General features: G+C 40.1%; 5 protein-coding genes, 1 long non-coding RNA gene, 3 other non-coding genes and 2 pseudogenes across 22 annotated transcripts; 6 read left to right on the forward strand and 5 right to left on the reverse strand.

Annotated features, from left to right (window-relative positions):
* Positions 1-9,367: 9,367 nt before the first annotated feature.
* LOC113911634 (60S ribosomal protein L37a-like) lies at positions 9,368-9,709 on the reverse strand. The gene has a single exon (XM_027574416.2). The coding sequence runs from the start codon at positions 9,695-9,697 to the stop codon at positions 9,419-9,421; it is 279 nt and encodes a 92-aa protein (XP_027430217.1). The 5' UTR covers positions 9,698-9,709; the 3' UTR covers positions 9,368-9,418.
* A 7,070-nt stretch (positions 9,710-16,779) lies between these two features.
* UBN2 (ubinuclein 2) lies at positions 16,780-104,356 on the forward strand. Of its 6 annotated transcripts, XR_003516392.1 has the most exons (18): positions 16,780-17,582; positions 22,376-22,468; positions 40,831-40,932; positions 44,853-44,990; positions 45,804-45,907; positions 48,565-49,054; positions 54,319-54,389; positions 59,991-60,120; positions 62,785-62,903; positions 63,628-63,741; positions 64,317-64,460; positions 65,189-65,239; positions 67,618-67,660; positions 71,433-72,980; positions 79,112-79,343; positions 79,779-79,868; positions 82,459-82,635; positions 101,874-104,356. XR_003516392.1 is itself a non-coding variant. In XM_027573378.1 (17 exons), the coding sequence occupies exons 1-17, from the start codon at positions 17,100-17,102 to the stop codon at positions 82,506-82,508; spliced, it is 4,002 nt and encodes a 1,333-aa protein (XP_027429179.1). In that variant the 5' UTR covers positions 16,780-17,099; the 3' UTR covers positions 82,509-92,739. The 6 variants fall into 6 exon arrangements, 5 of the variants coding, with proteins under 5 accessions (XP_027429179.1, XP_027429181.1, XP_027429180.1 ...); XM_027573378.1 differs by lacking the exon at positions 101,874-104,356 and having other exon boundaries at positions 82,459-92,739; XM_027573380.1 differs by lacking the exon at positions 101,874-104,356 and having other exon boundaries at positions 79,247-79,343; positions 82,459-92,739.
* LOC113911169 lies at positions 25,348-25,975 on the reverse strand (annotated as a pseudogene).
* Positions 32,918-32,969, forward strand: LOC113912085. Its single transcript, XR_003516706.1, has one exon. It is a non-coding gene; the product is annotated as a U7 small nuclear RNA (small nuclear RNA).
* Positions 46,246-46,771, reverse strand: LOC113911784 (annotated as a pseudogene).
* Positions 100,897-100,969, forward strand: TRNAE-CUC. Its single transcript has one exon. It is a non-coding gene; the product is annotated as a tRNA-Glu (tRNA).
* A 4,500-nt stretch (positions 104,357-108,856) lies between the features above and the next one.
* Positions 108,857-108,929, forward strand: TRNAR-CCU. The gene has a single exon. It is a non-coding gene; the product is annotated as a tRNA-Arg (tRNA).
* A 16-nt stretch (positions 108,930-108,945) lies between these two features.
* FMC1 (formation of mitochondrial complex V assembly factor 1 homolog) lies at positions 108,946-114,149 on the forward strand. Its single transcript, XM_027574612.1, has 2 exons — positions 108,946-109,672; positions 113,857-114,149. Exons 1-2 carry the CDS (start codon positions 109,535-109,537, stop codon positions 114,058-114,060), a joined length of 342 nt encoding a protein of 113 aa, XP_027430413.1. The 5' UTR covers positions 108,946-109,534; the 3' UTR covers positions 114,061-114,149.
* Positions 114,150-114,286: 137 nt separating this feature from the next.
* On the reverse strand, positions 114,287-129,078 carry LOC113911743. Of its 3 annotated transcripts, XR_003516581.2 has the most exons (4): positions 127,090-129,078; positions 123,358-123,510; positions 117,570-118,847; positions 114,287-115,336 (listed from the first exon to the last, which is right to left on the reverse strand). It is a non-coding gene; the product is annotated as an uncharacterized LOC113911743 (long non-coding RNA). The 3 variants fall into 3 exon arrangements; XR_003516583.2 differs by lacking the exons at positions 123,358-123,510; positions 127,090-129,078 and adding an exon at positions 122,536-122,662; XR_003516582.2 differs by lacking the exons at positions 123,358-123,510; positions 127,090-129,078 and adding an exon at positions 120,278-120,338.
* LOC113911740 (putative RNA-binding protein Luc7-like 2) lies at positions 122,792-181,193 on the forward strand. 6 transcript variants are annotated; one of them, XM_027574609.2, is made up of 12 exons: positions 122,953-123,283; positions 126,219-126,302; positions 136,257-136,327; positions 137,930-138,024; positions 156,541-156,639; positions 159,689-159,799; positions 164,002-164,145; positions 168,459-168,635; positions 170,183-170,274; positions 172,594-172,623; positions 176,431-176,622; positions 180,078-181,193. In XM_027574609.2, the coding sequence occupies exons 2-12, from the start codon at positions 126,265-126,267 to the stop codon at positions 180,253-180,255; spliced, it is 1,227 nt and encodes a 408-aa protein (XP_027430410.1). In that variant the 5' UTR covers positions 122,953-123,283; positions 126,219-126,264; the 3' UTR covers positions 180,256-181,193. The 6 variants fall into 6 exon arrangements, with proteins under 6 accessions (XP_027430406.1, XP_027430410.1, XP_027430409.1 ...); XM_027574605.2 differs by lacking the exons at positions 126,219-126,302; positions 136,257-136,327 and having other exon boundaries at positions 122,792-123,283; XM_027574608.2 differs by lacking the exons at positions 122,953-123,283; positions 136,257-136,327 and having other exon boundaries at positions 126,284-126,302.
* On the reverse strand, positions 180,654-215,251 carry KLRG2 (killer cell lectin like receptor G2). 2 transcript variants are annotated; one of them, XM_027574603.1, is made up of 6 exons: positions 214,408-215,251; positions 208,991-209,092; positions 208,207-208,352; positions 201,474-201,577; positions 200,297-200,965; positions 181,161-181,280 (listed from the first exon to the last, which is right to left on the reverse strand). In XM_027574603.1, exons 1-5 carry the CDS (start codon positions 215,162-215,164, stop codon positions 200,845-200,847), a joined length of 1,230 nt encoding a protein of 409 aa, XP_027430404.1. In that variant the 5' UTR covers positions 215,165-215,251; the 3' UTR covers positions 181,161-181,280; positions 200,297-200,844. The 2 variants fall into 2 exon arrangements, with proteins under 2 accessions (XP_027430405.1, XP_027430404.1); XM_027574604.2 differs by lacking the exons at positions 200,297-200,965; positions 201,474-201,577 and having other exon boundaries at positions 180,654-181,280.
* Between the last annotated feature and the right edge of the window lie 4,826 nt (positions 215,252-220,077).

The following is a 220,077-nucleotide window of genomic DNA, read 5'->3' on the forward strand; positions in this document are numbered from 1 at the left end:
GGTTGTGGGATCGAGCCCCACATCAGGCTCCATGCTCAGTGCGGAGTCTGTCCCTCTTCCTCTGCTGTTCACGCTTGCTTTCTCTCTCTAAAATAAATAAATGAATCTTTAAAAAAAAAATAAAAGAAGGCAATGGGAATGTTTGTATCCCTTGTAAATCGACACCTCCTGCCTTCTTAGGGAGCAGCAATCAGAATGGATCCTGAAACTCCGCAACTAGCAAGATGCCCCAGCTTCCAGCATGTGTGCGGCATATGCGACATACATCCAAGCACATGGAAGCCGAAGGACTGCTTTCCTCCTTTAAGGCTTCGTACACTTAAATAGTGGAGAGCAAGTGGGCATTACCAGATCATAATACTTATATCTACTTTCTAATGGCAAAAATGAATTTATGATTTACTACTTCCTCTACCTAGGATTCTCTTAATTTGACTTTAGATAAATGGTCGTCTCTGCTTCTTCATCCTATAAAATACTTCTGAGGTTTGTAGGTATGTGATGATAGTGTTCAAACAGTATTCTGCCTATTTAGAGATGCTGTCAGAGAAGCAACCCTAGAGACCTGGTGTGATGTGCCTGAAACCTTAGCTCCGGGCTATAGGACTAAGTGAAGAACCTAAGTCTCCACACATTCACTAGATGAATACAACCAGCTGATAGGTGTGTATTGAGTGTGTAGTATACAGTCTAATTTATAATTTTTGTTGCAACGAAACCCTTCCTTGAAATAAAATCTAGATGCCATATACAACTAGAGAGGGACCACCTTGGTGGTTGGGGCAAAGGGGAGGAAAGAAGCAGATGCAGCAGGGCCCCCACTCAGGCTGCCCCTCTCAGGGCGACACACTTTACAGACCATATATGAAGTGAGTACACTGCTGTGTGAACCTAAACTGTGCCTAAACTATGGATACATCTTATCTAATTTTATTCATCATAGTTTTTGTATATCCATTCATGTATTCATGTGTTTATTTGGTCACTTACTTATATCCCACTGTGTTCCAGAAAAGATTTGCGTTACCAAAATACATGTTACAAAATATAAATAGAAGGCATTTAAGAATAAAAGAAGCCAAGAGTAAAGTTCATACACAAAAGTACATACCAGAATTACTAAAGATGGGCCAGAAGTTCACCTTTAGGCTTCCTACCAACTAAAGCAAAGGGTGAGATATAACCAGATAAAAAATTCACAGTCCACCTATATGTGAATGAACTCCCTAATGGCAAGAAAAAACTGGAGTCTCAGTGATCTCTGATTGTTCATGGGGTTCTAATTAGGTTTTCTGCACTATAATGAGACATAACTACATGCTTCACAAAAATCTCAAGGGAGTCTGATTGCTTCCCTAAACATGTACAGGTCATTCCTACTATGTACAATTAAATAATTACACTTGCCCTTCTATTTTTAATTTCCTCTAGAAACATATAATAATACTCTCCTTTGCCAGTTTTTTGACTGAGGAGTAGTTATTAATATGGTGGAGCTGAGACATGTTATTCAAGTTTTTAAAATTACAAGTGGGGGCACCTGGCTGGCTCAGTTGGTAGAACATGCAACTCTTGATGTCAGGGTCGTGAGGTCAAGCCCCACGTTGGGTGCAGAGCCTACTCAAAATTAAAAAAAAAAAAAGAACTTAAATTACAAGTGTATGTTGGGATGAAAACGTGGGTAACAGTGACCTAAAGAATAAATTGCAAGGTACTGTAGAAACAGTGAAATGATGGGATAGTGTAGTTTATACATATACTGAGGAGAGTCAATAAGAAATTTAGGGAAATTTGTTTTCTCTCTTGTCATGTAAGTAGCTACATAATATTCTCAATTTTGCCTCTTGGCCTACAAAACCTAAAATATTTACCATCCGGGCCTTTACAGAAAAGGTTTGTTGAGCCCTGCTCTAGAATATTGCCTTATCAGCCTCAAGTGAAACTTTCTGCAGTGGGACATTTAAAAAGACAAATTGTTGGGACATGACTGAGCTTCCACACTGTATGAGTCCACTGACATATCTAAAGCTGTCAAGTTCACAGAAGCAAAAAGTAGAACGGTGCTCACCAGGGACTGAAGAAGGGAAAAGCAGTGGTTTAAGTGGTATAGTTTGAGTCCTCCAAAATGCACAAGTTCTAGAGATCTGTTTCACAACAATGTGAAGATACTTCACGCTACTAAAAAAAATGATTAAGATGCTAAGTTTTATGGGGTTTTTTGATCACAATAAAAAAGTAAAGGTATATAAAAAGCTATGCCATACAAATACTAGTCAGAAGAAAGCTGGAGCGGCTGTCTGAAGAAGCAGACAAAGAAGACTTCAGAGCAAAGAGCCCAGGAAACCACCTGAATCGTTCACCTTGTTTTTCAAATATTGATGTTGCTCCTAATATCCACGGTTCTTTGAACAACTGTTCTTGCCAAAGGCTAATTTATTTTCTTTGGATACTTTTATCAGCTGCTGCAAGCCAACAGAATTTAATTAACCATTAGTAAACCAAGGCTTTCCTTGCTTGTTTAACAAAGGAGCTACTCAGAAAAGTACTTTGGTCGAAGCCTCGTTCTCATTTATTCTTGTGAAGCAATTCTGCTGTGATGAAATATCGTTTTACATTTTCTAATTTTTTTTTTTGACCTGTGTTTTCCTGTGAGTTGGGATTGTTGTAATGACTGCTTTGTCTGGTCGCGTGGCCTTTATTGCATTCTGTCCCCACTACCACAGTGTCATTACGTAGTAAGCATAATGGGTTGCCACCTAATTTGACACAAAATAATTCACACTCCACTCTGCCTTTAAGGCTCTAATGCCACAGGATGAGGACCCATTACTGGAATTTCTCTAATTATTAAGTGTGTGGATCCTAATTATACATTAAAAGAAGGGAAAATGACCACTAGATGGGTCTGTGGACCAGTGGACCCACAGTAAGATGGCCTTTGGCCAGGACTGTATTTATTACCTGGGGCCCACACTCCGAACAGTGGTGTCATGGTACATTCTAGGACCCTGTGTCTCATAGTCCTCAAAAGATCTGGGTATTCCTTAGTGTCCTGTCATCTGAGTAAATGGCCATAGGTCTTTTTTGGGAAAGGACGTTTTGGGAAAGGATTGGGGAAATCATGAAATATATATATATATATATATATATATATATATATATATATATACACTCATACAGTTCTATGGGTTTTGGCAAATGTATACAGTCACGTAACAAGCACCAGACAGATGATTTGGTTTTGTACAATAAAGTTATTTTTAATAAAAAATCCCAGGTTTTTTTTATTTTTTATTGTTAATCACCATACATTACATCATTAATTTTTGATGAAAAAGATCCCAGGTTTAAGTTTATGCTCACTCTCTATGGTCACAACCACTATTCAGAAACTGGGATTTGACCTGGGCAGAGGAGCCAAGAAGGAAAATTAAAGGAACGTTGACGACAAAGAGAACTAAAGCTTCTGGGGTGGGGAGGGGAGGTGGACACAAATTGCAAACAATCAAAAATCCAATCGATAAAAAAAAATATGATCGACAAATGGCATTGGACTTCTTAGCAGCAACTCTGGAAGCTATAAAACAATGCTGCCGTGCTTAAGAATTCAGAGGAAAAATTATTTCCAACTAGAAATTGTCATTCAAATATGTAGTAGAACAAATATCTTTTCAAACATGTATATCTAACATAAAATTATCTCCTGAATTATGTGTTAGACCAAGAACATGGGAAAAAAGACTAAGGAAACCCAAAGACATAGCATATAACAAGGGAGGACATATAAGAAGAGCGGGTGAAGGGAATCCCCAAGATAACACGAGGACATACTTCAAGACACTGTGCAACAGTCCAGAGATCAACCAATACAAACCCGAGCAGGTCAGAGGCTCCAAGAGAGACTCATTCAAGGTTAAATAGAATACCTCATTTATTAACAGACTGAGAAGAGAGTTTGGAGATAAGCTCCATAGAAAACAAAGCAAATGAGACAATCATTAAAATGTTCGGGGAAGGAAAAGTAATCATAACGTACTTCGTGGCTCAGCTGTAAAAAGCGTGTATAAGTCATAAAACTATAGGCACTGAACACCGATTCAACCAAAAATTGATCCAACAATGTTAGGAGGAGGGGGGATAGAAAGTGACCATGTATGGGGGTGTGAGTGAGAAAAAGCTGTCTTCACATTTCATTGCACAAAGATAAATGAAAAAAAAAAGTCTACAATTTAGTTCTAACAAGCAGGGGACACCGAGCAAACCAAAGAATTGCAGAGACGAGCCATATTTGCAGGAAGCACTTTGCCCTGTAGCAGAGAAGACATTGTTGTGAGCAGCGCCACAGCTGCTCATCAAGGAAAAGAATAAATACAAGCCTCTGAGTCATAAGCTCAATATCTGCCAGATGGACACATGGCCCTGGGGGCCCCAGATATGCATATTCACCAAAACAGCGGATCTGAGAAAATGCATCTTCCTCAAAGATGAGTAACTCAAACAGATGAATGGACAACGTAGCTAAGGGTCTATAGCAAATTAACACAAGAGAAAACAAAGGAAGGAAGTCAAATGGTAAACAAAAAATATCACCAGAAAATTGGTGATATGTATGTGAAAGCTGTAACTAAATACTTTGACAGGAAGGTCGAAAATAGTGGTAATTCACTGACATTTCATCTTTAAGGCATCATTAATGGTAATAAATAATATATAAGCATACTTTACAACTCCAATTTAAACATAAAGTATAAAAAAGAGAAAATACTGGGGTACCTGGCTGGCTCAGCGGTCAGAGCATGCGACTCTTGATCTCAGGGTTGTGAGTTCGAGCTCCGTGTTGGGTGTGGTGATTACTTAAAAATAAAATCTTAAAAAAAAAAGGAGGGAGGGACGCCTGGGTGGCTCAGTTGGTTAAGCGACTGCCTTTGGCTCAGGTCATGATCCTGGAGTCCTGGGATCGAGTCCCACATCGGGCTCCCTGCTCAGCGGGGAGTCTGCTTCTCCCTCTGACCCTCTTCCCTCTCGTGCTCTCTATCTCGCATTCTCTCTCTCTCTCAAATAAAAAAATCTTAAAAAAAATAATTAAAAAAATAATAAGTACCACATAAAAAAAAGGAGGGAGAAAATAATAAATTTCATCATTGGTCATAGTGTGGAATTAGAGACAATGTCAAAAAGAAATTGAGGATTAAACATATTATAAAATGATCTTATTAGAACAAAAATACAAACCTTCCAAATTATCAGAAGTAACATACACTAAACAAAGCAAGCAGATCATTTTAAGGGGGACTTTGAAAGAGGTTTAAAGGAGAGAGCATGCCATAAAATAACGCGTCAGATCTGTGCTCAAACACACCTCTCACGTCGAAAATGCTAATGGGTTCAACTCACCTATTACAAGAAAAAGATTGGCAGATTAGATCACAAAGCAAAACCTAACTCTGCTGTTTACACATAAATGTTGATAATAAAAAGATGGGCGATAGAGTAATTGGGCAAATGCAAATAAAAGAGAGCAGGTGTCACAACCAGACAGGGTTGAATCCAGGTCAAAATCATTAAGCAAGTCAAAGAAACACACAAACACATTTTGAATGATAAAAGGTCCATTTCTCAATGAAGACATAACAGTTATGAATATGCAACGAAAGAAATAGCATCAAAAAAACAAAAATGAGGGGCGCCTAGGTGGCTTAAGTAGGTTAAGCCTCTGATTCTTGGTTTCAGCTCAGGTCATGATCTCAGGGTCCTCATTTGAGCCCCACATCTGGCTCCCCGCTCAGCAGGGAGTCGGCTTGTCTCCCTACCCCTCTGCCCTTCCTCCTGCTCTCTCTCTCTCTCTCTCTCTCTTCAATCAATCAATCTTTAAACAAACAAACAAAAATGGAAAAGAGCTACAGGGCAGTAGTAGTAAAAGATTCCAGTTCACAGCAGTTGAAATGAAAAAATGTAAGTAAAAGCATATAGGTAACTTAAGTGTCACAACTAATAAGGAATATTGTTAATATAGCTTATGCCTTGAAAACAGAATGACTTCCTTTTCAGGGAACCCTAGAACTTTCAGTAAAGCTGACTGTAAATTAGGCCACAAAGCAAATAACATCAGTCAGTCTTGTAAGTGCTTACAATGGTCCAGTCACCTGTCAAAACACGTCACATATATTAACTCAATCCCAACAACTTTAAAGGGTGTGTATATTATCATCTGCATTTTACAAACTAAGGTACAGAATGCTGAAGTTGCTTGCACCAAAGTCACAGAGTTAGTTAGTAACCAGGCATCTCAAAAATAGAACCAATGCGGAGGTTTTAAATCACAATGTCATAAGTAGAAGTTACCCACAAAACTAAGAACCCTGCCACCTAAACATCAAGAAGGAAAAGAAAAAACAATTTAACCAACTGAAAGAAAAAAAAAAACAAATAGCAAATAAAAACCTGGACAAAAACCCTCTCTTCATTTTGGGGTAAAGGAGAATATCCAAACTGTTTTCAAACTGGATTGGAGCTAAAGCTCAGAGGACAGGTGAAGTTCTTGAATCCTTATTATTAATAAACAGAAAAAAAAATTAAAAGGAGTGACTTAAGCACCTTATCAAGAAGTAGGGGCACCTGGGTGGCTCAGTCGGTTAAGCATCAGACTCTTGCTTCTCACCAGTCTCAGGATGGTGAGACTGAGCCCTGTGTTGGGGTCCGCACTCGGTGTGGAGTCGGCTTGTCTCTCTCCCTCTCCATGTGCCCTTCCCCCCACTGGCACGCGTGCTCTCTCTCAAATAAATAAATAAAATATTTTTTAAAAAGAAGCTTCTTTTTAAACATAAGGACTCCCCAAGAAAAACTAGTAAACGCTGAAATTAATTTAAAACTAGAAAAATGGTTACAACTAATAAGTGAAGGAGTTGGTTGGTTGAAAAAAAAAAGATTTACCTTTATCTAATGAATCAAGGTGAGGGGTGGGGGTGGGGAAACACACACATACAAAACACTACGGCTCTTGGATAAATTCACGGAAGTGTAAGCACGAGGTTAAAGAGAGTGTATACTAGTATTCTGACAGATGTTGGGGAATTGCCATCTGCCGAGGTTATTCAGACTCTGGTCTCCGCTAGCAACTAGTCAGAGTGATTGTTTCCCCGTTCCCCAGAAGCGCAGTTTGGTATTATCAATTTTGTTTCATGTGTGTCATCCTGATAGGTGAAAAATAGTATCTCTGCTCAGGTTGTTAATGTTTTTTTCTTTTGGATTCAGTCTTTGCTAGAAGTGGAATCAGTGTTTTGCTTGAGTCATTGGAAGAAGCTGGAAGCTTTTCTCCTATTATATATATTGCACCACTTTAAGTAATAGTAAACCTATTGTTCAATATACGCATGGTAGAATTTCCCTATGAAACTGGCTGGTCCTAGGCTGTTTGTTTTTTGAAGTGAGGGTTAGTTCTTTGGCAACATTCTCGATTTCTTCTATGGCAATTGAGGTGTCTGGATTTTTGTCATTTCTGGAATCACTTTTGTTATACGTGATGTATTTTTTCTCTAGGAAGCCATCACCTTGATTCATAGTGATTTCACCACAAAGCATCATCCACAATTTTGTTCCACCACCTCAGACAGTGGACATCAAGTGGACCCCTGACAGGCTCCTTACCCTTTCTTGGAGCATTGCTCTGTCTCCCATCCCCATCCCCATCTACCGCATCACAAATTCCTGGTAGCCATACCTTTTTCACAGTTGTTTGATCTGGGGGTGAGCACCTGACCCAAACTGGACCAGTCAGAGAATCTTCTCTTCAATTTTGGAATTGAGTGTAAAATTTTCCTGTCTTAGTCTGGGCCGGTCTCTCCAACAAAGAAGATGTAAGAACAACAATAAAACAACAACAAAAACTGGGGGAAGTCTAACAAGGCCATATTTTTAATCATGCAACTTGGGGAGCCAAGAAAGCTAGTCACAGAGAGAGGGAGGCAGAATGAACAGATCTGAGAGAGAAGCAGAAATGAGGCAGAGAATATTGCCAGGAGTCCACACAGCTTTTCTGGTCCCTGGAACTAGCATTCTGGTTACAGCTTCTTGGGTCCTGATTGCATTCCTTCCCGTGGGTTCTGGGAGATATTCCCGCATCTGCTTTACAAACTTCTCTGTGTATTCAACTCACCTATGCTGATTTCTTTTATGATACTTGAAAATGAAAGTTTTCTTATTATGCAGTTCTGATCCCCACTGCCCTGCTTTTAAGCTTGTTGGGACAAGGCAGCTCACTCCATCCTCCCAGGTCATTATAGTCCATTTTGAAGGCTATGGTCATGCCTCCCCTTGTTCTATTTATCTACATCCTCATCAACCTTTAGAAGTAAGTCCCTGTTCCCGCCATAAAATTTTCCTAATTATTCCAAACCTTTTTGATTTCTCCTCTCTGGATGTCCATGTACCATTTGTGCATTTGGGGAAGAACTGAAAAACATTTGCCCAGCCATGCCAAGTAATACCCAAAGCTTTTTCCAATGCAAGCATCTGACTTTCCACACAGAATCTTATAGACCTCCTGCTTCTGCAGTGTGAAATTCCCATAGCCTTGCTCTACGGTCATGACCTCATGAATGTGTTCAACACTAAATCTATTAGTTTAGTATTTCATTATTTAAAGCATAATTTGCAACAAAACCAATTCTGCCCAAGGGAACCTTTCAACATAAATTCCATGAAATTTCCCTTAAAATTGGAAAACAGAAAATTATTACACTTTATAAGCACAAAAGCTGCGTAAAGTCCATCAATACAGTCACTGTATAAACAAATTGTAGTATATTCATAACTGAAATACTAAACAAGAAAGAAGAGTAAACTACTGATAATATGCAATAACATGGATAAATTTCAAAACCATTATGTTGAATGAAAGAAGCCAGATAAAATATATATGAGTACATACTGCACCATTCTGCATAATGTTCAAAAACAGACAAAGGTAATCTATGGTGGATAGAAATCAGAATGGGAGTTACTTTTGGAGGATACTGAATGGCAAGGGACATGAAGTACCTTTCTGGGGTGAAGGAGATCTTAATGTATCTTCAGTGAGTACTAGGGCAAAGGGCTATATACAAAAAGTTCATCAAGTTGTATGCATTTTCCTGTATGTTAAGAATCTCTTAATTAAAAAGAAAGATGCAAATATTTAGTTACCAGAGGTGGCTTCAAATCAACACAAGCACAGCTAGACTGTCTCCAGCTGCTATAAACCTCTTCTGTTTCTAAAACTGGCCATACAGTGTCTCCTCGGATCGCTTTTTAGTTTTGTGAATATACATCCAGAGATATTTTATGTATGTATAAATAATACGTTATTTCTCCTTTTTTTAAATTTTGTTACATAAATTAACCCATTTATTATAGGCTAGTAATGTTTCAAATGGTGAAGCTTCTACTGGTCTTTCAACACCTTCAGTCTTCTGATAGCGGACTTTACTGTGACAGCAGAAGTGGTGTTGTAGGTCCAAGCGCCACCAGCGACGGTTTTCATGCAGGAGCCACAATGCCAGATCCTCACAGCTCGTCTTTTCATCTTTGTTTTGCCACAGAAGGAGCAAGTGTACTTGGCGTGCTGGCTTATTTCAATCTTCTTCACCATTTTCCTGAGGGAGGCACCATAACGGGTCCCGTATTTACCCACAATTCCGACCTTCTTGGTGCGTTTAGCCATGTCGCCGCAAACTAGGTCTCTATTTCTCCCTTTTTAACACAATGTTCTTCCTCTTTTTACACAAACGGTGGTATACTAAAGATTGTTCTGCATATTGCTTTTTTCATTTAAGAGTAGATCTTAGTAATGAGATTTTTAAAAGAATTCCATCGTATGGCTTAACTCATCATAAGTGAAATGTATGCCAAAATCAAATAAATATATCAGCTTGGCAAACAAAGATCAAAAAGTTTGATAACATAATATATTGCTAAGGGTACTGGGAAATAGGAACCCTCATATGGGGAGTACCTGCGTGGCTCAGTTGCTTAAACGGCTGCCGCTCAGATCATGATCCTGGAGTCCCAGGATCAAGCCCCATGTCGGGCTTCCTGCTCAGTGGGGATTCTGCTGCTTTCTCTGCTCCTTCTCCCTCCCCCTCCCTCATCCACTTATGCTTGTGCTTTCTCTCTCTCAAATAAATAAATAAAATGTTAAAAAAAAAAAAAGAAGCCCTCATACATTGCTAGTGGAATATATACTGATACTTCTTTTGGAGGGCAATTTATCAAATCCAAAATGCACATATTCTTTGATTCAGCAGTTGAGTCAGGTTGAGCACATTACATTTGCTGAAGAGTTATTTCAATTTCCTTTCCTGTGAGCTAACTGTTCATGTTCATATCTTTCTCCACTTTTTCTATTAAGTTATTATTGTTGGTTCCCCTTGATCTGTATGAGTTCTTTATAGATTAGGAAAATTCACCCTTTGTGAAATATGTTGCAAAATTGTTTCCATTTTGTCATTAGTTTTTGACTAGTGCTATTTTTCTGTCCTACAGCGATTTATTTTAAATAGTTGAAATTATCAGTCGTACTTGGAAAGGCTTTCCCTGGTGTGAGATTATTTTTTTCAATCTCAGCTGATTTCTTCAGAAGTGTTTAGGATTTCATTTTTTTTACATTTAAAGCTTTGATTCGCTAGAAATGTATCCTTTCGTAAGGTGTGAGATGCAATTTTATTCTTGTGCAGATGGCTACCCAGTTGTCTTAAACTCTTTATTGCATAACCCGTTCTTTCCTCACTGATTTGAAATTATTGTATATTCAACAAGAGAGAGACAGGAAATGGAAAATGAACAAGTGGAAAAGTGGAAAATGATTATAGAAGAGGAAACTTTAAAAACTAACAGGTATATGAAGCAATGCTCAACTCCCTTAGCCATGAGAGGAATGCAAATTAGAATAATAATGACTGGCAAAAATTAAACTGGATTTGGTGGTGGTGGAGCAGAGGGCTGAAGGGATATAGGAACCCTCATGCACTCATGCAACCATTCTAGAGAGCAGTCTCTTAATGTGTATGTGTGTCCTAGGACTCAGTGGTTCTCACTTGAGCATATGTCCCCAAAACATTTTCACACAGATCCAAAAGGGCATATGAGTGTGTTCATAGTTGCACTGTGGTGGTGGTGAGGAAGCAGGAGGTAATTTCAGTGCTCATCACTAAGAGAATAGGCAAAATGTGCTACTGTAGATTACTCAAAAGTTGTAAACTGGTGGGGTGCCTGGGTGGCTCAGTTGGTTGAGTGGCCGACTCTTGACTTTGGCTCAGGTCATGATCTCAGGGTCAGGAGATGGAGCCCCGCGAGTTGGGCTCTGTGCTCAATAGGGAGTCTGCTTGAAATTCTCCCTCTCTCCCTCTGCCCTCCTCTCCCGCTCACTCTCTCTCTCAAATAAATAAATCTCTTTTAAAAAGTTATAAACTGGTATATTATTACACACAGCAACATGAGTGGATCTTAAAAATACGGTGTCTAGTGAAAAAGAAACAGAATGATATTTATAATAAATTTACTTTTTTAAAAAGATTTTTATTATTTGAGACACACACAGAGAGAGAGAGAACAGGGGGAGGGGCAGAGGGAGAAGCAGGCTCCCCGCTGAGCCAGGAACACAGACATGGGGCTCGATCCCAGGACCCTGGGATCATGACCTGAGCCAAAGGCAGACGCTTAACCATCTAAGCCACCCAGGCACCCCAAATTTACTATTAAAAATATATACATATAAAGCCACATATTTACAAAGTCACATAGAAACAAAAACTTAAATTTTATAATTTCTGTCACTGGAGATAATGATGATAAGGTGAAATTTCAGAGAGGGGCGGGAGAGAGAGAGATTGAGATGGGTCATCAATGATGATCATGTGCCACAAACCACGTATGATTAGTTCAACCTTCTTTGCCTGAATTGAAAACCAAACCAAATGCAAGGTTACCAACAATCTCCGTTTTGCCAAGTGCAGGAATCAGCTCCCTGTCCTCATCTTACTAGACTTTGTCAATAGATAATTGACAAGCCACTTTCTTGAAATGCTTTTCTTTTAAGATCATGTTACTCTTCTACTTAAAATTTTCCAATGGCTCTGGTTTCAATTATTATAAAATCCCAACTCCTTACACCATTACGTGTAAACTGACTCCTGTCTCCCTCTCAGATTTGCCTCTTCTATCTCTCCCCACCTTGTCACTCTGACCTTTCTTCTAACTCACCAAGTTTGCTCCCTTCACAGACTTGGCCCTTGCTTTTCTTTCTCTTTTATATTCTTCCTTTGGATCGTCCCAAAACATTCTGGTCTTGACACAAATGTGTCTTCCTCTGACAGGTCTAACATAAGAAGGATTAACATAACTTGAACTGTGGTCTGTTCTACCTTTTTATGTTGATTGTCACTGCTATTGCCAATTAGGCTTTCTCCTATTGTTCAACTCCAAAAGGCAACCATCTTACCATATTCATGGAATCTGGAGACAACCCTGCTGCTCTGCCTCTAAGATGTAACACTAAAGAAGAAGCACTAAACAGTGGGTTTGGTTTGTCCCTTTTCTCTATACGTCTCCACAGGTGCAAGATTACCACACACTGGATTGAACATTAATCTTCAATACAAGGTTTGAGAGCTGGTAAAATTATCAAATTGCTGTGCTGAAGATGTTGTAGACAGTAATTTTTCATGAAAAGGGTATGAGTAACTTGATCTCACAGGATATTTTATATTTGTTGTATATTTTATACAACAAAAACAAAATGCAGGATCTTATGGCATTAGTTAGATAATGTGAATATCTTAGATATCTTAGATAATCTAAGATCTTAGACAAAGATATTCTTTGTTTTCAAGAGGAATTGAATTTGACCTCTTTGTATCCTCCTCAAAGGCCCTTACTACTGAACAAGGAAATGCATAGGTAGACGTGCTCTACCCCTAAAAAATCCCAAAAGCAACAAAATTAATTTTTCCTCATCTATTCAGTCTCTAACTGCTAAGGTGGCTACCCATTTCAAACTGGTGATTGCAACCAGTTAGAAGACTATGAAATCAATTTTATTTTATTTTTTAAAAAATATTTTATTTATTTGACAAAGAGAGATACAGCGAGAGAGGGAACACAAGCAGGGGGAATGGGAGAGGGAGAAGCAGGCTTCCTGACGAGCAGGGAGTCCGATGTGGGGCTCGATCCCAGGACCCTTGGATCATGATCTGAGCCGAAGGCAGATGCTTAACCGACTGAGCCACCCAGGCGCCCCTATGAAATCAATTTTAGATGTCAAAGCAGCATTTTAAAAAAATGAAATAGACTACAACAGAACTTAATTGGATTCAAAGTATTAGGGCACCTCACTAATCCTAGTTCAAGGCTAGAGTCTAGGAGGGACAGCTGATATATGACAGATATCTTACTGGAATGCCTGGGTTAATTTGTTGGACAGATAACATTGTACAGTCTAATTTTATTTATCACAACTACCTGTGATTTATGAAATGATGTACAGGGGAATTTTATTTGCTGATAGAAAATCCAGACTTTTCAATTGAATTCCAATGAGGAACTTGAAGTATGTTTTTGGGGAAAGGTGTATCATCACAGATAGTGTATGTGTGCACTACACATGTATGTGTGTGTGTGTACTATTTATTAATCAAATCAGTGTAAATTGTTCTCAAAGAAGTTGCTTTATTAGAAGAAAAAGAAATAATAAAGTTAAAAATACAGGAGCTGTGTTCAGTTGCAGCTGCTAGATTTGGAAGTGCAGTGAAAATACTGGGGAAAAAAATGTTCCTCTAATAATCAGAAAACAGACTTTACATTTCATTCAAAGAAGAAAAAGATAATGCATTTCTGGCAAAGGAAGGATTAATATCTTCAAAATTAAAGGACATTTGAAAATATAGCATATAAATCCTTAAAATATGTTCTTAAGGAAAAAGGCATAAAGTTATTGGCACAATTTCTCAGTTGCTTCACAAACATTAATGAGAAAGACAATCTTTGTGTTAGTTGTGGCAGAAGAGAAATGGTTCATACTAGGTCCTAAGAAACTGCTTCCTCCAATATGTTGGTGCATATGTTTTTGGTGGCAAAGAGGCTGATAAATTCAAAGCTATGCTTCCTGGCAATAACACAATATCAACTCAGTTACCACAGAACATTGAGAAGAATCAATGATTACCATGCAGTTATAGTCCAACTTGATGAGAGTACTAATACTGCGAGTTGTGTAATACTTTTATGCCAGATATGTGTAGCAAAACAGTTTTTAGAGGAGTTGTTGTCTGTATGGAGAAAAATATATTCACAATTAGAAAACAGCATTTAAGTCAATAAAAAACCTTTTTAGGCAACCCCATCTTGGGTCCCCTTCTTCAGGAGCTTTATTGTATCACTCAATAAACCTTACTAAACTCTCAATAAACCTTGCTTTGCTAAAAAAAAAACACCTTTTTATAGTTTATAATGGATAAAATGTTATCCATTATATTAATGGATAATAATATAATGTATTTAAAAACTTTATACAATTTAAAATAGAATTGCAAGTGATGGGACAACAAATATGATCGGGAAACTATAGCGATACAAAAAAATTATTGAAAACTACTAAAAACAGAAGATAATTTAAAATAGTAAATGAAAAAAATTATGAGTCATTTGATTTTCAAAACCTTAAATGATTGAATTAAAGTTGATGTTCTATGAAGAGAATAAATTATTGTGGCTTAGTACCACATTTACACAGAAAAAAATGATTGCAATACGTGAAATTTATCACTATGTTAGACTAAGATTAAAGAAATTATTGCTAAGAAGAAAGTGGACTCATGTTACTATTCACAATGCCTATGTATGTGAAGTAGGATTTCCAATTGGATCCATTTTAAAAATAAAGTTAAAGATCAGGCTCAATAGTAGACCAGATGTATATGCAGCATTGTCCTCATGCATTCTGGACTGGAATAAACCTATGAATAGGCAAAGACTTCCATCGTATTAAATAAAACCTTTACTAATTTGCTTCTGTACTATTTATATTAAGATTGGTTTCTACATTGTATTATAAAATACATTTACATTGTATTAATTTTGTTGTTCTTCCTTTATTTTACACAATATATTTTGTGAAACTTGTATTTCAGACACGTATATGTGTGTATACTGGGTTTCAGTGTAGAATCTATTTCCCCGCTGTGAGTTGTGGTTCAAAAGTCGGAAAAACAATGCCTTAGAAGTTACAAGATAACTTTGGAAGAGTAACACACCTGCAGAATGATCTGACCCACAGACCACCAGTTTGCTGTCTGAGCTAAACTGTGGATGATATTGACTATGCATTCCATATGAAGTATAGAATTTACTTTGTAGGTAAGTTGCAGCTAGGACAAATAATGGTGTAATAAAAATGTGTTTTAGGGGCACCTGGGTGGCTCAGTCAGTTAAGTGTCCAACTCTTGATTTCCACTCAGGTCATGATCTCAGGGCTGTGGGATCAACCCCCCCCACCCCCCCCACCCCCACCCCAGTGCAGAGTCTGCTTCAGATTCTCTCTCTCTCTCTCCCAAATAAAATCTTAAAACAAAAACGTGTTTGAGAAGCATTAATATAGTCCCATTGCAAGACTGACAGGAAGAGACTGGGGACAGAAAGGTCACTTAGTGCTACTAAAATAATCTAGAAATGAGACCACTAGTGCAGAATCAGAATGGGAGCAACTGCAAAGGTAGTGGAGATAAAACAGAGCGCCAAGGAAAAATGATAGCAATTTAGAGCTGGGAGGGACCTTTGGAGTCATCCATGCCATCACTATCTTCATACAATTAGTAAAAGTAACAGTTAAAAAATTGAGAATTTGTCTATGACCTCCTACTGACTCATCAATAGGTGTTAACATTGTTTATCCGGTTAATGAAATTAGCAGAAGGCATGAATTCTCTTCAGGATTCAGAGAGCGGGCCCTCAAATTTGCGTTCCATTTAATGGATTAAAATGGGCAATAAACTCTCATCCTTTTAAATCTGAATTCCAATTAATCACAGGTGTGCCTACAAGGCATTCCCAATCAAGGCTCCACTCCACCCCGAAATGGGTCAGATTCCACTTTCAGAGAGTATGTTCCCTAAAATACCACCAAATCCTCTTGAGAAGTCTTCTGTTAATTTCAAAAGTTTATGGACGAGCCCAGAACTGTTCATTTACTCGTTCAATCACCCAACTGCAAAACGGTACTGAGCATTTTAGGACCGTGACACACACGTTCCCCACCGCGGCCGGGCGAGAAAAACAGGAGTCGGTCTAGGAAAGGGAGGCCTGTGGGAGTCAGTGTTGCGCTCTTGCGGAGAGAAGCCGCAGGGCGAGTCCGGCTGGAGTTAGCCATTTCCTTTCTTCCCTCGATACTTCGGGCTGCGGGGCGCTGGGCGGGCAGGCACTGCGGCTGGTCCTCGCGTCCCTCAACCCTTTCTCCGTATCCGCCTCGAATAACCTGCTTGACAACCCCAGTTCTCTAGACCCGAGCGCGGGACGTTATGTGCCCGACGGGCCCCAGCGCCATGATTAGGTCAGTCCCAGGCACATCCAGACGCTTGCACCTAGCTGAGCCCCACATGCGTCGCCGGTTTCCGGGTGCAAATGGGAAGCTCGGGAAACCCCAGACCCCTCCCTTTTGGGAAGGGCGCAGACGGCGTCTTCGTTTCCAAGGAAACCGGCCCTGCCACAGCGTCACTTCCGCTGACCTGTCTGGACTCCAGACTGTTGGGAGGAAAAGAGGAAAACTGAGCCACAGCCACGACGGTGGACGCGAGCGTCTCCTGTCTGCGCATGCGCCCGCTCAGCGGCCTGCTTCTATTTATGTGGGGGATCCAACATGGCGGCTGCGGCGACCCTGGCGATGGCGGTGGAGCTCATCAGAACATAGTGGCGGGGAAGGGGGCACGGTCCGCACTCACGGTGGCGTCGGCAGAGACGACTGAGGGTGGTGGAGGGAATAAAAGCGACGGAAAGCAAAAGGAAGAGCGGGCAGGCAAACAACTCGGCGTAGAACCGAGCGCCGGCTCGAGCGAAGGCAGAGGGCCAGAACAGTGGGGATGGCGGAGCCACGCAGAGTAGCGTTTATTAGCCTGTCACCGGTGAGGCGGCGCGAGGCCGACTACCCGGGGGCCGAACGCGAGCCCGAATACCCTCGCGACCCCCCCCGGCTGGAGCCGCAGCCGTACCGCGAACCGGCCCGGGTGGAGCAGCCGGCCCCGCGGGAGGCTGCCCCCCGGTCGGACGCGCAGCCTCCGCCGCGGGAGAAACCGCTCCCCCAGCGCGAGGTCAGCCGCGCCGAGCCGCCCATGTCGCTGCAGCGGGAGCCCCCGCGGCCCGAGCCGCCGCCGCCGCCGCCGCCGCCGCTGCTCTCTCAGCTGCACTTGCAGCCGCCCCCGCCGCGAGAGTCGGCTTCCCGGGCCGAGCCGCAGCAGAGGCCGCCGAGGGAGACAGTGCGCCTGGAGCTGGTGCTCAAGGATCCCACCGACGAGAGCTGCGTGGAGTTCAGTTACCCGGAGCTGCTGCTGTGCGGAGAACAACGGGTACAGAGGATTCTCCCTCACCCCCCAGCCCCTGGGAGCTTCAGGACGCGTCCGCCTCTCCCAGTGGTTCGCACCTTCCGACGCCGGCTTTGCGCGTCTCAGGTCGCCTGGGAGGGTGGGCTGGAGGGGGCAGGGGCCGAGCGGGGGGGACGAGTGGTTGGTGCTGCTTTTCTCCTGCTCCCTAGGGTTGGCCAAGGCTCCCCCCCGCCTTCACCGACCCCCCCCCCCCCCGCCTCGTGCTCCCGCTCCAAATGCCGCTCGGAACCGGTTTTCCTCTGCACCTTTCGAGACCTCAGAATTTACTCCTTTCTGCTCCCCACGCAAAATTTGGGGGCTCTGCAAGTTACGTGGTTGGGTTTTCCTTGTGGAGCTCCAGCAGTCGTTCCAGTAGAAAGGAAGAGAAAACCTTGGGGGACACGCCCCCCATCCGAAGCAGCGAGATAGTGTAACCCCTCCATATCATCTTCCTCTTCATCACTATTTGTTAAGCTTGGCGCCGAGATGTGCTTGCGAGCGTGGGGGTATTTCTCTTAATTGAAGGGTATTTGAAAGTAATCTAAAATTTTTCAGACTAAGGATTCCACTCTAGGAATGAAGAAGCGGATTAGTTACTTGGTTACTTATTTTTCTCTCTCACCTTGGTATTGGTACACGTACTTAGCTTTGTTTTCTCTAGAGTTTGTTTTTACTGTAATTGAATGGGAAGGTGTCTCCTGTTTTATTTGGCGCCTACCGTCGTACTCTCTTATTTTGAGTGTATATCAAAATACATATCGTTTGGAGAACGATGAAAAACAGCTTTGAATTTTTAGGAACTGTTGAAAATATATAGGTATGCCTTTGATGGAACTGGTGAACAACAGTAATAGGAGAGGTTTGTTGGTAATTGTAATTTTTATTGTAGGTTTTGGTGATCTTTAGAAGTAAACCAGAAAGGGAAATGATAGAGTAACAGTAATAAGAGAACAGTTTCTTCTGTTGTTTAGAGATTATGCGCTTACGTTTTGCTTTAGCACAGGTCTAATGGACTCCAGAAGTCATTTGTTTTGTTTTCATTCTCAACTATCTTTATAGTTAAAACAATGATACTTTGGTTTAAAAATATTAAACAATGTCACTGGATTTTGTTTCTTTTAAGGCCAATTAATCTTTTGATCGTTATTTACAAATGCTGTTGTGTGGTCAAATCACTACTAAGTGTTTGCAAGCAAAATGAATTGTTAAGGGTAGAGATCATTTTGGCCATTTCCACAAACATTTTGTCCTTCAGACCTACTTTAGTGCCCCTACTATTTATAAATGCGATGTTATTTTTTTTCCAAAAGCATTTGAAAATAGTAGATTGGAGCATTTTTCAAATTGTATTTGATCTAATCTAAGTGAGTTTGCAGTTTTATTCCCTAACCTACTTTATAAATTACGGATGAAAAGCATCATATTTGGGTAAATACATTACGGTAGCTAACATTTATTGAATTCTTCCTGTGTGCATGCCAGACACAGTTCTAAGTAAGGTGTATGGCTTACGGAATTTAGTTCAGCAGAGCTCCTTGAGGTAGGAACCATTATCCCCACTTTACAATTGAGAAGGCTAATGCACAAAGTGCTTGTACGTAATTTTATTAGTACTTCTTTCTATACCAGTACCGATTCTTAGTAAAACAAAATTTCTTAAAATTGTATAGTTTAAATTTAGAGGATCCTGCCAAAATGAACTCAAATGAGAGTTATAGTAGAAATACAGAGATTTCTGTTATGATCCTCTTGATGCTATGATATTCATGCCATGATAAATTAATAATAGATACATACCTTTTAATTATGACAAAAAAGTTAATTTTTACACCCTTCCTTGCTAATCTGATATCAGAACTACTAGTTTCCTGTAATAGGACAAAGATAATTCAGTTTAATTTTTCTATTTATACTATCAACTTAGAGGTATATTGGTCAAATTTTCTTGTATATTCAACCATATATCGTTTGTTGTATTCTGAATTAAAAAAATCCATTGTTTATACAATGTACCTTTGCGACCAAGTTTTGCCAGATTTACCAATGATTACTCCCAATGAACGTATTTATTACATAAGGAATTATAGAAAACGTTTCTGTAAATGAAGTTGTGATATTTCCATGAAAGGAAATCCTAGTAGTAGAAACCAAAAAAAGCAAAATGAGACCAATAGAATTGATCTGCAGAGTGGCGATTCCCAAATTTGGTTTTTCTTCCTCTCAAGGAGAATCTAGTTATTTTTAAGGATGTTACACTATTTTCAAAATAGTCTAAATTTTGAGTTGTTGTAATTGAGCAATTTATCATGTAACAGTTTGAGTAGAAAGGGGAGGGAAAGAGATGGTATAAAATGAAAAGAAAAAAGATTATGAATTTTGAAATAGCCATCTATTACTGAATAAGATTTTAGTTGATAGGTACAGTTATAAATCTGTCACATGTGAATACCACCTATATTGGGGTGCATTTAAATCATCCCCCTTCATAAATATGAAATGAACAGTGAAACCCTGATTAACTGAGTGCAATCAGAATTTTTTGTACACTCTTTTTTTAATGAGGAAAAGCACAGTTAAATGAGCATATGGTGGCAAAATATGAAAAACAAAACCCCTTCTTGTCAGGTTTTAAGGACACAGGGTAGCTAAACCTTTAACTTTGTTATCTCTGTAGACTACTAAACCCTGAGTGAGATGGTTCAGGATGATGACTGAGGAACTGCAGTCGTCTCTATCCTTAAAGATTAATTTGTTCACCATTTCTGACTAAAGAAAAATAGCACAGTGTAGAAATAAGTTCTGGCAGTAATTGATATGCAAGTAATTTTGTTTAACTCATAGTAAACCAGAGAGTCAGTTAACCAGAACATCCACTTGTGAATGTGGTTAGTTGAACATTTACTATAAAAAGAAGAATAAGTGATTATAGTGTCAATGTAATTATACTGTTAGAGAATTCTGTGCTATTCCGTTGCTTGTCATACTGCATATTTTCAATAACTTGTGAAAGATCTCCTGAAGATGGTGTTAATGAGTTAACATCAAAGGACAAAATTATTATAATGTTATTGCCTATGGGTAGTTGGTAATTTTGATATTTACTGATTTGCAGATTATCCTTTCATGTGAAAAACATGAAGCTCATTTAGAGCCTTGGTTGTGGGTAGGGGTTTATTTCTTAACTATGAGAGAAAAATGAGTCACTTTTCTTAACTCTATTTTTATAGACTGTCAAGAGTAACAGATTTATGCTTGAGTCCTCTATAAAATCTATACAGAATGTTATATAATGGCATTTAAAGTGATTCTTATTAAAAAAATATATGTCCATGTGTTTATATTTCACATATAAAATGAGGCAGGCCAGTAATAAGACCTTGTATTTAGACTTCACAGTGACATGAAGCAACAATTGATAATGTCAAGGCATGGTGGTTGCTCACTGTCCTTTAGTCTTAAGTTAAGGCTATCCCCTGAACATGCCTAGTATTTATTTCATTATCGGTCTCTTCCTGCTGGTTTATTTATTCCTTTTGGGTCATATATATTTATTCCACTGATAACTCTGGGATAAAGGATTCTGTAAATACATTACTTATTCCAATAGATAATTTAAAACATTGATTCTGAAATTAATTTTTTAAGCTTTGAGAGTATCCCTTTATTGTAATGCCTTAGGTCTGTGAATTGTTTGTATTCTTTAAATATTTTTCTGTCATATTTTTAGACTAATCGTATCTCAGCCTTCATATCCAGGATGAAGTGTGTCATTTCCCAAGTGTGCAGATCTTTGTCCCTTCTGCATTTTTTTCTTCAGGTTCAGCCAAATCTGTATCCAGTCTTTCAGTTGTAATATACTTTATTTTTAATTACTTGAAGATGCTATTTCAGTAAAAACATCTAACCTTCCTTTTTTAAAAGATTAACTTTTTGTCAGTTGTCCATAATTAGATACAAGTAGCATTTTTATTCATACGCAGCTCCTTGTTTTCCCTTTTTTTATTGAAAACCTCTATTTTTATGAAAGGTGTCTGCTAAAGTAGTAAACTTGAATAAAGGATGTGATTTATCTTTTTGTTTGCTTTGGTAAATAGATGGTAAATGTGGGATCCTAGCTGTGTGTGTGGTTTTTTAAAACCATGTGTTATGATAAACTTTCATTCTCCCCTGCTAGAAGGAAGCCACGGTAATGTAATCTATTTGCAGCTTTCACTTTTCTAGCTTTAAGAGTAGTATGTACTCCCTGAATGAATATTCATGGACAAGAAGGAGGTTGTAGATTGAGGTTTTGATGCTGGGCCTCAGCAGAAGGCTGTAGCGGCTACAGATACCCTTGTGATAGCTCAGGGCGGATGATTCAGGGTCGATGCCGATTAATAACCCGTCAATCCTTTGAGAAGCATTTCCTGACCAAAGCAGTTATTTTGGGGGGAAAGATCTCAAATTAGAGTTATAAGTGGGATTTTCATTTTTATCTAATTTTCTTGGGGAATTTTTGGCCTTTTTATTTTGGATGGGGTGACCATAGATCATTTTGTAGGAGGAGACGATTTGTTGAGTTCTTAACCAACAAAAAACTTGAGAATGTGTAAGAATCCATTAAAACGGCAAGTATTTTTGCTACAAACCAACATTTCTTTCTAGTTATTTTTAATGCTTCTAACTTATTTGTTAATATTTGGAAAATTTGACTGTAATTATTAAATTTAAGGATACATTAAACTCCAGTTGAAGTAATATTAGTACTTCTGTTTCTTTTCCTCTTTACTTTGAATCAGAAGAAGCCCATTCACACAGAAGACCCATTTAATGATGAGCATCAAGAGAGGCAAGAAGTGGAAATGTTGGCTAAGAAGTTTGAAATGAAATATGTAAGTATAATATACTCTTCATTTAGGTAATTTTACCTTACTGCGTTTTTTTTTTTTTTTTTTCCTCCTGGGGACTGGTTGGGAGGGCTTGTAACATCCATTGCCCACCTTATTTTGTTCTCATGAATTGAATCCAAATAAATGGTTAGACAAAGATTCTGACAGGTTTGTGATGGTCATAATAGTAGCCATCATTTATTGTACTCCTTCTAGAGTCCAGGCAACTTGCTTAACATATATTATCTCCCATCCTTCTAGTAAAACTACATAGTAAGTAATATTGACCACATTTTACAAATGAAGAAACTGAGGCTCTGAGCTCAAGGTCACACAGTGGCAAGAACCAGGCTGCATAGCCAGTCTGTCTAGCTCTAATCCTTTGCCTTTTCCACTGCCATTGAGAAGGCTACGTTAATTCCTCTGGTGTACTAGTTCTCAAGCCTTCCTGCCTCTTTTGAGTTTAAGAGAATGAATGTGTGTATTTCTAGCATACACATTTCTGGGATCAGAAGCAATCAGCAGCAGCATGGAATTTCTTTGAAAGTATCTTGTTTACTTTAAACATTCATGTACGTTTTGCATCCTGTGCCATATGTAGATATTTGTTTTAATGTAAAAGTGAATTCTAATTACCTTATTGTGAAGTTGCTTAACACTTTTCTCACATTTTCTAGGATAACTGAGTTTGTAGGAAAGCTCCCTCCCTCCCCATCTTTATCCTATGGCTTTACTCCATGACACTTCGCTGAAACATAACTCATGAAAAGCAAGACCCCTTCTGGTTCCTCTCTGAGCATTAAAAAGTATCTCACAGAGATAGGAGGCCAGCTTACATAGCCCTGTCATTCCTGTTATCCTGCAGATGCAACTGGGATCTTGGTTGACAGTGGTTGGCTCCTTGTGCTAATGAATCTGTTTGGGGTGGGGGAAATGTATGAGAATACTTTGGAATGTAGGTCAGGTTGTAGGCCATACTTTGCCACCTGCAGATTGTCCTTTGGTGAAGTTATTTAACCTTTTTGGGCCCCAATTTTCTTTTTCTGAAGATTTTTCGAGCCTCCTCCTGGCTTTATATTCTGTGACTATATAATACTTTTAGGGATGGTCTGGTCGGTGTTTTGATGGAAAAAGTAGCAGAAGTTGTTACTTAAACTGTAGTGTTTAATTACAATATAATGTTCTCAAATTATAAATCATAACATACTATGGCTTTTTATATATATATATATATATTTTTTTTATTTTTAAGTAATCTCTACACCCAGCGTGGGGTTTAAACACATGACCCCAAGACCAAGAGTCACATGCCTTACTGACTGAGCCAGCCAGGCACCCCTATGGCTTTTTTATACAAGCTAATACGTTGGTGAAATTTAATGTTTTAACCAGGCAATATGTTTACATGGTTCAGAACTCAAAAATTATAGAGTGAAAAATCTTTCATTCTGTTGTTTACCCAGATAATCTCACTTCCTAGAGGCATGTAATGCTTTTGGGGGTCCTTCTAGAGATGTTTATGTATATCTCTGTATACACATGTATTAACTGCCCCCCCCACATCTCTTTTACACATTGCAGAAGATGCAGTTCTGCTCTTCTTTTCAGTTACTCTAGCTTGGGAGATTTTTTCATATCAGTACAAAGAGAGCTTTCTTCTTTCTCTCCTCTCTCTCTCTTTTTAGGGCTGCATGGTATTCCATTGTGTGGACATACCACAGTTTATTTAACCAGTCCCCAGATGATCTAAGTTGTTTCCAAAAATTTGCTTTTGTAAATAGTGCTACAGTAAATTACTTAGTAGCATGGCATTTCACACATTTGTGAGTTTATCTGTTGGACAGATTCCTAGAAGTGGAATTTTTAGGTCAAAAGATTTATGTGTTTATTTAGTTTATTTAGTTTGGGTATATATTACCAAATTACCAGTTCCTTAGTTACCAGTTTCCATTCCCGCCAGCACTACATTAGAGTGCTTATTTTTCCCTAGGTTTTAAAACTAAGGATTAGAATTGTCCTTTGCAAATGGAAAAATTCCTAGCATATGAATCTATAAGTAATGTGATTCAGTATGTGATGTACTGCCTCAGAGTTAGCATTAAATCATCTTGGAGAGCCCTTGGATCATACTTGGCATGGAAAAACCAATGTTCTGAAGAAGTTGGTTGATCTGTAAACTTGAGTTCCACCAGATAACTGGGATATCTCCAGGCACTGTCATTGTGCAGGGATAAAATGTTGCTCTTGTTATAATTCAAATTAATGGGCTGTAATTCTCTAGATTTTTCTTTTGGCTACTCTTTTATTTCCATTCTAAGTAGAGATTTAAAATGTCCTACCTCTTGAAGCCTTTATTTGCCATGAGTATTATAGGTATTAAATAGGTATATTATAACAAATTATTTGGACCCTTGTAAGAAAAATATCCAGCTAAAAGTGACCTGGAAGAAGACGCTTCATCCAGCTCTAGGCTCTGGGCTGTCAGAAAAGATGACTCCTAAACAACTAAGGTTTTTTTTGGTGTTCAGTGGTAGCAAATTCAGATGTCTATATATGTCTATTTAGACTTATGCGTATATTATATGTTTGTATTTTTTTGAGGTTTTTTTTTAAGATTTTATTTATTTATTTGAGAGTGAGCAAGGGAGAGAGAGAGAGAGCACAAGCTGGGGGAGGTAGAAGCAGACTCCCTGCTGAGCAGGGAGCCCAACGTGGGGCTCCATCCTTAGAACCCTGAGATCATGACCGGAGCCAAAGGCAGATGCTTATTTGACTGAGCCAACCCGGTACCCCAGAACAAATAAAAGTTTTAAGAAAGATGTTTTTCTGACTAACTTTAGTTTCAGAAATTGCATTAAACATTTATTTCCACAGCCCATCTTTTACAAAGATAGTAAGAAATTTCTGAAGTCCACCTTTGAATTCTTTTGGGATTCACTCTGACTAAGCAACATTTTTAGTTGAGAGAAGTGTTTCTTTGTTTTGCTCACATTCTTTGAGGAGCAAGTGGGTGCTGACTGTCCAGATGTAGGTGTCCTGAATATCAAGGCTGGGCTCTTGCCTTTGGAACCACACTTCTCATTCAAGTCTGCAGAACTCGGAGTCTTTCTCTCTGGCGTCTTCAGGCTGAGCTTGCTCGTAGGAGTGGAAGGACTGCTCCTCAGTGCTGAGAGAAAGCTTCTACTTTTACCATGATGTTTAACTGTTCTGTTGCATGTTTTACAAGTAGTCAACAATACACTTTTGGAGTCTTTGTATTTTTTCACAATTTTTGCTTCTTTAAAACTGAGTGTATAATTTCTTGCCTCTCGGGTAAGAAGTTTTTGTATTTTGGGTGTCAGTTTGGACTTGGGTTTGAGGCACACTCGAGAGTTATCCAAAACCAGCAACTGGAAACAGTATGGACATGTTCCTTCAAAAGTTATGTTATCATAGGAGATAGCGGGCCTGGCCCAGGCAGCTACCGTGTAGTTGCCGCGCCGCAGCCTCAAGGTAGTGCTTCTGCCTCATCGTTACTGCCACCTCCACGCCGCTAAGACAAGCAACAAGAGCTATGTTTATTTGTATTTTAAGTAAATAAAGTTTTAAATATTGTATGTAAAATCTTGCAAAATGTTAACACACCAAGGTTACATTTCCCTTAAAAAAATTTTTTTGGCAGTGATAAAAAGAGGACTTAATTCTTAGAGGCTTATAAAACATAAAACTAGCCACCTTTTCCTCTTAACTTTTGTTTCCTTCATATTATAATTTAGATATTCTTGTCATTATTTCTGAAAATCACTTAAGGTTACATCTAGCTCTTTGTTTCTTGGAACAAGAGGTGCAGTTTTTTGTTAAGTTTTGTATATAAAAAAAGTGAGCATTAACATTGGACATACAAAGGGTCTTGATAGTCATTCTCTCCTGGAGCTTTCAAAATAATTGGGAGGACGAGACATACATACAACACACAAATATAGTACCAAACAATGTCTATGGAATTGAAAGACTCTGGGGATTTGAAAGTGAGTAGAAGGGCCAGTTCCATTCTTGAAATTGGAAGGAATTTTGGAGACTTTGGTGCAGAGTCATTGAATGGATTCTTCCAGTCTCTTGTGGAACCACATTTCTCTGTAATCCCTGGAATAGCTTTTCTAGCCTTTGTGGGATATCCAGTGGATAAGAGGCAGCAACAATGTATTGTAGTGGAAGGAGCACAGGATTATGAGTTAACACAGCTGGATTCTGATCCTGTTTTTGCCATATTAACTAGCTGGGTGACCTTAGGACAGGCTCTTGGCTTTTTTATGCTTTGCTATCTGTGAGGGGAAAACAAGATCTGCTTAGCCAACTTTGTATTTATAGCACAGGGGTTTTGTCAACGTCAGATGAAAAAATAGATTTTTAATGTTGGAAATATTTAAAGTGCTATCTAAGGGGCACCTGGGTGGCTCAGTTGTTAAGCATCTGCCTTCGGCTCAGGTCATGATCCCAGGGTCCTGGAATCGAGCCCCGCATCTGGCTCCCTGCTCAGCGGGAAGCCTGTTTCTCCCTCTCCCGCCCGCCTACTTGTGTTCCCTCTCTCGTTGTCTGTCTGTCTGTCTCTCTCCCCCCGTCAAATAAATAAATAAAATCTTGTAAAAAAATAAATAAAGTGCTATCTAAATAAGAAACCCTGTTTATTTAAACATATCACTTTTGGGTGCCTGGGTGGCTCAGTTGGTTAACCGACTGCCTTGGGCTCAGGTCATGATCCTGGAGTCCCGGGATTGAGTCCTGCATCAGGCTCCCTGCTCGGCAGGGAGTCTGCTTCTCCCTCTGACCCTCTCCTCTCTCATGCTCTCTCTCTATCTCATTCTCTCTCTCAAATAAATAAAATCTTTAAAATAAATAAACATATCACTCTTGTAGAGAACTGTTCTTATTCTGTACATGTCATAAATTCTTTGTAACATAAACATGTATGGGATTTTTTAATCTCTTATTAACTGACTACCCCACGGGATTTTGATCTTTTAGTTTAGTTCAGGCATTCTGTTCCAAATGGCCTTTATCTTTAGTCTTTCAGTCATTCTTTACAGGTTCTTCTTCATTATTAGGGTCTTCTTAAAGACCACAATAAATTATTTGGAGTCCTTTAAGAAACTCATTGGGCCAAAACTGAACGAGGAGAAGACACTTTGTCCAGTGCTCTCACAAAAGATCACTCTTAAACAATCATTGAAGATCTTTATTGACTATGCTTTACCGTCTAATAGATCCTTTAGTGTTCTGTAGTTCAGGAGTAGCAAAGTCAGATGTCCCCCACATGCCCACTGAACCACCAGTGAAGCAGGCCAGGTGGACAGTAAAGTGGGGGATTATCTGAACTAGGGGACAGCTGCTACTCAGTGCCAGCCCTTGTCACTTTGCAGGGACCTGGGCTTAGGGTTGCCAGATCTTTACATTTCTCAAAAGAAGGCTGAAGTCTGGATTTTCCTCTTTCTTTTACTTTTAAACATTGGCCTAAAACACCGGCTGGACAAAACAGAACATCTCTGGGCCACATCCAGCTCTCAAGCCTTAGCTGGAGACATTGGTGTACTTGCTTCACTATTTTTTTTCTAATGTATTTAACTCATCAGTCCATCTACGCTTACATTCTGCCCCTTCTCTTCTGTGAGCAGAGTGGTTGGTACAAGTGGGAGGGCATGCCATTTCCATCGTGGAGGAGAATGCATTTGCGGGAAGTTTCAGAGAACTGAGCAAGTTAAACTGCATTGGGGGTTTCCAGATATGGGGACAAATAAGATGCACTGAGGGGTGGCTGGGTCTGTAAGTGACGTTAGTAGCTAATTGAGTGGTGTGGTGGGAGGCCTGGAGGCAAGTTTCTGGGCTTCCTGTGGTGGTGAGTATGCATAGCCATTGCTTGTGCTGGAGAGGAGTCGTGTGTGTGACGTGGAACAGGCTGCCGCTTGTGGGAGAAGGAAGGAGAGCCGTGGAGCTTAGGACGTGCCTTTTTTTTTTTTTTGCAGCAGTTGCTTGGGGAAGAAGGATGGAGGCAGTCTTGGTAGTTGAAATGCAGTAATAGAAATTACAGGGAGTATAAAATTATTAAAAATAGCACCCTGTATCGAACAGTTTTTTCCCCTCCATCCGGTCCTGTTTTTATTGCCTGTGTCTTGTCTCCTCTTATGTCATTCTTTAGGTAATGTGACAGTGCATGTTCAGCATCAGTTGCTACGTATTTTCTTGGGAAAAGAGCAATACAACTCTTTGGTACTTAATTTTACCTAAAGTATACTGAATTAGTTAATGTACATAAATCTTGTTACAGAGCTAAGTCCAACTTTGGACACTTCTCTATAGGCTCCAAGTTTTTCTTGTTGGTCACTATAGGAAGGAAGCAGGATACAGTTTAGAGAGTTGTGTTCTTTTCCTCATTGGCAATTTTAAGGCTCTAAATGTTTAGGCTAAATATCCTACTTTCCTGAATATCCTGAATTTCCAGCTCAGTTTTTAGATGGTTTCTAGATTGTGTATCCTTTTTCTGAGGCTGGATGTACCATAGATCAGCAAATACTGTTCGTACTTGTTCCCTAAGCCTTCTAGGGCATAGAGTAACCTAGAAGATTTGGTTGGAAGATTTCCTATAGTGATTTTTCTCACTCTGTTACCCCAGCCATCTTGAAAGATCATGTTATTCTGGAACTGGATATAAATTTAGTAATCTAAATGAAAGTGCTTAGCACAGTATCTAGTGCCTAGCAGTGGCTCAGCTAAGACTGTTTGAATCTGAATGACCTATGGAATAGGAAGACATGTATTCTGCCAAGCATTTATTAGCATTTCTGAAATCATATTATGACTTTAAAATTCACTTACTTTACCATATGGACTTTGAATACCACATTTAATGCTTAATTTTAAACTCTCAGAGCCCTAATAGCTTCATATTTATTTTAAAAGGGAGGATAAAGGTAGATTTGATGGTATAAGAGTAATTCTGAGCAGTCTTCTAAATAAAGCAGTTAAAAAAAGCAGTTGTTCAAATGGAGTTAATACTGTTTTCAATCAAAAACAAAGTATATTTATAAAAAGTCTTGATTTTCTTGTTATAAGGCTTTTAAAATGGATTTTGTGCTGATATTTTCTAAAGAATGGCAAAGCTTTTAATTTAATTTCCAGTATACTTAACATACAGTGTTATATTAGTTTCAGGTGTATAATACAGCAATTCAACAATTCTGTACTTTACTCAGTGCTCATTATGATAAGTGTACTTTTAATCCCCTTCACCCATTTCAGCCACCCCCCCCCCCCCATTCTGGTAATCATTAGTTTGTTCCTTTATGGTTAAGAGTCTGTTGGTGTGCCTCTTTTTTCCTTTGTTCATTTCTTTTGTTTCTTAAATTCCACATATGAGTGAAATCATATAGCATTTATTATCTTTCTCTAATTGACTTATTTCACTTAGCATTATATCCTCTGGATCCATCCATGTTGTCCCAAATGGCAGGATTTCATTCTTTTTTTTTTATGGCTGAGTAATTTCCATTGTGTGTATATGTGTGTATATATATATATATATATACACCATATCTTCCTTATTCATTCATCTGCTGATGGACACTTGGGTTTCTTCCATAATTTGGTTACTGTAAATAATGCTGCAATAAGAAAATGGCAATATTTGGAATAACTGTAATTTCCAGTGAGTGACTTCTTCACAGTAAATACTGCTCAGTTGAGTGGAAAGGAAATATGCTTTTACACTTGAAATATTATGGCTTGTTTAAGAAGCGTCCTCAGATATGAGACTGACACAATGGATGTGAGAAAACATTTATGCACTCTTTCTAGGGGGTTTAAGAATTCTCTAGTTACTCATATTAGATGATCATCTACACTTGCTGAGGGGTTAGTGCTTCCTTGGGAACTTCCTTGGCTGGTTTTCCTCTATATGTTTTGGCCTTGTGTTGGGTCTGGTCCATATAGATCAACATGGTAGGACTTTGAGTAAAACAGTTTGGATAAATACTTGTTAACACCAGCACAAAATAAATTCCACTTATGAAGCACAAGTACCAGTGTATTTAGCTTTATAGATCAACAACATTACTATATATAGTATGATACTACATATACAGCAAAAACATTATAACCTTTTAAAACAAACTGAGGTTGGGGGGTTTATAAATACAGGGCAAGGAAGAATTCTTAAGTAATAGTTTTTTTGTTTTGTTTTGTTTTGTTTGCAGTTACCAGTTGTAATCACTTGCCATGACATGCCCTTTCAGTTACTTGGCCTCTTTTAGTTAAAATTCTCTTCAACTTCCTTAAATCCATTAGGAACAATTGAGAATCAGCAGTTTTAGGGTATTTGGAAGGAAGGCCCTATATCCTAAGTGGTGATTAAAGAAATCTGTTTATGCTGTAGCTGTGCTGTTAAGTCAGCTCTTGGTTGTCTTTCCACTGACTTAAATTTCTTCTCTTTTCTATCGCTAGGTTAAGAAAATCAACATAAGTGGAGAAGGATAAGGTTGTGACTGGGCTGGGACAAATAGGGAAGCTTGGTGACCAGGAGATATTTTCTTCTCAGTTATAAGACTGGAGTCTTAGCATTCAGTGTCAGGCTTCCTCTGTCTTCCATAGGTGATCAATGAACGTTGCTTATTAGTTAGGTTTCTTGTTACCTGGAGGCCACTGGGGGAGGGGGTCCTGTACTAAGAACATCTCTCTCTTTTTTTTAAAGATTTTATTTATTTATTTGACAGAGAGAACAAGTAGGCAGAGAGACAGGCAGAGGGAGAGGGAGAAGCAGGCTCCCCGCCGAGCAGGGAGCCCGATGCGGGGCTTGGTCCCAGGACCCCGGAACCATGACTTGAGCCAAAGGCAGCCGCTTAACCGACTGAAGCCACCCAGGCGCCCCTCTCCCTCCTCTTTCTTTTCTTTTCTTTCTAAGGTTTATTTGTTTATTTTAGAGAGAGAGAAAGAGCAGTGGGTGGGGAGAGGGAGAGAATGTTCAAGCAGATTCCTGCTGAGCATGTAGGGACTTGATCTCAAGGCCGAAGAAATCACCACCTGAGCCAAAATCAAGAGTTGGATGCTCAACCGACTGAGGCACCCAGGTGCCCCTTGTTTGTTTTCCAGGTTAGTGTTATAGTGTAATCAGACAGCGTTGGCTTGAAACACTGATTATCAGGTTAAACAGGTACTAATGATTCAGTAAGTCATTTTCATCTGAGTCATAGTAAACCAGTGCCCTAGGGGAATAGATTTAAAGTGGGTTCTTCATTTTAGGTGTAGCAGAACTCAAGGTTTTCTTCTTTAATTTGGGAAATAAACTTTGTGTTTTTATCAGAGGCATTTATTGTGTGAACTGTGAAACATCAACAACTGCAAAGGTCCAGGGAATTTATCAAATAAGACTTTGATTCTACTGCAGGGAGTCTCCATGCTAAGGCTGCTGGAAAAGAGACCAGTTCAAAACAGGCCTAATGGGGAGGACACTGTGATATAATCCTTTGCCAATTTATCTTGAATTCCTTTAGGTGAAATTTTAATATTTGTGAATAGTCTTTTTGGCAGTTCTCCAATGTTTAATATTTGTGAATAGTCTTTTTGGCAGTTCTCCAGTGTTTGGCAGTTTATACCATTTGCATATCACTGGACTTGAGCATAATTGGAAAACTAGAGAACTAGAGGGTGGAGAATAGAAAAGCGGAGGTGAGGCAGAAAGGGCAAGCCAAGGGAGAAGTGTTTCTAGGAAGTGTAGGAGATGAGGAAAAGTAAATTGAGGCCAGAAAACTATACTCTGGTGGCCTCTGTGATGAAGGAAGGAACTGTGACGTGCCTGACCATAAATGCTTTGGCAGAAAGCCATTGGTAGGTAGAGGAAAGACTATTTAACCCCGGCTGTTGGGGAGGAATTTAAGAAAGAGCTCCTCAGGCGTGAGTGTGTCAAATACAGCTTGTCCACAGCTCTTTCCCCACAGTGGGACTAGGAAGCAGAACCGTATACGGAGTGAAAACCCAGTGGTATTGAACATTTGGTGGTCCAAACCTAAGAAAATAAAATTCTGAATAGGTAATACATGTACTTAACAAAAATTCAAAAGATACAAAGGGAATATGAGGTAAAGTAAATCTCCCTCCTATTCCTGACTCCCACCTAACCAGTTCCCTCCTCAGAGATCATCACTGTTGGAGTTTCTTTTCCTAAAGATGTATTTATGTAAGCATTTCATATTTCAAAGGTTTTGTTCCCTGTAAAAGAATATATAAATACAGATAGAAGAAAATAAAAATCACCTAATCATCTATACTCCCACTGCCAGGCATAACCACTGTTAATAGTTGGATGTGTATCCTTTCAGGGCTTTTAAAAATGATCGTGTGCTTACAAAAGTGCTCTCTTGCACTTAAAAAAATTATTTTTAATCATCCAAGTAACACGTGGATACATTCCTATTATTAAAAACAAATTCAAAGTGTTACAGCTCTTTTCAATTTGTCCAGCAGGTTTCCAGTTCCTACCAAAAGAAAAAAAAATTCAAATGATACATATTAAGCCAAAATCTTCCTTCACCACTGCCTCCAATTATATTCCTTCCCTATTGGTAATAACCATGGTGATCTGCTTGTTAAAATTCTTTGAGCATTTTATATACATCTATAGGCATATATTGCTATGTTGTGTTTCTCATAAATGAGATCCTACTGTTTGTATGAGAATTAAAAAAGCAAGGGGCGCCTGGGTGGCTCAGATGGTTAAGCGTGTGCCTTCGGCTCAGGTCATGATCCCAGGGTCCTGGGATCGAGCCCCGCATCGGGCTCCTTGCTCGGCGGGAAGCCTGCTTCTCCCTCTCCTTCTACTGCTCCCCCTGCTTGTGCTCTCTCGCTCTCTCTGTCAGATAAATAAATAAAATCTTTAAAAAATAAATAAAAACAGCATGTTCAGTTAAAAAAAAAGCAAGATCTTGTTATTTTAATGTCATCTCCACAATTACCCATTAAGTTGGACACTGTCACATGCTTAGTGAATATTACCTTTCTATGAATAGCCTGAACGGTACATAGCATTTGGTAAACTGCTTTTGTTGCCTTCTATATTATTAAATATTCCTCTGCCACATTACTTTAAAATGGCTGTTAACTTGAATGCATGTGTCATAGTATATGTAATTTATACCTTCATTATTGTTATGCTATAATTGATAGGATGCTTGGGGAAGATCTTAGACTTGTAACATCCTTTTTTGAGAAGGATTATTATTAAGATTAATACTTTTACTGTTAAGTAAAGCTTTAGCCATTTTGTTTACTATAATTGATTCACATTTACTTAATTAGCCATTTTATTGCATATATTATGGATTCATAACAGCTGTACTTCCCTGTGGTAACTGCTGACCACCTTGACTTGACTTAAATGTTCCTAAATCTCTCTAGTTATGCCTTAATTTATTTGTACTTCTGTGCCCATTCCGATAGAACCTATTTGCATTTTAGTTTTCCCTAGGTAAGTCTACAGGCAGCTAGCTGTGCCTAGACAAACAATATGTTAGGAGAGCTGAAGAAGATCATTTTGATTTTAAGTAGAAAGCATCAAGGAGAAAAAAATTTGAAACTTACTAGCTGGGAAGGGTGGGAGAATTCAGGGAGGAGTAAGATTATTCCCAGTAAGGGGAAGGTGGAGGAAAGAGAAGCTTACAAGTGTGTTTAGGAGGAGAGTGGACAGATAGATTGAATGGATCCAAGTGTTCCAGTTGGAAAATTGTAAGAAAAAATTGGAAAGGTAGTTTAAATCAACATGTTGAAGGCATTTAATTAATGCCATATTAAAGGTTTTGGATTTGTTTTATAATAGTTGAGTTGCTTCTGAAGCATTTTGAGCAGGGGAATGATATATGAAATGGTATTTTAGAAATACTAGATGATATTATGCAGGATAAGTTAGGATAAATTAAGGCATTCATTACATTTAAGTGAAAAACGATGGCCGACATTATAGCAATGGCAGGTGGAATGGAAAGGAAATTGTAGGTGTGAATATTCACATGAACAAAGGTTTGTGGAGAGAGAGTTGAAGTAAAATCATCACAAGGGGTTCTAAAAATCAGCACTATTGAAAGATAATTTAAGAACATACAATTAATTCATTTTAATTGTGCAATTTTATGGATTTTGACAAATTACACAGTTATATAACCACTACCACAAACATGATTTAGAACAATTTCATCTTCCCAGAAAGTTCCCTTTTACCTCTCTACAAATAATCCTCTCCCTTTAGCCCTGGTCCCTGGCAATCTCAGATCTACTTCTTGTCAGTATAGGTTTTTTGTTTTTGTTTTGCCATTTCTAGAGTTTTCTATAAATGGGAATCTTAAAGTCTTTTGTGTCTGGCCCCCTAGCATGAATTCAGCCATGTGTTGCATGTTATCAACAGTTCCTTCCCTTGTATTGCTGCGTAGTAATCCTTTTATATGGGTGTATCACAGTTTATCCATTCACTAGATGATGGGCATTGGGTTGTTTCTGATTTTTGGCTGCTATGAATATAGGTGCTCTGAACATTATGTGAACATATGTTGTCATTTTTCTTTACTAAATAACAATAGTGGGATTGTTAGGTCATGTGGAAAGTGTAGGTTTAATTTTATAAGAAACTGCCAAACTGTTTTTCAGGATGGCTGTATCATTTTCCACCAGCCATGTAGGAGACCTTACTAGCTCCACATTGTTGTGAACATTTGGTATCAGCAGCAATTTTAGCTAACAATGGAGTTTTAAGGCAGAAAAATAGAATGAATGAAGTGGGAATGTCAAGTGGGAGAAGCTAATTTGGAGGTGACTGACAGTGGAGACACTGTTTGAGTTTTTGGTGTTGAGTTTAAGATGTCTCCAAGTGGGAAAATAACCCCAGAGATTCTATAACTTCTCCTATGGAACTTAAAAGAAAAAAAAAAAAAAAAAGATTTGTTTATTTAGAGAGAGAACAAGTGCGAGTGGGGGTGAGGGGCAGAGGGAAAGAGAATCTCAAGCAGACTCCCCGCCAAGTGCAGAGGCCCCATTTGGTGCTCACTTCTACCACCCTGACGACATGACCTGAGCCAAAATCAAGAGTCCGACACTCAACTGACTGAGCCACCCAAGCACCCTTCTTTTATAGAACTTTTAATAGAATGGCACTTTGAAGTCAGGGAATCATGAGCTCAAGATTGGCTCAGTTACTTTCCCTGTGATCTTAGGTTATTTGCCCTTTCCAAGCTTTAGCTTTTCCCATTTGTCAAATATGAAATATAAGTAGTTATACTTAGAATACGTGCTAATGCGGGGTGCCTGGGTGGCTCAGTTGGTTAAAAGCATATTACTTTCTATATAGCATAAGTTCTTAACAGATATTCTTGAATCTAAGTAGTAGTTCAAAATCAGCTTATATAGAATCAGGTCAAATAAGGTAGAGGGTTTTAGAAATTATTTTAGTATATTTCCATTATGACATTAATGCTTCATAGAAAGTTTGGAAAATAAAGAAGAAGCAAAAGAAGAACATGCAAGAGTATGGCAGAGTTCTTGGCAGATTCTTTCAGATTGCTTTCCAAAAGAGATTCCTGCTATACTGTTGCCAGCGGTGCTTGAGTGGTCCTGTTTCTTTTCCATTTTGCCAGAATTTAAAAAGTTTATAATTTGATAGGTGATATAAGTATCTTCAATTCCATTTATTTGATCTATTAATTACTCTCCACTGAGTTATAATGTTGCCTGTCTTGTGTTAAGTTCTTACATACTAGGTTAAGTTTCTGAACATTGTTGTCCATTTATGTTTATTCTTATATTCCTGCTATAACGATTTTAACTCCCATACTTTTTTTTATTTTTAATTTAATTTTTAAATTTTAATTCCAGTATAGTTAACATCTGGTGTTATATTAGTTTCAGGTGTACAAAATAATGATTCAGCAATCCTATATATTACTCAGTGGTCATCAAGATAAGTGTACTCTGAATTCCCTTCACCTGTTTCACCCATTCCCCCCTACCTCTCCTCTGGTAACTATCAGTTTGCTCTCTATAGTTAAAAGTCTGTTTTTTGGTTTGTCTCTCTTTTTTTCCCCTTTTCTTCATTTCTGTTGTTTCTTAAATTCACATATGCGTGAAATCATGCGGTATTTGTCTTTCTCTGACTGACTTAGCTCACTTAACGTTTTACTGTTTAGATCCATCCATGTTCTTGCAAATGGCAAGATTTCATCCTTTTTCTGGGTAATATTCCTCTGTGTGTTGGTGTGTATATACACTACATCTTCTTTATCCGTTCATCTACTGATGGACCCTTGGACTGCTTCCATAATTTGGCTGTTGTAAATAATGCTGCAGTAAACATAGGGGTGCATATATCTTTTTGAATTACTGTCTTCATGTTCTCCAGGTAAATACCCAGTAGTGGAATTACTGCATCATATGGTAATTTTATTTTTAATATTTTGAGGAACCTCCATACTGTTTTCCAGAGTGGCTGCACTAGTTTGCATTCCCACCAACAGTGCACAAGGGTTCCTTTTTCTCTGCACCCTTGCCAACGCTTGTTTCTTGTGTTTTTTATTTTAGCCATTCTGACAGGTGTGAAGTGATGTCTTATTGTGATTTTGATTTGCATCTCCCTGAAGATGAGTGATGTTGAGCATCTTTTCACGTGTCTGTTGGCCATCTGTAGGTCTTTGTTGGAGAAATGTCTGTGCATGTCTTCTGCCCTTTTTTCAATTAGATTATTTGGGGTTTTTTTGGTGTCGAGTTGTGTAAGTTCTTTATACATTTTGGATACTAACCCCTTACTGGATATGTCATTTGCAAATATCTTCTCCCATTCAATAGGTTGTCTTTTTGTTTTATTGATTGTTTCCTTGGCTGTGCAGAAGCTTTTCATTTTGATGTAGTCCCAGTAGTTTATTTTTGTTTTTGTTTTTCTTGCCTCAGGAGACAGATCTAGACAAATGCTGCAGTGGCTGATGTCAGATTATTGCCTGTGCTCTCTTCTAGTATGTTTATGGTTTCAGGTCTCAACATTAAGGTCTTTAATCCATTTTGAGTGTTTGTATATGGTATAAGAAAGTGATCCAGTTTCATTCTTTTGCATGTTGCTGTCCAGTTTTCCCAGCACCATTTGTTGAAGAGACTGTTTCCCACTGTATATTCTTGCCTCCTTTGTTGAAGATTAATTGACCATATAATCATGGGTTTTTTTCTGAGCTTTCTATCCTGTTCCATTGATCTATGTGTCTGTTTTTGTGCCAGTACCATACTGTTTTGATTACTACAGCTTTGTAATATAACTTGAAATGGGGATTGTGACACCACCAGCTTTGTTTTTCTTTTTCAAATTTGCTTTGGCTATTTGGAGTCTTTTGTGGTTCCATACAAATTTTAGGATTGTTCTAGTTCTGTGAAAAATGCTGTTGGTGTTTCGATAAGGTTTACATTAAATCTGTAGATTGTTCTGGGTAGTATAGACATTTTGACAGTATTTGTTCTTCCAGTCCGTGAGCATGGCATATATTTCCATTTGTATCATCTTCAATTTCTTTCAGTAGTATTTTATAGTTTTCAGAGTACAGGTCTTTCACCTCCTTGGTTAAGTTTATTCCTTGGTATTTTATTATTTTTGGTGCAATTGTAAATGAGATTGTTTTCTTAATTTCTCTTTCTGCTACTTCATTTTTATTTTATTTTATTTTATTTTTAAGATTTTATTTATTTGACAGAGAGAGACGCAGTGAGAGAGGGAACACAAGTGGGGGGAATGGGAGAGGGAGAAGCAGGCTTCCCGCCGAGTGGCAAGCCCGATGTGGGGCTCGATCCCAGGACACTGGGATCGTGACCTGAGCCAAAGGCAGACACTCAACAACTGAGCCACCCAGGTGCCCCTCTGCTACTTCATTTTTAGTGTATGGAAATGCAGTGAGTTGGGGCGCCTGGGTGGCTCAGTCAGTTAAGTGTCCAACTCTTGGTTTCGTCTCAGGTTATGATCTCATGGGTCATGAGATCAGGTCCTGTGTTAGACTCTGTGCTCAGTGGGGAGTCTGCTTGAAGATTCTCTCCCTCTGACCTTCCCCCCAAATGTGCCCTCTTTATCTCTCTCTCTCTCTCAAATAAATAAATAAATTGTAAAAAAAATGCAATAGATTTCTGTAAATTGATTTTATTTCCTGAGACCTTACTGAATTCATTTATCAGTTCTAGTAGTTTTTCGGTAGAGTCTTCAGGGTTTTCTATATATCGTATCATATCATCTACAAATAGTGAAAGTTTTACTTCTTTCTTCCGGCTTTGGATGCCTTTTATTCCTTTTTCTTGTCTGATTGCTGTGGCTAGGACTTCCAGTACTATGTTGAATAAAAGTGGTGAGAGTGGATTTCCTTGTCTTGTTCCTGATTATAGGGGAAAAGCTCCCCGTTTTTCCTCATTGAGGGTGATGTTAGCTGTGGGTTTATCATATATGGGCTTTTTTTTTTTTAATGTTGCTAACTCCTATAACTTTAAATATATTTAATATGTGACAGGGCTAGTATTCTTCATTTGTTTTTATATTTTTTCATGAACTAAGATATTTTTATATTAGTTTTCATATATCTTTGGGTTTTTATATTCTTTTTAGAGCTCTGGGTGTTTTTTTTTTTTATGTTATGTTAATCACCATACATTACATCATTATCTCTCTGGTTTTTGGGTGAAACAGTCCCTCATGTACTTAATTGCTTGTATGTGACTTTTCTTAACAGAATAACTCATATCCTAGAAATACCTCTTTCTGTCCCCTAACTTCTGATTTTGGGTTTTGTTGGGGTTTTTTTTGTTTTGTTTTGTTTTTTGACTTCTGATTCTAATTGTAGTTCTATAACCTAGCTGTAAGTGTTCCAGTTTGCAGACCTGGCAAATGGAAAAAATTAGAACAATGTATTATGTGTGTTGCATGTAAGCACACACATGCTGTGTATATATGTGTGTATATGTATATATGTTACGTAGATGTCTGTATGTTTAAGGTTGCCAACTAGTATTTCTTGAAAAGGATTGTTGTTTTGAGATTATGTCTTTAATGGCCTTACTTAGCAAAATAAAAAAAGGGTTGTCACCTTGTGTTGGTCTTCAAAATTGTTTTTGAAATTTACCTAACTTGTAAAAGCTAAAAATATGGGAACCACTGCTTTATCTCACACCATAATGACTTTCTTGGTGGTAATGGTGTAGTGTTGTTTTGTCCCCCCAAAAGCATACAATGAAGTCATAGCTTATGGGGGTTGGGTTTTTTTTAACATCTGTGTGTAATACAAATATAACATTTAGTCAGAATTACTTTACAAATTATTTAGAAAGGGTTGGCACCATGTTGGTGACATCTCTCAGCAGGTCCAGCTCTAACCATTTTTTCCATCAAACAGTGGAAGAGATCATTTCTTTGCATGGAAATAAGATAGAACAGTTTGTTTTTATTTAAGGGCCATGTTGCACAAAACTTACCCATCTTTCACCATTAGAATCACTTTACATTGAGAGATACGCACTGAGAATTGAAACTGAGTAAGAGATTCACATCTTGCATCCTGTGCTTTCTGCTGGACTTGCTCTGGTTCACTGGTGGCATGTTGGTAGGCAAATCCTTACCACTTACTGTTTTCTTTCCTCTTTCTGAGCATTTTCTTCCTCATGGCCCACTCCTGTGCTAAAAACAATCAGGGGTCAGGAGGTGTTAGGAAGATGCTTAGAAAGTATAGTTAAATTCGAGTGAATATATTTGAGTATCTAAAATGAGTCTTAGAGACTGAACTAAACACTTGTTTTAGTAGTGCCACAATAGTATTAGTAGCTGTCCTGCTCACTTAAACTACTTATGACAAGCTTATATATGACTTTTAGCATACATGTAACATTTATACCAAAGATAGAATGAGTTCTTTATAACTATAATAAAGACTTTAAGTATGACATGGATAGGGGCGCCTGGGTGGCTCAGTCGGTTAAGCGTCTGCCTTCGGCTCAGGTCATGATCCCAGGGTCCTGGGATCGAGCCCCACATCGGGTTCCCTGCTCAGTGGGGAGCCTGCTTCTCCCTCTCCCTCTCCTCCTCCCCCCTGCTCATGCTCTCTTTCTCTCTCTCAAATAAATAAATAAAATCTTTTAAAAAAATAAAGTTACTTTGTCCCCTCCTTTTCATACCCTACTCTTTGAGAGCAAGTCCCTAAATACAATTTAATATTCAAAGTTTGGGGGGACTTAAATTCAACCTCTTGAAGGTTGGGCTTATCTAAAGAAATTACTTGGAATTCTTTTGACAGGTATTTTTTAAGTTTATGGAAACAGCATGAGTACTGATATCAGTCTAACATATCTGTTTTTTGCAGGGTGGGAAACCCCGTAAACACCGGAAGGATCGGCTACAAGATTTAATTGATATAGGCTTTGGCTATGATGAGACAGATCCATTTATTGATAACTCAGAGGCTGTGAGTAATGTATCTTTAATATAGCAGCAATTCTTTGGGATAGAAGTCAAGGATAAGGTTACTAAAATAGTTCAGTATTTGTTTTTACTAACAGTAAATGTACATCTAAATTGTTTTGTTGATGTACATCTAAATTGTTTCCACTTTTATGTGCTTACAGACAGTTGAGCATCTGTGTACATTTATCTTTGTGTACTTGAGTAAATATGTAAGATAATTAGTGCAAATATATGTATAGGATAAATTTCTAGCAGTGGGATTTACTGATCAAGGGTATTTACATCTTGAATTTTTATTGATATTTCCAAACTTGGGCAGGTGTATTTTCAAATGACCTCTAGATAAGAACCATATGAACTTGAAGATTGGAGCTACTGGGTGGAAGTTAATCTGACAGACATCTTTAAAATGTACTTTATTTTTTTGTTGCTGCCAACCCTTACTACACCGGTGGTGATTGAATGCCATCCTTCACTGCCTGTTTCGATCACGCCCTGAGGCTTTTCCCCTGGAGTCCTCTTTCTCTTATAAAATGAAGAGGAATTTAGGAAAGCATTTAAGGACTGTAGCAGTCCACTGATCACATAGCAAGTGAAAGAGGGCATATCATGTTTGGGAGTAGGTAAGGTATATGTTCTTACATTCTTCTCAGTGCACTAGAATAATCTAAATCCTGGACTTAGGGTATCCTCTGCATTGTACATGGATTACTTAGAATATACAGAAAGTGACACCAAGGTAAGCATTGTAGTATTACCCACAAATTAGAACTTCCAGCAGGGGCATAGTGGATACCCTATGATACTCCTAAGTTATTTTAGTGTCTTGACATAAACTGGTTTACCATACCAGCTAGCCTGGTCTATAGGAGTAAAATACTGACAATGCCCTTTGGAGTAGAGAAGTCTTCTTGTTACCAGAAAGGTTGACAAACCTTTTTGTAGGTTAAGAGATGGAATGTTTTTAAGAGTCTTGACCTTGATATGAAACACAAGTCAAAATTCCTAGATTCTAGACTTGACTCGGTTTCTAAAGATTTCTAAGGAAATCTTGTAGCATTACCCAGTTTTCTCTGCTACAGTCAAAATATTTGAATAAAGTGTTTTCAGACTGACTTTTACAACCTGTAATTGGGTTATATATCAATTTAGAGAGTGTGGCCAGCATTTTTAATGAAAATGAAGTAGAATAGAATAGGAGCTACCATAACAAATCATAGTAGATTATGTGAGTTTTTTAATGAGTATATGTGTGTGTGCATGCACTGGGTTTTGATGTGTAATGTATTTTCCACTTGGGTGGTGGTGAAGAAAATTTGAAAGCTACTGCTTTAATAAGGACAAATTTTGTAGGTATAAGTTGTATAAAAATTTTAGCATTAGTTGCTGACATTTAGAGGACAAAGTAGGTTCCTGCTTTGTAAGAGGAAATTGAATTAGAATACATCTTGTTTATTGGCTTGCCAAATAATTTTATATCATTATCTTTAATAGATTATTGGGTTCTTTTTATGTGATAATTCAGACATGAGACAATTATAATCCAACCAAATGATTTTCTGTTCTTTTCATTGATTGTATTACCAGTAAGCTTTCACTGTTTGTAATTATTTGATAGAGAGTGAAAATAATCTGGTTCTATTTAATTGTCAGAATCATGTACTACTTATTACTATAAATACCTGAAAAATAAATGCTTTTGAAGATTATTTTTAGTCTCACTGATATTGCCAAATTTTGTAAAGACTAAAAGAAAATGTTTTTCTTTATTATTAATAAATTATAATACCAGGCATGAATAACACTTTTATTTAGGTTGTTTCTTTTAAATTTCACTAGAACTTTCTGAAGTAAGTAATGTTGTCATTGTTACACAACCCCAAAGTATTGATGTTAAATGATTTCCTCTGGGTCACAATTGCCAGTGTTTGAAAGGATCTAAATCCAGGTCTTCTGATTTTCAAGTTCAGTGCTCCATTGCCTCTTAACGCATTGTACTTAAAAGGCTAAATTAAATATGCATAAAGAGCTTGTTCTCCTGAGGAGTGTTCTGATAGGGAAAGCTTAGTAAAATACTGCAGCATACAGATGTTGAATACACCCATGTTGTCCTGTAATGTAGTGATGAACTTGTTTCCTGTCGGAGAAACTGCTTGGTGTAGAGGATAGTTTGAAATATAGCCAGAGCCTCTACCATAAGCTTAAAAAATTATTCTGGCAAGGTTCTTAACCTCTAAATTTGGTTTTCACTTATAAAATGGGAATAATACTTGTCCTTTTTGCCTCAAAGGTAGCAGGAGGACCAAGTGAAATAATTTATATGAAGCACTGTAAATTATAAAGCAGTGTAAGCAAAAAGTACAGATGTGTTTGTCACAATTACACATTTCCAAAAATAATTACTACAAAGTCATTTCACTTTTAGTTCTCTACTCTTCACATTCACATCACTCCTTTGCTTACAGATAGTACTGGACCCTTTCTGAAGGTTTTACCCATAGGTCTTTATAATAGCCCATCAAGTGAAGCAACAAGAAAGCAATTCATTCCTTTTCTCCCCCCCCCCCACTTCATTACTTTTTGATTCAATATGATTAAACTGGAAATTCTTTTTCTATTCATTTAATTGAAAAGGATATGGGTTAAAAGCAAAATTTTTGTACTTAGCCTTAATATTCTTACAGTAACTAGTACATTCTCTGTATTCCTTGTCCATGGCAAAGGATTCTCCTTAAAAATCTAACTTTCTTAAAAATATAAAATATGAAGAACCTGTAAGTAGAGTTCTGGGGACCTCAGGTAGCACATATCTAGCTCTGTTAGATAAGTAGTTCCTTTTTTCTCAACCACTATGGACTCCATCATTTGGTGAAGATTGACCTTCATTTAAAGTTTGCTTTTTGTCCATTTTCATCAGGTGAGAAGTGATAAACTATAAAATTCAAGCTTGGAGGACATCATCTTAAGTGATATTTTAGGTCAGACCTTCAGTCTAGTTTAGATAATTTGCATCTCTTGCTCCAGGCAAAGTACCTGGCTCATTACAGTGTACGCTTACTGAACTGGGCAGTTATTTTTCTGCTTCCTTTTTAAACACACATGGTATTTTTGTTTTAAAAATTTTCACCTTGGGTGCCTGGGTGGCTCAGTCGTTAAGCGTCTGCCTTTGGTTCAGGTCATGGTCCCAGGATCCTGGGATCGAGCCCCGCACTGGGGCTCCCTGCTCCGCGGGAAGCCTGCTTCTCCCATTCCCACTCCCCCTGCTTGTGTTCCTGCTCTTGCTATCTCTCTCTGTCAAATAGATAAATAAAATATTAAAAAGAAATTTTTTTTTTCACCTAGAAGCTTAGAGCTAAGAGAGAAGAAATAACTTTGTTATTCTTTATAATCTCCTTATGAGTAAAATTATATACTGATATGATAGGAAATGAAATTTATTCTTTGCCTGGACATTTAGTCATCTGTTTTAACTTGTTTCAATTTCTCATCAGAATCATTTGTTCTTGGGGTGCCTGGCTGGCTCAGCTGGTAGAGCATGTGACTCTTAATCTCTAGGTTGTGAGTTTGAGCCCCATGTTAGGTGTAGAGATCACTTAAAAAATATATAAATAAAGATTTATTTAAAAAAAAGAATCCTTTATCATTAAGAATAGTAGTAGTGATCTTTAAATTTTTCTCAGCAGATGATAGAATTTGCGTTGTTATTCCAGAATTTCTGTTCTTTATAAATACTGAGTAATCTGGGCTCATTTTTATCCCAGATATTAACTTTTTCTAAATTTATTCCACAAACATCCTCATTGCATTCAGTTTTGTAGTTAGGATTTAAGGAAGATGCTGACATAGTGATTGAATTTCTTTGATATGTTTATAGAATTAATAATAGGCTATGTCTGAAACCTTTTTTTTTTTAAAATATAGTATGATGAGTTAGTTCCTGCTTCTCTAACAACAAAATATGGAGGCTTTTACATCAACACTGGCACTCTGCAGTTTCGCCAAGCTTCAGATACTGAAGAAGAAGATACTACAGACAACCAAAAGCACAAGCCACCCAAAGTAAGTTTATCCAGCATTGCAGTAGTAATGAGTGTTCAGTTAATAGGGTGTACTTTTTAAATTAACGTGTGAATGTAAGGAAAAGGAAAATGCTAACATTGTTTAATGAATCTGTAGTTATTTACATGCTTTAAGGTAAAATTATGTAGATAAGGGGAAATTGATACTTACATCATAGTAGAATTATATTTTCTTTTAAAACTCTCTCCATATGTGGTTTAATAATCTACTGTTTAGGGGTTAAGGGTAAGTTTCTAGGATAAGTTAAGACTTGGTATAGAAACAGGGGCGCCTGGGTGGCTCAGTTGTTAAGCATCTGCCTTCGGCTCAGGTGCCAGGATCAAGCCCCCCGCCATCAGGCTCCCTGCTCCGCGGGAAGCCTGTTTCTTCCTCTCCCACTCCCCCTGCTTGTGTTCCCTCTCCCGCTGTCTCTCTCTCTTTCAAAACAAATAAATAAAATCTTAAAAAAAAAAAGACTTGGTATAGAAATGATTAAAAGCCATTACCTTTCCTAAGATGTAATTTATGAAGCTAATTCTATGGAATGTATATATTGTTTTAGGAAACACACAGAGTGTCCTTAGTTAAATGTTTCTTGAAGTGTGATCCAAGGACTTACTTGTAGCAGAATCACCAAAATGTTTGTTAAAAACCAGGCAGTGTTCGTAAACCCCAAGAATCTGCATTTATAACAAGCACTCCTAATGTACACTGAGCTTTGAGAGAAAACACTGCCCTGGATGGTAGATTGATAACATCAAAGAGTAACCCATTGATACTCAGATAAATGATACATTCTTCTATCATTTGCAGATTCCCAAAATAAAAGAAGATGATATTGAAATGAAGAAACGGAAGCGGAAAGAGGAAGGGGAAAAGGAGAAGAAGCCAAGGAAGAAAGTACCCAAACAATTGGGGTACGTAAAATTAAACATTATAAGGTCATAGCATGACTAGCTGCCCTTTTAGAAAGATATATTTAGCATTAATTCGTTCAGCTTAGCTGGGTCTAATTTAATACTCTATTTATAAATGTGACTGTTAACTTATATTTTAATAATATTAATATGTGTTAAGTGTTAGTAAATAGAAAGCTTTGTCATCTTAGATTTTTTTTTTTTGCACATATATACTTTATTAAATCTTACTAGTATTCTATTCTGTAAGGGAAAAACACACAGACGAGAAGGCTACATTGAAGAAATCTTATTTTTATAAGAGAGTTAAGCCTTTAAGATTATTCCAGGTATTATCTTCAGTCATGCTTCTTATCTTTATTCTTGAGCTCCAGGTAATATTCAGCCCCTGCAGCTACCACAAATGCAGTAAATCCCCATTTGAATCCTTTTAACAATGCACAAACAAAGGAAACATTGTTTGCAAAGGCACCCGTGTATCTCCAAGCTCCATTGCGCCCCATGGATCCCTAACCCTTGTGCAGTCAGCTTCTCCTAGACAGTTTCTAATGGTGTCCCTTCTATCTTCCATTGTTTATAATCTGGAAGTTTGACGACGCCTGGGTGGCTCAGTCGTTAGGCATCTGCCCTCAGCTCAGGTCATGATCCCAGCGTCCTGGGATCAAGTCCCGCATCAGGCTCCCTGCTCAGCGGGAAGCCTGCTTCTCCCTCTCCCTCTCCCCTGCTTGTGTTGTCTCTCTCTGTCAAATGAATAAATAAAATCTTAAAAATGTGTGTGTGTGTGTGTGTGTGTGTGTGTGTGTATGTAAAATCTGGAAGTTCCAGTTTACTATGGCCATTTTCATGCCCATATCTCTGGGCCATGTCTGACAGCAATCTGACCTCTCACGACACTCAGTATTCAATGTCATCTTAGATTTTAATTAATTAATATTGTATTTATTGATTGATAAGTAGAAGACTTTATCATTTTAGAGACTCATGGTGTTTTAGATCAGATTTACATATTAGTTCATTAAGTATTTTGCTCATTACAACTTTTTGCCAACAAGAACCAGTTTGAAAAGATGGTATAAACCTTGAACAAATGTTTTCAACTTTTTGTGCTAGAACTAAGCTTACTAGATGCCTGGGGATTGAGGATTGGCAGTAGTCTTTGTATGAACAATTTATAGTTGTTTTACTATTTAAAAAGTCAGTTATTTAGCTCTGCTTCACACTTGTAACTTGTACAGTGTAACTTCACACTTGTAACTTTAGGTAATGATATTGTCTCTAAAAATCAAGTAGAATTTCTCAAAAGAGCTATAAGAATAAAATGTTTGTACCATGCATTCATAAAATTACCAGTTCTTGCTTCTCCATGACTTTTTTTGGAGAACTAAGGGGCAGAAACTTTGAGAGGCTTGATTTTCTTCCCCTCCTTACCAGGGGAGGTGCATGTGAATTTTTTGGGTTATCAGTATTCAAAAGGATATAGGGAGGTATTTATCATCCTGTAAGCATGAGATTTTAGTGACCCCGGAGTCATTAAGTAATTAAGGAAAAACATATATTACTAATGCATATATTATTTACAAGTAAACTTCTTTGGGAACAAAGTCTATAATGCCTTTTATTGAATTTGTCATTTTCTCAAATTCATAGCTTATTCATGCAGCAAATATTTATTAAGTACTTGTATACCAGGTATTCTTGTGGTTTGGAGTATATAACAGTAAATGAAACATGGGCTTCCCTTGAAGGTACAAATCATCTTTTTTGATTCTGTAGTGCGCATAGAAGAATATAAGCCATAGAATGTAGAAAAGATGTCTAGAGAAAGTGATAAACTGAAACTGAAACCATCTTTTCCCCATGGTTTCTGTAGGGAGAACATTGTCATAGAAAATTACCCATATATGATTGCTTCACATGGCTGTTCCCAGAATGGAAAGTGAAAATGATCAGAAAGTAGCAGCAGATAGAATAGGGTCTAGAAAGATTTTGCATTTCTTTGGCAGTTTGTAGCACAAACCACCTGATGTTGGAGTGCCTGGTTGGCTCAGTCGTTAAGCCTCTGCCTTTGGCTCAGGTCATGATCTCAAGGTCCTGGGATCGAGCCCCACATCGGGCTCCTCGCTTAGCGGGGAACCTGCTTCCTTCTCTCCCTCTCCCCGCCACTTCCCCTGCTTGTGCTCCCTGTCAAATGAATAAAATCTTTCAACAAACAAACCCCACCTGGAGTACCAGTTTAAAGTTGTACTTGTGTGAGCTCTGGTTGTAAGCAACTCTGTTTTCAGCGAAAGTGTATTTCTTTACTCGGTTAATTTCTTAGGTGACCAATTTATAGAAGTGCCTAAGAATGTGAACATTCCAAAAGGAGTACTAAGTTTAACTTCATATATTCTCATAAACCTGAGCTACATTCAGTTTTGTTTCTTTCTGTTAACTTTAGTCCATTCATTTTCTTCACTCTGATGGCCATTTACCTATCGACCTTTCCTCAGTGACAGTCCAGATGATGAGGAAGATGCTGTGATAAAAGGATAATTTAATAAGAAATTTGCTCTCCCACCTATCAGATGATTGTTTTGATGATCTGTGTCTGCTTATTTACATGAGGCTTTAAACATTAAAATCATACATAGCCTAACAGATGACTTTTTTCTTCACAGAGTTGTGGCTCTAAATTCCCACAAGTCTGAAAAAAAGAAGAAACGTTACAAAGATTCTCTTTCTCTAGCTGCCATGATACGAAAATTTCAGAAAGAGAAGGATGCATTGAAGAAGGAGCCTAACCCCAAAGTCCCAGTGAACTTAATGACCTCCTCTCTGAATAAGCCCCCCTCCACTGCTGTAGTGTTGGGAAATGATGTCTCCGACTTAAATCTGAACAGTGCTGATCCAGACCTCCCCATTTTTGTTGGCACAAATGAACATGAACTGTTTCAGGAAGCTGAAAATGCCCTAGAGATGCTAGATGATTTCGACTTTGACAGATTACTGGATGCTGCTTCTGATGGTAGCCCCCTCTCTGAGTCAGGGGGAGAGAATGGAAACACCACCCAGCCAACCTATGCCTCTCAGGTTATGCCCAAGGTAGTGCCTACACTCCCAGAGGGTCTACCTGTCCTTCTTGAAAAACGCATTGAAGACCTCCGTGTAGTAAGTGTAATAATCCCCTTGTTTCTTATTTGCTACATAAACTTAACACTAAATGCTTTTTGCAAGACAAAAATAATAACCCACAATTCCAGCACCCATATAAAGAACTTACAATTTTCTATATTTCCTTTTAGGCATTGGCTGTACGTATAGGCCTTTGATTTTAAGTAGAAATGTGTATAACTATAGTTATAGCATCATATGGGTGATTGTTTTATTATTTCATCTTATACATTTTTTAAAGATTTATTTATTTTAGAAAGAGGGAGAGGATGCTTGCACAAGCGGGCATGAGGGGGGAGGGGCAGAGGAAGAGGGAGAGAATCCTCAAGCAGGTTCCCCACTGAATGCAGAGCCTGAAGTGGGTCTTGATCCCAGTACCTTGGGATCATGATCTGAGCTGAAATCAAGAGTTGGACACTTAAACGACTGAGCCACCCAGGTGCCCCTCATCTTACAAATAATTTTCAGCATAGGTTTCATAAATACAATTTTTATTGTAAAAAAAAGTCGTGTAAAGACAAAAGAGGGAAGATAGGAGCAAATAGTAACATTACAAAAGTATACCTGAACTTGGTCTAAACTATATTGACATCTAGTTCTTTTATAATTGATTTTTCAGCTAATCCTTTCCAGCTAATCAGCACATTTAGTAAGCATGCATTGTGTTCCTATTAGGACAAACTTGAGAGCTAAGCTTTAGCATGTCACATTAGATACCTCTCTAGATTGACTTGGCTTCATAATCTTTGTTTAACTAGCTGCAAATCCAGATAAATGTCATCACACTTATCCATTTAATCTCAGGGAGATAGTATTTTGACTTAAAATAACATGCCAGTGGGCGCCTGGGTGGCTCAATTGGTTGAGCATCTGCCTTTGGCTCAGGTCATGATCTCAGGGTCCTGGGATCCAGCCCTGGGTCAGGCTCCCTGCTCAGCAGGGAGTCTGCTTTTCTCTTTCCCTCTGCCCCTCCCCCCTCGCCAAACCTAGCTTAAAATGACCTTTTTGATTATTTTGATTATTTTTTTTTAAAAATTTATTTGAGAGAGAGAGAGAGAGCATGGGGGGGGAGGGTCAGAGGGAGAAGCAGACTCCCTGCTGAGCAGGGAGTCCCATGTGGGACTCGATCCTGGGACTCCAGGATCATGACTTGAGCTGAAGGCAGTCTCTTAACCAACTGAGCCACCCAGGTGCCCGATTACTTTAATGTGTTTATTTGAACCCATGCCATATCTTAGTCCTCATTTTTTTCCTCACTACAAAAGTGAAATGCACAATACAAAATGTATTATCATACGTAGGGAAAGATCCCCCATAGTCTGACATTCCCCGCTCCCAGCAGAGATAGCCACTATTAAATTATTTATTTTTCTAGATCTTAATCCATGCATTTGCAAATGGTATAGTACTATAAAAAATAATTACTGGGGTGGTAATGTATGGACTATTCAGCTTGCTTCTTTCTCCTGGGATTATAGTAAACCAACTTAAGTCACATTTTAAAATTTACTAATCATCTTTACATTTATTTCTCATAACTTTTCCTAAAATTTGAATATCTGATTACAGGAATATTAGATTTATTTAATTTTTCTGGTAACTGGCCCACAGATTTGGCTTAGCAATTCTGTTTTTTATGCTTTAGCATTTCTTCTGAAGTGACTTAATTTTAGTTCCCCTGTATTTTTACTTATTTTAATGTACTTCATTAGTCCAGAACTTAGCAAAGTCTGTTAAAATATCTCATTGCCAATATTTCTTAGGTTATAAATTGTGTTTACCATCGTTTTTGCTTTATTTCCATGATGTGTTGTTTGACCCATAGAAGTCTTGATGGCTAGATCTTTGTGATGATTATCATTTGAAGGTGACTTTTTGTGCTATTACTGCCTTTTACCTTGAATTTAGTTTTGTCTGACTTACTGTCTCCTTTCTCTTTATTTTTACATATAGCTTTTCTCATCATTTACCTTCAACTTCTTTGATTTTCTTTATTTTAGCTTTTTTTTTTTTTTAATTTATTTGACAGAGAGAGACACAGCGAGAGAGGGAACACAAGGGGGGGAGTGGGAGAGGGAGAAGCAGGCTTCCCGCGGAGCAGGGAGCCCGATGCGGGGCTCGATCCCAGGACCGTGGGATCATGACCTGAGCTGAAGGCAGACGCTTAACAACTGAGCCACCCAGGCGTCCCTTTATCTCTTTTTCTTATAGACAGCGTGTAGTTTCTTTATTGACCTCATCTGAGTCTTTTCTCTTTTAACAAATGATTTTATCTTTTTACAGTTGTTATAATTATAGTTGATCTTTGTCATTTTCTTTTTTATCCTGTTCTCTTACTGAATTGTTTTCATTCTTTTGCTATTTTCTGTGCTTATTTTTTGAAAAGTATACAATCTGTAGTCTCGGTAATAAGTAGGTTTTTTATTTAATCTTCTCAGCTACTCTGTGTAGGAAATATAGGTATTATTTCCTTTTTATGGTTAAGAAACTTGAGGTAGGTTAAATAGCTTGGTCAGGTCCGTGCAACTAGTAAGTGGTGGAGCCAGAATTTAGCCACAAGGATTCACCTAAGTCCAAAGTATGTATGTGCTTTTTGCTATCCCATGTTGCCTCTCCCTAAAACCTTTAGTTTCCTGTAGGTTTTAAAACGTGTTAGTGCTGTGACCCACATTTTGCAAAATATATATATATTTTTTAAGATTTATTTATTTGAGAGAGAAAGAGAGAGAGAGAGCACATGAGAGGGGGGAGGCAGAGGGAGAAGCAAACTCCCTGCTGAGTGGGGAGCCTGATTCGGAACTTGATCCTGGGACTCCAGGATCATGACCTGAGCCGAAGGCAGTCACTTAACCAACTGAGCCACCCAGGCGCCCCGACTTGCAAGGTACTATTAATAATAACAGCTCTTGGGGTGCATGGGTGGCTCAGATGGTTAAGCCTTTGCCTTCAGCTCAGTTCACAATCTCCAGGTCCTGGGATCACGCCCCATGTCGGACTCCCAGCTCAACAGGGAGCCTGCTTCTCCCTCTCCCTCTTCCCCTGCTTGTGCTCTCTCTGTCTCTCTCTCTCTCTCAAATGAATAAATAAAATCTTAAAAAAAATAAAAATAATAGCTCTTGTTTATTTAGCAGAAACCTGTACTCTGTATTTAGTACAGTGCTGCTATGTCTCACATAGCATTTACCATTCAGGAGACAGCACCCTGATTGGGTTTAAAGTACTTTACCTACTGTGTAGTCTAATCTTCCAACAATCAAGTGAGGTAGGTAGTATTCTTCCATTTAATAGATGAGGAAACTAAGGTTCAACAGGTTAAGTGATTTGCCCAAGGCCCCATAATTTTTGAATGGCTGAGCCATGATTCAAAGTCAGCATTTAAAGGCATTACCGTGGAGCTCCATAGTAGGCACTCTGTCTGCTGTGTTATATGCCATTCAGTTTCACTTAATAACAAAATTGGTTAGTAATGAGTGTGTTCCATCTTGTAAAAGCTTTGTCATATCTTATATACCAAAAACTATTCTCTCTCTCTCTCTCTGTAATAGCCCTGCCAAGTTTAATACAGGCACTCCCTAACTCCTTAGTAGGAAATCATCAGTGAGAAGTTTGATTTCACTTACTGGTATCTATGACTTCGCTATATGTTTTCTTTTGAAATATGAGATGGTATTTTTTCTTTAGGTAAGAAGTCATCCTTGGCTTAAATGCTTATGTCTGTGTGATAAGGAATTGCTTCTTGTGGCTCTTTTCTTACTTTGTAATATTCTTCCACTGTTCAACTTCTTGACTTTTTTTGATTCATTTCTTGAAGTTTAGTTTTCCTTATGCCTTTCGTGTATTTCCACCCCCTGCACATACCCAGTTTTCATTCTTTCTAAGAAGTACTGAGGCCCATCTTAGCAATTTTCTTCTATTTATTGCATGTACAGTTGTCAAATAACTTGGTGGATTGACAGAGTCAGCATATGGCTTGCTCAGATTATTAGATCAGGCTTCTTGATGTTTTATATCTCATGGACCTCAACTACATTGTTTGTGATTTTCGCAGTAAATTTTGCTTATGGTAGGGTGTGCTGGTATACTTGGTTTCTGGTCATCTGGTCGAGGTGACAAACATGAAATTAAGCTCATTGCATGAATTTTTGCTTATCCCTTGTTAATAACCTCGCCTACGTTTTTTTGTTGTTAGTAATTAGGGGGAACCTAGGCTGGCTGCAGTAAGCAGGTATCTTTGTACAGGGTGGCAGTGTTGCGCAGTTGAAGTCAGAAAGCTTGTGGTAGGGCGCTGGGTGGCTCAGTTGGTTAAGCGACTGCCTTCGGCTCAGGTCACGATCCTGGAGTCCCAGGATCGAGTCCCGCATCCGGCTCCCTGCTCAGCGGGGAGTCTGCTTCTCCCTCTGACCTTTTTCCCTCTCATGCTCTCTCTCTACCATTCTCTCTCTCTCTCAATAAATAAATAAAAATCTTTAAAAAAAAAAAAAAGAAAGCTTGTGGTCTGAGTCCTGGATCCACCACTTATTAGTAGTGTGATTTGGGAGCATGTCATGTAACCTCTGACCGATTTAAACTTCCTTGTTTGTATAGTGGGGGCTGTCATACCAATGTCATTGGCTGTTATGAGGATTAAACATGGTAATGAGTATAACATATAGAATATCAGACAGATATTTTGTAGACACTGTCGATAGAAAGTGAAATATCTGCTTATCTTGGAGATCACAGCAATAATTAATAAACCCATGGGTAGTCAAAGTCCACAAGGTACACAAAGCACTAAAAAGTCTGGTACGTATAATTTTGTTAATTTAGCAGGATTAAGAAAAATTAAATAGAGTTAATAGGAAACAATGGTATATATGCTAAATTTGTTTCAACACTCTGTAATTGCCTACTAGTGCCAGGTACTGAGCTGGGTATGGAGGATACAAAGTGATGTAAATCACAGTAGCCCCACCCTCAAGAAGCTTATTCTTTAGTAAATAGATATGGAAACAATGTGTTTATTGGAAGCGATATTGACAGGATGCCTGGGTGGCTTAGTCATTAAGCGTCTGCCTTTGGCTCAGGTCATGATCCCAGGGTGTTGGGATCAGCCCCATGGCTGAGCTCTCTGCTCAGCAGGGAGCCTGCTTCTCCCTTTCCGTCTGCCTGCCTCTCCCCCTGCTTGTGTGTGCGTGCTCTCTCCATCAAATAAATAAATAAATAAAATCTTTTAAAAAAGAAAGAAAGAAAGCCATATTGACAATCTTATGTTTCTCTAGGCTGCCAAACTTTTTGATGAAGAAGGAAGGAAAAAATTCTTTACACAGGATATGAATAATATTCTTCTGGAGTAAGTAATTTTCTTCTTTAATTAAAAAACCTAAAAAGTTATTTAAACTTTAAGAATTCATTTAAACATATAGTTGGTTACAACTGTACAGGTTGATATTATTTTAGATTTAAATGTATTTTTTGTCATTTTATATGAAAATGTGTTTCTGGAACAGCTCTGAGTATTCATATTAAATTTGGTATAATTTTCCTTCTATTTTCATTCAGACTTGGAAAAAATAATTCCATTGGTATATAGCAAGGTTAATTATAATTCATACAAACATTTATAGCCAAATGGAAAGTATGGTTTAATGAAGAAATTCTGGTTGTGAGGTAGGAGAGAGGCAGTGTGGAGAAGACAAAAGGAAAAATAGGAAGGGGAAGCTGAAGGCTGAGATATACTGTACAGATTATATTTAAATTAGTGACAGTTTTTACTGTTAGCTGGAGTATGATACTAAGGAAGCTGCAGGTTCTAAGACTGTGGTCCCATAAGCTGTCCTTGTAAACCTATTGGCTTATAAATTTTGACCATTGGTTTTAGAAGTGGAGTGTATAATTGGCTGCAAGCAGAACTGGGTTAAAAAAGCAATCCTGGAGAAAGAAGCAGATTTTTCTCTTCTCATATGAAAATAATGTGTGCCTGCTTTTAGTGGTTCAGTAGTATTATATACAAAGAAACAAGCAGTGTTTCCTTGAGAGCTTGTTTGGGGGTTCTAACAGGGAGCGCAGCTACTCGTATACCCTTGACCGAAGAACGGTCCTCCTCTATTGGGGAAGGTAGTCCTCTTCGACCGAGCATGCAGCTTCGGGAGGGACGCACATGGAGCGGTGAGGGAGGAAGGGGACACCCGACTAGCCGGCCAGATCAGCCAAATCAACCCTGGTGATCAATGGGGTGACATATGTCTCAGCCAGATCGCCCTCACATCCACAAGCAGTGTTTCCAACACTGTGTGTGAGTCCTGTCTTTTAAATACATATTGGAGGTAGTTTCTCATAAGATACAAAGGATGATGGACTGGTTTGCTTTGATAACTATTTTCTTTTTTTGTTTTTCCCCCTCCCCCTTGATAACTGTTTTAATTAAGCGCAATCTCTCTCTGGAGTACTTAAAAAATCTTTTTTGTCCCCCATGGACCCATGAAACACATAACCTAGTGTGCTACTGGTGTGGTGACAGAGGAATTTCTTGTTCCTGTTCTTCTTTATTTTAGCCAGGGATTTTCAGATTGATTCTGTCTGCCTAGAAGCGAGGCAAATGCTTCCTGCCTGCACCAGCTCCTTTTACACCCCAGATTCAATAAACAGTGTAACCATTACTCATCAGAGCTGTCCCAGATTCCCTAATCAGGAATCTGACTGGCTGCTTTCTCTTTCTACTCGAGAGCCCTGAGTTTACTGGATCAGGTCCTTTTCCTATGACTGACACAGTCCTTTTTTATTTTACTCTTCTGTAAGAGGAACGGACTTTTTCTCCCCTGAGAGAAAGAAAGGACCTTCCTTGGGACATAACATCTCAGATAAGCAGGATATCAGCATTCCATTAATAGGCTTCTCTCTTTCCTTCTTTCTTTTTTTTTTTTTAAGTACTCTCTACACCCAGCATGGGGGTGGAACTCATGACCCTGAAATCAAGAGTCACGTGCTCTACTGACTGAGCGGGCCAGTTGTCCCTCCCCACCTTTAAAAAATGTTATTTATTTATTTATTTATTTATTTATTTATTTATTTAAAGTAGGCTCCATGCCCAATGTGAGGATTGGACTCATGGCTCCTTCAACTGAGCCAGCCAGGTACCCCTCCCACCCCCCCCAACAGACTTCCCTTAAGCCTCCCTGTGTCTATCTTAAATCCTCTAGTTCTGATGGAGCCCATTTTTTTTTTTTTATTTCACAAAGTGTGCCTCCAGTTCTATAAAACCGTACTGTTCAGAGTTTAATGTTTTCCATTTTAATCACTTACTTATGCCCCTGGCCTCTGTTTCTACTTTCCCTAAACAAACATCCCTTGTTTCTCTGGACTGAGTCGATCTTCTAAGGGCACATGGTATGTAATTATTTTGGATAGTAAATTCCGATGAAATTATCCAGGTGTATTGGCTCTGCCTCACCACTGCTTCCTTACGCTGGGCAGAAAGAGGGGTGAGTTTGTTGGAATAGGAAACCTTTCTCTTTTTGCTTAATTGATTTTGACTTGGATCAGCAGATATACAACTTGCCAGCTTGATCTCTTCCCCTATTTCCTCCTTTACCCCCAAGCATACATTGCTAACAAAATCTTGATGTGATCCCAAGCCAGCCTGAGTTGTGTTCAACAGTTGCTCTAAAGTTGTTTAGGGACAGGAGGGATTTACATCCCTCTTGTGTGTTATCAATCAGCACATCAACAGGCTTTTGAATTCTTGCTATAAAGTAAGAACTATTTTGGATTTTGTGTTTGGGTTACTGCTCCCTAAGTCTTTCTTCAGTTACTGGCTTTCAGTGGTTCTGTTATGTGGACAGTATTGGTAAGATATTTGGAATACTTGAGGAAGAATTCAGGAAATTAAGTAGATTCCAGAATTCACTTGGAGTTAGTCAGCTTTTCTTTTACTAGTGTTTTCAAAATGATTGAATGAGATATATATTCTGGGTTTTTATTAAGATTTTATATATTTATTTGTGAGACAGGGCATGAGTGGGGGGGAGGGGCAAAGGGAGAGGGAGAAGCAGACTCCCCACTGAGCAGGGAGCCCGACTTGGGGCTCTAGCCCAGGATCCCGAGATCATGACTTGTGCTGAAGGCAGACAATCAACTGAGCCACCCAGAGGCCCCTATATTCTGTTTTTTTTTTTTTTTTTTAAGATTTTATTTATTTATTTGACAGAGAGAGAGACAGCAAGAGAGGGAACACAAGCAGGGGGAGTGGGAGAGGGAGAAGCAGGTTTCCCATGGAGCGGGGAGCCCGATGCGGGGCTTGATCCCTGGGCTGAAGGCAGATGCTTCATGACTGAGCCACCCAGGCACCCCTCCCCCCAATATTCTGTGTTTTAGGAAGAGGGAGAAGGGTGCCTGGGTAGCTCAGTTGGTAGAGCATGTGACTCCTGATCTCGGGGTCATGAGTTCAAGCCCCACATTGGGTGTAGAGCTTAACTTTAAAAAAATAAATATAAAAAGAGGGAGTTGATGGGATAGGAAAATAAGTCATATATCAACTATGGGGAAATGACTTTCTAAAATTCTGTGTGAAAATACAGGTAAGACTAAGTATTCCTGAGCCAGAAGAATCCTGTTTATAAAGTTGACCATTGCTTCAGCTAGGGATTCCTATGTTGCATTTCTTGGAGGCTTCCTCAGAGGCAAATGAGAGCCCTTGTAAAGATAGGGATATAGGGGCACCTGGGTGGCTCAGTAGTTGGGCAGTCTGCCTTCAGCTCAGGTCGTGATCCCGCATCGGGCTCCCTGGTTGGTGGGAAGCCTGCTTCTCCCTCTCCCACTCCCCCTGCTTGTGTTCCTGCTCTCGCTATCTCTCTCTGTCAAATAAATAAATAAAAATCTTAAAAAAAATATATAGGGATATAATAGTGGGTTTCAAGCTTATTTATTCACAAAATCCAGTGTTTGTCCTCTAATGCATTATCAGCAGATGGTCCCACTATATTTTTATCCATTTAGAACCTGTAGTGATCGCATGTTCATAATTTATTATCAAAGGTTTGAGACCCATCCATCATAACTTTCATGCATGGATATCTGTTTTGCAGATAGACTTCACTTAAAGAAGCAAAAAAACCTGGTGGATAGAAGGAGGCAGGCTCAGGGAAAGTTTGTTTGCTTTAGGGGAAACTTTATTTCTCTGAAATGTGAAATAACTGAAATTCAAACTTTTCATTACCATGTGTTTTAGGTACTTCTTTAGATCTTAGAAGATTGGAGTTCTTAGTGAGAAAAAAAATGTGTGAGGGATGGGTGCTTAAATTATACTGTTCTCAGGTAGGAATTTGTTTATGTTTTGATAGACCGATACAATCCGTAACCTTTAGGGTTAAAATGTTTCTCTGATTTTTACCTAGTATTGGCTTAGGAGCAGGGAGTCAGCTCTTTGTGCTTTTGAGTTTCCCCGCTCTTTGGAAACCACTGATTTTTATACGTATGTCACTGAGTCACTCTGTTCTTACTTCTCTTACGACTTGGAGTTTCTGTTTTGTTTTTTTTTTTTAAGATTTTATTTATTTATTTGAGAGAGAGAATGAGAGATAGAGAGCACGAGAGGGAAGAGGGTCAGAGGGAGAAGCAGACTCCCTGCTGAGCAGGGAGCCCGATGTGGGACTTGATCCCGGGACTCCAGGATCATGACCTGAGCCGAAGGCAGTCGCTTAACCAGCTGAGCCACCCAGGCGCCCTTGGAGTTTCTGTTTTATTTTCAGCCTCAACTAATCTTTAATAATGGGGTAAGCCTAGAAAGCCCCCTGCCCAGAAAGCCACTGTCCTGATTACTCTTCCCCTTAATCTTTAATTAAGATCCACACATAATGTTATTTAACCAAATGTTTATACAAAGAACTCATGACAGTAGTAATTGTTTCCCATATGATCCTCTGCATTTGACCTTCTGGTTCTTAGGGATTCTAAGGATTTTTCCATTTGTATATGTGTTTGACTTCTCTAATACCAAGAATTTTTATTGCCAGTGCTAAGAGCATAGTTTTCCATATTTCGTTGTTTCTGAAATTACAGTGTATCTTGTAAGTGATGGACATATTTGATATGGGAGGGCTTCTTTTCTTCCCCAAAAGCTGTTAATTGAATCTTTGGATTCATCTTCTATTTGTGAAAATTATTCATTAAATCTATCTGCCCCTTCTTCTGTAATAGAATGTGATGATTTGGACATAGTTTGTTGCCAAGAGCCCCAGTTTGGTCTTGGCCTTCAAATTAACATCTGTTCCTATCTTTCTACAATAGCACTTGCCAGATACAGTGTCTTCCATCTTGGAAGAAACCTCAATTATTTATTAGTAGACTTGTCTGGCTGAGAATATGGCGGCTGTTAAAACTCTTTTCCTTTTTTTTTTTTTAATAACTATTAAGTTAAATACCCATTTAACAACTTATTTTTGGTCTAAAAAAACTAATTTACAAACGGAAACAGGAACTGAAGAATTGGAATAAATTGAACAGACTATTAAATATCTAGTTTGTGCAATGCAGGCACAATAAGGGAGACAAAGATGGATGAAAAACAGTCTGTATCTGTAGCCAGAAGGGCTTCACCTCTTCCAAATCTGCAATTTTTTCAAACACCTCTAAGGAAAAAATATTCTAAATTCATCGAAACTGTGTAACTCTCTAGCTTAGCAATTGCAGTGGGGGAGAGAGGATATGAATATCTCTTTGAGGAAATGAGCTTTTAGTAGAGTTCCTGTGTTTTACCCAAAAATGTAGACTTTGCCCCTGTTCTTCAAAAAATTATTCACCAGTTTATTTATGGTTATCTATATTTTCTCCTTGAAAAATACTGTCTAGGAAATCATGCAAAGATAAAACGAAAGAAGAGTCACTGCCTTTGCCTCCTTGCTTGTATTGGTACCTGAAAGAAATTCTGTACTATTTATTTGTTGTTGTTCTTGTTCAGCATTGAGTTACAGCTACAGGAACTAGGCCCTGGCATTCGTAGTGGTGTCTACTCCCATCTTGAAGCTTTTGTGCCATGTAATAAAGAAACACTGGTAAAACGTCTAAAGAAGTTACATCTCAACGTCCAGGTAAGACAAGGAATAATCCTATTTGTATCTGAGGTTTTATGGCCTATAAAGAAACTGGTTTCTGTTTGGGGCTTTTGCATATTAGTTGCTTTATAGTATTATTGTATGTATTGAATAACTATAGGAGTTATCAAAGGCACATTGGATTGCTTGAAAAAACTTACTTTTCAACAATTGATAAATCTAGATGAGAATGTTTTCTAAGGCATAGATTCTTGGACTGGTAAATTAACTTCAGTTCCACAGCTGACACAACTTTGCCGTCAACAAATATCTGACAGATTTATAACTCAGTTTTTTTTGTTACTGAAATGGATCTATGCAGATATGTTCACACCCACATTATACAAACCAGTGGAAAGAATCACAGGGTTTACATGTAAACTTAGAGATTTTTTGGTGTAATCATCCATGTTTTGCTAGATTCTTCTCCCCTACCACCCCATAAGTAATTGTCCAAGTTTGAATGCTTCCTGTGGTCAGAAATATATTTCATTATAATAGCAGAAAATTCTTCCATGCACTGAGACAAATTCAGGTGCTTTCCATCAGGTGCTTTCCACCCATTGGTCCTAATTCTCCCTTTGAGTCCATTCATAAATCTAATCATTTGTCACCTTCACAGCTTTCATGTTTTTGAAAGCTTGTATTATGTCCCCTTCTTCACTTCATGTAAAATGGTTTTTAGTACCTTCACTGTCCTGATTACTCTTCCCCTTTTGATTTATTTGATTATCTATTTTTAAAATATTTATAACTTGCAAGTAATGGAAAAGAACTTAGTTTAAGACAAAAAACATTTTTTTCTGTCAATAAAGGTATTTCATGGAATTAAGGGAACTAATAATTTGGATTAACTCCTGTTTCTCTCTACCCATCTCCCTGTGTCTCATTTTTATCCTTTTATGTGCATCCGAAAATGAGATTACTGTATTCTCAAGGTTTTATATCACAGAAAAGCCACACACACAGACTGACTCAGTCCTCTCATCCCAACCAAAATTTTTCTGGCCAGAGGTTGGGAGTCACATAGCACAGCATGGCTGTCCAAGGCCCCCCATGGCTCTAATAGGGGAATGAATGTGGTGCCGTGGACCGCTAGTGATGTGATCTGAGAGACATAGAATTATTTATTGTAAGTATTATACAACTGTTAATAAAATAGTTCTGACTCTTGGTCTTGGCTCATTTCATGATCTCTCAGGGTTATGAGATTGAGCCCTTTGTGAGGCTCTGAGCTCGGCATGGAATCTGCTGAGGATTCTCTCTCTCCCTTTCCCTCTGCCCCTCCCCAACTCACTGCATGCATGGATGCACCTGCTCTCTCTCTCTCTCTAAAAAAAAAAAATTATTTTGAATTGGGAATTTTTTGTCAGTTTAAAGCAGAGAAATAAATGACATTACTTGAGGTCACAGATTTTGGGTCTGTGCCTGGCTCCTTCAGACATTGACAGTTGGAACTTATTGCCATACATTCACATGACAGAAATGGGTACCAGTAAAAAAGGATCTAGAGGCAGGAGAGCAACTTTTTATACATGATAAGATATTTTCTAAGGAACATTTCAGATTGGATGTTTGGAGTTATTTAATATCCCTTTTGGCTGTAGAAGAAGACATTTGTCTTAGCCCTTGCTTTTCTTTATCTGGTTTTATCATGTGTACTTTTAATCCCTAAATATTATATTGTTTGATTTTGCGTATTTTTGAGCTTCATATAAATGGAATCATACTGTCTCCATACTTTTCTTCTGCAGCTTGCTGTTTTACACTGAACATTACGTACCTCAGATTTATCTATGTCTTTACATGTGGTGAACTCCGTTTTTAGAGTACATTTGCTGTACAGTGTGTATGGAGTTCCATGCTATAAATATATTCCAATTCATTCATTTTACTGTTAATGGATATTTGGGTTGTTCCCAGAAAGATAGTCTTAGCTACGTAATTACAAAGCGATCACCTAGGAACCATGATACTGGATGTTCACATTTCTTTTAATGGAATTTTTATAGCAGACACTGTCATATGTGCAATAATATTTATTAATTGGTATGTATGAAAATAGCAAGAGTCTTCCAGTTTCCTCTTTCTCTTTGGCCTTAACCTCGCGTTTTTGCTTGCAGCGTAAGTCACAATTAGTAACAATAAATGACAGAACAGGATGTCAACATCCTGTTGGTAGTCACCCAGACCAAATCCTATGTTCCAGTGTTGCAAAGCAATATCTCCTCTTATGGTACTGGTTCCCCACCATAATGGGTATCAACCAGCCGTAGTCTGCACAATGTTTTTATTTAATCTTAAAGTGTCCATATAATTTATTGGCCAGGACATTTTTAAGAATGTAAAGGAATAGATTGTGTGTCAACTAAACTCAAAAAAAATTTTTAAGAAAAAAATGTAAGGAACTCTATTAATTATGCTGGGGTAACAAGCAAAATCTGGGATTCTCATTGATTGCCTGCGAAGTATGGTCATCCTAATTTTATATCCAGTATGCATTACGAAAAGTCAGTGTGGTAGAAGTAGTTGTCCGCATTTAAATATGTTTTCATTAAAAAAATATGTTTACATTTCAAATCCATAATCAGTGTCTTTTGTGGATCTGCTTTAATTTTTGTAAATGTGTTTTAAAAAACTTCTAGTATATTTTTTCCTCAGGATGATCGTTTAAGAGAACCTCTGCAAAAACTGAAACTGGCTGTTAGCAACGTGATGCCTGAACAGCTATTTAAATACCAGGAGGACTGCCAAGCTCGTAGTCAAGCTAAGTGTGCCAAGTATGTACCTCTTCTCTTTGGACCGGCTTTTGCATTTGAGAAATATTTTTAGCTCTTAAGGATTGGTCTTGTGTAGATGTTCTCACCAAGTAGAAATCCACCTATACCACTGAAATGGTATAATTGAGTATTTTCTAAATGACACAACACTCCCTATTCAGTTGCTTTGGTGTCAGAAGCAAAAGGTCTCTTGATTCAGTGTGTGGGTGTGATCCTAGCAAGAGCTGTGGTACTGGTCAGACATTTCACATGTCAGCCATTTTGACCGACTGAAGTTGGACACAAATATTTTCTGAACCGAAAGGTAAGTATTCATGGCCTTATGTTACAGTTTGAAGATCTTATTTACCAAACCACTTTATAATGCATTTCAAAGTATTATGTATAAAAATAGATTCCCCATTTACTTTCCCTTTTGAGTTAACATTCAGTTAAGCATTTTAACAGGTGTCTCTGGAGCATATCATAGGCACTGCTGGGTTAAAACTCTGCTCCATGGGGCGCCTGGGTGGCTCAGTCGGTTGAGTGCCTTTGGCTCGGGTCGTGATCCCAGGGTCCTGGGATCGAGTCCTACATCGGGCTCTTTGCTCGGCGGGAAGCCTGCTTCTCCCTCTGCTGCCTCTCCCCCTGCTTGTGCTCTCTGTCTCGCTCTCTGACAAATAAGTAAATGAAACCTTTAAAAAATAAATAGAACTCTGCTTCATAAAATCTTTTTCATTTTTAGGTTACAAACAGATGAAGAACGAGAAAAAAATGGATCCGAGGAAGATGATGAGGAGAAACCAGGGAAACGTGTCATAGGACCAAGAAAGAAATTCCATTGGAATGACACCATCAGGTAAAATTGAACCAAAGCCTTCACTTTTAACCAAATAGATAATGCAGAACTAAGGTTTCTAATAAAAAGAATATATAGTAAATGGAAGAGTAGATTGGAAGCAACCAAAGATTAGTGTGTAGGAAAAATTCAAAGGAAGATTGATTTGATCCTGATATTCTTAGAGTGCTCTCACTTTTATTTTCATATACTACTTTTTATAAGCTAATCTTCTAATAAGTCATACTGGTTTCAGAAGGTGAAGTACTCCATATACTTTTGTAATCAGTCATCTTTTTTACCAGTATTTCTGTACCCCAAGTAGAGGGTTTGGCTGCAGGACTATCCCTTTCAATCTTTGGTGCCTAGATGAAAGGTATCAAAGGAAATTGTTCCATACTGGGGATTTGGCTGTAGTGCAGTGAGTGATGTATGTTGGAAAGTATTTATCTTCGTGTCATCTTCTGAATTCTTGAGATAATATTCTTTATTATTGCTGTCAGATTTATGTGCTTTTAAAAAAATCTGTTTCAAGCTTAATTTTCCACAATTTGCAGTCAGATTTATATATAAATATATATTTTTAATCTGTTTAGAACTTTGTTATGTAACCTTGTTGAGATCAAATTGGGATGCTATGAGTTAGAGCCAAATAAAAGCCAGTCCGCTGAGGATTATCTTAAATCCTTTATGGAGACAGAGGTGAAACCATTGTGGCCTAAGGGCTGGATGCAGGCAAGGTAAGAAATATGACATCCTAGATTTTACTTTACTTTCTTATTATTGCTCTTATTAAAGATACATGTATATATACACATACACACATGTGACATTCATTTTGCTAAGAACCTAGTCATCTCAGATGATCTCTGCCTTGAAAACTTCAAGCACTTAAAAGACAAAACAGTTAGTCACATGGACATGGAGATACAGAGATACACGTAAAGGGTGATTTTTTTTGCCAACCACTTTTTCTTTTTTGCACCTGAATTTGCTAATAGAGAAATGGGAGGAGGAGAAGATGGTTATGAACTTTGTTGGGGGGGAACTTCACCTGGGTATTATGAAGATAAGGAACTGAATACAAAATGGAGAGTGTAGAAAAAGAGATCCCAACCTTAGGTTCTGTTGAAAATAATAGTCAATGTAGAGTGGTATCTCAAAAATTAAGAGTAGCCCAATTTAAAGTTTAAAGAGTTAAGAATGTTAAAATTAATAGACTTGACTATCTCTGTCATCTTAAAGCGTTCCATCTTAAATCAAAAAAAATCTGTTGATCTGTTAAAAGATTTAAATAAATGTTCTATAAAACTCCCCATATTAGATTATTGAATTTACTCTGTGCCATTATAACTTTCATTTGATCAATGAACAAGTAATAGACTGTTGAAAACCATGTAACTAAAACGAGAAAGTGGCTATCATTATCTGTTACACAAAAATGATCATGTCTTTTTAACTTTTGCAGAATGCTTTTTAAGGAAAGCCGGAGTGTACATAATCATCTTACTTCTGCTCCGTGAGTAAAACAGACTCCAGATTTCTTCATTTTTGCTCACCTTATGTGCTTTAGTAAACAAGCGCTATTTATTAAATGCTAGTTGAGATAGTACTTAAACATACATTTAAACAATCTCCCATTTTACTACTGCTTTTTTAAAAAAAATCATTTTTAGGGGCATCTGGGTGGCTCAGTCGGTTAAGCATCTACCTTCAGCTCAGGTCATGATCTCGGGGTCCTGGGATCGAGCCCCGAGTCGGGCTCCCTGCTCAAGGGGGAACCTGCTTCTCTCTCTACCTCTGCCTCTCCCCCAGCCTGTGCCCTCTCTCTTACTCTCTCTCTCAAATAAATAAAATAAAATCTTTAAAAAAATCATTTTTACTGTTTCTATAGACCTAAGAACACATTTATCTATTAAACAGTTCTCAGGCTAGTCTCCAAAAACCTGAATGTGCTGGCCTGAGATTTGGTAGTTAGGAGCCATGTAAACAGGAAAGCTGTGATTGTTTCCTTTGTTCCTGGGCCTTCCTCCCTCTAGTTCTTTGGTGTCCTTTTTCTTTCCCTCTTAATGACCATTAAGTAGCTAACCTATAGTGTTGTGCATTCCAAGATGGTTTCGGATACATACCTACCCTGCCTTGCCTTGCAAAGTGTTTTATTGCACAAAATTAACTTATTCTTCATTTCTTTCCCTTCTTTTTAAAACTGGATATTTCCTTAGTGATGTGATTACTAAAGAAAGGTCTTTTAACCTGATAGGAAGTAGTAAAAAGCTGAGGGTTTTGTGGTTATATTTTTGGGTGAATACTGGTTGACTTCAAGAATTTTATTTTTACCCACAACTCAGGGCTATTTCTCTGTAGCTTAGAAGTGTAGTAATAGTTAATAAAATATTAAATTAGCAAGTTACTGAGAATTTATGGATCACTAATTCAATATTCTAAGAGGTCTGGTTAACAATGGGTAACCTTACAAAATTCTGTCTCTTTATACAATTATAATGGAAATTTTTACAACTGTTAGGAAGGACACTTTGTTAGCATACTGTTAGAGTTGTATTGAGTTTCAGGTTGTGGTTTTCAGTTTTTGCTATTGTTTGTTGCTGGCGGTTTAGTTATCCTGGGGCAGGGGATACATAGGTATTGTTATCAATAATATTTCTCGCCTTTAATTTCCCCATAGTTATAAAATCACGTGTTACAATTCAGGTATAAGTAATTCCTTCAAACCTAAAGCAGATGTTTACAGAGATCCTCTTCCCCAGTTTTTTTTTTTAGTAGCTTTATCACTATGACTAACTTGTGTTTTGTGTCAGAAAGTGGAAATCTGTGGGATACGTGGGCCCGGACACCTTTTGCCCCAATGGTCTTATCAAAAAAAACTCTAAAAATTACTGTTGCCTTAATGAAGTCGTAGATTGACAATTTTAATCAAGATATTTGTTAATTTAATGGATGACATTTCAACTTAGTGAAGTAGGAATACTCAGTGTGAGGTATTTTAGCTTGTTAATCCTTTAATTATTCAACAGACATGGAGTACTTTCTCTTATTATGGAACCCGTAAGATTTTCTTTAAACTTTTTCACACTGGTTCCCAAAGGTTTCAAGGTTCCATCGTATTTTTCTTGCCTTTTTTTCCCCGTCATTTTGACATTTTTTATTTGAATTTTTATATTAAAATAATTTTCTCTAAAAAACAGATTTGTTTTTAAAATGATATCTCATTTACAACATCTTGACAGTGGTTCTCCTCAAATTACGGTTTAATTTGAGCTGAAAGTTTCTTCAGGCTCTGTTTTCCTATAAATAATTATAAATTCTTACCAGTTCTTTGAAGTGAGTCTCCTCAGGCAGCTTTGTTACCCTATCTTGAGGTTTTTGTTTTTTTTTTTTTAATTTTGAGTATTTACATTTAATTTTTAAAAAACCTTTATTTACCATTGATATTTTACTAATGGTTTGGCCTTTTTTCCAGTTGATTGAAATTGGAGGAAATGTTACTGTATATTCACATATAAACTGAGCACTTATATATAGTTCCTTCCTTCATAGAGTTTTCCAGATAGCATAAGAAGTTACTTACCGGGCGCCTGGGTGGCTCAGATGGTTAAGCGTCTGCCTTTGGCTCAGGTCATGATCCCAGGGTCCTGGGATCGAGTCCCGCATCAGCCTCCCTGCTCCTTGGGAGCCTGCTTCTCCCTCTCCCTCTCTCTCTCTCTCTCTCTCTCTCTCTCTCTCTCTCTCTCTCTCTGTCTCTCATGAATAAATAAATAAAATCTTTAAAAAAAAAAATAAAAAAGTTACTTACCCATGTAATGACAGTATTATGTTGTAATTTCCTAATGGTGACCCAACAGCTACTGAAATGGCATCCTTTTTTATCTTTTGTCTTAGGGCAAAGAAAAAGGTGATTCCTGCACCTAAGCTCAAAGTGAAGGTAAGTATTGAACCAAATCTTTAATTAGTCATAATTGGGGAATGCTGAAATACATTCTTAAGATGCAAAGGATATATGTATTTGGCATAGGTGGATAGGTACTGTACTTTTAAGAAGGGTGTTTTTAAATTTTGTAAAAATCCTAGAACCATTGTATTTCAGAGAATTAAATTGTAAGATTTAACCTAATAAAAGAAGCATTCTGTAAACTATAACAAATATCCTTTAAAAGCATAGTTGAGACTGCAAATAGATAATAGAAATCCCCAAGGCCTAAAACAAAGAAGAAACTGCCAGAGTGTTAATTTGCCTTAACCAAAGGCAACTTTGGTTGCCTTTAGACGCATTTGCTGATTTTCATCCAACACTTTATGGTTTATTTTTAAATTTCTTCTCAGACCACAGCAGATAGGGGTATCTTCGCCTTATATAGGTTAGGAATTAGACTGAAACTCTGTGTAAACATGGGACTTTCAAAGGGTAACATGTTTAGTAAAAGAAAGGACTAGAAAACAAACCCACTCACCGGCAGAAAGATTAAGAAACTTGGGTGTCTTGGCCTGAGTTCTAGATTAGGGGAAGGAAATCCTTCCTGAGAATTTTTCCTGGTTTAGGAGTTTAATTTACACTGCCTACAAGACCTGGGAAGTCCTCAAGCTTTGAAAATAACTTAAAGGGATATTAGGTTAGTTATTAACCCAAGGCAAATGGCAAATCAAATTCTCTCTGGGAAAATGCAGTTTCATCCTAGGCCCCAAAGGCTTACCACATATATACCATGTCAAACATGAGCTTAAAATGTGAAAACACAGAATACATAAGGAAGTAAGTTACTATGAGTGAGAGTCAGCAGAAACATCCAACAGAATTAGATCCCTGAGAAGGGCAAGTGATGGATTTATTGGGTTTAGAACATAAAGGAATTTAACTTGTTTAATATGTAAAGAAGGAGAAGAAGGGATAAAAAAAATACCAAAATAGACAAAGCAGAGTTGAAAAAGAATCACGTATAACCTATAGAAGTGAAAATTGTGATCATTTGAAAGTAAAATTGTAAAGAAAGCCCACACCCTTTAGGTTTTAGACTTTCCCCATAGTCTTCATCTCTTTGAATAAATGAGTGTCTTGGCTTATGAGGTTATGGCCAGAAGGTCAATATTTGTTACTTTGTGGCCTTCTTAACTTTTAGTATTAGAGGCTCTTTGAATACGGAGTAAATAGTCGTCTTTTTCTTACCTACCTCATTTGTCTTCTAATCCAAATAATATTGAACCAGTATTTCATCACATCTGTTGAGTTCATGCTTTGCTTTGACACTGTATTTTTAAACTCCTAATACTCCCCATATGTTGGTTAAATTTTGATACATCTATTCAAACATGATTATCAGAATTCTAATAATGACAAGGATGGTATAGGGGAATTGCATATTTTGTTTGTGTCTTTGTGATTAAATTACTGTTTCCTTTTCCCCAAATGGAAAAACTATATTGCTGATTTGTGTTTTTCCTACCCTACCACCCCTCAAATACCTATTTTAGTTAAAAAGGTAATCTAAGGAAGTACAGTAGAAAATGCAAATACAAAAAAGTAAGAAGGAGAAAAGGATAAGTATCCAGGAAAAAAAAAACTTCCTTTCTAGTACACACCCACCATTCCTTCTGGAGCTCTGTCCTTGCCACCCCTCCTTCGATCCATCCAAATAGCTATTCATTTATTCAGATTGAATTAACATTTTATAAATGAGATAACCTGCTTTTTAGACTCAAATATATACCTTGGACAATTTATCTCTGCTAGTATAAATTTATATAGTACCCTGGAGGGTGGATTTAACATTATTCTAGAAGAAAAAATTAATTCAGGGGCACCTGGCTGGCTCAGTCAGAAGAGCATATGATTCTTGATCTCAGGATTGTGAGTTCAAGCTGCACATTGGGCCTAGAACTTAAATAAATAGATAGTAAATAAAATTGAAACCAGTTTATTCTTTAAAAAAAAATGAAAAGTTCCTTTAAAAAAGTTTTATATTGGTAATGCTACCATTATGATTCCAATATATTCCCCACCCTCAGTTTGTATACTTTTTTAATAAAAAAGGTATTTTCACTAATCATAATTGAATGGATGGCCTGTCAAGCAGACGTGTCTCATATGTATTACCCATTCATCTTAACAGACAATTTTGACCTTAGTGCAGTTACACTACAGAATTCTGAGAGGCAGTGGAGTTTTCAATCAGTCTTTTAGACTAGCAGCTTAGAAAAATTGCTGAGGAAGTTAGAGTTTAACAGCCTTCCCACCAGCTTCTTTACTGTAATACCTTAGAAGGGGATGGTAAAGACATTTCCTCTCCATTCTTTCCCCACTATGGTTAAGGTAAGTGCTGTGATTGTATAAATTAATGTGTAATTTAAGACTTTGGGTTTAGGTTTATTTGGGTTTGTTTTTAAGAAACTAATCAAAGAAACTTTGAAGTGCTTTTTATTAATAGTTTTATTTCTTCTTAATCTTAAAAATGACATGGGACGCCTGAGTGGCTCAGTCAGTTGGGCGTCTGCCTTCGGCTCGGGTCATGATCCCAGGGTCCTGGGATTGAGTCCTGCATCGGGCTCCCTGCTCAGGGGGGAGCCTGCTTCTCCCTCTCCCTCTGCCTGCTGCTCCCCCTGCTTGTGCTCTCTCTCTCTCTCAGAAATAAATAAAATCTTAAAATCTTAAAAATGACATGAATCAAATACTTTATATTTCCCTTTTAAGGGAAACAGCTTTTTTTTTTTTTTTTAGATTTTATTTATTTGAGAGAGAGAGACAGAGCATGAGGGGAGGAGGGGCGAGAGAGGGAGAGCTCCGCTTTGAGCTCAGAGACTCACACAGGCCTGATCTCAGGACCCTGAGATCATGACCTGAGCCGAAACCAAGAGTAGGAAGCCCAACCAACTAATACATTTGTCCCAGGTACCCCGAAACAGTTACTTTTTAATTCTTTTGCTCTTGGAATATTTTAAATTGTGCTCTAATTCTCTTTTCTCTTCCTTGAATTTTAAGAAACTTAATTTTTTGGGGAAAAAAAGAACAATTCTCTTAGGTATTCAGAATTTTAATTCCCATAACCTTGTTTTCTTAGTGTATAGTGCCTTGCTCATAGTAAACATTTAGTAAATATATGTTGAATAAATTACAAATGACCATAATGAATAGAAGACTTAATTTAAGTATGCTTGGATTGAATCCCAGTTTATGTACCACTTCTCCACGTACTGGCTATGAGTGGCTATAGGACAGGGCATACAGTGGCAGAAACACAAGGGAGCAGAAAGTGAGGGTCAGTATCCTAGCAAAGCATACTAGAGAAGAAGGGTAGAGTCTTAGAGTAAAAGCAGAATTTCTCCTAGGTACAAGGAGAATAAAAAGAGAATAGTCCCTGAACAGATGGATTTGGAATAGTATCTGAAGATCTGATGCAGGAGGGGTGGCGTGAGGGAGGGTTTCGCCAATAATACAACTAGTATACGAATATTCCTTTGGCTTGGTTTCAAGTTTTCTTAGAAGAGCTTACTAAGGTATGGCAGCTGTGTGCACTGTATCAGATGCTTTGGCTTCTGAACAGTTCAGTCAAGAGCTCTATCCTGAGAACTGTTTTGGTTTTTTTCAGTCTAAAGATTTCCAATAGAATTTTAATCATTGTGAGAAGTTCTTAGTCCTTTAAAAACTAATACTTAGTAATTGTTTATTAATCATTTAATTTGTTCCAATATAATGCTGTTTATGCTAGGAGTGTAGTCCAAAAAAGGACCAGAAAACTCCTGCATCGTTGGTGGCTTCAGTTGGTGGTCCCTCAACGAGCTCTAGCACATCTGCCGTGGCCTCTACCAGCTCTAGCTCTACACCAGCCCAGGAGACGATCTGCCTTGATGACTCACTAGATGAAGACCTGTCTTTCCATCCACCTGCACTGGATCTTGTTTCTGAAGCTTTAGCTGTTATCAACAACGGGAACAAAGGCCCTCCAGCTGGCTCAAGGATAAGCATGCCAACTGCAAAACCTCGTCCAGGACTGAGAGAAGAAAAATTAGCAAGTATCATGAGTAAGTTGCCGCTGGCTGCTCCTAAAAAACTAGATTCTCCTCAGACTGCACATTCATCAAGTCTTATTGCTGGTCACACAGGGCCAGTACCAAAGAAACCCCAGGATTTAGCTCATACTGGCATCTCTTCAGGCCTTATTGCTGGTTCTTCAATTCAGAACCCTAAAGTTTCCTTGGAACCTTTGCCAGCCAGGCTGCTTCAACAAGGACTACAGAGGTCGAGTCAGATTCACGCTTCTTCCTCTTCACAGACCCATGTGTCCTCTTCCCAAGCCCAAGTTGCTGCCTCCTCTCATGCTCTGGGAACACCAGAGGCCCAGGATGCTTCTTCATTAACACAAGTAACAAAGGTGCACCAGCATTCAGCTGTCCAACAAAACTATGTGTCTCCATTACAAGCAACCATTAGTAAATCACAGACCAACCCAGTGGTGAAGTTAAGTAATAATCCCCAACTTGCCTGTTCATCCCCGCTTATTAAGACTTCGGATAAGCCACTTATGTACCGCCTTCCCTTATCTACTCCCTCACCTGGAAATGGTTCTCAAGGGTCCCACCCCCTGGTTTCTAGGACAGTACCCAGCACCACTACCTCCAGTAACTATTTAGCGAAGGCTATGGTGTCACAGATGTCCACGCAGGGTTTCAAATCTCCCTTCTCAATGGCTGCATCCCCCAAACTTGCCGCATCTCCAAAACCTGCCACATCTCCTAAACCCTTGCCCTCACCTAAGCCTTCCGCCTCACCCAAGCCCTCTCTGTCAGCTAAGCCTTCAGTATCAACGAAACTTATTTCTAAATCCAACCCCACTCCCAAGCCTCCTGTACCCCCAAGCTCTTCCAGTCCAAATGCACTAGTAGCCCAGAGTAGCCACTCCAGCAGTAACAACCCAGTCCATAAACAACCCAGTGGGATAAACCTCAGCAGACAGTCGCCCACCTTGAATTTGCTGCCCTCTAATCGCACTTCAGGCCTTCCATCCACAAAAAATCTTCAGGCCCCTTCAAAGCTCACAAATTCCTCATCCGCTGGAACTGTTGGGAAGAATAGCTTGAGTGGGATTGCAGTGAATGTACCTGCCAGCAGAGGTAGCAACCTAAACTCAAGTGGAGCGAATAGGACTAGTCTCTCTGGGGGAACAGGAAGTGGAACACAGGGTGCTACTAAACCGTCGTCTACTCCACATAGACCATCCTCTGCCTCAGGGTCTTCAGTGGTAACAGCCAGTGTGCAGGTATGTATGTTACATACGTTCATGGGATAAAGTACAAGATTGTGCAGTCTTTCCTGTGAGTCCGTTTAATAACCGTGTACATAGGTTGTTCGTAATAGCTTATTACAGCTTATGGCCAAGGAATGTTCCTGATGTTCACATCACAGTAATGGGGATACTTGGTGGATGAGGTTTTTGTTGGGATGTGGATTTTTTTTTTCCAGGTAAAGTAGCACATACGACTTTTGCAATTTTTGAAAAACACATAATGCATATTTAAAGTATGTTGTCAAAATTCAGAACAAAGCAGTAACTTAAGAGTTTAAGTTTACCTTCACGTATCTCCTTTCTCCCTCTCTCTAGTCCTTTTTCTCCTGTCAACTTTTTTATTTAATCAAATTTATACATTCATGGTATTTTTTTTTTTTTGTCCTTTAGCCATTTGTCTTTTCAAATAAAATTTTTATTTGGCATGAATTTTGCAGCTACTCATATATAATTCTCTGTGTCAAATTACTGTCGATAATCCTTTTATACCACCGTTTTCCCCATTCGTGAGTTTTTAATTCAAATTTATCTCACAGTGGGAGTGCTTCACTTGGAGTCTTTTCAGGAAGACTAACACAAAACCTAATTTACCTTTGCTCCAGCATACCTGATCATTTCTGTGCTGTCACACTTAGGTATGTAGACTTCTTGGTCACTAACTGTCTCCTCCCAATGTTATAAATACTGTTCCACTGACCTTTGCTTAGTATTGAGGATTACAGGGAAGTTGAGGCCATTCCAATATTTTGTTCCCTTGTATGTGTTTTCTCTGCCTAAATGCTAGTAAGACTTTCTCTTTTTCCTTGAAATTCAAGTATCCTCAAATTACGGCTAGGTTTTATCTGTAAGTTTATACCTGGCGGCTTTTTTAGCTCAAGAATATTTTGTTCTATGATGTGTTTCATTATCATTTCTGATCCATTTGGCCTAGGTTTGTTGAGAACTCTTTATCACTCATATTTCATCTCTCTCCTTTCCACGTCATCTTCTCTGTCATTGTTTTCATCTTTCTGCCACTCCTTGTATTCTGAGACTTGCCAAATTTGTCCTTCATGTGACCAGTTTGATTTCTTTAAGATTCTTCTTCCCTGTCCCCCATCCCAAAAAGTAATATGTATTCACTGTAGGCAAATTCATAAAAAAGAAAAGTCCCCCATTATCCCACCGCTGTTTATATTTTCCTGGTACTTTTTTGGATTCTTGTCAAGAAAATGGGTTTCATAAAATATGCTGTTTCATAACAAGCTTTTTAAAAATATGTAACATTTTATGATGTGTTAGTTCTTAGGTTCCCAAGTCTTTTTTGAAAACATGACTTTTGTTGATTTGTGGAATTCCGTTGTCTCAGAAAGTGTTCTTTTTACTGCCTCCTGTTGATGTGGAATAGGAGCATCTAATGAAAGAATTTTTAGCTTGGTGTTTATAGATGTTTTCTGCTCTTCAGTACAAGCTAAGCACTGGTATTCATAAACACATGAAACCCAGATTATCACTCTGCCATTACTGTAGGCTTAGTAATGAATTCATTTATTCCAGAGTTCTAAAATAAAACAAAATTCAATTAACTGATACTTTACTAGTTGAAACCTAGGATGTTTTATCTGTTTAGTTTTACTTTTATCAGAAATAAAATGAAAAAAAAAATCCCCACTGATTAGGGATTGATTTAAGTTACAACTAAGGTCTGGGAGTTAGTTCGCATTCCTCTTTGTTATACCTTTATTAAAATGTTGACTGTGTTTGACATTAATCTTCAGTTTGAGTAAAGGAGAGAATCATAACAGAAATGCCAGTTTCCTGCCACATGGGTCCCCCTTCCTAGTATCAGTTACTTTTAATTCTCATAGCCTTTTCTGTGTTTTTAAATATTAAGAATGAATGGAAGACAATTTATTCATTTTACTATTATCTCTTAACTTCTTATTATGATAAAGCTTTTAGCTGCATTTATACCTTTGTCATTCTCCTGAAAGAGTAAAATTACAACTTTTGGCTAAATCCATGACTACATAAAATATTGTTTCTGTTGAGCTAAATTGTAAACTATGGTTTCATTTGCTTTAAGTTTTTGGGTTTTTTCCTGAAGAAAAGTTGCCTTTTTTCCCCCTTCACCTTGAATTTAAGATTAAATCTTTCTCTAGCCTTTGTCATCTCCAGAGTCACTCAGTTCTGTCCCCACCCTGCTGCCTCTCCCCCTTCTGCCAGTCCTTCTTGTACTTGATCATCTGTCCCGGGAGAACCTAGATACTTAGCATACCAATTCGATTTGTCAGCAGGGAACCTATATGGCAAAATTTGTGTTTCCAAAAAGTTAACTACTTCTCGTTTTCATCCTTTCTAATATGACTTTATGATTTGAAGGCCTTATTGTTCCTGCCTTCAGATCTGATCCTTTTTGTTCTGTCTTATTGGTTTGACTGAAGAAAAGGTCAGTAATTGAATAAGGTTGATCATAACTTCGGGAGAACCTATGGTGTGGGTTTTTTGTTTTTGTTTTTTTTTAACGTAGTCTCTCACTGAAACCTCGTGGCCTCTAAATCCTGTCTCTCTAGCACTCTTAACACTAAAAGGAGATTCCCTGTCTGTGCCTGCAAAACATTCAGCTCCTGTCTGAAAGACATCTTCAGCTATCTGTTCATTTGCAGAGTGAAAAGGACAGGTCCCGAGTTTAACAGAAGTTAAAATCTTTCCGGGTTCAGATTATTACCTCTACCTACTTTCTATTTAATAACTTCCTGCTCAAGGCTTTCCTCTTCTTTCTTACCCTTCAACTTACTGATGTTCTATGAATCCATTTCTTTGCCACTTTATAATTCCCAAAATAATTCACTCATTAAGCAGATGTTTCCGAGGTATTTAATATGTGCCAGGCACTCTTCTAGATGCTGGGGAGATAGGGTAAACTCCATACTCAAGATCTCTCTGGTCGTGGAGCATATATTCCAGGTAGAAAGATAAAACACAAATTTTTAAACATGTTAAGTGCTATGAAAGAACAATAATATGACAAAGTGTGATTGCTGCTAACATAGATAAGGGAGTTGGGGACAGCCTCTTTCAGGAGATAACATTTGAGCTGAGAATGGAATAAGCAGGCTAGTCATTTGGAGATAGGAGGGAACAAACAATCCACGCTAGAGAGATGGTAGGTGTGAAGACACTGAGATAGGAGCCTGACGTGTAGGTATGCATGGCTGGACTACAGAGAGATGGATAGGTGACGAGGTCTGAGATCAACCAGAACCATGTGATGCAGGACCTTGCAGGTCACGATAAGAACTTGGGGTTTTAATCTGTGCAGTGGGAAGCCTTGGAGGGTCTTCATTGATTTATATTTCGAAATATCCCTCTGGTGTTGTAGAGAATGGGGGGCAGATGCACTCAGCAAAATAAAATGTGGTTTAAAAAAATTCTCAGATAGATAGATAGAATGCCCACCACAGGAAGAGCATGGTTTTCCTTCATATTTTCCCCTGGGAATGAAATATGGAGGTCGTGGAAGTATTTTTGATTATGGAGCATTATCCTGAACTGTTTGCCTGTTTTAGGTTGACCGCTCTCCTGTATGCTTTCGAATGATATCAACAGTAGGATACCTGACTTTTGAAAGGTCTCCATCTTATAGGGAGAGAGAAATTTATAAATGCCATGTAATATTTAGGTAGTCTGATGTGTCATTTCAGTTTTATAAACAAAAGTGGATATGGAAGTTTTTTGAAAGTACAGAATATTACACAGTATGGCATGGTATCATTTTTTATCCCTCAGTTAATTTGGGAAGTTGCCCTAATTTACGTTTTCCAACTATTTTAATACTTGAGTTAGCCTTCTCCAGAAAAACTTGAGTCCTCCTTATTAGCAGTATTTAATGTTCCTCTCTAGGGGGCACATGGTCTTGGAGTGTGTGCCTCATATTATCCTGGGAGGATTACAAGAGAACTATTTTAAAAAAAATTTTTTAATTCTTAAATTGATGCAGGATACCTTCTATCCAAATTGCTTCAAAGTGTCCTTATTTCTAGCTTAATAATTCTTTCCAGTGTATCCATTTTGTATATCATGGTTGGCCAGTAAGGGAAAGACTAGAAGATAAGAAAAGTAGCCAAGTCCAAGCATAAAGTGATGAAGATTTGTACTTAAGTGCTGGAGGAAGTAGTGGTTAAAAAAAAAAAAAATGGGTATGTTGACAGTGAGTTCATCTTGTCCATTTTTTTATGATGACTAAAAACTAAGGTTTCAAGCCCTGGTGTTGGGAAAGAATGAGACTACTAATGATAGCATTTGAGATATAGGATGGGGTCACATGATTATAGGAACTGATGAGTTCATTTGTTGATGAGTGTTCCATTCCTCCCTGAGCTTTTAGATTTACAGGATTGAAACTGAGATAGGATATAAAATTGAGAGCTAACAAAGGAGATAAGGGAAGGGAAGGCTATTGGAGAAAGATTGGAAAAACCAGATTCAAAGCCTTCTGGAGAGTATTCTTCATTTTTTGTTTAGCAGTGGCATGGACTGTTAGGTGTAAGAAATGTATCCACTGTGACGTGTATGTATGGGAAGATCACTTAAGTTTTTCTCATATATTAACTAAGAAATAAAATGATCAGCCCTTTATTAATACTGTTTACTGGAAAAGGAGTGAGCACACAAAATAAACCTAATAAGAGTTAACATTGATCACTGACTTAAAAATATTTGAAGAATTCAGTTTTCTTGACTAAATTTAGAACTGTAAAATTTTTGGTCAGAGAAACTTAGAATTGTTAAGACTACAAAAGAAAATTCATAGTTGTACAAACTATCATAGATAATATCTGATACTGAGACAATTGTATTATAATGTTTGTTGTTAAGTACAGGTAGAAAAGAAAGTCAAAATGGGAAAAGATTATTGCTGAATAGAAAATTGTTCAAAGAGTTAAAGTAGCTTAATGAAGTGTATTTCAGTAATTTTAGGGAAAGTTAATTAATGTTAGCATATTTCTTTCTGATTTAAGTGTACTTTTTTTTTTTTTTTTTATTTGACAGAGAGCTAGCGAGAGCAGGAACACAAACAGGGGCAGTAGAAGAGGGAGAAGCAGGCTTCCCGCTGAGCAGGGAGCCTGATGCGGGGCTCGATCCCAGGAACCTGGGATCATGACCTGAGCTGAAGGCAGACGCTTAACGACTGAACCACCCAGGAGCCCCTAAATGTACTTTTCATACACATGGCATCGAAGCCCAGATAGAGGAGTATTAAAACACCTTTTACTGCAAGGAGTCTTTAAGTTCTGAAAAGTAGTGAATATGGAAACCAGCTTCCAGGGGTTAAGGAGAAACTAGATAATGTGGGGAATGGAGGGTATCATTTAGTAAATTTGGTTAACAAAAGGAATACAAAAGTTTGGTTGTTTCTAGGGGTTGAGGAGCAACCAGGAATAACTGTGGTTGTCTAAAAAAAAAAAGATGAGGTCTCTGTATATGACAAGATAGAGGAAACTTGGAAAAAGATGTAATACTAGGTATTTGTACCAGAAAGTTTGGCATAGGGAGATTCATGGCATAGGTCAGTTTTGGAGAAGAGGCAGGTAAAGCTAATAAAGGAAGAGGAAGAACATCCAGATGGCCTCATTTCTTTGCGGCGTTCTGATGAAAGCGGAGGGTTTGTGTTATGGGCTCTGAGAGAGTCCTCGTCTGGAGCAGTAACCACATGGATTGTATCAGGAAAAATGGTAAAACAAACAATGAAATTACCAAGCATTTTCAAAGACCAAATTGAAATTTTATGGAATTAATGACCAGTAGCTCAGATGGAGGGGCTAGGAGCAAAAGTAGAAAAGTGGAAGTCTGAGGTGAGGAATGAATGAATGAGTGGTAATACAGGTGTTAAAATAAGGAGTTTGAACTGGCAGTGAAGAGCTGAGTAGAGAATTAATTCCAAAACCAATATGGGTAGGTCTCAGAAATATATTTTTCACCTCAGTCTTCATTTTTTGTCTCATAACGTTTCTGTTAGAGTAGATATAGGACACAGTCTTGCGCCCATAAGGATATTAAATAAAATAAATCAATTCAGGTTAAAGATTTGATTTCTTATGTATTTTGACCCCTGGTTTCTGCAGTCCACAGCAGGAGCATCATTATTGGCTAATGCCTCACCTCTGACTCTCATGACATCACCTTTGTCTGTAACAAATCAAAATGTGACTCCTTTTGGGATGCTGGGTGGCCTTGTTCCAGTGACCATGCCCTTCCAGTTTCCCTTGGAGCTGCTTGGCTTTGGAACGGACACAGCTGGAGTGACAACCACCTCGGGATCTACCTCAGCCGCTTTCCACCACAGCCTAACTCAGAGTAAGTGGGGCTCCTTTAGTCATTTGGCTACCTAGTTTGACAGAAGAGTAAACCTCATGAATTTATACTCACTGAGGGTAGTCCATTTGGAGTTAGTGAAGATTACAGAATTTTTTTTTTAAGAAATGCAGTTTATTTCATTTAAATATAGTCAAATTACCAGAATTGGATTTTATTTACAATCCTTTAAGGAACCATCTATACCACATTTCTATCTTAATGAAAGTAATGAGAGGAAGTCCTGTTTGCTGGGTTATTTGCATACACATATGTTTATACATATAAATCTTTCAATGTATGTGCTCTAGTTTAAGAAGGACTCTGAAGACAGGGGCTGTACTTATATTAGATAAATTAAACTATTTTCATTTTTGATCTAAGAGAACTCAAATCTTAGGTTGAGGAAGATGACTGACAAGTCTGTTTTTCTCTCAGATTTACTAAAGGGTTTACAGCCAGGAGCTCAGCATGCAGCAACACTTTCCCATTCACCTCTGCCTACACACTTACAGCAAACATTCAATGGTAAGAAAGCCACCTATTTTTTCCTCTTTTAATATTTATATAGACTTATAGATTGGATTATAAACCTTTTCTGAAAACTGGGATGACAAAGGTTGGAAAAAAACAGATTTTCATATGACTGAATCCTCATTAGCAACAAACCTTTTTTTTTTAAGATTTTTATTTATTTATTTGACAGAGAGACACAGCGAAAGAGGGAACACAAGCAGGGGGAGTGGGAGAGGGAGAAGCAGGGGGAGTTTGAGAGGGAGAAGCAGGCTCCCCACTGAGCAGGGAGCCTGATGCGGGGCTTGATCCCAGGACACTGGGATCATGACCTGCGCGGAAGGCAGATGCTTAACGACAGCCACCCAGGCACCCCAGCAATAAACTCCTTATAAAAGAAAAAGGAACTAGGTATGAGACCTTTTGTTACATGTGAAAAAAAAACTTTTTGAAGACATGTGTTTGTTGTATTGCAGTGAGGACAAAGAAGAGGATTCATAAAACAGTGTACAAAAGTCATGTCCAGTGATTGTAATAATTCATATATATTGAAGGTTTACTAAGTGCTAGGTAGTCTTGTGACTACTTACATGTATTAGCTAATTTAATCCTTGTAACAGGCCTATGAGTGAGCTAATGACGATCCCCATTTTTATAGACCAGGAAACTGAATTCGAGGGAGGCAACTTGCCCAAGATGATAATCCTAGGAAGTGAGCTGAAATTAAAATCTAGGAAGTCTGACTTGATAGGCTGTATTCTTAACCATTAAACTTTTCTGCCTTTTAGCAGTGATTCAATCTATACGATCCAAACTGTATGCATTAGGTACTTGCAGGCCAGCTAGATCACCCTGAAATCTAAAATTAGATAGTGGACACTGGACATCACATATTGGCCTCCAGGTTCTTGCTTTCACCAGCAGTTGGCCTTGGTAGACTGTTGATACTATTCTTGAAGACCATTTTCAGGATCTTTTGAACAGGAATAACTGTTCAGCTGCCCTCTTAACTTTGGAAGTTGACTGGGACCTCACTATTCTTCTCGGCCACTGCATTTAAAATGATCTTTGAACAAGTTTACAATTGACCACATGCAGAAATGGGAGCTATATGGCAATCTCAAGGCAGCAGGTTATAATTAATCCTGCAAGAGACCTAAGTGGTAAGCTGCCCCAGACTCAGCCCTCGAAAGAATGACTATAACTTTTACATAGTCATTTTATATATAACATAAACTTCTTCTAAAAAGGCCTAAATAGTAAATATTTTCAGCTTTGCAGGTCATATAATTTCTATCCACAACTACTTGACTCTGCTCCTCTAGTGCGAAAACAGCCATAGACAAATACATTAACGTAAGTGTGGCTGGGTTCCAATAAAACGAGAAAGCAGTGGTGGGCCACATCTGGCCCTGGGGCCAAACTTTGGTCTAAAGAATCTCACAGTCCAGTTAATATGAGTATTTTATTTTGCTTATTTACCAACGCCTCTTTGAGCACAGTCCTACCTTGCCATTTTATGAATTTAATTATACCTTAGGTCAAATCATTGTCTCTACAAACACAAGTACATGATATCGCATTATAAATGGAAAAGCCAATGCCTTAGATGTTGAATAGTGTTCTGTTTATACAGCTTTTGAAACAATTATCCTGTCTCATTGATCTATCATTTCTTCAATAGAGGCAGTTTTTTGTTTTATGTCATACAGGAGTAATTTAGCTATCACATGAATGAACCTAGCAATGTGAATTTCATGGTCTCCTCCAGCCTTAGGATTGATCTTGTAGTACAGTAATTTGTTCCTTTTCACCTGTGTGTTTCTACCATTCATGCCTTCCCCTTTTTCTCTCAGGCCTAGGAGAGGGAGGCTTCATTTTCCTTGCTAAGGCAGTAACCTGTTAAACTTTCTCTACATTTTGTTAGTTCTCAAGCTCACTGAGTCCTACTCTTGCCCAGTATAAATAGAGTAACCAACATTTTCCCAACAAAAGTTAAAAAGCCGTATGTAAACCTAGAAACCATTGTTCCCAGGAGCAGACTTCCCTTATCACTTACAACTTTTGCCAGGTTAGGATCAAAACGAAGACTCAGCTGGATTTTTCACTTACCAGTGTGTTGCATTCATTTATGTAAATAATTGAGAATTGATTATCAAATGCCATGTCATGGCAAGAAATTTAATTTCACTCGCAAGAAAATGGAATTGACCCTGTTGTCTAAAGAAGTGAAAAATGTGGTAGGTTCCTTAAACATGGGGATTATGTCTTTTATGTTCCTTTATAATCCTCACAGCATTTGATACAGTTGGCTCTGAGATAGATAATAAATACTTGCTGAAAAAGTATTTCGACTGAAAACCAGTTGAACCACAGTCACTTGAGATAAGAGGATTGTTTTTGTTGAGTTAATTTATCTCCTTTATGTTTCCGAACCTCAGTGCTATACCATGTAAGATATTAAAGGTTATCTCTTTAGCAATGTCATTCACATGGAAATTAAAAGTTAATTGTTCTCTTTGGGTTTTTTGTTTTGTTTCGTTTAGTTTTTATCTATTTTTTTAAAACATGCCAACCCATGCCAATTAAACACCTCTTTTCTCAGATGGAGGCCAAAGTAAAGGGGACACTAAATTACCACGGAAATCTCAGTGACTTCCCAGCGAGCAGTGGAGATGAGACACTCAGCCAGCGGATGGAATCTACCTGATGGGAAAGTCCTCATGTGGTCCTAGGGCTGCCGTTCTGTCGATGTTTACATTCTCTCGTCCCAAGCACTGTGGTGAGGAGGAAAAAAGAAAAGAGAACGTTACTTGAGTAAAGCCAGGTTCAGGAGGAAGAAATGCTTTCATGCAAAGTTAGTGACCTTTGGTCTCCTCTAAAGAAAGACAAAGTTACCACATTAACTGACTTGAAAGAGACTCAGTTGTCAAACCCACAGAAGTACAAATTTGATTTTTCCCCGGGGGAGGAAGAAGGAATCTGAGGATTTGGGTATACTCCATCCATCCTGGGGGTTGGATCTGAACACTTGTAGACATACTTGCATAATAAAAGGCAATATATCTGGAATTAGGCCAGTTTGTCAGGAGTAACAATCATGTCTATTTGAATGGACTATGCAGCAAATTTGCTGCACCAATTAATCACCCTGTGTCTGATACAGACAGTAGCTGAGTAAATATTGTACCCTCACAAATCCTGAACAAACTTGAATCTTCTCCAGTGTGTAGCAACTGCCCATGTAAATCAGTGAACTAAAGATGCTTCAGGAAAGTTATTTTAGCACAGTGATATATAAAATCATTGACATTTTTAAAAGTCAAGAAATTGAGCCTGTTGCTCTTAACAGACGAAACTTAGATGTCCCCTTTTTGTAAAAGGGTCAATTTCATCTTCCATTCAGAAGCAGGTACTTAACTCTTCTTCAGGTGATTTGTGCATCTGGTATTGACTGGTTAATTCTTATTTCCATTCTTGATGTTAAAATGTGGCTTTGTTCACATTTTTCTCTTCAGAAATGGGGATCTTTGACGTAGGACTGCGACTTTGGTGCTCTTAGCCCTTGCAGGCCTACCACTCTGAACTGTAAATTTCCCCAGCTTCCCCTCAGTTCACAACTTCTTCTGGTCTTTTAGCTAGTGGTACTTCAGGTGATTCTTAATTATTGATATAGATAGGTCTAAGTGTGTACTGCACATGCCTCTTCATTGGTCATTCAAATGGCATATATTTTTGGAATTTTTAAGATAGTATTTTAAAGGGAGGAATTACATTAGGATCATTATGTGTACAAGGGATTATTTTTTATAACAATCACAATGTATTTTTACTCCCTGTATCCAGTGTAGTGAAATGGATTTGGAGCATTTGGGATCTTAAAGCTTTATTAATATTTACTGAGAATATTGATATGTGAGTAAATCTGCAGATAATAATAAGACTGCTTAGTTATTATAGCTTCCTTATGCAAATACATATTCAACAAAGGATGTTAAGGGAGAAACTTATGGTTCCTTTTGGAAACATTTAATTTTTTTATTTATTTTTTTGCCTCATCATTGGTCTTGTCTCTATCAATCTCTCTCACTCTCTCTTTTTTCTCTCTGTTTAGACTTCCGAATGTTTTCAAACCATACCCAAGATTGGTGTAAGCTTGATCCATTTATAACAGACTAACCTAAAAAACAGCATCAGATTGGTAGTAGCAAGATTTTCATGTTTTCATTACAAGTCACCCTATACCTTTAAATTTATTCAAAGAAGTGTATTAACGTGGCCCCTTTTTTCTTTTTTATAAGCAAAAGTCCCAGATAGCCTATAGGACTGAATGAGTTACTACAGATCTGTTGAGATCTGTATTACCTGTATTTTGACTTCAAAGTCACATTGGCTTGCTTCATAGCAAAAAGTTAATAAGTAACTGAAAACTTTAGTTCCAAGAACTTGTTACAGTAAGGGCAAAGGATTATTTCAGAGGAATCATTGATATAATTACTTGCCTCTAAGAATTTAGTTTACCAGTAGAACAAATAAGAATGTTGTGTCAACCCCAGTAGATACTTTGCAAGGATATTGGGATGTTGCCCAGAGGTTTGACTTGAATTGAGTATGTTTGATTAAGGGTTGTTTGGTTTATTTAATTTAGGGAAGCTTACCCAATTCTTGAGTTAATACAATGTAGTATACCTGTTGTTTTTATTTAAGTTGGAAAAGAAAAAAGTCTTTGCTAATACTGTATAGGAGTTTGCCTTTGGGAAGCTAGCCCTGCTTTCACTTCCCACACCGCGAGAGTCAGAGTGCATATTAATCTCTCTTTGTGCTGATAGTTGTGCATGAATTCATCTGTGTGTATACATAAATTTATTTCTATAAAAAATTCATTACCAGTTTAAGTCAGGGAATAATTTCAGTTTCTTAAATCCATCAGTTTGAATCATGCCAGGGGCAGATCCCTGATGATTCTTTTGTCTCCATTAGAGAAGAACAGGATTATCAATTCTTCCCCAGAGTATTATTTTATAACTAACCAGTAAAAATATCTGGAGGCCCTTGGCTCTGAGAAGTCCATATATATGGAGATGATATTCTATTCTCTTCAGTCTTGATCCATGAGGACTGCTGCCAGATCCCGCCCTCAGCCCCATACCACATTTTCACTAACTTATGTCCGTTTCAGTCAAGACTACCCTTTTGTGTTGTACAGATGAAACAAGCATCCTTCTATTTCTTAGTAGATAAGTATGATCAGAGAGCTCCTACATGTAAATACAGAACTATTTCTTTTCTAGATCATAACATTGAGAATGGTGGCCATACTTTATGGGCACCTGTCTTTACAGTTTTTCTTACTAAATACAAACATATAAATTGGTTATTTTTTAGCACAGAGACTTGTGACTCATACTGTATTTTTGCACTTAAAAGTCAAATTATGTTATTTTTTAAAATGGTGAGTAATCGGAAAGGATATAGAGCAATGTGTATTTCTGAAGAGCATTAGCAACATCCCAATGCAAAAATAATCAGCACACTTAATTCTGTCCCACTCAGCGGGATTCTTGATTCAGGAAAGTGAAGCTGTTTGTTTTCAACAGTCTTGTATTTTAAATTGCCTTCGCTGATGTATAAGCTGTTACTGTACATACAAGTTAATCCTCAGTATTCACAAGCAATAATGGTCAGCAGAGTTGTCTTCCGAGATAGCAGTGCTGAGCCTCAGTTGGAGACTGTTTGGGAGCAAAGTGTCAAGCTCATTCCGAGCCTCCAAAATCAATGCAAGCAATAATTCCACTGTAACTCAATTATAACTCTTTCTCATATGCTTCTGAGATCAGAGGGTAAAATAAATCATGGTTTTAAAAACAGCCTAAAGAAAAACGTTTCAGAAAAAGAAGTGAAGTTAATATGAAGTCACAAAATCCTGATATTCTGAGGAAATCAGAGGATTGTGTTCATACATTATTTTATGCCTACCACCCCTTTGATGGATGTTGTTAGCCCAAATTACATTTTTTTTTTATATCACAGAAGTTGAGTAGGGTTTATTGCATCACCAAGGTAGGGGGAAGAACCGGGCACATACATGTTTGGATACTGTGGGTTTGACACCTGTTTGAAAACAACTTACTGGAAAAGATTTTTAACCCAGGATTTTTTTTTTTTTCTTCCCAAAGCAGATCTAAATTGTTTACTACCCAGGGTTGGAAAGGGCAGGCCCCTCTAGTCTTTCCTCTCCGGTTGCCCTTACCACACCCCTTCCCGCCTCTACTTGGTTCACGACAGTTTCTGAGATGGAAACTCTACTGTTATTCAAACTGCCATTGGTTGTGAGAACTCTCTGTCCCTTGGGACTGTCTCCTAGAACTCCAGTTGTCTATCATGTTTGCTGCTACACTTGTACAATGAACTTTGCCTGTATTGGTTGATTATAATCTGATTTACAGTTCTTTATCTCTAGGAGGTTTTGTCATATAACTTGACCCATATATAGAGTTAGGATACTTTATTTTAGGAGTGTACCATAAAAGCACACTGGTCCCTGAGTTCTTTTTATTATCATGTAGGTTTTGAATTTGTGTTGGCTTACTTTTTGTTCGTTGATGTTTTGTTTCTCTTTGTTTTAAATTAGAAATAGCAGAGTGAGAAAAATCTATAATCAGGCCAAACTTGAGAACTTTCCCTTGTGCTTCAGCACTGTAGTTTCTGCTGACCAGATGTTCTCAAAAGGGGCACTTTCACTTTCTATTGTGCATGTATGATTGTTTTGTTTTTTGCTTTTGTAATAATGAAGCAGAAATGCAGTAGTGGGTTAATGACCGATTACAAACATGCAATTTTATTTTATAAAATTGAAGGGGAAAAGTTTAACTCTCTGTAAATCATTTCTTAGCTCTGGTAAAATGCTTCTATTACTCCTCTAAAACATGCTCAATTCAGGCCTTTGTCTTTGTTAAGTGCCTTTTTTTTCTTTCTTTTTCCCCCTCTTGAAAGTGTTCTCAGATATCCTAAAGTACAGGCTAATAAGTCAGGGGATTCAGGAGGAAGAATCTCAGACTTGCCAACGTCATGTCATGCTGTAATATTCTTCCTTTTCTTTATATGTATAAGGATATATGTGTAAGATACATACATATATATGTGTGTATATATATACACACACACATATATATATATTTATAACTAGTAGCTACTGTACCATTGCATCCTTTCCAAACACACCCCTTTCGATGTTTGCAAAACTTCTGGCTTGTTTATTCCATTGCTTTTAATCAATTCAAATGGGTAGATTGGGAAATTGTCTTTACACAAGATGCTATCTTCCCCCTTTGAATATCTGTTTGTAGACGTTAAGAAAAATACATAAATATAATAAGTCATTTATTTCAATTAAAGTAAATTTAGTGGACTCATTGACTCTTCCTGGATGTAACCCACTGCTCTCTGCCCTTCCAACTTGGCATGAGTAACATTGGAGAAAGCATTGGAATAACAAGAGTCTTTTGAGGGTCGAGTTGATAAGGTGCACTTGGCAGGCAAGACTAAAGACGTGGGGGAGCTAGAGTTAGAAGCTCCATATCGTATCTGAATAAGTTTTGAAGAAAGTTAGCAACTTTGTCCACATTAAGCGTGCATTGTATTTTCTTCTGGAAAATGATTTTCGAAGAATTCATACAGCTGCATATCTGTGAAAAGGTTAATAAACTTAGACTTCAGATACTCATGTAAACACTCATATAACCTATAGCATTCTTGAGAGAGCTTTAGTTTTCTTTTCATTTGCCAGATAATTACATTTGGCTTAATCTGATTTTACGGCTATTTAGATTTCTCCCTTGAGCAGAATAGCGTAATCTTCAGTATCTAAGATTCATCTGTTTCTTGTTGAAAACAGATATGACACATAAAGGGAGACTAAGTTGAACCAATCCTCAGAGCCCAGTACAAATATATCTAATAAGTGCCCCCTTTAAAGACATTTTAATTGGGAAGAGGAGACTGGTGGCTAACAGAAAGCGGCGGCTCCTGGTAGTGTTACTGAAGCACTTATCAGGCTGCCTCAGCTCAGACGTTGTTACTCTTGAATTACTATATTTAACAGGGGGAATATCATTTAACCTTCGTGCCTCAGATTACCCATTAGAAAATTGGGTATAATAATACTCACCTACCTCCCAGGGATATCAGAGACTTTACTATTTCAAAAATACTTTTGAGTTTTTCTAAAATATCCTATATAATTAAAAAAGTATTACCATCTTTCCACAGAGGCTAAAAAATGTTTCCCTATGATGGGTATAAAAAGTACCATATGATTTTTAAGTTTAAAGAATAATCACTGGAATTCTACTTTAGATGCAGATTATTTAAACATATTTGTGGTGGGATTAAAATGGTTAGTTTCAGGTTAACAAGGGTTGGGGGGGAGTAACACTAAGTTTCTTAATTATAAGTAGGTTTTTTTTTTAAGCCTTTTATGATGTTAATACACGTGTGCTTTTTGCCAAGGTTGTGGAGCTACAGCTAGGTAAAGTTTGGATGATTGGTTATTGGAGTTGATAAATGCAAGTTTTATCTGCCTCACTTTTCCATCTTCTCAATCTAATTTCCTTATACCACTATCTGGTGATGGATAGCTAAGCTGTTAACCTTTCAGGCATGAATGGGCATCTCCTCATTCTTGTACATCAGAGATTGTGTACTAATCCTGTCACTACAGGTCTATCCGGCTTTGTGCCTACGGGGCAAGCACTACACACAGTCAACTGGGCAGATGTTAGCCAGTCTACCTTTGTGTAACTTAGGCTTCTTCCACCTGTGAAAGAGTCGGAGCCGTCCACTGCTCAGGTTGTAGGACAATGGGAGAGGGAAGGCAGGATTCACTTCTTAGCTGGGACGTGGGGTGGGAAGGGGAGGGATAGAAGGAAACAGGTTTTGCCCATCTCTGAGGAAGGAATGAAGATCATTTTATCCCACCTCTCATCCTGGCATGTTAAGTAGCGAGACTTAGAATTTTCCTTTATCATTTCAAACAATAGCAACAGGAAAAAAATGGATGCTGCGTTTGTAGTTAGGGCTAAATGCTAAGCAACAATTGTTAGAGAGTGTGCGTAGATTTAAATTATAGCACATATTCAGGGTCAGGAAAGAGAATGTAGAGAGTGAGGAACAAGTTACCCAGCTCAAGTGAGTCAAGAGTAAGCACCAGGCCCAAGCAGACAAAGCATCCGGGTTAATTCCCACAATTCGCCAAGGCCCGTTTAATCTCTAGTAATAGGATGTTTTTGTCTTAAAAATCACTTTTTGGTTTTTTATTGCTTTCTTCAAGATAAAGCCTTAGTTAGTAACCTCTAAATATCAACTATGCAGATAAACATACTCTTTATTTTCCATACTTTCCCTCTTTTTCCATTCTTCAAATACAGCTGTTAAATGACTTCTACCCAAAGAAATAAGGCATAAGGGTTTTGTTGAATGTGTGTTTGTTCCTCTAAGGAAAATTAACAGAAGCATAAAACAGAGATATTTTGTGTGTTCATCTATCCTAAAATGTGAACTTTATATTCAAAAAAACTTAGTTTTACTGGTGCAGAACTGTAGTGAGAATCATGGAATGTCTTTGGGTTGTTAAGATGAAATCATCCCAGTGTTCAATTCTGAGAAAGTTCTAGAATGTAGAGAGTGAGGAACAAATTACAAATTCTAGATTCTGTGGCACAGCGTTCAGGTATGTAGAGCTGAACAGTTGGTCAGACTCTGATTAAAAATAGCTTTGAATATTTAATGCTGAATTCCTTCTTTCTTCCTTCTTCTTACCTCTAGTTTGAGCTCTTAAATTAACCCTTTCATTAGCCAGTTGCTACACTAGAATATCCACTGCATATTGTTAAGAGTCCGGAGAGAAAAGGTTAGACTTTCACCTCCTTTTCTCGCTCACTCTGGCTATCTTTCCTGGGTCTTCACTGCATTGCGAAGTGAAGACTGCAGGCATGGTCCGGGACAGTGTTCCTGTCCTAGCATAGACTCACGCAGGGACCCGGAGGGTCATCATCAGACTGCCTTTGAACAACTTTGAAATGAAAAATTACATTTTTCTCAGATACCCCCAAAGTATCATTTGCTTGAAAGTAGCTATTTGTGATCTTTATTTAATTTCTTCATACTGTAATTCTTTAACTTCTCAATCTTTCTTACATATTGCCATTTATAGTGGGTTAGCAGTTATCCAAACTGTTTCCCAAACAGGTCAAGGATACTTTCAGAAATCTCAGTAGTATAATTAAAGGGGTCTGTGTGTCCAGGATTTGAAATCAAGTTCACTGGTGACTGGAATTGTTTTTTCTCTTCTCCCCTGTATTAAAAACTAGATTTCTCTACTATTATACAGTGTGGTTGCTACAATTCATGGCTTCCTCTTAATACTTTTCAAGGTTATTCAAAAGAGATGCAGACCTTTGTTAAGGGCTCTTATTTCTCATAATAACTCTGCCTTGCTTATTTTCATACACTTCCCCTGGAGTCAGCCTGCTTTGCAGAGGTTTGTGTCACACAGGCCATATAAATTCTTAGAACCAGTTTTATGTTCCTCAGAAAACTCTGTACGTTATTTGCTCCCATTTTGCTAATGATAATATAATTCTATTTTATCTTAAATCTAGTTTTAAAATATTTTATAATAGAGCACTAATGGAAACATAAATGAAATACAAAAAAGATAACTGGTACTCAAGATAACTTGGAAAATACTTCTGTTCTTGAAGTTAACAGCTCCATCTACCCTCTAAGCACATTTAAGGGTCAGCAGTAACCGAGACCAGCCAGTCGGCATGTTTTTCTGTGTGACAGCCTGCCTTTAATTTGTCAGACCTTACCTATCTTGTATTTTCTGTCCTTGCGGCCATAACCTTTCCTCATTTGTTTGCTGTTTTGTGCTGTTTGCAAGGTTAGTGTGCCCTGGACCAGCACATAAGAGTTTTTCTTTCCCATGCCTGCAAAACTACCAAGGATTACCCTGATTTTGGCTGGGGACACTAAAAGACAAAGAAGTTATTCTCAGCTGATAAAAGTATTGCTGTTTTATATAGTTAGTTAGAAAGTTGGCCGTCTTTAGCTGACTTTTTAAATCCTGGCTATGCCTACATAATTAATTACATATACCATCTGAGACCTTCTGATAAGCCAGAGGCCTTTCCACCGGTAGAGGTAGGTTTCCAACCTACAAATCATTTCCTCTGATCTATGGCCAGCCACAGAAAAGATTCAAGCTTTGTATTGTCCTTTTGTTGGCTGTCATTGAAAAATTATATTATAGAAAGTATCAAAAATATCAAATTGTCCTTAAGAAGAGTATGTAATCTGGGGCTTGCCCTTGTGTTTTGCCTCACTAAACATGATTGTCAAGCTTAAAAGAAAAGGAAAAGAAATCTCCGGCTGGTGAGAATTTTGTGCCCCAAATATGTTAATCAAAGTCTACCAAGGTAACTAAGTGATAGGTGTTTTCTCTCTTTTATTACAAGCAAGGAAGTTTATTTGCAGTTGTAAAATTATTGTGGGACTGCAGACCAATTATTTGCTATAACTGATTGGGAATAAGGATTCTAATTTTTAGTCTGGGTAAGCACATATTTCCATCGCTTGTGGTATGAATTCTGATAAGGGAAAGACTTTTGTTTGGTAACAGAAGGAAAAACAGGACTTATTGATACAGTGAACGTTCACTCTCTAGAGGAACTTCCCTCCAGGTACACATCTTCCTCTGACTTTAGCCGCCTCCACACTTGACAGAGCTGCCAACATGTTCCACAACCGATCTTGAAGGAAGGGGCCTACAGAATTGCAGCTCCTCTGGGTGAAGGGCACTGATTACTCTCTTGCATTTGTTTATAGGGAGGTGCGTTTGTGCTAACTTGAAGGGATATGCTGTATTTAAGTGTGTGACTTAATATTTTGGGTTTTTTTTTTCCTCCTTTAAAACTGGACCTGAACACAGCTTTGAGTTGATATTTGTAATAATCTCAGGACCTGAAAGATTGTAGCATTTAGTGTGTCTTAAAAATTATGTACTGTACCAGCCATGGATTTTTGTAAATATACCTGTCTCCCTTTTTTGTATTATTTTAGTAAAAAAAAAATAATAAATTTAAATAAAAGGGGGTGGTGATGACATGTGGATGGGTGTGGGTATGTATGTGTGTGTGTTTGTATAAGGCTCTTTTGAGACGAACTGGTGCTTGTTTAATTTCCGGCTCTACTTAGAGCAGGAATATGGACAAACTGCTGCTACTGAACCCTGCACTGAGCCTAGGTGTTTCCATTTTGTCTCTCCCCGTGGTTGATTGAATATGCGCTGCCAGGAAAGGACTAAGAAGTTCGATTCTTCTTCCCACTGCTCTCTTGCCTTTGCATTCTCTGTTCCGCACACCCTGTGGACTTTAATGGGAACGCTTTCCAAACTCTGGGTGGTTTGCTGGTCTCTAGTTTTTAGAGAGTTCTTGTCACTATTTTCTAAGAAGAAAGAAGGACAGGTAAAATTTTTTTAACCAAAAAATAACCACACATTTCATAAAACCCTGATGAATTTTGGATATGTGAGAGGGCTTAAACATTCCTAAATATGGATCTGTGAAGTTAGTAAATTAGCCCCCATGGATATACTCCTTCAGTGCAGGGAATTTTTTTTCTTTTTTCTTTTCTTTTTTTTTTTTTTTTCTTTGCAACAGCCTTGCTCATATTCCAGGTATAGCTAGCAAACCCCTGTTTTAAAGCAGGAGCCTTATTTGATTCAGTGTAGATGTCTCCTGTCTATCCTTCTGTGACAGGACCTTTTACATGAGTGTTTTTTTCTTTTTGTATGTGTTATGTGTTGTATTAAATAAAGAGGAATGTACATACTATTCTCGTGTCTGTTGTATTATTTGGCTAACTTGGGTTTTAATACCTCATTCTTTCAGTAGCGGTTGAGTATCTGTTGTCTGTGTTGTACGTGCTGGGTGCTATCGGAAACAGAAGTAAAGGGCAGGGTCCCCACCTTCAGCGTATTAACAAACACTCTGCAATCTCATAACAAGTTAAAAGATAACAGTTCAAAATTTATCACAAAGGTGTGGTCCATTGCTGCCTGACAAGTTCAGAGCAGGGAAGAAATTGGACTGGAGAGATCTGGGAAGACTTTGAACTGGATGGCCTTAGAGCCAGGTCTCAGGATAGTGGGATTTGGCTAGGAAGAAGGAAAAGGGAATGTCCTGAGCACAGTCAGGAGGAAGCAGGAAAGAGACTAGGCTGGTGTGAGGTGTATACTGGGATTAGTAGAAGCCAGACTGGGAGTCCTGGAACACAGGCTCACTAGGTTCTTCCTTTGGGTTATAGGGTGCATGTGCACGCACGTGTGTGTGTGTGTGTGTGTGTGTGTGTGTGTGTGTGTGTGCGCGCGTGCGCGCGTGCGCGCACCCGCTACCAGGCTCGAGGCTTGAAATGTAGATGTGGGAATTATCTGCAGAAGTGATCATCCTTGGGGGAGGCTGGCTGGCTCAGTCGGTAGAACATGTGACTTGATCTCAGAGGAGTGGGTTCAAGTCCCACACTGGGTAGATTACTTTAAAAAAAAAATAAATGAAGACCAAAAAAAAAAGTGGTCATTTAAATCCTTACTTGTAGAAGACTTTGGTAGAGAGGCGCCTGGGTGGCTCAGTTGGTTAAGCGTCTGCCTTCGGCTCAGGTCATAATCCTGGAGTCCCGGGATCGAGTCCCGCATCGGGCTCCCTGCTCAGCACGGAGTCTGCTTCTCCCTCTGACCCTCCTCACTCTCATGCTTGCTCTCTCTCTCAAATAAATAAAATCTTTAAAAAAAAAGATAAAGGGTAGAAAAAGAAGTCAACCTTAGAACTCTGGGGAAGGGGTGGGGAAAAGGATAAAGAGATAGAAAGCAACTTGGAGAAATTGAACAGTTTATCATTTATAAGTGTGTTTGTATATACGCATAGAAAATACAAAAAGGACTTACACTCCAAAATATAAAAAGTGGTTGTATGAGTGCTTTTTCTTTTTTCTTTTGCTTACATGTATTTTTGGTGCTTTATCATTAACGTGAAGAACCTTTAAAAGGGATGGTCCTCATGCATGGAGGAGGGGGATAGGCTGCAATTGTTTTTACTATAAAACAACATTTAAGGACAGATTTGCCAAAGTCAGTTCTTGGGAAGTATAGCCCCTAAAGATAATTGTTGTTATTTGACTACACTCAACTAGTTGTCACCATCTTGTAAATGTGTATTAACATATTAAAGGTGTTATTGTAAGCAAGATTTTTTTTTTTTAATGTAGGCTCCATGCCTAGTGTGGAGCCCAGTGTGGGGCTTGAACTCGTGACTCTGAGATCAAGACCTGAGCGGAGGTCAAACAACTGAGCCACCCAGGTGCCCCTGTAAGCAAGATACTTTTAAATCTATAATTTCCCCAAGCTTATTTGACCATGGAATTTTTTTCATGTGACTCCAATTAACAAATTATATAAGGCATGTAAAGCACTTAGCACGGTGACATGTAGGAATCTGCACTAGTAAGCCTTAGCTCTTATCATTCAAACTAGTTCTCTTTTATTATTTATTATATTCTGTAGTTTAGAAAAGTTTCTAAGAAGATACTTAGCTCGAGGAGTTAAGGATTTCAGAATAAACTTTGGAGAGCCAACAAGTAATCAGGTAGGAAAATGCAACCAATCTTCTAGAGTTGAATGAGGGTCACGGGTCCAGAGGGTGGGGTTTTTCAAGGGAGTATAGAAAAATAAATGGAGCAGGAAGTATGTTTTACACTGTCCACATAGGCAGGAAATTGTGTCAGACTTGAGGTTTGGGACAGGAGAGTGGTTGGCTAGGACATGAGTGCATGGAACAGCAACTATAGATGGAGCTCTAAGGCAAAGGTAACAAATTGGCGATGGAGTTACTTTGCTTTTATAAGTTGATTCTAAGGGGGAAATGGATTGTACAAAGATTTCTGTGCAATGATGTAAAAGTTTGAAACAGTCTAATGCCATGTTAGGATTGGTTAAGTAAACAAAAATAATATTAAATAAAAAATTTTAAAAATAAGAAACGGCCAAGATGTCCAGGCATTAAGAAAGAGCAGTTATAAGTGTAAATGCACAGAGGGACAGAAAATATATAGGAAGACTTAACACTCCAAAATCTAAAGAGTGGTGGTATGAGTGCTTTTTCTCTATCCTTTTACCTAAAAGTATTTTCAACAAACGTGGATGACATGAGAAAGGGTTTTTTTTGTTTGTTTGTTTTTAAGAAACAAACGGCTTGGTTGAAGAAAGGGAGAAAGAAATGGGAAAGAGGCTCTTCCTTGTCTCATCACCTGGAGAAGGAAAAAGAAAAGACCTTATTTCTTCTACTCAGATCCTGCTAGATCCCAAAATTGGATCTGTTTTGGAAGGAAGACACAGTGAAAAGAGTTTTGGGGGCACCTGGCTGGCTCAGTCGGTAGAGCATGCAACTCTTGATCTCGGGGTCGTGAGTCCAAGCCCCACGTTGGGCATGGAGCCTACTGAATTTAAAAAATAAAGATTTTGGTGGGGGGGAGGAGATTATCCTTGCACTTGGGGAAAAAAAAGTACCAAGTACATGGGCATACATTGAGTGCAAAGCCTGTCTTTCCTAGCCATGATTCCTCTTTCCTTTTCTCAGAGCAACCACTGCTACTGATTTCTTCAGTTACCTGACTCTTAAACATAAATTTAGCAAACATACCCTGCTATACAGTACTGGTATTTTTTTTTTTAAGTTATCATGGAGATTATTCCACTTAAGTACATGGGGGTCTGTTTTGTTCTTTTTGACAGCTCACAGTATTCCATACTTGTGGTGTCACCACTATTTATTGTATCTGTTTTTAACTGATGAGCTTTTAGATGACTACACAAGGGCAACTGTAATATCCTGTGGATGCACATCACGCAGACAGAAGTTCATTCTGGCATAGGTAATAATGACCTGACACACTAGATGTGAAAGTCAGTGTCTGGAATCTTTGACATTGCTTCTTAGCCAAGTAAAGCTTTGAGAAATCTTTTGTTTAAAAGGGTTTGGAAAATTGGAAATCAAAGCAGAAGAGCTGATTCTGGGCGCACTGCGGGTTGAATTACATGGCAAGTGAGATCATGAGCTTTTTCGAAGGATGGCCCCCTCTGATGCCAGTATCCTCTGGTATGTCATGAGGGTCCTTGCCTCAAAAACGATGCTCTCCCCTATCAGTGTGTGCCTTGACGTGGCTTGGTTTTTCTGTCTGTATATTTACCTTTTCTGTGTCCCTGTGTCTGTCCTTCTCCCATTTCCCCACTCTCTTTTTTTCTAGTAGGTGGTATAGCATGAAAGAAAACAGGCTGACATCAGACAGACGGGTTCCCAAGTCCCTACTATGAAGCTGTGGCACTATTTTAGACAAGATGCTTAGCTCCTTTTAGCCTGTTTCCTTATTTCTATAGTGGTGATACCCAGTGGTGGGGGGTATGGCTGAATCAGAGACTAGGTATGGAAAGCACCTAGCATAGTGCCTAGCACATAAGAGCTCATTAATGGTGGCTATGTTATTCTCTCTCTCTTCTGCCTTTTTTCTTAAATTCATTTCTTAAATTCATGCTTCCTCTTGCTCTCCTAACTTCCCCAACTACAGAGGTGAAGCCATAGTGTTTTTTAAAAAATCTTTCCTTTTTTTAATACTTAAAATACAGAAGTGGATAAACATCAGAATTCTTTGATCGCAGATGTCGAACCCCCAGCTTAAAAAGTAAAGAGAAACTTCTCTAAAAACTAAAGTCTGTTAAACAAAACAGTAAAGGGAATCTTTTGGTTCATACAACTGAGTAGTCTAGAGGTAAGCCTGGTATAGGTGAAGCTTTATCCAGTGATACAATGTCACCAGGATCTAGGCCTGTCTCTGCGCTGGCATTCAAAGTGTCAGATTTCACAGATAGCCCTCTGACAACTTCAGGCTCTCCCTTCATAGCCAGATGGCCACTCCAGCTCCAAACTATATGTATGTGTTGTATGTAGTTTATTTTTGCTTTATTGTATCTCAAATGCAAAGCAATGCATTAATCAGGGGCCTCAATTCATAGCACGTGGTCATCATCACTTAGTATAAGAATTCATTCCCTCACTTTATTATAAATTCAGTTTCTCCTTCCTTCCTTAGTCCCCAGTCTCCTGTGTTTAATAGGTGCCCACTTGATATGTGCCCTTTGCCATCCGTGTATACTTCTAAAATAGTGTTATTTCGTGTGTGTGTTCATACAAATGGTCTGGGGCTATAAATCGTGCTGTTTCCTACTTTTCTAACTTTTCTTAGATTCGTCTGTGTTGCTATGTGGACATCCTGTGTGTTGCTTATTGCTGCATAGTATTCCACACTATATATCGACCACAGTTTACATATCTCTTTCTCTGGAGGTAGATACCTGGATTGCCTCCAATTTCTTATTATTGCAACAAAGGCTATGGGTAGTCTTCTGTGAGTTGCCTATTCATTTCTGCTCATTATTCAATTGCATTTTGATTTTTTGTTGTAGATAATAATCTCTTACCAGTTTTGGATGTTTTTGATATTTTCATCTGTAACCTCTTTTAACTTTGTCAATGACATCCTATATTGAACAGAAAGTCTTAATTTTTAATAGTCAATTTGATCCATTTGTCTACATGTATGTGTTGAGGGGTTTGTTAGGAGATATTTTCCTCCCCCTAGTTCACAAAGATATCCTCCTACACTTTCTTCTGTTAACTATAGTTTTAAATTTTATCTATAAAGGATTTCTGGGTACTTTACAATTGTTGCTTTTATGAATGGAATGCTATTATCCATTATATACTCTAATGGTATTTACTGGTATCAAGGAATGCTACTGATTTCTGAAAGTTGAGTTTGTGTTCAACAACTTTGCTAAACTGCCTTATTCAAATAACTCATTTGATTATTTTATTAGCTTTTCAATGGAGATGATCATATAATCTACAAAAAAAGACAGGGGTGCCTGGCTGGCTCAGTCAGAAGAGTGTATGACTCTTGATCTCGGGGTTGTGAGTTCGAGCCCCATATTGGGTGTAGAGATTGCTCAAATAAGTAAATAAATAAACTCAAAAAAATGACAGTATAATCTCCCATCCCAATTCTTTCACTTTTGTCTTACCTTAGAGCATTAAAATGGTCCTTTAATACAGTGTTAAGCAGTAGTGGTGAAAGCGACATCTTTGTTCCTTTGTTCCTTATCTCAATTTTCTCCATTAAGTGTGGTGTTTATTCTAGATTTTTGGTATACAGTTTTTATGAAGCTAAAAAAGTTCTATTCCTGATTTTCTGGGACTGTTGATCATAAGTATGAGTTGGATTATATCAGGTGCTTTCCCTATAACACCAACAACATGATTAACACCTCCAGAAAATTTCTTAGAAATGTATTCATAATTCTTATAATCTTTGATGTATCTTTGTTTTCCTCTTTCATTCTTGGTTTTGTTTATATGCATCACTCCCTTTTTCTTCTTCAGTCTTGCCAGTCTTATTCAATCTTCAGTCTTACTAATTTTTCAAGGAGCCATGAATTTTATTGGGTACATACATGTTCATTATGGATATCTTTTTGATCTAGTTTTTTCCACCAATATATAATAGCCCTCATTTTTCTTTATGATGTGTTTTGCCCTAATGTTGTTTGATATCCCAGGTATCTATATTCTGAATAATATTCCACTGTATGAATATATCATTTTTTATTTATCCATTTATCAGTTGATAGACACCTAGGCCGTTTGCACATTTTGGATAATACGAATAATGCTGCTATGAACTATGAAATGTTCATAGTTCCCCCTTATCCAAGTGGTATATGTTCCAAGACCCCCAAGGGATGCCTGAAACCATGGAGAGTACTGAACCCTATATATGTTTTTTCCTATCCATACATACCGATGATAAAGGTTAATTTATAAATTAGGCACAATAAGAGATTATCAATAATAACTAATAATAAAATAGAACAATTATGACAATATACTGTAATAGAAGTTATGTGAATGTGGTCTCTTTCTCTCAAAAATACTATATTGTACTCACCCTTCTTGTGATGATATGAAACAATAAAATGCCTACATGATGAGATGAAGTGAGGTGAATGACACAGGCGTTATAATGTAGCGTTAGGCTACTACCCACTTTCTGACCATGCCAAAAGGGAGATCATCTGCTTCCAGACCATGGCTGACCATGGGTAACTGAAATTGCAGATCAGGGGGACCACTGTACAAGTTTTTGTGTGGATGTATATTTTCACTTCTCTTAGGTATGTACCTAGGTGTGGAACTGCTGGGTCATATGGAAACTCTCTGTTCAACTTTTTGAGGAACCACAAAACTGTTTCCCACAGTAGCTGAAACATTTTGCCTTTCTACTAGCAATATAGAAGAGCTTAAATTTCTCTGCGTCCTTGCGAACACTTGTTATTTTCCATTTTTTGATGAGAGCTATTGCAGTAGGTGTAAAGTGATACTCATCCTTTTAATTTGCATTTCCCTAATGACTCATGGTATTGAGTATCTTTTCATGTGCTTACTAAGTACTTAGTATATTAGTATAATTATAGTAGATACTAAGTATACTAAGTATAAAAGTACTTCTTCAAGGAGAGTTTCCAAAGAGACTTTGTGCTGTAAACTTTCTAAGGCCTTGTAAGTCTGAACTTACCATTTTTACATCCTCACATTTATAGAATAGTTTAGCTGGATATAATATTCTAAGTTATTTTCCTTCATCACTTAGAAAATATGGCTTGATTGCTTTTTTGTCTCCAGTGTTTGTTAGAAAAACTAATGTCAATTTCATTCTTACTCTTTTGTGGACTAACTGCTCCTTCTCTCTAGCTTTGAGAATTTTGTTTTTGTCTTTGATGTTCTTAAATTTCACTATAATGTGTCAAAGTTTTGTTTTGCCATATTTATTCTGTTTGGTGCTCCATGAGACCTATGTATTGGAATCCTTTTTATCTTTAATTTTTGAAAGTTCTTATGATTTCTGTAAATATTCTCTTTCCTAAATCCATTTTCTCTCTTTCTGGGACACATACAGATATTTACATTATCATCATCATCATCGTCATCTCTTAAATGTTCTTTCGTATTCTCCATCTCTTTCCAGTACCTTCTGGGAAAATTCCATGAGCTGATCTGGATCATTATTCATTTTTCAGCTATGTAGCCATTCTTGTTTTTATCTAATCTATTGGGTTTATTCACTGTTACATATATTGTACCCAGTATTTCCATTGCGTTCTTTATAGCTGTTTATTTGTTAAAATTGCCCTCCTATCTTGGGAAAGATCACTATTATGCTTATTTTAAGTTCTTGATTTGCCTTGTTCCATTCTGGTTTGTCTAGTACAGTCTGTTCCAGTTATTGTCTCCTTTGGTGTGACTCCACTCCTCAAATATCTGACTATTTTCACTTGTGAGCTTGTTTTTTCCAGGGCTTATAAGTAGCTTTCTTTGCTGGGGATGTATACTAAGGGGAGAGGCCAAGGTGGGGCCCTAGAATGTGCTTTTAAGAACCAGGCTGGGAGCCTCAAGAGGGCATTTCCCAGAGCCAAGTCCCAGGCACCAGAGTCAGATCTTGACCCAAACTGCGGGTCCAGTCTTGTGGTTATTGTTTTCTGCTAACTTGCTCAGAGTGGCTTATTTCTGTATGTTCGGTGATTTTTTTTATTATATATCTGCACTTTGTAACTTCAGCTATGGGCATTCTTTGAGGCCTAGATTTAAAGTATGTCACTCTAAAGAGTATTTGAGTTCACTTTTTCCAGGCTCCTTAGGAACATTCTCAACGCAGGACCATGTCAAACTAAATGTTAGCTTAAGGATTTCAGGGCCTCAGAGACAGGATGAATTTCAACCACAAACGCATGTGACTGGTTACTGCTGGTGGTTAGGAACTCTCACAGAAGGTTCTCCACCATGCTGTCCTACCCTGAGCTGAGATTAAAACAGAAAGGTCTTGGGGCGCCTGGCTGGCTCAGTCAGTAGAGCATGTGACTCTCAATCTCAAGGTTGTGAGTTCAAGCCCCATGTTGGGTGGGTGGAGAGATTTTTTAAAAGATAAAATCTTAAAAAAAAAAAAAAGGAAAATTATCTTCTTAGTGAGGTCAGGGATATTTTTTTCATTCCCACCAATGAGGTCAATTTGGGGGATTCCCTCATTTTGTAAGAGTTTTTTAATAATTTTTTTAAAAATGTTTTATTTATTTATCTGAGAGAGAGCAGGAGCAGGGGGAGGGGTTAGGGGAGGGGCAGGCTCCCCACTGAGCAGGGAGCCCAGTGAGGGACTCGATGCCAGGACCCTGGTATCATGACCTGAGCCAAACGCTTAACCGACTGAGCCACCCAGGCACCCCAATTTTGTAAGAGTTTTTGATCTGTCCTCCCGCCATGCCAGTCTGAGGCTTTCTTTCCTTCTGACAGCCTACGTCAAATTGAAATCCAGACTCTAGGCCACCAGGGATCGGCATATCTCTTCAGGGCGAATGTTGCTGTCAGTGCTCACTTTCCTATTCCTCCTTTGTCACCTCTGGTTATTCTGGCTCTTTTACTGTCAGCTCTGTCATGCTTTGAAAAAGTGTTTTTTTGTGTGTGTGTTAAAATCTCACCCAGCGTTTACGGTGTTTTGTATTGAGAGACGTCTCTGCACATCTAATCTTTCATAATGTCAAAAACAAAAGTCCTATATATATTTTGTATAAAATAGTTTATATGTAAATACATAATATGTACATATTAATACTTAATATAAAATTATAATACATATGCTATTTAGTATTCAATTCTATATTAACTGTACATCCACAGTCTGGTTCATAAGTCAGACGACTGCTTGTCACCTGCAGTGCACCAGGGTGTCCTGATGAAAGGACAGGCGTTCCATGAGGAGGAGGGGTTGACAATGGTAACTTCATTTACTAAAATAGGACTCTTTCTGTGTCAGTTTCACCAGAAACCCCAAAGGCTGAGAACCAAACAATAGGCGCCAAGTCTGTCCTCATTCTAAAGGGAGGAGGAGCTGGGTCACCTCTGCGGCGCAGGCTGAGAGATTGTGAAATGGATCCTGGGGCGCACTAGCTCGATACTGGGAAGGATGAGCTCGGCATCCGGCCCCGGCGAGGTCACAGAATGTGAGAGGATTTCTGTGGACATGGTTGGCAGGATGCTGGATGTTTCCCCATCTCTCCAAGCAGGAGAGGGTGGGGGCACTTCCTCTCTGCCTCATGCCAAAGGAGGGGACACTTTAAGAGGACCACTGGAAAAGCCTGACACATTGGGTGGAGTTTGAGGGACACAGGGACCGGTGTCTGACTCCCTCCTAAAAACCTAAAGACACACTGTCAGGCAGCTAGCTACTTGAGAAGGCAGAAGAGGAGAAAAGGCTGCATTCGGAATGGCTTGCACGCCCAAAGCTCCTGAGTTCCTGTGGGCCTCGTGTGGTTCTCAAGAAAGGGAGCCACGTTTGGTCATTTTAAGAAGGAATCCAGCTGAAGGAAACGTCTGGAGGGTTGAGATGACCTCCGTGGCAGGGAGGCTGGGGTAGGAATCCTAAGGAACTACAGAAGGCACAACCTACAGGGGAACTTCGGGTGAGAGATCCCCAGGGATGGACAGAGTCTTGAGAACCCATGAGAAAGCGACCCTGGAATCTGCCCCTCCCAGAGGACACCAGCACCAGATGACACCTCTGCCCGAATAAGGACAGCAGGCCCAGAACTGCAGCCGCTGGGAAGAGGTAGTGTGTGAGAATTCCGAATGACGCTGACCGTGACCCCCCTTCTCCCTCCGATTGCCAGGCTGGGGGAGGGGAGAAGTGTGAAATTAACTGGCATTTGAAGTTGTACTAGTTGACTGGAGGGGACTTGTCAGCGCCCAGGAAAAGAGACTATTTCTGAAATGAGGAGGAGGAGGTTGATAACACTTCAACCTGTTTGTTACTTCACAGAAACTGGAAAAGCCAGAGATCTCATCCCGGCAGAAGGAAAAACAAAGCATCCCCAGCGGGTTTGTAGGGGCACTCATGAGAACATAAAGCTGCTTGCTAGTTATCCCTGCAAGTCTAGCTGGTTCCAAAACCAGTTGCATTTGAGGAGCGAAGAGCAGATCAGGGAGACGGAGAGGTTGCCCGTGTCCTCCACCCCTCACTGCTCATTTTTCAGCCCACGGCTGTCTCAGCCAACAACAGGGCGAAGTTCTTTTGGTTGAAGCTTGCAGTTTTAATGTTACACGGACTGGACTTTTTTAAAACCAAAGAAAAAAGGCTAATCGTCCTGCTCTCTCTTGGAATAGCTGTGTGAACCACCCACAATTTCATGCTGGCGAGGGAGAATTCAGCCAGGAGGTTCTCCAGCCCAGCTGCAGTGAGGAGAGGAATAAATTGTTGCTCTCTGCCTGCATCTAGCGAGTCAGCTTGCTTATTATCAGTCACATTTCCTTCCGCGTATTATAATGTACTGTAGTTTATATGCTACAGGAAGTTATTGGTTACATTAATTTGATTAAAAGTAATACCTTTATAGAAGAAACTACTATGTAATGCAAAGTAGCCATGAAAATCCTGTAAACAACCAAGAGACGGAGTGATTATCTTGTTGCAAAGTATTTACAAGCATTGTCAAACTTAAAAATTAATGGCTTTTTCTTTTACAAAAGAGGCAAGTGTTTCTTAATCGCTCTCCTTTTCTGTGATGATGAGAGGCTATCAGGAGGTTAGGATGCTGCTGTGGGGTCCACAGTCTGGGCTTTGTCAGCCAGCGTTCATTCCCACAGCCGTCTGTGCTACTCTCTCTCTCCGTGGTACGGGGACAGGAATTCTGGAAACGACATTTCCCAAACTCCATTGCCTTCAAGGTTCTGGATGCACTTTCTTTCTGCCAGTGTATGCATGTGAGACTTTGTAGGCGGGAGGGAAAAGTGGTATTATTTTTTTCTCTGGCAGCACCTACCAAAATGGGTAGGTCACGGTAGACTTCAAGTTCTGCCCTAGGCTTTAGGTGATCTGTAAGCCCCCACCTCGGTCCTTGGCGCAGCTCTGATCAGCAGTGGGGGTTCCGTGCATGTTTCTGACCTGGGTGACAGCTCCAACCTCCTAGTAACTGCTTAGAACTGCTGAAACTTGGTGGCAACTTCCCCAAACTCCTCCAGTCCTTCTAAACGTGCCCATCTCAATGCCCTGTTTGCTTGGAAGGCATGCAGTGGGTTCTCTTTTGCTGACTGACCCCTGGGGGGTCACAGCACCTACCTAGCTGGTATTGTGAAAGAAATGAACATGCTTAATGGGTCCCTTTTAAGTTAAGAGTAATTTTTTAAAGCTACAAATGAAACATTAACTGCCCTTTTTAAAAGAAACTCATGCTATGGAGAAATTTGAAAATCGGTCTTTAGAAATATTTATCACTATGTGATTCTGTTGCCCAAAATAATGTGTTAAACCAACATTTTCAAAATACTGAAACGTACTGAATTACATTGTTTTCAATAAAATAAACAATCTTTCTTTACTGAGAGAAATTAGGACTTTTTTTTACCGTTAGTGAATAAAATAAAGATATTTTCCAAATATTGTATGTTTTGTTTTTAAAAACAGCCTTTTAATTCTATTTTGTGCATATTTTTAACGTATGTACTACATTGATTCAGTAGTACATGAATATAGTTTAAAAATAAATGCAAACACTTATGGGGGAGGCATAAGATTTTTACCGCTGTGGACACACAATCAAAAAAGTTTAGAGGGGCACCTGGCTGGCTCAGTCAGTGAGCTCAAGCCCCATGTTGGGTGTAGAGTTTAAATAAGTAAATAATAAAATTACCCTCATTAAAAAATGAGAAATCACCGCTTTTGGACACACATCTATAGAATCACAACTGATGGAAACCAGTGCCTACGCATGTATATTCTCCCAGATACACCCTCTTTCATTAGTCCTGGCTCTTTCCCACCAAAAACTACCCCAGATTCCCATGTGACTGGCCAGGTAGCCAAGTCACTGCTGTAGTTGCAGAGTTAAGACTGAACCCTCTGGGTCTGTTCCTGCAGTTTCACTGGGCATAGAAAACTTGTCCCAGAACCCCTCCTCATCCCTCACAGAGGTTGAAGGACAGAATGGTGGCCTCACGATGGTTGGAGAATGGAGGTTGGGTCTCTCTACTTAAAAGTACGGGCACTGTCCCACCCCGACACGTGCACACACACAAGCTCAAGATGCCGGATCCCTCACATCAGTTGGATCTCTGCCCAAATGTCACTAAATCATTAAAGACATCGCTGAACATACATTAAGCAGTAGGTTGCAATCCGCTGCCCCCAGCTTTACTTTTCTCCATAGCACTCACCACCGGTCAATAAATTTAATGTTTGATTTGATTACTGTCCGTCTTTCTAGAATGGAAACTTCATGAGTATAGAAGTTTTACGTATTCTGCTTGCTTTTGCTTCCCTAGCATCTAGAAGAGTGCTTGACTCATGGCAGATGCTCAATAAAAATTCACTGAGTGATCAAATAGTTGCTTTCCTAACCACCCTTGACCAAAAACATAGGAACACGGCCCAGCCTGTGTAAAGTGCTCTGGGACATCATCGTTCACACACTTGCAATCCTAGGTTAATATAAGGCCAACAGAAGGGTTTTGTTTGATAAACTGTTTTTAACTTGATTGCTGACATTTAAAAAGTTAGGGCATTTCTTAAAAATGCTGGATTTACAATTATGAAAAGTCAGCGGCTCGGGCAACACTGGCAACACATTCTTACTTTGCAACATTGAGACTGAGCTGAAAAGCAGCTAGCTCCTTTGCAGGAGGTAGGAACCCACCTGGCCCGCCTGGCCCGTTTTACTCTTGTATTACCTGCCTGGTCTCTGCTGTAGGGTTTTGAGTTTGTATCTCTGCTGTAGGGTTTTGAGTTTGTAGCCTTGCAACTAGGAACATAAAGATTGTCTAAAGCTGCAAAACTGAGAAATTTGGCTAAATTGTCCTCCACGAACTTTTTCAGACTGATTTGCTGTTTTGTTGTTGCAGAGTAATTCCAGAACTTAGTGGAATTATTCCCAAACAATAGCCATCCTTATCATCTTTAATGATTCTTTGCATTAACTGGGTTTAGCTGAGCAATTCTCTGCTCCATCTGACGCTGGCAGAGACTGTGGTCTTCTGGAAGTGCCGCTGGATTAGGACATTCAAGATGGTTTACTCACAAGGTTGGCAATTGGTGCTGTCAGCGGAGAGCTCACTTGGGGGCTATCTCAGTACTCCTCCATAGGCCTCGGGGATTTCACAGCACCGGAGCTCGATAAGACGCAGGAAGTGAAAGTTGCCAGTTTTAAGGCCTGGTCTTCTATAGATGGCCTAGAATGTCACTTCTGCTATATTCTGTTGGTCAAAGCTAGTCACAAGTCCAGCTCAGATTCAAGAGGGGGAGGGGTGGGTGGGATGGGAAATGAGCTTCAGCTCTTGATGTAAGTAGCAACATATGTATAAAAAGAGTAGACTGTTGGAAGGCCATTTTTGGAGGCTAGTGGCTACATATAGCTAACATTTCATGATTATTTACTCTTTCTTAGTGTGAGAATGGCTTAGAGCAGAAGAAGAGAGTCTCTTGGCCATTCAGTAAAAAGGAATTCAGAATTACTTATTACTCCGTACCACAACATACCAAGTTATCGAAGACCTATTTCCAATAAATTCTCCCACTTCCTCAGAGCTGGCTTAAATTTGCTACATCTTAGAAAGCTGGTTAAATTTATAAACATAAATTCAGCTAAATTTGAAAGATCTAATGGGCTTTATTAATCAAGGCATGAATCAGGTAGCATCCCATCCAGCAAGTATAGGGGAGCTCTAAAGGGCTACAGAAAAGGAAAGGCTTTTTAAAGGTAGAAATCACTGAAAAAAGGAAATTATTAGCTAAGAATACATTGTTTTAAGCAATGCTGACTTCCTGATAGGAACAGAAGGAAAAACGGAAGGAGTCTATCAGTCAATTTCCTAGTACTGACCAGGAAATTTCCCTAGTGACTGGTTATAGGTTCCACTTCTGGGGGGTTCTAACTGCAGTCAGGTTGTGTTAATTCTTGGTTTACTGACTTGGGGCCTTAATCTGAGCGAGGCCATTTTCAGCCTGTGGTTTTCTCGTTAACAATATTAAGAAGAGAGTAACTGAGGGCGCCTGGGTGGCTCAGTTGGTTGGGCGGCTGCCTTCGGCTCGGGTCATGATCCTGGAGTCCCGGGATCGAGTCCCACATCGGGCTCCCTGCTCAGCAGGGAGTCTGCTTCTCCCTCTGACCCTCTTCCCTCTCGTGCTCTCTGTCTCTCATTCTCTCTCTCAAATAAATAAATAAATAAAATCTTAAAAAAAAAAAAAAAGAAGAGAGTAACTGATAACATTCTCCCCAACCCCTACTGTAGATGTGTCTTTTAAAATCAGATACTTGTGAATTAGAGGTTGATCAGTATTTTATGAATGTCACAGGGAGAGATTAATTCATTCACATTAAGTCATTCTAGTCTGGTTTCCTCTCATGTCGATTCTGGAAGTGTCAGGATCCAGCCAGACTATGAACCGTTACCTCGAAGTTGGCCACAGCTAGAGCTGGTGGACCCTGACAGGGACCCAGGAGGAAGGAGCTGCTAAAAGTGGGAATTCAGGGGCGCCTGGGTGACTCGGTTGGTTGAGTATCTGCCTTAGGCACGGGTCATGACCTTAGGGTCCTGGGACTGAGTCCCCCATGCGGCGCCCCGCTCAGCGGGGAGCCTGCTTCTCCTCCTTCCTCTGCCCCTTCCCTCCACGACCTCTCTCAAATGAATGAATAAAATCTTTGAAAAGGAAAAAAAAGTGGGACTTCAGGAGTCTGAGCAGTTGCACCCTGGGGCTCATGGGGAAGATGGTGGAGTGGAGACACAGGTAACGTACGTGTAAAAGGTAAGATTAACATGTAATCTAGAGAACCTCCAGGAGCTCAGAGGTGAAATGAATCATTGTAACTTTACCATACTGGCCACAAAGGCCTAGAGCAGTGTCTGACCTAGACTTCCCGAGGAAACCGGAAGCGCAAAAGGTAAGTAGGAATATTAACACAAAATGGTTAAACCTCAGGCGGAGGGAATAACAGAGTGGAGAAGACAATGAGAGAAGTTGGAACACCTGGAGTAGAGGGTGTGAGTAAACGAGGAGAGATACAGGCAAGGGTTCAGTAGTCTCAGGGGCAAGGGGGAGCCACTGCGAGATTTTAAATGAGTTAAGGTCGCTGATACTCAGAAGTGACTTGTCCAAGTTGCACAATTAGGGAGAGAACCAGAAAAAGAGCTTCCAATTATTTCTAATTAACTAATTCCTAGTGAATTTATAAATTCCCGCTGTCCCACGTTTATCTCCGACCCGGCAATTCAGAACATAACGCACACCTCCCTAACTCGCCAGTGGCTCTGCGGAAATGGCCTCAGCGCTCCAACCGGAAACAGAAAATGACCGATGAGGACGCCACCTAACGGCGGGCAGGAGGCAAGCTAAATCCGGAAAGCCGCTACACCGGAAGGGGCCGGCTGTTTCCGGGAAAAATCCGACGCCGCAGAAGCTCAGAGGGCGAGTCTCCGAGATTCGGCCAGTGTACCCAGCGGGCTCCGCTCCGCGACATGGCATGCCCACTTTTGCGCAGGCGCGGGAGCTACCGGGCAGGCAAACGCGTACGCAAAACCGTGCGCGCGCCCGTTCTCCGTCCGGCGCTTCGGTGCTGTTTCGAGGGTAAAGACTTTGGAGCTGGAACGCGGATTCTTATTTTCTGAACTACAACTCCCAGCATGCCTCACCCCTCATATTGGTACTAGATGTGGTGTCTCAGGATAGGTTAAAAGGAGACCTAAGTGACGTTGACGTAGCAAAGAAGGGAAAAAAAAAACTGAATACGTTGCTGGAGCGCTTCGCTCAAAGAAGCCCCAGTGGCCTAATGGATAAGGCATTGGCCTCCTAAGCCAGGGATTGTGGGTTCGAGTCCCATCTGGGGTGATTAGATTTTTGCATTGAAAACGACTTTGCCGTTCTTAAAGAACAGCAAAATATGCTAACTTAATTTTACTTTTCTTAAAAATGGGAAGGATATGTGTGGTTTGCCTAGGTGATGGGCTACAGTTTGAGAGGATAAGAATACACCATTTCCTTCTACACTGCCGTAAGATTTCTGGGAAGTCAGTACTTTGAATTCTGCTATCCCCTCTAGATACCAAAACATATCTTTAGTGTTCTGTTTCAAATCAACACCCACTCCCACCAGGCGCACTTATTCTCGAGACTCAGCGGTCAGCTAATGACGTTTTAAATGACGCAGTCAGCAAAGAACCTCTCCCTTAGCCCAGCCTTTCTCAGACTTTCTTAAGGACCTGGTGAGTCAGTTACACTCGGCTTTCGTTTGCTTCTCTCTTAACTCCTTAGGGTGCCGCTCGGCGTTTGATTAGTAAGGCTCCGCAGAGACAGGAAGTGAGATATTCCACTGTTCTGCGTTCGATGGGGGGACGTAGCAGTTTGGGTCCGACCGTACCATTTAGCGGCTGGGCTGGGGGGGGAGGGAGTTGGGCGTAGGGCGCCATTGGGCAGCACGCTCCGAGGACGGGAAAATGGCGGCCTTGGGGTCCCCGGCGCGCACTTTACGAGGCCTTCTACGGGAATTGCGCTACATGAACGAGGCCACGGGCCGACCCTATCGTGACACCGCGGCCTATCGGTACCTCGTGAAGGCTTTCCGTGCACATCGGGTACGGAAGCCCGAGTCCGGTGCTCCAGCGTCCCTTCCACGGGGAGAGGGAGAGGGTGGGATCTGGGCAGGGGTAGGGAGCGTTGGGCCTCAGCGCCTGCATTTCTGTAACCGACCCTCCCACCCAGCCCTGGTTCTGGCCAAACAAATCTAGACCCTAGGCCCTGGTCTGTGGCCCAACCCAGTAACTAAGGACCAGCAAGACAGCAAAGTTGCCCTGGGATGGAGTCGTCCCGAGGATTTCATTGGCTGGTCTTTTGCAGGTGGCAGAGGAGAAAGATCAGAGTGAAATCGAGGAGATGGGGGAAAAGAAGAGATGTACTTGATGGAGAGTGTAGAGTTACTGTCTACAGCATCTATCCATCATTCTCTTCGCCCTTCCTCTAGTAGTTACTCTGAAAACCAAATTTTGAGGCAGAAAAGAGAACTGTAATAAGATGAGGAATATTAAGAACTTGGCAGGAACTGTGTTTTACTTTTACTTACGTTGTATCTCATACCCCACTTAAGGAAATGGTGCCTTGTAGAACTGAACTAGAAACCTGTAATGAGATTGTGTTGTCACAACATTAACGTCATATCTGACCAGGTACATTTTTTCTTTATGTAGCAGATAAATTTGAACATATGGGAGGCCATCCTTGGGAAATTCTTTTGCGAAATCCACACTCCATATTCCCCTTAGGCAAGAGCAGGTGGAAGCGGTTTTATTTTTCAAGTGGGGCAACTGAGACTCATGGACACTGACCTGTGCAAGGACTTGTATGGGAACAACTGGAACCCTGTTCCCAGATAGGGGTCTTCCATTTAATTGTTGCCTTTGGAGTTACGGATCGGGCTTCGAAGGAATTTGAAAGCCATCTCTGAAATATACGTTGGAGAGTCACATTGGGCTGTAGGGTAGGAAGCTTACTGTCTTTTGAGCAATGTGGGGAAAAAGGAGAACCAGCATCTTGTTGAATCTTTGAGCCATGGAAGTTAGAGTGCAATATTTTAGAACTAAAATTCAAAATTTTTAAATTTATATATACATATATTTATTGAGTAAACTGCCCAACATGGGGCTGAAATTCAAAAATTTTTTTTCTTTTTTTTTTAAAGATTTTATTTATTTATTTGAGAGAGAGAGAATGAGAGATAGAGAGCACGAGAGGGAAGAGGGTCAGAGGGAGAAGCAGACTCCCTGCTGAGCAGGGAGCCCGATGTGGGACTCAATCCTGGGACTCCAGGATCATGACCTGAGCCGAAGACAGACGCTTAACCAACTGAGCCACCCAGGCGCCCCAAAATTTTCTTTTTCCTTAAGATTTATTTATTAGAGAGAGAGTGGGCAAGGGGCAGAGGAAGAGGGAGAGAGCAAGAATCTCAATGGACTCCATGCTAAATGTGGAGCCGCCACTGGGCTTGATCCTAGGACCCCGAGATCATGACCTGAGGTGAAAAACCAAGAGTCTAATGCCTAAGTGACTGAGCCACCCAGTCACCTCTAAAATTCAAAAATTTTTTTTTTTTTTTTTTTTTTTAAAGATTTTATTTATTTATTTGACAGAGAGAGACACAGCGAGAGAGGGAACACAAGCAGGGGGAGCGGGAGAGGGAGAAGCAGGCTTCCGGCTGAGCAGGGAGCCCGATGTGGGGCCCGATCCCAGGACCCCGGGACCACGACCCGAGCCGAAGGCAGACGCTTAACGACTGAGCCACCCAGGCGCCCCCAAAAATTTTTAAAAGGCCAAAATGTTAGGGACTTTAAGGAACTTGGCTAAAATTATGAATAAGATGCACCTGAGTCCTGTCTTTTAAGAAGCTTGCAGTCCAACTGAGGAGCCATACAGCAAGGCACTTAGAATAAGTGCTAAGAGAATAAACAATAGGTGATCCTTGTATAAAGAAGTAGTGGGATTTCAGGAGGAAAGTCAAGGGTCGGGCGTGGGGCAGAGAGAGAGGGAGAAGCAGACACCCCCCCCCACCCCCCAGCAGGCAGCCCAATGCAGGACTTGATCCCAGGATCCTGGGATTATGACCTGAGCTGAAGCAGACGCTTAACTGACCGAGCCACCCAGGCGCCTTCATTCTAAGATTTTTAAGGTGACAGGATTATAGTTGTACCTTATGGAGGCAACATGATAGCCCTTGAGAGAGGCTTGGTAATGGCTCTCAAATTCCTTGGAAATACATTTGAAATTCATGCTATAAATTCCAGAAACACCATTCTGTGGAATGCATATGAGGCTATGGGGAAGGCTTTCTGTTTCTCCTGGCTCAGAGCTAACTCAGTAACCATCTATGCCCATTTTCTTTATCTTTTCAAGATTTTATTTTTTGACAGCGAGAGAGGGAACACAAGCAGGAGGAGTGGGAGAGGGGGAAGCAGGCTTCCTGCTGAGTGGGGAGCCCGATGCGGGGCTCGATCCCAGGACCCTGGGATCATGACCTGAGCCGAAGGCAGACGCTTAAGGACTGAGCCACCCAGGCACTCCTCTTTATCTTTTCTTAAACTGAAGGGGTTCATTTAGGGGGGAACCTCTGCTTTCTCCTTAGAGAAAATAGTTTTCTTTTACCCCCTCTTTTTTTTTTTTAAAGATTTTATTTATTTATTCATGAGAGACAGAGAGAGAGAAAGAAGCAGAGGGAGAAGCAGGCTCCCCGCTGAGCAAGGAGCCCGATGCGGGACTCAATCCCAGGACCCTGGGATCATGACCTGAGCCGAAGGCAGATGCTTAACCATCTGAGCCACCCAGGCGCCCCTACCCCCCTTTTTTTTTTAAGATTTATTTATTTGAGAGAAAGAGACACGGCACGAGCAGGAGGGGCGGAGGGAGAGGAAGAGATCTCAAGCCGACTCCGCACAGAGCAGCACTCTGTCCCAGGACCCTGAGATCATGACCTGAGCTGAAACCGAGAGTCGGATACTTAACCGACTGAGCCACATAGGCGCCCCGAGTTTTCTTTTTCATTTGATCTCTTTTGGTCTCTAGTTATTCATTTACTCTGGATATTGTTGACCTCTCCTGACTTATGATTCAGGCACAGCTGAATCAAGATCCATATTCTCCTGTCCTACACTAATGTAGAATTCCTGTTTCAAGTCCTATCAATTGGGCTTATATAATAGGCATGGATATTACCATTTGTTGTTTGACATTGGTGTTTGTTGCTCATAAATTTTTAATTATAAAAAGTTAAATGATTAAAGCAGATGAATTTTTTTGAGCAGTTTGAGTGCCATTTTCACTATGTGATCTGCACATCTTTGTGTGTGTGTGATCTTCAGATCTTAAACCAGTTTCTAGTTTTCAGATTCTAACCCTACATATTCAAATAAAGGTGAAAGGGGTTTGCATAGGCACTGGTGCCCAGAGATTAATCTGCAGTTAGATATACACAGGGCTCCTTAAGTCACTTGAAGCATGCACACATCTGTTTCACCTTTCCTGCCCTCTGCTCACAACCTCAGAACACAAAGTAGTCAAGAAAGGACAGTGTACTAAATCTGGAAATGATGATGAAGAGAAAACAAGGTTTGGAGTCATTGGGGACTTCTGAATGGATATAGTTTCCAGCTACTTATAGTCATCAGACTCTGGATTTTTCAGATGGATAAATACATTGAAAGCAAGTATAATTAATATTAATATATGCATATTACTTTTATATATAAAACCTTCATTTTGTTACTGTTGAGGACAAAGCTATTATTTTTCAGACAAAATGGTTTTACTTTTCACTAAAAGACATATACAACATTAACCAAAGTCAGAAATATAAAAAGCAGACTTTCATTTGTTTGAAAGTTCTAGATTTTATTCCTTAGGCGACATTAATGATCATAGTTCCTCATCTTTGCCAGTAACCAACCACTAAAGCCTCTCTGGGCTTTGGTTTCCTCATCTGTAAAACATTTGCAAGACAAGGGAGTTGAAATGACTTTTTTTGGTACTAAAATCTGAGGACACTCAGTGAAACTCTTCAATGATACTCCTTGTGAAATGCCTCTTCAATTAATTGGTCAGCTTTCCCAATCACCACCAACTACAGGGTGCCTCTATGTATAATTAGTATATACATATACATGTTTATATTTCCTCTGTGCAGTTTACTTTCATTCTAGAGAATGCTTATGGAATCTGCGTGGCCCTGTATCTTAGCTGGGCTGCTAATAAAGTATGTGACCTTGCTATTTTCTAGGTCACCAGTGAGAAGCTGTGCAGAGCCCAACATGAGCTTCATTTCCAAGCTGCCACCTATCTCTGCCTCCTACGCAGCATTCGAGAACACGTGGCCCTTCATCAGGAATTTCATGGCAAGGGTGAGCGCTCAGTGGAGGAGTCTGCTGGCTTAGTGGGTCTCAAGTTACCCCAGCAGCCTGGAGGGAAGGGCTGGGAGCCATGAGAATGGAGAGAGTCCTTGGATGCTGCCGTCATAGAAGAATTTCATCATCTTTCAATATGTATTTATCATTAAATTTTTATTTAAGTTTAGGGTTTTTCTCTGTAATTTTGTTGACTGTTTCTTAGGGAGGCTTCATCCTTTCAGTGAATTTACTTAACTTCTTGTATTAGGCTGATTGATGCTCTTGATCTACTTTTAAAACTCTTATTTTAAAAGTATACAAACTTACTGTTTTAAGTAACTCAAATGATACAGAATATAAAATAAAGGTGTCTTTTTTCTTTTCCTTTGTCCCTCCCCTATTGCATCTCCATTACCAGGTGGTAACTGTTGCTAACAGTTTGGTGTGTCTTTGCAGCTATTTCCTGTATATGGGCATATAATTTTATATATATATACACACACACACATACACGTACACTCAATATACACACTTTATTTAAAAATACACAAGTACGACGTGTTTAAGGTCCTGACAGAAAGGAGTAACAAATAGGGTTACTGAGAAGATTTAATGAAGGGGTATAGAAAGACGTGGGCTGAATTACAGTCAACAAGTTGTAAAGCTCCTAGGGGCTAGCACCATTTGGGCGCTATGACCTCCATAGGCTGACAGAATTGACCCTTAGGCATAGGAATATGGCCACCACTCAACTGTAGGCCACAGGGACGAAGTCTAGAGAGAGGGAGATGGAATGAGCGTACTGACTTCTGCCTTCTAATCTGTCAAATTGCTCTTCCTCTTGAATTGTCTTATCAGCGTGAAAGGCTCCACCATGCACTTGGCTGACCAAGTAAACTTTGACTTCATTCTGTATTTGTCTCCTCACTCTCCGTATCTAATCAGCAATTTCTGCTTCTGCAACGGCTCTACTATCCTTTTCTCCCTCTCAGTCTTCATTGCCTCTCTTCTAGTTCAAGCGCTGATAATCTTTTGGCTGAACTATTAAACTAGTCTCTTCAATGGTCTCTTTGCTTCTAACATCCTCAAATAGAAATTACTGTTTCTGAGAACCATCAGCAGTTCTTTATCTGTGCCCACTTTATTGTCTATGTCAGTTTCTTGTAGGCATGTCTCACTTATTTTTCCCTGGACTGCAAGCTCCTGAAGAGTAAGGACCATGTCTCATTCATGTTTGTAGTCTTCAAAGCACCTTCCACAGTGACTTTACATGTAGCATTATTCAGTATTTTGAATACATGGCTCAGTGAGTACTATTCACTAGGAGGTGTACAATCCAAACGGATCTGTTCATAAAGCAGTTCAAAACACCATCTGAGAGATTAACACGAAAACAGTATTAAAAGGTCAAACAAGCATTTATTCAATTAATGGATTGAAAAGACAGAAACACTTAACATTTTTTCCCTTGCTTTATTTCATCGGCATGAGTATGTTATTACCTGAACATGTTTTACTTTGGTAAAATGAAAGCAAAAGGATTAGGGTAGGTTCATGTTTTTATTTCCTTTGTTGTTACAACAGTGTATATACAATAAAGATTTGAGGCAGAGTTGCCTAACCAACATAAGATATTTATTATGGGTTTGAAGTAACAGAGACTTAGGTTTTAATCTGCTTTTATAATTTACCAGCTGTGCTACCTTGAGCAGGTTAGTTGACCTGAGCTTATCCCCTCTTCTGTAAAATGGGAATGCCAACAACGTGGTTGTAATAAATACATAAAATACTTGCACGGTACATAATGAATGCCTGACAAAAAGAAAATCTTATTTTAATCATTTTACCATACTCTCATTCTTTTATCATGAACCCGTCTCTTAAATCCTATTGCCACCTGTCTTCTGGATTATAGACAGGTTTTTTTGTTTTTACAGTTTAAATAATTTGCTCAGAACATTTCTATTCATATATATTCAAACCTGTGCCTCTTACTAATGGACTTACCAAAAATAATTAGCTGAACTCAGTTTTAGAAATAGAAGGAAATGATTTTGGAACTATTAAAGATAAACTTTCCATACCAGGAAATTCTGAGAACTGAGGTTTTGGCACTGTGTTAACTTACTATAGGTTTTTTTTTTTTTTAACCTATCCATTTTAGAAAGAAAGTGCACACGTGAGCAAAGGGAGGGGGGTGGGGGGAGAGAGAGAATCTCAAGCAGGCTTCATACCCAGCGGAGCCCGATGCAGGGCCTGAGACCATGACCTGAGCCAAAACCAAAAGTCAGACGCCCAACCAACTGAGCTACCCAGGCACCCCTACCATATTTTTTGATGTGGTACATGTTTTATCACATTCCTTCATTTGCTGTCTCTTTTTCCCTCTCTCTGATTTCAACTGCTTCCTCTCACTTATAGTAGCATTTAAACATGCTCAAGGCTCTTCCATCTAAAAACACTCACTCATGGGGCACCTCAGTCCCTCACACTCAGAGCAGAGTCTGCTTGAGTTTCTCTCTCCTTCACCCCTCCCCCTCCCCATCATGTTCTCTCTGGAATATTTTTTTTGTTAAGATTTTATTTATTTGAGGGGCACCTGGGTGGCTCAGTCATTAAGCGTCTGCCTTCAGCTCAGGGCCCTGGGATCGAGCCCCGTGTCAGGCTCCCTGCTCCGCGGGAAGCCTGCTTCTCCCTCTCCCGCTCCCCCTGCTTGTGTTCCCTCTCTCACTCTGTCTCTTTCTGTCAGATAAATAAATAAAATCTTAAAAAAAAAGATTTTTATTTATTTGAGAGAGAGAGAGACTGAATGGGGCGGGGCAGAGGGAGAGGGAGAAGAAGGCTCCCTGCTGAGCACAGAGCCCGATGTGGGGCTCAGTCCCGGGACTCCAGGATCATAACCCAAGCTGAAGGCAGATGGTTAATCCACTGAGCCACCCAGGTGCCCCTCTAGAATAAATCTTTTTAAATAAAAAAAAGAGGGGCACCTGGGTGGCTCAGTTGGTTAAGCGCCTGACTCTTGGTTTCCGCTCAGGTCACAATCTCATGAATCAGGAGATGCAGCCCCACCCCGGGCTCCGTGCTCAGCAGGGAGTCCGCTTAAGGAGTCTGTCCTTCTGCCCCTCCCCCCACTCTCAAAATAAATAAATCTTAAAAATAAATAAAAAACACTCAACCTCTTACACAAATGCCTTTACAGCTTCTACATCTTCACGAATTGAGTTATTTAATGAATTGATGAATTATACTCATTTTCTACATTTTTAAATTTTTTTGAAGTTTTTTTACTTAAGTAATCTCTTCACTCAACATGGGGCTCAAATTCACAACCCCGAGATCAAGAGTCACATGCTTCTCTGACTGAGCCAGCCAGGCGCCCCTCATTTTCTACATTTTAAAACATGAAATAGGCTGGAGTGAGGTATAATTTGTGTATAATAAATATACCCATTTTAAGTGTGCAAGTCAATGAATAACGACAAGTGCATACATCTGTGTAGCAACAACCCCATTAAAGCTATAGATCATTGCCATCAGTCCCAAAAGTTGCCCTGTGCCCCCTGCAGTCAATCCCCTTCCCCACCCGTGGCCCCAGGCAACCACTGACCTGCTTGCTGTCACCATAAATTAGTTTGGCCTGCTCAGGGATTTCATCCAAAGGGAATCCTTATAGTATGCATTCTTGAGTAGGCTTCTTTTGCTCAACATACTGATTTTGAGATTAATAATCCATGTTGCTGAATCATTTTCTCCATTTTTCACTGCCCAATCATCCTCAGTGCACTGTAGTCTGGTTTCTGCCCCTCCACTCTACCAGAACTGCTTTGCAAGGTTACAAATGAGGTCACTAAACTCAGTGGATCATTCCTTACCTTGATCTCCAGGGAGCATTTTTTGTCTTGTTTTGTTTTTTAGTAAATTCTATCCCCATTGTGGGTCTTGAACTCATGATCCCGACGAGCTCAAGCGTCCAATGCTCTACTTACTGAGCCAGTCAGGTGCCCCTCTAGGAAGCATTTGACACTACTGATGATTCTTTTCTCTTGGCTTTGATGACATCACATTCTTGTTTTCTTCTCTTGCTCTAACCATTTGTCTTCAGTTTACTCTCCTGCATGTCCCTAATATGTTGACATTCTTCAGGTTCAAATCTAGGTCGTTACCTCACACTTGATATTCTTTCCCTGGGTGAGATCATCCCTACTTCCTAGGCTTCAATTATCAACAGGCTAACTCCAGTCCAAGGCCTCCTGTAGCCCTCTATGTCCAGCTGCTTCAAAGACAACACTGCTTAGATGATTCAAAGGCATCTCAAATTCAAAGCATCCAAAATGGAACCTCATCATCTTCCCCTGTAAATCTCCTCTGTTACTGACACTTGTACTCAGTAGCTCAAACCAGAAAACAGTCATTCTTGACTGCTTCCTCCTTCATACCCTCAGTTAAATAATCACTGAATTAGATTCTACCTAAGAATCCACTGAATCTCTCTAATACTCTAGTCCAGACCTTTTATCTCTTGCATCTCTTCCCTGAACCACATGCTTGTCCCTTGTAAATGTAGCACATAAAGGCACATATTTGGCTTCAGGGTACTTGCAAGTTGTGTAGTTAATAGCTTTGTACTGCAACTGAGCTACACTTTTGGTGGGTTTGTAGGGTTAGGGATGCAAAACGCAAAGTCTAGGACCCACCAAGGTAGGCACTCTAAGAAATCCACATCTACTTGAATCTAGAACCCTGAAGTTCACCCTCAAGGAAGAGCTGTAAGTAAAAAGTCCTTGCCAAGTTTTCAGCTCAGATTTTTGTCATTTTGGTGGTCAAGAGGAATTGAGGCCTTGAACCTGTATTACGGTGGTCCTTGACTAGTAAGGTCTTCGGTTACCTATCAGAGAAAAATAAAATCTCTGAAAGAAGATAGCATTATATACTACTTAGACTTATATTATTCCTGTATATCTCTTTTCAAATACATGGTTCAACATATAAAGATAACCAAACACACAAGAAAACAAGACTCCACAAGTGAAAACCAGCAGAAACAACAACAGAAACAAACTACAAAAACCTTCAGATAATTGGATTTAGCAAACTCGGATTACAAAACAATTATGTTCACTAGGGTCAAGGAATAGACAGCCTTGGAAATTTTATCAGGGAACCAAAAACTATTTTTTTTTTTAAGATTTTATTTATTTATTCATGAGAGGCAGGGAGAGAGAGAGGCAGAGGCAGAGGGAGAAGCAGGCTCCCCACAGAGCAGGGAGCCCGATGCAGGACTCGATCCCAGGACCTTGGGACCACGACCTGAGCAGGAGGCAGACGCTTAACGACTGAGCCACCCAGGTGCCCCCCAAAAACTATTTAAAAATGACACAGTAGACTTGAAAAAGAACCCAATAAAAATTCTAGAACTGAGGGTGCCTGGGTGGCTCAGTTGGTTAAGCGACTGCCTTCGGCTCAGGTCATGATCCTGGAGTCCCGGGATCGAGTCCCGCATCGGGCTCCCTGCTCGGCGGGGAATCCGCTTCTCCCTCTGACCCTCTTCCCTCTCGTACTCTCTATCTCTCATTCTCTCTCTCTCAAATAAATAAATAAAATCTTTAAAAAAAAAAAAAAAAAAAAAAAAATTCTAGAACTGAAAAAATAAATAATTCAATTGATGGATTTAACAGCAGACTAGATACAGCTGAAAGAAGACTAATGAACTATAAAATTTGTCAAAAAAAATGTCAAGAAGGCAGCTTGGCAAGACAAGGTAAAAAATGCAGAGAGTAAAGGGATATAGAGGACACCGTGAAAACTGTCTGAATAAACATTTACTTGGAGTTTCAGAAGTGGATGAATGAGAAACAAGATTTAAGAATAGCTAAACATGGGGCGCCGGGATGGCTCAGTCGGTTGACAGGCCGACTCTTGATTTCGGCTCAGATCATCATCTTGGGGTCCTGGGATCATGCCCCACATCAGGCTCTTCACTCAGTGGGGACTCTGCTTGGGGCTCTCCTCCTCTCCCTCTGCTCTCCTCCCCACCACGTGCGTACATGCTCTCTCTCAAAATCAATCAACCAATCTTTAACAGCTGAATGAATCCTAAAAGCAGAAAAAAATAAATCCACACCCAGATACACCATAGTAAAACTGCAGGAAACCCAAAGCAAAAAGAACAAAATTTTAAAGCAGCCAACTATCTACAAAGGAGTGACAGACTTGGCAGGAGCAATGGAAGGTAAAAGGCAGCAGAAAGATGGAATGAACATGCTGAAAGAAAGTTAAGTTCAAACCTAGAATTCTATGCCCAATAAAAATACCCACCTAGAGGGCGCCTGGGTGGCTCAGATGGTTGAGTAACTGCCTTCGGCTCAGGTCATGATCCCGGGGTCCCGGGATCGAGTCCTGCATCAGCCTCCCTGCTCAGCGGGGAGCCTGCTTCTCCCTCTGCTTCTCTGTCTCTCATGAATAAATAAAATCTTAAAAAAAAAAACAACCCACCTAGAATAAAGAAAGGCAAAAGAAAGACTGTTTCAGATCAACAGGAATGGGACAGTTGCCCACTAACAGACCAACACAAAAGCAAACTCTGAAGCAGATTAGGCAAACTTCTGTAAAAAGCCAGATAGTAAATATTTCAGTCTTGCTGGCCATACAGTATCTGTCACACCCACTCAACAATGCTATGGTAGTGCAAAAGCAACCAGAGACAATAGTAAATGAATGAGCCTGGCGGTATTCCAACAAAACTATTCAGAAAAACGGGCAGTGGGCTGGATTTGGCCTGTGGACTGTAGATTGCTGACTCCTGTCCTAAAGTTTAAACTTCAGACAAAAGGGAAATGATCCCAGATGGAAAGGCACAGATTCCAGAAGGAATGAAGAGGAAAAAAAAAAAAGTGGAAAATAAATGAACAGTATATGAAGCTTGATTTAAAAAAACATAGAACTAAAACATGGTAACAAGGGTATGTAACTTCAGGAGAGGTTAAATGGAGTTAGTTTTCTAGGTTCTTTGTATTATCTGGGGGAAGTGAAAAAGTATTAAGAATGCCTGTTATAACTTTTAGGGTATCTACTATAAGAATAAAAATAAAACTTCCCAACTACTATAAGGGGAAAAAATGGAATGATTAGAAAGCAGGCAGGAAAGGAGAGAAAATTGAATAGATAAGACAAATAGACAAAATAAGAACTTTAAGCCCAAACATGAGTAATTACATGAATATAAATGAATAAATGCTTCAATTAAAAGACAGTGAATATCAGATTAAATAAAAAAAAACTATATGCTGTTTTTAAGAAAGCCATTTAAAATGTAAGCAAGCAGAAAAGTAGGAAGGAAAAAACAATTCTTTTCATTAACAATTAATTACTCAACATGTTAGTCCACTTCCCTCCTAAGGATATTGTTCCTCAGAAGGTCATACTATATATATGTATATATAATATGCCTCCCTCTAGGACAGAATAATTTGTACACTTTCCTCTTACTGTAAATTGTTTGAAGTTGTTGGAATTTTGAGTTCTTTGAATAATTGGAGGGAACCTATTTTGTCAGCTACAAAAGACAATGTAATTTAAAAAATTTTATTGGCTCAATATGCATTTTAGTTTTTTTTTTTTCCCCCAGTAATCTCTAACCTAATGTGGGGCTTGAACTCACAACCCCGAGATCAAGAATCACATACTCTACTGACTGAGCCTGCCAGGTACCCCTTGGCCCAATGTGCATTTAAAGGGATCTCAGGACTATTATTATCTTATGTTTTTTACTAATCTTGCTAATAGATTTTAAGTTCCAGGGTGATGCACATAAATTTTTAACGAAAAACTTTTACCATTACTTCTTCTCCAAGTATCTAGAAGTACCTATGTCTCATTTTAAGGAATTAATATTTTACAAAAAAAGTCAAAATATCAAGCTCGGCATTTTCTGTTAGCTTATTTAGTCCTCACAACAATGCTATAAGGTATGTGTGTTTAGAACCATAAACATGAGATTAAGAAATAAATTACTGAAGGTCCCAGTTAGCAATCAGTCGTCTAAGATTTTGAACCCAAGGTGATGGCAAGCTATGAATACACAGGCTTTCTTTCCCACTGTCAATGCTGCTGATACACTGAAAAGGCCTTATTCTTCAAACTTATCTTTTAAACAGGAAAAAAGAAACTTTCTACAAGATCACCTTTCCTTTCTGAGAATACTGCTTAATTTTTATAGTTCCACATTTATACTAACAGCTTCCCGTTAAAAATAATGATAATCAATCCGAATGGGTTAGGTCATCTGTTTCTTAGTGTAATAATTTCGGGTGGTATTTCCTGAACTTGATTTATCCTAATTCGGGGGGGGGGGGTGTTTAGCCTCTATGCACAGATAAAGGGAAATGACCCAGATGTCAGATCTCCAGGGCTCCTTTTGTAGAAGGTCAAGGCAGCAGTGGGGAAAGGTTGAGCGTACAATATTCTGGGTGGGCCCCTGGAAACGAGTTAATCGGCCAGTGAATAATCCAATACACCCGTATCAGTTACTAAGACTGCTAACCTCAGTCGAACCGAGGGGTAAGGTCTCCACTTACTTTCAACTCGGGGTAACCCTCTGGCACATTTGCTAATTTGGGTCTGGTTCGCCAGCACAGCGTGCCGCCCAGCCCTTGCCCACTTTCAGCTGGTAGCGTGAGGTTTGGCGCCTCGGGCGGATCCGGCTCGAGGGTCGTTTAATAACCCGAGTCTCGCGAGATCTGGGCAAAAGGGGCGGGAGAAGCTCGCGTGCACGCGCCCGAGAGCCGTTAGGGTGGAACCTCTCCCGGGCGGGGCGGGTGGAGCAAATACAGTTGGACGCCAGTTGGTGGAGCCCCCGCGGGAAACAACTAAGCGCGAGGAGCGTGCGCGCTCACGTCGCGGCGACGGTGGCGGCGAGCGGCGTCAGAGCTTGAAGGGGGGGCTGACGGCTTCTGGCGGGTGGCGGTGTTGGAGGCGACAGCTTGCTTAGCCCGTAACGCTTCTGTCCCAAGACCCGACGGAAAGTGAGGGAACAAGGGTTGCTTTCGGGGGCTGCTGCCTTCTACTTACGCATCGTCGTGAGGAGCGCAGCCCGGACTCTCCTACAAGCCCTCCGGCTCCCTTTCCACACGCCTTACGGCGGCGGCGGCGGCGGCGGCGGCAACTGAGACAGCGTCTCACCTTCCCCCACCCCTTCCCCTGTCCCCCCCGCCCAAAAGGGCCCGGTCTGCGCCCCACCCCCGCCCCCTCGCTACGCCGCCGCCATGTCGGCGCAGGCCCAGATGCGCGCAATGCTGGACCAGTTGATGGGCACCTCCCGGGACGGTAAGTATCTGCCAGTGCCCTGGGGGTGGGGGAGGGGAAGGGGAAAGCGAGGGGAAGGGGCTCCGCGGGCGTACCTGGGCTTGCGTGTGTGGCTGAGTAAGGGGCTCCCAGATTGGTAACACGAGGTCCCGGCTCCCGTCCCATCCAATCAGGGCTGGGCAGGCGGGCTTGGGGGGCGGTGACCGAGCGGATTGGCGGGAACTGCTGCCAATGGGGTCAGGCGGGGCCTGGAGGTAGAAAGGAGAGTTTGAGATTCAATGTTGACTTGTCTGGGACGGGAGAACCCATGTCTCTCTTGGCGTAGTCGGTCATCCCGTTTTGTGGCTGATTAGGTACCGGTGGACCGCTAAGGCCTCCGTCCCCTGAACTAATTCCTTAACCCAGAGCTTTGGGATCGTCCCTCGCCGCCGCCCTCCAGAGCATCCAGAGAGAACTGCCCCCCCTCCGCCCCCCGCCCCTTACCTGGTTCTGGAGAAAACCTTCACTATGAACCCAGTCCCAGAAGTCCACTCTCGATCCCCACAGAAACAATCCTTCTTATGGAAAAATCTGACCCAAACCATGGTTTCTTGAAGTGGGTGTGTTTGGCCCCATTTTGTGAAAAGAAAAATGTTATGGCCTGTTTTTTCCGAGAGACCTCCATTTTGTTAGAGAATTTAATAGAAGCTTTGTTCAGTAAATATTGACAAGTCTTGCATGTGCCCCAAATAGAACCATTTTGAAAATGTGGTGCCCAGTGAAGTAGAATTGAGAGAAACAACAATCCTTTTAGGCGCTGAGGATAGAGTTTGTGTAGAAAATTACTAATTGCGGATCTTTTTGTCGTAAAGAGAATTCCTAAATGCAAAGATGAAATGCTGTTGCTTTTTTGGTGATGATAATGTATTATCAAATTGAGCTCAAATCCATGCTAATATGGAGGAAAGGTCTAGTTCAGTACTTTCTCTCTTAAAAGCAAAAACACTTGCTTATTTTTATATGTTGCTTGTTTAGGCAGATCGTTTCTTAGCCATTAAAGAAATGCTTTTTTCTTGAAAAGTTACTTAAATTGCTTGACGTAAGAGAAAAGGCACACTTATATTTTTAACAGTTGCTCTTGTAATTTTCTTGAATACTTTGCAGCAAAATATGTGAGTAGGTTAAAAAATGTGTATTGAATTCAGATATTTTTCGCAGTGCATACAGAGAATGGCTTTTCAGAGTTCATTTAGTTTTAATAAAAACCCGTATTGGGAACTTGTCTTCATAGGACACATAGACAAATAGGTGGAGGTGGTAAACCTACTTGTGCTTGTGTAGAGAGGAGGGGAAGATTGGGAAAGAAATGAATTTTGTGTAGTAAACCCTTGCAAGTTAACGTTAATTAAAAATGCCCCTGCAGAAACTTTTACCTGTTCATTTTTCATTGTTAGATAAGAATGGTTATTTTATAACTGCAGCATGTCTTAACATTGCTCCTTTTCCATAATGACGGTATTGGGAAGGGACCTAATTCAGGATTTTAGCTGACAGAATAACTAATTTTTGAAGTAAAAGTATGGAAATCATGTAAGATTTTACGTGAACTTTTTAATCCTAGAATGGATACCATTTTTGGTACCTTCTACATGGATTGAATTTTCTAATTTTACTGGGAGGGTAGTTGGATCAAAGTAACTGCTATCACCTGATATCACCTGATAAGTTTCCAAATGAGGTAGCCAATCTAGTATTGTAAAGCTACATTAAAATATATATATAAATATATATTCCTGTGTGTGTAGTTAGCAGAAACATGGATTTCTTAAAATCCATTCTGCTTTGTATACAAATAAATTTCCATTTTTTATGTGTATGTTACCGGATTTTTTTTGCCTCCAGACAAAGAGGATTTACCAATGAACTCATGTTAACGAGTCCACGATATTATTTAGCTGAAATGACTGGATTTTCACTGCTGTGTTGGGCCAGAAGTAAGAAACACTACTTTCAAGGAAAAGAAAAGATACCCATATTAGTTCTTTTATGTATACAAGACAAGAATCAGAACATTCTTTTCCTTACCAGATAATGAGTTTACATATTTCATCTTATGATTCAGGACCTTTAAATAATTAGGATTGTTCTTTTTTAGCATACATTCAACGTCAAGGTATCCAGGGGTAGGGGAATATGGATACGTTCCTGAATAACACCATATACTTTAAAACCATATAATGGAAAGCTTTGTATTGGACAAAGGAACAGCTTACAGGGAATGCTGTTGGGTGTCTTTGGCACTAAGAGGTGGAAATGGGGATCCAAGAGGTGGGAGAGAGATGGAAAAGGTAGGTAGGGGAGGGTGTGTTTAAGGTAGCTCTGCGCCCCCCCACTTTTTTTTTTTTTTTATTAAATCATCCCAGAGACTGACTATAAAACAACTATTGTCCTCTGGGATAGTGGGATTCAAGGTTGCCATAACCCCTCCTCAAGCCTTAGTGTCCTGTCTCTGAGGGAATCTGAAGTGGCACAGGAAGCCTAGGGCACTGGGAAAACTTTGTTTTCCTTTCACCTCCCCCTCTCCTCCACCAATAAAAATATTTATTCCTTCTTCCCCGTCCCAACTCAGTTTTTAATTAGTTCCTTTTTAAACTCCTTGGAGACGTAAGTCTATTAAAAGTACCTTATTTTGAGTTACTTAATTCAGTTAATCATATGGATTACCTAAGCTTTATTGAAATTCTCAGAAATGGGAATTGTAGTGTCAAGGAAGTGGAAAGGTAATTTTGGCTCACTGGGCACTCCCAGAAAGGACAGTTTTGGGTGAGTGGTGGAAGTGGGGGGCTTTGGACAACCAGAGGGCAGCATGATGGTGCTGGGAGGCTGGGCAGGGGGATGACCAGGAGGTGGGAGAGGAATGCATAAGGGTGGTGGGAGGGCCAAAGACAAACTTTGCCTTCTTTGCAATTTTGCCTAGGGCCCTGGTGGTGGCAACCGCCTGTGTGCCACTGAAAATCGTGCCGATGCCTGGCATACTGCATAAATGGAAGCAGGGTACCGCGTGAGTTGAAACATTGGTCACACTATATAAAGTTTGTATATGTGAATCAGTGTAACTCATACCCATGTAACTGGGGGTCTGACTGTATTTGGATTTTTCTGATAAGGCATCATGGGCTAAGGAAAAGAGCTCTGGGCTGAGACTCAGGAGACCTGGTTTCTAGCCCCAGCTGTACCTCTAATTGTAACCTTGGGTAAGTCACTTAACCTTTTTTGCCTCAAGTTAAATCAATAATCTGTTAAGTGGGAAACCAAATAATTTCCTATGTTACACTCAAAAAATGTTGAAAAATAAGTATATTTTAAGTTTTTTTAGGAGAGAGAAACCATAAGTAGATATAAATTAGTATGTTAATTTATCTGAAGTTTGAGGTAAATTAAATGTTATAAGTACCTTTCTGTTGTAGTTGTTAGCATTAATAGAAGGAAGAGGGATAAATTTTTCCCCGAACATAGTCCATTTGAAAGGGAGGAGCAGTAAAGTAAAATTGAAGCAGCAATTTGAGAATTGTCTATGTGACAGTTGGAGGAACTCAGTGTCCTTGCGCAGACTGTAGTTATTTTTTCTGAGTTGGGTTAATTGCAAAGATGTCCCTTAGCTAAAGCTCTTTTGCCACCAAATAGAATTTGGTTATAAGCCTCTGGTCCTGACCCCTGAAAGGCCTGGCAAGGTGCAAGGGATAGGAATTAAAATGGAGGGTATGAATTTAGATTATATCCTAAGTTTAGAAACCAGGGAATTTACAGAAGTAGTTTTAAGGACTCCATATTTTTTAATTACTTACAACCTTTAAATGGCAGACATCATCTCTGAAAGGTTAAAACAGGCCGGGAATGGCAGTCACCTCCTACATACCCCCTCCCCCCACTTCGTGCCCCAAATGACCAGTGGACTAATAGAATGTAGAATATAGAATAGAATTTTATTGCATCATTAGTTGCCCATTATGGTTAGGAAATGTCTAGGGCAAGTTAAAGCTTTCAGATAATTGTGCCTATTTTTGAGGGTAATCTTTGGAAACACACAATGATGTACTTCCTTAGCTAATAGAGTATATTTAGTTCTAATTTACTATTTTTGGTGATCAGTTACATTGTGGGGTAGTTTTATAGAATGTAAAATTAAAAGGGTGTACTACTCATCCTAGGAGGTAACCAGGAAAATAGAGTTCAGAAAATCATTTACTTGTTCCTAATACAAGTTTAGTGATACATAACTGTTGAACCTGTAGGATAGTGTGACATTGCTGCCTTTCTGCAAAATAAATCATTGAATCAAAGAAATAGTGTTTTCTTCAGTGGATTTTCTTCATAAAGTCATCTTTAATCTGTGTTCCTTGACTTGTCATCAACATTGAGAGCACTTTTTTTTTTAATTTTTCTCATTAGCATAATGAGCCATATTTATTTCTTGGTCAGTTGTAAGCCATTCTATTCCACTTGGATTGTTCATTTTAAGTGAAGGAGGCATAGCCTTTAATGTACAAGCACACATTTTTAAAAATGATAATGGGTATATCTTACTTCAGACCTTGTAAATTCTTTTAACAAGAAATTTTGGTGAAAATAAGGTTAAATGGTAGTTAAACATCAGGCTAAATAAGAGTCGTAGTGAATATTTGACTTCATCAGAGGTTCGGGCATATCAAAACACTGAAAGCTCCGTTAACTTCCATATGGTGAATCTTTTTTTAAACAAACTTTAACTCATTTTGCATTTTGAACTCTGAATCTGAATTCAGTCTGCAAAACAGCCCAGAAAACAGTAATAGTATCATTTCATATAATCTTGTTTTGTCCTTGGATTCTCTACAGTTGTTTAGCTTTCCTCAGGGAAGCCTATGCTTGTGAGATATTCTTTTACTTTGGGTAAATAAATAAATTGAAACCAAAGAAAAATCATTTTGTCTATCACTGCATAAGCTCTATAAGCAGCAAATAAGTGCTTTGATTTGGATAAGATGTCACATAAGGAAAAATGGTGGTGAGCTGCATGTTCAAGATAGGTAGCAGGAAAGGTGTCCTGGATCATGGTCTTTTAATGAGTCAGATAGTGGTGTTCAGTATCAGGTGGTTCGTACGACATTAAAGCTTGAAGTTTAGGCAAGTGGTGGGATTCAGGCAAGTGGTGGACTTGCAAAGATAGGTAGATGGCTTAAAACTGAAGGTCACTTCAGTGTGGGCAAACTAGATAAATAAGGCATATTCTCCTCAAGGATGGAATTCTAGAAAGGTACATGAAATGGGTTGAATCCTAAAAGCCCAAGGCTAATAGTATAGTCTACGAGGAAATACAAATGATTGTTCTAACCAGGTCAGTCTACTAAGAAGTTTTAGATGAAGAAGATGAAGAAAGTTGGAACATTTTGCTGGAGAAGGAATGAGGGAACGAGAGAGAGGGTACATTTCTAAACAGGAATCTTGTGAATTCAGCACCTGCAGAAAAGTCATTCTGTTCCCTTTTGGTTTAAATTCTCATGCACTAGTAGCCGCTAGGGTAGAAATTGAAAGGCAAGGCCAAAATATATCAGTTAATCAATTTTTATAAGGTGATTGAGGTTATAGAGAAGCGTAGTTTTGTAAAAACTGAATAAATGTCATATTTTGTTGTTTAACATGGGCTAGAGAAAGGAGTCTTTTTAAATTTTTTTTCTAAAAAAAAGCTCACTAGATATTGATCCATATGTTCTAATTTAGTTGTGAACCATGTGCAGTGATGTTTCACCTGTGTGATTCAACATGAAAAGAATTTAACCAGCTGCCCTTGCTGAGTCTTTTGTCATGTCTCCTGAATGCATGGTAAATTGTTTTGTTTTTATCTTCTTGAGACTTCAGTTTTCTCTTTCAGAGTTAGAACTTTCCAGTTTTACCTTTCAATAAAATAAGTTGGATATTTATTGGCTAGTATCTATATATACTTAGCTGTTCACTGCCTCTTCATTTTGTCCTACTATTAGATTACACAGTATACCCTTTTTTAGTTATTTGAAGGTATATTTTAGATCAGGATTGGCATTATGGCCCACCTGCATTTTGTAAATAAAGTTTTATATGAATACAACCATGCCCATTTGTGTACCTACTGTTTATTGCTGCTTTGCCTTAGAACAGCAGAGTTGAGTAGTTGCAAGAGACATATATGGCTGGCGAGTTTAAAATATTTGCCGTTTGGCCCTTTAGGAAAAAGCTTGTTGACCAGTGTTTTGATGAGTGATTCTCAAAGTGTGGTCCCCAGATTTTAGCAATACCTGGGAACTTGTTAGAAATGCAAATTCTTGGGCTGACTCCAGAAATTCTGGGGATTGGAACCGATAATCTGTGATTTAAGAAGCCTTCTACATGACTCTGATGCACATTAAAAGTTTGAGAAACTCTGTTCTAGATAAATGTTTCCCAAATGGTTAGTCACACCTACCACCTTGACTGTTTTTTACTGTTTTCTGTTTAATATTTTCTTCATGTCAACTCACTTTCTAAAAATTAAAGTTAATTTTAAAATGAAAACTATGTCACCAGAAAAATACAGTGAGAACAGCATGGTATTTTCAGAGAGAACTTAGACTCAAAAAAAAAAAAAAAAAGATAGCTTAGACTCTATTGTCACACGTGCTAAACATTAGAACTTGTTAGGTGTTAAGCACCAGATGGACTTCATCATGTACTTTTAAAGTTAATCATAAATAATCACTAAAAGATTCAGTGGTGGTTAAAATGTTGGTGAAATCCTGTTGGTGAAATTGGATAACACCTAAAATCTTTTGTATAAATCTCATACTTCAGAAAATACTGTTCTGGTTATTCATGTGAAAGAAAAAGCTGTTTGAACTGTGAAGTAGAAATGAATGACCAGAAGAGATACATACCTGTGAGATGGAGCCATCTAGGAGTCCCTAGAGAGGTTCATCTAGCCCACAAGGGTGAAATTACCTCACTTAGCTTGAATTCTCACCTCTCCAATCCTGTTTTGGCCCTTGGTAGCCAGCAGTTCTGTGGGATTTCACTAACCTGTTTCACAGTGGGGATGTGGAAAGGGGCCTGGCTCTGGGAAAGGCTACTTAGAAAAGATAACCCCTGGACTAGAAACGGGGGGGGGGGGGGGGGGGGGGGGGGGGAGTGCCTGTGGTTTTATGTTGTGGATGGGGGAAGAGCAGGATATGCTTGCTAGGAAAATAGTTGATTCATCTCAGATCCTAGAAACCATGCGTTTGTATTTTGAGAAATTCACATGTTACTTAACTTCCCTAGACATGTTGTTCTGTGTATTTACTGGCTGATGTGCTTTAGGGTATAGTAATTGTTGATAGGAATAGAATCTTTCCTCTCCCGAATATCCCCAGGTTGCTGAGTTGCTTTAGTTACTTCTTCCTTTCCTTAGAGATTACGGATACATTTGTTTCTCTTGTCCTTTGTCTGTGCAATAAAGTAGTGATACAGGGCTCTAGTCTTAGAGGGACTGAAAATCTAGTGGGGAATGAAGGTTTACACATGAACAGCTATGTTTATTTATTTTTAATTTTTTAATTTTTTATTAGAGCACAAGCAGGGGGAGCGGCAGGCAGAGGGATGTGATGTGGGGCTCCATCCCAGGACCCTGAGATCATGACCTGAGCCGAAGGCAGATGCTTAACGACTAAGCCACCCAGGCGCCCCCAGTTATGTTTATTTTTAAGTGATGAATTCCGTGATGCTGATTGTAGGGGTCTAATTTGGCAAAAACTGTTAAAAAATACAAAAGACTATCAGACACCTATAGGAGTGAACAAATGTTATTTTGTATATTTTTTCAAATTAAAAACAAACAAAACAAAACATTACAAGTGAAGTCCCTCTGTTCCCTTCACACAGTCCTTTCCAGAGGTAATCCTTGTGAATTTGGTGTGTATTCAACGTGACACAGTATTTCTGCTGTGTCGTTTCAGTAGTTTTAAGGCTCAGTCTCCTTCATGGCAATCTCTGTTTTTCATTTTAACTTCCTTTATCATTGAGTTGTCTGTCACTTTTGTCCTTTGATATTCTCATTTCTTTTCCTTTCTTGTTTCTTTCCTTCACTGTTTTTTGATTTGGGGAGACTCTGCTTAGCTTTTATAGCTATAGCCAACCGATGAAAATTTGTCTTTTTGGTAAATCAGCCAGTCACTTTCGCTCCGGTTATTTTCAGGTATTTCTTCATAGCCAGAGATAGCTTTCATTACTTCTGATTTTGTGTATAGGAAGTTCTGGATGATAGAAGACAGCAGATAGCCCCAGTACAAGTGTTACTGTATCAGCATTGCAGCTCTGCAAGGAACTATTCGAAGTAGAAAATTTAGCAGGCTGCAACTTTTTAATGACTGGCTTTCCTTTGTGACACATATCATAAAACACATTCTATATAATCTTTCAGAATTTAATATTTAGGTAACAGTTTATTCAGGCTTTTCTAATGTATTTCTTAAATCTAAAAGGAGAAACATGTTGATAGATTTCCTAAAGCATAGATTCCACCACCACCCCTGCCAGTGGCCAAGATTCTGTGCTTGTGTAATGAGAGAAGATACAGTTGTGGCGAGGGTGGAATAGAGCCCTTGGAATGTAGCTACTTTAGTATTCGTTCTCACATTTCCATCACCATTCTGTTAGCTCTTAAATATCCTGTAAGCTTTTTCACCTAATAGCAAGGCTGTTCCCCTGTCTCGTTCCTTATAATTTTGCTGGATGTTCATAGAGAAGTAGGCTGGTAGATTTAAAAAGTTATTTTAGCATTATTAATCTTTGATCATATTCAGTAAGAATGAACTTGTTCTAGCAATTTCTACAATGGGTATTGCGGTTTTTCAGTATTTTAAGTTTTTAAGTATTGGGCTTGTCTTGGGGGTTCTGATGGGATAATAGTAGTACCTATTTGTAATTATAAACCCTATGGAAAGATTAGGAGGGATAGCCTTTCTGGACCATATAGTACCCTTACTTTTGCATTTTTCTGGGGGAAAAAAATTTGCTACTACTTAATGGTATGACTTTATAGGTTCTGTTAGATAGAAGTGACTAGATTTGGAAGGGACAGTGCCATAATTGGTTTTTCCCACTGCCACCTTTGTCTGAGTACTCTTTCTTTCCTTATATAACAAATACATTCCTGAAAAGTTTGACATGTATCATGTCATGTTAACTGTTTCAAAGTACCTATAGTTATAATATGTTAAGACGTGGTAGTGAGTCCTTTTACAAAACAAATTCTATACTTTGAACTGAATGGTGAATTAAACTAAGTGTATTAACATTTACATGGAGTAATAGATTTCTTTTTAAAAGGATAATTACAAATGAGTTCTTATAGATGAGCTTTAGGCTGAATTCTAAAGGAACAGCAAAGGTAGGTGGGACAAGTTAGTGGAGTTGATGTGAAACTTTGAGAAGAATGTAAAAGTAATCACACTGGTTTTTCAGTGTAGCAGTCACTGTGCAGCAGGAATCACCTGCTTTTACCTCTGAAGACGAGGGTTTCCTGGGACAGGGCAAGTTTCTTCCTGCCCTGTACTAGACTAGAGATTGGCCTTTATATAGTTTTTTAATATAGTTTCTGTGTTACTATGTGGACTCAGTAGCTGATATATTATAAGAAGTGGTAATAAGAGTGAAACATTTCTCTGCATTTGATGATTCTGAGGCACAGGGAAATGAGAAACTTTAAGCTATCTGTTTATACACCTCTTTTTCTTGCTCTGCTTTCCTTTCACTGAAGGGGTGTGGATTTTATTTCAGAGGGAATGTGCCTATCCTGTCCTAAGCCAGTGGTGACACTTGTTCCCTAACAAGTGTACCTGTGGGGAGGGCTTTGGTTGTCACATTGGAGAATATGGGAGGGCTTTCCCTCTTCTGGCTCCATTTATAAGCTAGGGGTTGTGCTTCCATTTTGCTTTGTGTGCTGTTGAGTTTTCTTCTCTGTTTTCCCTAAGCTAAGCTCTAAGCTAATTCTATACAAAAGAAATACTAATTAGTTGTTTTTATAAATTGTTTGCCATTAATGCCTGATAATATGCAGTAAAATAAGGATTCTGCATACCATTATATATGTCAAATATTACAAACTTTAAGGTTCTTTTAATTACAATACTAAACTCAGTTCACTTTTGCTTAGCCTTCACAGTTGTTGATCACATAGCATGGTCATCCACTCACAGCTTAAAAAAATACAGGGAGCATCGGAGAGAATGGGTAAAGTAAAATTTTGATGTTTTTAAAATAGCACCTAAATCTATGAAAATTTATTTGATTTATTGTTTGTATGGGAGGGAGAGGGTGGGTGGCACTGGAGGGGGGAAGGGGTGGGCATTGGGAAAATAGCATGCACCATGTAAATTGTCAGATACCATCTAGGCTTAAGTTTTAAGTGTTACTATTACAGTTTAAGTCTAAGTCAGTTTCAGAAGAGGCAGGACCATAAAATAGCGGTGTTGGGATTTACAGTGGGCTTATTTTTCCCTCCCAACAGATTGAAGGGGATTTTGAGCATAGCAGTATTTGAGTACAGTCTGGGCAGGAGCTGCCTTTTTAGAGTGGCCTATCTGTATTCCCCAACGGAAACTGCCTCAGTACCACGTTAGGCCCTGTTAACTTGCTCAGAAACTTTGAGAGGAATAATAGGCATTCCAGTTTTTATTGTACACTTGGAACTCAGGTGTTCCCAAGTACAAATTACAGTTCATGAAACTCATGGAGGGGTTGAACCAAAGAGAGAATTAAAAGTTTTTACTCTGAAGTTAGTTGCTTGGTAATAAATATTAACAGAAATTTTGATGCTTCCATTCAAATGAAGAACACTTTGCCTACCAAAGTTCTAAATCAAGTTGCTAATTCTAAAAACCTAGATTGTTATGTACAAAGCCTAATTAGTTATTGTAGAGGTTCCAGGGCAGAGAAACCTCCATGTTTTTATGGGTAGGACATTGTATTGCTGTTAACTCAAATAACTTGTTTTAATCTCTGTTCCATTATTTTTAAACTTTTTAAACTTTGTTTATACACTAAAAATCTGGATTGAAGAAAAAAATGAAAAAGGAAAGCAGATTTTACCAAGAAATACTGTTCTGGCCTCAGCTTTGCTATTCCCCTACATGTAGCCATTTTCCAAAGCCGAATCTGACTTGGAGTATTTACTATTCCCTAAACCTTTCTGTCTTTATAAGCTTTGTCAAAGATAATACTCCAGTTTGAAATGTTCTTCTTCTTTCCTGTGGTCTGAGTCCTATCTTTTCTTTAAATTTTGGCTTCCACTTTTTGTATGAAGCCTTTTCTAACCTCTCCATCCTTGGTGGCCATTCTAGTCTTAGAATTCCTGAAGTACTACTGTTAGAGACATCCATTTGGCATTCGGGTCATGCTACTTTATTACTTGTTATTTCAATTAAATGTCCTATTTCTCTATCACCATCATGGACTCCTTGAAGGTAGAGAGCTTGTAATTATATGCCTATTTGTAACCCCATTGACTAGCACAGAGGATATGTACACTAATAGATTTGATTCTATGATTTGGATTCAGTGTTAGTGTAAGAGGGTCATTGTTTTTTTTTTTTAACTCAGGTTATTTTTATATGACTATATGCCCAGAAAACCCAAAGATACAGTATTTGAATTCATAAAGTAATTCCTTTTATTAAAAGATCTGGTTCATAATTGTTTTCTATTAATTGTAGTCTGCCCCCCCCCCTTTTTTTTTTCAAATGGGCGCTGTTTTACCTGGTTTCTTTTGAAAAACATGGTTTGGGCCAGATACCTTGATAGAAACCAAAATTACCAGTATTTTTATTTTAAAATTCTTTGTTGGTTTAGCTAAATTATACATTTCATGGCATAAGCCCAAAGAAATTTATTAAATACTGCATGGTAACGTAGCCAAATTATTTTAAGATGTTAACATTAAAGTCTCTTAAGTAAAACTTTAAAAATACCAGTAAACAGATACTTAGTTGCTAGTCCATCTCAGGATATTTCTGTATCTGAAATTATTAGGGGTTTTATTATTTCATGGTCTTAAAGGTTTTTCTAATGTGTAAGCTGATATTTGATAGCTGTATTTATTGTGTTTGCAGTTATCAAATGTCTATAGAGCAACCATTCTTACGCAGTGAGAAGTTACTTTAAAATGCTTTTTTGCATTTATAGAAATATGCTTTTTGTAAGAGCTCATTGGGGATAATGTTTGCTAAATTCATATTTGGCATTATTTCTATTTTATCTGACAGCTGTGTCTTCAGGGCACATGTATCTTAATATTAGACTTAATGTTGTGATTTCTGAAGCAAAAACAGTCGCCCTACTTTACAAAATGTTTGATTAGTAAAACTTCTAAGAACCTTGATTGTATTTTAAGGCCTGGTTTATGATATTATTGAGCCATTAGTTTGACGTAGCATTGAAACGATACTGTTGCTGCATGCTAAAAAGCTTAGATATTGTAGTAGGGAAGAGTCCTAGATATGTAAGGGTTTTTTCCTTCTTTTTTTGTAATTAAAACTACATCATCATTCAATTTCTTAGCATAATTTGGGTACAGATTAAAAATAAGACATTTTTTCTTACATGCCAGTAAGCAAAAAACTTGAATATATAGCATTGCCCTTCTGGTGCTAGCTTATCATAATACCATTCTAACGTGAATTTAGGCCCTCACCAAAGTCTTAATGAGATAAAGTCTTTTAAAAAGCATTTTTTTAAAACCCCAGTTGGCCCAGAGACCATTTCCCAGAGTTCTAGCGTTGGACTTTTCCTATCTGTGGTCAGTCTCATTCTTCTGTAGGGTTACACTTGTTAAGTCAATATTTTGCAAAATAAAACACCCTGATTTTGTTCACTTTTGTTTTCATATACAAGAATCTTTACAGTCAACATGTACTTCTAGATGCTGTATTGAAATTGCTGGCAGAGTCTATTCTATACAAACTGAACAATCTGGCCCCTTGTTTTATTTGTAAAGGTTCAATGTATCTATGCCTGCCTACTTCAATCTGCAAGGGAGTGTCAGAAAGGCCCCGCATTCGCCGAGCCGTGAGTTATCACTAACTTTTCAGATGTGTTAATGAATGTGGAACAAAAGCAGTTGTGTTTAAAAGGAAAAAAGGACCATCAAAATAACCTTTATTATAGTAGCAGGCGTGAACACTAAATGATTTATTCCAAATTGTGGTGTCAAAGTAACCTACTTGAACTAGAGACTAGCCTCTAGAAAACCTATTGTTGAACTGCTCTGAAGCTATCATTTTAGCTGTAAATTACTTAAATTTTATATACCCTGATTGCAAATGAGAATGTTCTTTAAGTCTTTTTAATGGAGTTAAAACAATTTGAACAAAATCTTACCCCACCTAAAAATGACATATTTAGTTGACTTTGCATTAAGCTCTTCAAAATAAGACCATGTGAAAGGGGTAAAGGCTTAACGTTTTTGTTATTCACATGCGAATAACAGAAATTAATTTAAATAATTGAATCACTTCCTAGATGAGTTTTTGGAGTGCCCCAGGCATCATGTGAAGTACAGAGGTATTTACAATCTCTTTTGGTACCAACAGTTCTCGCTTCAGTAATTCATCAGTAGGTTTTCATTCATCAATGATGATATCAATTTAAGGCTAGAATAAAACACCTACATTTCTTAGGGCTTATCATTCTACGTAGAAAAAATGTCCTTAAGTTTTTTTTCTCTTTTTTCCCAAAGAGATGCTAAGCAAAAAAAATTGTAACTAACATCTGTATTTTGTTACTAGAGTTAGTTACCTTTCTTTTTCTTAGACTCTTTAAAGTCTGAGTTGGATAGGCATATTTGATTAGGAGGTTGGATGCTTCTGTTGCTTAGGAGGTGTACTGTGTTATATGAAGACAGAATAAATTTAAATATACCCGGTTTGGCCATATGTAGCACAGACCACCTAAAATTTGAAGGTATGGTACCTTTGGAGGCATTAAAGTTAACGTTTCATATAGGCAATGTGCCTTTGTCTGACTGGTGTGTAAGTCCTTCTTCCAGGTTTGTACACTCTTAAACACGCTATTCTACCCTCTCTAACTCATCCCAGCAGCAAAAGGGAGACACTTCAGCTGGAACAAAATAGTGGAAGAAATGGCGTCTGGGGTTCAGTGGGGATTCGCAGTGTGTATGCAATGTTTGCAAGATTACTTTTTATGTTTTTCAATTAATGTAAATAATTACAAAATAAATCTATGCTTAGCGTCAAGTAGGGAACATTGTATACCAGTAGAAACTCTCCTAGTGGGTCTGCTGCAAGTCACTTAACCTCTTGGGGCCTCAGTTTCATCATCTGCAGTGCAAAGGAGTTGGACTCGATAATGTTTAAAGTCCATTCCTGCTCTATTTCCTATGCTTTTCTGAAGTACTCTGTTTTAACAGAATGCATTGCTTTCCCACTTTGACTATTTGAATTACATTTGCAGTACACATACTGCAACTGCATGTCTAAAATAGTTTTTCTATAGGATATTATATAAAAAACTAATCCCTCTTGAGCTGATTTATAAATAAATGTGTGTGTGTGTAGCCACACAGAAAAAGCTAGAGATGATAGGGCTCTCAGAAAATAAGTATTTTCCAGTTGTCTAACCTTGAATGTTATTAACTTTTCTATATTACAGGAGATACTACTCGTCAACGAATCAAATTCAGTGATGACAGAGTATGCAAGAGTCACCTTCTCAACTGTTGCCCCCATGATGTCCTCTCTGGAACTGTACGTATTTATTAAATTTATTATTTGATTATTGGTATCCTACAGAAATGAACTACTTGATAAAGACTTAATTCTTTGTCAAATTATTATGCAATGATTTTTTTTCTATTAACATATAATGTATTTGTTCCAGGGGTATTATGCGATGATTTTTTTAAAAACAGTGTTAGAGGAGGGATTTGCATCCCTTATATTGTTTATTCAGGTTGATGATTTAAAGCTGCAAAAATGGAATTCCTCTGAAAAGTCATTGCTGTCCTTTGCTTTATAATTTTTTCCATTCTTCAGAGAAATTTCTGAAAAAGCATTTCTTATTTGGAATATAAAGGCAGTTATTATACTATAGTTGCACTTTTAGTTCTGAAATTATAGAAATGATTTTTTAAATAGTTTTCTTTACTGTTGAGCAGAGTAGACTTTTATCCAAAGCGTTATATGTTTACATTTGTACACATTATATTATGGAAATCATAGTGAGGAAAACCTAATAGTAAATACTTAAATTCACACAACTTAATTTGCTAGTAGTGTTGTCACTTAAAATGCTTTTATATTTCTGACTCCTAATGATGTAAAGCTCACTTAATTTAGATTTTATATCTAGTGATATTGGTTGACTTTGGAGTATTGTCATTTTAATTTGGAAAGATAAACCGCAGGATGATGGACCTATTTAAATGGAACAAAGGATCTGATTTTCTCACTTTGGGGTTTGGTTGAAATGATTACTCACTGCAAGAGCTTCCCTTCACAGGCTATATGCGATGGCAGAGGAGGACTAGTAGGAGCCAAACATTTAGCTGGCTTTATTTCTCATTTGCCAGAAATGACTGAAATGAAGAAAAGATTTCTGACTTCCATTTTCAGACATGATGAGTTCCTGTAAAGTAGTCTAAATGAGTGGTTTCTTCTGGATAGGAAAAGTTAAATACCTCTAACAGAAATCAAGGCATATACAATAGGAAACACTGCTGTCTTTTTCCAGTAGGAAAGACTGTTGAAACTGTATTGTGTTAAAAGCGGGGGGGAAAGCCTACATTTAAAAATTTATGTGGTACCTGAATTTTTTTTTAAGTGTAATAATGTAATCCAGATTCTGAGCACTTGAATTAGAACTATGACAGATAATTAACCCTCATTCCTACTCTTTAGAATGTCCATAAAATATTTTTAATGTGCTTATAAAACATTTGAAGTCTGTAAAATAGGTAATTATCTGTAGTATACTTTGATTCTCCACATTTACTATTAAATTTAACAGTCATTTTATTTAATGCCTAAATTATAACTTCAAATAATTTTTGAGGACAGGCTTAATTAGCAAAGTGACAAAGTTTTTTTATTTTTTAAAACTATAAAACCAACCACAGCAAGACATGGACATAGTGTTACATTCTTCAGGTATGCCATTAATAATAAAAATCTGACATCACAGTTGTGCTTTATGTTTTATAATGTACATAAGCAGTTATGCTCATTTCTTTTTTTAAAGATTTTTATTTATTTGAGAGAGAGAGAGAGAGAGAGTGCGAGCCAGAGGAGGAGCAGAGAGGGAGAGAGAGGGACAAGCAGACTCTGTGCTGAGCCCAGCGTGGTGCTTGATCCCAGGACCCTGAAATCATGACCTGAGCCAAAACCAAGAGTCAGATGTTTAGGGGCAAACTGAGTGGCTCAGTTGGTTAAGTGTCCGACATTCTAAGTAAAACAAAATCTTAAAACTCTTTTGTTTTGTGATCCACAGTTAGCCTTAATGATAGTAGATGAGTATTCAAAATCATGTAGTTCTTTTGATTTAAAGTATAATTGGGACCAAACCCAAGTTTTACTCAGCATGTTTTCTACTCTGTAGGGAGTACTTAATTTTTTATTCTATTAAATAAAAAAGGATGGATGGTTGGTCTTGGACTTTCCTTCTTGTAGAGTTCTTGCCTGGTGGATTTATAAGATGCACATTTTCTCAAATTCTAACATCTCTGAAATACATATTTTAAAATGATAGAAAAATATTAATTGGTAACATTTTCTTATCGTACAGAGTTGAGTGGTGTGGCTTAAAATTGATGGTGCTTGGGTGGATTAAAAATGGTTAATGAAAACCCTTCTACAGGCACTTGCCAGGGAAACTCTGGATGAAAATATCTCCTTTTTGTCAATGTAATAGACCTGAGATTGCCTTATGTAAGGATGACACTAAGTAGTTGTGAACCTCTGTGAGAATTTAAGCAGAGCTTGTACAGATGGCTGTGGGACTTTGTGAGACTCCAGGGTTGTCATAGAGTGGTCTCCTTGATAACTCAAAACCATCCATGGTGTGACTTTCTCATGACCCTTATTAGGAAAAAGAGCTATTTATAACAGTTCATCCTGTGTACAAATGGTTTATAATTACAGAGTTATGACTTATTTAGCAACCAATCTCTCTAGAACAACTTTTTTGGCACAGTCTAATAGTTCATACCTCTTTATGTTGAAATGCCTGTTTCTCTTCTTTTTTAACATGTTAAATGGAAATAACTGAATTGTAACTTGATTTTATAATGCTCTTTCTTTGTTGTATAACTAAAGTTTACCCTCTTCCTCAGATCTGTCACTTCCAGCAGAATATGACTCACTAGTACTCTAGATTATTTAGCAGAAGAATACACAGAAAGGTACTTTCTGGCATTTTTGGAGATGGAGAGTCTGATTTCTAAAAATGCACTCAAGACTGACTATTAGTATGAAATACTTGAATAGAGAGTCAAAATAATTGTGTGTGTATATATATATTTGGGTTATGATTTTTATAAGAACATGACTTTCTTGTAACTGAGGAAGCTGCTTTATTTCAAAGGTTTGTGTTATTCTCCTAGTCATCAAGAATATTGTATTGTTTTAGTCTCATTCTTTTCCTCCTTTTGGCACACTTTCTTCTTGTTCTAGTCACTGCGCAAACAACAGGCATCATCCACTTTCAGATTTAGGCAAAATAAATCTAAGGAAAGTTGTCCTTTTTCCCTCTGAACACATTATTTCTGGTACATATCTTCCCTGAAGATAAGTACATCGAAGTGCTTAAAAAATCTTTCCGTCTAGCTTCTTGTGATCTTGGAAAAAGATGTGTAGTAGTGATAATTTAGAGGCATTAAATCTAAAGCAGAGATGGTAACAGAAGCTTGAAGTTAATATCTGCAAAGATGAAAATGTATACTTTCATCATGTGCCTGTCCTAAAATCAGAAATGGCCACTACTAATTTTATCACAGCCTTCATCGTAGCATGATTTTAGGGTTGACAGACAATCATGTATTGTAGTGTAAGGTCATCATTTCATAGGTGGGAAAAATTAAGGCTCAGAGAAATTGTGCTTGTCAGATGTCTCACAGAATTATAGTATATTATACAACACAGGAATCTTGGAGTTATTTAAATCTAAATACTTTAAAAAATATTTTTGTGGTTTTTGTTAGGTTTTTAGATAGCACATTTACTTAGGGCAGTGACTTTCAAATGTTTCTGAAGTATCTTTGGAGGCATTTCATGCATTAAGGTCATGGGGACTGGCCAGTCTTTCCTATTTCAGTGGGAATTTTACACATTTCAAGTTTATAGTTTCCATAAAATTTTGTTTAAAAAAAGATTCTGCTGCTCAGAAATAGAATTTAAAGTTTAAAATTGAGAAATACTTAGAGACAAGGATAAAGTAAAATTTTTTTCTGCCTTTTTGAAGTGATTGAGTAGGAATATTAGTTGTCAAAAATTCTGACTGAGTTGATTTTACGTTGCCCAATAAGTTCTGGTTTTTATCTGAAGTGAAGTTTTTACTAATTGAAAGTCCTTTATTGCTTCTTTAAACTATTCTGTTTAAGGGCTGGTCTAAAATCAGTTACTTGGGTACATACAAGCCTGAACTTTAAAACTGTTGAAGTCTATTTGAATAGTACATATGTAAAAGAGCCATGAAAGTATGGGGAAGCAAAATAAGTGATAAGAAAGAAAGAAACCACAGAATTTTCTCAACCAGCCACTAGAATCTAAGTTTCATAATAAGGGCAGGGATGTTTTGTTCTGTGCCATGTCCTCGGCATCTAGAACAGTGTCCCTCCATTGTGTTGAATGAGTAATCAGTCCACCCATAAGTCTGTTAAAAAAACTAACTTGAGTTTGAAAAATTAACGATTGTTAGTGGGAAATGTGTTATCTTTTAACACGTAAGGAGCTGGCGAGTATCTGGGGTTTGTTGAGTTACTTATCTAAATAATGACAAGCAGTAGTTCCACATGCAGATGGGAAAAAATTAGTCTTTAGGTACTCTAAACTCAATTTCTCAAAAATTGTTTGTTTAGGGCTATTTTGATATATTTTTTAAAGATTTTATTTGTTAGAGAGAATGAGAGAGAGGGAGAGCATGAGGGGGGGAGGGTCAGAGGGAGAAGCAGACTCCCTGCTGAGCAGGGAGCCCGATGCGGGACTCGATCCCGGGACTCCGGGATCATGACCAGAGCCGAAGGCAGTCGCTTAACCAACTGAGCCACCCAGGCGCCCTATTTTGATATTTTTTAACAGTTGTTCTTAGCATTGGTCCAGATAACTGGCTTCATTTTTTTTTCCTTTTTAATTTACATGACAAGAGCGGCCCGATTTGTAAAAATACCAGATTTTGCAAACTAAGTTTTACCAGTTTTGGCCTTTTTTTTTTTTTTTTTAAGATTTTATTTATTTGTCAGCACAGGGGAATGGAAGGCAGAGGGAGAAGCAGGCTCTCTGTTGAGCAGGGAGCCCAATGTGGGACTCAATCCCAGGACCCTGAGATCATGACTCGAGCCGAAGGCAGACGCCCAACCCACTGAGCTACCCAGGCGCCCCCAGTTTTGGCTTTTGAAGTATATTTTATGTCCTTGTATTAAGCAGATTTTGCTATTTGCATTTTATTCTTCAGTTACAAAAATGTACATTCCTTTAACAAGCATTTATAGAGATTGCCTAAACCAAAACACCTTTGGTGCCTAGGAAGTCAGAGGCACATTAAAAGCTTCCCAGTGGTGCGCCTGGGTGGCTCAGTTGGTTGAGTGACTGCCTTCGGCTCAGGTCATGATCCTGGAGTCCCGGGATCGAGTCCCACATCGGGCTCCCCGCTCAGCGGGAAGTCTGCTTCTCCCTCTGACCCTCTTCCCTCTTGTGCTCTCTATCTCTCATTGTCTCTCTCTCAAATAAATAAAGTCTTTAAAAAAAAAAAAGCTTCCCAGTGAATAATTTAAACTTTACTGGGGCACCTGGGTGGCTCAGTCGTTAAGCGTCTGCCTTTGGCTCAGGTCATGAAGCCAGGGTCCTGGGATCAAGCCCCACATCGGGCTCCCTGCTCAGCGGGAAGCCTGCTTCTCCCTCTCCCACTCCCCTTGCTTGTGTTCCCTCTCTCGCTGTGTCTCTCTCTGTCAAATAAATAAATCTTTAAAAAAAAATAAAAAAAATTTAAAACTTTACTATTAAACTTTAAAGTCCTCAATATTGTTTATAGCATTGTTGGCAAATTGGCACACGAATACCCTGAACTATTCAACTTGGGGTACGTATGCCCTTGGGAAATAACTTTTTTCTGTCATACTAAGTAATCTTGTTGTCATTCATTTTATATACTTAATATACTTTAGGCTTATGGAAGTAATTTAAAAAAATTTTTTTTTTTTAAGATTTTATTTATTTGTTGTGTGCACGCTCGGGCGCACACAAGCAGGGAGAGTGGCAGGGAGAAGCAGGCTCCCCGCTGAGCAAGGAGCCTGATTCTGGACTCAACCCCAGCACCCTGGGATCATGACCTGAGCCGAAGGCAGATGCTTAACTGACTGAGCCACCCAGGTGTCCCAGAGATTTTATTTATTTGAAAGAGAAAGAGCAGAAGCAGGGGGAGGGGCAGAGGGAGAGGGAGAAGTAGGCTCCATGCTGAGCAAGGAAGCCCAACGCAGGACTCGATCCCAGGACCCTGAGATCGTGACCTAAGTGGAAGGCAGACAGCAGATGGCAGATGCTTAACCCCCTGAGCCACCTAGGCGCCCCTGAAGTGATTTTTTTTTTTTTAAGGTGACCCAGAGACGATGTATTCTAGCGTCTTGTTCTAGTTTAGTGTGTCTTTAGTTGAGGTTGCTCAGCAAATTTATTCATTAATTGGATTAATGATTAAATAAAAATACACAGTTGATCCCTGAACAATACAGGGCTAGGGGCACCAAGCCCTGTGCAGGTATAAATCCCTGTTACAACTTTTGACTTGTCAAAAGCTTAACTACTGATAGCCTGTTATTGACTGGAAATCTTAATGGTAACATAAACAATTGACAGTATTTCATTTATATTATGTGTGTATATGTATATTTACAAACTATTACAATAAAGTAAGCTGGAGAAAATGTTATTAATGAAATCATAATGAAAGTACATTTACAGTACTGTACTATGAAAAATACGCATATAAATGGACCTGCGTGGTTGTTTAAGGGTTGACTGTACATGCATGTAGTTAAGATGAACTATAGTGTTGATGGTCAATCTTTATAAGTTAAATTACAACTTAATTTTACTTTTATTCTGTAATGAATCAGTCTGAGGGAAGAATCTTTAACTTCTGTAATAGAAAATTTTAACTATAAATAGAAGTAGAATTGTATAATGAACTTCATGTTCCCATACACCAGCTTCATTAAATCTTTACCACATAGCTACCTTATTTATAATCACTTAATGTCCTTTTGTTTGTTATTTTGAAGCAGATTTTAAATCTTGGACCTATCTGATAAGATGAATCTTGAAACAATATAAAATAGTAAAGACCAATTACTCCCAGGCAAAGTAGAATGAGATTTGGAAGTCATTGTTAAAGCATATTGTTTTTCATAGTTCGGTACTTCGTTAATATATTTCGGTGTCATATTTCTGTGTAGTGATTCTCAATAAATGCTTATTACCTGAGAACCTCAGATCATGCTCTGAGTATTCCCTGAACTCTTCAGATCTGTTTTAGAGATGTGTACAGTTTTATAAACTGTGTTTTAACAAGTCTGAAGAAACTAGTGTGTCTCTGAGGCTATTCAGTGAAAAAGAGAAGATGGAGTTACAAGTGCATTATTTGGATGTAGACAGTGAACACAGTAAGAGCAAGCACATGATAAAAAATGAAACTTGAAACAAATATTTTTGTTGTACTAGGAGCTTAATGACAAACATCAAGCAAAGTCACAGATTCTCTGTCACTGGAAATATTTTTTAAACTGATGAATTTTACCTTGATATGCAGGTGGCAAGTCAGATGACTTACTGAAATCCTTTTTAGTTTGATGATTCTCACTCATTAAGGGAATTTGTAAAAGCATTTGGTATTTTATTTTGACCCACATACAGTAAAACATTGTGAATGTGTTTTGTCCCATAGGCATTACAGGTCTATAGGATCAAAAAATATAGGCATATATATTAATGTATTTGGATAATATAATTTATGAAATTTCCACATTTCGGTTCTTATGTTTTTTTCCCTTTTATGGTATTTATTATAGTGTTTGGAGTAATGAAATTTAATGTTGAAATTAAGAAGAGTAAGACATAGAAAAAGGTGAGGAAGGTGGACTGAATGGAGAAACTAAAGAGAATTCACAGTAAAAGTTAACAAAAAATTTCTCTTCAAAAAATGATTTATTGGGACACCTGGATGGCTCAGTCAGGCGGATGCCTAAAGCTCAGGTCATGATCCTAGGACCCTGGGATCGAGTCCAGCATCGGGCTCCTTACTCAGCGGGGGGCCTGCTTCCCTCTGCCTCCCACTCCCCCTGCTTGTGTGCATGCACTCACTCTCTCTATCTCTGGGAAATAAATAAAATCTTTTAAAAAAAGTGATTTATTTTTTTCATCTCTTTCGGAGTGGTACTGATTGCTGAGATCGGCATTCATTCACTCGTTCATTCATTCACTTAAGTACTTACTGAGGACCTACTATGTGCTGTGTTGGGGATACAGAAGTGACAGGTTTCACCTTTAAGTGGTGGGAGCTAGCATTCTGATGTGGGAGACACACAACTAAGTGAAAAGAAATAATGTGATTTCAGGTAGTGATTTAAGTTGCTAGGACAAAACATGGTTAAGTAACTTAAGACTGTCTGAGATAGTGGTCCAGGGACTACTCAGGGTGGATAGAGAAAACTGTTCTGTTGATAAAGTGATATTTGAAGAGATCTAAATGTTAAGAAATTTAAGCCAGTCATTTCTGAGCAGGAATGAACTTAGCACATGTTGCTTCCTCACAAAACTTTCGGTGTTTTCCTATTGTACATATGGCCAAAGATCTAAAATCCTTAGCCCAGTCTGCGTCTTCCTTGAATGAATAAATTGGTTTGGTCCTTTTTACCAGACTGATTTATTCATTGTTGTCTCTCACTATTTTCTTTCCCTAACATGATTCTCATTTTAGCTTACCTCTTTTTCTCTTGCTGGAATAACTTTTCTTTACACATTTAAACCTGCCTGGCTTGCTACATGTGATTGCCTGAGCTTATAGACTTTTAGCCTCTGAACCCCAGTGTAACAGCTGCTCTCTATGCTACTGAATAGGCATTTGTTAGTTTTTCTTCTTTATATATGTGTTCTCTCTTTCTTCTCAATTAGTATCATCTTTCTAGGGCAAGGACTTTTTTTTTTAAGATTTTTTATTTTTTATTAGAGTGTACAAGCAGGGGGAGTGGCAGGCAGAGGGAGAGGGAGAAGCAGGCTCCCCGCCGAGCAAGGAGCCCGATGTGGGACTCGATCCCAGGACGCTGGGATCATGACCTGAGCCGAAGGCAGACGCCCAACCGTCTGAGCCACCCACGTGCCCCAAGGACTTTTTTTTTTTTTTTTTTAAGATTTTACTTACTTGAGAGCACACAATGGAGAGAGCATGAGCTGAGAGGGAGCCCAATGCGGGGCTCGATGCCGAAGGCAGACGCTTAACCAACTGAGCCACCCAGGCACCCCAAGGACTTTTGTTTCAATGTTATCCAGATATCTTTGCATATCTTGGTTTGGGATGGATAAGAAAATATTTCATGCTATGTTCTTCAAAAACAATATTAAAAGCTAGAAGAAGAGCTCTGTTTTTCTTTATCTACTTAGGGATAAATGGACTTGGAAATGGAATGTACAAGTGGGAATGAGCAGTTAGTAAATGGGAAGTGGTAAAAAGCAGGAACTAATCTCTGCATGCACAGTGTGCCCCTTTCCTCTTCTCCCATCATTCATATTGGACTGGTTCATTTGAATGCCAGGATTGGAATTAGGAAAGAAATACTGTAATTTTTATTTTAAGACAATATGGCGTAACTTGAATGCATACTCAGGTTTTATTATTTCAAGGCTTTTTCCATATTATACTGGGCTTTCTCTTGTTATTGAGCTGGGGCTTGAATCAAAACGTTGAACATGGATGGAAGAGAGATTTTACAAATATGAGGAAGGAAGAAAGTTAAAGGTGTAAGAAGTGAGAATCAAAATGTAGGTGACTTGTGTTTTAGAAAATAGCATTGACATTGGAGGGCATATGGAAGGGTTCACGTGGTCAGCCAGGGCTTTGTATTTCCCATGCTCTGTCCTGCTCTCATGTCATTGTTTCACTTTTTCTCTAGCTGGTGTGTATTCTTTTTAGTACTTACCAATATCACTTTCTATTCTTCGATTCCTTGCTGTTTTTGTATTGTATCTTAATTATTATATTTTGATGTCTTCCACCCTCGTCTTGAGACTCTTAAAACAGTGTAAGAAAACATAATAAAAAGACACATGGGAAGAATTGTTATTTTAAACAAACTAAGCAGTGTAAATAAATAAAAGAATTAAAGCCAGGTGGATAACAGTAAAACTATTGCTCTCATGAAGGTGGTTTTTACAGAGTTAAAATTACCAAGCAGTGGGGTTTGTTTTTAAATCGTAAGTATGATGATAGGAATTTATACTGTTATTCTCAAGCATTCGTCCTCATCTTCTCCCTCATTAAATTTTCCTGTGGCAATATACTATGGTCTTGCAGGTGGCACTGTTCTTCAGAAATACTTTTCAAGGGGCACCTGGGTGGCTCAGTTGGTTAAGCATCTGCCTTCAGCTCGGGTCACAGTCTCATGGTCCTGGGATGGAGCCCCGCATTGGGCTCCCTGCTCAGCAAGGAGTCTGCTTCTCCCTCTCCTTCTGCCTGTTGCTCTGCCTACTTGTGCGCTCTCTCTGTCAAATAAATAAATAAAATAAAATAAAAATACTTTTTAATATTTCTGTTAATAAATTGACTTCGGGAAGTCAGATTTGGAGTTCCTTTATAATTTGTTAATGAGGGTCTCCTAGAAGAATACTTCTAACTCTAGAGGAGGAATATGTAAAACTGTCTGCTTGGAAAACTTAATTGGGTAAAGCAAGCCTTTAGTGAACGTAGTATTATATATGTACCATACTGGATACTGCTACTTACAGTTCCTGTTGTTACATCACCTTCAACATGTCCAGAACAAAATGTTTCCTTCACAGACCAACTCTTCCATTTGATTTAGTCATTTCTCTTGGTGGTGCCATCATTTACTCATGCTTGAAATACTCCTGATCTTTTCTTCTCAACACTTCATTTCCAGTTATTGTTGGTTAGTTGATAGTTCCATTTAATTAGTTGATTGAGAGTCATTGTGTTATCAAAAGAATATTGAACTATATTAAAGACTGGATTTAAATTTTTACTCTGCTCCTTCCAGCTTATAATCTTAGGCTTACGATCTTATGACTTCTCTGAGCCTGATTTCATTGTTGTAGGAAGGTGGTGATGGAATTGATGATTTCAGAGATCCTTCCCATCTTTAAAATGCTTTTATTCTTCTCTAGCACCTTATTTTACCTCCATCACCTGCTTTCCCTTTTCTTTTCTAATTTGACCCTATGGCTTTATTTCTGGTTTACCCTAATAGCCTATCCCGCCTTGACCTCTTTCTTCTTGTCAGTCCATCCAGTAGTGTGGTGTTAATGCTTCTAAAATACAGATTTTATCATGTCCTGTTTCTGTCCAAGTAGTCAAGCATTCTTCTTTGCCTATAGGGAAAATTCTGCATGTTGATTCATATTCAAAATCTTCAACAAACTAGTCAGAATCTGTAATTTGATGCAGCAGTCTTACGAAGTATTTGAGAAAAGAGAAGTTCAGAGAAATTAAGTGAATTTCTCAGTTAAATAGATAATAAGATGTTAAGGGAGGTCTTCTGAGTTGCTGAGTACCCAGTCTGTCTTATTTTATTACTTAGACAATAAAGTTTTCAAGTAAACGTGGAAAAGTGTAAAACATGAATATTTTCCATTATGTATCATCCCCCATCCCAGACATAAAGCCTGTCAACAACTTCATGTACCTTTTTCACACTCCTTTCTGTGTGTGTGTGCATGCATGCATGTGTGTGTTTTAACGAATGGCATTATATTTTTGGGTTTTTTTTTTTTTTTTTTCACTTAGAGTAGTTTCCAAATTAGTCGTCTATATTTTAAAAACATGCCTACATAATATTTCATAATATGGCTGTTTTGTAAATTAATTATTCAGTGACTATTATTATGTTCATAGTTTTTGGTTTTGGTGCACAGTGTGGCAATGAAATCTTTGCATGTGCATCTGTGTATATATTTGCAACTGTTGCTTTAGTTTAATGTCTTCATTTTTTTCTTTGAGAATATAAATTCCTTGAAAGCAGGAATTATCTTATACTGTTTTATAATTCCCTTAAGGATTTAGCTCATTGATCTGAGTAAATACAACAAAGCAAGAATACTTGCAATTCTTGAGGTGGTTACTATGCCTAGTTTCTATCACTGATTTATTCATTAATGTATCACTACCATTGGTTTATAACTGGCAGTACACTCAAATGTGTAGGTCAGCCCTTTGATTTGCTCTACTATAATAGGTTTATTTGTTGATTTTGATGCATAATTTCTGCATGCCTCTGTTCTGTTACTTAGATTTTTTTTTGGTCCAAAATTAAAGTGGCTTTTTTTTTCTGGTTGTAAGAATAATACGGGTTCATTGCATTTAATTCAACCAATATCAAACCAGTCTCACAGCAGTGTCTGTACATGAATTACAAAAATGGCATTTTGTTTTTCTTTGCCATCTCTTTTCTCTACTTAGTATGTAGATCATAATTTCTGATGGCTATATGTGTTGTATGACTATGCCGTAATTCAGTTGATCAGAACCCTGTTTCTAGGCTCTTAAAATGTTTACATCAAAAACATCATTGTTATTTGTCCTTTACCTTTGTGTACTTATTTCATTGTTTCTTCAAGTTCTTAGAAGTAGAATTCCTTAGTTAAATCATCACATTTATTTAGTAGTCATGAGTTGTGTAAAACCTGGTCTTTTATGTAGGAAGGGAAAAATAAGAGAAACTCTTCCTCATGGCTTAAAGTCCATTTGAGGAGATAATGTGCATTTTTGAAAATTTTATTTTATTTTTTGTTATTTTTTTAAAGATTTTATTTATTTATTTGACAGGTAGAGACTCAGAGAGGGAACACAAGCAGGGGGAGTGGGAGAGGGAGAAGCAGGCTTCCTGCGGAGCAGGGAGCCTGATGGGGGCTCGATCCCAGGACCCTGGGATCATGTCCTAAGCTGAAGGCAGCTGCTTAATGACTGAGCCACGCAGGCGCCCCCATTTTTGAAATTTCAGAAGAACACTTAGAAGAGCACTTAACAGAATCAACTTTGTTAAACAGTAAAGTGTGGTACAAAATGCTGAGAGGTTGTAAGAAGTTACCAGAATTGGATATAGTTATTTGGTCAAGACTTCACAAAGGAAATGAATTTAGGATGGAGAAGACAAAAATGCAGACATGAATTTTTCCAGTTAAAAGTAAACATTTTTCTCATTTACAATCTAAGAATTTAGATGTCTTAAAAATGCCAAGAATAAACTTGTGGGAAGAATGTAATTATGAAGTAAATTACTTATTAAATTTAAAAATTCAAAAAACTCTCCCTGTGACTTTCATTACAAATAGAGCCTTTGTAAGTTAAAACAAATAACCGAACATTGTATTATGTTCAGTTTGAAGCTCATTTATTTTACAAGAGAAGCAGCAGCAAATATCTGTGCACTGAGTATTCAAAGCACTATTGAACCATCAGTGATGAAGTCAGGATTGATTCAGGTTTTGAGGATTGGTCCATACTTGGTCATGGTGTGATTCTATCCTGGTTCCCTTTGTGGTGGCTTTTTAATTAGATGACCACGGTCTTGAAGAGCATTAACATGGACACACTTCCTTCACTTTTACATTGACAGGTAGTTGTGTATGTTTTGGCGTGCTTGTTCTTTATTTTAAGTACTCCCTGTGTGTATGACAGTGCCAGAGTACGTGTTTAGTCATGATGGTATGGAAAGAAGAAAATAGATGACTAGTATCTAGAATTCTGAAAATCTGTATACCCCTACTGTGCTGCTAGATCCCCGAAGAATAAGCACTGAGGCTATTCTAGGCAAAAAAAAAAAAAATTATAGCTAGGCCCTTTCTCCTAGGACTGTGGCGCCCCACAAATCTATTGTAAGCTAGACTAGACTGGAAAGCTGCAGAGCTCATGGCCCAGGATAGTGTCAAGTCCAGGCGGTCTACCTCCTGGAGGACAGTAGCACACAGGGAATAAGAGAGAAGAGTAGCATACAATACTGAGGAAGGAATGAAGTCCCAGCAAAATTGATAATCCATGGAGAGGTGAAGAAGACCTTCCCCTCCAGAACTTAGATCAGTTTTATACTGGGTTGCATCTTGATCACCCTTGCTTGTTAAGCTCAGGGCCCCGTATGCCAAATGTTCTTCTTTGTCCTCTTTTACCAGTTTGATTCATTCAACAAATATTTATTTATTATTATTTTTTTTTAAATTTTATTTATTTATTTGACAGAGAGAGACACAGCGAGAGAGGGAACACAAGCAGGGGGAGTGGGAGAGGGAGAAGCAGGCCTCCCGCAGAGCGGGGAGCCCGATGCGGGGCTTGATCCCAGGACCCTGGGACCATGTCCTGAGCCGAAGGCAGATGCTTAACGACTGAGCCACCCAGACGCCCCACAACAAATATTTATTAAACATTCCTATATACCAGGTAAATTACATAGTAGATAAAATAGAAAAAAATTCCTTGTCCTTGTGGAGCACACATTGTAGTGAAGTAGTAAAAATTTCCCCCTTGCACAAATTCCCTTCCAAGGCATATATCCACCCCACCTCCCGCCCCAAACTTCTTCCTCTTACCAAAACTCAGCCTTACACCAGTGGTATAATTGTGAAATGTGTCCTCTTTGGTGTTCATTTTGTTCTTGACCCACATAATTGGCTTTTTTCCTTTGGTTGGTTGTATGATGTAAGTTTAAAGATAGAGCAGAGGAAAGCCTAGAATTCCTGCCAGTATGGGGTAGGCAACAGATGTTTAGGTTAAACAGTGAGACAAGATTTATAGACTCCTTTTAGGTTTTTATTGAAAACAGATTGGAAATCTAGTTAAGCATGGGATAAAGATAAGGGAGATAACTGGAAGAAAGGCAGCTAGACAACTGCTTTGGGTATCTGCTATGTGCAGAACACTAGCATGGTAAAACAGAAGGGGTGTTAGACTAGAAATCAGTCTAACCAGATTTTCTTTTTTTTTTTTTAATTTTAATTTTTTTATTAAAGATTTATTTATTTGAGAGAGAGAGAGGGAGCCCAAGAGGGGGTAGGGTCAGAGGGAGAAGCAGACTCCCTGCTCAGCAGGGAGCCCGATGTGGGACTCGATCCCGGGACTCGGGATCATGACCTGAGCCGAAGGCAGTTACTTAACCAACTAAGCCACCCAGGTGCCCCAGATTTTCTATTAAGTATCTGGAATAAGTGTCTTTCTGGGCTTCGTTTCCTTTGTCTGTAGATTGGGAATAAAACTAGACCAGTGAGTGGTTCCCAACACTGTACTTTTTTTCTTTTTAATCTTTTTATTTATTTATTTATTTGACAGAGACAGCAAGAGAGGGAACGCAGGCAGGGGGAGTGGGAGAGGGAGAAGCAGGCTTCCCGTGGAGCAGGGAGCCCGATGCGGGTGCTCTATCCCAGGATCCTGGGATCCTGACCTGAGCTGAAGGCAGATGCTTAACGACTGAGCCACCCAGGCGCCCCACCAATACTGTACATTAAAAACACCTGGGAGGCTTTTACAATTCTGTTTTTGGAGGGTAGGGCTTGGACCTATTTTCAGAAGCTCGCGTCAGTATTATTACTCCGGGTCTAGGTTAAAAACAACTGCATTGGATCAATGGCACTCCCAACTGGCATCGTAACATTTTAGGAAATAAGTGTAGCATCCCATTAAAAACTGTAGCTATAGAAAAACACAAAGGGAGTTGTTGGAGAGATTAATGTTAAGATACCAATTAAGAAACACTTGCTGGGGTGGCTGGTTGACTTCTCTTGGTAGAGCATACAACTCTTGATCATGAGGTCATGAGTTCAAACCCCTGGTTGGGCATGGAGCCTATATAAACATGTGCGCCGCACACGCACACACTGGTGTAGCAAAGATGGTGACAATGTTCTTTTGTAACTTTTTCATTACTGTCTTATTTTCCTGCATATTTTAGGAGCATTACATTTTTTCCCATAGCTTCTTAACAATGTTACTTAATAAGCAGTTTTGAATTTCCACACATCAACAGCAAGTTTCAGTTGCTGTTTAATGTCACTGGAAGACTTAGTTAATCCATAGACTTATGAATGAGAGTAAGCAGTGGGGCCTGGAAAAATCTCAGCATGCCCAGCAACAGTGATACATGAGAGCCATTTAGTGGGATGAGAATTCATAATACTGGTAAATATTCCTTATTATTTCCCAAAGGATAACTTGGAAGACATAGTCTTTATTTTCCCATACATTCTTTTATGTAATTAGTAACCGAGGTAGTAGTTTTGCAGAGAAACTTATTTTTTAGATAATCAAAAAATGTCAGAGTTGGAAGGAGGAAGCTACTTAACAGTTGAATTCTTTCCTCAGTATCTTAGAAAAATGGTTGTCTAAACCATATTGGGATCTTTCAGTTATCTGGGAACTCACTCACTCTTGAGGAAGTGTATTCTATCTTTGGAAAGCTTTGATTGTTAGAAAGTTGGTGGGTATTTTGTTTTTGTTTTTAATTTGAGAGAAAGTTAAAATCTGACTCTTGAGTCCTTTGGGGCCATAATAAGATCTATTTCTGCTTCATGCTGAAAATTTCTTTAGTTGATTGAGGACTAGGTTCACATTTTGATTTTTCTTGGACAATCACATCTGTCCTCCAGCTTTTTTTGTATAGCTTGGATTGGGAACACTTGGTCTAACTTATTTATATCCTTTTGAAATGTGTTACCACACAGAATGTATCTTTTGGAAGAGAGGTGTTTGCCAGCCTTCAGCAAGAGATTTCTTACTTTGTTCATACTATGTCCTGTAAGTTAATTTATCTTAGTCATGCCACACTGTAACTCTTACTCTTGACTGGTATGTTTTTAAATTTGTCTTAATTTTCTGCTCATAGCTATTTGTAAATTTGCCTACTTAGATATGGCTATAAGACTTCATATTTATTTTAAATTTGATCTATCAACTCTTTTGAATCTTAAAAAATTTTTTTAAAGTTTATGTATTTTTAAGTAATGTCTACACATAACTTGGGTCTCGAACTCAAGACCCCGAAATCAAGAGTCACATGCTCTTCTCACTAAGCCAACCAGGTGCTGCAGTTCTTTTGAATCTTAATCCAGTGAATTCACTATTTTTTTAGCTGGGGATATTGTACTATAAAATAGACATTCATATCCTTTGTTATATCCAGGTTGTTGGTGAAAAAGTTAAGACAGAGTCATTTCTAGGTACTTACATATAAAGCTTAAGGCGCAGACTTATGTGCCAGTCATTGTTCTAGTCTGTTTCTTGCTACTAGAAACATCCGTCTGCTTGACACTGGCATTTTTTTCTTTTTTCTTTTTTTTTAAGATCTGCCTCCTAAATCTTCTGTAAAACCTCAAGCATTCTTTTCTTAGCTTTTCCTAAGGTTAGTTTGCTTCCTCACACATTTTAAATCCAGTTTAAATATATCCTCTTCAGAAAGACCTTCTTTGATCACCAAGCAGCCTCTCATTGTAAGGGGAGCATTACTATTTTATTAAACCTCTTAACTGTATTCAGAGACACAATTATGGTTAATTATTTGTTTCCCCTCTTTTGAATGTCAGCTCCATGAGGTCAGAGACTGTATGTATCTGTGACAGTTAGTTCTGTGTCCCTAGCACCTAGTATAGTGCTTGGCACAAGTAGGTACACAGTTAATTGAAGGAATGACTTTACTACTATAATGTTTGTCATACTTTAACTTTATGCATAGTTTGTATAACAGAATCAAAGGCAATATTTACTATACCTTTTCAAATTACTGTATTCTCTTTTTACCAATTCTGAGACATTCTATTGCTAGGTTAGCATACTTGGAATTGGGAAATCTGTTTTACTTGGATCATCCATTAATCACATCTGTAAATATCTTTGTATCCAGCCCAATTTTTTCCCTTCAATTTTCCCACTAAAGGATTTCTTGAAAGATATTATCAGTTGCTCAGATAACATGTAAAAATGGGCAGATTTTTAGGAATTTTTGTCTCAAGAGAAAACCTCTGGTTGGGTAAATAATGTCTAATTGGAATTCTAAGTAGGAGGATCCTAGGTTCAATGGGAGTATGTTTTATTTCCCTGATACATGCTTGTAAATAGGATTTTATACCTGTTTTTTGTGGAGTTATATCAAGTCTTAATAAATTTCTTTTTACTAGTTCACCTAGAGTCTTGTCTGGAATCCTTATCAAGGTTACTGGTCTAATGTTTGAGGACTCCATCTTTATTTGAAAATCAGAATGTTCTGGGCGCCTGGGTGGCTCAGTCATTAAGCGTCTGCATTCAGCTCAGGTCATGATCCCAGGGTCCTGGGATCAAGTCCCGCATCGGGCTCACTGCTCCTCGGGAAGCCTGCTTCTCCCTCTCCCACTTCCCCTGCTTGTGTTCCTGTGCTCGCTATTTCTCTCTGTCAAATAAATAAATAAAATCGTTAAAAAAAAAATCAGAATGTTCTTCAAAGAGTATTGACTATAATCTGCAATTTTATTTATATATTTTTAGTTTAATTTTAAACTAACATTATCTTTTCTGTGTTAATGGGCTAAGTGAAATTTGATACAGAAGCTAGAAGCTTTTTTCAGATTTTTATAGTTTTCCTTGTCTGTTCTTAAGTACAAAAGTAATCACTATTCCCATCTGTTGGTAGAATTGATGTGGATTTCTTTCTGGCATCAAGTTTTATACTTATCTATGAAATTTTGTAATTTGAATGTCCATAAATAAAGAAGCATCTGTAAGACTTAATATGTATTTTGAAGAGAATTGTGGTGGTTAATGAATTTTTGAAAAATGTGTTTACTGTTTCAGTAATATGTTTTTTTTCTCCCCCCCCCCGCCAGAGAATGGATCTTGGAGAATGTCTGAAAGTTCATGACCTGGCTTTAAGAGCAGATTATGAAATTGCATCCAAAGAACAAGATTTTTTCTTTGAACTTGATGTATGTGATTTTGCATTAATGGGTTTTTTTTGTAGTAAAACATTTTGAATATGGGTTAATATCTCCATAGGAAAAAGCTCTTAGCAAATTATCTTCTTTGTGTTTATATGAAAAATAGTACTAAAGTAAGATCATGTATTTTCTTGACTAACAACATTTTTTTAAAAAATATAAGGTGAAACTAGGTATTTTAAGAAAATGTGTAAAAATCCATGCAATGCATATATTCTTTTGAGAAACTGTTCTAGTAAAGTTGTGATGATTAAGGAAACCTCAATTTAAGCACATGTAAACAAATTTCTGATGTATTTAAGGCCCTTTAATCTACTGAATTTTTACATTATTTTTATTTTTGTATCTGAATATATATATATAGAGAGAGGGAGAGAGGATATTAAGTAACTATTTTTTATGTAAAACTAATAGAAGGAATTAGAGTAGAAGGTACCATTTATGTACCTTAAAGGCTCAAGATCTGATTTGTTGTTTATACAAGCAGAATTGTTATAAAAATAGGGAAACTTTTTTTATATTTATATAAAACATACCAATTAGCTTTACATAAAAGATACTGATGAGCACACATCTTATGATACTTTTTACAGTAAGGTATAATAGGTATTTTACTTGGTTTGGAAGATAAAGCAGTCAATAGGCACCTCCATTTACTTCTAAGAATTTCTGCTAATAGAAATGAAAATCAGGAGTGCCTGGGTGGCTCAGTTAAGCATCCAACTTGGTTTCAGCTCAGGTCATGATCTCAAGGTTGTGAGATCAAGTCCTGCATTGGGTTCTGTGCTGGGCGTGGAGCCTGCTTAAGATTCTCTCTCCCTGCCCCTGCCCATTCTCTCTCTCTGTCAAAAAACAAAACAAAAGTGAAAATCATCTATGTAAACATAATTTAATGTGGGGCTGGAATAGTTGGAAACATCTTAAATTAATTAGATTTTGATTTAATATATTCTGGGCAGAAACCATCATCTAAATGTAGGGATATGGATATTTGGGTCATTTTCCATATTTTACCGTTTTTCTTTTAGTGGTTTGGGCCTTGCAGAATATTTTTATAGTTGTCTCATTTATCAATGCTTTAAAAATTTCTAATGGGTTAATTCAAAAGGGTCTTCCCTATTCTGAGGTGATAAGTTCTCTCATGGTTTCTTGTATTTTTTATGGCTTTATTTTATACACTTAGATCTGTGAACCAAGTTAAATTTATGCTGATCTAAGGAATTGAGGTATAGATTTAGCTTTATTTTTCACCAGATAGCTACTTAGTTGACCCAACACTACTGATTAGTACATCTTTTTCTTCTCACTGCTTTGAGATGCCACTTTTATCTTCCCATAAGGAAGTTTTAATAGATAAATCTTGTGAATTTAAAGATGAATTTTAAATGAAAAGAGCTAAAAAGCTATCTTTTTTTTAAAAGATTTTTATTTATTTGAGAGAGAGCACGCACGCGCCTGTGCGCACACATAAGTGGGGTGGGGGGCAGCGGGGGAGGGGCAGAGGGGGAAGGAGAAGCAGACTCTCCTGCTGAGCAGGGAGCCCGACACAGCTCAATCCCAGGACCCCGGGATCATGACCTGAGCAGAAGGCAGATACCTGCCTTCCTATTTAGATACCTATTTAGAAATGCTTCCTAAATAGATACCTATTTGTCATCATAGCTAAGAGCTTTTAAATGAGCCTGTTTCTTTTCTCATTCAGGAAATTCTTAGAATTTGCTATGTGCTGAATAAATTTATATTTTTAATTAAACATTTGTATTTTAAATTCACTCTATTTCTGTACAGTAAAATATGAAAGTCCAAATTGCTTAACTTGGGAATAAATCTTAAAAGTTTAGTTTTAAATTAATTACTACTTAATTACAGACATGCTAATATATGTCTGACAAATGTCATTAATATAATTATTGAACTGAATTTTTACAATGTAGACATTGCTAAAATTCTGACTGGTTTATTCTTTGAAAAGAACTCAAGTTTTCCTGATTGTAACATTTTCATTGTGGAAAATTTGAGAAGCATAGAAAAACAAATTATTAAAAAATACCCATATATTCAAAAAGAATTACTGCTAAAATTTTATGTATGCTCTTCCTTTTTTTTTCCTCTCCTTTATTTTAGAAAATTGGGATTTTTATGGCATATGATACTGTTTACAAATAACATTTTCTTGTATCATTTAAGTATTCTATTAAAACCTTTTTTAATGGCTGAAGATCAAAATTTCTACGTACTTAGGTATTTAAGGTATTTACAACTTTACACCAGAAAAATAACATTGTGAGGAACATCCTTGACTTATTCAGCCTTCTTTATATCTGATTGCTTTCCTAAAAGGCATTTCTGGAAGTAAAATTACGAAGTCAGGGGACATTTAAGTCTTTTTGATACCAGTTACCACATCGCCTTTTTTAAACACTGCACTGATTTGTGGTTTCTTCAGCAGAGTATGAGAGAGGCAATTTCCTTATAGTTTTACCTTTCCTGTAAATTATTTATGTTTACTCTTTACCAATTTGATAGGTGATGAGTAGAATTTTTGATTCATAATTGAACCTGCTTTTGTTACTTTTTTTACTACCCTATTAGCATTTTATTTTATTTATTTATTTTTTAAAGATTTATTTAATTGACAGAGACAGTGAGAGAGGGAACACAAACAGTGGGAGTGGGAGAGGAAGAAGCAGACTTCCCGCTGAGCAGGGAGCCCGATGGCGGGACTCGATCCCAGGACCCTGGGATCATGACCTTAGCCGAAGGCAGACGCTTAACAACTGAGCCACCCCGGCTCCCCCCATTAGCATTTTAAAAAATAAGGTATAGGGGCACCTGGGTGGCTCTTTTGGTTAAGTGTCTGGCCCTTGATCTCAGCTCAGGTCTTGATCTGAGGGTCGTGAGTTCAGGCCTTGCAGTGGGCTCCACACTGGGTGTGGAGCCTATTTAAAAAATAATAAAATTATGTATATTTTGAGTAAAGATATTCCTGAATATAGTTGATTTTTCTGGCGTAATTGTCTTTCAATTAAACTTGCAGGCTATGGATCATCTTCAGTCATTCATTGCAGATTGTGATCGAAGAACAGAAGTGGCTAAGAAAAGATTAGCGGAAACTCAAGAAGAGATTAGTGCTGAAGTGGCGGCAAAGGTAAGAATTTCAATTATTTCATTAGTACTACAAAATACCATTTCAGTTCACTAATTTTAACTTTTTATTTTGAAATAATTACATCCACAGATTGCAAAGACTTAAATAGGGAATTCTCTGAACTCTTCCTCTAGCCTCCCCTATTCACATTTTATACAACTATAGTACGCTGTCAAAGCCAAGAATTGATACTGGTCCAATCTTGACATTTTACTCAGATTTTACCAGTTTTGTGTGCACTTGGTGTGTGTATGTGTATATGTAGCTGTGTGCAGTTTTATCACACGTGTAAGTAACTTGGGTACCTGCCACCATAATTAAGTTACTTCTCTGTAGCATCAGCATGAGCCTCGCTCATCTTACCTCTCTGTAGCCGCATCTGTTCCCCCTCTCCCCTGTCTTCTGGCAACCAATGTATTCTCCAGCTCTATAATTACGTTATTTTACTGAATATTACATAAACGGAATCATGTAACCTTTTGAGATTGGTTCTTTTCACTCAGCACAGGTTCCTTGATTCATACAAGTTGCTGCGTATATCAGTAGTTCATTGCTTTTTTGAGTAGTATTCCATGGTATGGATATACCACAGTTTAACCACACATTGAAAGATGTTTGGATTGTTTGCAGTTACTGGTTAACACCCGTAAAACTGCAGTAAACATTTCATTGCTCTGGATAAATGCCCAAGAATGCAATTTCTGGGTCATGTGGTCATATTTTAAGTCCATTTTTAGTTTTGAAAGCAGGTGTCAAAACTGTTTTCTAGAGCGGCTGTACCAGTTTACACTTCTACCAGCAATGTGTTAGTGATTTGGTTTCTTCACATCTGTGCCAACATTTGGTGGTGTCACTAATTTTCATTTTAGCCATTCTTAGACGTGTGTAGTGATATTTCTTGGTTTCAGTTTGCATTTCCCTAATGCCTAATGATGCTGAACATTTTTTTCATGTGTTTATTTGCCATTTATATACCTCTTTAGTGAATTGTCTGTCTTAAAACCCATTTTCCAAATGGACTGCTCATTTTTTTTAATGTTGAGTTTTGAGTGTTCTTTAGATGTTCTGTTTTACCCCCTACTTTTAAAAAATACTTTATTGTAGGAGCGCCTGGGTGGCCCAAGTCAGTTAAGCATCCAACTCTTGATCTCTCAGCTCAGGTCTGATCTCAGGGTCCTGAGTTCAAGCCCCGCGTTGGGCTCCATGCTGGGTGTGGAGCCTACGTTATTATTATTTTTTTTAATGTGAATTTACATGCAAAAAGTGGAAAAAGGGGTGCCTGGCTGGCTGAGTCAGTAGAGCATGCAACTCTTCATCTCTGGGTTGTGAGTTCGAGCCCCACATTGGATGTAGAGATTACTTATTAAATAAATAAACTTTAAAAATACAAATAAAACCAAGAAAGAAAAGTACAATAAATCCCAATGGATTCATAGTCAGTTTTTTGCTCTTGTTTCATTGTTTTATTTATTAGAAATGGAGCAGGGGAAGGGGCAGAGGGAGAGGGAGAAGCAGACTCCCCACTGAGCAAGGAGCCCAACATGGGGCTGGATCCCAGGACCCTGAGATCATGACCTGAGCCGAAGGCAGACACTTAACCAGCTGAGCCACACAGGCGCCCCTGTTTCATTATTTTAAAAGCAAATTCCAGATGTCACATCGTTTCATCTCTAAAACATAACCATAAAAATCACATCCATAAAGTTAACAATTTTTTAATATTATCTAATATCCTGAATGTGTTCATTTTTCCTATATAGAGTTGGTTTGTTCTAATCAGAATCTTAAAATTAAAGTCCATATAGTGCATTTTGTTGATTTGATGACTTAATACTTTGAAACATTTTGTGCCGTTCAGTATAGTTTGTACATTTTATGAAAATGCAGAATGGAGACAGAGTTTACCCAGATGGAGTTTGGATGACAGCATTAAATACAGTTCTCAGAGATGGATGTACAGAGGGAAATGGATTTCTTTGTTTGAGAAAAGGTTTTTTTGTTTTTTGTTTAAGTAATCTCTACACGCAATGTGGGGCTCGAACTCACAGCCCGAGATCAAGAGTTGCATGCTCTACTGACTGAGCCAGCCAGGTGCCCTGAGGAAACGGTTATTTTTAGGATATGTGCTGCCGAAGTGAGCACGGAAACGGTTATTTTTAATCAACTTTTTCTGAAATGTTCTCTAAAGATGGGATCCTAAAGAGTAGGGATCTAATGTTATGGTTGAAAAAGATCCACAAGTGCTATCTTGGTTTATATGGCATTTTATTGGTTATCTATCACTGTAAAAATGCTGTTTAACAAATTACCTCAAAACTCAGTGACTTAAAACAGTATTTTAGCCCATGAGGTTTCAGTTAATGATTAGGCTGAACTTGACTGGGAAGTTATTCCTGTCTCAGCTGGGCTCACTCACATGTCTTCTGGTCAGTCAGAGGCTGTTGAACCCAATTTAGTCTGGCTGTGTTCTTAGGGTAGTGAAAGAGGTACAAAAAATGTCATACAAGTGCTTTTCAAGCCTTCCCTTCTATCATGTTTGCTGCTGTCCTGTTAAGTAAAGCCAGTTACATGGTCAAATTCAGAATCAGAGTATGATGGTACTAATTATATAGCAAAGAGATGGATACAGTGAAAGGTGAAGAGTTTAAGGCATAATCCAATCATTCTGTGACAGTTATTGAAAAAAAAACTACCACTTTGTTAAAGAGGTAAGAAAATGATAATAGAATTGAAAATTTCTTTGAGGGATGAATATTTTTGACTGAAGGACATTTGGAGAGGTAAAGGTTATTGGCGCACCAGTTTGTTGGGACTGGATGTCCATAACAAATTAAAATCTTCTTTGGTAATATAATTGGCCACACAGCCTGAATACTTTGTGGCCAATATAAAGACTGTATAGGTATCCTGTGCCATTAAAACAATAGGACTGAGCTATATTCTCAGGATGACAGTGATGAAGAGGAGGAGGACGACACAGATTCCCAAGGCAAGAATTTATCCCAGGGGAAAGACATGAACTAAGCTTAAGGGACACAGTGTTATAGTAGTATGCTGAAAATCAGTAATGTGCTGTGCAGTATATGTGCAAGGCACATTTTCTCATTTCTCACAACTGTATGAGATAGGTATTATTCCCACTTCTTTGGTGAGGAAGTGGATTCAGGTTAAGTAATGTCAGAATTACATAGCTGGTAATTGGTTTGGCAATAAGCCAGACCTTTTGGACTCTAAAGTCATATATTTACCTTAAAGAGTATCTGCCAGTTCATTTCTTTTTCTTTTTTTAGATTTATTTTATTTATTTGAGAGAGAGAGCGCACAAGAGGGGGTAGGGTCAGAGGGAAAAGCAGACTCCCTGCTGAGCAGGGAGCCCAATGTGGGACTCGATCCCAGGACTCCAGGATCATGACCTGAGCTGAAGGCAGTCGCTTAACCAACTGAGCCACCCAGGCACTGTACCAGTTCATTTCTTTAACTCCTGTTTAAGCCTATGCTATTTGTTGGGCATTGGAAATACACAGATGGGAAATATAAATAGCTTTCTTTAAGGTGGTGTGATATGTATATAAAAGTATATACATAAGTATATGTATGTACAAAAGTATATGTATAAAAGTATGATATGTACATAAGAGCGTCATGGAAGATAAAAAGATGGCACAAAGGGTTTGGCTCTCTGTGCTTATGTTTAGATGGGGGTGAGATGTGATTGATCAAGAATATTTCACAGAACAGTTGAATCTTGAATGAATCGACATATATGAGTTCGGACAAGGGGAGGTAAGGGATGATGTCTGAGGAAGAGGGATGATATCCTTCTGCAAAGTCACGGAGGCAGAAAACGAGTAAATTTGGGAAACTAGATATAACTATAGATTGTGTTGTGAAGTGGGGGAACAGCAAGAGATGGTTTGGGGCAGTTTTTGGTAAACGGTATTTTATACTTGGAATACACTGCTAAAGCAGAGGTTATAAAGTAATAGTTAAATTGAGATCAGTTGTATTCCTGACCTCACTGCAGTGAGGGCAGGTAGGCTCAAACATCCTCATATCCCACCAGTTCATTTATGATATGCTCAGAAAGCATTATTTATACTCATATTGCCTTAGATAAGTCTTTTCTGAGCATTTATGAAATATTTTGAACTGATAATTTATTCTGCTTTTTATTCATGATCTTCTTTTCTGTTTCTTTCTAGGCAGAACGTGTCCACGAGTTAAATGAAGAAATTGGTAAGTTGTTGGCCAAGGTGGAACAACTGGGAGCTGAAGGAAATGTGGAAGAATCCCAGAAAGTAATGGATGAAGTAGAGAAAGCACGGGCAAAGAAAAGAGAAGCAGAGGTAATAGTTTTTAATGGTAATATGTACAGCCTTACTGTCAAAACAGATCTGATTGGGAATTATTGAAAGTTATTGCTAGTATAGGCAGTTTAAACCATTTAAAAAATTTAGTTAGTCCATGTTATAGTAATGGGTTATGTATCAAAGTTGTGGGTGATTTTGTTATTACTTTAGAGGCTTTGATCTGTTGAAATTTATAACTAGAAAATGAAATTAAACTAGCTAGTCATACACAGCAGTCACATACAGAATGCATAAATGCAGTTCCTGTGATACCCTCCCTCCCTTGACTTTACCACCATGTAACCATAGCATTCTCCCTTCTCTTCCCATCTCAGTACAATCTGCTAGTACTTTGGGAGCCGCCTCCTCTCATTCTTTCTCCATAGCACAGGTCAAAATCTCATATCCTGCAAAGTTCTATTTTGTTTGCCACTTCATGTTTTTTTAGAAAATTGGGGTTTATCCACAGGGGGTTGTATTCTTCCATTTTGCCATCGTCCCCATTGCTCTTAACTCTTAACACACCTCAGTTTAATTTGTTCTTATTCTGCCCTTTTAAAAGGGAAGTCTAGACAAATGATTTTAGCCCATTTGATGCTACAGATTTTCTTCTAGGCACAACTGTAGCTGCATCCCACAGAATTTCATATATTGTTTTTATTTTCATTCATTTCCAATATTTGCTAATATTGCTTATGATTTCTTCTTTGACCTGTGGGTTATTTAGGAGTGTGTTTTTGTATATTTGTTGTTTTTCCAAATATTTTTGTTTTTAATTTAGTTCTGTTGTAGTGAGAGAACATTCGTGTGATTTCAGGTCTCTTAGATATATCAGTACTTATTTTGTGCCCTGAATGTGGTCTTGGTGAACGTTCCATCTATATTTGAAAAGAATGATACTCTGCCTTATTAAATGGAGTGTTCAGATTGAGTCAAGATAGTTGATTGATTATTAAAGTTTGCATATCCTATTGATTTTCTGTTCTATTTACTGAGAGGAGTATTAAAGTCTCCATCTCTAATTGTGGTAGACTTAAACCCAATGTACTAGTGATTACGTTAAATGTAAATGGTCTAAACATTCCAATTAAAAGGCAAAGATTGTGAAACTAGTTTTTTGTTGTTCTTTTTAAGCAAGACTTAGTTGCACCTGAGTGACTCAGTCTGTTAAGTGCTTTCTGCTCAGGTCTTAAAAAAAATAAAATAAAAGCAAGACTTAACTATATGCTAGCTACAAGAAATCTTTAAATATAAAGACAGATTAAAGGTAATAGGATGGGAAAGGATAAACCACGCAGCCATTCTTGTTAATTTTAAAGTCTTAAAATACTCAGGATTTCTTTAAATGTAATTAATATGATTCCAGAAAATAAACACTATGAATTTTTTAACTTTTTTTAAGATTTTATTTATTTGAGAGAGAGAAAACACTGGAGAGAGAGAGCAAGCATGAGTAGGGAGCAAAGGGAGAGGAAGAAGCAGGCTCCTTGCCGAGTAGGGAGCCCAATGTGGGCTCGATCCTGGGATCGTGACCTGAGCCGGAGGCAGATACTTAACCAACTGAGACATCCAGGTGCCCCTAAACACTATGAATTTTAAAATGCAGAATATTTTGTAGCTCATTTCCCCAAAAGACTCAAGTAATGAACCTTAGTAAGCATTATTATTTGCATATTTTGAAGTTTTCGTGAGATTTCATATATATGTATTTGAAGATTTTCTAGTAGCACACAGCGGCTTAACATCTTTAGCATTTTATGTTTTATTATCAGTTGATTTTTACTAGGGACAGGGCATTAAAAAATTTACTTGCTCATTATAGATTGTGTTCAGCTGCACATAGTAGAAAACTTATAATGGCTTAACCAAGGAAGGGTTTTGTTTTTCTCATTTATGAAATCGTGATTAGAGAGTCGGGCTGGTACAGCAGCCTCCTTGATTCCATCAAGCACACGGGCTATTTCTGGCTTTATGTTCAGCCATCCTTACTACATGGATTCATCTTTATGCTTATCAATTTGTGTTGGCCTTATGGCTACCATGCCAGAAGCCTTTTCTCTCTACATAACTAGAAAGAGGAAGAAGAGTAACAAGGCACAAAAACTGAGTTGACTTGCCTCCTAGTGTCATGTCTTTTTCTTTTTTTTTTTAAGATTTTATTTATTGAGAGAGAGCTCACGAGAGAGCATGAACTGGGGTGGAGGGTGGGCAGAGGGAGTGGGAGAAGCAGAAGCAGATTCCTCGTTGAATAGGGAGCCAGTGAGGCTGATCCCAGGACACTATGTTCATGACCTGAGCCAAAGGCAGATGCTTAACCCACTGAACCACCCAGATCCCGTTTCTCTTTTTAAAAAACTTTTATTTTGAAATATCTTCAGAAAAGTTTAAGAAATAGTATAAGGAATTCCCCTATATCCCCTATATCCTTCACCCAAATGTTAACATTTTACCATATTTGCTTTGTCTTTCTCCTCGTGTGTGTGTGTGTGTGTGTGTGTGTGTGTGTGTGTGTGTTTTTAAACTGTTTGGCATTAAGTTATAGATATGATGTCTCTTTATCCCCAAATAGTCCAGTGTGTATTTTTTAAAGACAAGGATATTCTATTACATAACCGCAGTAGAATGATCTGAATCAGAAATTAACACTGATACAGTACTGTTAATGAATCTGAAGACTTTATGCAGATTTTTCCAATTACCACAGTAATGTTCATTTTTACTAAAAAATTTTTGTTCTTTGTTTAAGACCCAGTTCAGGATCATGTGCTGCATTTAGCTGTTAATGTCCCTCTAGGCTTCTTTAATCTGGAACTTCAGTCTTTGACATGATCTTGACAGTTTTGAAGAGTAGAGGCTAGTTATTTTGTAAAATGTCCTTCAGTTTGGGTCTGTCTGATTTTTCTTCCTGGTTAGATTTTTGACAGTACCATTGAAGTAATGTTATATCTGCTCCGAAGTCACACGTTAGTGATTTGTCCCATTTCTGGTGATTGGCCTGTTTTTCCACTATGAAGTTACAGTACTTTCTTTTTGTAACTGTAAATATTGTTTCCCATCACTTTCTGGTCCACAGGTGATAGCAGCTATTGTTTTTTTGTTGTTGTTGTTGTTGTTTTTTTTGGTCTCAGTCTATTGACTCCATTAGAAAGGACTTTTCTATGGATTCCATCCAACTTGAGTATCTCCCTAGCCAAAGCTCTGTGGAGGCTTGGGAATGTAATGTCTTCTAGCTGGACATGCTGCTGGCCTCAAAAGGAAAAAAAAAAGGATACAGTGGATATACAAATCCACTAATACTTAATATTTCATTAATGAACTTAAAATGGTTGCATGTAAGACTTTATCTCATTAAGGCATCTTTCATTGCTTGTGTTATAGAACTGTTCCTCTTCGTGGAAAGTCTTTTTTGTTTTTTTTTTGACCGAGAGAGAGAGAGCGAGAGAGGGAACACAAGCAGGGGGAGTGGGAGAGGGAGAAGCAGGCTTCCCGTGGAGCAGGGAGCCCGATGTGGGGCTCGATCCCAGGACCCTGGGACCATGACCTGAGCCGAAGGCAGACGCTTAACGACTGAGCCACCCAGGCGCCCCCCTCTTAGTGGAAAGTCTTATAATTTATATGCCCTGTCCACATTTTTCCAAAGGGGGAGAAAATGATCTATGGGAAAGAAGGCACTGGAAGGAAACTGTGTCCAAGACATATATTCTTTCTCTGCTAGGGTGGATGACTGCTTCCTTGGTCCTTCACTGATACATAGTTTTGGGGTTGCTACATCTCATTTTTAACAAAAATTGTAGAAAACAAAGCATTGTAGAACACTGAGAAAACTTTTTCCAAAAGTCATATTCTCTATCATGGTGGAATTCTTTTTTTTTAAAGATTTTATTTATTTATTTGACAGAGAGAGACACAGCGAGAGAGGGAACACAAGCAGGGGGAGTGGTAGAGGGAGAAGCAGGCTTCCTGCTGAGCAGGGAGCCTGATGTGGGGCTGGGGCTCGATCCCAGGACCCTGGGATCATGATCTGAGTCGAAGGTAGACGCTTAACGACTGAGCCACTCAGGTGCCCCTATCATGGTAGAATTCTTCTAGTAGTTCTTGGCAAAGTGCAGTTGAGTCTCTGATCTTTTACCTCCAGTGAAAGAGATCCCAAGGACAGAGGATGGGAATAGAGGAACCCATCGTTTTTGTGACAAAAATAGCCATACTTTTGTTATTCGTTAGAAAACATTTTTTTGTATAAACATAATGTATTTTGTGTAATGGTATGGACTCAGGTTTATATGAACATTGTTTTTCTCACTTTTGTTTAGGAAGTTTATCGGAATTCTATGCCAGCTTCCAGTTTCCAACAACAGAAACTTCGAGTCTGTGAAGTCTGCTCTGCCTATTTAGGTCTTCATGATAATGATAGACGACTGGCTGATCATTTTGGGGGTAAACTGCACCTGGGATTTATTGAAATAAGAGAGAAGCTTGAAGAATTAAAGGTACATTGGTAAATTAATGTCATATGCTTTATCTAATTTAGCCATCCATTGTTTTGATGTGTATTAAGTTATCTTTTTGTATAAGGTTCTTGACTATTGAGTCTGCTAACAACTCATACCGAATAGTGTAAGATTATAAATGGAGATAACAACTGGTTTAATGGATGATGTCTGAGAAACAGACTTTTAAATAATGTCCCCTTATTCTGGGAGGTAATATTTTGTGTAAATAGGACATTGAATTAGTCTGGCAAACTGGGTTCTAAACTAATTCTTTCATGTAAATTCCCCCAAAATTTTTATTTTCTTTGACATAAAATTAACAATATAACATTAGTATAATATTTACTTTAAAGGAAGATTGAGAAAACGAGACTAGTATTTATTTGAAATATTTTGCAGTTCTTCACTAAATAGCAAGCTTGTAGGACCTCTAGTTTTACTTTATGCTCCTGCTCCCATTTCAGCAAGGAATTAGAATGAAACCTATCTTTAAAAAAAGGACAGTTACTGTCACGTATATGGCTATTGTGAGAAAGGCAATACAGTTCTTACTCATGTGCAGAATTCTTTTGAGAAGATATGGAAACAACACAGGGTATTTCTAAAGATGTAAGCAAAATCAGAGTAAATGGATATAATCAGTTTACTTTCCAACAATCTGATGTGGCTAGTTTTTTAAAAATTGTGGCACTGTAGCATTTTGTCACGAATGGAAGAATGGCTCAAGGATGGCAAACACTGGATAGTGAAATTAACCCAGAATCTGTAGTTTGATCTTTAAAATAATGAGTCAGATACACTTAGGGACATATCCATATTTGTAATTAACAGTGAGCTCTTCTAAGTATTCTGAGTAGCTGGGATGATTTTTGGTAAGTTTTTATTTAAAATGACAAAAGTGTTTCACCATATCAAATGGTTACTAGGCTCTGAATTAAAACTCAAAAATAGTACCTATTTGGGAATCTTTGCAGTTAATAGACCTAGCAACAGGACTGTTTAGCGTCTTACTGGTATTTTTTGAAGCAACAGAATTGGGATGGGAAATGACAGAAGACATTTTTATCTTGGAAATGAGAGAATAGGAACTTGTAGTGATTTATAATGCTTTAGTGTCCTTTAAAAAATTACAAAATATGTACACCTTCCTGGCTCAGTTGGTAGAGTGTGTGCCTCTTGATCTCAGGGTCGTGAGTTGAAGCCCCACATTGGGTGTAGAGATTACTAAAAAAATAAACTTGAAAAAATACAAAATAATGTTAGAAAACATTCATAGGAGAAAATGATTTTGAAATATTAAGTCATAAAGAAATACAAAATTCTACAAATGTTCCCCAGAAGGGGGAAAGATTTTGGAAACTAGACTTGTAAGCTTAATGATTTTTACCCAGCAAAACTTTTAATTGTTATTAAACAGATTTTGATATTATTTATACTGTATCAGGAACCAGATACAGTAGAGTTTAGGGTAATTCTTCTTAAGAATGAACCCAGTAAGTAATGCTCCTCATTTTTTATTATTTGACCTGTCATTGTCTTTTAAGAGAGTTGTAGCTGAGAAACAGGAGAAAAGAAATCAGGAACGCCTGAAACGAAGAGAAGAAAGGGAGAGAGAAGAAAGAGAGAAGCTGAGGAGGTATGGAGTGATTAATTGAATAGTTCAAGTATGTGAAGTTGAAGTTCCCTGGCTCTAAAAAGAGGTGTGATTGATACAGGATATTAGGTGTTAAAAATAAATCTAGACATGGGAGATTTTTGTTTACTTTTGAAAATGTTACTATGTGAAAGTGTTCATACAAATATGTTATGGCCGTCTAAGTCAAGGTGATTTCCTTCAAAATGTGTGGAAGGGTAAATAGTCACATCCTTATTTTTTGTAAGATTGACTACAAAGCTTTTCTAGCCCTCTGATTTTCATAATGGCTAGATTTGTACCAGATTGGTATCAAACTTTTCATTTTTGTGATATACTTTATTCTTGACAAAGGTTTGAGTTTTGGGGTACCTGGCTGGTTTAGTTGGTAGAGCATATGGCTCTTAATCTCAAGGCTGTGGGTTGGATCCCCACATTGGGTGTAAAGATGTTTTAAAAATAAGATCTTAAAAAAATTATTTTATATCATACTTGGATTCTGTAATTCCTCAATTCTAGGAGCTATAAACTATTAAAATTGTATAAATAATAGCCAAATGTATGCAGTTCTTTTTATATTGGTATTCATTCGTTCATAAAACCCTATTCTTCATATTTAGAATGGTTAAATGTTCTGAGTGACTTTTACCCATTGTCAACAAATTGTGTGACATCATGGTGGCAATCTTCTTTGAATTCATGTACATAACTTTTTTAATAACCTTACAACGGACAGGTATGCCACAAAAGAATTACCTGCAGTTCTAATTTATGGTGTTCCCTTAATTGTATTGCACATCTCTGAAACTTAAATACTCTATCTCCAGATTTTGTGCCTAATTAAAACCCTTTATAATATATGACTTGATCACGCTGGCTTTCCCCAAGCTTTGAGCATGTTATATTTGTTTATTTTAAGATGTTTAAACTAACTTTGTGTTACATGGCTTGTAGCAGGTAATATTTTTGCACTGTAATGAAAAAGGAAACATAAGTACATGTGGATATTTTGCCTTTTTTAGGGGAAATGCTGTCATACATCCATTGATAAATATGTTCTTCATTTACCATAATTTTTTATCTCGTAGCTTTATCACTATTCTCTTTTGTGTACACTGAGTTTCTATGGGAATAGTGCTCAGCATTTTGATATAAGACCATATAAGTGGCATTAGAAATCTCAGTTTGTTAAAATTCTGTAAGTAGTGCCACTGATTTATATGATTCAACTGTGAAATGATAGTTGAATGAGAAAGAAAAATTCTTTGCCATGACTACATTTTCACGTCTATAGATGACAAAGTATATCACATCTTACTCCTTTGTTGCCAGCTGACCAATTTCTTTTAACATTGATTATAAAATGTAATGCTATTTCAGAAAGGTGTTTAAAATTTTTTTTAAATCTGTAAACTTGAGGAAATACTATAACCAAGAATGAAAAATAAATCATAAGCAAGTACAGAGTTAAGCAAGATGGGATTCCAACTATGGTATTGAAAAGGATAATGATAAAAATCACTGCCACTTACTAAGTGCCTATTTATCAGGCACGGTGCTAAGAATTTACCTACAGTAGTTCATCTAATCCTTATAATCCTCCTGTGAAATTTCTATTACTGTCCTTCTTTCGCAAATGACAAGCAAAGCTTAGAGAAGGTTTATAATCTGTCCAGGTGACAGATAATGGTGCAGCCAGAGTTTTAAAACGTAATTCAGGCTGAGTTAAAAGCCATCCTTTAGTTGTGCTATGTATTCCCCACAAAAGACACCTGTGGTTTTCTAGTACCCATAATATTAGCCATTACTGTTGAGTGTTAATTGTGTGCTAGGGAATCGTGTCTTTTTAAGAAAGAGATGTTGTAAGATTGAATTGGGTGTTCTAGGGATTATACTCTGAGGTTGCAGTTTGAAAGTGAATACATCTCCAAAAAAAAAAAAGTGAATACATCTCAGATTATAGAAAATTTTCTCTGTTCCCAGAGGGAAAGAAGAAATTACAGAGATATAAATAACAAAGACTTTTTCCCAGGTTGGGAATTGATTTCTGGAGAATTAGTGAGTGGTGATGTACCATGTTATAGTCTCCTAGGAGCATATTCTTTTTAAGAGCCGGGTATCGTAGTTAGGGGATCTCATATGCCAAGGTGGGAAAGTCTGTATAGTTTATGGTGTATTTTGGAAAAATTTGTGTGCATTCATATGTGCCTTATATTTATAGAATTAATAAAAAGATTAGCAATCAGGAAGAGTGTAATTTTAACAGTACATTGTACTTTTTCTCACTTCTTTTTTTCTAAAAATAGATACTCTTTTTTTTAGGTCTCGATCACATAGCAAGAATCCCAAAAGGTAAGCATATGCAAAATATATATAATTAGTGAAGTTCTTTTTTTTCAGAGGTAGTTTTTGTAGATTAAATATCTTTTGAAAATGAATGAGAATTACTAAGTTAGTACTCTTAATTCTTTTGTAGTTCAAGTTCGGGCATTGTGTTTTAAGATGAAACTGGTTAGAAGGTACTCGTGAACTGTAACTTTATTTTATCAGAGTAAAGTTATATATAGTGTGGTGTTAAAAGTAAAGCTAAAAATACTGGGGTGCCTGGTTGGCTCAGTTTGTGGAGCATGTGACTTCCTGATCTTGGGGTTGTGAGTTCAAGCCCCACATTGGGAATAGAGCCTACTGAAAAAAATAAGGAAAGCTTAAGAATATTTTAGAATATTTCTTTAAAATCTTTAGAAGCGCAGGTAAAACACATGACAGAATTTATTTTTAAAATCATTTTGGGTGGTACATGTCAAACGCAAGTCTAAGAGGTTATACCTGTTGAAAATATAAGTAGGTTAAGTAGTTGAATACATTTTTTTTTAAAGATTTTATTTATTTGAGAGAGATAGCAGGCATTGGGGCACAGGGCAGAGGGAGAGGGAGAAGCAGACTCACCACTGTGCAGGGAGCCCGATGAAGGGCTTGATCCCAGGACCCTGGGATCATGACCTGAGCTGAAGGAAGACACTTAACCAACTGAGCCACCCAAATGTATTCAGCCCTACTTGAATACATTTTTGAAAGAAGGATCCATAGTGGGTTATTGAAGAGAAACTAAAATGCTTATTAGTTTACACCCTGATCTTCACTTTATATGGGTTTATTATCCCTTTGTATATTGATGACAAAACTCTAAAATTTTGACTTTCGGCATTAAAATTTGAGGGCTTTTTGAAGACTCTCTTTATAGTTTTTACTAGTTGCTGGAAACTTTTTTCTAACTGAGAAAGGTGGGGAAACATGGTGTATGTCATCATTTTTAATACTTCATGTGCAGTTTCCATGAGTCCATCCCCACCTAGAATACCCTTTCTTATTGTCAAGTCCTACCATTTTTCTTGTTCAGATCACATCTTTTTGAAACCTTCCAGGTATTCTTATCTCTAAAGAGTAATTATTTCTTGAGAACTTTTCCCTATAAACTAGAGCATTTGTTGTTATAAAAGAATAACCTGTCCAGTTGTGTCAGCCAATTTGTATTGTTTCTGAAGTCTAGGATGAGAAATAGAAACATTGGGGTACCTGGGTGGCTCAGTCCTTAAGCGTCTGCCTTCGGCTCAGGTCATGATCCCAGGGTCCTGGGATTGAGCCCCACATCGGGCTCCCTGCTCTGCGGGAAGCCTGTTTCTCCCTCTCCCACTCACCCTGCTGTGTTCCCTCTCTCGCTGTCTCTCTGTCAAATAGATAAATCTTTTAAAAAAAAATAGAAACATTAATTGGTGATACTATTCTTATTTACCGGTTGATTCATGCAAATTAGTCCCTCTGTTGAATAGATACTTAAACTGTGTACATAGAACATCCTCAGATATTGAGGCCAGAAATTTAATTTCTACTGTTCTACTCCCAGCTAGTTGCCTCATGATTACAATAGCCTCTTGACTGGTCTCTTAATTTCTGTACTTGCCCAATTCTCTTCTCCACCTCAGTCTGTTTTTCACACATCAGCCAGAATGTGAGCTCTTTAAAAAGTGAAACAAATTACATCAGCCCTCTTTTCAAACTCTCCAAAGGTGTTCCGTTTCACTTAGGAGAAGTGGAAATCCTCGCCATAGCTTTTCAAGTAGAGTGATTGATCTGAGAGCGGGGTAGGAACTAGTTTATGTCATGTGTCAGGATATTTATTAATAACTTCCCCTTGCTCTTTATATAATTTATCATTGAGAGCATCCTGGTTTGAATTATGAGGTACTGGGTCATCCTGCTTGTAGGTAAGACCCCTGAATTATTCCCCTTGCTCACTTCATTCCAGCCGAACAGGTATCTTTTAGTACTTCAACATTCTGAACTTTCTTGTACCACAGGGCCTTTACACCTGTGTTCCCCCTACCTGAAGCACCCTAGTTTGAGATGGCTGATTAGCTGATTACCTTATTTCATCTTTGCTTAGATGCCGTTTTACCAGAAAAGCCTTTTCTATCTATCCTTTATAAAAGATTACCACCTCATTTCTGTCCATCTTTACCTCCTTGATATAGCATTTCTTTACTAGCTGACGTATCTTTGTTGACTGCTAACATATCTTTGTGGACTTCTTTCTGGAGCATAACCTCCATGAGGTGTTACGGACTTTGCTTTATTTGCTGCTCAGTCTTTTTCTAGTACCTAGAACAGTGCAGTGTGCACCCAGTAAATACTTTAAAAATTTTTTTTTGGATTTTATTTGAGAGAAGGAGAGCGAGCGAGAGAGCACGAGTGGGAAGAGGGGCAGAGGGAGAGGGAGAAGCAGACTCCCCACGGAGCAGGGAGCCCGATGCGGGGCTCGATCCCAGGACCCTGGGATCATGACCTGAGCCGAAGGCAGATGCCCAACGACTGAGCCACCCAGGCGCCCCTAAATACTTTTTAAATGAATAATTGTCTAGAATTTTTTAAAAGATGAATGAAATTATGCATTGAAAGACACAGATTCATTGTAATAGCTCAGTGAGTGACTAAACAAAATACCATTTAATAAAACTTGGATTGAATGAATTTTATGTTCTTTTCCCTATGCTCCTTTTCAGAGATACTTTATTGTTGAAGTACTCAACTGTGGTTGATGCTGGGTCCACTATATATGTCTTTCTTTGAATATAATGTTGACATAAGCTGAATGCTTTTAAACTTCATTTAACAAAATCATCACTTGAAAGTGAGCTGTTTGTAAATTGTATCACCTGAATATGCTTTTGTGAATTTATCAAATTATGAGAAAACATCACATTCTTAAAGTGACTCAGTTTTTAACAGCTTTATTGGGGTATAATTTACATAAGTTCACCCATTTAAACTGTACAGGTCAATCATTTTTTAGTGAATTCAGAGTTGTGGAACTGTCAAAGTCAAGTTTAGGTAGTTGCCCTTACTCTTAAAATGACCTTTAGAAGAAAGTTGCATATCTTTTTTCCTGCTTGTTTTCTCTCAAATGTTTTATGTCCTCTGCATGTGCCATTTCAACCCTCAGCCCACACATACGTTGATAGTTTTGTGACGCAGCGGAGGCTACACGAGTGTTTGTCTTCTGGCTTCTTCAAAACATTTTTCCTTTTCTCTAAACTGTTCTCTGCTCATACTTTTTTCAATTCCGATAAAGTTCTCTAAACTGATTGATGTATGTTAGTTTTTTCTCCCAAATTAAGTACTGCTTTAATAGAGGGCATTTAGACATTTTGATGGTCCTGTCACCTTTTTAATTCAGAGTTAGTGACTTATCATAAACAATAGTCTTTCTCCTGCCTCTTCTCACTTTTATCCATATCCATCAGGTACATACTTTGTTTCTAAAGTATACCAGAAATCTTAGAAGTTTAAATGAAATACAAATCCATAAATCATCTAGAGAATACAATCCAATCCTTAGCATATAGTAGTGTTATGGATTGTCTTTTTATATTTTTTGATGTAAATCTGATTGAGCTCTGAGACTAGTGTTTCATTTGTATTTTGAAATTCTAGTATGTACTTAATATGCCACCATTTTATTTTGGTGTAGATGTAGCTGACTTGAAATAGAACTGGCATTAAGTCAGGTTACTGAGGTATCATTTGTCTTAAAAGAAGAGGCTTTAGCAAAGGAGAAATGCATTGCCGAGAAAGCTAAAAGCTAAAGCCCATGTTTTTTTGTAGGTCCAGGTCCAGGGAGCATCGCAGACATCGGTCTCGCTCTATGTCACGGGAACGGAAGAGGAGGACTCGATCCAAATCTCGGGAGAAACGCCATCGCCACCGATCCCGCTCGAGCAGCCGCAGCCGCAGCCGCAGCCACCAGCGCAGCGGGCACAGCTCCAGAGACAGGAGCAGAGAGCGATCCCGCAGGAGGTACTGAGGCGTCCGTAAGAGGAACGGAACTGCCTTTATGGTTTAGAGGTGGAATACTGTTGGTTTGAAACTTGCATCTGGTCACATGTACACATTTGTGTGTGAGTGTATAACATTTTTTCCCCCTGATTCTATGGGTAAAGAATACACTTAGGAGCCAGAGTAAGAAATTGGAACCAATATGTGCTACAGAGGTTATTGCTCTTTCTCTTAGTGTATTTTGGAAAAAAAGTACTTTGTGGGCAATTTAGGTACCAATACTCAGTTTTTACAGTATGTACTGGTGGATTAGGGGTTCTGAGAAGCCCTTTCATTTAAAGAGTTTAGCTTTGTTTGACTTACTGTTTTCCAAACTTCTTTGAGCTGGTGCACTTTTTCAGAGCAGACACATTCTGGTATATTATTTTATCTGCACTGTAGGTATACATTGCTATAGACAGCTTGGTGGGGCCGATTCAGAATCTTGAGGTTAGACTTTCTTGGCATGAAAATTTGAAAGGTGCAAGGAGGGCAGATCTAGGGCGTGGTGCGTTGAAGGACCTGAATTATCTGTTCAGCACAAAGGATTAGAATGTGATAGAAAAGCTACATCACCAAGCTCCCAAAACTTCTCAGGTCGTAAGATGGTCCTTAAGCCAGGTCATTTCTACGGAACATAGAAACCATGCTTACCATTGCTTTTTTTCATGACAACTCTTCTTAAGCATATATGTAATAAACCTTTTTTGAGTGCCTAGCACCTACTAGTCTTAAATTTTCTATCGATTACTCTCCATAAAGCCCATGATAGAATTCCCAGAAAGCTGATAATCTTTTGGCAGGGGTGGGGGAAGAGGACAGAAGCCTTTCCCTGAAACCACTCACTCGAAGAGTTGGTGAATAGGCTTTCACTGAATATTTTCTTCTGTTCTTGCCTTGTTCCAAGTAGGTCCTCCCCCCCCCACCCTGCTTTATTGAGGTATAATTGACAAAATTTTAAGATATTTGAGGTGTACTTTGTGGTGATTTGATACACACACACACACACACACACACATTATGAAAGAGTTCCCACCAGTGGTTAATTAACATCCTTCACCTCAGGTGTTTATCCTTTTTTTTGAGGAGAACATTCATGTTCTACTCTTATTAGCAAACTAGTTCAAGTAACTTTAATCAAAAAGACTTCTATACTAGGCCTAGTAAAAAATAACCAAGAAGTATTCTGTAATTGAGCAACTTTATTCAAGTTAGAGCACAAGACTAACATCTTTGATAATAAACAGGCCCTTAAAGTGGTAAGGTGTACAGAGTAATATAGGAGTTTAGATGAGGGAAATACCATAGAAATTAAAAAAGGCTTCAGAGAGTAGGTAAAACCAGGTAGTAAAAAGATATTCGAGATGGAGTAAATATCACAGACCAATGCAGAGAATGAACAAATTCCCCCTGAGATTTACCTGCGCTGTATGTTTTGAGAGTCACCCTACTGCTTGATGGAAGGTCTAGAGAGTTTGTTTTGTGAACTTGCCCCCAGATCATTGTTTCTTTCTGGTATCTGTGAACTCTCAAATGTCTTTATTAAATGGTGGTCGGGATGGAAGGGAGGGGCATCGTAGTCCCAATGGTTCCTGCATTTATGAAGTTGTATAGGACATATTTCTACTATCCTACATGACACCCTTACTATTTTCAGCATGTTTATAAACAGGTTTATTTTTGTAAAACTATTAAAAGTTTTTTTGCTTTTCTCAAGAGCACTTCTAATCTCGACAACTTACTCTTTCAAAGCAGCCTTCTGTGTTTTTACCAAAACTAAGCAGCCAATTGCTATATATTTGAGTTTAAATTTCAAAGTAAAGGTCCTAGTTACAAGTCTTACGATTTGCTTTTTCCCTAACTGTGAAATACTGGTATATGACATGATTCTGTTGGTGACATTTCCCTGGCAACAGTTATCTTAATAAATGAGGACTTACCTGCATTTTTCTACTTCCTGGTCTGTTCAAACACCTAGTGCAGTCTTGAGAGTCAGACTACTTGGGTTCAGTGGCCTTGGCCAAGTAATCTCATTATTCTGTCTTCCTCCCATCTTCGAAGTACCTATGTTATTAGGATTAGTGGTAGTTTGAATGACATAGTGTAAGTAAACTGCTTATGGATGAGACGTTGTAATCCCTCACAAAATCGTAGTTGAGGCTCATCTCATGGTTATTTTCCGGTTAGTTACTGACCTCTGAGACTTACCTGCAACTGTGTCCTTAATTCTTAGGCATCATTTCTCTCCATATTCTATTCTTAAAAAGATTGTGGAGAGGATTAGTGTAACCAGACATGCACTGTGATTTTTTTTTTAACATCTTTCTAAAATCATGCTTATTAAAACCTTAAGGTAGAACATGCTCAAAGTTGACATTAATTTTTGAACCTTTTCGGTTGAATCCCCCTTATTTCTAAAACTGAGTATAGTATTTTTTTTTCCTGCCTTAGAAGTTCAAAGTATTACTTGACCCATGCTCAGAATTACGATCTGAGGCCTGGTTAAGTGGTAAGATTATATATAAAGTACCAGGTCACTTGTAAAGTACCAAGTAAATGTAATATATATTACTGATTCATTCTAGATGTTGAAAGTAGAGATTTTATATTCTGATCCCATAATATCCTTTGATTTTCCTTCTGATTGAATCTCTGCTAGCAGGTTATCACTTACCTTTCTTATTGAAATTGGGTATGGGAATGGAGAGATGGTATCAAGAAACCGTTATGGTTGATCAAAATATAGGGTGATCATCTTTCTGTGTCTTCCATTCTTATTTTTTTCTCTTGGTTGAATGAGCTCACTCAGGAAGAGTAAAGAAGATTTCAAAAATAATAAATGGTTATTTAAAGCCATTTCATTGACTAATTCTCTTATCTAAATCAAGTTTTGGCAAACTGTTGCCTGCAGGCCAAATCTGGCCCCATAGCCTGTTCTTTGAATAGCTCCTGAGCTATGGGTGGTTTTTACATTGTTAAAGGGTTGATAAAAAAGAAAAGGAAGAAGAATACCCCCTTAAATATTTACACTCTGGCCAGACAGCAAAGAAAAAAAGTTTGCTGACTCCCATTCTAAGTCCTTAATTTCCACCCAGTTTGGCACCTGTACTGTTAACACTTCCACTTTTTTAAGGTATTGTATTTTTATATTAAACACATTTGCCATGAATTAGAAAACCTTTATGATTATCTCTGAGATAATAACATCCTCCACTAAGTCATTATTGTAGCTTATGGTTTCTGGCCCTTAATTTGTTTTCACTCATCTCCCTTGTCAGATTGGGTAGTGCTCTTTTTGGTCAGAAAACTGGCTCCTCTGTCTTTCTTGGATGTATTCTGTATAACTTCAGCTATCAGTACCTTAATATTTATCCGATTCTTTCATTTGGATATTGGGTTTCCCAACACATTTTGCTCCTCAAATTAATATTTTTCAGATCCTCAAAAGAGAGATTCAGAGACCAAGACTTAGCATCACGTGACAGAGACAGGAATTCAAGAGACAGATCACCTCGTGACAGAGATCGAAAAGATAAGAAGCGGTCCTATGAGAGCGCTAATGGCAGATCAGAAGACAGGAGGAGCTCTGAAGAGCGCGAAGCAGGGGAGATATAATTAGCTGTGTACATATCCTCAATCCTTAAGCTTCCTATGGAGTTACATACTATTGTTTAGTTTACAGCTGTTGGGGGTAACAGTGAGCAGTTCCAGACTCCGATCCAGATAGGCTAGATGCACAGTATCTAACTTGATCTGAACTGAATTTGTTTCCCTGATGAAGCCTAAAACTACATCCATAGTTTCTGGTGAACCTGTAATGCGATTCTGAAAGTACAGTTTTATATAATAAGATGCCGATATCTATTCTTTCTAGTAGGAGTGATAGTGAACGAATTGTGTTGCTTGCCTTGGGATTTTTTGAACATTTGTAAAATGCTGTCTTCCTTTCTAGTCCACAAACAACAGCTTTCAGAACTTTTCTTTTTAATTCTTCTTCCTCTGACTTTTGTATCCCCTAATACCTCCACCCTCTAATTATAAGAGAAAGGGGGAGCAGGGAAGCAATATAACTTCTGTTCTAAGGTTCTGTTCCCATTTATTACTAGCTGATTACAGAGCATTTATACTGGAAAGTGTGTTAAATACTGAGAGTTTTTGTTTTGTTTTATGGTGCCTATTTAGAGTTGGAAGTTGAACAGCTGTTGCATTACATACTTTGCTTTTTTTATTGAAATTTTGAAATCAAACGTCTTGATTTTTCTGTTCTATTGAATTGCTATGTTCAGGATGTTTTGGAAGGGGGGTGGGGGCAGGGACTCTTTCATAAGCACTTGTTTTATTTTGTGTGTGTGTGTGGAGTATAAAGGCTACAACCTTATTGTAAAAATTAATAAAATGAAACAATCACCACCACCATCATTAAACTGTAACTTGTCTAGTAAATTGTCACTAGAACTATTTGCTGTGGGCCATTTCTTCTATTCTGTTATATCTTTTATTAGTGCCTTACTGTGCAAGGCACCAAAGGAAATAAATATATACTTGCCAAGATGAACTGTTGCTCCACCTGGGCCCTGTGCTGAGTGTATTCCAGCTACTTTAGGGCTGTTTGTAACAGTTGCTATGGAGAAGGACCAGACCTGGAAAAGAAATTGGGTTTTTGTTTTTTTCGTTCAGCAAACTAAAATAAAAACATCGTATACTCAACGTAATGAGAATAACAGTTTCTCCACTGAAGAGCTATGTACCTACTAGTGATTTTAAACAGTAGTTGGGGAGGTATCCCTTGTGATTCTAGGAAATCTAGGAACAAAAATACTTGAGCCAAGTTAGGGTCTGTACAGTCACCTTCTAACAATTGTCTTTGGTAAATATTAATTTGGCAAATTTAATGTGAGGTACATGGGCCACAGAAAGAGAAATTCTAAGTCACAAATTTACATCTAAAAGGGACATTCACCAAGTTTACCAAGCTGTGTGTCATTAACTGAAGGTTTCCTGCCATATTTGGTTGCACACATCCCAGTTTATGCATAACTCAGTCTGAGACCCATCTCCCTAGTGGCCCATTTTCTTTTACTCTTGGTTTCTGAGAAAAAAAAATTTTTTTTTATGTCCTTTGGATTTAGTACCTTGGAGTGTGGAGTAAGATCAAACAGGTTAAGCTGGTAGATACAAAACGACTGTGACCAAACTCCAAAACATTGTTAAATGTTTTAGCATTAAGTTTACTATCTCTCTGCCTAATTGTATACATGCTTATTAGCTGTTAAGGCAGTTCTAATTTGTAGGGCAGTACTGGCTCCATGACTCAACAGGTCAGCAGTAGTCAGTGAAGGACATCATCAACTCGGGCTGGATTCCCATGTTAGAGCACTTCAACTGTCTGGCTCTCTAACAATCTCATTTTAAAAATCCTTTTAGAATAATTCTGTTGCTTAGGTACTTCTAATATTTGGACTTGGGGATAAACAATCTATATTTTAAATCATCACCCTTAAGCCAGGTAGCTACTCTGAATTAGAATAACCCTAAAATCTCATCTGTAAGAAGGTGGAAGAGGGGTTAGTACTATATCCTCCATATTGAGAAGGATCTTAAGACCAAAGATGATCCAGGGCATTGTACAGCTGTCTTCTACCCCTATTTTCTAAGTCATATTTTCTGCAGCTGTCTGGACTTTAATCCCCGTATCTTTCGGAGCAAGGAGCATGATGGTGAGGTCACGGTTATCTTTAAAGTGGCACCACCTGGTATGGAAGGAAAGGTGGCAGCGGAGGACCCTAGGCTTGCCTCATCCCACAGACACAGCTATCCATTCATCCTAAATACCCCAGAAATCAACCTCAAGACTGGCAGACCCAACTCCACAAGTAAACCAAAGGTAGGAAGCATAGAGATGGAGTTTGGGGAGAAATGGGTCCTGGCTGCTGCAGAGAGGAGGGAGCCCTGGTTATGGAGAAGGTAGAGAGAGAGGGGGAACACATGGGGGAACAGAAAAGGAGAACGTTTCCTCATAACCATTGGTCTGGAAAGTGAGAGGAGTTGAATTTGAGTTCTTGCAACCAGTGGGACTTAAAGCCAGAAGTTTTAAGTGTTGGCAGGCTGGGCTCCTGGAGAGTCCAGTCTGGAGGCATCGCAACTGCTCTTGGAAAGAAGGCAGGCAAACAACCTAGGGACAGACAGAGTGGAAACGGTGATCTAAAGAGTGCTGGCGGAACCCACGGGTTGGGGGCGGGTGTGTGGAGATTATTTTATCTTCTTGGGAGCGTGACCAAAGGCAGCATTCACAGAGATACTGCTACAAGAACAAAGAAGCTGGCCTGCCCTTGCCCGCCCTTGTCTTCCCACATGCCTCAGTATAAACAGAGCCATCTGCAGGAACTGGCTGCCTAACTGGCTCACACCCCTGTGCTTCCGTAGAACTGCCCTCCTCAGTCAAGCCTGCTTTAGTCCCAAGTGTGGTGAGCCCCCTCATCCAGAAGACTAGCACAAACCCCTGCCCATACCATGTCTCCCGACCAGAGCCTCATTTCCAGTGAAGGTGATGATGACAAGTTTCATCTCACAGGCAGATCAAAGCCCACCTAACTAAAACTTGCCAGCTAAAACCTTCAGGCCAGGGACCACACACTGACCATGGCAGGCAAGGAGAGCTTCTGCAGATAAATGGCCTGAAGGATAGAGGAGCCAGAATACAGCAGAAAACACGCACCACACACGGAGACACTCCCTGAAGCACCAGGCCCTGGGCACTACATGACCTCTTCATAGGGCCATTACTTTAAGGAGCAGGAGACCTAATTGGCTAACCCACAGAAGCAGGCAGAGACTTAAACAAAATGAGATGGCAGGTGAATTTATCCCAAATTAAAGAACAAGATAAGGCCATGACCAGAGATCTAAGTGAAACAGAATTAACATGTCTGAGGAGAATTTAAAGCAATGATCCTAAGGATACAAGTGGAGCTTGAGAAAGGAATGGAAGACATCAGTGAGACCATTACTACAGAGATAGGAGTTTAAAAAAAAAAAAGTGCAATAAATGATATTAGAAGCATGCATGATGCAGTGAACAGCAGGCTGGGAGAAGCAGAGCAATGAATTAATGACTTCAAGTAATAGGAAGTAATCAAGTTGAACAAAAGAAAAATTACACAAAACAAGAATAGACTTAGGGAACTCATTGACTCCATCAATGCAGTAACATATCATAGGAGTCCCGGAAGGAGAGAGACAAAGGGGACACAAAATTTCTTTGAAGCAGTATCTGAAAACTTCCCTACGCTGGGGAAGGAAACAGACATCCAGATGCAGGAGAGACAGAGAACACCCATCAACATAAGCAGGCCAACACCAAGACATAATTAAATTTACAAAATATAAGAAAACCTTAAAAGCACTAACACAAAATAAGACCATTACTTATAAGGGAAAACTCAACAAGGCTATTGGCAGATTTTTCATCAGAAACTCTCCAAGCCAGAAGGGACTGGCATGATCTATTCAAAGTGCTGAAAGGGAAAAATCTGCAGCCATCAATACTCTACCCAGCAAAGCTAACATTCAAAATAAGAAAAATACATTGTCTCCCAAACAAAAATTAAGGTTCATGACCACTAAACCTGCCCTGCAAAAAATATTAAAGGAGAAATAGAAGAGACAAAAAATGACAGTATGGAGGTAGGAAGCAAATGCAGTAAAAATGACTTTCTATTTAAAAAAATCCTTCAGGGGCGCCTGGGTGGCTCAGTCGTTAAGCGTCTGCCTTTGGCTCAGGTCATGATCCCAGGGTGCTGGGAATGAGCCCCGCATTGGGCTCTCTGCTCGGTGGGAAGCCTGCTTCTCTGTCTCCCACTCCCCCTGCTTGTGTTCCTTCTCTCGCTGTGTCTCTGTCAAATAAAATCTTTAAAAAAATAAAAATAAAAAAATCCTTCAAGGGACTTGCAAAAGATGCAAAATAGGACATATACCTAAAATGTGGGGAAGATAGGAGTCAAGAATAGGTTCAAATTTAAGCAGCCATCAACTTAATACAGATTGCTATATGCAGAAGTTATATGCAAACCTAATGGTAACCACAAATCAATGTATAAATATTCAAAGAATAAAGAGAAATTCAAATCGCTCAAGAAAGCCAGCAAACCAAATGACAGATAAAGGGTTAGTATCCAAAATCTATAAAGAACTTACCAAACTCAACACCCAAGGAACTAATAATCCAATCAAGAAATGGGCAGAAGACATGAACAGACATTTCTGCAAAGACATACAAATGGCCAACAGACACATGAAAGTGTTCAGTATCACTTGGCATCAGGGAAATAAAAATCAAAACCACAATGAGATACCACCTCATACCGAAGAGGCTAAAATTAACAAATCAGGAAATGACAGATATTGGTGAGGTTGCAGAGAAAGCGGAACCCTCCTACACTGTTGGTGGGAATGCAAGCTGGTACAGCCACTCTGGAAAACAGTATAGAGGTTCCTCAAAAAGTTGAAAATAGAGGTACCCTACGACCCAGCAATTACACTACTGGGTGTTTACCCCAAAGATACAAATGTAGTGATCCAAAAGGGCAGCTGCACCCCAGTGTTTATAGCAGCAATGTCCACAATAGTCAAAGTATGGAAAGAGCCCAGATGTCCATCGACAGGTGAATAAAGAAGATGTGTATATATACAGTGGAATATTATGCAGCCATCAAAAATGAAATCTTAACCATTTGCAACAATGTGGATGGAACTAGAGGGTATTACACTGAGTGAAATAAATCAGAGAAAGACAAGTATCATATGATCTCACCGATATGTGGAATTTGAGAAACAAGACAGAGGATCATGGGGGAAGAGAGGAAAAAATGAAACAAGAAACCAGAGAGGGAGACAAACCATAAGAGACTTTTTTTTTTAAGATTTTATTTCTATTTATTTGAGAGAATGAGATAGAGCATGAGAGAGGGGAGGGTTGGAGGGAGAAGCAGACTCCCCGCTGAGCAGGGAGCCCGATGCGGGACTCGATCCCGGGACTCCAGGATCATGACCTGAGCCGAAAGCAGTTGCTTAACCAACTGAGCCACCCAGGCGCCCGATAAGAGACTTTAATCTCAGGAAACAAACAGGGTTGATGGAGCGGTGGGGGGTGGGGGGATGGGGTGGCTGCGTGATGGACATTGGGGAGGGGATGTCTTGTGAGCGCTGTGGATTATGTAAGATTGATGAATCACAGACGTGTACCCATGAAACAAGTAATATGTTAAAACAAAAATTTGGACATTTAAAAAAAAAAAAACAGCAAACCATGCAAAAAAAAGGATCAGAGAAAATCCCCACAAACCACCAAACAGTAAAATGACAATAAATGCTTGTCAATAATTACTTTGAATGTAAATGGACTAAATGCACCATAGGGTGACAGAGTGGATAAAAAAACAACAAAACAAAATAAGACCCATCTATATGTTGCTTACGAGAGACTCATTTAAAAAAAATTTAAGATTTTGGGGTGCCTGGTGGCTCAGTCAGTTAAGCGTCTGCCTTCGGCTCAGGTCATGATCCCAGGGTCCTGGGATTGAGCCCCGCGTCGGGCTCCCTGCTCAGCGGGAAGCCTGCTTCTCCCTCTCCCACTCCCCCTGCTTGTGCTCCTGCTCTCACTATCTCTGTCAAAGAAATAAAATATTTTAAAAAAAATTAAAATTTTTCTTTGAAGTAATCTCTACATCCAACATTGGGCTTGAACTCACAACCCCTAGATCAAGAGTTTCATGTTCCACCAATTGAGCCAGCCACGTGCCCCAAGAGAGTCTTTTAGACCTAAGGACACTTGCAGATTCAGAGTGAGGGGATGGAGAAACATCAAGAGGATGTCAAAAGAAAGCTGGAGTAGCAGTATATCAGACAAATTGGACTTTACCGCAAAGACTGTAACAAGAGACAGAAGACCACTATATAATAGAGGGGACAATCCAACAAGAACATATAACAATTGGAGATATTTATGGACCCAACATGAGAGCACCCAAATACATAAAGGAACTAATGAATAACAATATCAAGTTAGTAGGGGACTTTAACAGCTCAGTTATCAATAGACAGATCATCTGAACGGAAAATCAAAAAACATTGGCTTTGAATGACACACTGGACCAGATAGACTTAAAAGATATGTGCAGAATGTTCCATCCTAAAACAATACACACTGCGTTCAAGTGTACATGCAACATTCTTTAGATCACCCATTAGCCCACAAAACAAGCCTCAACAAATTCAAGAAAAGCAAAGTCCTCCCCCATGCACATTTTCTGACATGAAACTGGAAGTCAACCACAAGAAAAATTCTGGAAAGACCACAAATATGAAGGTAACCTAGCATGCTACTAAACAATGGGGGGGGGAGGGACAATGAATGGGTCAACCAGGAAATAAAAGAGTGTGTGGAAACCAATGAAAATGAAAACTGCGTCCAAAACCTTTGGGATGCAGCAAACTGGTCCTAAGAGGGAAGTATATAGCAATACAGGCCTACCTCAAGAAGCAAGGAAAATCTCAACCTAACCTTACACCTAAAGGAACTAGGAAAAAGAACAAGCAAAACCAAAAAACAGCAGAAGGAAGGAAATAAGATGAGAGCAGAAATAAATGATACGGAAACTAAAAAAACCCCAGCAGAACAGATTAGTGAAACCAGGACTTGGTTCTTTGAGAAGAACAAGAAAAGTAATAAACCTTGAGCCAGACTTAAAAAGAAAAAGGACCCAAATAAAGTCATGAAAGGAGAAATAACCAACACCACAGAAGTATAATCATAAGAGAATACGGTGAAAAACTATATGCCAACAAACTGGAAAACCTAGAAGAAATGGATAAATTTCTAGAAACATCAACTACCTAAATGGGAAACAGGAAAAAATAGAAAACTTGAACAGATTAATTACCAGCAAAGAAACTGAATCAGTGATCAACTCCCAACAGACAAAATGCCAGGGCCAGATGGCTTCACAGGCAAATTCTACCAAACATTTTAAAGAAGAGTTAATACCTATTCTTACCAAACTATTTATAAAAATAGAAAAGGAATATCTTACACGTTCATTCTATGAGGCCAGCATTACCCTGATAGCAAAACCAGATAAAGAGACCGCTAAAAAAAAAAAAAAAACAAAAAAAAAACTACTATAGGCTAATATTCTTAGTGAACATACATACAAAAGTCCTCAATACTAGCAAACCAAATCCAACAATGTATTTTTAAAAGTGACCACCAAGTGGGATTTATCCCTGGTTTGTAAGGGTGGTTCAATATTCACAAATCAATCAACATAATATACCACATTAATAAAAGGTTATGCATATGATCATTTCGATTGATGCAGAAAAAGCATTTGACAAGGTACCAACATCCATTCATGCTAACAACCCTAAACAAAATAGGTTTATGAAGTCCATATATGAAAAAGCAACAGCTAATACCATTCTAAATAGGGAAAAACTGACAGCTTTTTCTCTTTGGTCAGGAACAAGACAGGGATGTCTGCTCCCACCACTTCTATTCAACGTAGTACTGCACGTCCTAGCCACAGCAGTCAGATAACAAAAAGAAATCAAAGGCATCTGCGTCGGTAAGGAAGAAGTCAGACTCTGTTTGCAGATGACATGATCCTCTGTGCAGAAAACCCAAGAGACTCCACTGAGAAACTGCTAGGACTGGTAAGTGAATTCAGTAAAGTTGCAGGACACAAAAATCAGGGTACAGAAATCTCTTGCATTTCTGTACAGCAACAAAGAAGCAGAAAGAGGAATTAATCCCACTTACAACTGCACCAAAAATAGTAAGATACCTAGGAATCAACCTAACCAAAGAGTTTGTAAAAGACCTGTACTCTGAAAACTCTAAAGTACTGATGAAATAAATTGAGGCTAACACAAAGAAATGGAAGGACATTCCATGCTTACAGGTTGGAACAAATTTTGTTAAAATGTCTATACTACCCAAAGCAATCTACACATTTAATGCAATCCCTATCAAAATACCAACAGCATTTTTCACAAAACTAAAACAAACTGCTAAAATTTGTATGGAACCACAAAAGAATAGCCAAAGCAATCATGAGAAAAGCTGGAGGCATCATAATTCTTGATCTCTTCGTTGTTTTGTTTTTAAAGATTTTATTTATTTGAGGGAGAGTGAGAGCAGGAGAGATCACAGAGGGAGACAGAGAAGCAGACTCGCTGTTGAGCAGAGAGCCTGATGCAGGGCTCGATCCCAGGACCCTGGGATCATGACCTGAGTTGAGGACAGACGCTTAACCGACTGAGCCACCCCGGCACCCCTAGACTTTCTTTTGTATCAGAAAGCTGTAGTAATCAAAAGAGTATGGTGCTGGCATTAAAAAGAGACACATAGGGGCGCCTGCGTGGCTCAGTCGTTAAGCGTCTGCCTTCGGCTCAGGTCATCATCCCAGGGTCCTGGGATTGAGCCCCGCATCGGGCTCCCTGCTCAGTGGGGAGCCTGCTTCTCCCTCTCCCACTCCCCCTGCTGGTGTTCCCCCTCTCCCTGTGTCTCTGTCAAATAAATTAAAAAAAACAAAAACAAAAAAACACACATAGATCAATGGAACAAAACTGAAAGCCCAGAAATAAACCCACAATCATATGGTCAGTTAATCTTCGACAAAGGAGGCAAGAATATCCAATGGGGAAAAAGACTGTCTCTTCAACAAATGAAGTTGGGAAAACTGAACAGCAACATGCAAAAGAATGAAACTGGACCACTTTCTTAACATCTTACACAAAAACTCAAAATGGGTTAAAGACCTAAATGTGAGACCTGAAACCATAAAAAGCCTAGAAGAGAACACAGGCAGTCATCGCTCTGACATTGGCTATAGCAGTGTTTTTCTAGGTGTGTCTCCTGAGGCAAAGAAAAACAAAAGCAAAAATAAACTATTGAGACTACATTAAAATTGAAAGCTTCTGCACAGCCAAGGAAACAGAACAAAAAGACAACCTACTGAATGGGAGAAGATGTTTGCAAATGACCTATCCAATAAGGGGTTAGTATCCAAATTTAATAACTTATTTAACAGCCCCAAAACAAATAATCCAGTTTAAAAATGGGCAAAAGACATGAACAGGCATTTCTCCAAAGATGGCCAACAGACACATGAAAAGACGCTGAACATCACTCATTGTCAACGAAATGCAAGTCACAACTACAGGGAGCTATCCCCTCACACCTGTCAGAATGGCTAAAGTTAACAACCCAGGAAACAAGTATTTTTTTTTTTTAAGATTTTATTTATTTATTTGACAGAGAGACAGCGAGAGAGGGAACACAAGCAGGGGGAGCGGAAGAGGGAGAAGCAGGCTTCCCACTGAGCAGGGAGGCCGATGCGGGGCTCGATCCCAGGACCCCGGGATGATGACCTGAGCCAAAGGCAGACGCTTAACGACTGAGTCACCCAAGCTCCCAGGAAACAAGTATTGACAAGGGTGTGTGAAAAAGGAACCCTCTTGCACTGTTGATAGGAATGCAAACTGATGCACTGTGGAAAACAGTATTGATGTTCCTCAAGAAGTTAAAAATAGAACTATCCTAAGATCCAGCAATTGCACTACTGGGTATTTTTCCCAAAGAATACAAGAATAGTAATTCAGATGGATACATGCACCCAGTGCTTATAGGAGCATTATCTACACAATGGCCAAATTATGGAAACAGCCCAGGTGTCTATCGATTGATGAATGGATAAACAAGATGTGGTACAATGGAATATTACTCAGCCATAAAAAATAATGAAATCTCATCATGTGCAACAACATGGATGGATCCGTGGAAGGCCTGATGTAAGAGGAAGGAACATCAGTGCAGGCCTAGGGATAAGACAAATGTCTTACAGACAATAGACCTGGCAAATCTTCCTTGAGCAACAACACAGTAGGTGTTTGGTCCTCGTTAGCTAATACCAGCCCTGGCTTTTCAATATTCTTCATTTTTGAGGGATAAGGGGTACGACCACTCTAGCTACTTCCTGCTGAAAAGGGGCATACATAGGATTTGACAAATGAAACTGCCTTGCATCTAACTGCAAACATTCCATAGTACTAACTTGAATTCCCAGCCTTTATGGAGCCATTATTTCGGAACTCTGGTGTACAGACTTAGCATCTTATTCTGCATTTCATAATGAGGTCAGTTAAGTCAATTAACAGTCGTCTCGTTTCAGAAGGCTGTCTTGCCAGGGAGCTTTCAAAGTCCAGCCTGTCATGTGCAGTTCGGTAGAAATTAGCCAGATCTGCAAGGAAACCAGAGGAATTCAGGATCCAGCCTCATTTTATAGGTAAACAATCATTCAAGGATAATCAGAACTAGAATATTTCTCCCATAAAGGTGTGTTATTTTATTTCCTCTCTAAAATCATTCTGTCAAAGGTAGCCAAATTAAGAGTTATTTGTAAAGCAAATCCAGTTTTAACATACTTGGCCCAATTATTTACATAAGTGCAGCAAGAATAGTGATTGGCCATATAGGTTCTTTGAAATCCACTTTGCTAGAGTGTCTCGTAAGGAATTTCAGATTGAGCCTGTGACAGCTTTTCAAGGCTAAGAGCCAGGCCAAATACTTGCCATCAGACTTGTCTATGGATACCCATAGAATTGGGTTACTTCTTTCTCAAGGTCCCCAAAATATCCTGAAATTCTTGAGCCTGCCAGGGAGTGACCCTCCTTACTCACCTGGTAGGACTCCTGGGAGCCTTTGTAAGCACGGTACCAGACCAGTTATTTCCATGGGGCTTCATGGGCTCCATAAAGTCAACCTTAGTTCCTTAAATGCTATCTGGTCATATCTGAGCCTCTGCAGCTCTCTCTCAAATAGGACATTCCAGTCAAAGCCTTGGTAATATAACCAGTGTTTCCAATGGTGTCCTTTTACAGGGAGAACAGATTCTTAATGGATTTATTCAAGTAACTTTAGTTGATTTCCCATTTTGTCATTGCTGTAGGCCCAGCCAAACCCTTCTGGATATGAAATTCCATGTAATTCACAACTCACACCTGGCATTAAAGACCCCCAGGACCTGTAGTTGTTTTACTACCATGTTTGCTTTAAGAAAGCCTCCTCTTGGGGGCGCCTGGCTGGCTCAGTCAGTAAAGCATGTGACTGTTGATTTCGGGGTTGTAAATTCAAGCCCCACGTTGGGTGTCAAGATTGCTTAAAAATAAAATCTTAAAAAAGAAAAAGCCTCTTGTTGGTTAGCAACCCAACCCAACTGGCTTCCCTTCTTAACCAAGGCATATAAAGATTTTAATATTTTTTATTTTTAAGAATAACAATCTTTTATTTTTTATTTTATGAGTTCATGAGTCACATGCTCTCCCCAACTGAGCCAGCCAGGTGCCCCTTAACGGTCTTTTTTTTTAATATTTTATTTATTTATTTGAGAAAGAATGAGAGAGAGAGAGTACATGAGAGGAGAGAAGGTCAGAGGGAGAGGCAGACTGCCTGCTGAGCAGGGAGCCCGATGCGGGACTCGATCCCGGGACTCCAGGATCATGACCTAAGCCGAAGGCAGTCGCTTAATCAACTGAGCCACCCAGGCGCCCCGCCCCTTAACGGTCTTAATAACTGCATTAGATGGGAAATAAAAGGTGTCCAGTAACCCAGTAAACCAACAAGTCTGTCATCCCTTTGTTGTTTGAGAGACTGGGAAGGTTTGTCTTTTATCAGTGACCACCTCAGCATCACTTTTGTCTTACCCAACTAGATGATGCCCAGGAACTTGACTGACCTGGCCCTTGAATCCTGTTGGTATTTACCTCCCATCCTACGACTAAGTAGGCAGCTGCTTAGGAGGGAGGCTAAGTCCGCACAGGTTAACATCATGTACGTAATGATAAGGCACCGTCTTCTCTGGCGGTATGCATTAGTACTCTCTAGGGAACCAGCAGCTGTATACTATAGGTCCCGTTTTGCATGACCCGCGAGGCTAGATTTCACTTCTCAGCTACACAACCAGAATTCACCTGTTGTCATTAGAGCCCGGTCAGGAATGGGGGAATATGCACGAGAAGACACTGGGGAGGAATCCTGCTGATCTTGTAGGTAGAGACTAATTTGACTGTAATAATTTGTCCCTCATAACCATCACTAGCCTTTATTTCTCCCCACAATTTCGAGGGGTTTCCATAGATCAGTGGGTATTTTCAGCCACATTGTCTTATTATTGTCTGTTAGTGCGAGACCAATAAATGGTTAATTCAACCTGGGGCCTCTGGCCGACACCTATTGCAGGAACTGGAGGACAACGCCGGCCTAACCCTAGTCTCCAGGGATAGAGGGTTAGGAGAGGGGCAGTTTGTGACACACCTGGCTTTTCTCAGCCTTCCTTCTAGGGAGTAAACTACTTTCCCTTAGGCAACGCCTTCCGTAGGCTTAGCAAAACTGAATTGGGTTGTATTTTCTCTTGGGATATTAGAACCTGCCACACTTGTTCACAAGCAACCTTGATGGCACCCCTCTCCACCATTTTGTCGTGGGCAGGGTCCTTTCGTTTTCTCCCTATTTCCTTTATGAGGGATTCTTTCAGTTTCACTTAAGCCAGTCACCATGAAACTACTGGAGAAATGCTCTGATTAACCCTAGCGGCCAGGACAGACACTGAAGTCGGGTACCATGCCCCTGGGGCTGAGTGGAAGACACAGTTCTCCCCACCAGAGGAAAATTCTTCCCTGGGCCTCTGAATGCTGGGTGTAAATGGCATGCTGCATTCCCAGTTCACATATAATTTCTCGTAGTTCTTCTGTAGAGGCTGGGTTATCTTAATGCTAGCATTTATCCAATCAATCAAATTAGCTAAATGCCTGCAATCCTCATCCATGCCTGAGGCATATAATCTGTGTCGCACGGCTGGCTGAGCAGTGACTCAGGCGTTTTTTTTTACATTGGCTAAACCCACTTAACATACTACTGTCTCCCCCAGTATCCCGCAGTCTAACACCGGAGCTGCCACCCCTTCCCAGCCTTTCTGCTTCCCCACCGTCTCAGGTAGCACACCTCACAACTCCTCGGGTGTTTTTAAGGCGTCCCCATACTCACGCACTGGTCTGAAATGCCCCAAAGACCTGGCCACGTCTCCCCACATGGTCATGGGGGGGCCAGCTTGGCATTTTGAACCAGCAGCCGGCCCCCTCCTCCAACCCCCTGCCTTCCCCCCCCACTGCTCCCCAAAGACCCCTGGCTCTCCGCCAGCACGGACCCTTTACCCAAGCTTGTTCTGTCTTCAGTATCCTGCTGACTACACCAATTGTTTAAACGTGGAGGAGGGTCACTAACATATCCTCCAGCCTCAGAAGGCACTTGTAGACCGAAAAACGAAGCCAGCCACCGAGTTTTACGCAGGGTAACCTACTGACATGGACAGGAGGGAGCGCAGAGGACCGTGCGCCATACTCCCCACCACTACGCAGACCTTCCTCCCCAGCTTTTATGGAGCGAGGAGCATGCTGGGGAGGTCCCGGGGTAGTTACCTAAGTGGTGCCACGTGTGCGCCAGAGGGGAGAGCAAGATGGAAGGCCAAAGCTGGCGTCAATGTTCTCAGCACTCCTACCCGAGCTTTCTCCTACACAGTTCTCAGCGCTGTTGTGTTACCTGGTGACTGGAGTAGAGTATCCGTGTAGTCACATTTGCAAAAGCCTTTGGTCCTCTGAGGACATCCTGCTGAGTGTTTCCTTTGTTGAGGCCTTTGTTCTACTGTCATCAAGCATTTCCCTCAAAGCTGAAACTTGAGGGAAAAACCCTCCATTTCTAAGTAGACTGTTTTTTTTTTTCCAAGAAAGACTTTCTTACTCCTCTGATAACCCTAAAAAAGGTTTACTTTTCTTTATCATTTCCAAGTTCCTGTTTTTCTCTCCAAGTCTCATTTTAAGAGTCTGCGCTTATAAACTATTTAATAATAGCTTTCAGCATTAGCCCATTGAGCCAGAGCCAAGTGTGCACTGCAATTCCAATGCTTCTGTCACTGTGGTAGTTTGAAATTCAGTGTGACAAATGTAGTACTTTGTCATTCAGCGTGGTACCTTGTAAAATCATAGTTTTAGTAATGGCCCATTTTCATTATGGTACGTTTTTATAAATGTTGGTGACAGTTTTAACAATCAGAATTCTTTATAGGATCTTTAACATTAAAAATCCAAGTAAATATTGTATATTTAAAAAATGCATACATATCCAAGATGGATATTCAGCCGGTGTGTGCTGGTGGGAGACTGTTAAACCACTGAAACGTGCCCCTCCAACTGGTAATTAGCTGCTGTCTCTGACCTTCTTGAATGCCTTCCCCCCAACCCAAGCCCATCCTCACATCTCTCAAGGTTGATGTCTGGCACAGCGGAGGATCTTCAGAACCTTGGTCCACCATAACACGCCATACTGTTCTGTCATCAAGCATTTCCCCCAAAGCTGAAACTTCAGGAAAAAACCCTCCATTTCTAAGGAGACTTGTGTTTTGTTTTGTTTTTTTGACTTTCTTACTCTGATAACCCTAAAACTAGGATTTACTTTTATCAAAATATAAATATTTTGAAAAACATTCTTGTCTGTTTTTCCCATCTGAAAAAAACAAAGCTGTATACATTATGATTTTATTATACCTTGACTATTGATGATATTTAGAATTTCCCAGAGCATGAGTAAGGCAATACAAAGTTGCCCTCTGTTTTCCTTTCCATTTCTTGTTCTAATTTGAAAACAAAACCCAGCTTCAGGGAAGTTAGGAAAGGCAGGAGAGGGCCAAGTGAACAGGGTTTTGATGACAGAGGCCAGGCAGGGGGAGCCAACCAGGCAGGGCCCACCAGCAGTGGGGTGCAGGGGCCTCAGGGGAGGAGGGCCTTGTGGGGTACTGGCACCAGCTAAAACAGATGTCAGATGTTCTGGGTCTACAAGTACATATGGAGATCAGACCAAACTCAAGGCTAGCATAGCAGGGCTTAGGCTGTGAGAACAAGGCACCCAGCCTCACAGAACTGGGCTCTCCGTCAAGGATCCAGCAACACAAGCCCACATAGGAGAAGCCAAAAGCTGGCAGCAGCACCAGAATCTCCTCCAGTACTGCTTTGGAAGAGCAGCTCTCAAGGTCCCCAATCAGTGTGCTTCTGTAGCTGGATACTATTGACTGCCTGTAACTCAAATGGGCTTAAACGGTGGTCTCTACTGGTCCCTGTGATTGAGTTCCATGTGACAACTCCATACGTAGGTTAGCACCTAAGCCTTATATCCAGATGAAGAGAAACCATTCCATTTTGGGTCTCAAAGAGCAAGGCATCTTTTCCCAGAAGCCTTGGGCAGACTTTTTCCTCCCATCTCAGTGACCCAGACTGGGTTGTGTTCCCATCTGGGAACTAAAGTGAGCAGAGCAAGGACATCTCTGACTGGCTTAGGCCTGGGCTCTGGAACCCAACACTGGCCAGGAGTCTGGAACCACAAGGTTGGCAGGATTGGTTAGGTGGGTCAGGTGCCTCCCAAACTCTCCAGGAGGGAGCAGAAAAGGCCCAGCAAACGAAGGTGGAATCATATACAGCACTAGGCATAGGACTGTACCCTTTCTAAAACCCTTCTCATAGTCTCGTTTTACTTTGATACTGCCTCTAAAGCTGAGAGTAACCGATGACAAGCCCATATGTATCCAGGTTGGGATACATGAATATAGTCCCCTGAATTTTTTGAGAAAATTTTGGTACAAATTGCTTGAAATCAGTGTTAAAAATCTATCGAGTGATAAATTAAGAAGTACCCAGTGTCACAACATATTCCTGTGTCGAAAATGTTTATAGTGAATCTAAGTCTAACTCCCGCAGCTTACAGGAAACGAGAGAAATCCAGAATATTTGTCACTCTACAAGACAACTGGCCTTGTCTGTTCAAACACTCAAGTGTTTCAGAAAACAAGTTCTAGGTTTAAAGAGATTAAAGGGACCAATAACAGTGCTGAGACCCTGACTGGATCTTTGTTTAAAATACATTAGTGGAGGGCGCCTGGGTGGCTCAGCCGTTAAGCGTCTGCCTTTGGCTCAGGTCATGATCCCAGGGTCCTGGGATCAAGCCCCGCATCGGGCTCCCTGCTCGGCAGGGAGCCTGCTTCTCCCTCTCCCTCTGCCTGCCTCTCTGCCTACTTGTTCTTTCTGTCAAATAAATAAATCTTTAAAAAAATAAAATATATTAGTGGAACAATCAGGAATATTGGAACATGGATTGAATGCAAACTTAATGTTAACTTGCTTAAGTGTAATAATGGTGGAATTACAATTACATAGAAAAAGACAACTATTTTTAGGAGATGCATGCCAAAGCATATAGGGGTGAAGTCTTGAAGTCTACAACTTATTTTCAAATGGTTCAGCAAATTTATACACACACACACACAGTGTAAATGTGGCAAAATGTTACTTTGTTAGATCTAGGTAGAGGGCATATAGGAGTTCATCCTATCTTTTTCAACACTCCATTTTGAAAATTTTCACAAAGTTGAGGGAGATCTTTAGATTTTTCCATGTAAATCATCACTTTAAAAACGCTCTGTTGGGGAAATGCGCCTGGGTGGCTCGGTTGGGTGTCTGCCTTTGGCTCAGGTCATGATCCCGGGGTCCTGGGATTGAACCCCACGTCGGGCTCCCTGCTCAGCTGGGAGTCTGCTTCTCCTGCCCCTCCCCCTGCTCATGCACGCTCTCTCTCAAATAAATAAATAAAATCTTTAAAAAATAATAAAGATGCTCTATCCTTCAGGCAGCGTTTTTCCAAATATGGTCTCTCACCATCAGTATGAGAATCACAAAAGAAAACAGAGGAATGGCCAATGAGCACATGAAAAGAACCTCAACATCAGGCATCCAGAAAAGGCCAATGTAATTACAGACTCGTGGTATCACTGTAGTGCTCTGAAACTAATGTAACGTGTGTGTCGATGACACTGGATGAAAACAAATGCAAACAAACCACACTGAGCTAGCACTTCACACCCACGAGAATGGAGAAGACCGGCAACATCGGGGCTGATGAAGATGGGGAATGGCGAGAACTCAGTGTGTGCTGGTGCAGGGATTATAAGATGGTTCAGCTACTTTGGGAAACAATCTGGCAGTTTCTTACACACACATCCTGACCATACAACCCAGTAATCCTCCTCTTGGGTACCAAGAGAAAGGAAAACCTACCTCCAAAGACTTGTGTGCGAATGTTCAGAATATATTCATAACAGCCAAAACCTGGGGGCGACTGTAAGATCACCAACCTGAGCAGAGAGAAAGTGGGGTCCACCCCTGCAGAGCAAACAGCTACGGACCCGTGCAGCAATGCGAGCGAGCCTTAGAAAGCAAAAGTTCATACTGTATGCCTTTTTTCTATGAAATACTAGAACAAGTTCAACTTACCTGTAGAGACAGAACACAGATTCACCTGGGACTGGGGGTCAAGGAGGAATGGCTGCAAAGGGACATGAGGGAACTTTCTGGGGCCTGTGGGACATATTCTGTATCTCATTTGGCAGTGGTGACAAAGGCAGCTATGTTTGTTGCAAAGTACTCCCGAGATAGGTACATTTTCTTTTGGTCAAACTATCTCAATAAAGTTGATTAAAATCTGTTTACATCCCCCTCCCCCCCACCCCATGGACTCTTTTAGACAGGGTTTCTCAAAATGTGGTTTCTGGATTATCTGCTTCAGCATCACCAGGAAAGCTGGTAAAAATCTGACCCACTGAATCAGAATCTCAGGACGGGGTGGAGGAGTCGTCGAATAGGCCGGACACTGGCGGCTCTTCCACCACTGGACGGCCATCTGAATGGACCCCAGAGGCTGCTGGACCCGCCTGTGCCAGTGGCCGGTCCCCACAGCTCCGTGACCCCAGCCAGTGCTGGCAGGGCCATGACGACATATGGCTCTCACACACCAGCAGCTGGTGGTGCCTGGTCGGAAGAGAGACTAGAGCAGTATCTCAGGAAGAATTCCATGCAGACCAAGCTGCTGCATAAGCTCCCCAGCCTGTTTTGCAGAAAGGGAAAGATGCACTTTGACGGCCAGGCTGGAACCTGTGAGAAGGCCTCTCAGCGAAGGAACTAATGACAGGCTGTAAGCAGGGGTGGCCACAGGACTCACTTCGTAAGCCAGCAATTCTCAAGCTGGGCTGTGCGTCAGAATCTTGTGGACCTTTTTAAAAAGTCTAATTCCTATTTTAATCATAGTAGTACAAAAATACGGGCTCTTAAGCAAAAAAAACCCCATGAATATGGCTTTAGTAATACTAAAGTATGCATATTTAAAAAACAAAGAACATCGGTCCTTCTATAATCTTATTCCTGCTGGGGACACTGAAATTTTTTTAAGTGTACAGCTTGATGAATGTTTATGTATGTGTCCACCTGACTCTGTTCAAATCAAGACCCAGACCACTTCCAGCACCGTAGAAAGTCCACTGGGGACCCTTCTCAGTTCGTATTTCCCCACCATTCTCACTTGTCACATCAGTTAGTTTGAAGGCAACCACTTTATTTTTGCCATTTCTTCTAGTACTTTTTCCATATTTCTTTTTTTTTTTTAAGATTTTATTTATTTATTTGAGGGGGGAGGGGAGGGGCAGAGGAAGAGGGAGAGAGAATCTCCACAATGAGCGCAGAGCCTGAGGCGGGGCTCGATCTCACGACCCGGAGATCATGACCTGAGCCAAAACCAAGAGTCGGATGCTCAGCTACTGAGCCACCAAGGCACCCCTCCAAATTTCTAAATAATATGCTTACACTGCTATTTCTTAGTCTGCCTATTTTGGACAAGAACTAGTAGCTTCTTAGGACAAGTAGATCCAAAGTTCACTCTCCTTCCCCTTACCAGGTGAAGCTTAAAAACTTTAGGTCTTCCAGGCTGTGGCACCAGTTGCCCCACTCTGGCCACCTGTGCCCCGGGTGTCCCCCACCTGTGGCCCCTGGCCTTGAGCTGGGAGCAGCCAGAGAGCCAGGCTCAGGACCTTGCTGAGTAGGGCTCTGAGGTGTGAATGGAACCTGTTACCAAGCTCTGGAGTTAAACTGTAGTTGGAGTAGGAAAGCCATGAGAAACACCAGAGTGTTTCTAAGATTTTTATTGCTTGTCAAGTGCACTTTTAGGACCCCACCCTTTCTGCCAGCCAGGCCGTGCATTCTGTACCAACTGTTGGTGTGAATGGACCAGTAAAGGTTTCTGCTTGAGGGGAAGCTGAATGCATGGCCTGCCCCAAAAGAGGCAGGTCGGTTGGCCCAGGACAATTGTGTCGAGGGTCCGGCACCAAGATAAGATGCAGGTACTGTCTCCGGTCATTGGGAGAGAGGTCTGGACAGGCTGCAGGGACTAAACCAGTCCTCCAGCCCTCCCTGTGGCCACTCCCTCTGGCCTGAAGGCCCCTCCCTGAACCCCAACACAGATATCTTCAGGCTGGTGTCCCCACACTTGCCGGCAGAAGAGCTGCCTCGAATCTCCCCACAATTCTGATTTCCTTCCTCACTCGGACCCCACGCCTTTCAGTTCCCTGGTTCTCCTTCCCCGGGCCGGGGGGGCTCGGGGGTCCCGTCCTCTGCATCTTGCCACCTCGGCCATCAGCTGCTCAGAAGCCCCGCCAGCGCCGCACACCGCAAACCTTACCCTCTGCCAGCTCGGGGCCCGGAAGGAAACCCTCCTCTTCCCTCCTCCGGGGGCGACCACTCCTCACTTGCTGTCCTCCAGACGCTGTTGGTCAGCGGTGTCGGCCGCGCGCCCAGCCGCCTGGAGGTGGCATCCCAGCGGAGGCTCGGGCCCTGCGCTCCGGTGAGAACCGCGCCGGGCAGCACCGGGATCGCTAAGGCCTCGGGTCCTCCAAGACTGAGGGGCTGTGCAGGTATGATTAAGCAGGTAACAGAGAGGATGGGAAATGGCCATTTTAATGAGGGAGAAACCTAGGCTCAAAAATGCTAGAGAAACCATTCCAAGGGAACTGCTTCAGAAGTTGGAAGGGCCACAGAAAGCCTCCTCGCCCTTGGACGTCACCTGCCTGAGCCGAAGTCCAGTCCCTGCTTGGCTCAGAAAGGGCCCCTTGAGCACAGAGCAGGGAGACCCGGAAGTCTGGGTCCAGGGAAGAGGCTGCCCCAGCCAGCAACCTGGCTTCCCCTGGGGGGGCTGCATGCCCCCAAGTCTCAGGACGGGCGGAACCCAAGTCACTTGGTCCCCCTGGCGCAGACCCATGGTCTTGGAGAGGCACAGTCCAAAGCTACCAGCTTGCCTCCCTCCAGGCCCCCACACTTGAGATCCGGCTGGTCCTCCTCTTCCTCTGGGAGTCTGGGGAAGGTGAGAAGAGGGGACAGAGCTCAGGATGACGGCCCCTGCCGGCCTGTGTGCCTGCTGCCGATGGGTATGGCTTGATCACTGCACAGGGCCGGGGAGTCTGGAAAGGGCCCTGGGGTGGGAGTCACGAGGATGCCCCATAGCTCCGGAGAACCACACAAACCCCTCTGTGCAGCACCCCTTATCTACAGAACAGGGTGATGATCCTGCTTGGGTGAATGCTGTGGAGACCCAAACAAGGGATGGGGTGACCGGGACTAAATGACACTAAGGCTCCAAGCCAGGTGGGGCAAGGAGGGTAGGGTGTCTCCCAAGAGGTACCCGAGGCTGGTGGTGGAACAGGGGGCTGAATCTGGGAACAGACAGACGGTGGATCCAGATCAGCAGTGGGGGAGGTGCCAGCAGAGGGGAAGGCCCCAACCCTTCTTTGGCGTCTACTGTGATGTCATTCTGGTCATACTGGGGACAGAGAGGCCACCCACCCAGGCCCATGGTCACTCACAGCGGGGGTGATAGTGGGGCCCCGTCGATCCAGTGCCAGCCCTGGGGGCCTCGCCGGGCCCCCACCCAGGAGTACTTGGTGACTGGGTATCTGCTCAGGAAGTCCTGAAGGAGAAAAGCAGCTGGTCACCCTTCTTCCAACACTAGTAAGGCTCCCCTGGGGCTTCTGTGCCCCCCCTCCCCACCGTATCCCCAACAAGTTCCCAGCTCACAGCTCACCAAGAGAACGGACCCAGCTCAACCCAGAGAACGGACCCAGCTCAACCCAGCTCTCCCCAAACACCAGGAATTGGAAAGCTGTATTGGATGCTTGCTGGTCGGCAGACACTGGGGACCAGAAATGGGGGGGGGGTCCCATCTCGGCCTCAAGGGGAGAGAGCATGTTAACGCTGGTCCCCACCGGGCAGTGCAAGATGGGTACTGAGGGGACAAAGCACATCCAGGTAGCAAAGAGGCGAGGGCCAGGGCCCATGTGGCTGGGAGCAGAGGGCCAGCAGTGCGCTTCTCAGTTACGTCGCATCCGCTCAGCACAACCTTATTAAGAATGTTTTTAAGAAAGACAAGTACAAAGACCGTGGAGCCATGAGAGGCAAGTTATAGGACATCAGGGGTTACCGTGAGTATAAACGCTGACTTCGAGTTGTGGCACGATTTATAGTAAAGACAAACCGTGTTGGCACAAGAATGCAGATGTACAAGGAACGACAAGAACCACAGTACGTTAGAGAACTGTTAGCGATGACCTTTCTCTTACATATTTGTCCTTGGCGTCATCTTGTTTTTAGCAACTAACTAAAGGAAAAAATGGTATTTAGAAATGGTTAGCTTGGGAAAAGATGCTTTAATGTTGTAAGTCCGGGCGTGAGGCCGCGAAGCCAGCGCAGTTCCAGAACCTAACTTGCTGCCACGTCACATGAACAGTCACATCCTTCCTACCACTCCGATGAGTGATTCCACTTTAGAGAATAAATCCAAGAACATGAAGGGGAGAAAATGAACTAACCCAAAGGTAACACCGTGTTACTTAGAAAAAATGGAAACCACCCAAATGCTCAGCAATCAGGAAATAACTGGGCACATTATGGGACATTAACATGATGGAAAATTACAATGCTGTTCAAGATGCCAAGTACGTGGAAAATATCACTATGAAATCACACTGAGTGAAGAAAAGCAGACCAGGAAGTACACGTTGCTCACAACATCCAGAAGCCTCTATTCATGAGGGAAAATTAGGAGACTGTCCTATGTGAGTTTAATGTATGCCCAGCTCTTCCCTAGAAAACTTAAGTTGAGGAAGCCAGAAGCTCCGTATTTAACCCTGGTTAATACGTAACCAGGGTTAGCACGAGAAAGAAAGAACGAGAAAGCAAGCACGAGCGTAATGACCGTCCCCTTGGTGCCATTCCTAGTGGTCCTCTGGGTCTCAGTGTAAAAGCCACGTCCTATAGGGACGCTGCGTGCCCACCGCCTCCAAGGTGAGCTCCTGCCCCCGGGCCGCCGGAGCCGGACTCTGGAGCTTGGTGCACGGCCTGTCGCTTTCCTACCTGGGACGGTGACCGCGGCGAGGACAGGGAAGGCACACACATGGCCGCATGTCGGCCGGGGCCCGGGCTGGGGTCCGCCAGCAGGGCTGGGCAGGGAGCTGTGGTGAGGCGGCGGCTGGCAGGTGAGTCAGAGGGCAGAGCTGCGCTGGGCACTGGCTGCAGCAGGGGGGGCTCCTGCGGCCGGCACCCCCTTCCTGGGAGCGGGCGGCAGCTGGTTAGGGAAGGCACACTGGGGCGTGGGGCTTTTCCCAGGGCCGGGACACCCCCTAGTCAAATTTCGGGTGTGTGGGGCCTTAGGCAAGTACCCAACCTTTCAGAGCTTCAGTATGGGCCTCTGAAACGGGGGGGGGGGGGGGGGCATCCGTACGGAGGCCCGAGAGGATCTGTACAAAGCCAAGGGCACAGAGTCCACGCTCGGCCGGGTGGTGTGCAAACGCAGCCCCCAACACAGGGGACCTCATCTGATGTTCCCAGCACCGCCGAGGGGCCCCTGCCCTCAGTCCTGGCCCCAGGCCACCCGGCTGTCCCTCGCTTCCACCTCCGGGCCTCCCATGACAGCGGCGTGGCCTGTCCCTGCCCGCCCTCTCCTTTCCACCCTTCCTTCCTCGCAGCTCTGACTCTGTTCACTTGTTCTCACCGCTAGCATCATCCAGAGACAAAAATTCCAGAAACTCGCAAATCATCTATGGTTCAAAGAACTGTGCTGTCGTGCCACCGCCGCCGTCCCGGGGCCTCCACGGCCTCCCGCAGGTGCTCCTCCAACTTCGCCACCAATGTCAGGCCGCGTGGGGACGGTAGCCCGAGCGGAATGTACTTGAAATCCCACATTTGGCATCTTAAAACGGAGGTAAATTACCTGCTCTGCCCTCAAGCATGTCTTTTTTCAAAGTGGTAACATCGTATCACGTATCACGGAATTTAGCGTTTTCACCATTTTCAAGCGTCCAGGTTGGTGGCATTGTGGTCATTCACACTGCTGTGTCACCATTTGGCCCCCATCTCCCTCGGGGGAGACCTGGTGCGCATTCACACACACACCCGCCCCCCCCACCAGCCTCGCTCTGCTCTCTGCCTTCCTACATTTCCGCTTTCGTATTCAAATGCTCCGATTAGTTAATTGTCTTAACCCCAGGATGGGTCTTTCTTCGTGTTTTTTCCACCTTTCTGCAGTCAGCCTGTGTGGCTGACAGTCCCTGTGTGTCCTTGGTGCTCCCTGCACCCTAGGAAACACAGCTGTGCTGAAACCAAGGGCGCAGACAGCGCTTAAACTTTCTCCCTTTTCTCTAACCATGAGCAAACCCAGCTTTTGGGGAGGATGAGACTTGCTTCTCCGAGGGCTCCGTGTACCACTGGCACCACAGGTTATGTCCCTGGGTGTGTGCGTCCCAGCTCCTGGAGCCTGGCCTTTGCCCACTGCCTCTGCCAGCCTGTCTCCAGCTCTACATCACTGCCCCCCGCCCCAGTGCCTCCTGGAGCTTCTGGCCCTCGTCCAGAGCTCAGGATGCCAGAGCTCCCCAGCCATCACGGTCCAGAATTTAACTGCCTGGGACCCAAATTCTCGGTTCTTTTGCAAGTTGCTTACCCAGGCTTTTCTGTACTTACTTATGTTTCAAATAATTGATCCTGTATGCTTAGTTCTACAAGAATTCTTTATCCCAAGCTTGCAGTTTGGATGGTGTAAGCCCATCTCCCCCTTGGAGGACACACCAGCCACAGGGAGGTTTTTGCTCAGAGGGCTGGGGTCATGCTGAACTGAACCTGTGTACCCAGAGGTTGCAGGGCAGAGGCAGGCTTTCTGAGGACACATGCTGGGCTCGGTGGGTCCCTGGCAGGCTCGGCCCCCTCCCCCAGCTCCACCGCTGTCAAGGGACCCACCTCTGTTCCCGTTCCCACTGTTCTTCATTTTGCAGATTCCACAAGGGAAGGTTCCTCAGCACAGCCTATTCTTATCTGACAAATGTAAGAACTCCAGGCCTGGCCCAGGCCCCTGGCAAAACCTTTATATACTGATCTTCTTCCCCTGGCATTTCCTCCCAGTTATACACAGCACACGTTATTAGCAGAACATTAAGAAAATTTAAAAAAAAATTAAAACTTTAAGGAAGAAGAAGAAAAAAAAATCACTCGTAACCTTGTCCCTAGTGGTAACCACGATTAGAATAAGGAGCATACATATTTCCTTTCTGTGTTTTTTCTTTGCATCTATCTTTTTACCATACTGAGATCCCAGATTTGGTGTTTTCCCATCTACATTGTATCTTTTTCATTTCTCCATGTTTTTTGAAACTTTAAGTGTTATTCCTGGTGATAAAATAACCCACTGTAAAATAACTTTCTCCAGCACAGTTTTATATCCACCTCCAGGGAACTCTCCCAGAGAGAAAGAGAAAGGCAGGGACCCTGTTGTACGGTGCAGAATAGCTTTGGGGTCAGGACTGGGCAGGAACAGTTCAAGAAAACAAAGGGTCACATATGAGAAATCTTAAGTAAAATATTTTTTTAAAAGATTTTTAAAATTTATTTATTTGACAGAGAGAGAGAGAGCGAGAGCAGGAACACAAGCAGGGGGAGTGGGAGAGGGAGAAGCAGGCTTCCCGTCGAGCAGGGAGCCCGATGTGGGACTCGATCCTGGGACGCTGGGATCACGACCTGAGCCGAAGGCAAACGCTCAACGACTGAGCCACCCAGGCGCCCTTAAGTAAAATATTAAGAAGTCAAATCCAGAAGTCCTGGGGAAGAAAAAATCATGGCTAAGTAAACTACTGCAAGAGGCCTAGAATATTAAAAAAAAAACAAAAACAAATAATGTAATTCACAAAAAAGAGATTCAGGGAGTAAACAAAAAGGTATCATCTCAATAGACACACAAAAAAGCATCCAATGAAGTGAAACTCATTCAGGTTTAAAACTCTTAATAAAATAGGACTAGAGGGCGCCTGGGTGGCTCAGTCGGCCTTCGGCTCAGGTCATGATCCCAGGGTCCTGGGATCGAGCCCCGCATCAGGCTCCCTGCTCAGCGGGAAGCCTGCTTCTCCCTCTCCCACTCCCCCTGCTTGTGTTCCCTCTCTCGCTGTGTTTCTCTCTGTCAAATAAATACAATCTTAAAAAAAAAAAAAGGAATAGAAAGGAATTTTCTGAAATGATAACAGAAGGGGAAAATAAGAGATAAGAACGGGAAATGATAGCACATGAGAAATGTCAACAAAACTTGGGTAGCTGGACAGCTGTAACTGGCTGAGCAGACCCAAGAAAGCCCTGTGGTTTTTCAAGGAAAAGGTTGAGTGAGAGGAAGCTGAGAAAGACGCCAGTTGGAATTGAGAAGCCCCCAAATGCTCAATGATTAGAGGCAACAGTTCCTTCTGGAGGCCAAGGTACGGGAAGAGGGGCCTGGAGAAGAAGTTCTGGTTAAAAGTCCTAAAAAGAAGCAGTGAATGCCTCTCTCCTACCCCTTCCCACAAAATCCACTCACCCCTCCCAATACAGCAGATCACCAGTAGAACTTTGAGAAATAAACCACAGGGGACCGGGGTATCCAGAGCATCAGGTCTGGCTGAGGGTTGGAGGTACTTACGCTAGAAAAGGGGAGGGATTAAGTGCTACGTTCTTACAAGTGAAACCTTGGTTCCCTTTCCCCACTGCTCCTGGAATGCTGACATCCCAGCATTCACTTAAAAAAAAAAAAAAAAGAAAGAAAAAAGAAAAGTTGAGCCCCAGCCTGATGTCCCCATTGCAAAGCCTGCCTCTAAAAAAGCCCAATGCATCCCCTCACCTCCACCCTAACACAGAGCTTCCAATCTGTTCTTTAGTGCCTGACTCTTAATTATGACAGCTAAGGATCATCAGACATTTTAGGAAATTTTCTAACATGAAAAGACAAAAAAAAACCAACTCACAACAACTCAGTACATAGAATAAAAGGTACTTGCAGAAAAAACAGACATGATACAGGGAGCAGAACAAATTTCAAAGACAAAGTTAGATACAACTACGATCGGTAATGAGGTAAGAGAGGGGCACCTGGGTGGTTCCATGGGTTAAGGGCATGCCTTCGGCTCGGGTCATGATCCCAGGACAGGTCCTGGCATCGAGTCCCACGTCGGGCTCCCTGCTCAGCAGGGAGTCTGCTTCTCCCTCTCCCTCTGTGTGCATATGCTCTCACTCTCTTGCTCTCAAATAAATATTTATAATGAGATAAGAGAAGATACTGCATCCTTGAAACAAACAGGACACCACAAAAAAAGGACATTTGAAGAACCAAAAAAGAGTTCTCAAAATTACAAATAAGGCAACAGAAATAAAAATGAAGAAAAACACCGACAAAGGGATAAGACTGTTCAATTTCAGGACAGAGGGAGAACAAAGATAAAGGCCCTGAAATTTGGGGAGGGGTGGGGGAGTCACATAAAAGGATCAGAAATCAGACTTATTAAATGGTAAGACTGAACACTGGAAGGTAATGGAGCAAAAGCAGCACAATTCTGGGGGACAACTATTTCCACCCTAGAATTCTATACCCAGCCAAGCTATCAGTCAAATAAGGTTAGAATAAAATATCTTCAGACATGACAGGTCTCAAGAAATTTACCAGGCATGCACTTTTTTCCCAGGAAATTTACAGCGTGTGTACTCCACCAAGAAAAGGCTATAAACCAAGAAAAAGTCTTGAGATAAAGGAAACAGGGACCCCACATAGGAAAGAAGCAATGGAGACAAGATTCCAAGACAACCTATACCTTGAGCACTGTGCACCTTCCCTCCACAGGACAGATCAATATAGTGATTAAACACCTATTTCTGTGGTTTCTTGATTAACGTCTGCCACACTCACTGCTCTGTTAGCCGTGTAAAGGTGGGGGCTGGGTTTTCTGGGTCATCCTAGAATCCCCAGTGCCAAACACAGTGTAGGTGCTCGACAAATACTTATGGAATCACTGAGGAAAGGAACGCTCACAGTTAACTGCTTGGCCAGAGCATCCCTGCTTCCCTCTTCCCAGCTCCGCCTCCACTCAGAATGAAGGGTAAGTTGAAGACCTTGGAACCCTGATGTCTGGTCCTCCTGCATGTCACGTTATTTCCCCAGGCTTTGGTGATTCTCTCTGTAATGTAGAGATGGACTAGATCTTCGCTAGGAATCTGTGATCTGTAATGATACCTACATCTTTCCACAGCGCACCGCCTCCTTCTCACCTGTGTGTGGCTCAGCAGTGGGAGGGTAGCCTGGTGAGCTGAGCAGAACGCCTGGCTGGCCTCCCAGGCCTGAGCTTCGGTAGAGACGTAGTAGCAGTGCTCCTCGGACCACATCCAGCCCTGGGGGCATGGCCGGCACCTGATCCCTGCAAGCACAGAGACCACTATAAAGAACTGAATGTATGCATGTTAAAAAAAAAATCAAAATCTAGGGCGCCTGGGGGGCTCAGTCTGTTAAGCATCTGCCTTCAGCTCAGGTCATGATCCCAGGGTCCTGGGATCGAGCCCCACCTTGGGCTCCCTGCTCAGTGGGGAGCCTGTTTCTCCCTCTCCCTCTGCTGCTCCCCCTGCTTATGTTGTCTCTCTGGTTTTCTCTCTCTCAAATAAATAAAAATCTCTAAAAAAAAAAAATAATGAATAAATAAACAAAAAAAAAATCAAAATCTAGCCACCGTTTTGAGTGAGGGGGCAAATCTGGAGCATGGAACTGGCAAGCCTTGGGACAGCAAGCAGGGTGGCAGGGCCCCAGGAAGGCTGTAGAGTTTGTGCAGTGCACGGAGCGCCCCCAGGTGGGAGCTGTCAACCCCCTGCTTGTTAGAGCACAGGCTGTGTCCAGAGGGAGGCAGGAGCTCTTTGTCCCTCTCTCTGCTCAACAAGCCCAGTGTCTTTGTGTGGCATCTGTCCAGTGGGGATGTCTTCTTCTAATTCTCACAAAGCTGCTGTAAGGACTAGATGCCCTGGTGGTGGACAGAGGAGGAGAGGGGACCGGGAGGAGGCACCATACCTGCTCTAGAAGCCAGAGCCACGATGGCAACTGCGGACACGGCCAGAAACACAGCCATGACCGCCAGGGCCCAGCGCAGGGACTTCATGTACAGAGGGAGCCCTGGGGGAAGGGACAACCAGGAGAGACGGGTTAGAAGGAGCCAATCCAAACCACACCCAACTCGGAGCCACACTGACTCACACACCAGCACCCCACCCCCTTTGGCCCAAGACACCACAAAAAAACACTTCAGGTTAGGACTTCTCTTTGGGAGAAAAATGCTAGAAGATATTCTGCTTCTTAAATTACTAGAAGACCTAAGAGTTCGTTCAAGAAAGAGAACAGATGACTGGCTGACAACCATTTGTTGAGCACTGAATGTGCATGAGACACAGGGCACAAATACCACCGAGACCAGGGCCAGACGTCTGCGCTTACAAAGCTAAGGGTACCAGGAGCTACTCCTCCAAACAAGAGAGGGATGTGGGCTCCATTTCAGCTTCGACAGACCTGGGTTCAAGTCTGGCCTCCATGGGCGCCACCCCCCCCATGGTGTTTTCCTTTTTTTTTTTTTTTAAGATTTTATTTATTTGACAGAGAGAGACACAGCGAGAGAGGGACCACAAGCGGGGGGAGCGGGAGAGGGAGAAGCGGGCTTCCCGCGGAGCAGGGAGCCCGATGCGGGGCTCGATCTCAGGACCCCGGGATCCTGACCTGAGTCGAAGGCAGACGCTTAACGACTGAGCCACCCCGGCGCCCCAAGGTGTCTTCCCATTTTGACCGTGCAATCACCTGCCTCTTCTATCTCTCCAGGTCACCGGAGGCCGCTAGTGAAGCGCCGTGCAGGGCGTGCTTTGCAGGCGGGAGAGTAGGACACAGGCGTGAGCCCGATAGCTGGAGGGAGGCTTCAGGGGGGGAAAGGAACTCACAAGACGGAGCCGGGCAGAAGAAAAGGCGGCGGCAGAGGCTGAGAGAAAGAGAACGTGTTCGAATGTCAGATGCTGCCCTGGTGACGGAGTGACCGGGGAGGCCAAAGGGGAAAACGGGGAGAAGAAAACACAGTAAATGGTTAATCACGGCCATCGGCAGTTGTAAGCGGATTTCCACCTGGAAACATCTAAAATAACTGAGCACTCCTGAATTTGATCTCTGCCTGGACACAGAAGCATGAAATCAATTAACACAAAAGAGGCCTCTCTTTAGATGCAGGTTCAATTTAAACTCCCCAGGGGCGCCGGGGTGGCTCAGTCAGTTAAGCGTCTGCCTTCGGCTCAGGTCATGATTCCGGGGTCCTGGGCTCGAGCCCCTTGTTGGCTCCCTGCTCGGCGGGGAGCCTGCTTCTCCCTCTCCCTCTGCCACTCCTCCTGGCTTGTGCTCTCTCCCTCAAATAAATGAAATCTTTTTTTAAAAATTTAAAAAATAAACTTCCCAGACACTTGGCTGCCATGTGTTGGAGGAGGGCCAAGAGCTGGGAATGCCACATACCCGGCGTAAGGGTCCCAAGAACGCAATCGTCATATTTTTGCCAAAACCTGAAACAGCAGAGGTTAATTCTCCAGCAAATATTTAGTATTTTGAAAAGACTAATTCGTTTTTAAAACCACATGCGTATTCATATATACCTCCATATGAATGCACACAACACATACACAGAGAAAGTTGGGACACATTTTCAAGATTTTTCATAAAACGTTTTCAATCATAACTCAACTTTAAAAGCACTTTTGAAGTCCTTGATTTCCCATTTCCATTAGGAAAAAAACACTTGCTTCAAAGACTGAAAAGGGCAGTGTGTTACACCGACATACACAAGAGTCACATTCCATCTGTGACCTTTTTGGAGTTGGCTTTTTTTTTTAAATTACATAATCTGCTTCTTAAAGGGATTTGACCCAAATTTTCATCAACTGATAAATGGATAAACAAAATGTAGTATATCCATACAGCAGAATATTCAGCCACAAAAGATAGGAAGTGCTGATGCGTGTTGGGCAGTGGCTGAACACGGAGAACTTTGTGCTGCTAAGTGAAAGCTTGTCCCAGAAGGACTCATGAGTCCATTTATGAAATGTCTGGAATAGGCAAACCCACAGGGACAGAAAGTGGATCAGTGGTGGCCTGGGGGAGCCTGGGGGGTTGAAAGCTAAAAGACACAGCATTTCTTTTTAGGGTGTTAAAAATATGCTAAAACCAACTGTGGTGATGGTTGTGCACCTCTAGGAATGTACTAAAGACCACCGGATTGTATGCTTGAAGTGGCTGGAGTGTGCGGTTATGTGAATTGTAACTCGATGAAGCTGTTATAACTCGATGAAGCTGTTACCAAAAAAAAGTGATTTGAATAAGCTTGGAATAAAAGATACATATAAATGGAGAGTCTTAAAATAAAAGCAGAACTAAAAAGCTTGGAGAAGAAAAGGAAAAATCTACCAATCACCTCTGTCAATGTAACTACCGTGACCGCATGCTCTGGCCTTTCAGAAAAGAATGCATAAAAGAAATAGAACAGGTTACACAGGCCCACATACCTTCCACTCAGGGCTGCACGGCTGACCTTGGGAATGGCCCCCCACAGAGCCAGCGTCCTCCTAAACTTCCAGAGGAAGTCCTGCCTACCCCCTTTCCAAAGTAATTCCCCCTTTTATTTTATTTTTTTAAGATTTTAGCTATTTATTTGAGAAAGAGAGGGAGACCGAGGCGGCATGGGGGAGGGGAGATGCAGAGGGAGAGGGAAAAGCAGACTCCCTGCTGAGCAGGGAGTCCGATGATGTTGATGCTGCTGCTGCTGCTGCTGCTAAGATGTGGGGCTAGATCCCAGGACCCTGAGGTCATGACCTGAGCGAAAGGCAGACCCATAACCAGCTGAGCCACCCAGGTGCCCCTCCAAAGCAATTCCTAATTACACAGGTAACCCAAAACATTCTCCTTACAAAAAAATGAAAACACACATAAAGCTAAAGTCCCCTCTAAACCCGTCTTTACCCCACTTCCAATTCTGGATGCCCTTAAATTGAATTCTCTCCTGTCTGCAAACACACCCAGTCCCACATGGCAATAATAACATACATTCCCTTTCTTTCCAGCACCTTCCCTTCGGCCCCACTCTCTAGCTTCCACCCGATTTCCTTTCCCAATCTTGGAATGACATCTCTGATGTTACAGTCTGTTTACTCTCGAACTGTGAGTCCATCTTACTTTGCCACATTTCCTACCCGCAGCTGAAACACTGTCTGCTTCCTCCTAGTCAGATCTGGTGGCCTGCGGTGGAACCAGGTTTTGTGGGACTTAAAGGTTATTCAAATTGGGGGGGGGGGAGTCTTAAAAAAAAAAAACTTCCAAATACAAAACTCAGCATAGGACTGACTCATGGGGCTCGTGCCAATGAGAGTCCGCTTTTGTATCATTTTTTCAGGTAAAGCTATTACAAACGCCCCTGCTCCTCCAGCTGGGCCTGACCGTACTGGGCATCACCCTTCAGGGCCCCATTTCCTCCAGGCACCCAGCACTGAGTACATTCTTCCTGCCCAGCCCACCAAAATTCTAACTACCTCTGGAGTTCCTAGGCCACCCCATCTTCTCCAAAAGACACCTCCTCCCCTAGCCTCTGTTCTCACTCTCAGCTTGAGTTCTCCCTGCCCACACCCCTCCTGGTTCCATTCCAGGGTGACCTGTATTTATACTTTTTTTAGTCCTAGACTCTTTAATTAATCTGACAAAAAGCTGTAGACCCACTGTGGTAGAGAGAATAATGCCCCCCTACCCCCACCCCAAAGATGCCCATGTCTTAGTCCCTGGAAACTGTGAATAAGTTAGGTTACATGGCAAAGGGCATTTAAGGTTTTGGTTGGAATTAAGGTTGCTTATCAGCTGACCTTAAGATGAGGAGATTTTCCTAGATTTTCTGGGTAGGCCCAACGTAAACACAAGGGTCCTTAGAAACAAGAGGAAGGCAGAACAAGAGAGTCAGAGAGGGCAGCAGAAGGAATCAGCCAAACATTGCTTGCTGGCTTTGAATATTCCGAGGGGCATGAACTAAGGAATCAGACTCTAGCTACAAAAGGCAAGGAAATAGCATCTCCCCTAGAGCCCCCAGGAAGGAACACAGTGCTGCTGACAGCTCGACTTTAGTCCAGTGAGCCCACATCAAACTTCTGACCCACAGAACAGTAAGATAATAAATTTGGGTTGTTTTAAACCACTAAGTTTGTTGCAATTTGTTACGGCAGTGATATGATAGGAAATACATCTTTGGGGCGCCTGGGTGCCTCGGTGGGTTAAGCAGCTGACTCTTGATTTTGGCTCAGGTCATGACCTCAAGGTTGTGAGATCGAGCCCCGTGTGGGGCTCCACACTGCGCCTGGAGCCTGCTTAAGATTCTCTCTCCCTCTCCCTCTGCCCCTCCCCAGTCTAAAAAAAAAAAAAAGACAATATACCATCATTCAGAAAATGTGCTCACACCAAACTCTGCAAAAGCCCGAGTGATTTGTGTCCCTGAACTCTACCCAAGACCAAGATGTGGCAGAGACCCCGGGGCTTTGGGGCCTGTCTAGTTGGCCTGGTCTTCCTCTATCCTGGCCAAGCCTTTGGCACTCTGCCTCCCGAACTTTCCAGTTAGAAGGGGCCTTTGCCACCCCCAAATCCTACTCACTTTTCAACGCTTACTCCAGGAAGCTTTCCCATGCCCCCAAGCTCACCAACCACTCCCTCCTGGCTCCTTGTCCAGGATTGTTTATATCTTTTTTTTTTAAGGGGGGGGCAGAGGGAGAGGCAGGCTCCACTACGGTCACAGAGCTCGGGAGGGGCTCAATCTCACCACCCTGAGATCATGACCTGAGCTGAAATCAAGAGTCAGAGCCATAACGGAATGAGCCACCCAGGCCCCCTCCAGCCTCCTTCTTGTCCCCTGCCAAACACCCCATCCCTCAAACGGACCCCCTCCCCTACACACCGCCCCCAGCAGTCTGGTCCCTAGTCCCCACGCAATAGCTGCTGAACGGGGGAGTGTTTGGGGCCAAATGCTCCTCAACATACGTGGAGGGAAAGAGGGAGGGAGCCTGGGTCGGGAGACCCGGTTCTCGCTGGGGCTGCCACCACCGTCAGGTGATCCTGGAAGGCTTCCCCTCTCCTGGAAGTGGTCCCACCTCTACTTCCCAACCATGCCGCGCACACGCCGAGGGAATGTGGAAGTTCTAGCGGTGGGGCGGCGGAGTGGTGGTAGCAAGGTTTTACTCTTTCACTGCAAACAAATGCAGTCCAATTACCTAGCCCCGACTGTGACCGATCCGAGGCGGGACGGGACAGGTGGGGCCGGGGCAGCGGGGCGGTGGTCGGGGTCCCCTCGGCCCTCCGCCGCAGTGGCCCGGCGCTGGGTGGCTGGGGGGAGGCGGGGGTTGCGCTCAGGCGGCGTCGCCCCCTGCCCGGCCGCGCGGGCTTACCTATGAGCTTTATGGCCCGGGGCAGCTTCTCGTCGCCGCCCGTCTCGGCGCGGTGCAGCAGCGCGGCGTCCTCCTCCTTCTCCAGCCCCAGGGCCCTGCAGCGGCCGCGGCACGTGGGGGAGCCCGGGGGCTCCGAGCGCCCGTCGGCGGGGCTCGCCCGGCCCTCGGCGTCGAGGCCGCGCTCTGGCCGGGCGGGGGTCCGCGGCAGGAGCGGGAGGGCGGGAAAGGCGTGGCGGGAGAAGGCCGGGGACTCGGGCACCGGCACGGTGAGGAAGCGCGGGGACGGCGCCGGCGAGGGCGCGCGGCTGCCACCCGCCACGCCCACGGACTTGACGCGCACGTCCACCTGCAGTTCCACCGGGGCCCAGGTGCCCTGCGGCGGCTCCCCCGGCGCCAGCTCGGCCCCCGGCGCCTCGCCGGCCCGGAACTGCTCGGCCGCGGTGGGGCCGGGCGACGGCGGCTCGGAGCCGGCGGAGGCCTGGCGGCGGAAGGCGCCGTAGCCGAGGCTGGGGGCCGGGAGCCGCAGGAGCGCCGGGCGAGGCGGGGGCAGCTTCTTCCCGCCGGAGAGGTCCTGGCCCGCGCCCGCCGCCTCCTTTACGGCGCGGGCCAGACTCGGGCTGCTCTCGGGACTCTCGAGCCGTCGCTCCTCTGCGGGCACCTGCGGCTGCTCTAGCCCCGCGACCTGGCTTCCCAAGGGCTCCATTGGGAACTCGGCCCCGGGTGGGTCTCCTCCGGACGCCGCCTGGGCCCGCTGCATCCGGTGAGCGGGGCGACCGAGAGATGCAGAGCGAGCGCACCTGGGCCCAGGTATGGAGTGGGCTTCACCTCCCGCGTCGGAATTGGTCCAGCCTGGTCGCGGAAGTTTTCAGGCTACGCTCCCCTGCCCCCGCCCACCCGAAGGGCCCCGCTGGGATTGGCTGCGGCTGGGATTCGGTTGGCCACGCCCCCTTAGGCTTCCCCGGGGCTGCGGGGCAAGGAGCCGAGGAGGGCCTGCCCACTGGGTTACCGAGAAAGAACTGGAATTAGAGGCAGAAGGGAGAACCCAGAGCCCCGCCTGACTCCTTCCTCTTCTTTGTCCCCAGTCCCACAGCCCTCTGCCATTGCGCTGATTTTGAGAGTTACAGTCTGGGCTGAGAGCGGTTGGCCGAGTGTGTAAGAGATCCTGGGACCTCAAAAAAACAGCGGGTTCAAAGGAAATTGGGTGGCCTGAGGAAAAGTAGCAGAGCTGGTTGTCCCGACAGTGTAGTGGGGGAAGGGGCACCACACTTGAGTGGACGTCCCTACAGCGGAAGTCCCAGGCCAGGGACAGCCACTCTGGAGGCATGACTCCTACTACCCTAACTCATTAAAAACTGGGGGATGAATAAGCATGAACGTGTATTTTCACGGGGAGAGGAGCCTGGCCCCCAGTCAGCCTGGTGTGGTGCAGTGCAGGGTTCCCAAACCTGGCCAGTGATCTGAATACCGTTTAAAAGTATACATAATCCTGGCTGGCCTTCATCCGGACTTTCTGCATCTCATAAAGGGAGGAGGCCAATGGTATTTTTAACAAGTGCCCCAAAGTGGGATTGACAGATAACATAGAAGCCACTCTGTTATATCTGAATTTCAGAAAAACAAGAGATAGTTTTATATATATATATATATATTTTTTTTTTTTTGGTAAAGATTTTATTTATTTATTTGACAGAGAGAGAGATAGCGAGAGCAGTAACACAGGCAGGGGGAGTGGGAGAGGGAGAAGCAGGCTTCCCGCCGAGCAGGGAGCCCGATGCGGGGCTGGATCCCAGGACCCTGGAATCATGACCTGAGCGCAAGGCAGACGCTTAACGACTGAGCCACCCAGGCACCCAGAGATAGTTTTTTAGAGTAAGTATATCCCAAGCACTGTGTACTTACATTTAAAAATCATTCATTATCTGAAATTAAAATTTAATCTGACACCTATATTTTTTTAAATATTTATTTGAGGGGGGAGGGGCAGAGGGAGAGAGAGAAACAGAGAAGCAGACTCCCTGCTGAGTACAGAGCCCAAGGACTGGACCCTGAGATCAAGACCTGAGCTGAAATCAAGAGTAGGAGGCTTAACTAACTGAGCCACCCAGGTGCCCCTGCCACCTATATATTCTTTTAAAGAGTTTATCTGAGAGAGAGCAAGTCCATGAACAAGGGGAGGGGCAGAGGGAGAGGGAGAAGTAGACTCCCCACTGAGCAGGGAGGTTGAGGACCCTGGGATCATGACCTGAGCTGAAGGCAGCTGCTTAGCTAACTGAGCCACCTATATTTTTATTGACTAAATCTGGCAAACCGTACCCCAGGGACTTCTAGCGGATTGGTCTTAGGAGCAGCATCTGTTAACACCAGGGACAGGTTACTCCTAGGGGAGAGGGAAGGAAGGAGGATGTGGAGGAGAAATGCCAGGAAGGGATGGCCCCTGAAGACAAGCAATTGAGAGAAAAAGTCCAGTGGAAAGAAAGTGCTATATGAAAATATGTTGTTTAATCCCTTTAAAAATCCAGACTACATATTTAATGTGGGGACATATCCATGCATGAAAATCCATTTTAAAAGGGTGTGAAATGATAGGCACCAAAGTGATAATAATAGTGGATTCTGCTGTAGATTGTTTTGCGGGGTGGGCAGGGCAGATAGTCTAGGAGACTTTATCTTATCCACAATGTTTCCACTCTCTAGAAAGAGAATGTATTTATATATATTCTTAAATAAAAATCCATTTTTTAAAAAGATGGAATGTTGTAAGATTTTTTTTAGAGCCGATAACGATTACTATAAAAATTAAAATCATTCATAAGTATATAAAGTATAACATATAAAGGTAAGGTCTCTACCCTCCTTTTGACCTCTCAGAGGTAGCTGCTGTCCTGCTGAGAGTGGTGCAGTACAGGGGTCTTGTCCATTTTCTGTGACTTGGAGCTAAGAGAGGAGCACCCTGACTTGCTTTCCTGCTTACATATCTTCTCCTGGGATGATGATTATCAAACAGTTTATAACATCAAGGATCTCTAACCTTCCAGATGTTTGGGCCCAGAGAAGGTCAGCGAGGAAAACACAATGGGCTTAACATTTAGACTCGCTCCCATGACCTTGTGGGAGATACCCTGAGGCCTGGCTCCCCGGGCCACAGCCCACCGGGCTGTGCTGATGACTCAGGGGCACCCAAGGGCATCTAAATTCCATCTTGAATATTGCCAACCGTGGTAGGCACTGGCATCAACCAGGGCCAGAAATGGAGCCAACACTGGCAGCAAGAAGCGGGAGCAGAAGCTACAGTGGACTCAAAATGTGGCCCTAGCCAGTCCTTCCAACCCGCTTTCTGGATTCTGTCCGCTGTGGTGCGCAGTCACACTTTGATTTCACACACACTTCCTGAGCAGGGTCCCTAGCCTGTGGGTACACAGCTCTGGCACGTTCTGGGGAGCCGGCACCCTGATGATCTCCTGCCCTTTAATCTCTCCCTTCCTACTGGCTCTTTCCCACCATTAGTAAACATGAGCACCTTGTAAATGCCTCCTCGGCATCTCCTCCTCTAGCTGACACTGGTTTCTTCCTTGCACAGCCAGCCTACTTGAACGCTCACTTTCTCCACTGCATCATATCCTAGGCCCTCCTTACGTCACTGCAGTGTTTCTTGCCCTGGCTAGTCTGTGGACATTCTCCCTGTCGAGGACACCACACATTACCAAATCCGGCAGATTTCTTCAGTGCGTGCTCTGTGGCTCTCCTCACACTGCACTCTGCTGGTTTTCCATCTGCTCCCAAAGGCTTCTCACTCTCCATTAGGTCACTGACTCTCCAGCTGTCCCTCCAGCCCAGATCTTTCTCTGGACCTGGACCATAACAGTTATGCTGTCGGTTGAATTTTGTCTCTCCACCCTGCCCTGCCCCAAATTCATATGTTCAAGTCTTAATTCCCCAAGCCTCAGAAAGTGACCTTGTTTGGAATTAGGGCGGTGACTGTGATGAGGTCATCCCAGAGTAGGCTGGTTCCGTCATCCAACATGACTGGTGTCCTTATATAAAGGGGATATTTGGACTCACACACACACACAGGGAGAACACTGTGTGAACGTGAAGGCGGAGATCAGGGTGATGTATCCTACCAGCCAGGGAAGGCCAAAGATTGCTGGCAAACCACCAAAGATAGCAGACAGGCCCAGGGCAGATTCTCTTCCCACAGACCTCAGAAGGAACCATCCCTGCCGATGCCTTGACCTTGGACTTCCTGCCTGCAGAGCCGGAAGATAATACATCTCTGTTGTTTAAGCGGTTCAGTGTGTGTTACCTTGTCACCGCAGGTTGCCACGGCAAACAGGTTACAGGTCAAAATGGCTGCCTGCCCTGGCAATGGCCCTCTGGACGGATGCAGGTGGTCTCCGCATCCCCACCCCCACGCACCCCCACCCGTCACCGTGACCCACACGGCTGGGCCAATCACATTCTCCCTCACAGGAATTTTGGCACTTGATCTGAGAACCCCAGGGCGGGGAGGTGTCACAACTCCAGCAGGGCAGCTCCCTGGAGAGAAAACCCACAAACCCCTCTTTGGGTCCCTGGTGCTTCCCTGGTTTCAGCCCTTCCTGAAGCTTCCTTGTCCATGTGTGTGGATTTCATGAGAACCCGCAGTATCTCTTCCCTACCCCCCTTTTTTACCTCAAGTTAGGATATCATTTTCCACTCTGACTGCAAGTGGCAGAAAACCCAAATTCAACCGCCGGCTGCCTTGGGCTCCACGGGGCCCCCTCGGGAGAGGGCCGGGCTCTGGAGCCATCTCCGTTGTGCCTTCCATGGTGAGCCACAGGGGCTCTGTGGTCAGAAGGCCACTGACACTCGTGTGCTGGGAGACCGTAAGGCAGGTGAGTTCTCCAGCTGTTTCAAGGGGGTTCAGATCCTGGCTGCACCCAGAGAAGAACCACTACCTGCTGTCACCCTTTCCTCCATCCTTCTCTCCCACTTTAAAATCCTTTTTTTTTCCTGCTTACAACAGCCATACATGCTTGTGATACAGAACTTAAATACTACAGCGATGCATGCCACAGAAAGTGATTTCATGGGGCGCCGGGGTGGCTCAGATGGTTGGGCGTCTGCCGTCGGCTCAGGTCATGATCCCGGGGTCCTGGGATGGAGCCCCACATCGGGCTCTGTGCTCAGCAGTCTCAGAGCCTGCTTCTCCCTCTCCCTCTCCCCCTGCTCATGCTCTCTCTCTCTCTGCATCTCTCTGTCTCAAATGAATAAATAAAATCTTAAAAAAAAAACGAAAGAAAGTGGTTTCATGCCTCCAGATATCCCCGTTATTAACATTTCAAAATAGAGTCTTCTGGACTTTTTCTATGCCTATCTCACCAATGTTATTATATGTACATATATTTTATTTCTAAAACTTTACTCATATTAAATCCATACCCAAACATCATTTATTTAAGCGGTCTCCTGCTGGCCGACATTCGGGCAGTCAGTCCTGTTTCCGCAAAATCACTGCAAAAGCCACAGTTATAATTCAGTGCCATCCTTGTGCCTTTTTTTAAAAATCCAACTGATGATGTCTTCAGAACAGCTTCATCAAAATGGAACTGCTGAGGCAAAGCATGGTCACGATTTCACATTTGACGGACAGTGTCAAAATTCCCAAAATTCTCCGCGAGAAGCTGAAGG

Source organism: Zalophus californianus, chromosome 12 (assembly GCF_009762305.2).
Source record: "Zalophus californianus isolate mZalCal1 chromosome 12, mZalCal1.pri.v2, whole genome shotgun sequence".
NCBI lineage: Eukaryota > Metazoa > Chordata > Mammalia > Carnivora > Otariidae > Zalophus > Zalophus californianus.

Bases quoted from the DNA above. Each gene is read 5' to 3' on its own strand.
- UBN2 (XM_027573378.1), top strand. From the start codon at position 17,100: ATGGCGGAGCCACGCAGAGTAGCGTTTATTAGCCTGTCACCGGTGAGG. The intron at 45,908-48,564 runs GTACGTAAAATT...TTTTCTTCACAG, and splicing joins AAAGTACCCAAACAATTGGG to AGTTGTGGCTCTAAATTCCC. The intron at 67,661-71,432 runs GTAAGTATTGAA...TGTTTATGCTAG, and splicing joins CACCTAAGCTCAAAGTGAAG to GAGTGTAGTCCAAAAAAGGA.
- FMC1 (XM_027574612.1), top strand. From the start codon at position 109,535: ATGGCGGCCTTGGGGTCCCCGGCGCGCACTTTACGAGGCCTTCTACGG. The intron at 109,673-113,856 runs GTACGGAAGCCC...GCTATTTTCTAG, and splicing joins AGGCTTTCCGTGCACATCGG to GTCACCAGTGAGAAGCTGTG.
- KLRG2 (XM_027574603.1), bottom strand. From the start codon at position 215,164: ATGCAGCGGGCCCAGGCGGCGTCCGGAGGAGACCCACCCGGGGCCGAG. The intron at 209,093-214,407 runs GTAAGCCCGCGC...CCCTTCCCCCAG, and splicing joins CCGGGCCATAAAGCTCATAG to GGCTCCCTCTGTACATGAAG. The intron at 208,353-208,990 runs GTATGGTGCCTC...CTGTGCTTGCAG, and splicing joins GGCTCTGGCTTCTAGAGCAG to GGATCAGGTGCCGGCCATGC.
- LOC113911740 (XM_027574609.2), top strand. From the start codon at position 126,265: ATGCCTGGCATACTGCATAAATGGAAGCAGGGTACCGC. The intron at 159,800-164,001 runs GTAAGAATTTCA...GTTTCTTTCTAG, and splicing joins GTGCTGAAGTGGCGGCAAAG to GCAGAACGTGTCCACGAGTT. The intron at 168,636-170,182 runs GTACATTGGTAA...TTGTCTTTTAAG, and splicing joins AGAAGCTTGAAGAATTAAAG to AGAGTTGTAGCTGAGAAACA.
- LOC113911634 (XM_027574416.2), bottom strand. From the start codon at position 9,697: ATGGCTAAACGCACCAAGAAGGTCGGAATTGTGGGTAAATACGGGACC.